Source organism: Lithobates pipiens, unplaced genomic scaffold (assembly GCF_037356315.1).
Source record: "Lithobates pipiens isolate NorthernLeopardFrog02 unplaced genomic scaffold, aLitPip1_a1.2 Scaffold_18, whole genome shotgun sequence".
In the NCBI taxonomy this organism is placed as follows: domain Eukaryota; kingdom Metazoa; phylum Chordata; class Amphibia; order Anura; family Ranidae; genus Lithobates; species Lithobates pipiens.
Window position 1 is genome coordinate 84,510,259 of NW_027507758.1, and position 288,358 is coordinate 84,798,616.

Genomic DNA, 288,358 nt, shown 5'->3' on the forward strand with positions numbered 1-288,358 from the left:
ATCTGGATAAAAGTTGCTGACTGCCAAGAGGTGAATGAGCTCACCATCCATCCCTGTCTGTGACTAAAGTCTCCCCCTTTCTCTCTGCTGCCTCTGAGTGAGTACACTAAGGTAAATCAGGGTTCTCAGAGCACCCCTTACATCAGAGTTCCCCTTTACACCAGAGGCCACAGAGTACCCCCTTACATCACAGTCCTTTCTGTACATCAGAATTCTCAGTGTTCCCTCTAAAATCAGGGTTCCCAGAGCATCCCTTATGTTAGAGTCCCCAGAGTTCTCCCTTACATCAGAGTCTGCAGAGTCCCCCCCCTTACAGTGTAAGGGAACTCTGCGAGTTCAGATGTAAAAGGGGAACTCTGTGGACTCTGATGTAAAGGGGGACTCTTGTGATTAACTTAATTTGATTAAAAATGTTATTTAATTGCAATTTTTTTTATAGTTTATACTATAAAAAAAAAAAAAAGATTGCAGTGCGCTGCTAAAGTGTTCGGGTTTGACTTGAAGAAAAGGTGGCAACCCTAGGAATGGTGCCCCATCATTGGTGCGAGTTGGTGGAATTTTTCTCCAAGGGCCAGATTAAGGTAAGCAAAGGGCCACATCCGGCCCCTGGGCCGCAGTTTGGAGACCACTGGTCTAGGTGATTTAAATAAGCTTCGCTGGCGGTAAATGTCTTTTTTTGCATGTGCGCGCTGTAATATTTTGTTCTAACAATGTAAAAAACACTTCTAAACGCAAACTTGGCCAGTAAACGCGTCACAACGGACGTTTTTAAACGTCAAGTTCCATCGTTCAGGAGCAGTTTTAAAATGTCTAATATACATGAATCCTTATACAGTGATCAGATATAATATGGTACACTGATCCTGCACTAGTGACACTAGGTGGGAAGGGGTTAACATTAAAGTGACTGTAAACCTTCAGCTTGTAATACAACCCATTCAGTTTAAAATGGAAATTAAAGGCAAAACTTTTTTGTATAAATGTAAAAAAAAAATAAAAATTCTGAATACTTTTTCTTTTGCCTGTTTTATAAGTGATCACATTCCCTCTGTTCTCAGTTGCATAAGAGCTGGGGGGGAAACAGCAGCTCACTGACTGAGCTTGCCAGTGAATGGCTGTGCAGAGGGGTGTCAGAGATGTCTAATCATTGGGGGAGAGTACACTGAGTTATCAGCATAGCTAACAGTGATGGCTGGTGTTTTTTTCTTTTGGGGGGGCGGCAAACAGACACCCACCCCATCTAGGAAGCGGGCGGGTGGGCAGCGTGTCCAGCAGCTTTCTTCCTCCTGTAGTGTGGATCACGGAGGCTTCTACTGTGCATCCCCCTCCTCCTCCTCCTCCTTCTAAGCGTCCAATAGGATCGCCTTACCTTTCAGCCAATCGGGAAACAGGTATAAGGCCTGCGCTTCCTGATTGGCAGAGAGGCGATTCAGTGTTAGAAAAGAGAATATTAATTTGCTTTTCTAACACACCTGGCTGGGCTCTGAGCGGCACAATGCTCTGTGCCACAAGTCCACCCTATTTTGAAACCTATTAGAGCCTCTGGCTCTAATTAGGTGCTTGAAAAAAACACCCCCGCTGCTGTATTTCATGCGCCCCGGCATCCTGAAAGGGGCCAGATGCATGAATAGAGGGTGGCTGTGGATAGATTCATACTATGAATTATATCTATTAATCATATAGGGGATGCTGTGGATAGAATGGGCGGCGCCTGTGTGCCCTTAATGGATGGGCTGTCCCTGATAGCTAAGGAACTGAGCACGGTGTGTTCTCCTTCTTAGTGTGGTCAGTTGTTAATAGGAAAGCAAGGGGACTGGCAGGAAAACCAGGGATTTCACATAAAGGAAGCAATACAAAGAGAACAGGATACTTTCGTGTACAAGTACACAGTACAGAAGGCATTTATCAGGAATATGAAGTGTTGGGGTAACAAACGCTTTAAGGGGCAATCAAGGGGTTAACTGTGTGCCTGATAAGTGTAATGTATGTAACATGAGATGCTTTTACTAACAGATCTGGCTGATTTTTTTCTCCTTGAACTCATAGTTGATCTCAGGGAGAAGAAACAGGTAGATCACTGCCTCTTTACAGAGTTCTGTGTGTTTATAAACACAGAACTCTGTGCTGTGATTGGCCACAGCTGATCAGCAGGCATACAGCCATAATCATTGGCTGTAACCTGCTGACAAATTTTGTGCTGTGTCCACAGCACAGGTCAGCAGGGCCTGCACACACGTGTGCCCTTAACAGGGAAGTTAACCTACAGTTACGTTGTTTAAAGCGGGATTCCACCCTAAAGTGGAACCTCCGCTGATCGGATCCCTCCCCCCCTCCGGTGTCACAATTGGCACCTTTCAGGGGGGAGGGGGTGGAGATACCTGTCAAAGACAGGTATTTACACCCACTTCCGGGCATAGACTCCCGTGGGAGTCTACGCCATTTCCTGCCCTGCCGCGCTGTCTGCTGGGACACACACGGGGGCCCAGTGACAGCGCGGAGATTTCCTATTGCACGGCGCAACTCGCACATGCGCAGTAGGGAACCGGGAAGTGAAGCCGATTCGCTTCACTTCCTGACTCCCTCACCTAGAATGGTGGCGGCAGCAGCCGAGGGCCGAGCGATCGATCGGCCTCGGCTGCCGGCATCGCTGGAACCCGGGACAGGTGAGTGTCCATTTATTAAAAGTCAGCAGCTGTAGTATTTATAGCTGCTGGCTTTTAATATTTTTTTTTTGGTGGAATCCCTCTTTAACCTGCAGCAGCCGCCTATCTGCAGTAAATGTTCTGCGGGCAGGCAGCAAGCTGGTAAATCCCAACTTTGGCCAAAACATTTGATTCTGAGAATTCGCAGAAACTGGAATTCAGTGGAAATCTTACAATGATGTTACAGCTTAAAGGATCGTTTTTTCAACATTCCATCTATCAATTCCATCTATTAAATCTTCTGCCGTTGTTGTTTTAACTTTGGATAGTAAAATATTTTTTTTCTGCCAGTAAATCCCTTATACAGCCCCCTTCATGTTTCTTCTCTGGTCATTAGCTTAGGCTTATGGCATCATGCACAGCCCTCTATAACTCTCCTGAGAGTTTGCTGGGAAGGGAATCATAAGAGGGCCAATGAGAACATGTTTGCTGTCTGTTCTCTTCCTGGATTTACATAGCTTCAGCTGCCCACAGTTAAAATGGTTGCAGCCAAATATGCCGCAGAGCCCAGATCTGCGCATGTGTCCGGTGCCCAACCATCTGTGCATGCGCAAAGATGGCTATTAGGGAAGCCTGAAACCTTCCTTGTCTTTGCATGTATATAAAAATTCCACTTTTCTTGTGCAGATGCACTGATGGGCTCTGCAAGGACCTAAAGGCTATTCACACATTTAGGTCAAAAATTGCTGTACTTTTTCTATGATCATCAGTGACACCTAGTGACCATAATGCATTTTTGTTTCAAAAATACCTAAATTAGGAAAATAGAAATGATTGCGGCCACTAGGTGGTGCTGACAATATAGCAGTCACACATAATAATGGAAGAACTGCATTTTTGCCCTGATTGTGCGAATGCTTGTCTCATCTGAACAACAAATATTCTATACATAGACCCAGTACTTAGTGTATGTGTGTTTAAGTGGAATAATAATAAAAAAAAAAATCTAAAGGTGCATTGTTTTTTATATTTTTTTTATCTGGGCCCTACTACAGGTACAAAGAACATATAATGCACAAATATGTGGTATTCACATGCTCATGGGGAGTACGGGAGATTATTTTGGTTGTGTGTGTTTTTTTTTTATTTTTTATTTTTTTTGTAGGGAGTCATGGTAATGTCAAAAAATGTACAGCTAAAATTTAGCACATGATATTAACTTTTTACCATTTTCCTTTGATCATAAAACTCACAAGATACTGGAGATATCCATTACCGTTTAGGCCGGGTTCACATATATATGCGATTTGGATGCATTTTTAACCTCATCCAATTCACATAACCTGTGAATGGAGCCGGATCACATATGTCTGGGACGGCCGCAATGTGGTTTTGGAAAGGGTTCTGTGCGTTTTTGGGTCCGGTTTAGGGGTGAATTCAGGCAAAAATTTGTATCTGGATCAGGGAACAGAAACGCACCGGACTCTCTATCTGTGAACCCGGCCTTATGAGCAAATAAAGGCTGAATTATTATTCACCTGGTATCAATAAGTAGTTGCATAGAGGTAAGGTTTGTTTTATTTGTATTTATTTATTTCAGGTACTTATATAACGCCATCAATTTACGCAGCCACATTTTATCTTCTTGGTAAAGTGGAACTGCAATCAAAGAAAAATTGCAAACAGGCAGTTTTTTTAATCACTTCCAATCCAGGACAATTCTGACATTCCTCTCCTAAATGGAAACATCAGAATTTCTAGAAAACTTCTTGGAACCCCCAAACATTATGCATATGTTTTCAAGTAGAGGCCCTAGAAATTAAAATGGTGGGTGTTCCATTTAAATGCAATTTTTTTGGAAAAAATAAATTTTAATGATTTTTAATGCACAAAACACAATATAATACCCAGGTTACTGGTAAAATATAAAAGATGATGTTACACCAAGTAAATAAATACCTAACATGTCACGCTTTAAAATTGGGAATGCCCATGAAAGAGGAGTGGTGGTGTTGAGGGGGTTTCTGTAGTCCTGCCTAAAACACTGCACCTCCATAGAAACAGCACAGTGAGTGAGCGTTGTCACTAGGGTTCCACCAATACCAGTATTGGTGCCGATACTAAGCATTTGTACGATTACTCATACAAACACTCTGATACCTGAAACTGATACCTTTGCGGTGCGATTTGAGCTCATACAAAATGAATGGGCTCAAATCGCACTCTAAATAATTGAATATGATTTGAACAAGAATGCAATGCAATTCCTGTTCGAAGTACACGCGTTTTCCCCCACTGCTCCTGTGTAAAGCTGGGCTTATCATGACTTCAGGATGGGTTCACACAGGAGCGGTGAGAAAAACTGCATGCGATTCAGACAGGAATCCCACTGTATTCTTGTTCAAACACATGCGATTCTTTGCAGTGTGATCTGAGCCCATTCATTTTGTATGGGCTCCAATTGCACCACAAAAGGTATCAGTTTCAGGTATCAGTACTCGTACTTGCTGGTAAAAGACTGGTATCTGTGCAACCCTAATTGTCACCTAAGGGCAAGAAGCATGTTATTGGCAGGATCACCAAGTGAAAATAATGGTTAGAAATCTGAAAAAAGAAACCCAATGAAGCCACAACATGTAAGGATTGGTAAGGTATAATATTTTACAATTTTGGTCCTTGGTGTGTAAACTACAGTCTGGGCTAGCAGGAAAAAGGCAGAATTAAATTAGTGTCTTTCTGTTCAATGAGGGCTAACGGCACCGGACCGAGGAGGACATCAGGATAGTTCTGGAGTGCCTAGAGGAGCTTTTTCAAGTAAGGTTTCTCCAGAGATTGCTAGGGGTTTCTTTAGCAATGAGCAATTTCTGCCCCTCAGATAAGTTACTACTGACACCATTCTTTAGCTGTCTGTAAGGAGAGCAATCTTTCTACTGAAAACCAATGTAAGGGACATTCTTCCAACTGACCACCAGTGTAATGAATTCCCTCCCCCTAAAGTAAAGTAGTCATTCTCTCTCTGACCACCAATCTAAGGAATCCCTTTTCTGTCGACCACCAAAGTCAGCGAGAACTTCACTGATCACCAATGTAAAGGGCACAATCTTCCACAGACCACCAATGTAAGGGAACACTACTTATGTTTCTGGCAATTATTATTATTTGTTACCTTTCATTACTACTAAAAATACTTATGCCATATAGAGCAGCCCTGGGTATCAGGTTTAAGTATGCTACATGTTTCGCTAATGAACCATGAGCTGTAGGTGTAGTAATTATCAGCTGGGGTTCCTTGGGACCGCAGAGTTCTTTAAAGGGAAACTCCACTTTTGTGAGGGGAAAAAAATAGCAAATAAAGAAAAAATATTTATAAATTTAGCGCATATAATTGCGACACAAATCATATTGTAACTGAATGTAATTGAAAATTCCCTTTCCTTTTCAATCTGCAGCTGCTCTAATTTTCTGAGAATGCAATGCAATATGGCTACCTGTAGGTGTCCTGTACAGAGTGTGTACTGACCACCCACAGAGACATAATTTCCTGCTTGATGATTGGCTCACCAATGATCCCAGAAGTCTGCCTAAGATACAAGTCAGATTTCAGGCATCCCCTGTAACAAAAAATGTCATTTTTGGAGAGATACTTCCAATAGGAAGGCCCTGCATATTTCCTCATTAGTGCTCTGCAACTGCATACTAGACAGATAACTATGAAACTACTCCTATTAGACCCACTCAGTACAGAGGCACAGAGAAACAGATGGATTTCTTCAGAATAACAAAAATGTAGGAATCTGCAACAAAGGTTGTTAAAATCCCTGCAATGTACATAGATCACTCAGGGGGAATGTTTTTTTCTCAACAAAAGTGGAGTTACGCTTTAAGGGTTCTTACATGTTAATAAGGTTGAGAAAGTCTGGCCTAGAGTGTAAGTAGAATAGGAATTAAAACATTTAACACAAGGGGGAGGGTGATTAAACATAATAATAATAATAATAATAAAAAAAAAATGGAGTTGCAATTTAAAGTATATGCATAGCTAAAATATTTTTTCTTAGTTTTGGATAGTTCTATTCTTCCCAACTCTTATCTAAAAAAAAAAAAAAAAAAGTTTGGGTTATAGATACACTTTAATAAAAGGGCTGCTTAAATTCATCAGAATATTGCCACCCCTAAGCTATATATACACACATTAAAAAGATTCTTGTCAAGGGGCCTGGCTTGAGAGATAAAACACTCGGCTGATCAGCTCCGGTCCATCTCTCACACCGCAATGCCGCAGACGGATTCTCCCACAGCCTACCTCATGAGCAGGAGAGGAAGCAGCAATACCCTCTGCGCTCCGGGTACCCAAAAACCCGGCAAAATCGGCAGCTATTTCACCACAAAAGGCCTGGACACCAGGACCATGCCGGCCTCCAAAATGGCGGCAACCCGCTCGGTGGCTGCACACGCTGCCTCACAGGTACAGCCCACGTGCCCTCCTCACTCTCCCCCAGCATCTGCTCTGGATCCCATCCACCCCAGAAGCCCTTCTCCTCCTCCCCCCCCCCCCACAGCCCCAGAGACAGTTGGGTTTACATCAAAGCCCTCCCCACAAAGCAGGATATTGAATCCTACATTAGTAGGCTGGAGAGATCATACAGGAGAGAGATTAGTGACCTCTGCAAAGACATAGGCCACTGCATGGAAGACATTGAAAACTCTGTGGAAGAGTCAGTCACTAGAATCTCTGAACATGAAGAAATCCTACAGGAGCACACAAATGAAATCCAACAATTATTCTATGGTTTAGATGATCAAGAGAACAGAAGCCGTTGCAATAATATCTGCATACACGGCTTACCAGAATCTGTAGAAAATGAGAACCTTGCAATTGCAGCTACCACCATGTTTAACCAGCTCCTGGGCAAACCCAGAGAAGCAACTATCGAAACAGACCAAACCTTCTCTCAGGATGGGAAACATATTTGAAGAAGAAACGTTCCCGCTCCAGGCCTTCCAAGTCCCCTGCAGGGTGACAATCCCACACCTTTCACCGGCTAGTGAAGAGTCCTTATCTACCTTTGGACCCAGGGCTCCATGAGAGGTGGATGGCCCCCCTTTTTTTACCAGTCATCCCACCCGGACCCCTGGGAATAGATGCACATAGCAGCCCACAAAGCTGCCCTATGGGTTAAGTCAGGGGTGCCCAACCTTTTGAAGAGCAAGGGCCACTTAAGTAACTTGGTAACCAGTCGCAGGCCACAATGAGCGGAGTGGGCGGATGACAGGTCCATGTACAGTCCGCATATGCAGAGCGGACACGGACATAGCCCACTTTACTCTATGGGCCCTCCAATCAGATCCCCTTCTGTTTTTTTTTCTTTTAGCGGATCGGATTGAAGGTATGCAGGTGTAAACAGACACAAGTCTTTTTACATTTGCCGCTCCATAGAGGTGAATGGAGGGTCTGATTGGGTCGGACTGATCACGTGAAAGGAGCATAAGGCTGCTTTCACACTTATGTGCTGTGGTCTACCCAGAGCAGTGCACCTCTGGCTTTTCCGTGGGTTAGCTGCACTTTGCCATAGTATTCTATTATATCGTGCAGGTGTTGTGCACTTTCTGAAAGTGCACCAAACCCGTAGGTAATAACAGAGGTCTATGGCTCAGTGCAGTTTGAAAGCAGCCTAGTAACCACTGCAGAACAGATATGCCCATATATACACTGTTATTATAATATTAAACATTATAGTATTATGCATACCTTTAATAACAGTCTTCAATTTGGGTATTGTCAGCTGTTGCTGTTCCAGGCAGAGTGCATTTGATATCACTCCGCCTCTGACAGGAGGTGACGCTATACAATAAGCATCGTCTTATGTGGCTCTGCTATGCAACCGATTGCTTCCTCTACCGCCGGCTTCATTCACAACACTGATGCTCTGGGATGCCGGGTCGGGAACCCATGATCTGGGCTTGTCAACCAGCCATCCCAGAGCAGGAGGTCGCAGACCACATCAGAGGGCTCTGCAGGCCACATGTGGCCACTGGTTGGGCACCCCTGGGTTAAGTTATATAGATTATATTGGTTCAGTTATATGTTTAACATGTATGATCCATGTATTGCTTACTCTACTGTTCTTTAAATGGTGTTGCATGACCACTGTTTGCATACCCAGTTTATATTCTGATCGGGGAAGCCCCAAGACAGTTTTGCCACGTTCCTCACGATAGGGTTTGTAGAGCCTTTACTGCCTCTGTATTTAGAGTTTACTTTAGTTCTATATTGTAGTGCCCATTGCCTTTCCCCACAATGGTCACTAGAGGGAGCAGCTCCCTCACTAATGAGAACAGAACACCTATAGCCCCATACAGCCAAGACAAACATCACCCAGCTCTCAACTTTACCCATTCCGGGAACTCGTTGCACTAGAACTGCATATGGCACCGCACCTAGCATAACTACCCCGGATCACCAATCCTCTTTCCGTATTCTCTCTCCTCACCTCCCCCTCCTCTCCCAGCTAAGTCATAGTATTGTGTCGCAACACCATATCTCACGAAATATCACAATCTACAGCTCCTCACCCCCCTTCCCATGGCATCCACCATAGCTTTAAAGATCTTCTCGCTTAACTGCAGAGGATTTAACACCCCGGAAAATCGCAAACATATATGCTACCATTTCCACAAATCCAAAACACAGCTACTTTTATTCCAAGAAACACTTTCGCTCTGACACAATACCGCCTCTCCCTGACAAATTCTTTATCACCTGGTACCATAACACAAATCCTGTAGCCAGATCCAAGGGTGTATTGATCACTTCTCATTGCTCCTTCACCCCAGAAGTGCTAGACTCAGAGATAGACCCCAAGAGGCGCTTTTTGTTTTTGAAATTACAATACAAGCAAATGATATTCACAATTGCAAATGCTTATCTTCCTAACCAGGAGCAGCTCTACTTCCTTTCCTCTGTGACAGCACACCTGAAGTCCTTTCAAACTCTCAACCTGATCCTAGGAGGTGACCTCAACCTTCCCCTTATCCCGAGACTGGATTCCTCCACTGGTAAGTCACACATTTCCCCTGCCACTCTAAAACCAAAATACGCACCACCCTCACTGATCTCTCCCTGGTAGACACATGGAGACTACTCAGCCCCACTGAGAGAGACTACAAATTCTATTCCTCTGCACAAAATTCCTATAGTAGGATTGATTACATCTTCCTCTCACATGGAAGACATTAAACGGCTCTTCGCACTAATCGCCTCTCTCAAAACAATGCATAAACGCACGTTTGACCCCAAGATGCTAGCTGAACTGTCTAACACTCATCGAGACCTCCTACGCATTTTCACGGAACTCTTGTTGACCGCCGGAAATAAGGGGAGCCACATACACTACTCTCAAGCTAATAAATGCGGGAAACGCCTAGCTCGGGTTATACACCCCAGGCAACACAGAAAAAACATACCCCACACTGTCACCTCATCCAACAAAAAACTATACAAGAATTCAGAGATTGTCTCTGAATTTAAAGAACACTACGCCTCACTTTACAATCTACCCCCTCAACAACGCATGCTTCACCCAACCACGTCCCATTGAACTCACAACAATATATACAGGACACTGCCCTACTTAGGATCCCCCTTCCCGATGTGGAAAGTCTCGAACAACCCAACACCTCATCAGACTTCCTGACCGCGATTAAAAAACTCAATAATGGCAAAAGCCCAGGTCTGAACGGGTATACTCCTGGGTTCTATAAAGCGTTCGCTCACCAATTGGCCCAGATTATGGAGCGAGTATTTGAGGAGGTGGATGAGTCACACCCACTTTCACCACAGCTCCTCCAAGCTCAGATAGTAGCATTGCCCAAACCTGGAAAAGACCAAAAGTGCGGCAATTACAGACCCATATCTTTATTGAATGTTGATCTTAAACTCTTTTCAAAAATTCTTGCAAATCACTTGGCTCCCCTCCCTTATTCACAGCGATCAGGTGGGATTCATCCCGGGCCAGGAGGCCAGGGACAACACCACAAAGACACTGCATCTCATATCTTATGATCAGCGCCAGAATATCCTCACATGCTTATTGGAATGCGACACCGAGAAAGCCTTTGATAGAGTCAGTTGGCCTTTTCTGCAAGCATCCTTACAACAGATAGACCTAGGCCCTAAATTATTAACCAAAATAATGTCCCTATATACAGTACCAATCCCTCACAGAAAGTCACTGCTAATGGGGAGGTTTGGGAGGCCTTCGAGATCAGGAACGGTTCTAGACAGGGTTGTTCACTATCCCCATTACTGTTTGCGATCACGATTGAATGCCTAGCTCAAGTGATTTGTTGTAATGATGCCGTTTATGAGATCCCTACACCCTCAGCACATTGCAAGCTTTCCTTATATGCCGACGACTTGTTACTTTACATCACACAATGACACATCAGTATCCCCGCCTTAATCCAGGAACTTGATTGCTTTGGAGCCTACAGCAATTTTGAACGAAATATTACCAAAACTGAAGCTCTGACTATCTCCCTTCCTCTGACAGCCGTAGCCACAATCCAACAGCAATTCCCTTTTCATTGGCAAACGAAATGGATTAAATACTTGGGGACTGAGATCCCTCGAGACATTCACAACATTTACCCCCTGAACCTCAGCCCCTTGATGACCAAAATTAGACGCTCACTGGAATCATGACACCGGCTGCATGAATGTCCTTAAGATGGACATTCTCCCCAAATTACAATGCCTTTTTCCACAAGCTCCGTTCCTTGCCGATCAAGTTCACCCGGCAACACCACCCCTCTAGAATTAAACATACACATCTGTGTGCCCCCCAGCTCAGGGCAGGCATCGGTCTCCCAGACTTCCTGATATATCACGCCTCTGCCGTAATATCAAGACTTCTCGAATGGTTCCCCCATTCCCTGACCAAACCCTCTACGATCATTGAGCAAGATATGGCCCAACTTGACCTTCGAGCCCTCTTAGCCCTTGTACACACGGTCAGAGATTCCGACGGAATGTTTCCTATCGGACCGTTTTGTCGGATATTCCGACTGTGTGTGGTCTGCATCGGACCAAGTTTTCCAACTTGCCGATAAAATTTTCCGACAAAATGCTCCTATCGGACATACTCCGATCATGTGTAGCCTACTCCAACGGACAAAGTGCCATGCATGCTCAGATCAAATTCCTAGACCAAAGCTATTGGCTACTAGCCTGAACGTAGTCCCGTCGTAACAAAATAACGTCATCACGTTATGTACAATCGGATTTTCCGACAACTTAGTCCGACCGTGTGTATGCAACATCACTTTCGGACCTCTTCCGGAATTAATCCGTCGGAATTACTCCGATGAATTTGGTTGTCGGAATCTCCGGCACTATTCCTATGGTGTGGTAAACAAACCACCTACGCTCTGTCCACAGACCCTAGCCTGCTGTCCCCCCTTTTTGGTTAAACCGACTCACACTATCCTTACCACTCAGGGACATTGTGGTTCTTACATGAGAACACAATGGCCCACCGTAAGACAGATTGTTCACCCCACCACAGGCCAAGTTCGATTGCAACGGGGTCCATAATTCCCCACCTCAACTGACTGGCTATCCATGCTGTCTCTTTCGTGACTTAGTAAAACTCTACATCCATACCTCTCAACATTTTGAGATGGGAATGAGGGACACCTACTAACAAATGTATGTAGGCATAGGACAAGCCTCCTGTCACACCCCCTTAAAGAAAAATTAACCAAAAAAGGTTAATTAAATCCACAAGGACTTTTTTTTACCACTACTAGTCCTTTATATTGTCTTTTAAAATGTCGAAAAAAAAAGTATTAGAAATTGGATGAAAGGTTTAACACTGGGAAACACTTTTTGAAAGATTAAAAGTGCATTTTGTATACAACTATATGGATCAGACCAAAATGAGGGACAAATGAGGGAGAAAGAGGGACAGGCGGACATTGCTCCAAATCAGGAACAGTCCCTCGAAATCAGGGACAGTTGGGAGCTATGCTACATCTTTCTGGACAGATCCACAGACCACTCAGGTCTTAGGATATGTGTAGTCTCTCTCAAACCCCCAAACACCCCCTCTCTCTAATTTACAAAAAAATACAGTCCCATACCTACATAACATTACCTCACTTCACGCAATGGTGGTCCAGGGACCTGGGCATGGAAATACCCCTGGAACAATGGCACACCTCATTCACACTCACACACAAATCCTCAGTTTCCAGGTTTACACAAGAGAAGAATTACAAACTCTTATCTCAGGGATCCGGGGATCACAGGAATCCAGTGATGGTACACAAAATGCATCCCAATACTTCGAACGTCTGCTGGCGCTGTCACAGAGGAAAAGGCTCCTACCTCCATGTGTGGTGGGAATGCAACCTTTCTGGAACCAGGTTTTTGACATATACAATGATTATATATATATATATATATATATATATATATATATATATGTCTCTCTCATTCCTTCCCCTAAGGTGGCCCTCCTATCCATTCAACCAGGTCCAATAAACTCCCACAAAAAGTGTCTCCTCAGATTCCTTCTATCCGCCACTCGCCATGTCATAACGAAGCACATTGGAAACACAAATCACCCCCCCATCAGCAGATAGATAAATATGATCAGTGACGTGACAACATGCTTATGGGGGATACCTGGGATAAGCATATGAAGTTATGGTACATATGGCTTCACCACTCATTCTCTGACCCCTTCCTTAAAAAATTTGTTTCACTTTGTTCCGCACTAAAAAAAAAATCGTATTTTGTGTACGAAATTCAATTCGGATTCGTACAAAATAAGAATTTTCGTTAGATTCGTAAACTTTTCATTAAATAAGGAAAGTTCGTTATGATGAATTTATCATTATGAGGGGTTCCCACCATCTCTGTGCTGTGCTGACTTCATGGGTTTTTAACTTTTAGGTTTGTTAACTTTTCGTAACAATTCCGAATGTTCGTTATGATGAATTTGTCATTACGAGGAGTTCCCACCATCCCTGTGCTGTACTGACTTCCTCTGATTGGTGAACAAAACACCAGTCATGTTTCTGTTAATTTGGATCCGTAAATTCGTTAACGAAATTTCGTATTTCGTATGAAATTCGTAAGCATAGAAATTCCCATAGGGTTCCCACCATCCCTGTGCTGACTTCCTGGGGTTTTAACTTTTAGGTTCATTAACTTTTCGTAAAAATTACGAATTTTCGTTATGATGAATTTATCATTATAAGGGGTTCCCACCATCCCTGTGCTGTGCTGACTTCCTGGGTTTTTAACTTTTAGGTTCGTTAACTTTTCGTCAATTACGAATTTTCGTTATGAATTTGTATCCGAAATTCATAAACGAAATTTTGTATATTCGTTCGGAATTTGTATGGATAAAAATTTGTATTTCGGATTTGTACGAATGTACGAATTTTCGGAAATTCGTGCAAATTTTTGTTTCATACGAAACTAATCGCACATGTCTAGTCTCTACATAGGGAGCAGGTTCATTCTCATATGGATACATGATCTATAATATTGCTTACCCTCCCGCTAAGGCTACAAGATGCACTCAGGTCCCCCAATCCTGAACGCTACATCACCTTCCCAAGGTCTGAGATACCTGAAGCCAGGAATTTAACATACAGTATCTCACAAAAGTGAGTACACCCCCTCACATTTTTGTAAATATTTTATTATATCTTTTCATGTGACAACACTGAAGAAATCACACTTTGCTACAATGTAAAGTAGTGAGTGTATAGCTTGCACAGTGTAAATTTGCTGTCCCCTCAAATAACTCAATACACAGCTATTAATGTCTAAACCGCTGGCAACAAAAGTAAAAATGTCCAAATTGGGCCCAATTAGCCATTTTCCCTCCCCAGTGTCATATGACTCATTAGTGTTACAAGGTCTCAGGTGTGAATGAGGAGCAGGTGTGTTAAATTTGGTGTTATTGCTCTCACTCTCTCATACATGTCACTGGAAGTTCAACATGATTCAATAATTGTTGCTCTACATCAGTGTTTCTCAAATCCAGTCCTCAGGCCCCCCCAACAGGTCATGTTTTCAGGATTTCCCTCAGATGAAACAGCTGTGGTAATTGCTAAGGCAGTGAAACTGATCAAATCACCTGTGAAAAATAATGGAAAACCTGAAAACATGACCTGTTGGGGGGGCCTGAGGACTGGATTTGAGAAACCCTGCTCTACATAAAGATGGCCTAGGCTATAAAAAGATTGTCAAGACCCTGAAGCTGCATCACGGTCGCCAAGACCATACAGCGTTTTAAAAGGATATGTTCCACTCAGAACAGGTCGACCAAAGAAGTTGAGTGCACATGCTCAGCGTCATATCCAGAGCTTGTCTTTGGGAAATAGATGTATGAGTGCTGCCAGCATTGCTGCAGAAGTTGAAGGGGTGGGGAGTCAGCCTGTCAGTGTTCAGACCATACACTGCACACTGCATCAAATTGGTCTGCATGGCTGTCATCCCAGAAGGAAGCCTCTTCTAAAGATGATGCACAAGAAAGCCTGCAAACAGTTTGTTGAATTCAAGCAGACTTAGGACATGGATTGCTGGAACCATGTCCTGTGGTCTGATGAGACCAAGATAAACTTATTTGGTTCAGAAAGTGTCAAACATGTTTTGCTGCAACCAGATGAGCAATGAAAAGACAAGTGTGTCTTACCTACAGTCAAGCATGGTGGTGCGAGTGTCCTGGCCTGGGGCTGCATGAGTGCTCCTGGCACTGGGGAGCTACAGTTCATTGAGGGAACCATGAATGCCAACATGTACTGTGACATACTAAAGCAGAGCATGATACCCTCCCTTCAGAGACTGTGCCGCACTGTAGTATTCCAACATAACGACCCCAAACATGCCTCCAAGAGGACCACTGCCTTGCTAAAGTAGCTGAGGGTAAAGGTGATGGACTGGCCAAGCATGTCTCCAGACCTAAACCCTATTTTAGCATCTGTGGGGCATCCTCAAATGGAAGGTAGAGGAGCGCAAGGTCTCTAATATCCACCAGCTCTGTGATGTCGTCATGGAGGAGTGGAAGAGGACTTCAATGGCAACCTGTGTAGCTTGGTGAACTCCATGCTCAAGAGAGTTAAGGCAGTGCTGGAAAATAATGGTGGCCACACAAAATATTGACACTTTGGGCTCAATTTGGACAGTTTCACTTAGAGGTGTACTCACTTTTGTTGCCAGCAGTTTAGACATTAATGGCGGTGTGTGAGTTATTTTGAGGGGACAGTAGATTTACACTATTATACGACCTGTACACTCACTACTTTACATTGTAGCAAAGTGTCATTTCTTCAGTGTTGTCACATAGATATGGACAAAGATAAAATAAAATGTTTACAAAAATCTGAGGGGTGTACTGAGATACTGTATATATACTGCTGCCCCCCCCCCCTCGCCTATCCTACCCCCATTTTTTTCCTTCCCCTATACCCGCCTTCGAATGTTAAATCACAAGTTATGTATTATTACCTTTAACCAAAATAATATAGCTATCACATTGTGTTATCAAGAACTGTTTAAAGCACCTGAACAAATGTTTACAATGTTTTGTATGTTGCGAGATGTATGTATACTGCTATTCCACCCCCCCCCCCCCCCGTCCGTTTTCTTCATTCTGTACCCCACTCCGCTCCTGTTTTTGCTTCCTTTTTGGAAATAAAAAATATATTCAACCAAAAATATTCTTGTCACGTTCCAGCACCTATTGCACATTGCCCTGTAAGGTCAAAAAAAGTTAAACAGTAGCGAGGAAAAGCGCAGAACAGGTCATTGACAGAAATGCAAAGTTCAGGTGCCTCTGAAATGCCACAATCCACAATATTACAGGAATGGAGGATGAATCATAGAACAAAATCATCACCTCTTTCCTTCTTTCCTCCTCATTTGTCCCTCATTTTGGTCTGCTCTATATAGTAAGGTGACCAGATTTTTAAAATGAAATCCGGGGACATATTTTTTTATTTTTATTACTAGTAATGGCAGCAATCAGCGACTCGTAGCAGGACTGCAATATTGCGGTGGACAAAACGGACACTAATGCTGCGTACACACGATTGCTTTTCCCGTCTGAATAAACTCCGAAGGTTTTTCCAACGGAGTTCCGCTGAAACTGTCTTGCCTACACACGGTCACACCACAGTCCGACCGTCTAGAGCGCAGTGACGTACAACACGTACGACGGGACTAGAAAAAGGAAATTCAATATCCAGTAACCAATAGCTGCCGTCTCGTACTTGCTTCAGAGCATGCATCGTTTTTGGCCCATAGGAACAGCATACAGACGAGTGATTTTCCCGATAGGAATTGGTTCTGTCGGAAATATTTAAAACATGTTCTATTTCTAGGTCCGTCAGAATTTTCTGAAAAAAAAGTCAGATGAGGCATACACACGATCGGCATATCCCATGAAAAGATTCCATTGGACTTTTTCTGTAAGACATTCCGCTCGTGTGTACGCGGCATTAGTGACACTTTTGACACTTTGTGGGAACCAGTGACACTAATACAGAGATCAGTGTTAAAAATATGTACTGTTACTGTACTAATGACACTGGCTTGGGCAATCAGTGGGTTAAATGGGTGCCTAACAAGTGTTTTCTCACTGTGGGGCAGGTGATTTTACTAAGGGAAGACATAGATCCCTGTACTTGCTTTGCAGGAACACAGAATCAATGTCTTGCATACTGACAGAATGGCGAACTGCCTTGTTTACATAGGCAGACCACTAGGCGAGTCCGCCGGATCCGCTGATTGGCTCTGACACCCAGAAATGCAGGATTACGTATATAAGTGATCTTGTGCAGAGCAACCGCCCTGTAGCAGTAAATCTGCTATCAGGCGATCGGCAACTGGTTAAGATCATCAGCATTATGATAACTCACAGGCAGCCGGCACTCTATCATGGCTCTGACTGGCTCTGTCACAGTTTGTCACATAACATGGCTGCTGGGTGCTGATTTTGTTAACTTATGACCAATAAGTGCCCCCCACTGCCTGTGAGGTCTGATACCATCCATTATGCCAGAGAGACAGACACAGTGCAATGTATTCTATTTACAGACACCCCAAAAGCACACCTGTGTTGAAGCCTTGAAGGCACTGGCAGCCCCACGATTGGATCTGCTTCCCCTCTATTCCTGCTGCTGGACATCGTCAGCTGAGCTCAGCTGCCTCTCTCTGCCCGTCGCCTCCGCCGGCCTCACAGCCTTTCAGGTCTAACTCTCTGGGCCCCGGCTACTGCTGGGTGGGGAGCAGAGGAAAATGACTCTGCTGGGGAAGGCAAGGAGATAAGCAGGCCAGCGGCTGGCCGGGATTTGAGCCAAGGCAGAATAACATGTGAGCGGAGCTGAATGGGCATGTGCCGAAAACTGAAGAAATAGTCCATCCTCTCTGACCAGCACATCATCATCAGAAAGGGGCACAGATAATGGAAAAAATACACCCCCTAACTAATAGTAACGGCGGTGTGTAATTCAGAATTAGTTTTTTTATTCTGCACTGACTGTCTTTGAAAATTGCCCCAGTCCCTGTTGAAGTCAAATCCGGGGACAAAACTGGGGACAGTGTCCTCAATCCGGGGACTGTCCCCTGAAACCATGGACATTTGGTCACCCTACTATATAGATGTATGTAATATTGCAACTTTTGTCTTTCAAAAAGTGTTTCCCAGTAGTGATAGACGAACTTCCGATGGGACATTTCGCGAACGCGATCCACGAACGTGCCCAAAAGTTTGAGAACCACAAGGTTCGCGGCAGACCCCATTCACTTTAATGGCAGGCGAACCTTAAAAACCTCCAGGTCATATTTTCAGCCAGGAGGTGCCAGTCCAGTGCTAATCCTCAGCCATGGTGCTGGCACTGCCTGCTGATTGGCTTCTCAGCTGCTATCTCCCTCACTGTCTGAAACCAGCACCGCGATACAGACTGAGCACTGACACCAGCACCGTGATAGAGAGCACTAGAGAGCACTGACACCAGCACCAAGATAGAGAGCACTGACACCAGCACCGAGATAGAGAGCACTGACACCAGCACCATGATATAGAGAGCACTGACACCAGCACCGTGATATAGAGAGCACTGACACCAGCACCGTGATATAGAGAGCACTGACACCAGCACCGTGATATAGAGAGCACTGACACCAGCACCGTGATATAGAGAGCACTGACACCAGCACCGTGATATAGAGAGCACTGACACCAGCACCGTGATAGAGAGCACTGACACTAGCACCATGATAGAGAGCACTGACACCACACCAGCACCATGATAGAGAGCACTGACACCACACCAGCACCGTGATAGAGAGCACTGACACCACACCAGCACCGTGATAGAGAACACTGACACCAGCACTGATACCAGCAACTCGCTGCAGGACCCATCCTTCCCTTCCTGCTAACTGTAGCCAAGTGCTGGACTACAGAATTTTTTTTGTATAGTGTATTTACTGGATTTGGCGTGGGGATGTATAGGGATTGCAGAAGTCGCCATGGCAACTGGGCCCCATGCTGCAGGGGGGCTATGCTGGATGTTGTTTTGCACTATCCTCTCCAGTCAGCAGAGAGAGTACTATAGCCTGGTAAGCCTATGGACTTCTAGGTAGAAAGCTGAGGATCATGGGAATAGTAGTCTCGAATGTAAGTCAGAGAATAGGATTCATGGACCCTTACAATACAGTTTCCATAGGATATTGAGGAGGAAGGGGGGATAAGGAACAGCTTTTACCAGACTGCACTGAAAATCTCTTCCTCTCTGCAGCACAGAAACCAAGATGTGCACATCAGTCCTGGTGCACACGGATCATCCATGGGGAGAGTGACCAGAGCCAGAGACTGAGACCTGGGGGCAGAGACACCCAGATAAGCATAGCACAGAGCTAAGTGATCCCATTTGCACTGCTACCACAGGGAGAATGGAAAATCCTCTCACCTTTTACTTCCTACCGCTGATCATCAGAGGCATTCTGTGGAGAGACTGAAGGGGCCACTTCTACAGTGAGAGTTTACTACTGCACCCCAGGGACTGCTGGGAGGGCTCAATGCCCATTGTTCACAGTGTTAGTAGGGACTGAGTTACTGGCGGTAGGACATTAAGTATACACCTATACTGCATCTATACGCACCTTTATTGCTTTTTACCACACTTATACTACATGCTGGTTTACTAAAGCTGTCACTAAGTGCAAAAACACTTCTTAACCACTTTCAGACTGGACCATTTTGCTGGCTTAAGACCAGAGCACTTTTTGCGCTTCGGCACTGCGTCGCTTTAATTGACAATTACACGTTCATGCGACGTGGCTCCCAAACAAAATTAATGTCCTTTTTTCCCCACAAACAGAGCTTTCTTTTGGTGGTATTTGATCATCTGTGTGGTTTTTATTTTTTGTGCAACAAACAAAAAAAAAGAGCGACAATTTAGAAAAAAAAAAAACGCATTCTTTTTTCACGGTCAGACTCACGGAGGTCCCAACTGGCATGGCGGAAAATTCAAAAGGAAGTAACTGTACGTCCATTTGCCTGTCCGTGCCAATCTGCCGGCATACATCGTCGCGCACCGGTCGGGAAGCTGTTAATAAGCCCCAATGATAGCCAGCAGAAAAGCAACATAAAGGACTGCCCCTCCCATAAAACCATCCAGCAAATCTCCTTTCTTCGCTTTTCCCATTTCCTTTGCTTCTATTCACAATGGTTAATCAGTCAGTTTAGGCCTAGCAAAGCCGCCATTTGTGTACACAGGCAGCATAGTCCCAGCAATTAGTTAGATCAGGCTGCTCACTGTTGCACTTCAGGTGGTGCTGCTATTATTTATGGTGACCTAGCCATCAGCATTGGGCCACAGGAGGATATACGGGAGGCTATGTACCCAATCTATAAGTTAATGAATGGAGACCTTAGTACTAGGTGGAGGTGGTGGATCAGATACTCAGGATCTGGAATTGTAACACAAGTGCTATTAGACCCATTTAAAGGTTGGATCCAAAAGTCTGGTTAGTCCGTAGGCATAAGGGGGAAGGAGTGGAAGCAATCACTATTTGGCAGAGCACTTTAACTCACATGAGGTGTGCACATCACTGGTGTTTTGTGTTGGAGGTATATTTAAAACAGAAAACAAAACAAATCACAGGACATAGCTCATAACCCTGCAAACCCACATTGCAGAGCTGAGGAAGTTGTAATGCCAAACAAGAATTTTTTTTTTTTAAAAGAGCTAATAAAAAGTCCCCGGTGGCTTAACTCCAACGTAAAAATGCATATAAAAGCAAAGGAGAAGGCCTTTAAAAAAAAAAAAAAAAGGCTGAGGAATCATCATCAGCATTTCAACATTGCAAAAAATGCAATAGGAGATGTAAGGGTGCAATCAGGGTGGCTAAGATAGAACACGAAAAAATCCCAAGAAATTCTTTAAGTATGTAAATAGTAAAAGAAAAAGGTCAGATCATATTGGCCCCATAGGAATGAGGAGGAGAATCTGGTTACAAAGATGGAGAGATGGCAAAGATTTTTAATGTATGCTTCTCCTCAGTCTTCACGAGGGAGAAGGGGGGCTTTAGTAACCAAAACTGCAAATTTTATCCTCATGGCACGTCACAGGTAGCACCCTCATGGCTTACAGGAGGATCAAATTAGGAATTAACTTGAAAAATTAACATTAATAAGTCACCAGATAGCTTGTACCCGAGTAGTACCCGAGTAGTCAAGTAATTTCCAGACCATTGTTCCTAATTTTTACGAACAGTCTACTGACTGATATGGTACCAGCTGATTGGAGAAAGGTCAATTTAGCACCAATATTTAAAAAAGGACCAAGCTATATCCCTGGGAACTATAGCCCAGCTAGCCTAAGGTCAACAGTATGCAAGCTCTTGGAAGGGATTATATACAAGATTTTAGGAATGAAAACAGTATCATTAGCAGAATCAGCATGGATTCATGAACAAACTTTCTTACCAAACCAATTTATTTCCCTTCTATGAGGAGGTGAGCTGCCATCTAGATAAAGGAAGGACTGTAGATGTGGTGTATCTGGATTTGCAAAGGAATTCGATACAGTCCCCCATAAACGTTTATTGTACAAACTACGGTGTGTCAGCATGGACCAAAGGGTGAGTATATGGATTGAACACTGGCTACAGGGGTGAGTTCAGAGTTTGGAAAGTGAGGTCCCCCAGGGTTCTGTTCTGGGACCAATCCTATTTAATTTATTCATAAACCACCTAGAGGATGGGATAAACAGCTCAATCTCAGTATTTGCAGACTATACTAAGCTAAGCAGGGGAATAACTTATCCGCAGGATGTGGAAACCTTGCAAGAAGATCTGAACAAATTAATGGGGTGACCAATACATGGGAAATGAGGTTTAATGTAGAAAAATGTAAAATAATGCATTTGGCTGGCAAAAATATGAATACAATCTGCTTACTAAGGGGAGAACCACTGGGGAAATCTAGGATGGAAAAGGACCTGGGGGTCCTAGTAGATGATAGGCTCAGCAATGGCATGCAATGACAAGCTGCTGCAAGCAAAGCCAACAGAATATTGGCATGCATTAAAAAGGGGATTAACTCCAGAGACAAAACCATAATTCTCCCATTCTACAAGACTCTGGTCCAGCCTCTCCTGGATTATGCCGTCCTGTTCTGGGCTCCAGTCCTTAGGTAGGGTGTGCTGGAACCAGGGGCGTTTTTAAGGCAGGGCAAAAGGGGCAGCTGCCCTGGGCCCTGTCATTGTTGTGAGGCCCAAAGCAGCTGCTTCATACTTGCCAACTATCCTGGTTTAAATTTCCTTGCCCCTTGAGGTTTTAGTCCTGTGCTGTGTCCCAATATCTCAGTGTGAAGTGCTGCTACTAATGCTGCCCAGCTCTACCCTATTGTTGTGTGCAGATGACTCACCTGCAGACCCTGTGTTTACATGTAAATTACCGGCATTCATATGTAAATCCCCCCCCCCCAAGGTCATATCCACAGTAATCACAGCAACCAATCAGCAAGCAGAAATCATGTGCTGTAACCTCTAGCAACTAACCAGTGAGCTGTAATGTGTTCTGTAACCTCTAGCAACCAGTCAGTGAGCGGTAATGATACACTGTAACCTCTGGCAACCAATCGTAATAGCTGCCTGATCTGATTCAGTAAACTCATTTTGAGTCTAGCTGCTATTTATTGTATGTCTGAGAGCAGGTGGAGAGTGAAACTGCATGGAAGGGGGGCCCCTCCCCCAAGAAAAGTTTTGCCCAAGGTCCAATCAATATTAAAGACGGCCCTGGCTGGAACTGTAGAGAGTCCAGAGAAGGGCAGCAAAGCTAATAAAGGGACTGGAGGATATTAGTTATGAGGAAAGATTACGAGCACTGAACTTATTCTCCCTGGAGAAGAGACATTGAGAGGGGATATGATTGCAATGTACAAATACCATACTGGTGACTCCACAATAGTAATAAAACTTTTCCGCGAAAGAGAATTTAAAACAACATGTGGCCCATCACTAAAATTAGAAGAAAAGCAGTTTAACTTTATTTACTGTGAGAGCGGTAAGGATGTGGAATTCTCTTCCACAAGCAGTGATTTCTGCAGGAAGCATAGATAATAAAAAAAAAAAAAACTATTAGATAGGCACCTAAATGACCATAACATACGGGGATATACAGTGTAATATTGACATAAAAGCACACACACACAAGTTGGACCTGATAGACTGGTGTCTTTTTTTCAACTTCATCAACTATGTAACTATGTATATCTAAACTGTAAAAATTTAAAAATCTGGGGCAGACTTCTAGAAGAGGGAGTGAGCAGGAAAATTCCATGAAAAAAATATAATAATAATAATAATAATTTGAGCTATTCAAATTCAAACTTGGAATACTTTATTAATCCCAAATGACACATTGGGTACAAAAATTAAATACATTTCATTAGTATCCAAATTCCAATTAAAGAGTTTATACCAAGGGTTCAGACTCCCCGACCGGGAAATACACAAAACCACTTGAAAATTGCATGAACTTTCCACTGCACATATTATCAGCATTGTACTTCTTCCTCCATGTTCATACGGGACTGCAGGAATCTCCAGTGAAAACCAATATTGTGCAGGGACTAATACAATCTCATCAAATACTTATTAGGATATCCTCATTTAGGGAGATGCACCCAATGTAGCTAGTGACACAGCACAGCACAGCCTGGCAGCACTGAAGACCTTTTTATTTCTTCTGTAGTTCAATAACACTTGGGTTTGTCTCTCCCCTAGCCCTTAATTGGACAGTGAAAAAAGATGGACATGTCTGTCACTCTGCTCTCTCCTCCTATCAGCGTTTTCTTTGCTACCGCTGAAGCATAACTGATTGGCTCTTTGTGCTGCTTCTCCCTCTCCCAGTCCAAGATCTATTGTATCAAACCTGCAAGAGGCTGATAAGTCAAGTTCAAGTACTTACACTGTTTGCATAAAGAAAAATATACATGTAATGATGTATTTATGAATAAACAGCTGTATTTGTGTCTTTCATATCTGCCTGGTGTTCAGTTCTAAACATACAGTTTAATCACTTAAGGACCAGTGCCGCAGTTGTACTGCAGCAGGTTGGCTCCCCTGCGCCAATCACCTTCATGAGCGTGCCTGTGGGTTGGGGCGGACTCGATGTCTGCCAGTGTCCCGCAATCGCCTAGTACAGAGGCAGAATGGGGATCTGCCTTTGTAAACAAGGCAGATCCCCATTCTGACAGATCTACTGTTCCCAGTCATCGGGAATAGCGATCTCTATCATGTCCCAGGCAGCCCATCCCCCTACAGTTAAAACACACCTAGGGAACACGGTGAACCCCTTGATCGCCCCCTAGTGTTAACCCCTTCCCTGCCAGTGTAATCTTTACATTGATCAGTAAATTTTTATAGCACTGATCAATGTAATAATATCACTGGTCCCCAAAAAGTGTAATTTGGGGTCACATTTGTCGCTATAACTAGTAAAAACAATTAAAAAAATGTAAGTCCCTAAATCTATCCCAGTAGACAAGATAAATTTTGTGCAAAACAATCAATATACGCCTATTGCGATTTTTTTAGATTTTTTTTTTTTACCAAAAATATGTAGAAGAATATATATCGTCCTAAACTACCACAACAGCTTACCTGTAAAATCCTTTTCCTGGAGTACATCATGGGACACAGAGCCTTAAGTAATTACTTAATGGGTTATGGGCCATCTTCAGGTGTTGACACTGGTATACCCAATACAGGAAGTTGACTCCCCTATATAACCCCTCCCAGTGGCGGCTGGTGCTCAATTTTATTTGGGGGGGCGCCCATGCGCCCCCTATGGACGGGCCACCACTGACCCTTCCTCCTTCCAGGAGTACCTGAGTTTTTGTAGCCGAGCAATATACTCCCCCTCAAAAAAAAAAAAAAAAGAAGAAGGGCGGGACCTCTGTGTCCCATGTTGTACTCCAAGTAAAGGATTTTACAGGTAAGCTGTTATAAAAATCCTATTTTCTTTATCATACACCATGGGACACAGAGCCTTAAGTAATTACTTAATGGGACGTCCCATAGCAATGCTACTTGAGAGGAGGGAGACACAACCCGTAGGGCAACCCCAGACCTGAGGACTTATAATGCTGCCTGCAACAAACTGCGCCTGAAGGCGATATCCTCATTCCTCCTTACATCCACTTGATAAAATGTTGTGAATATATGCACTGAAGACCAAGTTGCGGCCTTGCAGATCTGAGCCATGGAGGCCTGGTGACGCACTGCCCAAGAAGCACTAACCACTCTGGTAGAGTTAGCTACAAACGCGACCCTTCATGGGGTGCGGGGGGAGGGAGGGGGTGATCAGCAGTTTGTCAGCTTTAAGTGTTTATCACACTGTCTTATAGCAAGTACAATACTGTTACAAATGAAATGTACATAGTACCCCCAGCCATTCAGTTTCTCAATTGGGGGGAGAGGAGAACCTCCCTCCAGCTGCTAGGACACACGCTTGTTGTAGCACAGATTCAACAGGGTACATACATTCTTAATTTAGGAGGAGTTTTAAGGCATTACTATATTATATATTAAAAGAAAAGTCATAGGTGGACTTTGCAGTTCCTAAGCTTTTCTCCTACCTATTCCGTCGCTGCAGGATACTGGTGTAAACAGACAGATCCAAATTTCACCCATCACGGCGGGCAGCGTAGTTAAACCTTCAAAGCCCGGGTCCCTTTTAATAGGGGTTCCACTCCTTTGGACAACTCCTCAGGACAACTTTAGGTGATGTAGCAAGACCCAAAAGAGTCCTGGTTCCTAGGGTCCAGCTCTCAAAGAGAAGCATTACTTCTATACGAGGCCCGGGTACCATCCTATGGCCACAGTGGCGTGGATGGATCCAGTTGTGGAGGTTTTTTAAATCCAGCATGGATCCCTCCTGGAGCTCCTCAGAGCACATCTTCACTCGCGACCAACACCTTAGGCATTGGAGGTACTCCTGGAAGGAGGAGGGGTTATATAGGGGAGTCAACTTCCTGTATTGGGTATACATACCAGTCTCAACACCTGAAGGTGGCCCATAACCCATTAAGTAATTACTTAAGGCTCTGTGTCCCATGATGTACGATAAAGAAAAATTAGTTTTTTTTAATATATTTTTTTTTGGATATGTATTATAGTAAAAAAAAAACATTTTTTTTTTTAAAATTGTCGCTCTTTGTTTGCCTTATAGCGGAAAAAATAAAAACCGCAGAGGAGATCAAATACCACCAAAATAAACCTCTATTTGTGGGGAAAAAAGGACATCAATTTTGTTTGGGTACAGCTTCACATGACTGCACAATTGTCAGTTAATATTGCAAAAAATTGCCTGGTCATTAAGGGGGAAAATTCTTTCGGTCCTTAAGTGGTTAAAGATTGAATTAAAATTTGCCAATTTGTTGCTAATCATTCTGCAACAGAAAACACTTTGGAAATACAGAATACAAAAATGTTTTATTACCTACTGTATCCACTTCCCGACCGGCGCACGCTGATGTACGTCGGCAGAATGGCACGGACAGGCAAATGGGCATACTTGTACGTCCCTTTAAATTTGCTGCCGCGCCATCGTGTGCGACGGTCTGGATCTCCGTGAGTCGGATCGTGGGTCTTGCGGACTCGATCACCGCGGGGATACCCGCGATCGTCTTATGGGGAGGAAGAACGAGGAGATGCTAATTTAAACAAGCATCTCCCCGTTCTGCCTAGTGACAGTGTCACTGATCTCTGCTCTGTGTCATTGGGAGCAGAGATCAGTGACATGTTACACACAGCCATGCCCCACCACAGTTATAAACACGCGCCAGGACACACTGCCAATGTAATTTACACAGGAATCCGTGCATTCAATCAATAAACGCTTATTGCAATTTTTTTTTTAACCAAAAATATGTAGAAGAATACATATCGGCCTAAACTGAGGAAAATTTTTTTTTTATATATATATATTTTTGGGGGATATTTATTTTAGCAAAATGTAAAAAATAATGCGTTTTTCAAAATTGACGCTCTTTTTTTGTTTATAGTGCAAAAAATAAAAACTGCAGGGGTGATCAAATATCACCAAAAGAAAACTGTATTTGTGGGGAAAAAAGGACATCAATTTTGTTTGAGAGCCATGTCGCACGACCGTGCAATTGTCAGTTAAAGCGACGCAGTGCAGAATCGCAAAAAGTGCGCTGGTCTTTGCCCAGCAAAATGGTCCAGGGCTTAAGTGGTTAAATTGTAGAGTTTATTGTGTGTTGTTTTAGTGCACTAAATTCACTTTATAGGAAAATATACATTTTTCTTTGAACCCGAGTTGGTATAGAGAGGAAAAACAAGCCAGTTCAAGCATTTCATATGCATAAATTACCCCCCCCCCCCCCAATTTTCAGGACATTTTAAGATTTAATCTGGTTAAATCTTACAAGTTTGGTTTTTATCATTGCTTTTCCTAAACATTTCATAAGAGTCCATCACAAAATACATTAGAGTAAGGTCATGTGGTCCTGTCACAAAGTGACCTGCTGACTTTGTTGGCAAAAGATTCACACATTTAGCTCATATTTAAATTGGAAATCTTAACAACAAATCTATTCATTACTACATGGGAAATTTGCTGCGTGAAAATTTGTATAATCAGGAAAAGGTGTAGTTGAATTTTTAAAAACACAGTTATGGTACCTTGTATAACATTTTACAAAACACATTGGTAATGTGTTACTATGTATACTATTTATAACGATCCTTTGGGCTATGTAGAGTGGGACATAAGATATACGTAGAATGTGGGAGTATGGAGACCCTCTGGGACAAAGCAGCGGTCACAAGGTTTCTCAGGAGGAGCACGGATCTGAGCAGTAAGAATTTTGTCACCCAAACTTTAATTTAGACTGGTGCAAACCCTTACCACAATACAATCAGGAAGAATCACAGGAACCAGAACCGATTCTATCTTGGAAGTGGGGGAAAATTGTCGTGACAAAGCGTCAGCCCTTACATTCTTAGTACCGGGTAAGAATGAGACAATGTCATTGAAACTTGACAAGAAAAGAGCCCATCGCACCCTTCTGAAAGAGAGCTATTTAGCCTCAGACAAGAATGTGAGATTCTTATGGTCAGTAAGAATGAGAACCGGCACAGTGTTACATTCAAGGAGATGTCTCCATTCTTTCAGGGCTAAAATGATCGCTAACAGCTCTCTTTCACCAATCTCATGATTGCACTCCGTAAGTGACAATTTCTTGGAAAAGTAGCCACAAGGATTCATAGCGCTCTCAGAGGTAGGACGTTGAGACAGAAGGGTGCCAACTCCAGTCTCAGAAGCATGAACCTCAAGAATAAAAGGTAACATAGGATCAGGATGTGCCAACACAGGCGCATATACTAAGGCAGCCATGAGACTCTCAAAGGCCTTAATGGACCCAGGGGGCAAACTCTGTGAGTTACTCTCCTTTCTGGTCATATCAGTCAGGGGCTTGACCAGAGACGAGAAGTTACAAATAAACCTTCGTTAATAGTTGGCAAAGCCAAGAAAACGCTGCAGAGGACGTAAACCCTCAGGTCGGGGCCACTGTAGGACTGCTGAAAGTTTCCTTGGGTCCATCAAAAAACTAGCAGTGGAAATTACATAACCCAGGTAATTAACCAGTTCACGATGGAATTCGCACTTCTCCAATTTACAATAGAGATTATTCTCTCTTTGTTTCTGAAGCAAACGACAGACATCTGTGTGGTGACTCTCCAGGGACTTGGAAAATATGAGGATATCGTCCAGATAAACCACCACACATAACTGCAACAAATCACAGAGGACATAGTTAATGAATTCCTGGAAAACTGCTGGGGCGTTACAAAAGCCAAAAGGCATTGCGAGGCACTCATAATGGCCTGTTCTGCTATTAAAACGCAGTTTTTCACTCTTCGCCCTCCTTAATCCTCACAAGATTGTATGCCCCTCAAATCAAGCTTCGTGAAAACCGTTGCTCCCTTGAGGTGGTCAAATAATTCCGTAATCAACGGAATTGGATAGGCATTCTTAATTGTGAAAGGATTGAGACCCCTATAATCAATATAATGTCTCAGTTCCCCACTCTTCTTCTTCACAAAAAGAAACCAGCACCAGCAGCTGAGGAGGATTTACGGATGAAACCTTGAGAAAGTGCATCTGCAACATGCTCTACCATGGCCTTATCTTCCATGACCAACAAAGGGTAAACCCGGCCACAAGTGGCATAGTACCAGGTTGAAGGTAAATTGCGCAATCATACGAACGGTGTGGAGGCAAACTACCGGCTTGACCTCTCTCAAATCTTGGTACTCCTTCGGCAGGTAGGAGAGTGAAGAGGTGCACAGGACCTTGGCTTCCTTCTGGAAGCATGTCTTACTGCATTGTGGCAACCAGAAAAGAACCTCAGCATGGTGCCAATCAAAAGAGGGGTTGTGCCTCTGTAACCAAGGATAACCAATAACCAGCGGAAACTTAAGTGAGGAAATACCTTGGAATTGGATTATGTCATGGTGAATAGCCCCTACAGCCATGGACAACAGAACTGTCTCATGAGTCACATGAGCAGGCTGTAGAGGTCTCCCATCAAGAGCCTCAATGGCAAGTGGAATGTCACAACTAGGGATAACTTCTTCAAAGTACCCAGTGCAAGGCCTTACCCAGGTTGGAATCCATGGTGCAGAGATGTATGCTCACCCTTGCAAATACACAATCCACGATAACAAGGTAATAAGCTACCTGGGCTCTGAATCTGTGCACGGGGGCTTGATAAGAATATGCCAAAGGATAGTGGTGGTAAAGCCGTAGTCAGGGATTCCAGAAGTTAGAATAAACGATGAGCAGAGCCAGGGTCAAAAGACAGAGTCACTCTTGGAACACTAGAACCTTTGGCAAAACAGGAAACAATGAACTGACAAAGATCTCAGTGAGGTAGTGTTTTATACCCAGCTAATTGGATAAACTGCCTCAGCTGAACCAGGAGTGACAGGTACAAATTGCAACAAGATCCAGAGTATGGCCCCATTATTTCATGCAGAACTAGGCAAAGTTGGAAAACAAGCCAAAGGGAACTGAGGTGTGGCTCAGAGGCAAAGTAACAGGAACACTAAACAGGTAGTTCATGGGTTCAATACCTCCTTGGGCCACTTGGGGTGTGACCACACCTGGCCGTCTGCATGGCACAGTAGGGGCCGCGACACCCAGGAAAAATTCCCTTGCAAATGACATTAATCAGTGCTATGCTCCACCCTTTATTTATAAACAGGACTGCAGGATTCACTACTAAGCCTCTGCAGGCATGAGGTGGAACCCATAACATGCAGGGTACATCACAACCCCATTAAGAACTTAATAGGAATATCCTTTTAAATGGACATAAATCTAGTATTGCAAGTGATATCATCCATCCCCTCAGCTCCCAAGGGGTTCACACACAGGAGAACTATCTTTGGTAGATTCCATTGGTAATCCTCACATGTAGTTTAGCCAAGGTAGAATGCTTGGCATCCAAAACTTTTGTGTTTTTGTTTCATGTTTGTCTTGTATTTGTTATATTTAAGCATGCTAGACATACAATGTCCAAGTGGCTTTGTGTAATTTCCCTGTCGGGGGAGTTTGAACCCCTGTAAAAAATTATTTTAACTGGAGGTTATTTTTTGATACCAATAAAATGTATCAAACTTTTTGTACCCAATATGTTACATTTCTTGTCATAGGAATAGCCTCTTTCCTTCCCTGTCTCTTAATAATAAAGGGTTTTTCTGTATATTGTCCTGCATTTTATATTGAACTATGGTCCCACATTCTACATTAGACTTTTGCCTCGCATTCTACATTGGACTTTGGTCCCACATTCTACATTGACCTTAAAGGGGTTGTAAAGGTAAATGTTTTTTCACCTTAATGCATTCTATGCATTAAGGTGAAAAAACATCTGACAGTGCCGACCCCCCCAGCCCCCCCCATTTTACTTACCTGACCCCTCAAAAGTCCCACGCTCGCCCCCGACGTCCTCTTCGCCACTCAGCCTGGCCGCTGATTGGCTGGAGTGGATGGATTGAAAGCAGCGCAGCCATTGGCTCACGCTGCTGTCAATCACATCCAATGATGCAGCGCGCCGGGGGCGGGGGCGTGTGATACAGCCAGCGGCTATAGCCGCTGGCTGTATCACGGAAGCGCGCCCACAGGTGCTTCTCACCATGCAAGGGAGCTTGCATGAACGTGAGAAGTACCTGCGGGAGGAAGAGGAGACAGCCGCCGAGGAACCCCAGAAAACCAGGTTCGGGGCCACTCACAATGGAGGTAAGTATAACATGTTTGTTATTTTAAAAAAATAAAAAAAATACCTTTACAATCCCTATAAGTTCTTAAGTTCCTCCTGGTACATTGACATTAGGTTCTGCATTCTACATTGGACTTCAGTTCCACATTATATATTGGGCTTTGGTCCCACATTCTACATTGAGCGTAGATTTCTCATGGTACATTGACATTAGGTCACACATTCTACATTGGACTTTGGTCCCACATTCTACATTGAGCTTAGGTTCCTCATGGTACTTTGACATTAGGTCCCACATTCTACATAAAACTTTGATCCCACATTCTACATAGACCTTAGGTTCCTCATGGTACACAGACTTTAGGTTCCTCATGGTACATTGATATTTGGTCCCGCATTCTACATTGGACTCTAGTACCACATTCTACACTGACCTTAAGTTCTTAAGTTTCTCATGGAACATAGACATTTGTCCCACATTCTACATTGACTTTAAGTTCCTCATGGTACATTGACATTAGGTCCTACATTCTACATTGGACTTCAGTCCCACATTCTACATTGGACTTCGGTCCCACATTCTACATTGGACTTCGGTCTCACATTCTACATTGGACTTGTCAGGGCTGGGTTCAGACCTTCCTTCCTCTGAGCTGGCTGCTCAGCTCTTGGCTAATTGCCAGCTTCTATCTCTCCACAGTGACTCACCTGTTGATGATATCCTGCTCTTTAGTCCTGTCTACTTAAGCCGTCCACCCCAAATGATCTCTGCCTTCGCTTTGGTCAATATCACAGAGACTATCTCCTGCATTCCTGTTAAAGATTTGCTTTCCTGATGTTTCTTCTGGCTCCAGATTCTGCTTGCTGTTCCACTGCGCTAATCTCTGGCTTCCTGACTTTCTGGCCTGTCTGACTATCCGTTACGGTTACCGAACTTTGGCTGTGTTTTGACTATGTTTGTTCTATTTACTTTTATTATTAAACAAGTGTGATATAATTGTACTTCTATCTCAGTCCGATTCATGGTTACTGACAGTAGGTGAAAGCTATGAATTCAGAAGATGCAGTCAATCCACTTGTTGGTAATATTTTTTCCAGATTGGATGGGCAGGATCACCGCATGGATTAGTTTGCCACGGCGTTACAAACAGTGGTGGCTGGTGCTCAAAATGTTTACAGGGGCGCAAATAAACTGAAAAATTCCGAAAAAAATCCCTGTCAATTTCAGCCTCACTGTACCATCAAACACAGCCCCTGTGCCCATCAAACACAGCCACTGTGCCATCAAACACAGCCACTGTGCCATCAAACGCAGCCACTGTGCCATCAAATGCAGCCACTGTGCCCCATAAATTGAGGAGGAAAGAGGGACAGAGGGACTTTGTTCCAAATTAGGGACAGTCCCTATAAATCAGGGACAGTTTGGAGCTGTGAATATATAAACGGTGTACTGAGCTGTATGTGTGCGTGCTGCAGTGTATTTTACGATATGTAAACAAATAATGCATTCTGTATGCAGGCCAACTAATCGTCTGACCAACTAATCGATTAAGAAAATAGTTGCTTCCGCCCTAACAGTAACTGTACAGTAGTGTGGGAGAGGAAGAAGCAGCACAAGGAGCCAATTCAATGTGCTGAGTGTAATTAGCATACTGATAGCAGAAGACTGCAGAGTGACAGGGTGAGTGAGAAGACCTGTAAGTGAAAGTGGAAGTGTAGCAGAGTAGGATCACACACCCTTGCTAGACCGGGTTGTGATGTGTGGCAGAGCTGTGTACAAATCAAGACTGGATTAACAGGAATTAAAAAAATCCTTTGGCAGGTAAAACAGCTTTCATATATGTGTATCATTTGGGGAGGTCATATTTAAATTACAAAGCACATCACGAAGCCATTATATACAGCGTTACAATATCTTGTTAATGCCCACATGTTGTTTCGGTGTGTGCTGGTTAATTCTTTAATTATAAACAATTTCCTGTTTTTCTCCATAATCTTGTTTTGCGAGGAAAGTTATTGAATAACTGTTCTTTTCTGTGTAAACTCTCCCTTGAGAATAATCTATTAATCAGCTAATACTAACTTGTGAGTTGCATTTCATGACCTTAACTGTACAATAACCAATGGGCCAAAAGTCCAACTCCGATCACAAGCCAAACAGCCCAATATATTGTTACTTAGCAGTGGCGTAACTAGAACCTTCAGGGCCCCCAATGCAAGAAACCATGAAGGGCCCCCCTGAACCCCAGCCAGGGCCCTTCCCTCCGAGTCCGGCGGTGGAACTCCAGGGCGTGGTATCAGGTATGACCTTTGTGAGCCCCGTAGTTCCACCACTGGCATCAGTAGTTTTTTTTATTTTTAGGTGCCCCATTGGGGGACTGTCCCTAGGCAGCATGGGGTCCCCGTCCCCAGAAGAGATGAGGAGAACAGACATCGGACTGAGTGGCAATGCATGGAGCAGGAGAGGGGTACTCTGAGGAGCCGGCCGAGGACACAGGTCATGCGGGGAATGCACAACTAAAGAGCAGCCAGTGGGATAGTCGAGCATGGAGCTCTGCTAGTCACCCTCCACCACCCGTGTGCATGGTGCACTGGTACCCCTAGATGCCTATGCTGCTGCAGGCCATATGTAGAGGGGGCTGCATGGGCCCCCTGCAGCACAGGGCCCAGTTGCGGTCGCGACTGCTGCACCCCCTATAGTTACGCCCCTGTTACTTAGGTTCTGTATACCTAAACATACATAATCCTTCTTTCACTGAAATTCTGATCATCCCCTGCACAACAGATAAAATGGATATCAGGCTGATGGTAGAAGTGGCTTCACGCATTGCTAAAATGATGGAGAAGACAGAGGGCAATGGCTGAGACAAAGTCCTGTCCAAAGTTTTGGGGTTTTTTCATACACAAGAGTCTTTGGCAGTCCCTTGTTTCAGGGATGTGTCACAAGAAAAAGTGACACTTACAAAAACAATTGTAGGCTAAGAAGATACACTATATTGTCAAAAGTATTGGGGCACATTAACCTGCCAATGGCATCCCAGTCTTAGTTTGTAGAGTTCAATATTGAGTTGGCCCACCCTTTGCAGCTTTAACGGCTTCAACTCTTCTGGGAAGGCTGTCCACAAGGTTTAGGAGTGTGTCTATGGGAATGTATGACCATTCTTGCAGAACGGCATTTGTGAGGTCAGACACTGATGTGGACGAGTAGGCCTGGCTCACAGTCTCCGCTCTAACTGATCCAAAAGGTGTTCTATCGTGTTGAGGTCAGGACTCTGTGCAGCTGTGAGTGTGTTGGCCCCTCCCACCTGCATCATCTCCTCCCTCCATCTTGTCCATACTCATCCCAATCACTCACACTGAATGCAGGCCTCTGTCCCTGACAGCAGGAAAGTGACGTGGCAAGTGACAATCGGCAACAAATGACAGGTGACATGGCAAGTGGCAATCTGTATCTGGTGGCAGATGGCATGGCAAGTGACAATCTGCAACGTGTGGCAGGTGACGTGGCAAGTGACAATCTGCAACGTGTGGCAGGTGACGTGGCAAGTGACAGTCCGCAACGTGTGGCAGGTGACGTGGAAATCCGTATCTGGTGGCAGATGACGTGGCAAGTGACAATCTGCAATGTGTGGCAGAGGACGTGGCAAGTGACAGTCCGCAACGTGTGGCAGGTGACATGGCAAGTGGCAATCCGTATCTGGTGGCAGATGACGTGGAAATCCATATCTTGTGGCAGATGACATAGCAAGTCACAATCTGCAAGGTGTGGCAGGTGACGTGGCAAGTGACAATCTGCAACGTGTGGCAGGTGACGTGGCAAGTGACAGTCCGCAACATGTGGCAGGTGACGTGGAAATCCGTATCTGGTGGCAGATGACGTGGCAAGTGACAATCTGCAACGTGTGGCAGAGGAAGTGGCAAGTGATAGTCCGCAACACGTGGCAGGTGACGTGGCAAGTGACAATCCACATCTGGTGGCAGGTGACACACTCGGGGCTCTCACTGATTCTGCATTATGGTGAGTTGAAACATTTCATTTTATATAACATTCTATATAGCAATGTAATAATATAAATAATGCGCTTCCAACATCTTGACACTATATTAACCATGGTGCCGGGATGATTGAAACGCTAACACCAGCCATGTCCCCGATAAATTGCCCTCAAAAAAACGTATTTTCTGGCAGTGCACCTCCCGAGACTAGACTCTTGTTCCGCCCCCTGCTACCCCATCTTGCAGAATAAACTTCATAACGCCTTGGTGTAGTTTTAGGGTATTTCCTTTGCATATCATTATTAGCCAACAAACAATAACTAGCGCTGTGACCCCCCCCCTTTTTACAAAGCACTTGAACGTTGGTCTCCCTGCATAGGCCCTTCTCTGAGCATATAGCGCTGGAGACTCACATTGCTGCATAACATTACTATGATTGGAATGAACAGATTTTACGTTTTCATTGTCTGAGTATTCACTAGCAATGGACTCGTCAGAAGTCTCCACTGTTTCAACCCCTGAATCACTTTCAAGCGCAATTACCACACTTTTATTTAAATACTTCTCATTCAGATCTCCAACATTGATTCCCACCATAACAACATCACTTGCGGCAACACTAGCATTTGGATTTTCTACACATTGCTCCAGAGCCTCTATCTTTGCTATGCACTGAGAATGTGTGGCCTCTAATTCATTCTCAGTCACTGTACAATGTGATCACGAACATCTGTATCTTCCTTTGCAGCCATTGTTAATATATTCTTAGTTACACTTTGTACCTGCTCCAAAAATAGCTTTCTCTCAGTACACCAGTGTCCTTCTTTCGCTATAGCAAAGTCTTTCATTTTCAATAACATGCATACAACATTGGTCATCTTGGCTTTCCTGCCTTTTTTCAAAGACTTTTTATGTTTTATCTGATCATTATGAATATTACATTGTCTCAATAACTCAGCAAATTGGTGCGTTAAAGCATTTTCTGCCACAGTGTCAAAATTAATACAGGCATGTCTCTTAACAAAATCTTCAATGACCCCGATTGACTTGCTAATTACTCTACACTGAAAGTTGTTTAACCAGTCTATACAGCAGCTACAAGCACAAGACACACAAAGACACAGGCACACAGATAAAGCTGTTTAAAAGCTAACACTGACTTGTAGTTCCACAGCAGGAGACATGCACACTCTCAATCAATGCCTTACTGCCTCTGTATTACCATTCATTTTTAGCCCTATTATCTCAGAACGCAGACCACATTGAACTTTTATAGGAACAAAGAGCTATTTCATTCTCACGTGGGAAAATTCATACAGTTGATAACTAATAATTTCCCTATATACAGGCCCCGTACTACACCATGAGACCTCCCCCCACCCAACCAAATTACACGGGGAGGCTCCCCACCAAACATTACACACTACATATATTATATTGTACATTACACACACCTGCACTATATACAATTCATTGTACATTACACACGCCTGCACTATTTACACTATATTACACACATCTGCACTATATACACTATATTGTACATTACACACTCCTGCACTATATATACTATATTCTACATTACACACACCTGCACTATATACACTATATTGCACATTACACATCCCTGCACTATATAAACTATATTACACAAACCTGCACTATATACACTATATTGCACATCATACCTGCACTATATACAGTATATTGCACATTACACACGCCTGCACTATATGGCTACACCCACTGTTCACCGCTGTGCATGCCGCATTACTACTCCCGTAGGGCACACAGTGGTGTCCCAGATATTTTACAATCTCATTTCTCATATCAATCTCATGCTACAAAATACAAAAAAAAATGGCAAGACCTGCTGAAGTGTTCAGGTTTGGCTCAAAGAAAAGGTGGCAACCCTATCCCCCAGGGCATTATCAAAAATTTTATACATGTGACCCAGCCAGTTCTTTTTATTCTTATTACACTTTGCGTGTTAAAGCTGCATGTCATCAACTTGAACTTAATCACAAAAAATAAGAAACAAACCCTGTTGTACAGGAGACTCATAAACATATCAGAAGCAGGGTATGTACGGGGCAGTAATTAACCACTTCACTCCTGACCCATAGTCAAATGACATCCGCAGATGGGATCTTCCATCCTGGGCGGGCATCATATGATGTCCACTGCTTATCGCCACCCCTGCAGGGGCCCACAGCGCAGCGATCTGCGATGAGGCTTGTCCCTCAGACACACGCAGTCCATCCGTGTAATAAAGGGGACTTGTCACCACTCATCAAAGTACCTGTGACCACCCATCAAAGTACCCGAGTATCTGTCACAGCCCGTTTCAGTACCTGTCACAGTTAATCTGAGTACCCAAGTACCTGAGTACATGTCACAGTTCATCTGATTACCTGAGTACCTGTCACAGTTCATCCGAGTACCCGAGTACCTGCCACAGTCCATCTGAGTACCTGTCACAGTTCATCTGAGTAGCTGAGTACCCGTCATAGTTCATCTGAGTACCTGTCACAGTCCATCTGCTTACCCGAGTACCTGAGCACCTGCCACAGCCCATCTGAGTACCTGAGTACCTGTCACAGCCCATCTGTGTATCTGTCACAGTTGATCTGAGTACCTGTCACAGCCCATCTGAGTACCCAAGTATCTGACTACCTGTCACAGTTAATCTGAGTACTTTAGTACCTGCCACAGCCCATCTGATTACCTGTCACAGCCCATTTGAGTACCTGTCACAGCTGATCTGAGTACCTCTCACTGCCCTTCAGAGTACCTGTCACCACCCATTAGAGTACCCAAGTATCTATCTGTAGCCCATCAGAGTAACCGATTACCTGTCACCAGCCCATCAGAGTACCTAAGTACCTGTCACCAGCCCATCAGAGTAACCGAGTACCTGTCACCAGCCCATCAGAGTAACCGAGTACCTGTCACCAGCCCATCAGAGTAACCAAGTACCTGTCACCAGCCCATCAGAGTACCCGAGTCTGCAGCTCATCGGGTTACCTGAGTACCTATCTGCAGCGCATCAGAGTACCTATCTGCAGCCCATGCCTCATAGAATATATGTTGGGGTGTTTGCTTTCCAAAATGTGGTCATTTTGTGGGTAATTCCACTGTCCTGGTGCTCAAGGACCTTCAAAATTGTGATAGGTAGGAATGAAATGAGATGAGTAATTTATGCTCCTAGCACGCCTGAAGGTACTACTTGTTGGGCCTCCGTATGTGGACTGGCTGCATAAAAGTCTCACACATGTGGTATCGCCATGCTCAGGATGAGTAGTAGAATGTGTTTTGGGGTGTCATTTTTGCTATATACATTAGACTGAAGACTTGTGTAAAAAAATTAACTGTTTAAAAGACTCATAATGCTTCATAGAATATACGTTGGGGCGTTAGCTTTCCAAAATGTGGTAATTTTGTGGGTAATTCCATTGTCATGGTGCTCCAGGACCTTCAAAAGTGTAAAAGGTCGTTTTGTAATTTATGCTCCTAGAATGCCTTACGGTGCTCCCTGCATGTTGGGCCTCTGTATGTGGACATGCTGTGTAAAAGTCTCACACCTGTGGTATCGCCACACTCAGGATGAGTAGCAGAATATATTTTGGGGTGTAATTTTTGCTATATACATGCTTACAAACTGACCAATTGTGGCAAAAAAATTACAACTTCAAAAAACTCACCATGTCTCTTTCTAACTACCCTTTACTGTCTACTTTTTGGAAAGGGGTCATTTGGGGGGTATTTGTACTTTCCTGACATTTCAGGGCCTCAAGAAATTAGGCCATCAGTACATCAGGTGTGATACATTTTCAATGCACACTGTGTGGGAACGGACCTGTCAGAGCGCAGATCTCCCCTATGGGGGATCGGATGAAGACGGACCGTAGAGTTCGTCTTCACCCAATTTGATCCGCAGACGGATGGAAAAATAGGTTTTTCCTCTGTCACACTTTTTCAGATTGCAGCGGGTCAGATGACAGTGGACATGTCACCGCTGACATCTGTCCCTCCATCGACCTCTATGGAGTGTCCGTTCATGTCCGCCTAAAAAAACTGACAGGTGGACCTGAACGGATCGTTCGTGTGAAAGGAGCCTATAACTTTCACAGAGACTAAATAATATCCACTAATTTGGGTTATTTTTTACCAAAGAGATGTAGCAGTATACATTTTGGCCCAAATTTATGAACAAAAATGACTTATTTGCAAAATGTTATCATAGAAACGAAAAAAAGTGTTTCCTGACAGACTCCATGACAGACTATGTTTGGGTTAACCCCGCCTCCTCCTAAATGCTATAGGACCCCATACCCATAAATTTGAACTCACCGCTGGGGACTGCGTTCCTTTTTTGTTCTCCTCATGGACCTACATTTTAGTTTGTTGCTTGGCATCCAGTCAGGATGACTCCGGAATTCTGGCATACCATCTATGCGGGGCAAGTTCAGGGCCCAGCCAGCGAGTGGCTGTTTAGGCACAAGATACCCCAATGGTGGATGGAAGGTTGCCTCTGTATGCCTGAGATGGACGTCTGACAAGCAAATTGGCTGGCAATTTTATTTTTATTCTCAATGGCAGCGTTTTTGTTTCTCTGTGTCTTGTCTTCCTACACCTGTAAGCCTTGTAGATGCCTCTCATGGCATCTGGAGCGCTTTTGCTTTCCAAGACGCCGCAGCATTTCCAGGTTTCCTCTGTAACACCAAGGCTTGGCTCCCGCATGCACAGAGTGCCCAGCGATTGCACAGGCTCCATTTGGCAGCCCTCCACGGTGCAGGCACAAGGTGGGGAGGTGGTGATGCCACTCGGGCAGGGATTTAAAAACCTAGCCAAGTTGGGAATTCCTGAGGGGCTGCGAGCGACAGCTTCCCCGAGCCTGGAATTGCACGGGACAAGGTGAGCCTATCCTTAACCAGTTCCCAACCAGCGCACGCCGATGTACGTCGGCAGAATGGCACAGGCAGGCAAATGGGCGTAACTGTACGTCCCTTTAAATTTGCCGCCCTGCCTGCGGCGCGCTCCCGTGCTGGTCGGGACCCCGGTGAGTCCGGTCGCGGGTCCCGTGGACTCAATCGCCGCGGGCATACCCGCGATCGTCTCACGGGGCGGCCGAATTAAGAAATGCCGTTGTAAACAGCATTTCTGCATTCTGCCTAGCAACTAGTGACGCTGATCTCTGCTCCATGTGATTGGAGCAGAGATCAGTGTTCACTAAATGAAAGCCCAGCCCCCAACAGTTAGTAACACAACCCTAGGAACACTTAACCCCTACACTGCCACCCCTTCACTGTCAGTGTCATTTACACAGGAATCACTGCATTTATATAGCAGTGATTGCGGTATAAATGACAATGGTCCCAAAAATGTGTCAAAAATGTCCGATGTGTCCGCCATAATGTCGCAGTCACAATAAAAATTGCTGATCGCCGCCATTACTAGTAAAAATTTTTTTTATAAAAATGCCATAAAACTATCCCCTATTTTGTAAACGCTATAACTTTTGCGCAAACCAATCAATAATCTCTTATTGCGATTTTTTTTTTTACCAAAAATATGTAGAAGAATACGTATCGGCCTAAACTGAGGGAAAAAAATTGTTTTTATATATTTTTGGGGGATATTTATTATAACAAAAAGTAAAAAATAATGCGTTTTTTTCTAAATTGTCGCTCTATTTTTGTTTATAGCGCAAAAAATAAAAACTGCAGAGGTGATCAAATCCCACCAAATGAAAGCTCTATTTGTGGGAAAAAAAGGACGTCAATTTTGTTTGGGAGCCACGTTGCACGACAGCGCAATTGTCAGTTAAAGCGACGCAGTGCAGAATCGCAAAAAGTGGTCTGGTCTTTGGCCAGCAAAATGGTCCGGTCTGTAAGTGGTTAAATGGGAAGTTTTAAAGAAAAATAAATCTTTTTTTTTTTTTTCCCCTTACTTGTTCCAGTCTACTCTAGGATACATGTGTATTTCTGCCTTCTGGTTTGCCTTTCCATCCAGGGGTCAGGGACAGGTCACCACCTTCGTGCGGCCAGCCCTCATGCACAAGGTGTGTGCAGATGAGGGGGAGGGGCTGAGATTCCTTTTATTTCGTTAAAATTCATTTTTACGCCAGATCTCGTCTCTCCCCCCTTTTTTTTTGCCTTCGTCCAGCCCTTCCAGATCAGACCTCCAAATCATGGTACAGGACGACAGAGACCTTACTAAGCCACAACATCACCACTCATCATCCAGGTACCGATGTGATTCTCCATCCAGGACCCAACAGCAGAGTAGATGTTCCCATTCCTCCTCCAGTCACCGCACTCACCGCCATGACAGCCGCTCTGATCGCAGAGCCTGCTGGGGATGTGGAACACGAGTTCCAGAGGGCAAGTCACTGTGTGACTCATGTTTTGCGCGGGCGGTTGGAGAAAAAGAGACAGAAAACCAACAGATGGAGTCTCTTGTCAAGCCTATTGATGCCCTTCTGGCAAAGTAGGTCCACGCCGTAGCTGTAATTCGGCTATAGCGCAGATCTGAAGCAGTTAAACTTCTCCACAACTTTATCCCTGACCTGTTTGGTGTGTTCATCATCCTTCATGATGCTGTTTGCTCACTAAGGTTCTCTAACAAACCTCTGAGGGCTTCATAGAACAGCTGTATTTATACCGAGATTAAATTACACACAGGTGGACTCTGTTTACTAATTAGGTGCCTTCTGAAGGCAATTGGTTACACTAGATTTTAGTTACGGGTATTCGAGTAAAGGGGTCTAAATACAAAGGCACACCACACTTTTCAGATATTTATTTGTTAACAGTTTGGAAAACCATTAATCATTTTCCTTCCACTTCATAATTATGTGCCAATTAGTGTTGGTGTATCACATAAAATTCCAATAAAATACATTTAGGTTTTTGGTTGTAACATGACAGAATGGTGAAAATTTTAAGGGTTACGAATACTTTTTCAAGGCACTGCATATATATCTATACAGTATCTCACAAAAGTGAGTACACCCCTCCCAGTCTTGTAATTATTTTATTATATCTTTTCATGTGACAACACTGAAGAAATTACACTTTGCTACAATGTAAAGCAGTGAGTGTACAGCTTATAATATTAGTATAATAATAGTGTAAATTTGCTGTTGTCTCAAAATAACTCAACACAGCCATTAATGTCTAAACCGCTGGAAACAAAAACGAGTACACGCCTAAGTGAAAATGTATGAATTGGGCCCACAGTGTCAATACTTTGTGTGGCCACCATGGAGTTCATCAGAGCTTCACAGGTTGCCACTGAAGTCCTCTTCCAATCCTCCATGACGACATCACAAAGCTGGTGGATGTTAGAGACCTTGCGCTCCTCCACCTTCTGTTTGAGGATGGCCCACAGATGCTTAATCGCGTTTAGGTCTGGAGACATGTTTGGCCAGTCCATCACCTTTACCCTCAGCTTCTTTAGCAAGGCAGTGCATCAGGGGCTAAGTCCTCACCCCACACTATATAAGGCTGCTTACATGGTGGCCGTATGTAGTGTGATACGTGGAGGAGATTGAGAGCTATATTAGGCAGGTTAATTAGTGGTGTGTTAGCAGTGTATTAATATGTGTATGTATATATATATATATATATATATATATATATACATATATATATATATATATATATATATATATATATATATATATATATATACACACACACACACATACACAGTAAAACCTTGGTTTGAGAGTAACTTGGTTTGAGAGCGCTTTGCAAGACAAGCAACATTTTTTCATAAATTTTGACTTGATATACAAGTAGCCTCAAGTCACAACTGAGTATAAAAGAGAGGAGAGGCGCTTCTAAGTGTGGCAATATGGTTACATTTAATGAAGGTACAACATTTAGAACTCTCATGGTTGATGATTAAAACAGGCATATCTTAGTATGCAGGCATCTCGGGTAAAGCTGTCCACATAAACCATCCTCCACACCACCATTGACATCATCTCTTCCACACTGCGCTGCACAAGCTCTTCAAGCCTTGCTTTCAGATTGCTTTACTGCAAGGTAGTCTTCCCGGTCACGATTATAGATTGACAGAGGTGAGAGCCGGCGGTGCGGAAGACGGTCTACTGTATGTGGACAGCTTTACCCCAGATGCCTGCATACTTAGATGTGCAGTTTTAATCATCAACCATATGAGTTGCAAAATGTTGGAACTTCATTCATTGTAACCATATTGTTTAACTCTCTCTTGTCTTTTATACCCTGTAGGTCCTGCTGGATTTTGCTTCTAATCCCCTTGTGGAGGCTGCCATTTTTAAATGGACATTTTATGGTTACACAATCTATCACAATGCTATGATCTTTTTATATGGACTATAAACTGAAAGACCTATGAATAAATAGTTGTGGAACAAATCATCTGAGTTTCCATTATTTCTTATGGGGAAATTTGCTTTGATATATAAGTGCTTTGGATTACAAGCATGTTTCCGAAACGAATTATGCTCGCAATCCAAGGTTTTACTATATATATATATATATATATATATATATATATATATATATATATATATATATAGTGCATTCAGTGCAGACTATATATACAGTACAGGCAGTCTAGTGTGTATATATATATATATATATATATATATATATATATATATATATATATATACAGTATACAGTGCAGTCAGTGCAGAGTATAAATAATAATATAATATAATAATAATAAAGTACATTGAAGTGGGTAGGGGAACCCTATGACAGAATTAACTGATTCCCGACCGTCTCCTGCACATATACGTCGGCAGAATGACATGGCTGGGCAAAGTAACGTACCCGTACGTTACTTTTAATTCACCGTCGTGCGCGCACGCACCAAGAGCTCCGTGACCGTGGTCCCAGGTCCCGCAGACTCGATCGCGGTGGGGATACCCGCGATCATGTCACAGAGCTCAAGAACGGGGAAATCTAAACAGCATCTCCCCATTCTGCCTAGTGACATTACACCGATCGTCTGCTCCCTGTCATCGGGAGCAGCGATCAGTGTCACACACAGCCACGCCCCCATACAGTTAGAAACATGCCCCTAGGAACACTTAACCCCTTCACTGCCAGCGACATTTTTACAGTAATCAATGCAATTTTATAGCATCGATTGCTGTATTAATGCCAATGGTCCCAAAAATGTGTCAAAATTGTGCGATGTGTCCACCAAAATGTCGTAGTCATGATAAAAATCGATGATCACCGCCATTACTAGTAAAAAAATTAAAAATGAATAAAAATGCCATAAAACTATCCCCCTATTTTGTAGACGCTATAACTTTTGCGCAAATCAATCAATAAAGGCTTATTCCAATTTTTTTACCAAAAATATGTAGAAGAATAAGTTTTGGCCTAAACTGAGGGAAAAAAAAGGTTTTTTATATATTTTTGGGGGATATTTATTTTAGCAAAAAGTAAACTTTTTTTGTTTGTAGCCCAAAAAATAAAAACCGCAGAGGTGATCAAATATCACCAAAAGAAAGCTCTATTTGTGGGAAAAAAAGGAAACAAGTTTTGTTTGGGAGCCATGTCGCACGACTGCGCAATTGTCAGTTAAATCGACGCAGTGCCGAATCGCAAAAAATGCTCTGTCAGGAAAGGGGTAAATCCTTCCGGGGCTGAAGTGGTTAAGAAAAAACCAGCATGGGGTCCCCCCCAAAACCCATGCCAGTCCCTTTGGGTCTGGTATAGATTTTAAGGGGAACTCCATGCCAAAACAATTAAAGAAAAACAGCGTGGGGCCCCCCAAAATTCATACCAGGCCCTTTGGGTCTTGCATAGATTTCAAGGGGAACTCCACGGCAAAATTTAAAAAACAAATTGGCGTGGGGTACCCATTGAAACCCATACCAGACCCTTATCTGAGCAAGTAGCCAGCAAGGCCAGGAAAGGGGGGGGTAAGCGAAACATACCAGGCTGATTGCCCTCAACATGGGGAGAGTGCTCTGGGGTCCCCCCAAAGCACCTTGTCCCCATGTTGATGGGTACAAAGCCTCTTCCCGATAACCCTGGCCATTGGTTGTCGGGGTCTGTGGGAGTTCATTTAACAAGGGGCCCCTAGATCCCGCCACCCCATGTGAATGGTTATCGGGTACATTGTACCCCTAACCATTCACCAAAAAAAGTGTCAAAAACTAAAAACAGACATTTTTTGAAAATTCCTTTATTGAAAAAGAAAAGTGTCCCGTGATATCCATCCATCTTCAATCATGCCTGACAGACCTGAAAAATAGAAAAAAAAAAGTTCTGCCTCGATGGGAAGCCTCCCGGCAACTGCGGTCTCTTGGTTGTGACGTTCCATTGATACATGTCCCCTAGGGCAGTACCCGGGTCCCCATACACTTTTTATGGTAATAACTTGCATATAAGCCTTTAAAATGATCACTTTTGATTTTATATATATATATATATATATATATATATATATATATATATATATATATATTCAGTGGAAGTATTGTTGATTGTTGAAGTATTTGCGCCGCCCTTACTTGTCTATGTATTTACTGCAACTTATAACATCCAAGTGAAAGATACCAACGTGTCATAAAAAAAAAATCAAAAACAGAATCACTGAGTTGGAAAAAGAATCACCCCCCCCCCCCCCCCCCTTGTGTCAGTATTTTGTTGAACCACCTTTTGCTTTAATTACAGCCTTTAGTCTTCTGGAATATGTCTCTAATAACTTTGCTCATCTAGACTTTGCAATATTTGCCCAATCTTCTTTGTAGACCTGCTCAAGTTCAGGTACATTTTTGTTGGTGACCATTTTTGGACTGCCGTCTTCAAGTCATTCCACAGATTTTCAATGGGGTTTAAATCTGGGCTCTGATAAAGCAATGCAAGGACATTCACCTTTTTCTCATTCAATCACCTTATGGACATTTTTGCCATGTGCTTTGGGTCACTGTCATGTTGGAAGGTAAACTTTCTTCCCATTGACAATTTTCTGGCAGAGGGCAGCAGATTTTCCTCAAGAATTTGATGGTATTTTTCTTCTATCCTGAAGTGCTCCAGTCCCTGCTGCTGAAAATCACCCTCATAACAGAATATGACCACCTCCATGCTTTCCTGTAGTAATGGTGTTATTTTGATGGTGAGCTGTATTGGATTTCTACCAGACATTTTGTTTGGTATTGAGGCCAAATAATTTAATTTTAGTCTCATCTGACCGCCTTAAACGCACCTTGAGGATTCTGAGGCCACATGGAAAAAGGTGTTGTGGTCATAATATTGAATTATTTGGCCTCAACACCAAGCAATATGTCTAGCATAAATCCATCCAAATAACACAATTCCTTCAGTAAAGCACAGAGGTGGAAATGTACTGTTATGTGGGTGTTTTTTTGCAGTAGGAACTGGAGCACTTGTCAGGATAGAAGAAAAATGGATGGGGTAAAATACCGTCAAATTCTTGAGGAAAATCTGCCTTCTTCTGCCAGAAAGTTGTCAATGGGAAGAAGATTTACCGTCCAACATGCTTGCCCTGATGAAACTCACGTCATGTGTTGGTGTTTCAATGTCATCTGATCCAGCCTCACCTGCATCTGCCCCATCAATTGATCAACTCTCAGCACATGCAGCCACCTGCTTTCATGGCGTGCACCAAGCTGTCTGAGCTCTGAAGATTTGAGAAGTGTTATCAGCATCTTATACACTTCCACTTCTGCATTAGCCCTCATGCTGATCCTCTGACCTGGCAGTCTGTGGAACTCTGAAAGAGACTTTACTGGTGGCCCACTACCTACATGAACAGATCCATCAGTGAGGAAGGAGCATTAGTGCAGCCTTAGGTGAGTTTGTTACAGGGACTCATTTCCCGTTATTTTCATCCTTACTGTACTGCCTCTTCCACTGCCGAGTGGATGTCCCCTCACCTTCACATATCAGGCTGTAATATCAACAGTAAAGCTCCTACACACGATCAGATTTTACAATAGGAAATGTTCGATATCAGGCTGTTGGCGGAAAATTCGACCCTGTGTATGCTGTATCGGACATTTGTTGCTGGACTTTCCGCCAGCATGTCTTAAAATTTTCAGGCAACAAATGTGTGTTGTCGGATTTTCCGATCATGTGTACACAAGTCCGCCGGACAAAAGTCCAAAGTACAAACACGCATGCTTGGTAGCAGAAGCGGTCGGTCTTGTAAACTAGCGCTCGTAACGGAGAATTAATATTTGTGACGTGGCAAATTATGAAATCTCCAAATGCAGTGCACAATTCTCTTCATCTTTAATGGGATAATAATGAAGCTGCTTTGCCTGTGATACTGATGGAGTTATTGCAAACTAAGTTTCAAAGGCTTTTTTTTCTAGTAATATCAAGAATAATATTATTAGTTTTTTTTTGTTTTGTTTTTTTTGTGCAATTTACCACAACACTATTATCCCATAGTTTATAAGATCAAAGCTACAACTATGTTGGTGTCCCTTGTCAATTTTACTTTGTATTTTGTAAAATGTAACTGCCTACTCCCAAACTGTCATTTGAAATAAAACACATAGCCAAGTATTATTCTCTACAATTTTTTTATTGTGCATTAAAAAGCAAACAAATTAAATTAGACATGCTATCTGCCAATAGAATTTAACCAAAAAGTGCATTCTATGCATCCAAAAATATAGAAATTATACCAAATTAAATCATTATTCAGCCGAAAAAAAAAAATTCAAAGCAATAACTCCAAAGCCAATAATAAATAACACGTTATCTCATCCGATTCCGCAACATGTCTGTTCGTAATTGTTGGCCAACATTTGTGTGACTGTGTGTATGGAAGACAAGTTTGAGCCAACACCCTTCGAACAAAAATTTCACGGTTTTGTTGTCGGAAAGTTTGATTGTGTGTACGGGGTTTTAATGTCTTCTGCCTCTGTTCCTCTGTCAGCTTTGGTACATGCTAATTTATCTGATCCTTCACCTTCCATTAAGCACCTGCAGGCATTTGTTTAATCAACAAGCAGTCCACACAATACGGGCTTATTGGTTCCCCTCGTTGTTTTCAAGGACTATTTTTGATGTGTCTAAACCAGGGATCTCAAACTGGTGGCCCTCCAGCTGTTGCAAAACTACAAGTCCCATGAGGCATTGCAAGGCTGACAGTTACAATCGTGGTTCCCACAGGCAGAGGCATTATGGGACTTGTAGTTTGTAGTTTTTTGTCTAAACCATTGGTCTAGCTAGATTCATAATTGTTTCAGCAATTCCTTGGACATCAGTGCTTTCAACTTAGAGCCTCAATCCTGCATATGGTTGCCTGCTGGTATGATGATAGTGGGTAATGCATGTGAGCCTGGGTCTTTTTCTTTGTTTTTAACACTATTGACAATGGTGTCTTTAATGGTTTTTACTGTAGTGTGGTGAATGTTGCATTTTTGTGAAAATCATATTAATAAATATTTTCTATTTTTGTGACTATTACACTTCTGTGTGTTTCCCTTTGGAGTTAATCTCTCTTGGTATATTTCTATATCCAAGTCCGCCCCTCCTTTTCAGCCTGTTACTGAACTGCGGGATCACCCTTCAATAGGGGTGAGTCAGTGAATTTTCACTTCTAATTTAATCAAGTGTTGCTTTTCCCTGTTTTAACCCATTCATTACAGTCCAACATGGCAATGACCCAAAGCACACAGCAAAAATGACCACACAGTGGTTGAAGGAGGATAAAAAGGTGAATGTCCTTGCATGGCTTAGTCAGAGACCAGACACAAATCCCATTGAAAATCTGTGGAATGACTTGAAGACTGCAGTCCACAGTCACCATCAAATTTAACTGAATTTGAGTAGGTCTGCAAAGAAGAGTGGGCAAATATTGCAAAGTCTAGATGTGCAAAGTTAGTAGAGACATAGCCCAACAGACTAAAGGCTGTAATTAAAGCAAAAGGTGGTCCAACAAACCACTGACACAAGGGGGTGATCCCTTTTCCATCTCAGTGATTTATTATTATTTTTTTTTTTATTCTGACATGTTGGTGTTATATCTTTCACTTGGATGTTATAAGGTTGCACTAGTAAATAGAGCTGGATAAAACAAGAACAAAAACTCAACTTCTTTGGTCGACCATGGGGAGGCCTGTTCTGAGTGGAACCTGTCCTGTTAAACCGCTGTATCGGCTTGGTCACCGTGCTGCAGCTCAGTTTTAGGGTCTTGACAATCTTCTTATAGCCTAGCCTTAGGCCATCTTTATGTAGAGCAACAATATTTTTTTTCAGACCCTCAGAGTTTTTTGCCATGAGGTGCCATGTTGAACTTCCAGTGACCAGTATGAGAGAGTGAGAGGGATAACACCAAATTTAATATACCTGCTCCCCATTCACACCTGAGACCTTGTAACGAGTCATATGACACCGGGAGGGAATCCAGCTAATTGGACCCAATTTGGACATTTTCACATTTTATTATTATTATACAGGATTTATATAGCTCCAACAGTTTGCGCAGTGCTTTACAACATGCGGGCAGACAGTACACTTACAATACAAATCAATACAGGAGGGACTAGAGGGCCCTGCTCATTAGAGCTTACAATCTAGAAGGGTGTACTCACTTTTGCCAGCAGTTTAGACATAAATGGCGGTGTGTCAGGGGAGTGGCCTAGACATGGCTGAGTGAAATCGCAACTTGAGGAAGCTCCCGGCCCGACCCTGCCTTTCCCGGCTAATTTGACCATTTAACACCAGTATGCTATCGGCAAAATGGAGCGGGACAAGAGCATCTACCCGGGCAACCCATTCCAGCATCTCCAAAGGCACAATACAGCAGTATTTTCTGCAACTTCATAGACTCTCCCCAGGCGAGAGAGTGGTGGCTCCATGCGACTCCCCACAGGAGACCCAGGCCTCAGACACGAGGCCTCCATCTCCGGGCCCCCTCTTGGCTACACCAGACTGTTTCCCAGAGACTTTCGGCCAGAGATGTATCCCACACCACAACTACCGGGAGTGAGCCAGCTAGATCAGGATATTCGGTCTCTACTGCAGGCACTTCCCACTAGGACAGACATTGAAGCTCTGATCCTCAGGCTGGAAGAAACAGACGAGACATGCAGGAGGTCAGGGAAGACATGACCACACTTACCAATAGAGTAGCAACAGGCGAAATGTCACTCTCTATCCTGACAAACTAGGTGTTGGCCCTGGAGCAATCTTGAGATGCTCAACGTGACAGGACCATAACACTACAGCTTCACCTCGAGGAAATTGAAGACAGAAGCCGCTGCAACAATCTGCGGCTCCGAGGTCTCTCAGAAGCCACCAGAGCAGAGAACCTCCGAGAGACGTAGCATTCTTCCGCGGGGTCTTGGAGACCCCCTCTGCGACAATAGAAATCAACAGAGTGCACAGAGCCTTGGGCCCCAGGTCTCCAGACCCCTCCAGACCACGAGATGTGGTGTGCAGATTACACCACTACACTCAGAAGGAAGGCATACTGTGGAACGCATGGGTACAGGGAGATGTGTTTGATGGAGCTCCCGTCCGGATCCTACCAGATCTCTCCTGGGTGACACTCTAGGCTATATGTATATGGGCATAGACTGGGGTTACACCTGGCCACTGGAAAGATATATGTGTTATATAAGAGATAATTCAGCGTCACTTTGTATTGGAAATTACTCAGGCCAGGCGTACCCCCAGTCTTTGCCCATATACATATAGCCTAGAGAATGTACATCTTTTTATATTGCATGCGTGACCTTAAAATGATGCCCCCCCCCCTAAAAAAAGTTATGCGGACGCCCATGACAGCAACACCTCTCCGCCATCATTTAGACCAGGTGGGCTTCGTCCCACTCAGAGAAGCTAGGGACAACAACTAAAGATCTTAATCTACTCCATGTAGCCAACACCACTAAAACCCCATGTGTTTTTCTAGGGATGCTGAAAAGGCCTTTGTGTTCTCGGTCCTGCAGTATATAGGTCTGAGAAGCAAGATGGTGAATTGGATTATGTCCATTTACTTCGGCCCGTTGGCCAGGATCAGGGCTAATGGGGTTTTATCAGAACCCTTCAAGATCATAACGGGACTAGACACTGATGCCCCCTGTCACCCCTCCTGTTTGCCCTGTCCCTGGAGCCTTTTTTGTGTCATGTGCGGCTAAACTCGGATGTCACAGGTATTAGTGTGGGAAACTCGCAACAAAAAGTATCAGCATATGCAGATGATATGATGTTTACACTTACCAAACCAGTTATATCTCTCCCAAACCTGTTACGCGAATTTGAAATATACGGATCGCTGTCCAACCTAAACATCAATTTTACTAAATCAGAAGCGATGGGGGTTGGTATATCACAACCACAACTTCTTCAACTCCAAGCAACCTTTAAACTGAAATAGACAGACACCACTTTGAAATACTGCCATCCCATCAAAGCTCTCCAAAATATTCAACCTAAATTTCTCTCAAATCGGTCCGGATTCTTCTCAATAACTGGCACACGAGCCTCCATTCTTGGTTCGGCCGCTGTAATATACTGAAAATGAGCATCCTCCCTAAATTTCTATATCTTCTCCAGGTCTAGCCTATCCAAATCCCTACAAGCTACTTTAAATTGACACACTCACTATTTATAGAGTTCATCTGGGCCCGCAAACGACCACAACTAAGCAGGACACTACTCTCACTACTCAAACAACATGGGGGCTTGGCAATGCCAGACATACGCACCTACTACTATGCAACACATCTCAGTAGGCTCATAGACTAGTGCCGACACCATGATGCTAAGTTGTGGGCTCGATTGGAGCAGGCACAAAGTCCGGTACCCAGTGGCGGCCCGTGCACTGTGGGCGCATGGGTGCCACCCCCCCATCCATGTACCCGGCCCCTTTCAGGACGCCAGATGCATGGATTCCTATGGCGGGGGTGGGAGGGGGTGGTACATTTTGAAGCACCTGATTAGAGCCAGAGGGTGAGCCCTGATCCCACCCAATTGTGTGACAATAGCGAATACATTTTCACTATTTTCACACTAACCTTCCTCCCCGCCAATCAAGAGACCAGATGTCAGACGCCAGGCCACCCTATTGGATGCCTGGCGCTTAGGAAGAGGAGCGAGGAGACTCGTGCTGGAGCGGAGGTTGCCGCCTCTCTGAGAGGTAAGTCCCTTCGGCTGCACCCCCCCACTCCGCCTGTGGATCACGGCTCTGGCACTCCCCCTCAGGTGCGGGGGGTGCAGCCAGAGCCACAAATGCGTGTGGGGGGTGTCGCTGGGCACAGTGGCTGCATTTTATGGGCACAGATGGCTGCATTTGATGGACAACTGGCTGCATTTGATGGGCACAGGTGGCTGCATTTGATGGGCACACGTGGCGACAGTGATGAGCACAAGTGGCAGCATTTGATGGGCACAAGTGGCTGCATTTGATGGGCACAAGTGGTGGCATCTGATGAGCACAAGTGTCTGCATTTTATGGGCACAATTGGCAGGATTTGATGGGCACAGGTGGCTGCATTTGAGAGGCACAGTGGCTGCATTTGAGAGGCACAGTGGCCGCATTTGAGGGGCACAAGTGACTGCATATGATGGGCACATGGCCGCATATGATGGGCACAAGTGGCTGCGTTTTATGGGCACAAGTGGCTGTGTTTGATTGGCAAAATGGCTGCATTTGGGCACAGTGGTTGCATATGATGGGCACAAGTGGCTGCATATGATGGGCACAGTGAGGCTGCAATTGATTGGGGGGTTTCAGTATTTTTCAGTTTGTTTGCTCCCCCCTAAAAATTTTGAGCACCAACCACCACTGCCAGTACCTGTTCATAGAGCACCATGGTGTTATACATCGCTACTTTCCAGTCTTAATCGACACCCCCATCATTGGTCCCACTTCACGCATTTGCACTAGCCTACTCTCCCAGACCATTATCTCATTCAGGAGCCTCGATTTTGGGTAACCCACAATTCACGCACGGACTTTGCAATGTTATTTTTCAGAATCTAATCAGATCAGGCCATTATCAAGCCTCACACTTCTGGATCATAGGAAGATGGGTGTCCATAAGGAAACTCACAGGCCCTGCGGGCTCCTCCCGCTTGGATTTTTTTGAGAGCGCTTCAGCTAGACCATTTCTTAAAATCCTTACCACACCCTAGAGACCCCAGCCAACCTCTCATGACCTTTTAGAACTTCTGCTCAGACTCTGGAGCTCTACCACATACACTCTCACTCACCTACAAACTGTTGATCACACCCCCAAATGATCTCCAACCCCCAGGTCTAATCAGGTGGGAACGGGAGTTAGATCACCACTTTAACCCAAACCAGTGTCTCCACATCCTCCACTTCGTACACAAATCTTCCATTTGCACAAAAGCACAGGAGACCAAACTGGCAGACTTCTGCAGGAAAGCATGTGAAATCACGCAAAAGTTTACAGAACGCCCTATCCCGGATAACCCGGCCTTCCTCCTACGTGCTTCAGAGACCCCGGTGAAAGTATATAAAAAATCTGTGATCCGCGACCTCCTTGACGTTGCCAAGGCATGCATCCCCCTCCTTTGGAAATCACCTCACCCACCAACCATTGACCTATGGCTTAGAAAAGTCATAGACATAAACAAACCTTATCCTCACTGCCAGACATCAGAGAGACCAATACTCCAAAACCTGGACCCTGTGGAACCTGTTCGTATTCTCAGACGAGGGCCAATCCCTCCTGGGAAATGATACAGAAGCTTGATTTTTAAGGCATATCTCCATTTGTATCCCTGCAATGCGACGACCGCACCAAAATATGCAAAGATATATTCTGGACACTCTGTGGGCCCATGTTTATGGTCCCCCCCTCCTCTCCCTCTACCCTTGACTCTTATACTCTCTAATTCCTCTGACCTATACCTTTATTCTCTTCTTCTTTTTTCTCTCTCTCCCTATTCTTATCACTGTAAATAAGGAAAATCGTAAGAGACGGAGCCCATGGGAAAACTTACCGTTTTATGTTTATGTTGTCAGAATTGCTCTGATGGGGAAGTGGAACGTACGACATACTGGGTCTGGTGAACTTAGAAGCCAGAACAGTACGAAGAGCTAGGATCTCAGGAGATACACCTACTTGGTGTTATTTAAATCCCCCCATGGAGATAAACATACTGTTGTGTTATGTTATACCATTCATAATGTTTGAATATATTCTTGCATTACTCTTTCTTACATTGGCCCTGAGGATCTTGTCTTTTATTTTAGACCAAATAAAAAATGTGAAAAAAATAAAATAAATGTCTGTGTGTTGAGTTATTTTGAGGGGACAGCAAATTTACACTGTTATACAAGCTGTACACTCACTACTTTACATTGTAGGAAAGTGTCATTTCTTCAGAGTTGTCACATGAAAATATATACTGAATTTATTGGCATATAACACGCACCGGCGTATAACATGCACCCCAAGTTTAGGAGGGAATTTTAAGGAAATTATTTTTTTAAGGAAAAACTTACATTTAAATGCCCATCAATGCAGCCTTATCAGTGTCCATCTGCAGCCTTGTCAGTGTAATTGCAGCCTTGTCAGTGTCATTGCAGCCTTGTCAGTGTCATTGCAGCCTTGTCAGTGTCATTGCAGCCTTGTCAGTGTCACTGCAGTTTAAATATAGCGCCACAGAGATACACAGAGATGGTCCTGTGTATCTCGGCGGTGCTCGGCGGTGCTCGGCTCCTCTCGGCTCCGCTCACAGTCACGCCCAGTCCCACCATTGGACCTGTGTTATGTCCATCATAGGGTGGGACTGGGCGTGATTGTGAGCGGAGCCGAGCGCCGCCGAGATACACAGAGCCGAGTGTAATCGGCTAGGCTCAGCTCCTCTCACAGTCACGTCAAGTCCCTGTGTTATGTCCATCATAGGGCGGGACTAGGCGTGACTGTGACCGGAGCCGAGCCTAGCCAAGTACACTCGGCTATGTGTATTTCGGTGGCGCTCGCTTCTCCGCTCACAATCAGCAGGGGATCGGAGTATAACATGCACCCACGATTTCCCCCTGATTTTTAAGGGGAAAAAAGTGCGTGTTATATGCCGATAAATATGGTAATAAAATATTTACAAATATGTGAGGGGTGTACTCACTTCTGTGAGATACTGTATGTGTTCTTAACTAAGAAAAGTACCTTCTATTGTTCTCAGCTTCCTCCAAGTTTCCAAATTAATTTTTTTCTGCCTTTCTGTTAGAGAGTGGCTATGTTCGATCTCTGTGATCCCCCTGTATGTAAGAATGTAACCATCCTCTCTTGCTTGCTCCTGAGAAGGACTATGGACTATGGGATTTGTACTGTGCATAGAGCAGGTGCATATATATGCAACGAGCACTGCTCCTTTCAAACAAATAGAAGAGAAGGGGGAAAGTACAGATTTTGTAGTTTATGGAGGACAATACAAGGAAGAAGAAAAACGCAGTCAGAAATGATTTCATGAAAATGGTAGTAGTGGATATGCATGGATGATTTTTGGACAATAAGGATTTCATTCAGTGTCACTTGATTACTGCACAGTGCATGCATTTTGATCAGTTCAGGTCATAAGACTCAATGCTTTTATATGTCGGCCTCCTCCAACCTGACCCAGTGTCCTATGACCCCCGTCTCACTATCATGGCCGATCATCTGATATTTTCCATCTGCGAAAGATTGTTGAATTTGTGGTAGCAGGCTTGAAAGGAACATTTGACTTGGATCAGAGTGACTTCCTGGACCAGTCTGCCCGTGAAAATGCGATATTCAACCATACAGTGTTAAAGAGCATCACAAATTGTTTGAGCTGACAAGGCTGAAGTTCCTGCCAAATGCAAACGTACTTTGTGATAATAATCATTGGCTTCAGGGGAGGGCTGCGACTGCTCCTCCCCATCATGTAATAAACCTAAACTTGACAGGTTAACCTAACCTTATAGTACTGTCAGATATAACTGAGATACTGCTGAGCTGGTGACCTGGCAAGGACTGAGCGCTTGGATTTGCTTTGCTGGTGGGAAAAGTAAAAGGGCATTTGTCGGCAATGATGGTTCGATCCCCGCAGAATGCAACACATTTGGGGGAGTCTGTGGATGAACTTTTATTTTTTGTAAATGGAAAAAAGGTAAAAAAAACTTTATTTTTTTAAATTCAAATATTTATCTATTAATATTATTGTCTATTTTAGGAGTTAATATATAAGTTAGGATGCTAAAAAAGGGCCATATAGGAAAAACACCCAAAAACATCTAATTGACTGTCTGTGCGGTTTTCTGACATGCAATGTCACAGAAGAGTGACAGGTTTCTGCCCAAAAACCTATTGGCCTGGTTGCCGTTCTGTAAAATTCTAATGTTCCAGTGAATGACAGCTTATTGTTAATAGACTGCAATTGCTGAGAACTCTTTTTGAAAATGCTTGTTGCCTGGCTCTTATGTTGATTCGAAAGGGTTCAATGCTTTCTCAGTCACTGACCTGGAACCAATAGACAAATCAAGCATTCTGACTGGTCCCAGGTTTCACTAGCTGCATGCTTGTTCCAGGCCAAGCCAGGCAACTAGTATTTTGAAAAGTGGTAGTGATAGCATCAGAAACTAAACCAGACCGTACACATTTATAAACATCATCATTCATTTATTACCATCTTTATTAAGCTTCTTAGCGTAATTTGTCGGGTATGTGGTGCCGTTGGCTAGATAAAAGATCTTATGAAAGAAGAGTCAGGGAGCAACTGACCTATCATTACACAATTTTCTGCAATGTCTATGGGTACTGGACATGCAAGTGTTGTTTGTGATACATGAGTCATTTTAGAGTCTCTGTTTTTGTGTGTTTGAAGACATTTTCAGAATGCTGATAAGTCTGCTTCTGTTTGTAGAATATATTCCTTTTGTTGCTAGGATATGCTTAAAAATAAATAAATAAATAAAAGAAAGAAAAGAAGAAAAGGTGGTGATGAATTTGGCATTTTCTACTAAAATTGTTTCCGTAAAATGTTTTTGTAACCTTTTAGCGGGTTTCAACTTTAAATGTGTTAACCTAAAGTGGAGGGCCACAAAAATTCCTAAAAATGTTCCTAAAAAATTGGAGGAAAAAAAATATATATTTTTTTAATTTACCAGAAATGCCTGTTGCTAGGTAGATCGTCCTAATCTGCCTCTTCCTATTCCACGGTGATCTTAAGTCTTCTCCTCCTCACGTCATCTTTTAGTGAATGGGGCACGGTGTGTTCTGGGAACTATGTGTGTCCCAGAACACAGCTCACTCCATTCACAAAGCGATGCGCAGTAGGAAATGGGCAGTGAAGCCGCAAGGCTCCACTGACTGTTTCCCTTAGTTGGAATGGCGGCGCCGGGACCTGAGAGCCAAGGGATGGTCGGCCAACATCGCGGGCACCCAGGACAGGTAAGTGTGCTTATTAAAAGTCAGCAGCAACAGTGTTTGTAGCTGCTGACTTTTAATTTTTTGTAAAGTGTTTGTAAAGTCAGTGATCACAATTCCTGCAAGCCCCTCTGTTTTAACAAACTACAGGCATACCCCACTTTGAAGTACGCAATGAGGTTTATTTACTAAAGCTGGGAAGTGCAAAATCAGGCTCACTTCTGCTTAGAAACCAATGAGTTTCCAGGTTTTATTACCAAAGCTTAATTGAACAAGCTGGGGTTAAAAGCCCATTGGTTTCTATGCAGAAGTGAGCCTGATTTTACACTTTCCAGCTTTAGTAAATAAACCCCATTGTGTACTTAAAAGTGGGGTATGCCTGTATACTACACAGTGGGGTTGATTTACTAAAACTGGAGAGTGCAAAATCTGTGCATCGTAGCCATCCGGCTTCTAAGCCCCCGTTCCCATTGGCGCGATTTGACATAGGATCTGACATGTCAGAACGCATGCCATTCCGCAGCCTATTAACAGCGACGGCACTGTCCCAATCGGTGCGACACTGCACTGCTTTCCAGAAGTAGTTACTGCACTACTTTTGGCAACTTCATGGGTGATTTCAATAGACATCTGTGCATGAACCCGCGCGGATGTCTTTCAAACACCCCCTGAACTTGCACTGAAATGCGGCTTTGAAATCGTGAGAGTTCAACTGAACTGCACGATTTCAAACCTGCCTTCAGTGTGAACGAGGGCTAAATTCTGCTTGTTCAATTAAGGGGGACTCAGGAACAGGCAGGATCAACCAGGTATTTTACAGCATAGAAACGGACAAATGACACTGTACAAGCACTATGCTGTGTAGCCTCCCTGGCGGTATGATTATGTCAGATGTTTTAAATCTTAAAACGGTACATTGTTTTGCATAGAAATTTGGCGTTTTATATTGTAGGCCTGTTATTCTTTGTGATAATACACTTAAATCTGTCCAAACAAGAGTCTAGTAGACATCTCGGGTATGATAAAGTCTGAAACACGAAATCATAATAATATAATAAATAACTATAAATAATTATAAAAAATAATAATATAATAGTAATAAAATACATTTCCCCACAAATCACTATCGTTCAATTCTGCAAAGGTTCTAACGTTCTAGCTGGTCTAAAACTGCTTTTGACGTAAAGGGACACTTCTTAGTTGCCATGGACAATCTCAGGTTTCTAGGCAGAAAGAACAGTATATATATTATAAAAGTACATGCAAGGCATTGGACAAAGCACTAGGGACAAAAGGGAGGGGAAATGATTTGATACAGTACACTGTAATCTTACAGATTACATTACTGTATGTGTTATGTTTTTTGTACTTTTTGAATTTGCCGCTGGGCCCCACCCCCATGCGTCGCGACGCTCGCAGGGAACGGAGCCCAGAACACAGAGCATCGGGCGGAGGATCCGGCGGAGGACACAGTGGGGGGGACATTGCAGGATACTGGTGACAAGGTAAGTACCCTGTACCAGGATTCTGCAATGCAATCCTGAGTGTGACACGGGGTTAGTGCTAATGGTACTGAAATTTAACCCCAAGCCAAATTTGGGAATACCGCCAGGAGGGTTAACATGCTTTAAGGAAACAGGATATTTTTTTTTTTTTTTAGGGTTACAAACTCTTTAATATTGGGGCTTCAATATACTTGTAACACTGCACTTCTTATAGTAATGAAATCACAATGTGAATATATATGCAAAATTATTGTAGCACCACCCCCGAAGAAGCCGCTTGTTAATTTTGGGTTCTCTATTTTAAACCTTAACTCCAAGAACAGCCTCAGCCCCACTGACACACTTGGTTGAATGTAAAACACTATAGGCACGTATAAAGACACCAGATAGAAAATACCCTTTTTTCCTGGCTATATAATAAAAATATAAATAAAAACATTTTGCATTAATAAATGTCCCCCAGGTCAGTACCCGGCCCCCATACCCTTTTTATGGCCAATTATTTGCATATGATCTTTCAAAATAAAGACTTTTGATTTTTCAAGTTCAGGTCCCATAGACTTCAATAGGGTTTTCCATTCGGGTCAGAAATTTTTCTCTGTTCGGGAGTTCTGGTGCGAATTGAATAGGAGGATCTTCGGCCCATCTCTACTCTCCAGTGGTTCAGTCTCTCTCCTTGAGAACTCTGCCCTGAGGTGAACCACTTTGCCTGGGAAAAAAACTCTAGTTCATTCTGATTTTCTGTGTCCAAGCTAGCTGGGGGCTGTAGTCAATGCCCCACTAAATGCAGCGCTGTCTTTGGGACCACATGTCCCATGATGCCCCTCGGGTCTTTCCTGATTGGCTCCTTGGCAGTTGTAAGGAGTTAGAGGTGGAAGAGACAGAGCGGGCGGCATGTGCTTACACAGATCTTGTAGCCAGACCTCTCCCGATTGTCAATTTCCCTCTTCTGTCACTTCTCGTACTGGCAGCGGTGGTGGGGGAAGGGGTGCGGGTTATCGGCTGCATCCACTACATTACTGATAAATCTCTCATCTAAAAACAAATACATCAAATAAATTTCTACTTACATTCGTGATCCAAAGTTAGTGGAAAAAAAAAACATTTTAACTGGCACTCCACCCAAAAGTGATGATAAACTCTTAAAAGTTAATCAAAATGTCCACAGAAATCAAAATGTTCATAAATATTCAATGAAAGTACTCTTCATTCAGAAGTGAGATCATTGTGAGATCACCACACATATACAAACAATGCGCTCACGATTAGAATTTGACCCTATGTACAGTACTGTGCAAAAGTTTTAGGCAGGTGAAAAAAATGCTGTAAATTAAGGATGCTTTCAGGAATAAAAGTGTTAATAGTTTATTTTTTATCAAATAACAAAATGGACATAAGAGATATCCAAATGAAATCAATATTTGGTGTGACCACCCTTTACCTTTAACCTCCCTAGCGGTAATCCCGAGTCTGGCTCGGGTTGGGATTTCAGTACCATAAGCGGTAACCCTGAGCCAGACTTGGGATCGCATCGCTGGACACAGGGAAAAGTTACTTACCTTGTCCCCTGGATCCAGAGATGTCCTTCGTGCTGTGTGATCGAGCTGTCCTCCGCTAGATTCACACAGTGCCCGAATGCCGCCGAGTTCCGTTCCCTGTGACGTTACGGCGCACGGGAGCGGAGATCGGTGCCAAATTCAGAAAAATAAAAACACACCAAACACACACAGTACTGTAATCTTACAGATTACAGTATTGTATAAAAAGATTACACACCCCCTTTGTCCCTAGTGGTCTGTGCAGTGCTCTGCATGCACTTTTATATTATAAATACCATTTTTTCTGCCTGGAATTTGGAGATTGCCCATAGCAACCAAAAAGTGTCCCTTTATGTCAAAAGTGATTTTAGACCAACTAGAAAACAGTGATAATAAATTATAATCACTTGCAGAATTGAGCGATAGCGATTTGTGGGGAAATTCGTCATCAAACACTAAATCTAATGACAGCGACAATTCTGCAAATGAGCAAATTTCAGTGTTTTTGGATTTGATTACATTATTGAATAATTTTTATTATTATTTATTATATTATAAACTTTATCAAACCCGGGATGTCTGCTAGACTCTGGTTTGAACAGATTTAAGAGAGTTATTCCTAAGAATTACAGGACTACAATATAAAACGCCAAATTTCCATGCAAAATAATTGTACCGCTTTCAGCACCTAAAACCAGAATGAATCATACCGCCGGGGAGGTTAAGACAGCATCAATTATTCTAGGTACACTTGCACACAATTTTTGAAGGACCTTGGCAGGTAGGTTGTTACAAACATCTTGGAGAACTAACCACAGGTCTTCTGTGGATGTCTGTTGCCTCAAATCCTTCCGTCTCTTAATGTAATCCCAGAGAGACTCTGCGGGGGCCAAACCATCACTTCCAGGACCCCTTTTTTTCTTTACACTGAAGATAGTTCTTAATGATATTCGCTGTATGTTTGGGGTTGTTGTCCTGCTGCAGAATACATTTACGGCCAATCACACGCCTCCCTGATGGCATGATGGATAAGTATCTGCCTGTATTTCTCAGCATTGTGGACACTCGACTCCTGACCAAATCCCCAAATCCATTTGCAGAAATGCAGCCCCAAACTTGCAATGAACCTCCACCATTCACTGTTGCCTGCAGACAATCATTATTGTGCCTCTCTCCAGCCCTTTGGTGAACAAACTGCCTCCTGCTAAAGCCAAATATATCACATTTGGACTCCAGAGTACCTGCTGCTATTTTTCTGTACCCCCCATGTCTTTGTGCATTGTTGAGTCACTTAACCTTGTTTCAACATTGGAGGTATGGCTTTTTGGTCACAATTATTCCACGAAGACCCCTTTTGGCCAGACTTCTCCAGACAGTAAATTTTGCACATAAATCTAGTAGACTGCCAACATTCCACTGGACATAAAGTGTAAATACAGATAAGACAAAAATAATGTGGCGCCCCAAATTGTGACAAAAATACACTGTGCAGGGACGGACCTGTCAGAGCGCCGCCCTCCCCTATGGGAGATCGTGTGATGACGGACCACAGTGTCCGTCGTCACCTGATCCGATCCGATGACGGATGGAAAAGTAGGTTTTTCCTCTGTCACACTTTTTCGGATCGGAGCAGGTCGGATGTCAGCGGACATGTCACCGCTGACATCCGACGTTCCATAGACCTCTATGGATCATCCCTTCAGGTCCCCTGAAAAACTGACAGGCGGGCCTGAACGGAAGGGTAGTGTGAAAGAGGCCTTTCCAGTGATTTCAAACTGAATCTTGTGAATAAAAAAAGGATAAGGTGGCACACTTACTAGACTTGATAGGCTAGTATACTGTACAGCATAGGAGTCGATAATCTGTGACAGAGACACTTCTGCTCTCGACAGAGAGTATCCAACATCAGAAGATGAACTCCATGAGGTGCAGTGATCCACATCAAAAGTGAAATTGGTGATCCATGAAAATGGGTAAAAAATTTAAACCACACATAGGGGGTTATTTACTAAAGGAAAATCCACTTTGCATTGCAAGTGCACTTGAAAGTAAAGTCGCTGTAGATCCGAGGGGGACATGCAAGGAATATAAGAAACAGCATTTTAGCTTGCACATGATTGGATGATAAAATCAGCAGAGCTTCCCCTCATTTCAGATCTACCCCTTATATTTAGAGCGACTGCACTTCCAAGTGCACTTTCAGTGCAAAGTGAATTTGCCTTTTGTAAATAACCCCCATAGTGTGACACTGTATAGTGGGTTTTATTGTAAAAACATGGTGTAAACAATCAAAGTCCCATAAAAGGCTGGTATCCTTTAGTTATAAAAACAGCAATGTGCAGTAATTTTAGGAGTGTCACCTGGCGTGTTTTGTCTGATTGGACACCATCTGGGGTGTATCTCACACCCCAGATGATGTCCAATCTGGTGAAACGCATTGTGACGCTCCTGAAATTACTGGTCCAGTTGTGTGACAATAGTGAATTAATATCTGCTATTTTCTTTCTGCGTCTCCTCCCGGCGAATCAGAAAGCTGGTCCTGAGACCCGATTGGCCAAGAGGAAAAGCAACCGTATTGGATGATACCAGGGGAGGATGTACAGGGAGATCTGGGAAATAGCTGCCGCTGTCCTCATCGGAGTGATTTCTCTCCATTGCCTGGTAGAAGTAGTATAGTTTGAATGACTGTCAGAAACCATGAATCAGACTGAGACAGAAGTACAGTTAAATCCCACTTGTTTAATAATTGTAAAAAAAAAAGGTAAACAATAAACGTAGTCAAAACTTAGCCAGAGTTCAGGAACTGGAACGGATAGTCTCACAAGCCAAAACGTCAGGGAGCCAGAGATGAGCGTAGTAGAACAGCAAGCAGGATCTGGAGCCAGAAGGAATGCAAGCCAAGCTAGTCTTTAACTGGAACACAGGAGCGTGTCTCTAGAGATGCGACCAAGGCGAAGGCAGAGATCATCTGGACTGCACAGCTTAAGTAGGCAGGACTGACGAGCAGGATATCATCAACAGGTGAGTCACTGTGTAGAGATAGGAGCTGGCAATTAGCCGAAAGCTGAGTGGCCAGCTCTGAGAAGGAAAGACTGAGCCCAGCCCTGACACTGACTTAGAGTGCCAGTCATCCTTCTCCTACAAATCTGTGCAGGGCATTGCAGGGAGTAAATATAAAGGTTCAATTACTTTTATTAGCTGTCACTAAAGCATTTTATAATGACTGCATAGCGAATAATATTGCAGTATATTGATCTTTGTGTATTATCTGCCTGAGGTTCAGATTTAGGCTGGGTTCACACTGCTGCGGTGTACGAGATCGGATGTGATTCGCACTGCACTGCAGTGCAAATCACATGCGATCTCTGTGCGATCCGATTTCAGCCATACAGATAGTATGGCTGAATTCGCAACGCATCCGGCCCAAACTCGTACAGGACCCTTTTTTTGGTCCGCAGCAGAATCAGATCACATGGGTGTTCACACCATGCGATCCGATTCCTGTCCAAGTTGGCAGATCGCACATATGCAAATTGATTTGGAGGTGTCAATAACTTTTCACTGACACTCCCAGCAGTTCGCATAGGGCAGTGTGAACTTCCGCCGGGAGGCATGCTATACGGGAACCCGCAGTAGATTCGCAGCATTCCCGCATCGCAACAGTGTGAACCCAGCCTTAAAGTGTTAATATACTTTCAAACAAAGAACAGTTACCCATTTTACCCCCTCCCCTTTCCCTATTACCTTACAGTGTAAAGGCATAACTTTTTGTTTTGGATAGTAGAATAGGAAAGAGTTAGAAGGTATTTTTTGATGTCTGTTTCCCAGCAGGAGAGATTCTCCCTCTCGTTTTGTCCTGGTGACCATTCTAACCTGGATCACCAGAGTCGCCTGTTCTGGTGAAAACCAACAGATGAGTCATTAACCACTTCCCGACCAGCGCACGCCGCTGTACGTCGGCAGAATGGCACGGGCAGGCATATTGGCGTACTGGTACGTCCAATCTTAAATGCTGCCCTGCCATTGTGAGCGCATCGCCGGCAGCATGCTCGCGTGCTTGTCGGGACCCCCGTAAGTCCGTTCACGGGTCCCGCAGACTCGATCACCGCGGGCATACCCGCGATTGTCTCATGGGGCGGCTGAACTGGGAGATGCCGTTGTAAACAGCATCTCCCTGTTCTGCCTAGCAACAAGTGACGCTGATCTCTGCTCCATGTGATTGGAGCAGAGATCAGTGTTCGCTAAAAGAAAACCCAGCCCCCAACAGTTAATAACACACCCCTAGGAACACTTAACCCCTAGACTGCCACCCACTGGTTAACCCCTTCACTGCCAGTGTCATTTACACAGGAATCACTGCATTTGTATAGCACTAATTGCTGTATAAATGACAATGGTCCCAAAAATGTGTCAAAAATGTCCGTTGTGTCCGCCATAATGACGCAGTCACAATAAAAATTGCTGATCGCTGCCATTACTAGTAAAAAAAAAAATATTAATAAAAATGCCATAAAACTATCCCCTATTTTGTAAACGCTATAACTTTTGCGAAAACCAATCAATAATCGCTTATTGCGATTTTTTTTAACCAAAAATATGTAGAAGAATACAGCCTATACTGAGGGAAAAAAATTTTTTGATATATTTTTGGGGGATATTTATTATAACAAAAAGTAAAAAATAATGCGTTTTTTTCAAAATTGTTGCTCTATTTTTGTTTATAGCGCAAAAAATAAAAACCGCAGGGGTGATCAAATACCACCAAAAGAAAGCTCTATTTGTGGGAAAAAAGGATGTCAATTTTGTTTTGGAGCCATGTCGCATGACTGCGCAACTGACAGTTAAAGCGACGCAGTGCCGAATCGCAAAAAGTGGTCTGGTCTTTGGCCAACAAAATGGTCCAGGGCTGAAGTGGTTAACTTTTGAGAGATTTTCTTTTACTTCCTTTACTTCCTGTTGTGTTTACAGTACAGAAAGTGAAGGTAAATCTATCTAATGGGACAGAGTCCCAATTAGTCAAGTCTCAGAGAGAACCTAGTGAACATATACAGTAGGTCACATCTGATGTTGGTTTGTATAGGTAACCATGGAATGTGTGTACACTGTTCAGTGGGCAAACTTTAGAATCTTTGATGTTGTAGGTGAAAGATCATCTTGTGTTTACTGTGTCACCATGTAATATATTGTGATGAAATGCAAAGAAAATTTGTTAAGAGAATAATATTGTTATTGTATTATTACTATTTTTTATTTTCAGGTTATTGAGAAAAATGTAGATCCAAAAATGACTTTGCTGACCTACCTGCGAAGAAAATGTATCCTCCTGATAGTTTTAAGCTTCATATTTATATATTGTGATAAGCAGTGTGCTTTGGGTGAAACTTACTGTATTTTGCATTGAAATGACCAATTTTGCCATAGCCAAAACTCTACATTTTTGCTTCAAACTTTTTGTGTAAAAAAAAAAATTTGGGGGGTTTTGGTAAATTATGTTACGTGTTTTACACCCCTGATGTCTCGTTAAAGAGAACGTGTCAACAAAAAATGATCACAAAAATTAAAATAATGATTTAACTGCTTCCCGTCCGGCCTACTGTCAAGTGATAGAAGCTTTCCCATCCTGGGTGGACGTCATATGGCATCTTACAAGTCACTCATGCCCTAGGGGCCATGCTGCATCGTGACCTCTGACCTGCTGTTTTGATCTGGCACATTGATCAACAGATCATTGTACTGGGCCGGTGCTGGCATTATGTGATTGCTGTAACCAATCACAGTGATTGCATGGCAGTTGGCTTTCATTCATAGCCATTCATTGTGTATTATTGTGTTGATCTGTGATTGGTCACAGGGATCACATTGTACATACAGGGCATATGTACCATGTGATAGCTGTGGCCAATCACAGCTTTACAATAGTACACAATGAATGAATGGATGCCGTTCATAAAAATTATTGCTTATAACAGTGATCATCACTGTTATAAGCAAACATAGTGTGAAAGAAAACCCGAATTACTTAGACAGGGTAGTACAGTGTCACTATGGTAACACTGCACTGCTCTGGTCACAATATGTAAAAAAAAAAAAAAAATCGTAAAAAAGATATATTGTAAAAATAAGAAAAAAGGTTTAAAAATTTTAAAAAATGTTTTCAATTTTTAACATACTCTCACCATATAGTGTCCCTGATCACTGCCATGCCATTCATATGGTTGGTGACGCTGTACTGCTTTGGTGACAGTAAAAAATAGTGGGGGAAAAAACACATTTTATTAAATTTTTTCATTTTCAAAAAAATGTGACAAAAAATTAAAGCTTAAAAAAACTCCATGCATTTACTAAATATTTTGCACTGCCTACTTTCCAAAATGGGGTAATTTGGGGGATATTTGTACTGTCCTGGCATTTCTCAAGAAATGAGACAGACCACCAGTACATCAGGATTGATTCATTTTCAGATATATATAGATTATATTGCATTGTTTGAAGACTTTATACCTCTCCTACAGACTAAGTAATATACACTAATTTGCATTATTTTTTTTTACCAAAGAAATGTAGGAGAATATATGTTGTCCTAAATTTATGAAGACAGATTATTTATTTGCAAAATATTATAACAGAAGCAAAGAAAAACACAGTTATTTCAAAATATTAGCAAAAAATAAAAAACTCAATGATGATTAAAAAAATCCTCCAAGAGAAAGCTCTATCTGTCTCAAAAAAATTATAAATATTGAATTTGGGTATGATGAGTAATTGTCATTCAAAGTGTGACAGCACTGAAAGCTGAATAACATTCAAATAACCTTGGCAGAAAGGGGGTGAACATGTCCAATATTGAGTTGGTTAAAGAATAAGTAAACCCAACATTTCATATTCCTAATATGTGCATGCTATAAAATGTACTTGTATGAAAAAGTATCCTGCTCTCTTTGTATTGTTTCCTTTGTGTGAAATCCCTGGTGCCTATGCCAGTTCCTCTGCTTTCCTATTAAAAAGTGACCACACTAGGCACAAGAGCACAGCGTGGTTGATTTTCTGGCTGTGCTGAGAACTCAGCCTGCTCGCCTCCAATAATCAGGCTTGGACTGACATGCTTAACCATTCATTGGGAAGAACAGCAAGGTGTTGTTTCAGTTAAATCACACTTGTTTAATAATAAAAGTAAAATGAACAAACGTAGTCAAAACATAGCCAAAGTTCAGTAACCGGAACGGATAGTCAGCCAAGCCAAAAAGTCAGGGATCAATGTAGTGGAACAGCAAGCAGGATCTGGAGCCAGAAGGGATGTCAGCAAAGCAAGCTTTGAACAGGATCGCAGGAGATAGTTAAAGCCCTTTGACACTGAGCCGCCCCGGGTGTCGGCGGTAAAGCGCTGATATTTTTAGCGCCGTTTTACTGTTGTTTTAGCGGCACTATTCGACCGCTAGCAAGGTGGCTTTAACCCCCGCTAGCAGCCGAAAAGGGGTTACATCCACCCACAAAACACAGCCGGAGAGGCATTTTGCCGGCGGTATCGCAACGCTGCCCCATTGATTTCAATGGGGAGCAGTGGCGGAGGAGCGGTGAGTTCAAGGCTCCTTTATGGCTCCAAAGAAGCTGCTGGCATGACTTTTTCTGACGCCCTGTCAGCGTACCGCTCCAGTGTGAAAGCCCTAGGGTTTTCACACTGGAGTGAATGGAGACGCTTTTTTCAGGTGCTATGCAGGTGCTATTTTTAGCACTGTAGCACCTGAAAAACACCATCAGTGCGAGAGGGATCTTACTGTGATGTTGACCAAGGCGAAGGCAGAGATCCACTGGGCTGAACAGCTTAAGTAGGCAGGACTGATGAGCAGGATATCATCAACAGCTGAGTAACTGTGGAGAGATAGGAGCCCAGCCCTGACAGTGATCACTTATAAAAAGGGGGGGAGAAGGTATTTATAATGTTGTATGCATACATAAATGTTTTGCTTTTCCTTTTTATTTTGAAACTAAAAGGGTTTTTTTACAAGATGAGGGTTTAAATGGCCGGTTCACACTATTGCGATAGCAGACATCGCATGTTATGCGCAGCAGACTGCTGTTCATATTACATACGATGTCTGTGCAGGTGCGATATCAGCCATACAGATAGTATGGCTGATATCGCACCGCATTTGGTGCAAACACACACAGGACCCTTTTTTCAGTTCGACCAGAATCGGATCGCATGTGTGTTCACACATATGCAATTCAATTCATGTCAGTTCACAGTGCGATATGCGAGCTGAAATGGGGGTGTCGTTAACATATAATGACACTCCCCAGCAGTTCGAACATGGCAGTGTGAACTGCTGTGCGTTCCGGGTGCGATGCTGGCACCCGCAGTTGATTCCCAGGGTTCTCGCATCGCAATAGTATGGCCCTAAAAGTCCAGATGGCCTCACTCCAATGAAAAACTATTTCTTTATTATAATAAATCCATACAGCAAGGATAAAACCACTAACGCGTTTCACACCGTTATGGCAGGTGTTTATTCATACCTAAGTTCTATATTCATGTGAAGGAGAAGTCCAGCTGACACACCTTAATATCAATTTAGAACATCGTGTCACCTGAAGTGGGTGTGCACGATACTCAATTATACCAATTCATGGTCTTGTTTGCTTACATATATATGTCTTGTTATTGTTATTGCTCTTGCGCACGCACAGGTTGGTAAACCCAGTTTCTATGAAAAACACCCACAGGCGATCAGGATTCACATAGCACAGAAAAAAAAAAGCTGTTATTAATCCTATGACAAAAAGGATCAGATAAACATATGCAAACCAGTATTCCAGCCATGAACATCATGATCGTGGTGATAATGCAATCAGTTTGGTACAGGTATGCAATAAACCTCCTACAGACATCTAAAAAGCCTGTACAATCATTTGTATGACATTCAAAAAGGCCATAATACTAATGTAGCCAATCATTGGAATTTGGTACATCAGAAAAACACCTCAAGTCTAGTGATCCAGGTTGCCAAGAAGAAATCTACGTCAGTGAGAGGAGGGGACAAAAACGTAGAATATTATATAAGAGAGAGGCGTATTGGATCTTTTCTTTAACACCAGAAAATCAGGGAGGTGAATCATGAATGGGACATTTCCCATTTTTATGGATAATAATGTCTGTACTTTTTTCTAGATTCTAATGTCATTGTAATCAGATGTAAATATAGAGGCTTCCGATAATATACATGAGCCGCTATGTTGGCGGTAGTTTGCTATCAGCCAGTAATATCTGATTGAAAGACATCTAATAATCGGTGCAAGGTGCCATATCAACATCCATGAAGCAACTTTGCTATATGAATCTAAGATGAGATAGGCAGATAGACCAGCAAGAAAGTATTTACGGGATATCTCACAAAAGTGAGTACACCCCTCACATTATTGTAAATATGTTATTATATCTTTTCATGTGACAACACTGAAGAAATGACACTTTGCTACAATGTAAAGTAGTGAGTGTACAGCTTGTATAACAGTGTAAATTTGCTGTCCCATCACAATAACTCAACACAGCCATTAATGTCTAAACCGCTGGCAACAAAAGTGATTACACCTCTAAGTGAAAATGTCCGAATTGGGCCCAATTAGCCATTTTGCCTCCCCGGTTTCATGTGATTCGGTAGTGTTACATGGTCTCGGGTGTGAATGAGGAGCAGATGTGTTAAATATGGTGTTATTGCTCTCACTCTCTCATACTGGTCACTGGAAGTTCATCAAGGCCCCTCATGGCAAAGAACTCTCTGAGGAACTGAAAAAAAAAGAATTGTTGCTCTACATAAAGATGGCCTAGGCTATAAGAAGATTGCCAAGACCCTGAAACTGAGCTGCAGTACGGTGGCCAAGACCATACAGTGGTTTAACAGGACAGGTTCCCCTCAGAACAGGCCTCGCCATGATCGACCAAAGAAGTCGAGTGCACATGCTCAGCGTCATATGCAGAGGTTGTCTTTGCGAAATAGACTTTTGAGTGCTGCCAGCATTGCTTCAGAGGTTGAAGGGGTGGAGGGTCAGCTTGTCAGTGCTCAGACCATACACCGCACACTGCATCAAATTGGTCTGCATGGCTGTCGCTCCAGAAGGAAGCCTCTTCTAAAGATGATGCACAAGAAAGCCTGGATACAGTTTGCTGAAGACAAGCAGACTAAGGACATGGATTACTGGAACCATGTCCTGTGATCTGATGAGACCAAAATAAACTTATTTGGTTCAGATGGTATCAATCGTGTGTGGCGGCAACCAGGTAAGGAGTACAGACAAGTGTGTCTTGCCTACAGTCAAGCATGGTGGTGGGAGTGTCATGGTTTGGGGCTGCATGAGTGCTGCCGGTACTGGCGAGCTACAGTTCATTGAGGGAACCATGAATGCCAACATACTGAAGCAGAGCATGATCCCCTCTCTTCGGAGACTGGGCTGCAGGGCAGTATTCTAACATGATAATGACCCCAAACACACCTCCAAGATGACCACTGCCTTGCTAAAGAAACTGAGGGTAAAGGGGATGGACTGGCCAAGCATGTCTACAGACTTAAACCCTATTGAGCATCTGTAGGGCATCCTTAAACGGAAGGTGGAGGAGTGCAAGATCTCTAACATCCACCAACTCTGTGATGTCGTCATGGAGGAGTGGAAGAGGACTTCAGTGGCAATCTGTGAAGCTCTGGTGAACTCCATGACCAAGAGGGTTAAGGCAGTGCTGAAAAATAATGGTGGCCACACAAAATATTGACACTTTGGGCCCAATTTGGACATTTTCACTTAGGGGTGTGCTCACTTTTGTTGCTAGCAGATTAGATATTAATGGCTGTGTGTTGAGTTATTTTGAGGGGACAGCAATTTACACTGTTATACAAGCTGTACACTAACTACTTTACATTGTAGCAAAGTGTCATTTCAGTGTTGTAAAAAGATATAATAAAATGTTTACAAAAATGTGAGGGGTGTACTCACTTTTGTAAATACTGTATATGTATATGTCTTTGACGCTTTTTTCTTGGAATCATTATGTCTGCATCTTTGTATTCTTATTTGTATTCAGCATTGCATTAATCTCCTTTTTCCAGTGTTTATATATAAATATGAATATTCGAAAGGTGTTTTAGATGTCCATAGGTGGTTTATTGCATACCTTCACCAAATTGATTGGATTATCACCACGATCATGATGTTCATACCTGGAATATGGGTTTGCATATGTTTATTTGATCCTTTTTGTCATAGGGTTAAATAACAGCTTTTTTTGCTCTGCTATGCGATGTGAATCCTGATTGCCTGCGGGTGTTTTTCGACAGAAACTGGGTTTATCAACCTGTACGTGCGTGAGAACAAGACCTATTTTCAGAACTTTTTCCTATATATACATAGTTTTATAAGAATTGTAATGCTAGGCACACACAGGTTTTTCTGTCAGAAAATTTAGAAGGTATTTTATCAAAGTACATATGCATATATCCACACATATCTTTACATTTATCAAAAGTTTTTTTTAAATAATTTTATGTTCTTAAAAGATTTTCCTGAGTGGGATGTTTTCCACTAATCTAGGTTTTTCATTATGTTATGCATGCATCACCGTCAAATTTCTGGCTTTTGATTTTTATGAGTCTGTTTTATCCCTCATTTGTCTAAGCCCTTGTACACACGGTCAGACATTCCGACAACAAAATCCGTCGGATTTTGTCGGACGGATTTTGTCCGAAACTGGTGTTGCATACACACGGTCGGACAAAGTTGTCGGAAAATCCGATAGTTCGGAACGTGATGACGTTATTTAGTTACGACGGGACTACGCTCAGGCTAGTAGCCAATAGCTTTGGTCTAGGAATTTGATCTGAGCATGCGTGGCACTTTGTCCGATTGGAATTCTCTACAAACGATCAGACAAAGTCCGATCGGATCATGTTGTCGGAAAATTATATAGCCAAGCTCTCAAACTTTGTCCGTCGGAAACAGTCCGATGGAGCCCACACACTGTCGGATTATCCGACAACACTGTCCGGTCGGACATTTTCCATCGGAATATCCGACCGTGTGTACAAGGGCTAAGAGTTAAATTTGTGGTCATGTGAAGGAGAAGTCCAGCTGACTAGCCTTAAAATCAATCTAGAACATCATGTCACCTGTAGTGGGTGTACACAAAAGTCAAATATACCAATTCATGGTCTTGTTTGCTTGCATATATATATATATATATATATATATATATATATTTCTTTGTCATTTTTTTAAAACTTAGCTATGAATAAGCACCTGCCATAACTGTGTGAAACGCGTTAGTGGTTTTATCCTTGCTGTATGGATTTATTATAATAAAGAAATCTTTTTTCATTGGAGTGCGGCCATCCGGACTTTTTTGTTTTGCTCTTGCATATGGTTGCATATCGAGTCGCACCCACACCTGAAGAGGGGAGAGATTATTGGAAACAAACACCTGGGGTGTGTTCTCTTTATTTTTATGTTTACATATACTTTAAAATCTCCTCTCCAAAAATGTTTGAGCCCCCACCCAGGGCCGTCTTTCTTTTTGATTGGACCCAGTACAAAAATGTTCTTAGGCCCGCCCATGCAGTTTCGCTCTCCACCTGCTCTGAGACATACAATAAATAGCAGCTAGACCCAAAATCAATATAAGTAAAGGGGAAGGGGTATGTGGTGCTACCTGTATGTGAAGAGTGATCTGTCAGATTTAATTATTATGACATATGAAGAGAAATTAAAATATATCCCAATGTCACTACCTTTATCTATCATATATAGAATTAAAAGAAAATTTACCACGGTGATTAGTGACACACGCAAAAATAATAAATTAATAACTTAATAAAATAAAAAATATTCAATATGTCAAAAGAGTGAGCAGAAATTAAGAAGCCACCAGATATATATCCAGTGACTATAGTGTTTAACCACCACTGTTATTTTGTAACTATAATGTGCTCCAAAATTTGAAAATACAGTATAATATCAAAAATATATTATATATGTGAATCCCAAACTAAAAAAAGTCCAAAAAAATCAAAAAGACAATATTTATCTGGTGGCTTCTTAATTAATTTCTGCTCACTCTTTTGATATATTGAATATTTTTTATTTTATTAAGTAATTATTTTATTATTTTGCGTGTGTTACTAATCACTGTGGTAAATGTTATTTTAATACTATATATGATAGATAAAGGTAGTGACGTTGGGATCTATTTTCATTTCTCTTCATATGTCATATAATAATTAAATCTGACAGGTCACTCTTCAGATACAGGTAGCGCCGCATACCCTTTCCTTTTTACTTATATCCATTTTCAGAGCTGCCTTTTGGGGAGCTCTTTTAGGGGAGGCTGCAACCTATATACTAATTATAAGCGCGGTACACCTATATATAAGACCTAAAATCAGTTTACTGAATCAGATCAGGCAGCGATTGGTTGCCAGAGGTTACAGTGTATCATTAACGCGTAACATGATTTCTGCTTGTTGATTAATTGCTAGAGATTACTATACATCAATACCACTCACTGATTGGTTGCTGCACATCAGTACTGCTTACTGATTGGTTGCTAGAGGTTACAGCACATCATCTCCTGACCGCCTGCACGCCATGGACTGGGGAGGTGTGGGGGCCCATTAATAGACAGAAAACTCCTAGGGATCCGAGGACTCCTGTAAGGGCAGCACACTGGCCGCTAGTGTGAATGAAAGGATTCTACACCGAGCACCTATGTAATGAGAAGATTTACACTGACCACCAATGTAACTGAGACATTTAGCCTGCGCTCACATTTGTGAGTCGGGAACACACGCAAAATCGCTTTCCTGACAACACAGAAATGTGCTGCCCTTGAGCAGATACACAGCAGTGCCATTAATTGTTAATGAAACCCTCACGCATCTGCTGAGATGTGCCTTGGCACCATGTGATTTTGAAAAAGGTGTGGGACTTTCTTCCGCATTTGTAATGCATAGAGCAGCCCATTGAAATCAATGGGCTGTCCTACATGTGACCTACATCTTTATTCACCAGCGGTACACCTTTGCATCCTAAAATCCATGCCAACCTCTCTGCACCCCAAACCTCCCCCATCCTCTCCACTCAAACCCACCACCCCTTAAACTCTACCTACCTCCTCTGCTCATCTTTGCACCCACCTTCCTTACCTCCATACATCCTCTCCTTACTCACCTGGGCACCCAAACTGTAATTCCTTCTCTGCCTACCTCCTACCTCTGCACCCCCCCCCCCCCCCCACACACACACACACACACTAATTTGCTTACTTTCACAGAACAGGATGATAGTAGGCTTAATGACCACAGTTGTAGACAGGGCTTTCAAGCGTGACCCTTTATCTCCACAGTGGGTAGCATTCAGTATAGGTGGTGGTGCATATGACCTCAGGGGGGTATGATATACATATAAATACCACCTCTATTTACATAGGAATACTGCCGTTCTGCCACTATTTACATATTAATTGCTGCTATTTACATATCAATGCCGGTATTTACATGTAAACACAGGGTCTGCAGGTGACTCAACTCACAGCGATAGGGCTGAGCTGGGCAGCATTAGTAACAGAACTTCACACTGAGATATCAGGACACAGCACGGCACTAAAACCTCAAGGGATGAGGGCATTTAAACTGGGATAGTTGGCAAGTATGAGGCAGCTCCTTTGGGCCCCACAACAATGACAGGGCCCAGGGCAGCTTGCCTCTTTTGCCCTGCCTTAAAGACTGCCCTGCCCCCACCACATATAGGCACATACAATGCATGCATCGGGGGAATCAATGCCCAAAAATGTTGATTGTGTTACACATTACATATTGCCATGCACACCATAGTGACAGCAATAAGGGCCATGAGTGGAAAAACAGCACTGGCAGCAAAAGGGTTATCGCCACCAATATATTTAGCAAAAATGGCAAAATTTTATTGAAATCTCCTACTCTTTACAAAAGTTTCAGGGAAAATTTTTTTTAAATGTTGTTCATTGATAACCATAACACTTGACATCAAAGTGTTTTTTTTTAGTTACGGTACCTGTCTGCCTTTGAGGCTAGAGACCGAAACGTGTATGTGTTTCTGGGCCACCCAGCAATGATGAGTAGATCAGTATACTGGGGTTTGCTCAAGGTCAGGTTAATCTATGGTGATTGTATGTTTTCTGCAGGCTTGCATGCAAACTCATTCACGTGATGAACTGGTCAAATGCTAACATGTTCAATTATATGTTAGGAAGCACCAAATAAGTACGGACAAGTGCATCATGATGCAACACATTTTCTTAATAACAGGTAAAGGCTCAATGCCCAATCCACCTCGCAAAAATGAACAGGTGAGGGGTCTAAAAGCCTCCTCGGCAGTTTACTCCAATGCCTGAGTGTGAGCCAATCTGTAAAAAGACGTTTTGGCATGTTGCTTTAATGTGTTGTATTTTTTTCACAAATTACTGTGCTTTGCATTGAGGCATGCTAGTCAACTCAATGGGCTGGCAATGTGCCAAAACATCCCAAAAAATTTACGTGCACCATTTTTGGCAATACACGCACCACCATGCACAGTAGTGCATTACTATGGGATAGATTTACTAAAACTGGCACACTCAGAATCTGGTGCATCTGTGCATGGTAGCCTTTTAGCTTCTAACTTCAGCTTGTTCAATTAATCTTTGGCAATTAAACCTGGAAGCTGATTGGTTTCTATGCAGACCTGCACCAGATTTTACACTCATCAGTTTTAGTAAATAACCCTTTGAGTGTTGTGGTGTGCAGCAACACATGTCCCTTGGAGCTGCACTGCCTTAGTGTACTGAGGCGCCTTTAAAATGAATGGCACCACAACATGTTAACCCACATAATGTGCATTAACATGTGTGCCTTGGTCCTAAATGAACATTCTGCATACTGCAATACACCCTTACATGCTTCTAGCAAACTTTTACATAAAAGCAGGAATTCTTGGTTCTTGTATATGGGAATAGTTTAAATGAGTCAGTAATTATTGTAGTACGTCTTTGATTGTGGCTTTTTCCTAACCATCTGACATCCAGTGGGGTTACCGGGAACCAAACTGGGCTGCGGGGAAGGAGGCTGCGGGGCATGCACCGTCATGGTGTCAAGATTCTGCCCGTTCCAGCAGAGAATCCTGTATCCTTTTATTAAAGAGTTATATGCATGATACCTGCCCCAATTATTAAAGTGGGCCTTCAGTCATTTTTCTAACTTTCTGTACATTAAACCTTCTGCCCTTGATGTGCCATCATTGGAAATTAAAAAGATAATTTTTTGTCGGTTATTACCTCATATTATTCTGCCTTGTCAGCTTATCATTCACCTGGGCGAGTGATGTGGTCTAGCCACTCCCAGGATAGAATTGTATCTCAGGAGTTTGCTGCTTGGGGAAGGGGGGCGAGGAGAGTGCAGGAGGGCTGGGGAAGGCAGAGGAGAGCTGAGGAGAGATGGAGGGGTGGAGGGGGCCGGACAAGGGTGGACACAGGAAGAGACATGTGGGGACTGCTGTGTTTACTGCGCACACGCAGCTGGAAGCCCTTTTTCCTGTGCTCACGCGACCAGGAGACCTTTTACTCTGCATGCATGGCTGGGAGACTTTTTCCTGCACTTGCATGAGCTTTCAATGGGCCAGCGAGGCGGAGCGATAGTGTATTGCCGGAATAGTGCGGCTACGCTTCAGTTGCCCAAAGTAAATGTGGCTGCTTCCGGAAACAGCATGGGGTATAAAAAAGAGGGTCTTTCATCTGTAAAATGTAAGCATTACAATAAAACTAATTGCTAATGTAGCACTGACTCCAGAAGGAGCTGCTGGTTTTTATTGGGATTACGTTACCTCACCTGCTCAGTGTGTCCGTCTTAGGGGTCCCATTGTAGAGTGGATTAAAGAATGTTAGCTCTGACACTTAGTCCTTTTTCCAAAGATTTATTTGAAAGAAACATGAAGTTTTGCAATAGAGGGATAGAGGGTTAAGGGGAGTTCTGGTACCTTGTAATTGCGGGTTAGAGGTATTTCCTTGATCCAGAGGACAAACAACTTCCACAAGCTGGATCTAGCAACCACTGGATAGGCCTCTCTCACTGACCTAGCAGCCAGTGAGATGCTCAAACAAAGTCTCTGCCACAGACTTTTCAATTCAACAAAATCGTTGTACGGTCCTCTGCCACAGGAAAGCACAACCAGCAACTTGTTAAAGAGTTGTCACACAGTACCAGTTTCCTTCAGCCGATCCAGCGATACTGTGTGATTGGTGACCCGGGATGCGTCCTCCAACTGAGTCTCCAGGCTCTTCCAGAGATACCAGCCTTGTTGCTCAGTCCTCTCCTGAAAAAGTCCTCCCCTGGATCCTCCAGTCGATTGGCTTCTCCCCGAAGGCAAGACAGCATAGGACCACCCCTGGAATGGTAGTCCCCAAGACTTTTGGGCCCACCCTTTCAGTTACAAAGCCTCGGGCCAGCCGGCCCGAGACATAGAGACAGGCAGCACACACCTCAGGCCAGGAGAGCCATGATGTCGGGATAACGAACCCTGAAAAAAGAACCCCTCAAAATGGCGTCAGTACCTTAAGTACCCTTACCCAGAATGCACAGTGGGTGAACCACTCCCACCGGGCTGTTTCTGAGCAAAAGGGGTACCCAAAAGGTCCTTATTTAGAAACTTCCTGTTATGGGGTGAAAACTATTGCCCAGTTTGCCTCCTGCGTTGTCACCATATCACTCGCTCCCCAGAATGCAACCAACTCTCCCAAAACTTGCTGAGCAGACATGGACCACCATTTCCATTATTAGAAACCTGGTCCAGAGCAATGAAGTGCAGCTGAAACTGGACTGAAATAAACTGGATGGAAAGAATAAAATGAAAGAGGAGATCAGCAGCCCCCTGAAATGCAACAAAGGATGAAAAAAGGTGAACATTGTATTTTATGGAAAAATTAAAATTCTTTTTTTATTTTTTGTTTTTTACACAGCATTTTTCAAAACGAAATGCTGTATATTTAGGGCATACATCCACTTTAATCGGAGTGGCTATTTATTTTTTTTTATTGGAGATTTAATGTGTCTGTGCAAAAGGTAGCTGGGGGGGATTACAATTTCATGATGTTATACAAAAGGAAGCTGAGTGGCTAAATACTCACATAAAAAGGTATATTAACTAAAAAAAAGTGTTAATAAATTTAAGGCCAAAGGCATTCCAAAGCTACAAATGATGCATTACTAAGGAGAGCAACATTTTTTTTAAATATATTAATGATAAGAAGGCAAGGTCAAAACATACTGACCCCAAAAACATGACAAGGGAAGTTAGTCAGAAGTGACTGGAAGAAGGCAACTGTATTAATACATTCTTCTCCTTATTTTATACAAATTAAAAGGTGGAATATAATAAACAAGACTAATGTCTTGTTTATTTTGAATGTACCCTTGTGGCTGACAGAAACCAGTATTCAAAAAAGACTAAGGCCGCGTACACACGCGGGGACTGTTCGCCCAACTTTGTCCGTCAAACAGTTTCAGCAAACAGTCCGCTCAAAATTAGCATGGACGGACATGGCCACACACGACGAACGAACAGTTTGCTGAAACCGTGCGCGATGACGTGAACGGCACGTACGACGGGACGAAAAATACGACGTCCTATACACTGCATTATAACTTTCGGCGTGTAAATCCTTTCTGAGCATGCGCGGAACTTAGTTTGACGAACAAGCCTACACACGAGGGGACTGTTCGCTGAAACTTTGTTTCAGCGGACAGTTTTTCGGAATTTCTGAAAAACCTTGTTCAGCGGACTGTTCGCTGACACTGTCCGCTGAAAGCCCACACACGAGCGGACTGTTTGCCGAAACACTGTTCAGCGGACAAAGTTGGGCGAACAGTCCCCGCGTGTGTACGCGGCCTTAAAAAACTTAATGTGAATAAATAACCAGGACCGGATGGCTTACACCTGAGAGTCCTCAAATAACTTAGACATTCCATTATTCCTAACTTTCCAGGATAGCTTACTGCCTGGAATGGTTCCAGCAAAAGAAAACATGGTTCCAATTTTCAAAAAAGGGCCAAGATATATATATTGGTATAGACTTGTCAACCTAACATCATTAGTATGTAAACTATTGGAAGGTTTTATAAGGAACCATATCCAAGAATATGCTGATGAAAATAATATCATTAGTAGTAACCGACATGGATTTATGAAGAACTGTTCTTGCCAGACCAACCTGCCATTCTATGAGGAGGTAAGCTGTAATTTGAATACAGGAAGGTCTGTGGATGTAGTATATCTAGATTTTCTAAGGCACTTGATACAGTACATTTCGCTAAGGCATTTGATACAGTATCTCACAAGCAAAAGCTAGGGTTTGTTGGCATTGATGATATCATATGTACCTGGATGGAAAACTGTTTGTTTGGGGGACCAATTCCGTTTAACTTGCCCATAATGATATAGAGGTTGGAATAAATAGGTTAATTTTGTTGTTTGCTGATGAAACAAAGCTAAGCATCGCAATAACTTCATAACAGGAATGGCAACTTTACATGAAGTCCCAGTTAAACTAGAGGGCTAGGCAGCTGAATGGGGTTTACTATTGAAACATGTAAGGTAATGCACTTGAGAGGTAAAAATATGAATGAAAGTTACTGGCTATGGGAGAACCTCTGGGGGAATCAAGGATGGAAAAAGGATCTGGGGGTCCTAGTAGATGACAGACTCAGCAATGCCAAGTTGCAGGAAGCAAGGCTAACAGACTATTAGCATGCATTAAATAAGGTATCTACTCAAAAGATATACAGTAACTATAATTCTACCTTTTTACAAAACTCTCATTCAGCCACATATTGAGTATACTGTCTAGTTTTGGTCACCAAAGCTAATAAGGGGGTTGGAGGACCTCAGTTATGAGGAAGGACTACAAACATTAAACATATTGTCCCTGGAATAGAGACGTCTAAGGGGGGATATGATCACAATATACAAATCTTTAAATGCTGACTCCAGCATTGGAAGCAAACTATTTAACCTAAGCTCTCTAAAGAAGCCAATCTGCCACACAATGAAGTTGGAAGAGAGAAGGTTCAACCCTAAACGGCATACAGGACTTTTTACTGTTGGAACAGTAATACCGTGTACACACGATCGGACATTCCGACAACAAAATCCTGGACTTATTTCCGACGGATGTTGTCTCAAACTTGTCTTGCATAAACACAGTCGCACAAATGTTGTCGGAAATTCCGATTGCCAAGAACGCGGTGACGTACAACACGTGCGATGAGCCGAGAAAAATGAAGTTCATTAACCAGTGCGGCTCTTCTACTTGATTCCGAGCATGCGTGGACTTTTGTGCGTCACAATTGTGTACACATGATCATAATTTCCGACAACGTTTTTTGTTGGAAAATTTGAGAACCAGCTCTCAAATTTTTTTTGAGATTCCGACAGAAAAGGTCTGATAGAGCCTACACATGGTCGAAAATTTCCGACAACAAGCTCACATTGAGCATTTGTTGGAAATTCCGACTGTGTGCATAAGGGTGTGGAACTCCCTTCCACAGTTGGTGTTATCAGTGGGCAGTGTGGATACATTTAAAAACATTTTAGATGTGTTTCATAGCCAATGCAATATACAGGGATTTGGAAAATGGTAGTGACATAAACACACACACACACCCGCACATACACAGGTTGATCTGAATGTACTGTGGCATGATTCAAATTTTACAACTATTTAACTGTGTTATGATTTTCTATACACTGGGTTTCAGACATTACTCAGTTAATGCCTGTTTAGCTCCTGTCTGCTCTCTGCACCATACCTCTGTCACTACAGTGGAAGGGATTGGAAGCACCAAGACAAGACTTCATCCCATTCAGGTAAGTCACAATTTGTAGACTCTGACAAGACAATAAATCAGTGCATTCAAAGACAGCAAATAATGTAAAACAATCATACAGTTTTTTTTCTTTAGGCTAGGTTCACACAGGAGGGATGCGGGAATGCCGCGAATCCACAGCGTTTTCCTGCATCGCATGCCTCCCACCGGCAGTTCACACTGCCCTATGCGGACTGCTGGGAGTGTCAGTGAAATGTTAATGACACCCCCAGATCAGTCCGCATATCGCAGTGCAATCTGCAAACTCGGACAGGAATCGGATCGCATGGTGTGAACACCCATGCGATCCGATTCTGCTGCGGACCAAAAAAAGGGTCCCGTGCGAGTTTACGGTGGGTGCGATGCGAATTCAGCCATACTATCTGTATGGCTGAACTCGCATCGCACAGAGATCGGATGTGATTTGCACTGCAGTGCGGTGCGAATCACATCCGGTTCTCGCTGCCGCAGCGGTGTGAACCCAGCCTTAAAGCTTTATATCTGTGTCCACCTGTGAGCTCTAAACTGCTGTAAGAAAATATACTATATTGACAGAAATCTGTGGGCCTCTGACCATCACACCCAACTAAAGAGGATCTTCACTACTGCTTCTCCTTCCTTTCCCTGCCCCAATTATTTTTTTTGTTCTTCTTTTTACCTCTACAACTTTGTTCTCCCAACATACTCCCACACCCAGCAATCCAGTAGTGTTCTGTAGGGATCCGCTGCTCTGCCGCTACAAACCCATTCCACATAGGCCAATTAAAAAATATTGTGTTTTTTTCAAACTTGTTACTCTTCTTTTGTTTATAGCGCAAGAAATATAAACCGCAGTGGTGATCAAATACCACCAAAAGAAAGTTCTATTTGTGGGGAAAAAAATTAGGATACCGTGTTGCATGACCGCGCAATTGTCATTTAACCACTTTCAGACCGGACCATTTTGCTGGCTTAAGACCAGACCACTTTTTGCGATTCGGCACTGCGTCGCTTTAACTGACAATTGCACGTCATGCGACGTGGCTCCCAAACACAATTGATGTCCTTTTTTTCCCACAAATAGAGCTTTCTTTTGGTGGTATTTGATCATCCCTGCGGTTTTTATTTTTTGCGCTATAAACAAAAATAGAGCGTCAATTGTGAAAAAAACGCATCATTTTTTTACTTTGTGTTATAATTAATACCCCCCAAAAATATCTAAAAAAAATGTTTTCCCTCAATTTAGGCCGATACGTATACTAGTTTTATGGCATTTTTATTAATAATTTATTTTTTTACTAGTAATGGCGGTGATCAGCAATTTTTATTGTGACTGCAACATTGTGGCAGACACATCGAACATTTTTGACACATTTTTGGGACCATTGTCATTTATACAGCAATCAATGCTATACAAATGCATTGATTCCTGTGTAAATGACACTGGCAGTGAAGGGGTTAACCAGGGGTGGCAGTGTAGGGGTTAAGTGTTCCTAGGGGCGTGTTACTAACTGTCGGGGGCTGGGCTTTGTGTTAGTGAACACTGATGTGATTGGAGCAGAGATCAGCGTCACTTGTTGCTAGGCAGAATGGGGAGATGCTGTTAACAATGGCATCTCCCCGTTGAGCCGCCCCGTGAGATGATCGCGGGTATCCCCGCGGCGATCGAGTGCGCGGGACCCATGACCGGACTCACGGGGGTCCTGACCGGCGGCGCACGCGATGGCAGGGCGGCATTTAAAAATGGACGTTCCTGTATGCCAATATGCCTGCCCGTGCCATTCCGCCGGTCGGGAACTGGTTAAAATGCGCTGAAAACAGAAAATTGGCCTGGGCAGAAGGGGGGTGAAAATACGCTGTATTGAAGTGGTTAAAGCAGAGCTCAACCCTATAATACAGGTATCTGCACCCACTTCCGGGCATAGCTAGCCACAGATGCCCCCTGACACCCCCCCCCCCCCCCCCCCGGTAGTGCTCTGGGAAACACACAGTTCCCAGAACACAACAGGGACCAATGAAGACGCGCAGCACGACTCACACATGCGCAGTAGGGAACCGGGCAGCGAAGCCACAATGTTTCACTTCCTGATTCCCTGACAGAGGATGGTGGCAGGGCAGCTGAGAGACAAGCGATTGCTCCTCATCTGCTGCTGACATCGTGGGCACCCTGGACAGTTAAATGTCCATTTGTTAAAATTCAGCAGCTGCAGTATTTGTAGCTGCTGGCTTTTAATGATTTTTTTACGGTGGAGCTCCGCTTTAAGCAACACTGAATGATAAGATAAACGTTTAGCTCTAAAAAATGATACAACCATAACACTGGTATAAGGATCTGAATGCTATGCACTAACACTACTAATGTATTACTATCTGGAAGTGGATCCAGTTATTCACTATCTAGATTACGGTAACACTAAGTCCTGTGGCTGAAATTCTCCATCTATTTGTGTCGGCATTTGTAGGAGAGAATAGCGAAGAGTCATGGTTCACAGTGTGGATTCTGCACGCCAGGAATTGTCATGTCAATGTATGCCTTACTACGTAACACACCCCAGCCCAGCATGGAAGAAATTGAAGATGCTTTCCAAGGTAGAATTATAGTCGGCTATACAGTCCCAGATCTTCTGTCATGATGATAGTTATGTGTTTAATCTGCAAATATTATTTCTGAGCACATAATAAACCTGAGCGAAAGCAGTATTTAGGCCGGGTTCACACTATAGCGATGCGGGAACGCCGCAAATCCACGGCGTTTACCCGCATCGCACACCTCCCACCGGCAGTTCACACTGCCCTATGCGGACGGCTGGGAGTGTCAATGTTATGTTAATGACACCCCCAGATCCGTCGGCATATCGCAGTGCGATCTGCCGACTCGCACAGGAATCGGATCGCATGGTGTTAACCCCCATGCGATCCGATTCTGTTGCGGACCCAAAAAAGGGTCCCGTGCGAGTTTGCTGCGGGAGCGCTGCGAATTCAGCCATACTATCTGTATGGCTGAACTCGCATCGCTACGGAGATCGGATGTGATTTGCTGTGTGAATCACATCCGGATCTCCCCCCGCAGCGGTGTGAACCGGGCCTAAACCCAAAAGCTAACATTCATTATATTGCAGCTTACCAATTCTTAAATGTGATGGTCAGTGGCATCACTAGGGTTGGTGTCGCCCGGTGTGGTAAAATATAGTGTCACCCCCTCCACCAACTATAGTCGCCCCTCAGTACAGACCCCCTCCACTAAGTATAGACCCTCCTCTGTCAGTGCAGACCCTCCACAAAGTATAAACCCCCTCTATTAGTATAAATCACCCCCCTCAGTACAGACCCCCCCTCTCTCAGTATAGAACCCCCCCAGTATAGACCCCCCTCTATTAGTACAGACTCCCCCCAGAACAAACCACCCCCTTATATTAGTACAGACCCCTCTCAGAACAAACCACCTCTCCTCCATTAGTACAGACACCCCCAGAACAAACCACCCCTCCTCTAATAGTACAGACCTCCCCAAGAACAAACCACCTTCCCTCCATTAGTACAGACCCCCCAGAACAAACCACCCCCCTCCATTAGTACAGACTTCCCCCAGAACAAACCATTCCCCTCCATTAGTACAGACCCCTCCCAGAACAAATTACCCCTCCATTAGTACAGACCCCTCCCAGAACAAACCAACCCCCCCTCCATTAGTACAGACCCTCCCAGAACAAACCACACCCCCTCCATTAGTACAGACCCCTCCCAGAATAAATCACCCCCCTCCATTAATACAGACCCCCCCAAAACAAACCACCCCCTCCATTAGTACAGATCCCACAAGAACAAACCACCCCCCTCTATTAGTACAGACCCCTCCCAGAACAAATCACCCCCCCATTAGTACAGACCCCCCCCAGAACAAACCACCCCCCCTCCATTAGTACAGACCCCCGGAACAAACCACGCCCCCTCCATTAGTACAGACCTCCCCCAGAACAAGCCACTCCCTCCATTAGTACAGACCCCCCCAGAACCAACCACACCCCTCCATTAGTACAGACCCCCCAGAACAAACCGCCCCCCTCCATTAGTACAAACCCCTCCAGAACAAACCACCCCCCTCCATTAGTACAGACCCCCCCAGAACAAGCCACCTCCCCCCCATTAGTACAAACCCCTCCAGAACAAACCACCCCCCCTCCATTAGTACAGACCCCCCAGAACAAACCACCCCCCTCCATATGATATAGCTGTGACCAGCAGCATAAACCAACCTCATCAGCAAGCCCTCCATCACAACACCTCACCTCGGGCGGTGGAGGACATCTCTCCCCCCCACCAATTGCAAGCCTTCAACCCCTGCCCGTTACTGCACCAGCTTGGGTGGCTCAGGTTCACTGAAAGTGAAAGACAGAGAGGAGGAAAACACATGGCAGGCAAAGCCACAGTGCTGGAGGTGTGTCCCGGCTGAAGAAAAAAAACTGCCAAAGGGAGCCAACACTTGCATCACCCTTGGGACGGTGTCAACCTTCTAGCGGGTGGCACCCGGTGCGGACCACACCCCCCGCCTAGCGACGCCACTGGTGATGGCTTCATTCATTTCTTTTTTTCTTCTATTTTCATCTGGTGATCCAGCCAATAAGTCTGTTGTTTTTAAACAGAAAAGCTTTCTTGCAGTTACAAGGATGAGACAGATAATGTAACACTAGCAGATGCTAAAACACTTAAAACTATCAGCTTTTACATATTAATGTGAAGCCTTTATACCAAAAGGAAAAAAAGTGTTTGTTCTAACTGTTTATAAAATATTAGCTGAAGTTCAGCTTCAGTTTGTTACCATAATTAAATCTGCAAGTACATTAAAAATCCCCCTCCCCCCAACTGACATTGCTGCTGTCCAAATCTGCCCCCTGTTCTCCTTCATCCAGAGTGGTGTCTGTATAATACAGGGGGGTGTGTTACTGGCCAGATTACCAAAGAAAAAGAGGGAAAAAGCCTAAAAACCTAAAACAAATGTAGCCACCACATCTAATGACTGGTAAGTTGCAATATATACTATTTTTGTTTTGAGTTTAACCACTTCAGCCCCGGACCAATTAACAGCCTAAGGACCAGAGATCTTTTTCCAATTTCGCACTGCACTGCTTTAACTGGTAATTGCGCGGTCATGCAATGTTGTACCCAAACGAAATTTGCGTCCTTTTCTTCCCACAAATAGAGCTTTCTTTTGATGGTATTTGATTGCCTCTGCGATTTTTATTTTTTGCGATATAAATGGAAAAAGACCGCAAATTTTGAGAAAAAATGATATTTTCTACTTTTTGTTATAAGAAAAATCGAATAAACTCAATTTTAGTCATACATTTAGGGCAAAATTTATTCTTATTCAGCCACATGTCTTTAGTAAAAAAAATTTCAATAAGCGTATATTTATTGGTTTGCGCAAAAGTTATAGCGTCTACAAACTAGAGTACATTTTCTGGAATTTACACAGCTTTTAATTTACGATTGCCTATCTCATTTCTTGAGGTGCTAAAATGGCAGGGCAGTACAAACCCCCCCCCCAAATGACCCCATTTTGGAAAGTAGACACCCCAAGGAAGTTGTGGAGAGGCATGTTGAGCCCATTGAATTATTTTTTTTTGTCCTAAGTGATTGAATAATGACACAAAAAAAAAAAAAAGTTTACAAAAAGTTGTCACTAAATGATATATTTCTCACACATTCCATAGTTATATGTGGAATTGCACCCCAAAATATATTCTGCTGCTTCTCCTGAGTACGAGGATACCACATATGTGGGACTTTTTGGGAGTCTAGCTGCGTACGGCACCCCAAAATCCAATCACTGCCTTCAGGGTTTCTAAAGCCCCGTACACACGAGAGGACTTATGTCCTACAGACTTCCGAAGGAGTTCTGCCGGAGTTCTGCCGGAGTTCCGACAGAGTTCTGACGGACTTTTCGACTGAGCGGACTTGGCCACACACAATCACACTAAACTCCGACGGATTCGAACGTGATGACGTACGACTCGACTCGAATAAGGAAGTTCATAGCCAGTAGCCAATAGCTGCCCTAGCGTCGGTTTTAGTCCGTCGGAATAGCATACACACGAGCGAATTTTTCGAAGGGACCGGGTCCGGCGGAGTTCCTTCTGAAAAATTTGAAGCATGTTCCATATTCTAAAGTCCGTCAGACTTTGGTGAATCAAAAGTCCGTTGCAGCCCACACACGATCGAATAGTCTGACGGAATCAGTCCGTCGGACTTTGGATGTTGAACAGTCCGCTCGTGTGTACGCCGCATTAGGGTGCAAATTTTTGATTTCACTCCTCACTTCCTATCACAGTTTCGAAGGCCATAAAATGCCAAAATAGCACAAAACCCCCCCAAATGACCCCATTTTGGAAAGTAGACACCCCAAGCTATTTACTGAGAGGCATGTTGAGTCCATTAAATATTTTATATTATATTTTGCCAGTTGCAGGAATTTTACAATTTTTTTTTTTTTTGCACAAAGTTGTCACTAAATGATATATTGCTCACACATGCTATGGGCATAAGTCAAATTACACCCCAAAATAAATTCTGCTGCTTCTCCCGAGTACGGGGATACTACATGTGGGGGACTTTTTGGGAGCCTAGCCACATACGGGACCCCGAAAACCAAGCACTGCCTTCCGGATTTAAATATAAAATGCTAGCAAAAAAAACTGTTAGCGATCGCAGGGATCAGGCCTGACTCTGCGATCGCTGCAGTTATGTGTTTAGTGTTTTGTAAGTGACAGTGATCGATCGATACTGCACTTGGGTGGGCTGGGCAGAGGGGCAAAACGCAGGTGCCAGCAGGTATCTGGGCTGATCCCGCTAACAATGCGTTTTTTTGGAACCCTAAACTGCTGGGGATGCTAGTATAAATCTGATCAGATCAGATATTGATCTGTTCAGATTCTATACCACTACGGGAGGTTTATGCTTTGCGTGTGGGTGTTAGCGGTACTGGCACTAACCTAGCGCTGCCTGGGGCGACGCAGACCCTGACCCTAAAACCTAATTGATATCACCCGCCGGGTGATCAGGGGGTTAAACCTTTATTGGGTAATAAATGGTGGGTGCCCTGATGCTATAAAAAGCAAACTAACCAGAGTCACCCATAACACTTATACGGTGATCACTGGTGAAAGGGTTAACTAGGGGCAATCAGGGGGTTCAAATTTTTATTAGGTAGTATATGGGGGTCCCTAGCGCTATATAAAAACCTGATGGGGAACCTAAAAAACGAACTGGCTAACCAGCGTCACCAGTGACACTTATACTGTGATCGCTGGTGAAAGGGTTAACTAGGGGCAATCAGGGGGTTAAAATCATTATTGGGTAGTATATGGGGGTACCTAGCGCTATAAAAACCTGGCGGTGAACCTAAAAAAATAACTAGCTACCTAGCGACACTAGTGACACTAATGCAGCGATCAGAAAAATGATCGCTTAGTGACACTGGCAAAAGGGGGTGAAAGGGTTAACTAGGGGCAATCAGGGGGTTAAAACCATTATTGGGTAGTATATCGGAGTACCTAGCGCTATAAAAACCTGGTGGTGAACCTAAAAAAATAACTAGCTACCTAGCGACATCAGTGACACTAATGCAGCGATCAGAAAAACGATCGCTTAGTGATACTGGCAAAAGGGGGTGAAAGGGTTAACTAGGGGCAATCAGGGGGTTAAAACCATTATTGGGTAGTATATCGGGGTACCTAGCGCTATAAAAACCTGGCGGTGAACCTAAAAAAATAACTAGCTACCTAGCGACACTAGCGACAATAATGCAGCGATCAGAAAAATGATCGCTTAGTGACACTGGCAAAAGAGGGTGAAAGGGTTAACTAGGGGCAATCAGGGGGTTAAAACCATTATTGGGTAGTATATCGGGGTACCTAGCGCTATAAAAACCTGGCGGTGAACCTAAAAAAATAACTAGCTACCTAGCGACACTAATGCAGCGATCAGAAAAATGATCGCTTAGTGACACTGGCAAAAGGGGGTGAAAGGGTTAACTCTCGGGGCAAGGATCGGGGGGGGGGTTGTGTGCCTGTGTGTGCCTACATGTCAGTGTAGTGTTGGTGCACACTTACTTTCTGTCTTCTCCTCGTAGTCCGGTCAAAAAGACCGCCCCGAGGAGAATGACATCACTTCCTCCCTGCCTGTGTATACAATACACAGTGGGAGGAAGCTTCTCATTCGCCAGGAGCGATCGAGAGGGGATCCTGAAGCGAAACGGACCGCCGTATCCAGCGGGAGGGGGTCCGATCGGACCCCCCACCCGCTGGAAGGCAAGCACGTACATGTACGTGCTTGTGCCTGTACGTACCATTCCAATGACGTACATTGGCAATACGGCGGTCCTTAAGTGGTTAATACCACTTTAACTCTTTTAAGGTGCACCTAAGCTCAAGTTATTTTCAGAGTCTTTTTAGATTGGATAAGTAAAGACAATATAAAGTACTGGAAATACTTTTGCTGGGGAAAATGCCTCCCCGGGCTCCCTCCTGGACTGGCAATGTGTTTAAACGCTTGCCGACCAGCCACCGTCATTTTACTGCAGGAGGTCGGCACGATCCCGCGAACCGTCATAGCTATACTTCTGCTCGCCGCGCCCGCGCTGCACAGCGGAAGTGCCGATGCTCGTGGCCGACAGTCGTGATGACCACCGGCCATGAGCGATCGCGAGCACTAGAGACAGAACAGGGATGATTGTGTGTAAACAGCGACAGATCGTGTGTTCCTATTAGCTAAAAACCACGGTCCGTCACTTCCTTTTTCAGTCCCCTCCCCCTTCAGTTAGAAACACATAGCAGGGAACACAGTTAACCCCTTGATCACCCCCTATTTTTAACCCCCTCCCTGCCAGTGACATTTTTCCAATAATCAGTGCATTTTTATAGCACTGATCGCTGTATAAATGCCAATGGTCCCAAAAATGTGTGAAAAGTGTCCTATGTATCCACCATAATGTCGCAGTCCTGATAAAAATTGCAGATTGCCGCTATTAATAGTAAGAAAAAAAATTATAATAAAAATGCTATAAAACTATCCCCTATTTTGTAGATGCTATAACTTTTGTGCAAACCAATCAATATACGCTTATTTTTACCAAAAATATGTAGAAAATACATATTGGGCAAAACTGAGAAAAAATATGCTTTAAAAAAAAAAAAAAAAGAAAAAAAGGGGGATATTTATTATAGCAAAAATCACAAAATATTGTGTTTTTTTTTTCAAAATGGTCGCTTTTTTTGTTTATAGTATAGTATAGAGTCGATCAAATACCACCAAGAGAAAGCTCTATTTATGGGAAAAAAAAGGACGTCAATTTTGTTTGGGTGCAGCATCGCACGACCGCGCAATTGTCAGTTAAAGCGACGCGGTGCCGTATCGCAAAAAATGGTCATTCAGCAGCCAAATTTTCCGGGGCTGAATTGGTTAAAGTCTGAATGTGTTTAAACCTGCTCCTGTGATTTCTTATTGAAAGGGTAGATCAGTCAGTTTGTGCCTTTGTGAGATTTAGGGCAGCACAGTGGTGTAGTGGTTAGCACTCTCACCTAGCAGTAAGAAGGGTTGCTGATTCGAATCCCAACCACAACAATACCTGCCTGGAGTTTGCATGTTCTCCCTGTGCCTGCGTGGGTTTCCTCCGGGTACTTTGGTTTCCTCCCACAATCCAAAGATATGCAGGTAGGTTAATTGGCTTCTGTCCAAAATTGGCCCTAGTATATGAATGGGGACCTTGGATTGTGAGCTCCTTGAGGGTAGGGACAGACATGAGTGTGCAATGTACAGGGATAGGGACAATTGTAGACACTCACTCAGGTTTAACTGGATGGACTGGTGTCTTTATTCAACCTTACTAACCATAAAACTATGAGATATCACATGACCAAGTGCCAAGGCTTTCAGACTCTGATAGCATTTTCTCCAGGGAATGGAAATATTTCAGACATCACTACAGTATAAATAGGGAGATTTTGCACCAACATATTCAAATAACTTCACCGGTCGAGGTTTGTCGAACAAGAAGAGTCACACATAGATTGAAATTCGGCCTGTTTTTGCTAAATCAGCCCAATTTTTAGGTCTTGCTTAACAAGCCCCGATGCATATATTTCAGATGCCATATAAGCCCAGCAAAAGGATTTGTCCATCTGCATTATAAGGAGGGGATGGAGGAATCTGTTTAGATCATAACTTCTTTTCAGGTTATAGACATGTGTAAATGGTTTCGTTTTCTCTGCCAAGTTCTACATGAAGTAGTGTTGTATAAACTAGTAAAATAAAGAGTATAATAATTGTAAAAAGCCAAATGGAACATTTATGGAAATTGTCATATACTGTATGTAGTATTTACTGATTGATTTATCTGTAGTGACCAGATGTAGTCAAATCTGATATCCTAATTATTGTCACCCAATCAGGGAATCTCTGTCGATGTACCGGATATCGTCCTATTCTTCAGGGCTTCAAGACGTTTGCCAAAGTGAGTTTTATCTTTGCTTAGGAGTGTTGTTACTCCCTGGATTAAAGTGTATGTTACCCCGTTTCCTATTCCTTATACAGTGCCTCGAAAAAAAATTCATACCCCTTGACACCCCTTGACATTTTCCACATTTTGCCATGTTACAACCAAAAACATAAATGTATTTTATTGGGATTTTATGTGATAGATCAACACAAAGTGGCACATAATTGTGGAGTGGAAGGAAAATAATAAATGGTTTTTAAAATTTTTACAAAAAAATCGGAAGTGTGGCATGCATTTTTATTCAGCCTCCCTTTACTCTGATACCCCTAACTAACATCTAGTGGAACCAGTTGCCTTCAGAAGTCACCTAATTAGTAAATAGTGTCCACCTGTGTGTAATTTAAGCTCAGTATAAATACAGCTGTTATGTGAAGCCCTCAGAGGGTTTTTAGAAAACTTTAGTGAACAAACAGCATCATGAAAGCCAAGGAACACACCAGACAGGTCAGGGATAAAGTTTTGGAGAAGTTTCAAACAGAGTTAGGTCATAAAAAATATCCCAAGCTTTGAATATCTCCTGGAGCACTGTTCAATTCATCATCTGAAAATGTAAAGAGTATGGCACAACTGAAAACCTACCAAGACATGGCCGTCCACCTAAACTGACAGGCCAGGCAAGGAGAGCATTAATCAGAGAAGCAACCAAGAAACCCATGGTAACTCTGGAGGAGCTGCAGAGATCCACAGCTCAGGTGGGAGAATCTGTCCACAGATCAACTATTAGTTACGTATCCACAAATCTGGCCTTTATGGAAGAAGAAAGCCATTGTTGAAAGAAAGCCATAAGAAGTCCTGTTTGCAGTTTGCGAGAAGCCATGTGGGGGACACAGCAAACATGTGGAAGAAGGTGCTCTGGTCAGATGAGACCAAAATGTAACTTTTTAGCCTAAAAGCAAAATGCTATGTGTGGCGGAAAACTAACACTGCACATTACCCTGAACACACCATCCCCACTGTGAATCATGGTGGTGGCAGTGTCATGTTGTTAGGGATGCTTTTTTCAGCAGGGACAGGGAAGCTAAAGTTGATGGGAAGATGGATGGAGTCAAATACTGGGGAATCTTAGAAGAAAACTTGCCAGAGTCTGCAAAAGACTCAAGACTGAGGCAGAGGTTCTCCTTCCAGCAGGACAATGACTCTAAACATACAGCCAGAGCTGCAATGGAATGGTTTAGATCAAAGCATATTCATGTGTTAAAATGGCCCAGTCAAAGTCTGGCCCTAAATCCAATTACGAATCTGTGGCAAGATGTTGAAAATTTCTGTTCACAGATGCTCTCCATCCAATCTGACAGAGTTTGAGCTATTTTTCAAACAAGAATGGGCAAAAAACTCACTCTCTAGATGTACAAAGCTGGTGGAGAAATACCCAAAAAGACTTGCATCTGTAATTGCAGTGAAAGGTGGTTCTACAAAGTATTGACTCAGGGGGGGCTGAAAACAAATACACGCCACATTTTTCACATATTTATTTGTAAATGATTTTCCTTCTACTTCACAATTATGTGCCAATTTGTGTTGGTCTATCCCATAAAATCCCAATAAAACACCTTTATGTTTTTGGTTGTAACATGAAAAAATGTGGAAAATTTTAAGGGGTATGAATACTTTTTCCAGGAACTGTATGTGTATGTTGTACCGTGTACTTATGTTAAAAAGTATGCTGTTCTCTTTGTATTTCTTCCTTTGTGTGAAATATCTGATTATCCTGTCAGTCCCCTGGCAAAGGCATAGAAGCACATCCTTCCCAGTGGGTCAGTTTCCTAACTGTGCTGAGAGCACAGCCTGCCAATCCTCCAATGGCCAAGACGTGTGCTGACACACTTCCTACACAGCTCTTTACTGGGAAGCTCAGTATATTGCTCTTTGTCTGCTAGCCGCTAACACACCCTCCCCACAGTCTCTACCCCCACCTTTATAATGTGTGCGTGTATACCCTTCACATTTTTGTAAATATTTTATTATATCTTTTCATGTGACAACACTGAAGAAATGACACTTGTCTACAATGTAAAGTAGTGAGTGTACAGCTTGTTTAACAGTGTAAATTTGCTGTTCCCTCAAAATAACTCAACACAGCCATTAATGTCTAAACCGCTGACAACGAAAGTGAGTACACCCCTAAGTGAAAATGTCCAAATTGGACCCAAAGTGTCAATATTTTGTGTGGCCACTAGTGATGGACGAACTTCCGACGGGACGTTTCGCGAACGCGAAATGCGAACGGACCCAAACGTTCGCGAAACCGAACGTTCGCCGCGGGCCCCATTGACTTCAATGGGAGGCGAACTTTGCAAACCTTCATGTCGAATTTGCGGCCACGTGGTAATTATTAGGGGGTAAAACGTAGTCCCACCATCTGGACAATGACATAATACATGTATGAGGTGAATTTGGGATCGATAACTACAAGCATTTTTATTTTATTTGGGAAATTGTTCTAACAATTCAGGACTATGGAGCTAATGAAGGCAATGGAGGAGAGGGAAGGTCAGGGACCAGGGTAGGCAAAGAAGAGGGTGCAGGAGATGATCACCAGCAGCGTGACATACCGGAATGACACATGCACCGTGATAGAGGCATCTGACAGCAGCACCGTAATACAGAGCACTGACAGCAGCACCGTGACATACAGCGCTGACAGCAGCACCGTGACATACAGCGCTGACAGCAGCACCGTGACATACAGCGCTGACAGCAGCACCGTGACATACAGCGCTGACAGCAGCACCGTGACATACAGCGCTGACAGCAGCACCGTGACATACAGCGCTGACAGCAGCACCGTGACATACAGCGCTGACAGCAGCACCGTGACATACAGCGCTGACAGCAGCACCGTGACATACAGCGCTGACAGCAGCACCGTGACATACAGCGCTGACAGCAGCACCGTGACATACAGCGCTGACAGCAGCACCGTGACATACAGCACTGACAGCAGCACCGTAAGCAGCCGCAGGAGGAAGTCAGCACAGCACAGGGATGGTGTGATCCCCTCATAATAAGAACCCCCAGGAGGAAGTCAGCACAGCACAGGGATAGTGTGATCCCTTCATAATAAGAACCCCCAGGAGGAAGTCAGCACAGCACAGGGATATCATAAGCAGCCCCAGTAGAAATATGACACCGCTCAACCTCTTCAAAGAGGAGGGTAGGGGCATATAGTACGGTGTGCTTTTTTGGGTCAAGGAAGTGAGCCAAATGAATTAAGAAGGTCTGTGTGCTTGATTAAAAAAATAGTTTATAGACATATACATGGTCTACTGGTCACATGTGTTGAATTCCTCCGAGATCCATGCCTCATTCATTTTTAGAAATGTGAGGTAGTTAACACTGTGGTGAGCTAGGCGAGTACGCTTATCGGTCACAATCCCCCCTGCTGCGCTGAACGTCCTTTCGGACAGGACACTGGATGAGGGGCAAGCCAACAGTTCGATTGCAAATTGGGCAAGCTCTGGCCAGAGGTCAAGCCTGCCCACCCAGTAGTCTAGGGGTTCATCACTCCTCAGAGCGTCCACATCGGCCGTTAACCCAATGTAGTCGGACACCTGACGGTCTAGGCGTTCCCTGATGCTGGATCCGGATGACACCTGTCGATGGGTCGGCTGAAAGAATGACCTCATATCCGAAGTCACCAACACATCTTCAAACCGGCCTCTTCTTGCAGGCGCTGTTGGATTGGTACCCGCAAATCCTTCTCTGGGAGTGGGAATTGCTCCTCTGCCAGCGCACGCAAAAGCAGAATGCAGCATTTCTCGAAGCAAGGCCTGGAAGTGCTGCATTCTGACAGCCCTCTGCGACGGCGGTAACATTTCCGCCATTTTGTGTTTGTACCGGGGGTCTAAGTACGTTGCCACCCAGTACTGGTCCTTGACCCTCATGCTTTTTATACGGGGGTCCCTATTAAAACACTGGAGCATGAAGGCCCCCATTTGCACTAAAGTGGAAGCGGTGTGGTGGCCTGGCTCCTGCTCATCATCCAGGATAATGTCGTCCTCTTCATTCTCCTCTCCCCATCCTCGCACAACAGGGATCCCAGAAAGGTTTAAAGCATGCTCTTCTTGCTCCTGCTCATCCGCCCCGGCACCATCCTCCTCTGACTCCTCATCAGACTCCTGTTGTTGACTTGTCTCAGATAGAGTAGCCCCCCCTGGGAATTCATCCAGCATTGCGACTTCCTCATCTTCCCGCTCCTGCTCCTCCACAGCCTGATCAATGACACGACGCAATGCACGCTCCAGAAAGAAGGCATAAGGTACCATGTCACTGATGGCGCCATGGCTGCGACTGACCAGTTTGGTGATCTCCTCAAATGGCCGCAGAAGTCTGCATGTGTCGCGCATGAGCAGCCACTGGCGCGGTGAAAAAAAACCCAGCTCCCCAGAACCGTTTCTTTCGCAGAGTTCATACAGGTAGACGTTAACTGCACGTTTCTGCTGGAGCAGCCTATCAAGCATATAGAAGGTTGAGTTCCATCGCGTCGGGCAATCGCAAATAAGACGTCTGACCGGCAGATGGTGTCGCCGCTGAATGTCAGCAAGGCGAGCCATGGCCGTGTAAGATCTTCTGAAATGGGCCGAGATTTTCCTTGCCTGCCGCAAGATGTCCTGGACCCCAGGGTATTTGACAAGGAATCGATGCACGACCAAGTTTAAGACGTGTGCCATGCACGGCACGTGCGTGATTTTGCCCTGTTTCAATGCGCTAAGCAGATTGGCACCGTTGTCACACACCACTTTACCAACTGTCAAATTGAGCGGTGTTAGCCACTCATCTGCCTGTGAACGCAAAGCTGAAAGGAGTGCCGGGCCAGTGTGGCTCTTTGCTTCCAGGCACAACAGACGCAGCACGGCATGGCAACGTCTCACCTGGCATGTGGAATAGGTTCTGGGGAGCTTGGGCGGTGCAGTGGAAGAGACGCTAGCAGCGGAAAAGGAGGAGGCAGCTGAGGAGGAGAGGGAGGAGGATGGAGTAGGAGGAGGAGAAGAAGAGTCAGGCCTGCATGCAATCCGTGGCGGTAAAACCAAATCTACACGGGTGCCACGGGTTACATGCTTGACGGCCGTCAGAAGGTTCACCCAGTGGGCAGTAAAACTGATATACCTTCCCTGCCCGTGTTTGCTAGACCACGTGTCTGTGGTCAGATGTATCTTGGCACCGACACTGTGTGCCAGAGATACATTCACTTGCCGCTGAACATGGCCATATAGCTCTGGGATGCCCTTCTCTGAGAAATACTTCCTTCCTGGGACCTTCCATTGTGGTGTTCCAATGGCCACAAATTTGCGAAAGGCCTCCGAGTCCACCAGTTTATATGGCAGTAGTTGGCGGGCTATGAGTTCTGACAAGCCAGCCGCCAACCGTTGGGCAAGAGGGTTATCCGGCATCATCATTTTTTTACGCTCAAACATTAGGCCCACGGAAGCCTGCCTTTTTGCAGAAAAATGTGAGCTTGGCTTGATGGAAGGTGGAGTGGAGGACAATTGTGAGGAGAGAGGAGAAGGAGAAGTAGAAGACGAGGCTGGACGGTGAGAGCCTGCAGTGTGGCTTTGTGTGTTCCGTTGCTCCCACTGGGCTCGGTGATGGCTGCTCATGTGCCTTCTTAAGGCGGTCGTCCCTAGGTGAGTATTGGGCTTACCGCGACTAACGCGTTGACTGCAAAGATTGCAGATGGCAACGCTATTGTCAGCAGCGGACACGTTAAAAAAAGCCCACACTGCGGAGCCATGTGCCGGTGTCCTGGGAGCGCCAGATGTGACCGTACATGGTCGATGACTCGCTCCTGATACATTTGCAGTCTGCTTTGTCCCTGCTGTGCAATGTAAGTCATTGCTGCTTCTCCTCCCTATCTGCTGGTCCATATCTCCCTCTGAACTCCCCTCCTCTTCCTCTCTTGTGGGCACCCACGTGACATCACTAGACACGTCATCATCAACGTCACCTTCCCCACCGCTATAAGTAGAGATCTCGGAGTAGGCAGCAACACCGGGGACCAACCTCCTCCTTGGGCTGATCTGGGTACTGGCGTCAGACTGCTGAGTAGCGCTTGTTGCTACCTCCTCTTCCTGATCCAATACCAAGAGTGGCTGCGCATCAGAAATGTCCTCTTGATATGGATCGGAAAATAATTCCAGTGACTCAAGCGGAAGGTATGTGGTGGTGGTGGTGGTGGTCGTGTTGTTGGTGGTAGTGTCTTTGGGGGTGCACATAGCAGAGAGTGAAGAAGAGGGTGCAGATCGAGAGGATGAGGAGGGTGCAGAAGAGTAAGGCTGAGCGAGCCACTCAACCAAGTCTGGTGCATCCTTTAAAGTAATTGAACGCACCTTCTGCAACTTCCCACTTTGGCTCAAGCCTGTTGCTCCTGCCCTACCCCTACCACCCCTGCGGAAGGGCCTGCCTCTTCCTCTGCCTGTCATTTTTTAAATGACCCTGTGACAAAACTCTTAGTCCCTATACCGCTGAAGGACTGCTGCAGTATAGGTGAGCGGTCAGCAGTGGTGCACGTCAACCCTATCTATTGTGGACCTATAGCGGTCCTTACAGAACAGCAGACTGTACCGCACTCAAGCCTATGTACCGTAGCACCCTATACCAAGTTACCAGTCCTTATAAGAACTTTTGTGGACCAAGCAGGTTGTGTATTAGTGTTTAGCAGACTGTACGTCAGTCCCTATACCGCTGAAGGACTGCTGCAGTATAGGGCAGCGGTCAGCAGTGGTGCACGTCAACCCTATCTATTGTGGACCGATAGCGGTCCTTACAGAACAGCAGACTGTACCGCACTCAAGCCTATGTACCGTAGCACCCTATACCAAGTTACCAGTCCTTATAAGAACTTTTGTGGACCAAGCAGGTTGTGTATTAGTGTTTAGCAGACTGTACGTCAGTCCCTATACCGCTGAAGGACTGCTGCAGTATAGGGCAGCGGTCAGCAGTGGTGCACGTCAACCCTATCTATTGTGGACCGATAGCGGTCCTTACAGAACAGCAGACTGTACCGCACTCAAGCCTATGTACCGTAGCACCCTATACCAAGTTACCAGTCCTTATAAGAACTTTTGTGGACCAAGCAGGTTGTGTATTAGTGTTTAGCAGACTGTACGTCAGTCCCTATACCGCTGAAGGACTGCTGCAGTATAGGGCAGCGGTCAGCAGTGGTGCACGTCAACCCTATCTATTGTGGACCGATAGCGGTCCTTACAGAACAGCAGACTGTACCGCACTCAAGCCTATGTACCGTAGCACCCTATACCAAGTTACCAGTCCTTATAAGAACTTTTGTGGAACAAGCAGGTTGTGTGTTAGTGATTAGCAGACTGTACGTCAGTCCCTATACCGCTGAAGGACTGCTGCAGTATAGGGCAGCGGTCAGCAGTGGTGCACGTCAACCCTATCTATTGTGGACCGATAGCGGTCCTTACAGAACAGCAGACTGTACCGCACTCAAGCCTATGTACCGTAGCACCCTATACCAAGTTACCAGTCCTTATAAGAACTTTTGTGGAACAAGCAGGTTGTGTGTTAGTGATTAGCAGACTGTACGTCAGTCCCTATACCGCTGAAGGACTGCTGCAGTATAGGGCAGCGGTCAGCAGTGGTGCACGTCAACCCTATCTATTGTGGACCGATAGCGGTCCTTACAGAACAGCAGACTGTACCGCACTCAAGCCTATGTACCGTAGCACCCTATACCAAGTTACCAGTCCTTATAAGAACTTTTGTGGAACAAGCAGGTTGTGTGTTAGTGATTAGCAGACTGTACGTCAGTCCCTATACCGCTGAAGGACTGCTGCAGTATAGGTGAGCGGTCAGCAGTGGTGCACGTCAACCCTATCTATTGTGGACCGATAGCGGTCCTTACAGAACAGCAGACTGTACCGCACTCAAGCCTATGTACCGTAGCACCCTATACCAAGTTACCAGTCCTTATAAGAACTTTTGTGGACCAAGCAGGTTGTGTATTAGTGTTTAGCAGACTGTACGTCAGTCCCTATACCGCTGAAGGACTGCTGCAGTATAGGGCAGCGGTCAGCAGTGGTGCACGTCAACCCTATCTATTGTGGACCGATAGCGGTCCTTACAGAACAGCAGACTGTACCGCACTCAAGCCTATGTACCGTAGCACCCTATACCAAGTTACCAGTCCTTATAAGAACTTTTGTGGACCAAGCAGGTTGTGTATTAGTGTTTAGCAGACTGTACGTCAGTCCCTATACCGCTGAAGGACTGCTGCAGTATAGGGCAGCGGTCAGCAGTGGTGCACGTCAACCCTATCTATTGTGGACCGATAGCGGTCCTTACAGAACAGCAGACTGTACCGCACTCAAGCCTATGTACCGTAGCACCCTATACCAAGTTACCAGTCCTTATAAGAACTTTTGTGGACCAAGCAGGTTGTGTATTAGTGTTTAGCAGACTGTACGTCAGTCCCTATACCGCTGAAGGACTGCTGCAGTATAGGGCAGCGGTCAGCAGTGGTGCACGTCAACCCTATCTATTGTGGACCGATAGCGGTCCTTACAGAACAGCAGACTGTACCGCACTCAAGCCTATGTACCGTAGCACCCTATACCAAGTTACCAGTCCTTATAAGAACTTTTGTGGAACAAGCAGGTTGTGTGTTAGTGATTAGCAGACTGTACGTCAGTCCCTATACCGCTGAAGGACTGCTGCAGTATAGGTGAGCGGTCAGCAGTGGTGCACGTCAACCCTATCTATTGTGGACCGATAGCGGTCCTTACAGAACAGCAGACTGTACCGCACTCAAGCCTATGTACCGTAGCACCCTATACCAAGTTACCAGTCCTTATAAGAACTTTTGTGGACCAAGCAGGTTGTGTATTAGTGTTTAGCAGACTGTACGTCAGTCCCTATACCGCTGAAGGACTGCTGCAGTATAGGGCAGCGGTCAGCAGTGGTGCACGTCAACCCTATCTATTGTGGACCGATAGCGGTCCTTACAGAACAGCAGACTGTACCGCACTCAAGCCTATGTACCGTAGCACCCTATACCAAGTTACCAGTCCTTATAAGAACTTTTGTGGACCAAGCAGGTTGTGTATTAGTGTTTAGCAGACTGTACGTCAGTCCCTATACCGCTGAAGGACTGCTGCAGTATAGGGCAGCGGTCAGCAGTGGTGCACGTCAACCCTATCTATTGTGGACCGATAGCGGTCCTTACAGAACAGCAGACTGTACCGCACTCAAGCCTATGTACCGTAGCACCCTATACCAAGTTACCAGTCCTTATAAGAACTTTTGTGGAACAAGCAGGTTGTGTGTTAGTGATTAGCAGACTGTACGTCAGTCCCTATACCGCTGAAGGACTGCTGCAGTATAGGGCAGCGGTCAGCAGTGGTGCACGTCAACCCTATCTATTGTGGACCGATAGCGGTCCTTACAGAACAGCAGACTGTACCGCACTCAAGCCTATGTACCGTAGCACCCTATACCAAGTTACCAGTCCTTATAAGAACTTTTGTGGACCAAGCAGGTTGTGTATTAGTGTTTAGCAGACTGTACGTCAGTCCCTATACCGCTGAAGGACTGCTGCAGTATAGGGCAGCGGTCAGCAGTGGTGCACGTCAACCCTATCTATTGTGGACCGATAGCGGTCCTTACAGAACAGCAGACTGTACCGCACTCAAGCCTATGTACCGTAGCACCCTATACCAAGTTACCAGTCCTTATAAGAACTTTTGTGGAACAAGCAGGTTGTGTGTTAGTGATTAGCAGACTGTACGTCAGTCCCTATACCGCTGAAGGACTGCTGCAGTATAGGGCAGCGGTCAGCAGTGGTGCACGTCAACCCTATCTATTGTGGACCGATAGCGGTCCTTACAGAACAGCAGACTGTACCGCACTCAAGCCTATGTACCGTAGCACCCTATACCAAGTTACCAGTCCTTATAAGAACTTTTGTGGAACAAGCAGGTTGTGTGTTAGTGATTAGCAGACTGTACGTCAGTCCCTATACCGCTGAAGGACTGCTGCAGTATAGGTGAGCGGTCAGCAGTGGTGCACGTCAACCCTATCTATTGTGGACCGATAGCGGTCCTTACAGAACAGCAGACTGTACCGCACTCAAGCCTATGTACCGTAGCACCCTATACCAAGTTACCAGTCCTTATAAGAACTTTTGTGGACCAAGCAGGTTGTGTATTAGTGTTTAGCAGACTGTACGTCAGTCCCTATACCGCTGAAGGACTGCTGCAGTATAGGGCAGCGGTCAGCAGTGGTGCACGTCAACCCTATCTATTGTGGACCGATAGCGGTCCTTACAGAACAGCAGACTGTACCGCACTCAAGCCTATGTACCGTAGCACCCTATACCAAGTTACCAGTCCTTATAAGAACTTTTGTGGAACAAGTGAGTTGTGAATGTTTAGCAGACTGCAGCAGAAGGGCAGCAGTCAAGTATAATATCCTTTCTATATTTGGAAGAAAGAATATTATACATGTACAAGCCTATTACTGTACCACTGATACCAGTCCTGAAAAGAACCTTTGTGGAACTAATAATAACAGCAAGTCTTTAAAATTACCCTCACTGCCTGACAACACTGCTTCCTTCCTGTCCCTATACAAATTGGCAAAAAAAGAGAACGATTAGTGGTTACTGGAACAGCTCTTTTGTGGACCTTGATAGTAACAGCTAATGATGATGATGATGATGATGATGATGAAAGACTAATCTGGCTGTCCCTGTAGCATACACCGTCCTTTCCCTTTCTCTAAACTAACAAAAGACACTCAGGCTGCTGCAAGAATCAGCAGCACAGCAAACCTATCAACACCTAACACCTATACCAGTCCTGAAAAGAACTTTTGTGTACCAAATAGCTAGTGGTTTATCTCTCCCTACTCCACACAGGAACCTGTCCCTATCGTAACAGAAGAAAGAATGTAAAATGGCCACCGGATCGGGTGTATTTATAGGTTAGGGGGAATGTACAAGTGTCCATGTGCTGTCATGTCTCAATTGGCTGTCCTGTATCACATGATAAACGTGTCACCAAAGGTTAAAGTTCTTGTATACATTAAACACGTAAGTCCGCCGCGGCGAACGACGGAAAAAGGCGTTCGAACGTGCGGACCGCGAATGTCGGAAATTCGCCGCGAAACGACCGCCGGGCGAAACGTTCGTCCATCACTAGTGGCCACCATTATTTTCCAGCACTGCCTTAAACCTTTTGGGCATGGAGTTCACCAGAGCTTCATAGATTGCCACTGGAGTCCTCTTCAACTCCTCAATGATGACATCACACATCTGGTGGATGTTAGAGACCTTGCGCTCCTCTACCTTCCATTTGAGGATGCCCCACAGATGCTCAATATGATATGGGTCTGGAGAAATGCTTGGCCAGTCCATCACCTTTACCCTCAGCTTCTTTAGCAAGGCAGTGGTCGTATTTGAGGTGTGTTTGGGGTCGTTATCAAGCTGGAATACTGCCCTGCGACCCAGTCTCCACAGGGAGGGGATCATGCTCTGCTTCAGTATGTCACCGTACATGTTGACATTCATGGCTCACTCAATGAACTGTAGCTCCCCAGTGTGCAGCACTCATGCAGCCCCAGACCAGGACACTCCCACCACCATGCTTGACTGTAGGCAAGACACACTTGTCTTTGTACTCATCACTTGGTTGCCGCCATATAAGCTTGATACCATCTGAACCAAATAAGTTTATTTTGTTCTCCTCAGGCCACAGAACATAGTTCCAGTAATCCATGTCCTTAGTCTGCTTGTCTTCAGCAAACTGTTTGCAAGCTTTCTTGTGCATCATCTTTAGAAGAGGCTTCCTTCTGGGATGACAGCCATGCAGACCATTTTGATGCAGTGTGCGGCGTATATGGTCCGAGCACTGACAGGCTGACCCCCCACCCCTTCAACCTCTGCAGCAATGCTGGCAGCACTCAAAAGTCTATTTCCCAAAGACAACCTCTGGATATCACGCTGAGCACGTGCACTCAACTTCTTTGGGGACTATGGGGAGGCCTGTTCTGAGTGGAACCTGTCCTGTTAAACCACTGTATTATCTTGGCCACCATGCTGCAGCTCAGTTTCAGGGTCTTGGCAATCTTATACCCTAGGCCATCTTTATGTAGAGCAACAATTCTTTTTGTTCAGATCCCCAGAGAGTTCTTTGCCACGAGGTGCCATGTTGAACTTCCAGTGACCAGTATGAGAGAGTGAGAGCGATAACACCAAATTTAATACACCTGCTCCCCATTCACACCGAGACCTTGTAACACGAACGAGTCACATGACACCGGGGAGGGAAAATGGCTAATTGGGCCCAATTTGGACATTTTCACTTAGGGGTGTACTCACTTTTGTTTTGTTAGACATTAATAGCTTTGTGTTGAGTTATTTTGAGGGGGCAGCAAAGTTACACTGTTATGCAAGCTGTATACTCACTACTTTACATTGTAGCAAAGTGTAATTTCTTCATGAAAAGATATAATAAAATATTTTCAAAAATGTGAAGGTTGTACTCACTTTTGTGAGATACTGTGTATATATATATATATATATATATATATATATATATATATATATATATATATACACAAATATGTATACTTTCATTCTTTTCTTTTTTTTCTTTTTTTTTAACTCAATGGGTTGTTTTACAAGGTGAGGGATCCCATATGCTTTAGGCCCCTTTCACACATGCGGATGGTATGTCCGTATTTCATCCATGCGTTTGCGGAAGAAATACGGGCCATACATTCATCCCTATGGGATAGCGGGTGTCTGCGGATGAGCATCCGCAGACACCCGCTATTGTCCGCCTCCGCAAATGTCCGATTCTGCAGACGGAGGAAAATCCTATTTTTCTGTCCGTCTGCAGAGCGGATCGGATGAACACGGACACACGGTCCGTGCTCGTCCGATCCCCATAGAGGAGAGCGGAGAGCTGAGAGGGCGGTCCCCGCACAGTGTGCGGAGACCGCCCTGTCCGCAGCCGGGTCAGCGGGGACAACGGAGCGATCCCCGCTGAGCGAGTGGATCATCACGGGGCGGATCTTTACTGATCCGCCCCGTGTGAAAGAGGCCTTAAAGTTAAGACACAAACCATGAACTGCTGTAGATAGTTTAGTCAGAGGTGAAACCAGGGGAGCTTACTCAGCCCTTGGCTTCTTATGTGTACTGGAATCTCCAACAGTGATATCTCCATGCTATAATTCCTCTCCTCTTCTTACATTCCCATTTGGATGGTGGGAGCCCCTCTATCTATCCGCTTGCCTTCTGGGGGATCATTTCTCCCCCCGAAGCATGATCATGCTTTATTGGGTCTTTTTGCCTTCCTCTGGATCACCCGTGGGCATAGAATTGTGTATATGGAGGTTTTCTGTTTATTTATTCTAGTAATTTTTTTTCTTTTCTATTTCTTGAACTAGATGGACTTATGTCTTTTTTCAACTTGACTAACCATGCAACTATGTAACTTAAGGTTAAATATATATTGTTAATACTTGCTCGGCTGAGGGATGCACCACAACCCAAAATCTGTTTATATTGTGTAGCAGACACAGCACAGCCACAAACCTGATAAATCAAATCTGTGAAAGACCTTGGCACGACCTTCCAAGCATGAGGTGGAGAATTTGAACTTGTAGCTGAGATGCCAGTTTTAATATTGTGGTCATTTTAACCCCAAATATATATTCTCTTAGGGCAGCTGTTGTGGCAAAAAAATGACCAATGATTGTTGTATGAACAAGAAGGAGGAAAATGAGGTGAGATCTACATAACTTTTTTTTTCTTTTGTTATGTATATTTTATTATATTTTCAACCAGGGGCAAAAAATTACAAATTACAGGACCCCATACCAGAATTTCACTGACCCTAATTACCCGCACTTTCAATTCTCTACTCTCTGGGATTTGACTTTATTGCAGTTTTGTTTGGGATGATCTTGATGTGTGCAGGTTTGTGTCCAATTTCTGAAATATTCATAGCATAATAAATACATTCCAGCCTGTCAGGAAATCTCTGTTTGATCGTATACTGTTTCTTTTTGCTGTAATAAGGAATTCGCTTTAAGCAGTCATGACTATAATTTCATAAACATGATACCATAACTGACATTCAACAAAATGTATTATTTATCACTGCTTAAAAACAAATACATTAAAAAATAAGATAAACCATATAGTGTTCCAAAGTTATATTGTACATAGAATGTAGTATCTTTGTAATAAATGAGGATTATTCTATTAAGTGGAAAACGAATATGCAATACAAAGTACAAGCAAAAATGGAAACCTTGTAAATAATTAAAACAAACCTATTCTCTAATTCACTAATTGATCTACTTAAAGAATAATTAAATTAAAATGAAAATTTAATTAAATGAAATTAAAATTAAAGTAGTGCATTTTATACAGCTTCAACCATGGCAACTATGCATAAACCATACATGTGGGATCATTTTAGAAGCTGGAAATCAGTGTAGAAGACACCGGGTCCCATGCCGGGCAACTGCCCTGCTGCATTGTGAGCACAGCAGGTTGGGCAGCAGAGATCACTGGAGGCAGCGGTGTCTACTAAAGTGATTACCAGCCTCTGTAGGGATTCCACAGGTATGGTATATGCAGTTAGGGTCAAAGCTGGACCAATGTAACTGTATACCTGGACTGTATGTATAAAATGCCATACTTATATTTTTTCTTTAACCTCCCTGGCGGTATGATTCAGTCTGGAATTAGGTGCTGAAAGGGGTACAATTATTTTGCACGGAAATCTGGCTTTTATTTTGTAGTCCTGTAATTCTTAGGAATAACGCTCTTAAATCTGTTCAAACCAGAGTCTAGCAGACATCCCGGGTATGATAAAGTTTATAATATAATAAAGAATAATAAAAATTATTCAATAATGTAATAAAATCCTAAAACACTGAAAAATTGTCACTTTTTGGTTGCTATGGACAATCTCCAAATTCCAGGCAGTAAAAAACTGTATTTATAATATAAAAGTGCATGCAGGGCATTGCACAGACCACTAGGGACAAAGGGGGTGTGTATTTTTTAATACAGCACTGTAATCTGTAAGATTACAGTGCTGTGTGTGTTTAGTGTGTTTTTACTTTTTTGAATTTGCCGCCGTTCTCCGCTCCCATGCGCCGTAACGTCGCAGGGAACGGAGCTCGGCGGCATTCGGCACTGTGAATCGAGCGGAGGACGGCTCGATCGCACAGCGCGGCGGACATCGCTGGATCCAGGGGACAAGGTGAGTAACGCTCCCTGTGTCCTCCCCTGCATCGAGCAAAGCCATCCCGAGTCTGGCTCGGGGTTACCGCTCCTGTCAGTATATTCCTACCCCGAGCCAGACTCGGGATTACCGCTAGGGGGGTTAACATAACTTTGGAGAACCGAGAGAAAATGCAGTTGCTAGTACAGGCATGAGAATGGATGCATTTTTTTTTTAAATCTCAAATATAGATCATCAGATTTGGACATTATTTGACATACTTGAGATGACTGCAAAAATTACCAGGCTACCAAGCAGAAGACTTAGCCCACGTACACACGGTCGGAGATTTTGCCAACCAAATCCGTCGGATTTTGCCCGTCGGATTTAGTCCGACGGATTGTGTCCGAAACTGTTGCATACACACGGTCGGGCCAAGTTGTCGAAAAATCCGATCTTTCAGAACGTGATGACGTAATTTCGTTACGATGGGACTACATTCAGGCTAGTAGCCAATAGCTTTGATGTAGGAATTTGATCTGAGCATGCGTGGCACTTGGTCCGATGAAAATGCTCTACACATGATCGGATAAGGTCCGTCCGGCCCAGTTGGTCGGAAAATATTTCCAACATGTTGGAAAATTGGGTCGGACGGAGATTCGGACGGAATCAGTCCGATGCATATCACACACAGTCGGATTATCTGACGACACGGTCCGATAAGACTCATTCCGACAGATTCTCCGACCGTGTGTACAAGGGCTTAGATCACCCAAAAGAGCACACTCAGAACAAGACACAGAACACTCAGCAGAAGATATAGAAGCTTAGTAGATGGAACATGACAGTCAGTACACATAAGGCACTCAGTAGAAAGATATGGGACACTCAGTGGGAGAAGTGGGATAATCTGTAGTAAATATGGGGCATTCCGTGGAGACCATGGGGCACTTAGAACAAGTCATAGGACATTCAACAGAAGACATAGGGCACCCATCAGAAGACATGAGATACTTAGAAATGTAGTAATAAACATGAGACACTCAGTTGAGAACACGATCACTCAATAGAAGACCACCCCCTACCAAAATTTTACTGGCCACGTTTCCCAATCAACTTTGCTTGAGATAATCTGGTTATGTACAGCTTTGTGTACAACATCAGAAGCACAGATCACATATACTGTATAAGTTTTCCAACCTGCTAGGAACTCACTGTGTGATCAGATGCTGTTTTGTTTTGCAGAAAAAAAGTAATGACTATGACTATAATTTCATAAAGATGATGGCATGACTGAAAAATGCATCTTCATTGCTTAAAAAATAGATATTGATTAAAACAGAAATACATGTGTAATGTTGTAAAATTCATTTTGTTTTCTTTACAGACAAAAATATCCTCAGCTTTGTTTGACCCATCAGAATTCAGACCTTTGGACCCAACGCAAGAGCTAATTTTTCCTCCAGAACTACTGGTAAGAGTTAGCTGGAGATGAACAATCAACCGTTTTGGGTATAGATGATTGCAATGTACTGCATCTCACTTTTTGAACAACCATCACTGTGAAAAGAAATAAAAGTGCCAAATCTGCATACAGTACTAGTAAAAATATAAATTTGTTAACACAAAAAAATCAATGTAATTACATTTACAGGTTATATTATGTGTTAACAGTTGTAAATGTAAATGATATATAGATACAATCAGGGCAGAACTTAGGATGGTGGGGGCCCCTGGGCTTGAGTCACTTTCGGGCCCTACCTTCTATACATTACCGTATTTATCGGCGTATGACATGCGCCGGCGTATAACATGCACCCCAAGTTTAGGAGGAAATTTTAAGGAAAAAAACTTTTAGGAGGTAAGTTTAAGGAAAAAACTTACATTTAAATGCCCATCAATGCAGCCTTATCAGTGTCCATCTGCAGCCTTGCCTATCCATCTGCAGCCTTGTCAGTGTCATTTGCAGCCTTGTCAGCGTAGCCTTGTCATTTGCAGCCTTGCCCCAGTGTCATTTGCAGCCTTGAAGTTTAAAAATGGCGGCTCTCAGGTCCTTTTGGCGGTGTAACAACATATTCGGTGACCCATCGCAGTTAGTTGCGGAAGTGACGTTCCGTCACTGCCATCTTGGTACACCCCACACTCATCCACATTAAGGATACACTAAGAAGGGGTAAAGCGGACCTGTTGTTACACCCACCAGAGTTTAGCATTGTACACGTATTTATAGCAGTAAAGTCAGTTTATATAGTGAAATACAGGACTTATAAGTAGAACACCGTCTGACTACTTAGATCTTGAATTTTAAAAGCAGTGGCAACCCTGCTTCTCTCACAGGTTTGCTAATCTGACAGAAGTTTGCTGCTTTTAAAATTCAACATCCAAGTAGTCAGACGGAGTTGTAAGTACTGTATTTCACTATATACTAACATTAATGTTATAAATACGTCTAAAATGCAAAACTCTGGTGGGTGTAACAGCATGTCCACTTTACCCCATCTTATTGTATCCTTACACAAGTGTGAGGTGTAGCAAGATGGAGGCGACAGAACGTCACTTCGGTAGCAAACTGCGATGGGTCACTGAATATGTTGTTACATAGGCTCTTGGGTCCTGAGCGGAGCCGAGAGTAGCCGAGTGTACTTGACTAGGCTCACAGTCACGCCCAGTCCCTGTGTTATGTCCCTCATAGGGCGGGACTGGGCGTGACTGTGAGCGGAGCCGAGCCGAGTACACTCGGCTATGTATCTCGGTGGAGCCTGCGGGGCCCCCTATTGGCCAATCAAGCCCAATGGTAAGTCCGGCCCAGGATACAATATCTAAGTGAACATATGTGAGATGTATTATGTATATATATTTAGATTAAATATATTTTATTATTCCTGAATACAGTTTATACATTTTAAATTGATATAAACTATATATATATATATATATATATATATATATATATATATGTGTGTGTGTGTGTGTGTGTGTGTGTGTGTGTGTGTGTGTGTGTGTGTGTGTGTGTCGGAAAGTCCGATTGTGTGTATGGGGCATCACCCTTTTTTTCTCTTTATAGTCCTATACTCCCGCATGTTATGATTTGTGATAACTGTTTTTTTTTTTTTTTATCAGATCTTATTTATTAAGTTTGGTGTGCTCAATGCATGCGACAATATATCAAATACCAAGCCTGCTAGCAAAACATACAGATCATCCAAATCATGTTCCATTACTCATTCACATAGGCAATGCGTACATTACGAATAATGAAATGTGTCATGATAACACAGCACACATACTTTACCTGTACTCAACAGTATAAAGAATCTGCTATGTTACTAGCCATTTCTGTTCATCTTTTGTGCAAGTATGAAAAGCCAAGAGTACAATAAAGAAAGAACAGCATGCATTATTCTGTATCTGTCTCCTATTCATTCATGTAAGTCTAAGCATAAGATTTGTGATATGCTATGATGCTCATCTGAATTCCACCGTTGACAAAAACATAAAAAACCCCTTTCAAGGCAAAAGTGAGAACAATTGCTGTGCTATTAAGCCGCATACACACAATCAGAAATGTTGCCATCAAAAGTCAGATGTGAGTTTTTGGTGTCAGAAATTCCGACCGTGTGTATGTTCCATTAGACTTTTGCTGGCAGAATTCCAGCCAGCAAAAGATTGAGAGCAGGTTCTCTATTTTTCGTTCAGAAAAAGTTCCGTTCAGAGATTACAATCGTCTGTACAAATTCCGGAAAAAATTTGACGCATGCTCTGAAACATTGAACTTCTTTTTTCGGCTCGTCATAGTGTTGTACGTCACCGCGTTCTTGACGGTTGAAAGTTCAGAGAGCTTTTGTGTGACCGTGTGTATGCAAGCCAAGCTTGAGCGGAATTCCGTCGGAAAAAACATCCACGTTTTTTCCGACAGAAAATCTGCTCGTGTGTACGGGGCATTAGTGCATATGAAGCTAGGTCCAGTACCTCCAAACAGGGGTTCTACAGCCTTTCAATTTTCTGTGGACAATTTTTGTGTTAAAATAAAAAAAAATTACGAGACAAAGAATTATTGACCTGGGTTTTCTATTCTCCAACATTGGGGGGATTGGCAGAAAGCCATTGTTGTGCAACTATTTTCCAAGCTATTTATAGTAGTCTAATATGGGAACCTGTGCATCCGTATTGATAACTGTGTCATCTAGCATATTTAGCAGGCAAGTTTTAGGGTCAAGTGGTATAGTAACTTGATAAACTGAGGATATAAAAGCAACAACCTCTTGCCGATAACGGTGTAAGTTTAGGCATCTCCATAACACATGGATGGGATGTGACTGATTTTTACATACTTGCTTGAATGCTAGTGCTCTGCGAAAGTATAGCTGAGTAACAGCCACAACATTCAAGCACAAGTATCCTTAAGCTGTCCAGGAGGGACCCCGGGAATTTTGATCAGTGTGTGGGTTCCCCTACCGGACAGAAGTCAATTGGTTTATTGGCTTGTGTGGAGCGATATGTTGGAAATTTTTCATCAGGTCCGGCTGTTAAAATACAATGTCCAAGCATGGGGGATTCCTCCATTCACCTTGTTTGAATGGATGGAGGAAACTGTATGGCCAGATTTACACATAATTATATTATAGAGAAGGAGAGGAGGCATGTATGAATAGGTCTGTTACTAAGTGCTGATCACAGTTGGACTAAAGCCGACCATAGATGGGTAATTTTCCTCATTCAGACAAAAAACAAACAATCAATAGATCCTTCCTTCCACACAAACGAGGTAGATGGAGGAGTCCCCCCTGGCTAGACATTGGGATTGATTTACTAAAACTGGAGAGAGCAAAATCTGCTTCTAGGTTTTTTGTCAAAGCTTAATTGAACAAGCTAAAATTAGAAGCTTATTGGCTGCCTTGCATGGCTTCAACCAGATTTTGCACTCTCCAGTTTTAGTAAATCAACCATATTGTATTCTGACAGCGGGACTTCTTTCACAATACACTGCTCAGTGGCTGCAGCTGCTCATCATGAAAAGTTTTCCAGCATTCTCCTATGCCAGATGTTGGACACATGATTAATGCCTGTCAAACGGGTACAAACACACACTGATTGAAATGTGGCTGGTCCCTGTTAAACCGGACACATTTTGTATCTTCTATGGCCAGCTTAACTCTGGTGTCCATAAGACTGTACAGTCATACTTAGATGCAATGCACAATTGCTGTAGTAATAAATAGGAGGTAAGACTATGAAAATGGAAGTTGTTAGCACATTGTCTATGAGTATATGTCCATGTCTGTGACTTGCTTTTAAACAAGGCTGAAGATTTGTGTGAACTGTCTTTCTAACAGTTGCATAACTGTCTTTCTAATAGTTGCATAAGAACTCTCCTCGTAGACAGTTGTGCTTTAAAGGTGAAGATGTGATGTGGCTTCAGCCCTCCAGTCTAGATGAACTTCTGAATCTTAAAGCTCGATATCCAGAGGCCAAGTTGGTGGTGGGCAACACTGAAGTGGGTGAGTCATGAACGCATTGTCCCATTTTTGTTCAAATTTTCTCCACGACTAGGGAGCAGTTATATTAAAAAACATAATAATAAATAATATTTCTGTATTGTGACAAATCTTGACTATGTAAAACTGAGAAAGATCTCCCTACTATTTTATCTGCTGAACACTGTCACTGAGAAATAAAGTGGTGGAAAATACAAAATGTTTAAAATTGTCATTGGAGCAGGAAGTGAGGGGAAATCTTCAAATTGGGGCAAATGCTACAAATGTTTCAGATGATAATTCCCAAAAAGTGCTGCACTAACCATTAATAAAAATATATTAAATTGAACAATTGAAATATAATAAACCCACACCCTAAGTGAATAATTCTCAAACATAATTACACAAAAATATATGGTGACACCACAATAAATAAACTGTGCATCAAAAGCAAAATGTCTTCTATATATAGAAAAGTAAACAACTCCTTAAGAAAAAAATAGGATACAGTCCAAGTGATTACAAACAGAAAATCCTCATGTGCATTCCACACCTGATGTACCCCTGCCACCTTGCTTCACCCGAAATGGCTTACTGGGAAAGATATGTCCCTCTAAAAAAAGAAAAGTCATATAGCGTATGAACCAAACATTGAATCTGGTCTGCAGTAATTCTCCTCGGTCATCAGGCAAGCATCAGCATGGAAGAATCACTCCTCCTCAGCATCAATCCTCTCCAAACATCATATGTTATAAGAGCGAAAAGAGAGCCAGGCGCTCCACATAGTGTAAAACCAACTAAGATCTTTATTAAAAATAAGTAAAACAGTCACATTAAATGTAATAACAGTGCTGTAGACAAAATATTTGTCCAAGGCAACAGAGAGACACTTCCGGGTAACTTTGAATATCTGGTGATGTCAAGGCATTCAGCCCCACTCTGCACGTTTTGTCATAACTGACATCATCAGGGAGCTCAACCATTGTTCTCCATGTATTTTATATCCTCCTTGGGCATTGGGTAAACAGGAAGTCAGGCTGCACGTCACAAGCCAAGCCTCATTTACGAAAATACCTTATGAGTACCATCTTGTTGCTGAAAAGTATTATTGCTATGCCCCAAATATAAATGAATAATAAAAAAAAAACGTTCATATATATTAAACAAATGAAAAATGAACATCTTCCGATGCCCATAAAAAAAAGAAAAATATTAATGGTTACTTATTAGATATCCACCTTTATATATTGAAATCAGATAACATCATTATAAATTGGGAAATAAAAAAGCATATAACAAAATTTTGAAAAATACTAAAAATTATCTAAGATGACCATGTGGATACAATATGTGGCAGTGTTAGACAAATAGGAATGAAAATTGGTCATGATGTAGAGTATCTCACAAAAGTGAAGTACACCTCTCACATTTTTGTAAATATGTAATATGTTATTATATCTTTGATAACACTGAAAAAATGACACTTTGCTACAATGTAAAGTAGTGAGTGTACAGCTCCCCTCAAAATAACTCAACACACAGCCATTAAAATGTAAACCGCTGGCAACAAAAGTGAGTACACGCCTAAGTGAAAATGTCAAAATTGGGCCAAAGTGTCAATATTTTGTGTGGCCATCATTATTTTACAGCACTGCCTTAACCCTCTTGGGAATGGAGTTCACCATAGCTTCACAGGTTGCCACTGGAGTTCTCTTCCACTCCTCCATGACGACATCACGGAGCTGGTGGATGTTAGAGACCTTGCGCTCCTCCACCTTCCGTTTGAGGATGCCCCACAGATGCTCAATAGGGTTTCAGGTCTGGAGATATGCTTGGCCAGTCCATCACATTTACCTTCAGCTTCTTCTTGCCTTTTTTATAAATAACCCCCACTGTATAACTATTTTGTAGGAAGTAAACCCATGATGAAAGTATGGTGTTTGTGGACCTGGTCCTGGTCCTAGGCTGCCACCTCTCTGACTAGGATAGACAAATTGCTTTTTAGATGATCAATTCTGTGACATGTGGTTAGCATTCATCACATTTGGATTAAAGCGGTAGTAAAGTTTACAAAAAAACCCCTGCAAAGCTAAAGACATAATGTGCTAGTATGCACTGCATACTAGCACATTATGAAAGACTTGCCTTAAAACAAAGCCCTCCAGCGGTACTCTTTCACTGCTGCATAGGTAACCATCTTCACCCAGTCTTCCTTCCGGGTTCGTGGGCTGCGGCTGCTTGAATCGCCGAGCTGAGATGACGTCACTCTTGTGCATACGCATGGGATTCACTGTTAACAGCTCGGGCTCTAAAGGAACAGCACAAGTAAGCTTTATTATAAGCTTTCTTGAAGGTTAAAATAAAACTTCAGCGTTTACTACCACTTTAAGAACATAAGAAACACTCAGTAAGTTTTAGGGGAAAGCTCTTGCCCTTCTTCAGGGCTAACATATAGGGAAAAATATAAAAAAAAATGCTGGGGATGCAAGGACGATACTGGCATGCTCTAGCACATTTTCTGGTCCTGTCCAGCTATACAAACTATTCTGTCCCAGATCATTGAACTATCCCACAAATTCATCAGCTTCTAAATTCTAAACAATCCCACCTTCTTTCTCTTGCACCACTCCTTCATTCCCCTTAAAACCCTATAAAAAACTTATGTCGCCAACTGAATGCAGCCAAATCCTACGTTCCAGCCTATTGAAAAAACATATCCCACCCCTCTTCCAACTAAAGTAGACAAGTTCCAATCTATGGAAGACTTGACTTCTTCTTCTCATATTAAAGAGGAAACATACACAGCAACTTGGTACTATACCGGTGGTATATTTTTTTGGGGTGGTGGGAGACAGTGCACAAAAACCATCCCCCTATCCCTCCCCACCCGGTCGATCACCCACAACACTTACCCCAGGCATCGCTTCCCTCCGGGCGCTGGCCAGCCGGCTTCCCTTGGGTCTCCTCCTCGGGAACCTTGGTGGTGTCCCTGCGGTGAGTCTCCTCCCGGCCAATAGGGTAGCTTCTCTTTTCGGCCAGTTGGGAAACAGGTCTCAGGACCCACTTCCTGATTGACCAGGAGGCAGAATCAGTGTGACAATAGAAAATATTCATTCGGGTTTGTCACACAACTGGGTGGGCTTTGGGCACTGCGCCCCGAGCCCACACTTTTTTGAGGCCTATTAGAGCCTCTGGCACTAATCATTTGCTTAAAAAAAAAATCCCCCATTGAAATCTATGTGCCTTGCATGTAGATCAGGGTGCCGGATGCATGGATAGGGGGAACGGTGCCCGTACGCCCCCTATGGACGGGTCGCCACTGATTGGATTCATTTTTTATTTTTTTAATTTTTTTTATTTATATCAGGAAATGGTTCCACACAGACCAACAGAATACAAACTTTCCACATAGTTTACAGATAGCGAGGCAGTATCTGAAGTACAACATCAATACCCTGCTGGCATTATCGCTAAAAAGAATAAACAGCAGTATGTGGATTTGGGGCTTCACATCATCCTGTGGTCTCACTTCCCAGTTTCTTTTTAACTAACTAGGTATCCCTATCGATACCACTTCCAGTGTACGGGGGGATAGGTGAAGCAATGGAGAAGGAAGAACAGAGGGGCGAAGAGAAGACAGGGGGGTAAATCGAGTATGGGGTATAAAGGGGGGAGGGAATGTAAGAAGGGGGGAAGCAAGGTGTGCTACCCAATCATGGAGTGCGCATATGACCATTCTGAATTACAGATGCGGGGCTCATCTCTATGGCCCCCAGGCTCAGCGGATTTTGGATGCTGCATACAGTATCACCCGTCTGTGTCCACCCGTCTCAGGGCCTGGCCCTCAGCCGAGTATATGAACGCAGTCCAACCTTGCCAGGTTTTAGTGAAAGTCTCCTCTCTATTTTGCGCTGTGAGGATAAGATCCTCCATTTTCCTAATGTCCTCCACTTTACGCAGCCAGAGGTCAATGGTTGGCGGGAGGGGCGATTTCCAATGGAGTGGTATGCAGGCCTTAGCCGCATCAAGTAGGTGGCGGATCACCGATTTCTGGTATTTCCTGTCGGGTACGTCGGAGGCATGCAAGAGATAAAGAGCTGGATTGTCTGTGAGAGGCAGGGCCATGAATTGTTGAATTATCTCCCGCACCACTTTCCAAAAGTGTGTGAGTTTCGGGCATGACCAAAAGATATGCAGCAGAGTCCCTTTGTCTGCGAGGCATCGCCAACACAGGTCTGATGTATTCGGGTAGAGCTGATGGAGTAATGAAGGGGTCCTATGGATTAATTTTTCTTATTTAGACGAGGGTAAGTTCTTTCACAAGCCCAACTTCAAACCACACATCCAATTGCCATTCTTAAAGTCTGGGAGGGAATTCCCCTTTCCTTCTCCCCTTCCACTCCCTCCTTCCCCTTCTTCATTATCTCCATCTTCTTTCCCCCCATTCTCTACCTCTTTCCCTGATCTCACAACCCTTGTACGCCCACCTCCCATATCCCGCTTCTACTTTTATAAAAAGCATAAAGGGCCATAAGATAGCTTGTTTACCTACCTCTTTATTTCCTATAAGCAGGAAACCTTAAAAGAGAAGTATGGGGTCTGAAAAAACAAACCTACATATTCACCTAGGTGGATGCAGCATCGATCCAATGCTGCAGCTGCCCTGTGCTGCCTCTAAGACTAAGGCCGCGTACACACGCGGGGACTGTTCGCTCAACTTTGTCCGTCAAACAGTTTCAGCGGACAGTCCGCTCAAAATTAGCATGGACGGACTTGGCCACACACGACGAACGAACAGTCCGCTGAAACCGTGCGCGATGACGTGAACGGCACGTACGACGGGACTAGAAAACGACGTCCTATACACTGCAATGCAAACTTCGGCGTGTAAATCCTTTCTGAGCATGCGCGGAACTTAGTTTGACGAACAAGCCTACACACGAGGGGACTGTTCGCTGAAACAAAGTTTCAGCGGACAGTTTTTCGGAATTTCCGAAAAACTTTGTTCAGCAGACTGTCCGCTGAAACTGTCCGCTGAAAGCCCACACACGAGCGGACTGTCCGCCGAAACACTGTTCAGCGGACAAAGTTGAGCGAACAGTCCCCGCGTGTGTACGCGGCCTAAGACCTGAGCAATCAAACACTACTAATTGCTTGATTCTAATTGCTTGGTTCTCTGTCTTCAGTATGCAGAGAGCCGGTAACTGACAGCCACCGGTTCTCTGCTCTGCCCATCCAGCACTCACTGGAGCACTGGGCTGTGAAGGGGGTGGGAGCAGGTGGCCAAGCAGCATGCTCAGAAGCTGAGCCAGCTGCCAGTCAGATATCTGGGAGGATCCCGATATTAAAGTAGGGAACTCTCCAAAGTCTGGACCCACTGAGTGACATAAGCCAATAGTGTATTTTAGTCTACTTCATTCTGCACTCAATGTGACCTACAGGAGAAGTAGGGCCAAAAGAGCTTTGGCCCTACTTCTCCTTTCACTGTATCTTGGTTACAATGCCTAATACTCAGTTATATTCACTTCTCAAAAGGAATGTAGCAAAGTAAAGTTGTACTTGACACTACTTGCCTTACAGAATATAAATTAGGTCTAGTAAATCTGAGAAATGTAATTATATATGATATTCATTATTTATAGTATGTATAGCATATTTGAACATTTTAACTTTTGATACTGCAGATCATAAACAATATCACATGTTTTATCGTTTAACATCCAATTATAGATACCAGATCATGAATTGTTGTACATATATAACAAAAAAGCAGAAAAGAGAAAAAACTCACCTTGAACAGTGGTTTGTAATAGAATCAGGATGGAATTCACTAAAAAGCCTGGATTAGAGTTAGGGCTAAAATGTGGCCGTGGAACATAAAACTGCAATTGGGGGTGGGGACTTTCGTGTGTGTCATAAAACGTACAAATAAATGCACTATGCATAATATATAGCACCATATCATCATTAACTAGACTCAATTTTATACCTTATGCCCGGTACACACGATTGGATTTTCCAACAACAAATGTTGGATGTGAGCTTAAAAGTCTGACTGTGTGTATGCTCCATCGAACATTTGTTGTCAGACTTTCCACCAACAAATGTTGGCTAGCAGGTTCTCAAATTTTCCGCCAACAAAACTTTGTTATCGGAATTTACGATTGTGTGTACACAAGTCCGATGCACAAAAGTTTGCGCATGCTCGGAATCAAGCAGAAGGAGCCGCACTGGCTATTGAACTTCCCTTTTCTAGGCCTGTCGTATGTCTTGTACGTCACCACGTTCCCATGTTCGTAATTGTTGGCCATTTGTGTGACCGTGTATATGCAAGACAAGTTGGAGCCAACAACCTTCGAACAAAATCCCACGGTTTTGTTGTCGGAAAGTGCAATTGTGTATACCGGGCATTCAAATTTTGACTACTATCACTGAATTTATTAGAACCCAGGAGTCTTTTTGAAAGGGTTGTTTGTTTTCATACATCTCCCAGGGTTCATTACCTGAAATCTGCCTAATTCTAATCTATTATTTTGTAATGAATTTGCAACTCAGTGGCATAAACAATCTGTTTCTGTCTTTAATCTAGCCTTTAGAAATTAACCATTATTTAACAGTAAAAGGCAAAAGACAGTTTCAAAAGTAAAAGACAGTTTCAGCTCCAACATTAAAAAATGCAGAAATGTCTTTATCTGTGTCACGTGATTCATCTGTTTATTTTTTTCAGGTATTGAGACCAAGTTCAAAAACCTGCGGTACCCAGTAATTATCTCCCCTAACTGGATTCCAGAGTTAAATAAGGTTGAGCACACCCAGGACGGTACGTATTGCATTTTATTTTCTTTGGCACTGGGCCTGTTCTTATAAATCAACTTCTTGCTACTGGTGATTTAATTATGAAAGTAGAACAAGGTGGTTTAAGAAACTTTCTAAGCTCCCTGTTCTTTTCTCAGATAACTAAAGTCTTCAGACAATTTGTGACACCTTTATCATTAGATTTAGGTAACTGGGTTGCTCATGTAGCTATAAATTCAATGAAATGTAAGAAGTCTTAAAATATATCTGCCACTTTAGCCACCAAAGTTCACACTCCCCCCAGTGGGTAATCATGTGATCAATGCCCCGGCTGACAAGGTGGATGGCTGGTCAGGCAGAGCCACTAATTAATATTTAAAGGAGTTCTATGGTCACAACATACACTTTAATTATATAACATCAGCATTGTAATAGCAATAGAAACATCATTTATTATTGACAATCACTATAAGCTTACTCGCAAAAATCTCCTTTCGTATTGTAAGTGCTGCCTGCCTGCTTTCCACAACTTCCTGCATGCTTTGCATCATCCATGCTGTTTAGTTTCAATCTGTAAGGACTACATATCCCATGGTACCTTGCTGGAACTCTTCCTTCCTTCCTCAACATCTCTGTAGCTCAGGTGGCCAGCTCTGTGAAATGCGTGCACAGCAGTGCCTACTGGGAATAGTAATTATGTGTCACAGAATTCAAGAAAGTAAAAGTGTGGGACTCTTCATCGAGTACATTTATAAATTTCAAGACTGTTTAGAATATTAGGAGTAGGCTAGAAATAATTGAAATTCAATATGGAAATTAAAGTGATTGTAAACTTTTTTTTTTTTTAATTACAAACATGTTATACTTACCTGCTCTGTGAAATGGTTTTGCAAAGAGCAGCTCCGATCCTCCTCTCCTGGGGTCCCCTGCCAGTGCTTCTGGTTCCCCTTCCCCTGCTGAGTGCCCCCATAGCAAGCTGCTTGTGTGTTCTTGGCCCTACCACTGCTCTCTGCTTACTGGCTATGATTGTCCTGCTGCTACCTCTATGTCCAATGAGCAGAGAGAGATCGGTGAGAGCCGCAGCAATCCGGTGTAACGCTGGATCGAGATCGGGCTCAGATAAGTATAGGGCAGGGATGGGGGGCTTCATGCAGAATTTTTTTTTTTGTTTGATACAGAGAATGCAGTAAGGTAAAAAAAAACTTTCCACTTTTACAACCACTTACAACAATCTATTGTTTTTACCATGGGTGAGGGAGCCCTCAGTTTAGCTGCTGGGAGAAAATGGGAGTAATACTTCCATGTATGGGGTAGCCGATAACTCACTCTCCTTTCTCCCATCTGACAGCACTGGTGCTTAGTGATTGACTGCTCAGGCATGAAGTGCTGTAACGGGTGCGAGTCCTCTCACTGTGTAAGATCCGTGTAAGATCTAAGTTGTGACTTAAATGGGGCCTTTTGTCCTCTCTTCTGGCAGCCAAAGGAAAGGTGGGCAGGCATGTATATTCTGCTGTGGCAGTAACAGCAACTAAAATAATATCACATCCAAAATGAATGGGGTACAAGCTCTGACAGGTATTTACAAGGTGTCGTATTATCATCATTATATTAGCCCAAACACCTGCAAAAAAAAAGTAAAAAAGTTGTGCACAAAAATAAAATGATATAAATTGTATACTGGCTTTTAATTTCTAAATAGCTGTAGTGCGTGGTGAGCTGACTTTCCTGCAAACTCTATGTAAAATCAACTTTTTGTGCTTTCTTTTCTAGGCATTTGTTTTGGCGCATCATGTACCTTGACCATGATTAGTGAGGTCCTTCAGAAAGCAGTTGCAGAGCTTCCAGCGTACAAAACAGAAGTCTTCTGTGCTGTTCTGGAGCAGATGAGGTGGTTTGCTGGGCAGCAGATCCGTAATGTTGCTGTAAGGATGTGCACAAAGCTATGAACACAAACATGCAAAGCTGGGACTAAGTACCTTAGCTCCACCCATTTTTGAAGGGTCTGTATATACTCAATATAAACAAAATTTTGTGGATACCTGGCCATTACACCAATCCATAGGCATTAATATGAAGTTGGCCCCCATTCTTTGGAGTTATGGCAGCCTCCACTCTTCTAGGATGGCTTCCAACAATATTTTGGAGTGTGTTTGTTAGAATTTGTGCCCATTCAGCCAAATGAGCATTTGTGGGGTCCTCATACTGGACAAGAAGACCTGGCTCACAACTGGCATTCTAATTCATTCTAAAAGGCATTCAGTAGGGTTGAGATGAGGGCTCTGTGCAGACCACTCAAGTCTCTCCATACCAAACTGGTCAAACTAAGGGTCTTCTTGGTTTGTTGGTTTATAATGACTTTCCATGTTGGTCCTGTCTCCTCTTTCCTGTTGGTCTTTCCTTTTCTACCTTTCTTACTTCTTCTTCTCTATACATGTAAGAGAACACATAAAGAGGATATGGGACTTTCAAGGTGAAAAAATACACAAAACAACAGTATATAAAAAGAAAATATATACAATTGTTATTAAACAAATTACATCAATAAAAACAGTACATTCAGCATACTCATAGCAAAGGATGAATGCAAGGCATCTTATAAATGACAATGGTCTACTGCAGTCACGTTCAGGTTTTCTACATATTTCGCCATATAGCTTCTTCAGGAAAAAAAAGTGAAGATTCTTTAAATATCAAGACCTATACTTTAACAGCTTTAATTGTGCAATGAAAATGAAAAGAAAAAATACCCATTAGTATACCAAACATCAGAAAAAGTTTATTACATCTTGACTAGAGGCAAGAGATATTCCCTAAAACAGAAAACCAAAGGGCCCTACCTCATATTGTGAGTCTGGCGGCCCACAAAAAGCTGATTTAAATGAATTAAATCCAACAAAGTGCCACAAACACCATCCAAGCACTCGCGAGCAATGCCAGGTCGCCCGTAAGGAGAGGTGAGTGGTACTATATTGTGTACTAGTCTGATCCAAATATCCTGTCAATAAACATATAAACATTATATATTGGTACTTCATGCCGTATCATAAAATGACACAATCTTTCAGACCAGGATATATTAGTAGTGAAAACTCACTTGATAGAGATTAATGAAAAAGTATATTGAAGTTACACTGGGAGCCTCCAACGTTCAAAGGAAGACAGGATTTGCATTATGGTTGAAAATAAACCACAAGGGATTACTGGATGTGAAAAGAGAGAAAAAGGGTTAAAGAGACCCTAAATACACACTTTCGGTGGCACTCATAAAACCAGCAGCCTCACAGTTGGAAAAATATATATACTTGCCTCAATGTTGAGGAAGTGAGGTAAAAGGAATGGAGCACTTCCATATGTTGAATGCACCATACCCATCCCAGCCCAATGGAAGAGGGTGGGACTGCAAAGATTTCGGAATAACCTCCAGCTGGCAATGCCTGTGTGTGTCAGGAAAAATATCCCCATAAATATCCATTGTATATTATTGTAACAACAAGCCAAGTATATTGCCCTATCTTAGAGTACCTGTCTTCCTGTAATGTGGAACGTGAGTCTTCCCAGGATCCTGACAAAATGGCCACTGCCAAGAGGATCCTTAAATACCCCTCTCCGTTGCATCAGAGCATGGCGCCGAGCGTTGCGCTGTGATGACGCCCCAGGGCACAAAGAAGGGGGAGTGGCCATGCCACACGGCATTCCCGGATGCGTGCTCTTGCGCACCAAATTGCACACGCCATGTCTGTGCAGCGTCTGGGTGGACACGCCCACTTGGGGTGGAGGATGTCAAAAGTCCAACCGAGCGTGCCAGAAGTCATGCCCCATGCAGCGCAGATATCCAGGACAAAGGTTACTGCACAGAAAAGGCCCTCCCCACACACCAGGTGTTCTGTTCTCACTACACGTTTGCCCCTGGTGTGTATGTAGCTCAACATACAGTTTAAACATTGAATCCTACAATAATCAGACTGTCTGTAACTTTGGATCTTTATTACAATGAACAGGTGGTGGTCATATAAGAATAGGATGATATGGTGAAACTAGGAATAAACAGATAAATGAACATATATAAGAATTACATGAACATAACAAATGTCTACAAGGTATAAAAATAAACAGTCTTTAGCATACCAGCGATGCTGCCTAGGATTGGGAATTCCTCTGAACACGTGGTGCAGGCTTAGCTGACTCCATTGCAGTCCCACTTATGCCACGTACACACGACCGGACTTTTTGACAGCAAAGGTCCGACGGAACGAGTCCGTCGGACAATTCGATTGTCTGTGGGCTCCATCGGACCTTTGCTTGCCAAAAATCTGGCGGACTTTAGAAATAGAACATGTTTTAAATTTTTCTACCGGAACTCCGCTGGACCTAGTTCCTACCGAGAAATCCGCTCGTGTGTATGCTAGTCCGACAGAAAAAAAACGACGTGAGGGCAGCTATTGGCTACTGGCTATGAACTTCCTTATTCTAGTCCGGTCCTACGTCATCACGTTAGAATCCGTCTGACTTTGGAGTGATTGTGTGTGGCCAAGTCTGTTCATTCGGAAAGTCCGTCAGAACTCCGCCGAAAGTCCATCGGACCTAGTCCCTCGAAAAGTCCGGTCGCGTGTACGTGGCATTAGAGTTATAATAGGAAGTGGGCTAGTTCCTAGTGATATGGCAGGAAATATCTATTAACCATAGAACACTACCCATCAATAGTCTTTTGTTAAGAGTGACATCTAGTGGGCAATGTTGATATTGCAAGTCCATAAGATATTTTTTCTTTATAGGCTGAAGGCATGACACCGAGTGCAAATAGGAGGCCCACATGGAGCACTCATACCTACACCCTTGAGTGTCCATACGGGGACCCAGGCACATCATCACAAGAGAGAGGCAGATGCGGCAATGTCAGAAAAGAAAAAAAGAAAAACAAATAACAAATAAAAACAAAAAACAAACACAACTGAACAAAACCAAAAACAGAATAAACAAATCCAAAAAATAAAAAGGGGCACTAAATAAAATAAAAGGAAAATAAATGTAAATGAAAAAATAATAAGGTAAATGGCATGGCCACTCCCCTTTTTTGTTTCCACAGAGCGTCATCACAGTGCGAAGCTCTGCGCCGTGCTCTGACGCAATGGGGAGGGGTATTTAAGGATCCTCTTGGCAGTGGCTATTTTGTCAGGATCCCAGGAAGCCTCACGCAAGATTGTGTCACTTTATGATACGTTATGAAGTACCAATAGATAATTTATATACGTTTATTGACAGGATATTTGTATCAGACTAGTACACAATATAGTACCACTCACCCCTCCTTACAGGCGACCTGGCATTGCTCGCGAGTGCTTGGACGGTGTTTGTGGCACTTTGTTGGATTTCATTAATTTAAATCAGCTTTTTGTGGTCCACCAGACTCACAATCTGAGGTAGGGCCCTTTGGTTTTCTGTTTTAGGGCATATCTCTTGCCTTTCTTATTAACGCAGCCATAGATATAGTTAAGATGTAATAAACTTTTTCTGATGTTTGGTATACTAATGGGTATTTTTTCTTTTCGTTTTCATTGCACTATTAAAGCTGTTAAAGTATAGGTCTTGATATTTAAAGAATCTTCACGTTTTTTTTCCTGAAGAAGCTATACGGCGAAAAATGTAGAAAACCTGATTGTGACTGCAGTAGACCATTGTCATTTATAAGATGCCTTGCATTCATCCTTGGCTATGAGTATACTGAATGTACTGTTTTTATGGATGTACTTTGTTTAATAAAAATTGTATATATTTTCTTTTATATATTGTTGTGTATTTTTTCACCTTGAAAGTCCCATATCCTCTTTATGTGCTCTCTTTCAACTAAAAAAGGGTTGTTGGTGCCATATTTTTGTTAATTTTAACATTGATCGCTGACCACATAATTTACCATTTTCTCTATACATGTGTTGCTTATGCAACTTCCACCCCCACCCCCTTATTTTTTTCCCAATTATGCACAACCCCTTTAATAACAGACATTTTAAGGCTCGACTGAAATACACTAATGCAATATTAGCACAAACCCATATACCTGAGCTTTACCAGCTGTTATTAGCCTTAGCCTGTTGTTTTTAAACGGTTTCTTGTAGCAAGAAATGGTTTACAGGTTTACTATTTGTACTTTTTTTTGCCATTCCAGACCTCCATTTAAAGTTGCTAGTTTTCTGTCTGTCACGTTGACCCTCAGGCTTCAATACTTTTGTGTCCCTTATATAACCTTTAATTGTTTTATATAGTATTTGCATTGACTTTTGACACTTATCTATATTGTCCCTGGTGGTCATTTATAGGCTATTGGAGGAAATATCATGACGGCCAGTCCGATTTCTGACCTGAACCCAGTGTTCATGGCAAGCAGCAGCAAACTGCACCTCATCTCTCAAGGTACCATTCAGAATACAGTCTGTGACAAAGACAATACCAACTACCATCTGCTGACTGAACCAATGAACTAGCAGTCAGATTCAAACTCCTGAATTAAACTGGTAGTTGTAGCCTATGGAGACTAGGGAGGCATGTGTAGTTAACTCCCAATACTGCCTACCTTACATGGAGGGAAGAAAAAAATTGGGAGGCTATTTTATTCCAATTCATCTTTACCCTTGCTTGCTTGCTGCTACGTAGAAATGAAATAATTGGCCAAACTGGCCTTAAAGTGTTACTAAACCCACAACAATAAAATCAGTCGGTATATGCAGTAAAGCATGCTTGTTATACACTCACTGTATTGTATAAAAAAGCTGTTTGATCCTGTCTTCTTTGATCCACCCACTGTCCCTAATTCATCTCCTGATAGAGCAGAGGCTAAGGGTCATGCTGCACATGCTCAGTTTGGTGTGTATTGCTAGAGAGTTTTTTTATTTTTTATTGGCAGTGTGCATGTGATCAGCACAGGGCCAATAAACACTGTCCAGACAGAGAGTCAGGGGTCCTGCAGCCTTATATGACAATCAGGGGAAAATTAAAACTCCTCCTACAAACTTTAACCCAAAACTGATAGAAGTCACAAGACTGCTCTTACTGCTGATGAAAAAAGGGTGTTTAGCAGTTTATATTTACTAAAATTATTGCATTTCCATGTTCTGTGTACTGTGGGAGACCCGATATAGTAAATGCAGGGTCTTGGGTTTAATAACACTCTCTGTCCTAAAATTTTACTAAAAAAATGGTTAGAACTCATGTCTTTTTCCTGATTACCTTTACTTCTTGTTCTGGAGACACATAGAGGGAAGAGGAAATTTGCTCAAAATTTGTGAAAATCCCTCTTTAGACAGGTATTAACAGAAAAAGTGTTGATATGTTTCCCCTCTATTCCCATAAAATTTTTGGGCATCCTATCACTTTCTGTTACAGTGACAATGGCCTCCAGGACAAATAGAGAGAAGGTGAATCTACATAGTGACCAGACTAAGGCCCCATACACACTGTTAGATTTTGGTCTTCAGATTTACCAAAACCATCTAGTGCAAGGGCCTGCCTGATTGCATACAAATTGAAACTCTTAACCACTTGCCGACCGCCGCACGACGATATACGTCGACAGAATGGCACGGGCAGGCATATGGGCGTATATTTAAGTCCCTGCCTTCCCGCGGGTGGGGGGCCCGATCGGGCCCCCCCGGTGCCTGCGGCGGTCGGTATTCGTTCGGGAGCGATCCGGGATGAGGGGGCGGCCATTCATTCATGGCCACCCCCTCGCGATCGCTCCCGACGAATGGAAATCCTTCGTGACATCACTTCCTCTCCTGTAATGTAAACACAGGCAGAGGAAGTGATGTAATCTCTCCTCGTGTCGGTATTTTTCGTTCCGGCACCGAGGAGAGAGGATCGGTGAGTTTCACCAACACGACACTTCACAGTAGAACATGCCAGGCACACTCACTTTACCCCCCGATCACCCCCCCAATTACCCCTGCCCCCCCCAGTCACAGTGACACCAATGCATTTTTTTTTTTTTTTTGCATTGGTGTCATTTGTGACTGTAATAACTGTTAGGGCAGTTAGGGTTAGCCCCCTTTAGTTCTAATGTACCCCCCTAACCCCCTCCAATAAAGGTTTAACCCCGTGATCACCCCCCGTCGCCAGTGTCACTAAGGCTGGGTTCACATTGCAGCGGTTTATGAGAACGGATGTGATTCGCACCGCACTGCAGTGCAAATCACATCCGATCTCTGCGATTCGAGTTCAGCCATTCGCCGCACCCGCCGCACCCGCCGCAAATTCGCACGGGACCCTTTTTTTGGTCCGCAGCAGAATCGGATCGCATGGGTGTTCACACCATGCGATCCGAGTTTGCAGATCGCACTGCGATATGCGAACTGATCTGGGGGTGTCATTAACATTTCACTGACACTCCCAGCAGTTCGCATAGGGCAGTGTGAACTGCCGCCGGGAGGCATGCGATGCGGGAACCCGCCGCGGATTCGTGGCGTTCCCGCATCGCTCCAGTGTGAACCCAGCCTAATAAGCGATCATTTTTCTGATCGCTGTATTAGTGTCATAGTGTCACAGGTGACGCTAGTTAGGCAGGTAGGTATTTAGGTTCGCCGCAGCTTTTTATAGCGCCAGGGACCCCCATATACTACCGCATAAAGCCCCCTGATTGCCCCCTAGTTAACCCTTTCACTAGTGATCACCATATAACTGTTACAGGTGACGCTGGTTGGTTAGCTATTTTTTTATAGTTTCAGGGCACCCGCCATTTATTACCTAGTCTCACTAGTGTACCCGTAAATTTAGGGGTGTCTACTTTCCAAAATGGGGTCATTTGGGGGGGGGTTTGTGCCATCTTGGCATTTTATGGCCTTCAAAACTGTAACGCCCTTAGAAAGCCTGAAGGCGGTGCTTGGTTTTCGGGGCCCCGTACGCGGCTAGGCTCCCAAAAAGTCCCACATATGTGGTATCCCCATACTCAGGAGAAGCAGCAGAATTTATTTTGGGGTCTCATTTCACATATGCCCATGGCATGCGTAAGCAATATATCATTTAGTGACAACTTTGTGAAAAAATAAAATAAAATAAAAAGTTTGTAATTTTCCCGCAACTTGTGGCAAAATATAAAATATTCCATGGACTCAACATGCCTCTCAGCAAATAACTTGGGGTGTCTACTTTCTAAAATGGGGTCATTTGTGTGGGTTTTGTGCCATCTTGGCATTTTATGGCCTTCAAAACTGTAATAGGTAGTGAGAAGTGAAATCAAAAATTTACGCCCTTAGAAAGCCTGATGGCGGTGCTTGGATTTCGGGGCCCCGTACGCAGCTAGGCTCCCAAAAAGTCCCACATATGTGGTATCCCCGTACTCAGGAGAAGCAGCAGAATTTATTTTGGGGTGTCATTTCACATATGCCCATAGCATGTGTGAGCAATATATCATTTAGTGACAACTTTGTGTAAAAAAAAAAAAAAAAAGTTTGTAATTTTCCCGCAACTTGTGGCAAAATATATAATATTCCATGGACTCAACATGCCTCTCAGCAAATAGCTTGGGGTGTCTACTTTCTAAAATGGGGTCATTTGTGGGGGTTTTGTGCCATCTTGGCATTTTATGGCCTTCAAAACTGTAATAGGTAGTGAGAAGTAAAATCAAAAATGTACGCCCTTAGAAAGCCTGAAGGCGGTGCTTGGTTTTCGGGGCCCCGTACGCGGCTAGGCTCCCAAAAAGTACCACATATGTGGTATCCCCATACTCAGGAGAAGCAGCATAATTTATTTTGGGGTGTCATTTCACATATGCCCATAGCATGTGTGAGCAATATATCATTTAATGACAACTTTGTGTAAAAAAAAAATAATAATTTTTTTTTGTCATTATTCAATCGCTTGAGGCAAAAAAATAAAATATTCAATGGGCTCAACATGCCACTTATCAATTTCCTTAGGGGGTCTACTTTCCAAAATGGGGTCATTTGGGGGGGTTTTGTACTGCCCTGCCATTTTAGCACCTCAAGAAATGAGATAGGCAGTCGTAAACTAAAAGCTGCGTAAATTCCAGAAAACGTACCTTAGTTTGTAGATGTGACAACTTTTGCGCAAACCAATAAATATACAGTTATTGACTTTTTTTTTACCAAAGACATGTGGCTGAATACATTTTGGCCTAAATGTATGACTAAAATTGAGTTTATTGGATTTTTCTAATAACAAAAAGTAGAAAATATCATTTTTTTTCAAAATTTGCGGTCTTTTTACATTTATATCGCAAAAAATAAAAATCGCAGAGTCAGTCAAATACCTTTAAAAGAAAGCTCTATTTGTGGGAAGAAAAGGACGCAAATTTCGTTTGGGTACAACATTGCATGACCACGCAATTACCAGTTAAAGCAGCGCAGTGCCAAAGTGTAAAAAGACCTCTGGTCATTTACCAGCAAAATGGTCCGGTCTGAAAGTGGTTAAGGTTTGACCTCTTATTATATTGTTATGGTAAATCTGAAGACAAAAATCTGCAGAAAACCTAATAGTGTGTATGGGGTCTAAAGAACTAAAAAAAAGCTTGTTTTCCCCATCAACACAATCAGTGTAGATGGGGGAATACCTCTTTCAGAGCCATTGTGTTCCCCCAGCAGAGGGGGCGGGGAAAGCCGTCCCCGCCAGGAGAACACAGTTATTATTGCTACTGGGTACAATAGCCACTAGCAACAATGGCATGTAAAATCTGATGGGCTGGTTGTACCCAAGTTGATTGATAAACTTGGGTACATTCAGCCTGTCCATATATGGTTCGAATCTCAGCCGTTCCTTTCTGAACCAGCTAACATTTGAACTGTCTATGGCCGGCTTAAGGGGTTGATTTACTAAATCTGGTTCAGCTTTGTACAGAAACCAATCAGCTTCCAGTTTTTTTGTCAAAGCTTTATTGAACAAGCTGAAGTTGTGCAGGCTATATATGAGTAGCATTCTGAACAAATTTTCTTACGAAAATCAGAAATTTCATGCATTTTGTGATACGATGATGCCACCATTGATTTCGAAATTCGACCAACCAAGCCTTCAATTTCACCTCATGTTGCTACCAAAAACAACTTTCGTGGATGGGAATTTCCTTTTCTTTCTGGGATTTTTTTTTTCTTTCTGGGATTTTTCTTTTCTTGCGCCCATGCACATTTTTTTTTTCAGTTATATTTCTCACACGATTCTCCCATCATCGATTCCAAATTTGTTTGCTTTTCAAAATATTTTAAACATGCCCGATCACTTACATTCGATGGCCGCACGAAAGTCGCCTGTTGCTACGGCCCACTAAAGGTGCGGAATTCAAACGAAAATTCTTAAAAAAGATTTTCGAAAGAAAATTCTTTCAGAATTCGACCCGTGTATGGCCGGCCTTTGAAGCTGATTGGCTACCATGCACAGCTGCACCAGATTTTGCACTCCAACAGCTGCACCAATTTTAGTAAATCAACCCCTAAGTCCAAAATCTTTTAATATCAGTGCTAACTCAAACCTAGAACAGCCAATGCATTTCAGGAGCACCAACTTTCATCAGGGTTACAGTAAAAACAAAAAAAAACAATAATTGAAGTATTTAAATGGTAGGAATAATCATGAAAGATTGCAGAATACATCATAACAAAATATAATTAATCAGAAAATCTTGTAGCTAGCCACATCTAACCCCTTACTACTCTATCCCAAAAAAATAAATAAAATTCAGTAATTTTTAGCACAAGAATATGCATATTAAATGGCTGGACTGGATGATTTCGCTATGACTGGAAATAACTTCTTCTGTCAGTAGGTGTCAGATGATCAAGTTTATTTTTCATGGTCGGCATTGTAGAACCAATGGAGATTGTTAAGGATGTAACAGACTTAGTTCTGGTTATGCAAGCTGTTTAAATCAGGGTATTTCATTCATTATGTGATGACATAAGCTTTTTTAAAATTAGTTCTTTCTTTTGAGGGCAAAGTCATTATGCCCTAATATTTTCAGCTGCCAGTTTGTGTCCCTCATATGACAGAAAAGTGTGACTCCCAGTACGACTTTTCTCTGTTCCTCTTACATCTCATGAAACTGTATTTGCAGACAATGAAAGGATTGTACAGATGGATGAAAATTTCTTTGCCGGATACAGAAAAACAATATTAAAACCTCAGGAGATCCTTCTCTCTATTGAGATCCCATTCTCAAAAAAGGTCAGTTACACAACTGTGACTTGTACATCTGCCCCTATACAGCTCGACAACCAAACAGCTCAGCAACTATTTCCTGTGTAATTGTAGGCACTAAATGTTATGTCAGGCATTCTATATGTTGAGATTTGAATCTGAGTTGAATATAAATCTGACCCAAATTCCGTTCATATTTTACATTTCTGGCGGTATCTGACCCACCTATTTAGTGTTTACCTTCTCATTGCATGTAGGGCAAGTAGCTGAAATAAGAATCTGTATGTGTTATATTTACCAACTATGGGAAAAAGAATCCCCTGAGAGAGTACAACATTGGGGGTCCAGTGTTAGCCAGCACTACAGAAGAAAAAGAATTGGAGGGTACATATTTCAGATGATTGCAAAATGAGCAAACAGTGTGATCAGGCAGTAGGGAAAGCGAATAAAATTTATCACTAGAGGGATCACCAGCAGGAGGAAGGAGGTCCTCATTCCTCTATATAGATCTTTAGTTTAGGATACTGTGCCCAGTTCTAGAGACCTAACTTACAGAAAGAAAGTGATAAGATAGAACGAGTCCAGAGACGGGTAACAAAAATGGTGAAAGGTTTGGGGATAAAACATATGGAGAGCGACTTCAGGAACTTAATAAGCAGGGCCATCTTAACAGCATCATGGGCCCCTGGACAAAGCAATGCTATGGGGCCCCTACAAGTCCGCTCCAAATTTACGCACCCACTCCTAAGAATTAAAGTACAATATTTTCTACTTTCTGCTATGAAACATATCAAATTACAAAAATTTAAAACATGTCTTCATAAATGCAGGCCAAAATGTATTCAGCTACATGTCTTTGGTAGAAAGAATCCCTGAGAGAGTTGTACGCTCTCAGCCCCCCTTCACACCTGTATGCTCTCAGCCCCCCTTCACACCTGTATGCTTTCAGCCCCCCTTCACACCTGTATGCTCTCAGCCCCCCTTCACACCTGTATGCTCTCAGCCCCCCTTCACACCTGTATGCTCTCAGCCCCCCTTCACACCTGTACGCTCTCAGCCCCCCTTCACACCTGTACGCTCTCAGCCCCCCTTCACACCTGTACGCTCGCAGCCTCCTTCACACCTGTATGCTCGCAGTCTCCCCTCACACCTGTACGCTCGCAGCCTCCTTCACACCTGTATGCTCACATTCCCCCCTCACACCTGTACGCTCGCAGCCCCCTTTCACACCTGTACGCTTGCAGCCCCCCTTTACACCTGCACGCTCTCAGCCCCCCTTCACACCTGTACGCTTGCAGCCTCCTTCACACCTGTACGCTCGCAGCCTCCTTCACACCTGCACGCTCTCAGCCCCCCTTCACACCTGTATGCTTGCAGCCTCCTTCACACCTGTACGCTTGCAGCCCCCCTTCACACCTGTACGCTTGCAGCCTCCTTCACACCTGTACGCTTGCAGCCCCCCTTCACACCTGTACGCTCGCAGCCTCCTTCACACCTGCACGCTCTCAGCCCCCCTTCACACCTGTACGCTCGCAGCTTCCTTCACACCTGTACCCTCACAGCCCCCCTTCACACCTGTATGCTCGCAGCCCCCCTTCACACCTGTACGCTCGCAGCCTCCTTCACACCTGTACACTCACAGCCCCCCTTCACACCTGTATGCTCGCAGCCCCCCTTCACACCTGTACGCTCGCAGCCTCCTTCACACCTGCACGCTCTCAGCCCCCCTTCACACCTGTACGCTCGCAGCCTCCTTCACACCTGTACACTCACAGCCCCCCTTCACACCTGTATGCTCGCAGCCCCCCTTCACACCTGTACGCTCGCAGCCTCCTTCACACCTGTAGGCTCGCAGCCTCCTTAACACCTGTATGTTTGCAGCATCCCTTCACACCTGTAAGCTCGCAGCCTCCTTCACACCCGTAAGCTCGCAGCCCCCCTTCACACCTGTATGCTCGCAGCCCCCCTTCACATCTGTAAGCTCGCAGCCCCCCTTCACACCTGTACGCTTGCAGCCCCCTTCACACCTGTACACTCGCAGCCTCTGATTACCCGGCGCTTGCAATCACACAAAGTCCAGCCTCCTGGACCAGCTCCTATGATGGATGTCACGCACCTGGCACTGGATCAGTGTGACTTCCATCATAGGAGCCGGTCCAGGAGGTGGGACTTCGCAGTGCCGGGTGAGGGGGAGAACCCTGTTTCGTGTAATCAGGTAGTGCTTGCCCCCCTTCCCTTCAGAGGCAGCCCGTGCACCCCCATGATCGGCCCTGCAAAGCCCCGAGTTCCAGGCCAATCCCAGGCCTTGGGACTCGGGGTAAACAATTCTAAACAAGAAATATACGAGACCCGGGACATTTGGGGGCCGATTTGGGGCTATAGACCCCCTTTACTGATGCCACTGGCTACAGGTGACAAAGCTGCTTCTTTATAAATGTGTTAATATGTCCACCATAATTAATGTGAGTGAGTTTTGTCACCCTAAGACAGGAAGTGTGTTACTGGCAGGATGACCAGGTGAAAATAAAGGAACAATCCTGATAAAAAGAAAACAAATGCAGCCACCGTAACGAAGGACTGGAAAGCTTTGATATACTGTATTACATTTTTGTTCTTGGGTTTAAAGATACTTTAGGGTAGTCCTGGGAATTTTCTTTTGTTTGAAAATAACATGATGTATGATGGAATTGAAATGAAAGTCACCACTGCCACTAATGAAATGAAAATCATTCATTGAACTTGTTCTATATTTCTCACTGTGATGTTAATGAAATTATTAAAGTCTCACTGACAGTTGACTGGATGGTTTTACAGTGGCAATATTTCTCTGCCTTCAAACAAGCCTCTCGGCGGGAGGACGACATTGCTATTGTCACCACTGGGATGATGGTGGAGTTTAAACAGGACAGCCGTCAAGTGGAAAAGATCCAGCTTAGCTATGGAGGGATGGCACCGGTCACTGTCCTGGCAAAAGATACCTGCAAGGAACTAGCTGGGAGGTAATACACTGCAGATCAGATAGTCTTTTCAAATGATGGGTGTCCAGTAAAGCCCTCAAGGGCCACATACAGGCTGGGAATTAAGGATAGACAGTCATTTTACTCCTCTGCACTTCAGTTAAAGTGTTACTAAGCCCAGGACCCTGCTTTCAATATATCCGATCTCCTACAGTACACAGAACATGAAAATGCAATAGTTCTACTAAAAATAAACTGCTAAATACCCTTTCTCATCAGCAGTTAGAACAGTCTTGTGACTTCTATTAGTGTCTGGTTAAAGCTTGTAGGAGGAGTTTTTAGTCTCCCCTGATTGACTTATGAGGCTGCAGGACCCATGACCCTCTGTCTGTACAGTACTGATTGGCCCTGTGCTGATCACATGCACTTTTCCAAGAAAAAAAAACTCTCTAGCAAAACACACCAAACTGAGCATGTGTAGCTAGCCCCCTAGCCTTTGTACTATCCTGACATGGTTTGGAGACTCTGGAAGATGGAGAGGATCAGAGAAGACAGGATAAATCAGCCTTTTTACACAATACAGAGGATTAACCCTTTAGTTTTCAAAGTGAACAAGCATGTTTTACTGCATATACAGACTGATTCTACTGTTGTGGGTTTAGTAACACTTTAACCATTTAAAGAGGAAGTAAATCCTGATGGGTTTACTTCCTCATTGATTCCCTGCAAAGGTAAAGCATAATGGACTACTATGCATCGCATAGTAGCCCATTATGTGTCTCTTACCTGACACAGGAGCCAGCAAAGTCACCGCTGTCCCCGGTAGTCCGGAGCCTCCATCTTCTTGGTGGGTCTCGCTGCTCCAGCGCTGTCATTCATCGGAGCTGCGATGACCTCACTCCCGCACATGCTCACGTGAGCCGCCACTCGCGGCATATCGCCGTTAACTGCGACGCACTCAGTGCGTCTGAGCGCTGCTGTCTATGGCGCATTCGCCGTAGACATCGATGCCTGTCTTTTGGCAAATATCTCCTAAACCGTGTAGGTTTAGGAGATATTTCTTGGACCTACAGGTAAGCCTTAATCTAGGCTTACCTGTAGGTCAAAGTCGGTTGTAAGGGTTTACAACCACTTTAAGCCCCCGACCATTTGGTTGGCCAAAGACCAGACCACTTTTTCCGATTTCGGCACTGCATCGCTTTAACTGACAATTGCGCAGTCGTGCGAAGTGGCTCCCAAACAAAATTGACATCTTTTTTTCCCACAAATAGAGCTTTTTTTTGGTGGTATTTGATCAGCTCTGCAGTTTTTATTTTTTGCGCTATAAACAAAATAAGAGTGCCAATTTTGAAAAAAAACGCATAATTTTAACTTTTTGCTATAATAAATATCCCCCAAAAATATATAAAAAAACATTTTTTTCCTCAGTTTAGGCCGATACGTATTCTTCTGCATATTTTTGATTAAAAAAAATGAGCAATAAGCGTTTATTGATTGGTTTGCACAAAAGTTATAGCGTCTACAAAATAGGGGATAGATTTATGGCATTTTTATAAAAAAATTTTTTTACTAGTAATGGCGGCAATCAGCGATTTTTTTTATCATGACTGCAACATTATGGCAGACACGTCGGACAATTTTGACACATTTTTGGGACCATTGGCATTAATACAGCGATCAGTGCAATTAAAATTGCATTGATTACTGTAAAAATGTCACTGGCAGTGAAGGGGTTGACACTAGGGGGCAGGGGAGGGGTCAATGTGTATCCTATTTTGTGTTCTAACTGAAGGGGGGATGGGACTGTGCAGGGAAACTAACAGATCGTTGCTCCCTGCTCAGAGAACCGGAAACTGTGTGTTTACACACACAGCTGCCAGTTCTCTGTGTGCTCCGAACAATTGCCGGAGCCCGGCGTCGATTGAGACCGCTGGCCACACGCATCGGCTCGGGGAGCGAGCGGGGGCGCGCGCCCCCGGCAGCACGTGTGTGCCCCTAGTGGCCGTTTATGTTACCGATGTAACAACGATTCACGCAGCCGAGCCATGCACAAAACCTTCAGGCTTCTCCTAGAAAGCTTAACATGAAGGGGAACTTCACCTTTCAGCATTAGAACGACCCAAAACATACATACAAATCAACAAAGGAATGGCTTCACCAGAAGAAGATTCAAGTTTTGGAATGGCTCAGCCAGAGCCCCAACCTGAATCTGATTGAAAATCAGTGGGGTGATCTGAAGAGGGCTGTGCACAGGAGATGCCCTCGCAATCGACAGATTTGGAATGTGCCATGCTGATAGATTCATACAACACAATCTCCTGCGCTTGGGGGTTTAGTCTATAGATAAGTGGTGCAGCCAACCCTTTGGATTAAATGTGGAATGTCAATGGTCTTGCTGCCCTCCTCAGAACAATGGGTATCCTTAGAACTGAAACATATAAAGAAGAAACCACTGACCTTGTGCATTACCAAAAGATAAAATGTATTAACCACTTGCTTACTGGGCACTTAAACCCCCTTCCTGCCCAGACCAATTTTCAGCTTTCAGCGCTGATGCACTTTGAATGACAATTGCGCGGTCATACAACTATGTACCAAAATTAAATTTTTATCATTTTTTTCCCACAAATAGAGCTTTCTTTTGGTGGTATTTAATTACAGCTGGGAGTTTTATTTTTTGCTAAACAAACAAAAAAAGATGCAAAAAAAAAAAAAAAAGTTTGTTATAAAATTTTGCAAACAGGTCATTTTTCTCCTTTATTGATATGCGCTGATGAGGCGCCACTGGTGGGCACTAATAGGCTGCACTGGTGGGCACTGATAGGCACAGTTAAGGCGGCACTGATAGGCACAGATAAGGTGGCACTGATGGGGACAGATAAGGCAGTGCTGATGGGCACAGAGGGACACAGATAAGATGGCACTGATGGGTGGCACTGATGGGTGGTACGGATGGGTGACACTGATGGGCACTGATAGGTACCACTGATAGATGGGACTGATGGGCACTGATAGGTGGCACTGATGGGCACTGATGGGTAGCACTGATGGGCACTGGTAGGTGACACTGATGGGCACTGATATGTGGCACTGAGGCGCAGCACTGTTGTTGAGGCAGATTGTGGGCACTGATAGGTGGCACTGTGGGCACTGATGGGTGGCACTGTGGGCACTGATGGGTGGAATTGTGGGCTATTCTTAGCTGGCACAGGTGGGCACTGATGAGCTGACGCCAGCTCCCTGTGATCGGGATTAATGTCCCTCTCACGGCCGCCGGTGATCGGCTTTTTTTTTCTCCTCGCACTTTTAGCGTGAGGAGGAAAAATAGCCGATTACCAGCTCTGTTGTCCTCACATGATCAGCTGTCATTGGCTGACAGCTGATCACATGATAAGGGGTCGGGATCGACCCCTTACTCCGATCTATGATCCAGCAAGTCTCACAAACTCGCTGATCACAGAGTGCGCCGCACGCGCCCTTCAGGGGGCGCGCAGGCTGCTTGTGCATGGGACTACATCAATAGACGTAGTCCTGGCAAAGCAGGTCCGTGCTGTAGCCATCATTCGGCTATAGCACGGATCTCTAGTGGTTAAAAAATGTAGAAGCAGTGATCATACTCACAAACAGACATGAAAAAAAGGCTTGTCAATACACCAGCAAATGGAACTGTGTCTCTAGGCACCTGCAACCTGGACTGGATGTTAGAGAGGACCAGATGGCATCGCAAACGGCTTATGTGTTTCGAGGGAGGACCCTCTTCTTCAGAGCCAAAGCGACATCCAGTCCCTAATATCTGGTCCCAGTTGCAGGTGTCTAGAGACACGGTTCCATTTCATACCCAAAAAGATTGAGTGCTGTAATAAAATCAAAAGTTGCTTCAACAGAGTATTAGTCTAAGGGTGTGCACACTTATGCAACCATATTATTTTATTTTTTTATTTTTACTTCCCTCCACCTAAAAGATTTCAGTTTGTTGTTCAACTGAGTTGTACTGTACAGTTTATAGGTCACATTAAAGGTGTAAAACAAATCTAAAATGATTTATCTTTGTTTCATGTTTTTACATCACAGAAACCTGACATTTTAACAGGGGTGTGTAGACTTTTTAAATCCACTGTAGATAGAGATTGCAATAAAAACTGAGCCTTTAACCCTTCCCAGCCGTATCCAAATTAAATAAATTTTTTTACAGGTTTTGAGCATTACTCCCTACTGCTCTCTTTTTTAACACATCACAAAATATCAGAACTTGTGGCTTTCAAGGTCTTGAGTAGTTCGGGCCTGGGCTGCACATGAGTTTGAGCTACCAAAACTGTTGGAAGAGGTATAGAGTAGCAGGCAAAATAATTGTCTTCATCCAGTCACCTTTCTATCCATGCAGGGAATGGAACGACAGTTTGCTACAAGATGCCTGCCGAATCTTGTCCAAAGAGATGACACTGTCGCCCAGCGCTCCAGGCGGGATGGTGGAATTTCGACAGGCGCTAACCCTCAGCTTTTTCTTCAAATTTTATCTCACAGTTCTGCAGAAGCTGGAACAAGATCTGAATGGAAATGTAAGTGCAAAAAAATTACCATTTTTCCTTGGAGTTGGAAAACAAAATGTCTAACGGAGACCTATGTTCTACTGTTCTATTGACTTAATATGCCTATATCTGTGAAATATGGGAATTTTCTGATCACCTTGAATTCATTTTTTAATAGGTCATGTTCTATAAGAAACCATAAAGAGGTCCAAGTAGTTTCCAGTGCTTTCAACAGCATAGTAGTGTGTCCTGTATAAGGATGAGTCGAACAACCCTGGTTCGGTTTGCACTAGAACGTGCGAACAGGCAAAAAACTTGGACAAACACACAACACGGTTAAGGTCTATGGTACACAAACATGAAAAATCAAAAGTGCTAAATTTAAAGGCTTGTATGCAAGCTATTGCCATAAAAAGTGTTTGGGGACCCGGGTCCTGCACCCAAGGACATGAATCAATGCAATTTTTTTTTTTTAAGAATTCCTGTTTTTTTCAGGAGCAGTGATTTTTTTAATGCTTAAAGTGAAACAATACAAATGAAATATTCCTTTAAATAACATGCCTGAGGGTGCCTATAGTATGCCTGTAAAGTGGCACATTTTTCCCATGTTTAGAACAGTACCACAGCAAAATTACATTTCTAAAGGTAAAATTGCCATTTAAAACTGATCGCGGCTGTAATGAATTGTCGGGTCTCGGCAATATAGATAAAACTCATTGAAAAAAATGGCATGGGTTCCTAAATACATACCCAGGGCTGCAAGATGTGCTAAAGCTGGCCAGAGGAGTCTGTAGCCATTTCAGGCGGTCATACACAGTCAGTGCTCAGTTGGCTGAAATTCAGTGGGAATTCCACCTGCCCATATAACACCTGATTTGTGACATGCCCACCAGGGAACTTGACTTTGGCAATGCTGCAGTGGCTATACATGCAGCAGAGGGCCATCAACGAGTACCTCTGTTTATACGGCACAATGACAGGCTCAGGCCTTCTTTTTTTTTTCCCTACACCACTGGCTGATCATTAAGGATGCATGCACTATATTTTCACCATTTGAGGAGGCCACAAGGATGGCATCAGTGAACAATTCCTGTTGTGTTTCTGCTGGAGCAGACTCCCCATGGAATTATTGACAGGGAACTGGAGGCAGAGCAGCAGGAGGAAGAGGAGGACTTCCTTTCCTCTCAAGACCCACTTTATCCAGACACCATCATTCCTATGTCACAGAACACACAGAAGGAGGGGGGAGGAAGATGAGGAGGAGGATTCTGGCACTTTCATAGGCTTTGAAAAAGAGGGCTTTCCAACCCCAGGATTCTTGGGAGTAGTACGCGGCTGGGAGGCGGAAGTTCCAGATGCTGTCATCCTCCAAGGATGTGACTCCAAGGAGTCTGCTTCTCAAGCCTCTGCAAATTTGAGGCGCATGGGCAACTTCATGCTTCAAAGCCTGCAAAAGGACCCAAGAATACGTGGCATAAAGGAGAAGGATGATTACTAGTAGGCAACCCTCCTTGACCATATAAGTGGAAGGTCTCAGAACTCATCCCATCCCCACAGAGAGTGCAGAAGATAAAATCTCTTGAGGACACGTTAGAGAGGATTTTATTGAATGTTTTTCTTGACTCCAGTAGGTTACAGTGTTGTGAAAAACATAGTTTTGAGTCTTCTATTGGTCAAGAAGAGCATTGGAGAAGGCGTCCGCCTAAGTGAAGCATGTCAGAATTTTTTTAGTCCTCGCCGCCCAGGGCTGTCAGCTACCACATCTTATCAGCAGCGCCTGCATCACATGGTGGACAATTATCTCGGGGCCAAAGCAGAAATGGAGAGCTTTCCAGCTGATAATCCACTGTTTTATTGGGTCATGAGAATAGACCACTGGCCAAAACTTGCCCAGTATTCTATTGAGTTCTTGGGCTGCCCTACATCCAGCGTGCTTTTAGAATGGGCTGCAGGAGATTTTGTTACTGATCATAGAACGTGTCTGTCCACAGACTCCGTGGACCGTTTGACTTTAATAAAGATGAATCAGTCGTGGATTACCAGCTATGAAGCCCCTGATGTGGATGTCACTGATTAAGCCTTTTTGGGATGTGGAATCTCTGCAGGACTTTGAGGCTGCCTTGCTTTGAGGGTGTTCAGTCATTTTATCTGGAAGAATGTTTTTGGTATAGGTTTCATAGGCACAATTAACACCCAAAGAATTTTTCAGCATATGACAGGTGCATATAATTGCATTTTTTTACAGCAAGGCCAATTCTTGCTTTCATCAAGATTACCTCTATAGGGTTATGGTGGGATGGCGTCACAAACACCCAAAGACCAATTTTTCTGCACCTGTTTGACAGGTGCATACAATTGCAATTTTTTATAGCAAGGCCATTTCTTGCTTTCATTGAGATTACCTCAATTTTTAGGCACCCATTACTTCTATCCAAAGTCAAAGTGACACCAGAATGTATCCAAAAAAAACTCTAATCTTGTTCCTAGTGCACTACATTGTGGCCTCATCATACTCAGCTGTTGCTGAGCAAAATAAAGGCAGGTTGCAGGGAAAATGTCATTTTTTTGGGCTTTATAAATGCAATTATTACTGCAGCAGATTCTAGACATGGTACAGACCTGCCACTTTACAGGTAGACTAAGGGGACCCCCAGGCACTATATTGGAAGGAATTTTTAATTTTTATGCTTTCACTTTAAAAATCAAAAAATCACTGCTCATTTAAAAATTACGTTTTTCACAAACTTTCTTTTTATTGATACATGTCCCCCAGGGCAGGACCCTGACCCCTATAACTATTGTATGCCCAATTACTTGCATATAAGCCTTCAAAATTAGCACTTTTGATTTTTAATGTTTGGGTCCCATTGACTTTAATGGGGTTCGAAATTCAGGTATGAACTTTCTCTGTGTTTGAAAGTTCTGGTGCAAACCGAACAGGGGTCTGTTCGGCCCATACCTGGCAGGTAAATTTACTAGCAACCCTGCCTAAACATCAGGGTGCTACAACATCTTAAGTGATGATGAAGTTATTGTAAAATAAACAGGCCCATAGTAGAATAGTAAAAATGTGCTGGAGCCTAGGGGATATACAGATGTGAATAGGTAAAATAAACATTTGCAATTGTACACAAATATTCAGACTGAACCAAAAAAAAAAAGTTTAAAAAATGCTGTATGTATAGACAGAACAAGAAAGATACTGATTAAAAATGTTGGGAGGCGGTTACATGTTATGAGATCATTTTAGAAGTTACAGTAGGTTTAGTATGTGTGTTAAGAGGGGTACGAGTTTTTCAGATGTATTGGCATAACTGACATTTTGTTTCTGATATGCTTGATTTAGAACAATATTGAAAAGATGGTTCCTCTGAACTACAAAAGTGCCACTGAACTGTTCCACAAAACTGAACTGTCCAGCGTGCAACTGTTTCAGGTAAAATATTTGAGTATTCGCAGTGTGTGTAGTAACAGGACCTGAGGAATAAGAGACTTAAAATGATTGTAAACCCTCACCTTGTAAAACAACCCTTTCAGTTTAAAATAGAAATGAAAGGCAAAACATTTGTGTATAGTTAAAAAAAATATATAAAAAAAATATATAAAAAATATTATAAATACCTTTTCCCCCTTTTTTTTAAATAAATGATCTGTTCTCAGCTGTATAAGAGCTGGGGGAGGAGAAACAGCAGAACACTCAACTTCACTGTAAAATGCTGTGCAGGGGAGGTGTGTCAGGACAAGTCTGATCATTGCAGGAAAACACAGTGGGGCTGATTTACTAAAACTGGAGAGTGCAAAATCTGGTGCAGCTGTGCATGGTAGCCAATCAGCTTCTAACTTCAAGTGGTTGCAAAGCCTCAAGGTTTTTTACCCTTAATGCATTCTATGCATTAAGGTGAAAAACCTGTGCTGAAGCTCCCCCCAGATCCTCACTTTTTCTTACCTGAGCCCAATCTAATCCAGTGATGTGAACAAGGCATATCTTTTGTCCCAGTAGGGATGAGTGAAATTGAGAGTTTTCAACTCCAAAATTTCAGCAGCAATAAGAAAACTTTAGCCAAATTTAGCAATTTTTGTAAAATGCACTGGAGGCAATGAAAAAAGCTAAATTGTTTTTGGCAGTTTTTTTTAGGGACGTGATGGCCTTGTAATGGCTCTTGAGGGTTACAGAAGCTTCTTTCAACTATCCTGGACATTTCTACTAACAGAAAGATAAAAAAGTAAAAAAATATATATTAAAGCAGCTGAACTGAAATATTGATTTATTGCACAAAAAGAGCAATACAGAACACTAAATAAAGTAACCTAAACTGCCCCAAACCAACCCCCCCCCCCAACAAAAAAAAACCTTATAAATAAAGCAAATTTCACCTAAGCATCTAAGCAAAATTTACAGTTTTTGCACCACTCAACTCATCCCTTAGTCCCCATATTAGTCTGCCTCATCCTAGCTAGAATGGTGGAAAAGTATCATTAAACCTGCTTTCATTTCAGGAGGTTCCAGCAGGGCAGGACCCAGAGGATTTTGTGGGGCGCCCAATTATGCACCTCTCAGCAATGAAACAAGCAACAGGAGAAGCTGTCTACTGCGATGACATCCCACATTATGAAAAGGAGCTGTATTTGGCTCTGATAACCAGCACTAAAGCACATGCAAAAATAATGTAAGCACTGAATTGTGTTAAATCTGAGAATGTACTTGGTACCTGTCATAGTTACATAGTAGGTGATGTTGAAAAAAGACACAAGTTCATCAAGTTCCAACCTATGTGTGTGACTATATGTCAGTATTACATTGTATATCCCTGGATGTTGTGGTCGTTCAGGTGCTTATCTAATAGTTTTTGGAAATTATCAATGCCCCCCGCTGAAATCAACACTTGTGGAAGGGAATTCCACATCCTTGCCGCTCTTACAGTAAAAAACCCTCTACGCAGTTTAAGGTTAAACCTCTTTTCTTCTAATGTTAGTGAGTCGCCACGTGTCTTATTAAACTCCCTTCTGCAAAAAAGTTTTAACCCTATTATTGGGTCAGCAGGATGGTATTTGTAAATTTAAATCATATCCCCTCTCAAGTGCCTCTTTTCCAGAGAGAATAAGTTCAGTGCTCAAAACCTTTCGTTATAACTAATATTCTCTAGACCCTTTATGATCTTTGTTGCCCTTCTTTGTACTCGCTCCATTTCCGATACATCCTTCCTGAGGACTGGTGCCCAGAACTGGACAGCATACTGGACTGGTGCCCAGAACTGGTGAGGCCGGACCAAAGTCTTGTAGAGTGGGAGAATTATCACTTTATCCCTGAAGTTAATACCCTTTTTAATGCATGCCAATATTCTGTTTGCTTTGTTAGCAGCAACTTGGCATTGCATGCCATTGCTGAGCCTATCATCTACTAGGACCCCCAGGTCCTTTTCCATCCTAGATTCCCCCAGAGGTTCAGCCCCTAGTGAGTAAATTCATATTTTTGCCACCCAAATGCATTAATTTTTTCTACATTAAACCTCATTTGCCATGTAGTTGCCCACTCCATTAACCTCCCTGGCGGTACGATTATTTCGGATTTTAGGTGCTAAAAGCGGTACCATTATTTTGCATGAAAATTTGGCGTTTTATATTGTAGTCCTGTAATTCTTAGGAATAACTCTCTTAAATCTGTCCAAACCAGAGTCTAGCAGACACCGGGTATGATAAAGTTTGAAAAATGAAATCATAAATTATAATATAATAAATAACTATAAATAATTGTACCAAATAATAATATAACAATAATAAAAATTATTCAATAATGTAAGCAAATCAAAAACATTGAAATTTGCTCAGTTTCAGAATTGTCACTGTCATTACTTTTCAGTTTTAGATGACGGATCTCCCCACAAATCGCTATCCCTCAATTCTGCGAGTTATTACAATTTATTATCGCTGTTTTCTAGCTGGTCTAAAACCATTTTTGATGTAAAGTGACAGTTTGGTTGCTATGGACAATCTCCAGTTTCCAGGCAGAAAGAACAGTCTTTATTATATAAAACTGCATGCAGGACACTGGGCAGACCACTAGGGACAAAGGGGGGGTGAATTATTTACATACAGCAATGTAATCTGTAAGATTACATTATACTGAATGTATACTGTGTGTTTCACTTTTTGAATTTGGCGCCGATCTCCGTCCCCGTGCGTCGCAACGCTCGCAGAGAACGGAGATCGGGTCCGTGATAGATCGAGCGAGACACGGCTCGCTCGTACAGTGGGGAGACAACGCGGGATCCGAGGGAGAAGGTAAGTAAACCTCCTCCTGGATCCAGCGATGCAGTCCCGAGTCTGGCTCGGGCATACCGCTTTTGGTATAAAAATTCCACCCCGAGCCAGACTTGGGAATACCGTCAGGGGGGTTAATTTGTTCAGATCTTCTTTCCAGGTTTCCACATCCTGCGGAGAAGTTATTGCCCTGCTTAGCTTAGTGTCATTCACAAATATGGAGATTGAGCTGTTTACCCCATCCTCAGGGTCGTTTATGAACAAATTAAACAGGATTGGTCCCAGCACAGAACCCCCCTGGGGGACCCCACTTTCTACCCCTGACCATTCTGAGTATTCCCCATTTATCACCACCCTCTGAACTCGCCTTTGTAGCCAGTTTTCAATCCATATACTCACCCTATGGTCCATGCCAATGGACCTTATTTTGTACAGTAAATGTTTATGGAGAACTGTGTCAAATGCTTTTGCAAAATCCAGATACACTACGTTTACAGACCTTCCTTTATCTAGATGGCAGCTCACCTCCTCATAGAAGATTAATAGATTGGTTTGGCAAGAACGATTCTTCATGAATCCATGCTGATTACTGCTAATGATACAGTTTTGATAACTAACATCTTGTATATAGTCCCTTATCATCCCCTCCAAGAGCTTGCATACTATTGACGTTAGGCTAACTGTTCCGTAATTCCCAGGTATGTATTTTGGCCCTTTTTTAAATATTGGTGCTACATTGGCTTTTCTCCAATCAGCTAGTACCATTCCAGTCAGTAGATTGTACCCTCGCATGCAGGCCATCTGGTCTCGGTAATTTATTAATGTTAAGTTACTCAAGTCTATTTCTAATTCTGTTCTCTGTTAGCCATGCGGGTGCTGTGATGTGTCATGAGGACAAACACTGTAGTTTTGGTTACTGAAGCCCCCGATTCCCTTGTGAAGACTGAGGAGAAGGATAAATTCAATACCTTCGCCATCTCTCCATCCTTTGTAACCAGATGTCCTTCCTCATTCTTTATGGGGCCAATATGGTCTGTTCTCCCTTTTTTACTGGTTATATACTTATAGAATTTCTTGAGATTTTTTTTGCTCTTTCATGTTCTCTCTTAGCCATCCTAATTGCACCCTTCTTCGAGGCCAGGTGTCCACAAATTTTTTATCTCATTGACCTCTTGATGATGTTTAGATTGTTCATGGCTACTTTAAAAAAAAAATGTTCTGTGAATATTACAACGTAATAGATAATAATATTCTTGTGAACACTGTTGACACATCCTCTTGGTATCAGCAACTAATCTTCGTACTACTGTTACATACTACTGTTGCATACTCATTGGTGCTCCAACACAGTATGAGGTTGTGTGCTCACTGGTGCGCATACAAAGTATGAGGTGGGTGTACTCACTAGCTCTCCAGTCCAACAAAGTTTGAGGCAGGCGTATATACTGTCTCTCCAACAGAGTGTGAGGTGGGTACACTTGTTGGCTCTCCAACAGAGTGTGAAGTGGGTGTATTCACCATTTTTCCAACAGATTTTATCTGCATATGTTCACTGACTCTGCAAAAGGTTTTATGGTGGGGGAGTATGTTCAGTATAGGAAGTGAACAGCTACACAAGTTCTTTTCGAAAGGGAGAGAATGGAAGGTTTCTAACACAATGCAAAGTATGCTAATAATTGAGGTCGGTAATAACACACAGCTAAAAGAGACAACTCAAGGCCAGACAATAATGGTTAACATCATTTAGCTCCTAGCCACCTCACCTTTAAAGATAAAGACTAGTTTGGTGCTCTACAGAGTTCTTAAAAGTCTATTTGACCCCATTTGGCCTTCCATCATTTATCAATCACTTATTTACCCATAGGCATTTGATGCTCCCCAGCCATTTGTTCAATCCCTTGGATAGTCCCTCCACCCCTTGGGGTCAATATTGAGCACTTTGGGGAACACTGTTCTAGTCAACAGCAGGCCTCTTATTGATATAAATGGCACACGCATTATACAGGCATGGTCCATTGTTATCACCACCAGGAAACCCACCTTGCGTTCATCACTGGAGTGCATGTAAACAAGTGGTGGCAAAGAGGCCACAGGGAATCAGTAGCACTAACATGAAACAAAGAATTGCAATATGGTGAACAGAAATGTTTTGTAAAAAAAAATGTAATGCCAATTATTTATGACACAGAAGGGATATGTCATGCAGTTAGGGTTTACAGTCTTTCTACATGGTCTCTTATTTTCACTATTTATTTGTTATGCTGCATGGAAAACCAATTAAAATGACATTTACTAATTCAGGTATAATTTTTATGCTTACTTAAATACAGCTCAATTGATGTCTCAGAAGCCCAACTCATAGACGGGTTTGTGTGCTTTCTTTTTACAAAAGACGTTCCAGGAAGTAATGTTACCGGGCTCAGAAATGACGAGACAATATTTGCGGAAGATTTGGTAAGCGAAATAGGCAACACCCCTTGCCCTAATCACACATCTTTCATTTCATTTTTATCCCAAATGTAAAGGATAAGTCCATCCAAAAGTTATGAAAAATAACTAAAGAACCATATTTTACATTTTTTTTTGTGTTTGGTGGAGTTAAGCCCCTGACAGTTTTTTCTATTTCTTGGGCACTTCTGGTGAGATCTCAGTGCTAAGTTGTGTAGTCTGCACTTTTGCTGTGCCTATTATGAGGGGCTATATTTACCATAATGGCACACATGGGGCAGTGCTTATAGTAGCAGAGTTGAGTTAGCACAAATCCTCAAACTTTACAGACTAAAAAAAATAATCATTTTTTGTTTTTTCTCCTGTATATTTCTGTACATTTGTGTCTGAATTCAGCAATAAACCACAGTATACATGGAAGGGAATGCAGATAACAAAGTCTCTCATGGTTTGTACACGGAACATGTAGAAACATATAACATAGACAGCATGCTACCTCCAATAGTTCAATCTAGCAGATTTAAAAATAAAAATAGTCACATAACACAAGGGGCGGAGCTTGAACAAACCAACATCAATACTCGGTTGGGCCCAGAGCAGCATAAAAATATGGCCCTGCATCTTTGTTGGAAGTTTACTTAATATTATGGAAAAAGGAGTAGGTAGAACACACAAAGGTTGCAGAGGGGAGACAACACTCAAAAATGCAGCTGGACAGTAACAGATCCCACTGTTGGAACATCAAAGGCATATAAAAACCCAGGGGCTCTATTTTAAACCTTTTGCTGCAACTTACCTCAGGCACAGATCATGCTTATCTTTTTCCCCAGCCAGAGCAGCCAGTGAAGCACAAAAGTGACATTAGGGGTCTCATTTTTTAAAGCTGTACAAATGTACATAAACACATAAACAGCAGCAGAGGGACGGGGTTTAACCATGGCTTCATGTGTAAGTGGACACACCGAGCAGCGGCTTGGCTCAGGTGCCTGCAAAACAAGCTGCTCGCTGTGGAGGCACCCAACAGGAGGAAGGAGCCAGGAGCAGGTAAGTATAACCTGTTTATTATTTTAATGAAAAAATATTAAAGCTTTACAATACCTTTAAAGTGGTTGTAAACCCTTACAAACCACTTTGACCTACAGTTAAGCCTAGATTAAGGCTTATCTGTAGGTCCAAGAAATATCTCCTAAACCTACACGGTTTAGGAGATATTTGCCCGAAGACAGGCACCGCGCGGCATTTCCAACAACGGAGCGTGCGCATGCGCGGGAGTGACGTCATAGCGGCTTCGCCAAATGACAGCGGCGGAGCTGCGAGACCCCACCGAGAAGATGGATGGGCAGGACTACAGGGGACAGCGGTGACTTCGCTGGCTCCTGTGTCAGGTAAGTGACACATAATGGGCTACTAAGCGATGCATAGTAGTCCATTATGCTTTGCCTTTGCAGGGAATGAAAGCGGAAGTAAACCCATCAGGGTTTACTTCCTCTTTAAGGCTTGGCGTGTTTGGTATCTATTTACATGGCACAATCACCTTTTAGATTATAACATAAATGGGTATTATTTTGTGTTTCTGTGTGTGTGTGTGTAACTTGTATTGTGTATTTATTACTGATAATATGTGTTTTATAAACATGTGCACTAATATAATTAGACATAAAAAATTGCAACTTTTGCCAATTTATTCTTTAGGGTCCTAACTTTCAGAAAATATATATTGTGTGGGGGTTTTAACTAATCTTCAGGCCTAAATTATGCATTTTAATATAGAATACAGTGGTTTGTAGATGAGCATCTAGAGCAGGGGTCTCCAAACTTTCTAAGCAAGGGGTCGGTTTACTGTCCTTCAGACATTGGGGAAGCCAGACTGTGACCAGTTATAGTAGAAAAGGCTCTGGCATCAGTGCCCCATCATTGGTATGAATGCTCTATTTATAGTGTTAGTAGGGGGAATGGTGCCCTGTCATTGGTGTCATTTGGTGGAATAGTGCCCCAAGAGGCAGATAAAAGCAAGCAAAGTGCCACATCCAGCCCCTGTGCCGCAGTTTGGAGACCACTGATCTAGAGGGAGCAAACACCTAATCCAGTCTTCCTCAACCTTTCCAACACAGAGGAACCCTAGAAATAGTTCTCCGATCTCAGGGAACAACTGCTAAAAATTAGAAATCTACAACTCATGATACATTAGTGTGATGGTCAGTGGGAAGAATGGTCCTTACGCTTGTGGTAATTGGGAAGAATTACCTCCTTACAGATAGTTAAAAAGATCAATGGTGTCAATGGGAACTTATCTGAGAGGCAGAGATTGCCAAATGCTGAAGGAACCCCTAACAACCTCTAGAGGAACCCTAGGGTTCCACGGAACCCTGGTTGAGAGTCACTGACCTAATTTTTTATTTTTTTTTGTTTCTTTATTAAAAACACAGAGTACAAGTGAGTATGTGAAAGATAAACAAGAAATACTAATTCTTAGGTACAACTGAGGTACTTTTGTAACATAAACACATACATCTAAAGAAATATTAGACATGTTCATAATAGGCATATCCAAGCTATTAGTATAACTGTTGTCATAATGCTGCCCATTGCTATATTATGTACTGAAGGCCAAAATCCTAACAAATGCAATGCCTCCCTTCTTAACAACAGATGACATATCTGCCACACAAGGTCTGCCTTGTTTTCAGTGAGTCAGTTGATTCATAGACTGGAATTGTGAAAAGGAGCAGTAAAGTACAACCATTGTGTAGCACTGCAAGCAGGAGGCAGAGCCTAAATGTGTATAGAACAAATATGGCTGTCCCGCTGTACGTATACAATTTAAAAACAGAGGCAAAGATTTTTAAGGCATCAATACACATTCATAACATTATTTATATCAAGCTAATTTATTTGCCACGCATGTCTAAAAAAATATTGAAAAGACTATACATTCCTTATTTTCTGATATTGCTGGTCACATCCAACTGGATTTTGTAATGTTGAAGATGTTTTAACACTCAACTAAATATATTCTTGAGTTGAAATGAAGGTTGAGAATTGACTCCAATATTTATATGCATAAGAATATCTTAGTCCGTAAACAAATTGAAGACTTTAACTGGTATCTATCAGTTTGGGATAAACTGAGACTAATCTTAGATTTTATTGCAATGGGTCATATACATTCTTCTGTTTTATATAATAAAGTGCTAGCTATTGAAAAAGGATGATTATTTGGGAATAACTAAATCTTCCGCTCCAAAAGGTGACTTGCGTTGGCCATGTTATTGGTGCGGTAGTCGCTGACACTCAGGAACATGCACAACGGGCAGCAAAAGCTGTGAAGGTGACCTACGAAGAACTGGAGCCCATTATTACTATACAGGTATATTAAATGTGTCCCTTCCCATAGACTTGTATCTGAGGCATGACTCAATTTCCCAGCCAGTTAATATAACATCATATTAATTTAATTTCTTGCCTTAGCATGCTTTGACAGCTGCAGATTGGCATTTTTAGGATAAAGATACACATAGACGATAGGACCATTGTCATTTGGTTGATCTGTAGCTAAAACCATTTTTCTTTTTGGATAAAGTGCTGAAGGGTTAGTATCTCTCTCAGATTATATTTGTACATTGTTTATCAATGCCAGGGCTAGTTCACATAAGCCCTGTTGGGGCTTTTTGTTTATTGTTTAGGACTTGTCATGTTCAAAAATCTCATATCAAAAAATTGTCAAATTCATCCATATATACAAGAAGTTTGTGAACACCTGGCCATCACACCTCTTTGGAACTTTCATTCCAAAACCATGGGATTTTAAATGGATTTGGTCCTCCTTTGCAGCTATAACAACCTCCACTCTTCTGGAAAGGCTTTCCACAAAATTGTGGACTGTGTTTGTGGGAATTTATGCCCTTTCAGGCAAAAGAGCATTTTAGAGGTCGGATACTGATGCTGGATGAGGAAACCTGAATCACAAAGATATTCCAATTTATCCCATAGGTGTTCAAGTTTTCTACTATACACTCATATACTGTACCTGTGTTTTATGGAGCTGACTTTGTACACAATGGCACAGTTATGATGGAACAAAAAAGGATCTTTCCCAAATTGTAGCTAAGAGGTTTGAAGCACACAATTGTCTAAAATCTCTATGCGCTTTGTAACATTACCAGTAAACTTTTCACTGGAAACCTGAACCTAAAAATTTGGAGAGGTGCCCACATACTTTTGGCCATATAGTAGATGTGTTGCTCAGGTGTCCACAAACTCTTGAACATAAAGTTTATATATTATAAAAAAATCTGGATGCTAATGGTGAAACCATTTGTCTCACATGCGACCCTTTTAACCTCCCTAGCGTTAATCCCGAGTATGGCTCAGGGTAAATCTTCATTACCAAAAGCAGTAACCCCGAGCCACACTCAGGGATGCATTGCAGGATCCAAGCAAAGTTACTTACCTTGTCCCCATGATCCTGTGATTTCTCCCCGCTGTGTGTGCGAGCTGCGTCCTCTGCTCGATCTATCACAGTGTCGGGCTCTGTTACCTGCGAGTGTCGCCACGCACAGGGGCGGAGCCCGGCACCAAATTCAAAAAGTGAAAAGCACATAACACATACAGTACACTGTAATCTTACAGATTACATTACTGTATCAAATTATTTCATAGTTACATAGTTACATAGTAGATGAGGTTGAAAAAAGACACAAGTTCATCAAGTCCAACCTATGTGTGTGATTATATGTCAGTATTACATTGTATATACCTGTATGTTGTGGTCGTTCAGGTGCTTATCTAATAGTTTCTTGAAACTATCAGTGCCCCCCGCTGAGACCACCGGCTGTGGAAGGGAATTCCACATCCTTGATGCTCTTACAGTAAAGAACCCTCTACATAGTTTAAGGTTAAACCTCTTTTCTTCTAATTTTAATGAGTGGTCACAAATCTTGTTAAACTCCCTTCTGCAAACTTTTTTTATCCCTATTGTTGGGTCATCAGTATGGTATTTGTATACTGAAATTATATCCCCGTCTCTTCACCTGAGAGAATAAGTTCAGTGTTCACAACTTTTCCTCATAACTAATATCCTCCAGACCCTTTATTAGCTTTGTTGCCCTTCTTTGTACTCGCTCCATTTCCAGTACATCCTTTCTGAAGATTGATGCCCAAAACTGGACAGCATAGTCTAGGTGCAGCCGGAGTCTTGTAGAGCAGGAGAATTCTCATTTTATCTCTGGAGTTGATCCCTTTTTTAATGCATGCCAATATTATGTTTGCTTTGTTAACAGCAGCTTGGCATTGCATGCCATTGCTGAGCCTATCATCTACTAGGACCCCCAGGTCCTTTTCCATCCTAGATTCCCCCAAAGGCTCTCCCGCCAGTGTATAGATAGCATTCATATTTTTGCCACCCAAATGCATTATTTTGCATTTTTCTACATTGAACCTCATTTGACATGTAGTTGCCCACCCCATTAATTTGTTCAGATCTTTTTGCAAGGTTTTCACATCCTGCAGAGAAGTTATTGCCCTGCTTAGCTTAGTATCGTCCGCAAATACAGAGATTGAACTGTTTACCCCATCCTCCAGGTCGTTTATGAACAAATTAAATAGGATTGGTCCCAGCACAAAACCCTGGGGGACCCCACTACCCACCCCTGACCATTCCAAGTACTCCCCATTTTTTACCACCCTCTGAACTCGCCCTTGTAGCCAGTTTTCAATCCATGTACTCACCCTATGGTCCATGCCAACGGACCTTATTTTGTACAGTAAACATTTATGGGGAACTTTGTCAAATGCTTTTGCAAAATCCAGATACACCACGTCTACAGGCCTTCCTTTATCTAGCTGGCAACTCACCTCCTCATAGAAGGTTAGTAGATTGGTTTGGCAAGAGCGATTCTTCATGAATCCATGCTGGTTACTGCCAATTATACCATTCTCATTACTAAAATCTATAGTCTCTTATCATCCCTTCCAAGAGTTTACATACTATTGATGTTAGGCTAACTGGTCTGTAATTCCCAGGGATGTATTTTGGGCCCTTTTTAAATATTGGTGCTACATTGGCTTTTCTTCAATCAGCTGGTACCATTCCAGTCAGTGGATTGTCAGTAAAAATTAGGAAGAATGGTCTGTCAATTACTTGACTGAGTTCCCTACATTTCACATCCCCTTCGTCCCTAATGCTTTGTCCAGTGCCCTGCTTGTAGTTTTATATACTGTTCTTTCTGCCTGGAAACGTGAGAATGTCCATAGCAACCAAAAAGTGTCCCTTTACGTCAAAAGCGGTTTTAGACCAGCTAGAAAACAGCAATAATAAATTAGAATCACTTGCAGAGATGAGCGATAGTGATTCCTGGGGAAGTTCGTTATCAAACACTGAAAGTAATGACAGCTACAATTCTGCAACTGAGCAAATTTCAGTGTTTTGTCATACCTGGGATGTCTACTAGACTCTTATTTTACAGGCCTACAATGTGAAATGCCAAATTTCCATGCGAAACAATATACCTCTTTGAGCATCAAAAATCTGACATAATCATACTGCCAGGGAGGTTAATGATGGCTCCATGGTCTATTACTCAACCAATGTATAAAGGTTTTGTGATTATTACTACATGTAGACTCAGCAAACTGGAGCCTTATGAATTACAGTATGAACTTGAAAAACACAATAAAAGTAAGCAGTTTTTGTAGACTGCAATTGAGTCCCTATTAATTTGTGAATTATTTTTTTAAATAATTATACACATTTTGATGTGTTTTATGCTTTCTTTGCATTATCCTAGATTTTAAGCTCTAACGAGTTGGGCCCTCTGATTCTTCCTGTATTGACGTGCATTGTAACTGTACTGTCTGCCCTTGTGTTGTAAATCGTTGCGCAAACAGTTGACGCTATATAAATCCTGTATATTAATGATAATAATTATGAAACTAAGAACGACCTGAGTCTCTTTTTTTCTATCTGACTTCAGGAAGCCATAGACAAACAATTCTTTTATCCACCTATCAAAAAGATGGAAAATGGGAATATTGAAAAAGGCTTTCAGGAGGCAGATCACATCTTTGAAGGTGAGACAAGCAGCAAGCTTTTCTGTGTCTATATTTTGCATGTAAACATGAGTGTTTATGTCTATGTGGTGGTGAAGTTGCCCACATTCACCCTTGGGGCTTTACCAAGCTCCGCTCTTTTGGGAATGCTTTTCTTCCAGAGTGTGTCTGTAGGAATTTGTGACTATTTATCCAAAACAGATTTTGTGAGGTCAGTTACTGATGTTGGATTAGAAGCTCTGGCCCACAATCGGCATTCCAATTCATACCAAAGAGATTTATTAGGATTGAGGTCAGGGTTCTGTGCAAGGCACTTACGTTTCTCCAAACCAAACTCATCAAACCATGTCATTGTGGAATTAGCTTTGGGCACAAGGGTATAGTGATGCTGGAACAGAAAAGAGCCTTCCTCAAACTGTGACCACAAGTTTGGAAGCACTTAGTTGTCTAAAAGGTCTTTGTTGTAACATTAACAGTACACATAACTGCAAACACACAAATCTGACTACACTAATTTGAAGGAGTCTCCTCTAACCTTTGGCCACATAGTAGAAGTGGCTGTGAAAACACATATTATGGAGGTATGGTTCACCAGGAGGCTGATTCAGAGCAACGATGTTCAGTATACACTTCAGTAAGTGCATGTAGACAAAAGGTGGCTGGAGATCTGACTCTTCTCATTGTTTATCATGTTTTATCAAAGTAAATGTTATCCAGTTAGGATTTACATTTTCTTTAACTGCTCAGTATTTTACTATTTTCTTTACTGCATTTTTCACATGGGTGCGTTTATTTTTGTAAACTTTTAAAATAATTGCTTCCCAATTTTCCTCTTCACAGGGGAGATACATATTGGAGGACAGGAGCACTTCTACCTGGAAACAAACTGCTGCATTGCGGTGCCCAAGGGCGAGGATGGAGAGATGGAGCTCTTTGCCTCTACCCAGAATACGACTGAGACACAGGTACCCATCCTTCATCACATACATGCCAGCAGGAGATCAAAGCTTTCTACCTTTATTGTTGCATCTCCGCAATATTTCTCATAATTGCTTGCTATTTTTGAAGCTGTTTTTCCCCAGTAATATGACAGTCGGAAAAAAAAAGGAAATGGCTGTAATCTCTGCGTGCTTTTCAGTCACCCACTGTGCCCTGTAAAGATGTAACTGTTCATTGCAAGTCATATGACTTTCACAATTTTACCACAGTTTACTCCAGTGCTGCTGGATTTACTCAGAATTGACCAGATAAGGCTTTGCCTTTTTGCCATGCTGCCCTAGGCTCAAGCTTATGAGGGCCTCATGGTGATGAAAGTAAAAGTGTTTTCTACCCATGCTGAATAAAGCAACAGGTTCGTTTAATGCAAGCAACCCTTTTGCATAAAATGCCCTTTCTTTTGCTCTCCCTTTTGAGTGAAAAGAAAATACCTGGTACTTTCGTGTATATTAGCTCCTGTGATTCACACCTTTTCTCACTCATGACAGCTCTGGTGCTGGGCAAATGCCCACTCAAGTATCAACCCCTTCACGTGAGCCCCGTGATTAGAAGAATAGAATAAGACCCTGGAGGGCCTACTTTAAAATGAACCCGTTCCTCTGCACAAGGTTTGGTTCACTTTATAGGCTGCCAAGGCCGTAACATAGAAAATAGCCATAACCCAGAAGTTGTTAAAGCTGCAGTCTTGAGGGTAGAGATGTAAAATTTTCAGGGTCAGCATAACCATTTCAAACCTAACTACTGGCGAGTGGAGCAGGCATCTGGGGTAGAACCATCCAGGGGCGTAACTATAGGGGGTGCAGCAGTCGCAACCGCAACTGGGCCCTGTTCTGCAGGGGGCCCATGCAGCCCCCTCTACCTATGGCCGGCAGCAGCATAGGCAGCTAGGGGTACCAGTGTACCATGCACACGGGTGGCTAGAGGTGGAGGGTGACTAGCAGAGCTCCATGCTCGACCATCGCACTGGCTGCTCTTTAGTTGTGCATTCCCCGCATGACCTGTGTCCTCGGCCGGCTCCTCTCCTGCTCCATGCATTGCCGCTCAGTCCAATGTCTGTTCTTCCCCCCTCTTCTGGGGACGGGGACCCCATCCTGCCTAGGGACAGTCCCCCAATGGGGCACCTAAAAAAATAAAATAAAAAAATAAAAATAAACTGATGTCAGTGGTGGAACTACAGGGCTCACAAAGGTCATACCTGTGACCACGCCCTGGAGTTCCACCACTGGACTCGGAGGGAAGGGCCCTGGCTGGGGTTCAGGAGGGCCCTTCATGGTTTCTTGCATCGGGGCCCTGAAGGTTCTAGTTACGCCACTGGAACCATCAACAGGAAAACTGTATATACCGTTCAGTCTGGTAACTCTTTTTAACTTTATTTTATTTTTTTATTTTTTTTAGGCATTTGCTGCCCATGCTCTGGGGGTGCCATCTAATAGGATTGTGGTCCGTGTTAAAAGGATGGGAGGAGGATTCGGAGGAAAAGAGTCCAGAGGTGCTGTGGTCTCTACAGTAGTAGCACTGGCTGCCAACAAGTAAGATGTAAATTATGCTCAAAGCAGTTTTAACAGATCCAGCCTTAGGTTATGATGAACCTCTAAAGAAATGTCATAGATCCTATTTACTCAATAGCCACTGCTAAAATAAGTGGCCCTGTAACAATTCCCCCCTTTACATTAGTCATGCATATATAAATATATTACACAGTACAAGAGTGCATAATTTACCTTGTTGTAGAATCAACATTGTGTCTTAGGCCGCGTACACACGCGGGGACTGTTCGCCCAACTTTGTCCGCTGAACAGTGTTGGGCTTTCAGCGGACAGTTTCAGTGAACAGTCCGCTGAACAAGGTTTTTCGGAAATTCCGAAAAACTGTCCGCTGAAACTTTGTTTCAGCGAACAGTCCCCTCGTGTGTAGGCTTGTTCGTCAAACTAAGTTCCGCGCATGCTCAGAAAGGATTTACACGCCGAAAGTTATAATGCAGTGTATAGGACGTCGTATTTTTCGTCCCGTCGTACGTGCCGTTCACGTCATCGCGCACGGTTTCAGCAAACTGTTCGTTCGTCGTGTGTGGCCATGTCCGTCCATGCTAATTTTGAGCGGACTGTTTGCTGAAACTGTTTGACGGACAAAGTTGGGCGAACAGTCCCCGCGTGTGTACGCGGCCTTAATGTGTATAAGCAAAGTAATATATGAAAAATTTTCACATATTGTTTTTATAGCAAATCTGTTGATTTATGATATATTTGTAACTGCTTTAATGTACTTTTATTTAAGGGACTTAATGTATTTCTTGTTATTCCTTTATTTGATGTTCCTGTTAACTTTTGATTAGAGAATTTGAAACAGCAGCGCGTCTCCTGTGCCCCGACTGTGTTAAAGCACAGAAATATTGGAACATAATATTACAGTTAGGGAGTGAAGGGACATAAAGACAGTACTTAGTATAGCTATTGATTTAGTAGTTCCAGGATTCTGTTCTGCTGGATTAAACAAATCACTCTGTAGGACCGGTCGGCCAGTCCGGTGCATGCTGGATAGAGATGAGGACATGCTTATCACCGGCGGGAGACATCCATATCTGGGACGCTACAAGGTACTCTTGTATTTTAAAGCCTGGCTTAATGTAAATAATTAGAAATACCCTTTTAAAGTGTAATGCCCCATACACAAGATAGGATTTTCCGACAGAAAATGTTTCATAGGAGCTTGTTGTCGGAAATTCCGACCATGTGTAGGCTCCATCAGACATTTTCCATCGGAATTTCCGTCACACAAAATTTGAGATCTGGTTCTCAAATTTTCCGACAACAAAATCCATTTCGTGTGTATACAATTCCGACACACAAAAAGTTCTACGCATGCCCGGAATCAAGCAGAAGAGCAGCACTTCATTTTTCTTGGCTCATCGTACGTGTTGTACGTCACCGTGTTCTTGACGTTTGCAATTTCCGACCAACTTTGAGTAACCGTTTGCATGCAAGACAAGTTTGAGCCAACATCCGTCGGAAAAAATCCATGTATTTTGTTGTCGTTATGTTAGAATGATTCGTTTTCAGAACTCCTTTTGTATATTTGGGTTTGTTTCGTATATTCGTTATTTTCAAATCGGTTCTTTTCTTTTCTATTTTTTGCATTCTTTTATTTTCTATTCTGTTTTATTCTATTCTATTGTTTTCCACTTTGTGTTATTCTATTATTTTCTATTCTATTCTATCCTTTTATACTCTATTCCACTCTATGCACTATTTGGCCCAGAGCCACATATAGATACACCAAAGGCAGGCAAAGAAAAGAATGTTCGCCATTTTTTTCAGAATATAATGCAATGCTAAAGTGATTGCAAATGATCACCTTGTAAAACACACCATTCTGTTTTATAAATACCTTGTTTCCCTTTTTTGATGAGTGATTACATTTCCTCTGTTCACATTTACGCAGTTCCTGGCTGCAGTATACCGAACTTCTCAGTGGGGGGGGGGGGGGGGGCAGGACAAGTGTGATCATTGAGGGATGAGTTCCCAGCACAGCTAGAGAACTGACCATGATGTGTTCTCCTGTTTAGCGTGGTCCGTTTTTAATAAAGAAAGCAGAGGAACCGGCAAGAACGCCACACACAAAGGTTTAGCATGCAAAATGTAATGTTAGGTTTATATATTCTTTAAATACAGGCTGAGGAACAGCTATGAGTAGGTAGCTGTTTCCAGGGGTAACTGCACGCTCTACCACCCATGTAGTCCTATTCTAGTCTGCAGCATCAGCTGATCATTTGTCCCTTGAAATTAAATCTATCATAAAAGAATTATGGACACTGCCATCACTTTTCATTCCTTCTTCGAATGCTAGTTGACTGGCTGTCATATTTATTCATGGGCTTTAAAAGTTTAAGCAGTGACCTGGAACTATTATAGAGATAAGGAAATATAAGGAAATCTGCAACGTTTTCACACTCAATAACATGCTTGTTCTGACTCTGTGACTCAGTGTATTGATGTAAGGCCCGGTCAAGCAATAAGCAATTAGAGAAAGAGGCCAACAGTGGCAGCTCTAATGCTTCCCTCATGACAGCGACACTTTAACATTTGGAGCTGATTCATTGACATGAACAACATCTTGTTTCATCTCACAATTCCAGGTTGGATTCAAGAAAAGTGGACAAGTAACTGCCCTAGAAGTTTCTTACTATCTAAATGCCGGAAACTCTGTGGACCTATCTCATGCAGTAAGCCAATTTGTAATGTATTTTGAGTTAAAAATTACATATATTCCCTAGATTGGAATAAACCAGAGAAATGTTGAGCTGGCCACGTGTTGTTGCAAATGGATTGCATGCTATGCTGGCTTTAGGTTGAACTCCATAGAAATCTTAAAGCATTCGGTCATTTAAAGATCACAGGTTCAGTTGAAGTTTTGATTTGTTTGAAATGCTCCTGGTAGTCGGAGGCCATGCCATCAAACTACTTAGCTTTTGGGCCTTTTGTTTATACATGGCAGGAATAAAGCAAAGTTTTGTTCATAATATGATATGGTACTGCTTCCATGTGCTCTGCAGAAATGTAAATTTTAATGACAGGTTCATTTTTCCTCTCTAGGTTCTTGATAGAAGTTTATTCCACATGGACAATGCTTACAAAATTCCAAACATCAGAGGTACTGGATATGTGTGCAAAACCAACTTACCTTCAAACACTGCATTCCGAGGCTTCGGCGGTCCTCAGGCAATGATGGTGGTGGAGGCATGGATGAGTGACATCGCCGAAGTGTGCAAATTGGCACCAGAACATGTATGTAGAATGAAGCTACATTATGCTGGTCAGATGGTCATATGAAGGGCTGGACGTTTTCAAAAAAAGAGTTGTGGGTTATTTGAGCTGTTATCTAAAGCTACTTGTGTTTTACCATGAGCAGGTCAGGAAGCTGAACATGTACCAGGAGGGGGACCTAACGCATTTCAGTCAGAAGCTTGAGGGATTCAACATTCGACGATGTTGGGACGAGTGTCTGAGAAACAGCTTGTACCAGGAGAGGAAAGTGGCCATTGAAAAGTTTAACAGGTAACAGCACCCATAATATATTCATGACTAGGTGGCAGCAACTTTTCTAACTGGAGTTTTGTCACAGAGCTTGGTGGACCTACTTTGTCACCAGGATGACAGCCAACTAACAAGCAGGACAGATGTTAGAGCCATGTAAGCCTTCAGATGGTTATAGCAAATGGTAGCAGACTCAGCAGTCTGATCAGGTGCAGACAAACTGATAGGATCCAGGTTATACACACATGTAGACAAAGCAATCATTCACAATAGCAGAGACAACAGGGCAATGATCAGAATTAGCACAGACAAGCTGAGTAATAAAGCTGTCCAAAAATTTAGCAAGAGCAGTTGAGGGAATGAACAGAGAGACGTTAGACAGACCTGAATCCAGGGTATGAGCAGACAGAGTACCTGTTTATCAGGCACAGGCTAAATGTCCAGCAGTCTAATGAAGATTTCCTGATTAAGGGAAGGTGTGTGCTGCAAAGCTTGTGAAGTGTCAATGCCATAATAATAATGAAATCTGGTGCATTAGGCAGAAATGAAATGACAGAGAATATTCAATTATGGGTCTACATGGGAGATTGGTTGAACAGCTTTCATGCACATTGACTGTGTAGGAATGCTTTGATGCATTTTATGCTGGAGCACTTAATCATAAGGCTTGTAAGTGAAATCAAAAGTGTCAGGATGTTTTTTTACACCATTGTTTCAATGTGTATAAAATCTCTCCTGTATGTGAGAGGCAGTTAGACGCCTGCAAAAGTTCTTTGCTGCTTGAAAGCACTCTGTGGGCCCATGATTGTAGTTTCACATGCTGTAAGGCTGTGGTGTCAGTGATGCCTTAACAGTGAATGTGAGCCAAGTTCTTTGTCAAGAACAGGACTTTTATTGCTTGTTCTAAGAAATGGCAGCGCTTATACTTAGGAAACACCCATCTCACATGTGAGAAGCTTTGTTAAGTGGAGCTGCTGTAAGTTAATTATAACTCAAGGTCTGGGTTTTACCTGTGTTACTGTATAGCCAAAAGACCTTATGTATCTGAAATGTGTTTGTGTATTGTCATACAGACAACATCGATGGAAGAAGAGGGGAATCGCTATCATCCCAACCAAGTTTGGCATCAGTTTCACTCTTGTCCTCCTCAACCAGGTTTGTTTTAGAGAAAACAAAAGTTCCCTCTGCTTAGAAGGAGAATTTTTCAAGCAAATGGTACCATGCGGATGCCTCCTAACATGAAGCAAAGATGCCTGCATTGAACCATGGGATGCATGTTAACTCAGACTTGCAGAATGGTTGGTGTTAGCATATAGCACTCTCCTTGGGTTCAGGTACTGAAGGCTGTCTCTTTTCAACCGGGACCTCCCTGCTACAACAATGCTATTTCATGTAAAGTGATTGTATATCCTTTTCAATTATTTTCTGGTATATATGTTAAAACACGTACATACAGTGCCTTCAGTATTCATGCCCCTTGAAATTTTCCACATTTTGTCATATTACAACCAAAAATGTACATGTATTTTATTGGGTTTGTATGTGATAGACCAACTCAATTGGCACATAATTGTGAAATGGAAGGAAAATGATAAATGATTTTCAACATTTTTTACAAATAAATATCTGAAAAATGTGGTGTGCATTTAAATTCAGGCCCCCTGTGTCAATACTTTGTAGAACCACCTTTTGCTGCAATTACAGCTGCAAGTTTTTTGTGGTATGCATCTACCAGTTTTGCACATCTAGAGAGTGACATTTTTGCCCAATCTTCTTTGCAAAATAGTTGAAGCTCAGTCAGATGAAGAGTGTCTGTGAACAGCAATTTTCAAGTCTTGCCACAGATTCTCAATTGGATTTAGGTCTGGACTTTGGCTGGGCCATTCTTATGCCGCGTACACACGATCAAACAAGCGGGTGGAAAAGTCCGGCAAACTGAAGTCCGCCGGACAATCCCCCCGTGTGTAGCCTCTGGCATACTTTTTTGACCCGAAAGTACGGCGGACTTAGAAAGTAGTTTTGCACTCCAATCTTCCCGCCGGACTCGCATTTCGGCGGTCAATCCGGCCGTGTGTGTGCCAGTCCACCGTACTTTTGAAATGAGCAGACTTTTCCCACCCGGAGAAAAGTCTGCTAATTTCGAGCGGGTCTCCAGGTAGGCGGGCCCCCACCACCTAGTATGGACTTAAAGGGGAACCCCAACGCCGAAAAAAATCAGCGTGGGGGTCCCCCAAGGTCCACATCAGACCCTTGTCCGAGCACGCTACCCGGCCGGCCAGGAAAGGGGGGGACGAGCGAGCGGCCCCCCTCCTGAGCCATACAAGGCCCCCCCACCCCAAAGCACCTTGTCCCCATGTTGATGAGGACAAGGGCCTCTTCCCGACAACCCTGGCCGTTGGTTGTCGGGGTCTGCAGCAGAGGGGCTTATCGGAATCCGGGAGCCCCTTTTAATAAGGGGGCCCCCGGATACCGGCCCCCCACCCTATGTGAATGACTATGGGGTACAATGTACCCCTACCCATTCACCTGTAAAATAAAGTACAAAAAACACACAACACACAAGATAAAATAGTTTATTGCACAGCTCCGGGGGTCTTCCGTCTTCGGGGGTCTTCTCGCCGGACTCCTCGGCTATCTTCTTGTAGCTCTTTTACTAGCGGAGGAGCCCGGCTTTCTTCCTCGCCGCCGCCTCTTCTTCTTCCGACTTCGGGGGTCTTGTCCCCCTCTTCGGTTCTTCTGCCAGGCCACCGCGCCTTCTTATAGCTCTTTTACAGGCGGTGGCCCGGTCTTCTGTCACCGCTGTCGCCATCTTCTTCTTCTTCAGATGTTGCCTCGTCGGATGCTCCGCTCACAATGACGGGGACCGGGCATGCGGCGACTTATATAGGGACATCCCGGATGATGTCCCCGCCCATTATGGTGCCACAGTCCTAGAAGATGCTGGGACTGTGACATCATAATAGGCGGGGACATCATCCGGCGATGTCCCTATATAAGTCGCCGCGTGCCCGGTCAGAGCCATTGTGAGCGGAGGATCCGACGAGGCAACATCTGAAGAAGAAGAGAAGAACAGAAGAACAGAAGGCGGCGGCGACAGCGGCGACAGAAGACCGGGCCACCGCCTGTAAAAGAGCTATAAGAAGGCGCGGTGGCCCGGCAGAAGAACAGAAGAGGGGGACAAGACCCCCGAAGTCGGAGGAAGAAAGCCGGGCTCCTCCGCTAGCAGAAGAGCTACAAGAAGATAGCGGAGGAGTCCGGCAAGAAGACTCCCGAAGACGGAAGACCCCCGGAGCTGTGCAATAAACTATTTTATCTTGTGTGTTGTGTTTTTTTTGTACTTTATTTTACAGGTGAATGGGTAGGGGTACATTGTACCCCATACTCATTCACATAGGGTGGGGGGCCGGTATCCGGGGGCCCCCTTATTAAAAGGGGCTCCCGGATTCCGATAAGCCCCTCACCCGCAGACCCTGACAACCAACGGCCAGGGTTGTCGGGAAGAGGCCCTTATCCTCATCAACATGGGGACAAGGTGCTTTGGGGTGGGGGGGCCGCGCTTGCTCGTCCCCCCCTTTCCTGGCCGGCCGGGTAGCGTGCTCGGACAAGGGTCCACGCTGATTTTTTTCGGCGTTGGGGTTCCCCTTTAAGTCCATACCAGGTGGTGGAGCCATCGACGTCTCCTTCGCGAGCCCCGCCTACCTGGAGACCCGCTCAAAATGAGCGGACTTTCCTCCACGTGCGTGGGCGAGTTCATTTCAAAAGTAGGGCCCTATTAGTCCGCTGAAAAAGTGCCGTGTGTGGGCAAGTAGCCCGTTCGGAAAGTCCGACGGACAGTCTAGCAGGAAGTCCGCCAGACTAAGTCCGTCGGATAGTCGGCTACATGTGTACGCGGCATAACACATGAATATGCTTTGATATAAACCATTTCATTGTAGCTCTGGCTGTATGTTTAGGGTAATTATCCTGCTATAAGGTGAACCTCTGCCCCAGTCTCAAGTCTTTTGCAAACTCTTGTTGAAAACAGGTTAAGATTGCCTTGCATTTAGCTCCATCCATTTTCCCATCAACTCTGACCGGCTTCTCTGTCACTCAGCATGATGGTGTGTGTTTAGGATGATGTGCAGTGTTAGCTTTCCCCCCACACACAGGGTTTTGCTTTTAATTTGGTCTCCTTTGACCAGAACACCTTCTATCACATTTGCTGTTTCCCCCACATGGCTTCTCGCCAACTGCAAACAGGACTTCTTATGGCTTTCTTTCAACAATGGTTTTCTTCTTGCCACTCTTCCATAGAAGCCGGATTTGTGAAGTGTACGACTAATAGTTGTCCTATGGACAGATTCTCCCACCTGAGTTGTAGTTCTCTGCAGTTACCATGGGCTTCTTGGCTACTTCTCTGATTAATGCTCTCCTTGCCCAGCCTGTCTGTTTAGGTGGACGGCCAGTTGCGCCATACTCTTTCCATTTTCGGATGATGAATTGAACGGTGCTCCATGAGATGTTCAAAGCTTGGGATATTTTTTTATAACCTAACCCTGCTTTAAACTTCTTCACAATGTTATCCCTGTCTGGTGTATTCCTTGGCCTTCATGATGCTATTGTTCACTAAGGTTCTCTAACAAATCTTTGAGGGCTTTACAGAACAGCTGTATTTATACTGCGATTAAATTACACACAGGTGGAATCTATTTACTAACTAGGTGACTTCTGAAGGCAATTGGTTTCACTATATTTTAGTTAGGGGTATCAGAGTAAAGGGGGCTGATTACAAATGCACGTCAGATATTTTAGATATTTATTTGTAAAAAAAAATTGAAAACCATTTATCATTTTCCTTCCACGTAACAATTATGTGCCACTTTGTGTTGGTCTATTACATAAAATCCCAATAAAATACATTTATGTTTTGGGTTGTAACATGACAAAATGTGGAAAATTTCAAGGGTTATGATTTTATAGGGTTAATTTTCTTTTATAGGGTTAAGATTTCAAGCGTTATGGTTTTCAGGGCACTGTAGAACATAGAACTGTTTGAATTAAATAATCAATTAATGTTGTTACTTGGTGTCAATATTTGAAAACAATGTCAGTTCTGGGTATAATTTGTATTTGGTGGAAGTCATAGTCCATTAAAGATTGGATGTAAGTGGTATTGTGCAATTCCTCAGTGACTATATATGCATTGAAAATTCAAATATCAAATATCAAAATATGTAATCAAAAAGGAAATAATACAAATATTCACACAATCCATAAGCACTCAATGGTGATTCCTATCACTATATATATATATATATATATATATATATATATATATATATATACTGTCCAATGGATTGATATATGTCACAGTGCTCAGTTTTAAACGGTGCTCAGTTCTTCTTTGATAAAGTCCAAAAACTCTCTGTGCTTCCACCAACACCTAAGTGTTCTCAGAACTCCCACCTCATCGCCACATATAAAAAGCCTTAAGATCAGGTTCCAATAAAGGTGTGGTTGTCCTTCCTCGCAGTATCCTTCTCCTTATCACCTCTGTATAGAATAAGAGATCCAAGCTCCTAAGGTCTCTCTAGTGCAGGGGTGGCCAACCCGCGGCTCTCGAGCCGCATGCGGCTCTTTGATCGGTTTCCTGCGGCTCTTGCGTTCGGGCTGGTTCATTGCGGCCCTTGTGTTCGGACTGGGCCGATGGTTCAGTGGGCTGGTTTAGTGACAGGCAGCCCGAGTCTCTGCACTCCTCCGCTCCTCCCACACATCAACAGCCAATCAGCATGTAGTGTCCCCAGCCCGCCACATTTGAATACATAGGCGCTGGAGTGAGGCTGATGAGATACAAAAAGGTATGACCACAAGTGTGCAGGTTACTGATCTGTCCTCCCTTCTCCCTCTGTCTTGCTCTGTACTTTTTTTTTTTAAATAACTGTTTCACCTGAACACTGATAAGATCTGCTCAGCACATTCTCTGTCTGTTGATAGTGTGACACATGGCTGGCTGTTAACCATTTCAGCTTCTTTTCACTTATTTATCCAGAGTTCTGTGTGTGCTGCATGCTTTCTGTGATGTTTTTTGGAAGAATTTACTGCTAGTTCAGGCTAGAAGACCCATTAACTGTTTATTGTTATCCTGACCAGTTCACTGTTTGTAAGACAATTTGTATTTTGGAAATTAGATGAGCTGCTGTCTTCTGTCACATGGATGTACTTTCAAAGGAAGATTACTGACTTGATGAAAATGACTGGCCTGTGATCTTTGTAGTGTTAAAACAGTGTGTGACATTTACAATAAATCCAGCTGAGCAAAAGTATGTGTGTATGAGGAAGGGATGGGGTGATGTTCATGTGTGCCCATGCGTATGATGTGGCTCTTTGCGGTAACTCGGTAAAAAATGTGGCTCTTGGTCTTCGTCTGGTTGGCCACCCCTGCTCTAGTGGCTCCAATTCCACATGTGGGAATGAAATAGACAAAATGCCTCCCATGGCCACATATGAACCAAACAATACCTATCACCTCAAAGGCCTACACCAGGAAGCACCAAAAAACAGCCCTGCTTTGTCATAAACTAATAGTAAAACAATGCCAGGACCACACTGATGAACAAACAAAACCCTAATACTTTCATGTTTAAGAAGCAGCTGAACTCACTGATGTACCTCTTGAGACTTTCATATGCTCTTGTATCTTCTGTTCTACAGGCTGGAGCTCTGGTCCATGTGTACATAGATGGGTCGGTTCTGTTGACCCATGGTGGGACAGAGATGGGTCAGGGGCTGCACACCAAGATGATTCAGGTAATACTAATACCTGATGGTACTGTATTTAATTGGTTTAGCAGGGAGGATGAATGTGATTTACTTCATTAATTATTATAAGTTTATTGGATTTTTTAAATAATTTTGTTGTTTGGAACATTCTAATATGAAGTTAACACCCATACTATGTATGTCATATGGCAGTGTGTATGGCATACTAGCGTACTATAGTTAAGGACATAAGTTTGTGGACACCTGACCATCAAACCTATAGAAACTTTTTAGACATTGCATTCCAAATCCATGGCCATTAATAATGAGTTTGACTCCTCCCTGTAGTAGAGGGTAGAACTGTACATTGGAGAGCGCTGTACTGGGGGTGGGATCTGCACTAGAGGGGAAGCGTTGTACTGGGGGTGAGAGCTGTACTGGAAGACAGAACTGTATTGGGGGGTGGAGAGCTGTACTGGGAGGGAGCTGTACTGGAAGACAGAACTGTATTGGAGGGAAGGAGAGCTGTACTGGGAGGGAGCTGTACTGGAAGACAGAACTGGATTGGGGAAAAGAGAGCTGTACTGGGAGGGAGCTGTACTGGAAGACAGAACTGTATTGGAGGGAAGGAGAGCTGTACTGGGAGGGAGCTGTACTGGAAGACAGAACTGGATTGGGGAAAAGAGAGCTGTACTGGGAGGGAGCTGTACTGTCTGGAAGACAGAGTTGTATTGGGGGAAGAAAAGCTGTACTGGGAGGGAGCTGTGCTGGAAGACAGAGCTGTATTGGGGGAAGGAGAGCTGTACTGGGAGGGAGCTTTATTGGAGGGAGGGATAGCTGTATTAGGGGAGGGGAGCTGTACTGGAGGGGGAGAGCTGTACCTGCTAGGGGGTAACTGTGTGTTACCCACTCCTGACCCCTGTACACTGTATGTCACACACTCTTGTCCCCTGCTCTCTGTGTTTTATGAACTCCTGACTCCTGCACTCTGTGCGCTATGTACTATGACCTCTGTACTCTGTGCATTATGTACTATGACCTCTGTAATCTGTGCATTAAGCATTCTTGAGCCATGAACTCTGCATCTTAAGCACTTTTGACCCTGTGTTCTGTTCATGTTTTAGTCTCCCCCCCGTCAGTGCAATTTTTCCACACGCCACATAATTTTTTTCTTATGTGGGTTGCCAAGATCCCCTCCCCGCCACTAGGAAAAAATGTATATATGGCCCTGGAAGCGCACAATTGTCTAAAATGTCTTTGTATGCTTTATCATTAACAGTACCCTTCACTGGAAACACCTGAACTTGGTAATTTGGTGGGGGGGGGGGGGGGGCACATACTTAGCCATATAGTTGTAAGTGTGACGGTCAGAAGTAGAAAAACTTCTGGACAGTGTATATGTATCAAATCCTATATGGCTTTATTGTTCTCAGAGTATGAGCTCTGACACCAGCAGAAAGCACGCTGACATTGGGAGAAAAATGGTACGTTGAGTTGAATGGTTTAATATTTGTCCTCTTTCAGACATTTTCAGGGTTAAAACATGTGGTGAGGAGGCAACATAAGGCCGCCTCACAACCTGCCAAATGCCTTCTGAAAAGAGATCCACTGTGGATTACTTTTCAGAGGAGTAGCAATAATATGCACGTCTGAACAAACCATTAGAGCCCTTTCAGTCCCCTTTCTTTCCCCAGAGCCCCCCCTAGATCCCTTTAGTGCCATGCACCCCTCAGAGCTCACCTTCCAGCTCCCCCGCATCATCCCACTAACGTAGATACCTACAAGTCCTCGTCAGACTGATACCAGTGATGCAGGGGCATTTTTCTCCCACTGACACTGTACCATTTTCCCTCTTAGCAACACCACCAATGCAGGGACATCTTTTCTTTCAGGTGACACACCAACACAGGAACATTATTTCCTTCCAGTGACATCACCCATGCAGGGACAATTTTTCTTTCCAGTGACACCGTCTATGCAAAGACATTTTTTTCCTTCCAGTAAAACACCAATGCAGGAACAGACACCACAGACCTAGGGACAAGTTTTCCTTTCAATGACACCAACAACATTTTTTCTTTTCAGTGACACCGCCAACATTACATGGATTTCTCTGCACACACTGCTGTTAGCCCTGTGGGTAAGGTGGGGGTCGCAGTTTTCCATCTTTAACCTGAGCACTGGATGACCTTGTACCAGCACTGGTTAGATGCTCTGTCTGGTTTTCATTGCTGTTGTGTTCCCGCTGAGAAAATTCTCTATTTGTCCCAATGACTTCTGTTAATTGAAATATTATTGATGAAAAATCTAAAATTTGGATTGTTCACCAAAACTGGAGTAGCGATAAAATCTTCCAAATGGGACACTCATCCAATATTTCTGCAAGTACAAGTTTCTTGTATATGCACTGTTCCTTCAAAAAACCCCCCCAAGAAAACAAAAAACTTCAGTCCTGTGTGGCAGTGAGAAATTCTCTTTTTTGGGGTAAAGTATTCAGTTAATAGAGGAGAGTAAGCACAGGTACAAGGCTTGCCAGGGTCAGATGTTAGACTGCATATTCGTTTCTCTCCTGTCAGAGGTAAAAAAAAGAGGGTAAAGGTGGTTGTTTTTTGTAATTTTAAACAGCTACTTGTGCATAAAAAAATAAAAATAAAATAAAATGCAGAAAATATATGCACATTAAAAAATATTGTACTAATATCCATTTTTCTATTATCATATACTGTAGGTGGCTAGTAAGGCTCTGGGAATACCAACATCTAAAATACACATCAGTGAGACCAGCACAAACACTGTGCCCAACACATCCCCAACCGCCGCCTCCGCCAGCTCGGATCTCAATGGAATGGCTATTTATGTAAGCAGCTGTAAATGCCAAGGCATTTTATTTAGGTGTATAGGCAGAATCGTTATGTCAGTGCTAGGAAGACTAGACTAACAGGTGATATGTAGACCATTGTTATTCAAAAAAGGTTTTGGTGACTCTCATCATATGCCCTCTGCGATGCAGTAGATTGTAAGCTCATCTTACATTTTGCAATCCAATTGTAGCATCTCATTTAGATCTTCCTGTGAGTGGGGATAAGTCAAATGTATGAATGTAATCAAGTTCAGTTCAACGGCCATTCCGTGAACATATTATATGTAGCATTGCCCCCTTGGGGACTGCTTGGATTTACCTGCTTATCTGCACCATCATGACCCTGAGAACATTCCAACTCACCTGACACTCTGGGTTCAGACATCTTTGTACCAACTTAAAGTAATGGGTCAAACCACTCAATGAAGCTATATTCTATTAACGTTTACTGAATAACTCAAGGAAGATTTTCTTGCACAAAGGAGGTAATGGATCAACTGAACTTCGGATAACAGTCCTAGTTAAGAAGAAGAATTCCTCCACAATAATACAAATTAAAACAATCTGGAGATAACAGTATATTATATACACATATGTACAATGGAGTACCACTTGGACATGATCTGAAAGGATAAGCAAGAGTTAAGCATTAGTTCTGGCAAGACTTCTAAAGGGGAAACCCAGGCCGACCTATTCAACTTTAATCCTAATGAGAGATTACTTAAACAAGAATGGTATGAGGGCCCTTTAATTAGTAATGACAGTAATGTCCCCATTGCATTCGGAGCTCATTAACTATATCCAGTAAGGTGCAGCAACAAGGCAGTGGTATTTCTTTGAAAGGTTGATGCGACGGGTGTCTAAGTACAATGTTTAAATAAAGAAGCATGAAAGTGTTTCCCCAGGGTAAAGCTGTCTGTGTACAGTGTTCCAGTGAGGCAAAAAAGAAAGGTTTGCAAAGGTGGGCAATTGTCCTGTCATCAACCACCAGGCCGATTCAATGCCTTCCGAACAGCGATTCCGACAGAGGCGTCTTTGCAGAGGTTCCACTTGCATCGATCGTCCAATGCACAGCACAAATCGTGGGTTTCGGACTCTGGGTGGTGATGGATAGATGTCTGATGATCAGCAAACAGTGATGGGCCGGGTTGAAATGTTGTACACAGCGTGGTAGGCCGCGACCTCACCCTCTCTGAACAGAGAGGCCCGTCACACACCAGGCCCAGGAGGAAGAGGCCGTAGGGTGCATCTCTGGTCTCTTTTATGCTCTTCCCAGCACTCTCTCTGATGATATTAAAGATCTCTGGGATATGTAGTCCAGGTGCATAGTCACCCGGAGCAATTGCCATTCTGAGGAACTACTGATCCCACAATCCCTTTGGATCAGCTCACAGATATGATGTCAGTTAGTGATGCCAGGCACTAGACTAGAGGGACAATATAGTACAAAGAAATGGCGGGAAATCAATATGCTTTGCAATTGTAGTCCACATTGCTACATATACATTCAGCCACTGAATCTGAACCCCACTGAAAGCAACTGGAGTTGAATCTTCCAAATCAAAAATATAATTTAGCAGGAAGCGGTGAATTTAATAATGAGTGACACATTAACTACTTCAGCTATGAAAGATTTTACCCTCTTCATGATCAGGTAATTTTTTGCTATTCCGAACTGCGCTACTTTAACTAGCAATTAGGCAGTTGTGCAACACTGTACCCAAATTAAATTCATTTTTTTAACCCAAATAGAGCTTTCTTTTGGTATATCACATCTTTGTTTTTTTGTTATATAAACAAAAAAAGACAGACCAAAGTAAATAAATATAACTATCTCTCTCTCTCTCTCTCTCTCTCTCTCTCTCTCTCTCTCTATATATATATATATATATATATATATATAATTATTTTTTTTACTTTCTGCTCTAATATATTATATTATATATTATTATATTATATTATATATAAAATATATAAATATTTTGGCTACAAAATCCCAATAAGTGTATATTGATTGGTTTGCATGAAAGTTATAGTGTCTACCAGGGATGGGATATATTTTGGAATTTTTATTTATTTATTTTTTAGTACTAGTAATGTCGGCGATCAGCAAATTATAATGGGACTGTGATACTGTGGTGGAGAATCTGACACTAACTGACACGGGGGGGACTGAATAACTGCTGCTGACATCACAAGTGACACTAATACAGTGATCAATGCTAATAATATACACTGCCACTGTACCAATGACACTGGCTGGGAAGGGGTTAACATTTAGGGCCAATAAAGGGGTTAACTGTGTGCCTAACAATGTGCAATGTGTGAACTGTGTACTCTTTTTACTGAGCAATGTGCCGGTTTTTACTCCCTGCTTGCAGGGAGAGAAAAAAACAAAACTTCCCTGACTGTAGAGAGCTCTGTGTTGTTTACACACAGAACTCCTCTCTTCTGTCATTTGCACAGCCAATCAGCAGGTTTCAGCCATAAGTCATTGGCTGAGACCTGCTGATTAGCTTGTGCTATTGTGAATGACCGCACAGCCGGGGAGCGGCATGCATGCGTGTGCCCCCTACCCAGAAAAACGGGATCAAGTATATGTATGTGATTCAGCACAGCCGGGCCAATCTGCAGCAGAAAATCTATGGTAGGCTGTCAAGCAGATAAAATGCAAAATTCCTTTCAATAAGATGTCTGGGAGTGCCTTAACCAGTTTGTGAAGTGGGGCATCTGAAAGATGTACACAGCTTACTGCAGCAAAACTGCCATCTACAAAGAAAAAAAGTTCTGTATAAATTGCTGGTAATATACTTTTCCCTTCAAGCTTCCTTTATTTTGTAAAAAAATGGCACGGGGACCCCACATAATACATACCAGAATTAGTTTTTTCTCTCAAAAAAATAAAAATAAAATAAAAGATGTGGTCCTCCTTATAATCAATAATAGGTCCTTCGGATATGGTATGGATTTTAAGGAAGAACCTCTGCACAAAAAACAAGAAAAAATTGGTGTGGTTATCTGGTGTAGATGTTAAGGAGAAACCAACAACTTTGAGTTCTATAGGATTTCCCCTATAAATCTGTACAAGATATGAAGGCTCTAGTATAGATTTTGGGGGAGGAACCCATGAAAATGTTTAATGTTTTTTGTGCAGGATTACCTCTTAAAATCCATACCAGATCTGAAGGGGCCTAGTGTTGATTTTAGGGGTGACTCCACACCATTTTATTTTAGCATGGGGTCCCCCTTGAAGGACCTATTATAAATTATGAGGGTAACCCCACATTTTTTTCTTGTTTTGTGTGACGTCGCCCCCTTCAAAACTCATTCTAGATCTGAAGGGTCTGTTTAGATCTGCAGCTGCAACTCCTGTATCCGGCTGCAGCCTCGCTGTCTAATGAGCAGATTGCAGAGATGACACAGAAAGCTAAACTGTTTAGCCATAAAGTGGATTTTGAGTTATAAGAGTGCTAGAAAAGAACAAGTAAACTTTGGCAGGAAAAACAGTATCTGTGCATGAAGCTGTTTGCCTGGATGGGTTCCTTAAGGCTTGGTTCGGGTCTGTGCATGCTATGTGCTGGGAGTAGGGCAACCTATTTATTTCAATTGACTGCCCAACCTGTGAGAAACGTGGGGAAAAAAGTCCCCCCCCCTTTTATAAAATTGGGCTTCACTGAACCACATTCAATCCTTTTCCTGTGAGCACAGGCCTTCCTGGACATGCCCCAGCCTGTTACTGGACAGTGAAAGGAGAAGCAGCACAGTGATGAGCTCATCTCTTTCACTCTGCTCTTTCCTTCTGTCAGCATGTTTCCTGTCACCACATGACTATGTCCCTGATTTTGAGGGACTGTCCCTGATTTGGAGCAATGTCCCTCTGTCCCTCTTTCTTCTTCATTTGTCCCTCATTTTGGTCTGATCTATATAGTTGTATATAAAATTCACTATTTATCTTTCAAAAGTCTTTCCAAGAGCTAAACCTTTCATCCAAATTCTAAATTGCTGCATTTGTAAAATTTAAAAGCCAATCTAAAGGAATAGTAGTGGTTAAAAAAATACCCTTGTGGATTTAACTAATACTTTTCTTTTAGTTAATTCTCCTTTAAGGGGCGTGGCAGGGGGTGTGTCTTATGCCTACATACTTTTGCTAGTAGGTGTCCCTCATTCCTATCTCAAAATGGTGGGAGTTATGGAACTGGCTAGCTCCTTGTACTGCAAGAGACTGATACCAGGTCACACACTGCTTGCATATAAAAAATAAATGTAATGTTATATTAACCAGTTGCCGACCAGCTGCCGCAGTTACACTGCGGAAAGTTGGCAGGGCTACGGGAATCGACGTACTGGTATGTTGGTTCGTGCACTGGATTTTGGGGACGTGCGGGAGCTCACCTGCGGGTCCGGCAGACTCAATGTCCACTGGCCACCCACAATTTTGGGAAAGAGAGCCAGAACGGGATCTGTCGATGTAAACAAACAGATCCTTGTTCTGACATAGAAGGAGAGAGATCAGGAACAGCGATCTCTTTCTTCTCCCAGACAGCCCATCCCCCATACAGTTAGATACACCTCCCAGGGAACAAAGTTACTCCTTGAGAGGCCCCTAGTGTTAACCCCTTTCCTTCTAGTGTAATTTATGCACTTTTATGGCACTGATCACTCTATAGATGTCACCGGTCACCAAAAAGTGTCACTTAGGGTAAAATTTGTCTGCTGCAATGTCGCAGTCCCTCTAAAAATTGCACATCGCCGCCATTACCAGTAAAAACAATAAAAAAAAAAGTCCCTAAATCTTTCCCTTATTTTGTAGATGCTATCATTTTTGTGCAAACCAATCAATATACGCTTATTGGGATTTTTTTTGCATATTGGCCTAAACTGATGAATAATAATTTTTTTTTTGGATATGCATTCTAGCAGAAAGTAAAAAATATAGTTTTTTTTCAAAATTGTCGCTTTTTTTTTGTTTTTAGCGCAAAAAAAAAAAAACGCAGAGGTAATCAAATACCACCAAAAGAAAGCTCTATTTGTGTGAGGAAAAGGACATAAATTTTGGTTGGGTACAACATCACATGGCCGTGCAATTGTCAGGTAAAGCGATGCAGTGCTGTATCGCAAAAAATGAACTGGTCAGGAAGGGGGTGAATCTTTCTGGGGCTGAAGTGGGTAATGATTACAGCACTGTATTAACTTGTGTCTTTAACCACTTGCCGCCCGCCCTATAGACAATTGACGGTGGCAAAGTGGTTTCATAATCCTGATCGGACATCATATGACGTGATCAGGATTATGAGCCGCTGCGCGCCCCCGGTCAGTCTGACACCCGGCAACTACGATCTCGGTAAAGAGTCTCCGACGGAGACTCTTTACCACGTGATCAGCCGTGTCCAATCACGGCTGATCACAGTGTAAATGGGAAGAGCCAGTGATCGGCTTTCCCTCACTCGCGTCTGTCAGACGCGAGTAGAGGAGAGCCGATTGGCTGCTCCTCTGACAGGGGGGGTCTGTGCTGATCGATTATCAGCACAGCCCCCCCGAGGATGCCCACACTGGACCACCAGACCACCAGGGAAAAGGTAATCCCCCCTAGACCACCAGGGATGCCAGTCAGCACAATGGATGCCAATCAGTGCCCATAATGGATGCCAATCAGTGCCCACAATGGGCATCACTGATTGGCATGCATTATTGTTTGGCACTGATTGGCATCCATTAGTACAGTATAACACCAATGCCGCCTATGAGTGCCCACCTGTGCCGCCTATGAGTGCCCACCTGTGCCGCCTATCAGTACCCACCTGTGCCGGCTATCAGTGCCCACCCATGCCCATCTGTGCCGCCTATCCATGCCCATCTGTGCCGCCTATCCATGCCCATCTGTGCCGCCCATCCATGCCAATCCGTGCCAGCTATCAGTGCCAATTTTTGCCACCTATCAGTGTCCATCCGTGTCGCCCATCCGTGTCGCCCATCCGTGTCGCCCATCCGTGCCACCTATCAGTGCCACATATCAGTGTGCATCAATGCCACCTCATCAGTGCCACTTCATTGGTGCCACATCATTGGTGCCCATCAGTGCCGCCTTATCAGTGCCCATCAGTGTAGCCCCATCAGTGCCCATCAGTGAAGGAGAAAACGTACTTATTTACAAAGATTTGAAACTGAAACAAAGAAAAACATTTTTTTTTTCAAAATTTTCGGTATTTTTTTATTTGTAACGCAAAAAATAAAAACCGTAGAGGTGATCAAATACCACCAAAAGAAAGCTCTATTTGTGGGAAAAAAATAATAAAAATTTCATTTGGGTACAGTGTAGCATGACCGCGCAATTGTCATTCAAAGTGCGACAGCGCTGAAAGCTCAAAATTGGTCTGGGCAGGAAGGTGTTTAAGTGCCCTGTATTGAAGTGGTTAATATCTGCCTAGAATTCAGCATTGGTAGCCCTTTGTATTTTTTTCATGTGTATTTGTTTAAGGCTGTCATTGACGTTTGGCGGCCTATTTAATTACAATGATGGTTTGTTGTGGTGTAACAATTTCTCTTGCTCTATAGAAAGCTTGTCAAACACTACTGCAGAGGCTGGAACCCTACAAGAAAACCAACCCAAATGGCTCATGGGAAAGCTGGGTATGTAAATCATTCATGGCAGCTAAGCATTTTCTACTCTTGCCTGGCAGCATTGGGGTCCTCCTAGGTTTGATTCCTACCAGGGATCTAGCTGTATAAAGCATCCTGTGGTTTGTGAAGGTGTATATTAGGTTCTCTGGTTTGATTCCCAAGTCTAAAAATGAACTGGTATGTTAATCAGCTTTTACCCAAAACTGGCCTTGATGCACAAGCATAGATGAATGTCCATGCTAAGAATGTTAGATGGTAAACCGGGCCACAGATATGCAGTGATAATATATCATGTGGCAATCCTATAACTATGGGAACTCTTGGCTGACCAATGTAGGGTGAGGATTAGTTGGCCAGGTTTTAAAATCTTGTTCCTGATATACACCAGCACCAGGAGATACCTGACCACACTCCCTCCTCTTCGGTCACTTGATGTCCTTGCTCTTTTATGTCTAAAACTATGATCATAGACATTGCCTGACAGTAAAATCATACTTGCTCATCTAACCAACCTCTAAGGTCTGTAGGACATAAGCCCCTTTAGTATGAAGGACTCATGGGTTTGGTGCTGTCTGTAAAATGCTATGTTATTAAACACTCCTTTAAAGTGGTTATAAACTGCTGAAATTAAAAATGAACAAAGCATATCCTTCCATAGCATGTACCTGCCTTCATCCAAAGCACTTTATGTGATTTCTCTCTGCTTTCTCATTCCTCTGCTATCTGAGTCACTGCTGACAGTCTATGTCAACACCAAGCAATCCTGGCGGGTGGTCCTGCAATCCCCCAGCATACAGCAGGTGATTGACAGCCTCAGCTGTGCATGTTTCCCTATAAGACTGTATAGAGTGGGGTGTCCATTCTCCACTCAGGTCTCAGATTACGCTCAGCTGTTTGCTCTGTAGTGTGCAATGTGTGACATCAGATCCCCACCCCTTGCAGAACTACACTGCATATGAGCACCACAAACCAAAAATTCCATTTAATTCATTCATAGTATTCAAAGCAAACTCACCCATCCACCCATGTCTCCATGCTTTATTTAGCTTAAAAAAATAATTTGAACCTTGTAGCATTTCTGGCCATTGCCTTCTTGAGTAAGGACAGATGATTCATGTATCAATATCAATCAACATCAATATTTTCCAGTTCTATTTTTGTAGCACGAGCCTTTGAAATTTTGGTGTGTTTAGTTTTGGCCTAAATGGTGTCCCCGTTGTCCTGCAGCGTCTCCCCAGTAGACACAAGAAGCCATCCTGAAGTGCGCCCTCCTAACTGGTAGTGCATTTCACATGCTCTGGCACTATACTCATGGTATGCATGTGCATTACAGGCGCTGTGCTTAGGGGGCACATTTGTATTATGGGCTGCACATGAGAAATATTGAGTCATGTAATCCCAATGTCTGATGTTGCTCAGTGTGCATTCCCAACCAGAAGTACGGTGAAGGCTGAAGAAAAGGACACAGGAAAGAAAAATTGAGTACTGATAAAGTAAAAGTTCAGGGCACAATAAAAGAAAATAACCCTATATTAAAGTTCAGAGCACAATAAAGGAAAATAACCCTATATTAAATACTAGTTGCATGGAACTTAACATCAGCATTGTTAACTAAAGGTTTTGAACAGCTTAAATAACTAGTAATTTTTTTTCTGGTTAATGTTGCCCTCTGCTGGTCAGTCTGTATATTGATTATAAAGTTTAGCACGCCACCTGTAAGGCCCGTGAGTATATTCGCATCTCATTTCAAAGCTATTGGCATGGCATGGGGTGATTAATCTCTTATTCTCTGTTGCAGATAAAAGCGGCTTATGAGGACCGTGTGAGCCTCTCTGTCACAGGATTCTACAAGTATGTCAAACACTTGTTAACATTTGATTCAGCTGAGTTACGTTTTTGTATATTATTACATATTATGGTTTCATTTAGTTATATTCTGTGTTTTCCATAGTTTTCTGTAACAGCAACTACAACTAGAAACAGTATAATTTTTCAAAAAAGCTACACCTTTTATCATTAAAAAGCTGACCTTGAGCTCTAGTCCAGTAACTTTTCATAGGGCTAATGTCATCAGTCTGCTGCAGGCAGGAGGAAGCATTTCCTCAGTCTCCACTCTTCAAGTCTTTAGACTGCAACTTTATAACTTGTTAGTGAATCGCAAGGTCAGAGGCCGATTTGTGTGCAGACATTTGTGAAAACATCTCTGAGCCAGCAACTCAGTCCAGGAAGTAGATGCTAACCCAAAATCCCCTGAACAAAGATGGCCCTGCCCTTCTGGAGAGAGAGACATATTTATGCATAGTCAGATACTGTACTGTGATCAGTAATACATACAGTGCTATGTGTTACACTTATATTTTGCCAGAATCACTTTAGATTTTTTATTATTATTAATATTATTGTTATTATTATACAGGATTTATATAGGGTCAACAGTTTACGCAGCGCTTTACAACATTAGGGAAGACAGTACAATTATAATACAATTCAATACAGAGGGGAATCAGAGGGCCCTGCTCATTAGAGCTTCCAATCTAGGAGGGAGGGTCAAGTTATACAAAAGGGTAATAGCTGTGGGGGATGAGCTAATGGAGAAAATAGTGCAGTTGTTAGATAGAGGCAGGATAGGCTTCTCTGAAGAGGAAAGTTTTCAGGGATTTCCTAAAAGGGGATACATTTGGAGACAGTCTGACAGATTGGGGAAGCGAATTCCAGAGGATGGACGAGGCTCGGGAGAAGTCCTGGAGGTGGATATTGGAGGAGGTGATGAGGGAGCTAGAGAGCAGGAGGTCTTGGGAGGAATGAAGAGGGCGATTAGGTTTGTATTTTGAGACTAGGCTAGTGATGTAGCTGGGGGCAGAGTTGTGGATGGCTTTGTAACTTATTGTTAGTAATTTGAATTTAATTAGTTGGGCAAGTGGCAGCCAATGGAGGGATTGGCAGAGAGGGGTAGCAGACACTGTGCGGTTTGTAAGGTGTATGAGTCTGGCATTAACATTCATGATGGACTGAAGGGGGATAGTCTATTTAAAGGTAAGCCAATGAGGAGGGAATTGCAGTAGTCAAGGTTAGAGATAACCAGGGAGTGAATCAGGAGCTTTGTGGTTTCATTGGTTAGAAAGGGACGAAGTTTAGAGATGTTGTGGAGGTTAAGGCGGCAAGCTTTGGAAAGTGATTGGATGTGGGTCCAAGAGGAGAGTTCAGAGTCCAGGATAACACCTAGCACCCTGACATGTGGGGATGGGTGGATGGTTGTGCCATTGCTCTTGAAAGATAAGGCAGGGGAAGAGGCACGCGGGGGAGGAAATATTGTAAGCTCGGTTTTGGACAAGTTGAGTTTGAGGAAGTGATGTGACATCCATACAGATATGTCTGTTAGTAAGTTAGTGATGCGTGAGGAGACTGATGGAGTGAGTTGAGGGGTGGAGAGATAGATTTGTGTGTCGTGAGAGTAGAAATTATATTGAAAGCTGCCAGAGGCTATGAGCTGACACAGGGAAGTGTAGATTGAAAATAAAAGATCCAAGAACAAAACCTTGGGGGACCCCAACGGAGTAGGGAAGAGGCGTGGAGGAAGTAGAATTGTAAGTGACACTGAAGGTGCGTTGGGATAGGTAGGATGAGAGCCACTGAAGAGCACAGTCACAGAGACCAAGGGAGTAAAGTTTTTTGAGGAGGAGAGGGTGGTTAACCGTGTCAAAGGCAGCTGAAAGATCCAGAAGTAGAAGTACAGAATAGTGTCCGTTGGTTATTGAAGTTAGTAAGTAATTTGTGAGTTTTAAAAGAGCCGTTTATGTGGAGTGTTGAGGGTAACATCCAGATTGAAGGGGATCAAGAAGGTTATTCTTAATGAGGTCACTCAGTTGGTTGTAAACCAGGTGTTAAAGGAGTTTAGAGGAAAAGGGGAGCAAGGAGATAGGGCATAGGTTGTTAAGATTGGTAGGGTCCAAGGACGGCTTTTTAAGTATGGGGGTGAGCAGTGCATGTTTTAGAGCATTGGGGAAAATGCCAGAGGTGAGGGAGAGATTGAATATGTGGGTTAGAGAGTGTAGGATAGAGTCAGAGGGCGACCGTAATATTTGAAAGGGAATACAGGTATAGGGGGCAGGTGGTTATGTGAGCATTAGAAAGGAGTTTAGCAAATTCGTCTGTAGTAACAGATTTGAATAAGGGGAGTGTCAATTGTTCCTGTTGATATGGGGTCTTAACTGGGGGAGATACCTGTAGAGTGGAGATTTCATCACGGATTGTATCAATCTTGTTTTTGAAGTGATTAGCAATCTACTGGGCAGTGAGTGAGTCAGTGGGTGGAGGCGGTGGAGGACGAAGTAGAGAGTTGAAGGTAGAGAAAAGTTTATGGGGACCAGATGAGAAGGTGTTAATAAGAGGTGTAAAATAGGTCTGCTTGGCAGTGTGGAGGAAACAATTGTATTTTTGGAGGGCAGATTTGTATTGGTTGAAGTCTTTGAGAGACTTAGTCTTGTGCCACAGACGCTTAAGAGCGTGACTACGTTTTTTGAGAATTTTAGTGTCATCTGTTTTCCAGGGTTGTAGGGGTGGAGGCCTGATTCTGCATTTAGTGAGGGGAGTGAGCTTGTCCAAGGTGGAGGACAGGGATTTATTGTAGATGGAAGTGGCTTGGTTGGGTCAGGACAGGGGATAGATGTTGTCATAGAGGTGGTCTGTAGCAGAATAGAGGAGAGAAGAGTTGAAGTTGCGAAAGTTTCTACGGGTGATGGTTAGGCGATTGGAGGGAAAGGTGGTGGATGATGGTCGGAGAGAGGAAAAGGATTGTTTGAGAAGTTGCATGTGTAGAAGAATATAAGGTCAAGGGTGTTGCCATTGGAGTGAGTAGAAGCCTGTACCCATTACTTCAGGTCAAATGAAGAGGTTAGGCTAAGAAGTTTCGAAGTAGCAGGAGCGATTGTATTAGCAGGGATGTTGAAATCACCGAGAAGGATTGTTAGAATTTCAGAAGAGAGAAAGTAGGGTAGCCAGGCAGAAAACTCATCAAGGAAAGTTGATAATGGTCCAGGGAGCCGGTAGATCACAGCAAATTTTTAGGGAAGATGGAGAGAATAGATGTATACAGTGAGCTTAAAATGATCAGAGGGAATGAGAGGGAGGGGAGTGAATAACCTGGAAGGTGCTTTGGGGGAATAGGAGGATTCCCATTCCACCTCCCTTGCGTCCATTAGGTCTAGGGGAGCGAGTCCAGTGAAGGTCACCCTGGGAGAGGGAAGCAGGAGAATGGATGTCAGAAGGGATGTCAGTGGCTTGGTTGGGTCAGGACAGGGGAGAGATGTTGTCATAGAGGTGGTCTGTAGCAGAATAGAGGAGAGAAGAGTTGAAGTTGCGAAAGTTTCTACGGGTGATGGTTAGGCGATTGGAGGGAAAGGTGGTGGAAGACAGGGTGATGGTCGGAGAAAGGAAAAGGATTGTTTGAGAAGTTGCATGGAGTGCATACATAGGAGAATACAAGGTCAAGGGTGTTGCCATCGGAGTGAGTAGAAGCCTGTACCCATTGCTTCAGGTCAAATGAAGAGGTTAGACTAAGAAGTTTAGAAGTAGCAGGAGCGTTTGTATTAGCAGGGATGTTGAAATCACAGAGAAGGATTGTGGGAATTTCAGAAGAGAGAAAGTAGGGTAGCCAGGCAGAAAACTCATCAAGGAAAGTTGATAATGGTGCAGGGGGCCGGGAGATCACAGCAAATTTTTAGGGCTGTTGGAGAGAATAGACGTACACAGTGAGCTTCAAATGATCAGAGGGAATGAGAGGGAGGGGAGTGAATAACCTGGAAGGTGCTTTGGGGGAATAGGAGGAATCCCATTCCAGCTCCCTTGCGTCCAGGCCTAGGGGAGTGAGTCCAGTGAAGGCCACCCTGGGAGAGGGAAGCAGGAGAAGGGATGTCAGATTTGTGGAGCCAGGTTTCAGTGACAGCAAGTAGATTAAAACAATTAGTGACAAAGAGGTAATGAACAGCGGTGAGTTTGTTGCAGACAGAGCGAGCGTTCTAAAGGGCGCAGGAGAGGGGGAGGCTGGCATTTGGGAAGAAGAGGAATGGAGACTAAATTGCGTAGATTGCGACTACTGCCAGAGGGTGTAGGGTGATGGGTGTGTTGGGTACAGTTAAATAAGGGAGGCCCAGGGTTAGGGTTTGGTGCTGTCTGTAAAATGCTATGTTATTAAACACTCCTTTAAAGTGGTTATAAACTGCTGAAATTAAAAATGAACAAAGCATATCCTTCCATAGCATGTACCTGCCTTCATCCGAAGCACTTCATGTGATTTCTCTCTGCTTTCTCATTCCTCTGCTATCTGAGTCACTGCTGACAGTCTATGTCAACCCTGGTTTATTTATTAGACCAACACAAAGTGGCACATAATTGTGAAGTGGAAGGAAAATGATTTGCCAAATTTTTTCCAAATAAATATCTGAAAAGTTTGGCATTTGTATTCAGCCCCCTTTACTCTGACACCCCTAACTAGAATTTAGTGGTACCAATTCCCTTCAGAAGTCACCTAATTAGTAAATAGAGTTCACCCGTGTGTGTGATTTAATCTCAGTATAAATACAGCTGTTCTGTGAAGCCCTCAGAGGTTTGTAAACAAACAGCATCACGAAGGCCAAGGAACACACCAGATAAGTCAGGGATAAAGTTGTGGAGAAGTTTAAAACAAGATTAGGTTATAAAAAAAATATCTCAAGCTTTGAACACTGTTCAATCCACCATCTAAACTGACAGACCGGGCAAGGAGAGCATTAATCAGATAAACAACCAAGAGGCCCATGGAAACTCTGGATGAGCTGCAGAGATACACAGCTCAGGTGGGAGAATCTGTCCACAGGACAACTATTATGCCTTGTACACACGGTTGGAAATTCCAACGGAAAAGGCCAGATCGGATTATATTGTCGGAAAAACCAATCGTGTGTGGGCTCTATTGGAGCAGGATCTCAAATTTTCCGTCAAAAAAATCAAATCTGACGTTTTCCGATCGTTTGTAGAGAATTCCGATCGGACAAAGTGCCACGCATGTGCAGATCAAATTACAACACCAAAGCTATTGGCTACTAGCCTCAACGTAGTCCTGTCGTAACAAACGAATGTCATCCCGTTCAGAACAATCGGATTTTCCGACAGCTTTATCCGACCGTGTGTATGCAACACCAACACGGATTTTGTTGTCGGAATGTCCGACCATGTGTACGGGGCATTAGCCGTGCACTTAACAAATCTGGCCATTATGGAAGAGTGGCAAGAAATCCATAAGATGTCCCATTTGCAGTTTGCAGTTTGTGAAAAGCCATGTGGGGGACATGGCAAACGTGGAAAAAGTGCTCTGGTCAGATGAGACCAAAATTGAACTTTTTGGCCTAAAAGCAAAACACTATGTGTGGTGGAAAACTAACACTGCACATCACTCTGAACACACCATGCCAACCATGAAACATGGTGGTGGCAGCATCATGTGCTGGGGATGCTTTTCTACAGCAGGAACAGAGAAGCTAGTCAGAGTTTATTGGAAGATGGAGGGAGTCAAATACAGGGAAATCTTAGAAGAAAACCTGTTAGACTCTGCAAAAAACTTGAGACTGGGGCAGGGGTTCACCTTACAGAAGGAAAACGACCCTAAACATACAACCAATGGAATGGTTTAGATCAAAGCATATTCATGTGTTAGAATTCCCCAGTCAAAGTCCAGACCTAAATCCAATTGAGAATCTGAGGCAAGACTTTCTGTTCACAGATGCTCTCCATCCAATCTGACAGAGCTTGAGCTATTTTGCAAAGAAGAATGGGCAAAAATGTCCCTCTCTAGATGTGCAAAGTTGGTAGAGACCTCCCCAAAAAGACTTGCAGCTGTAATTACAGCGAAAGGTGATTCTACAAAGTATTGACTCAGGGGGGCGCCATACAAATGTACTCCACACTTTTCACATATTTATTTGTCAAAAATGTTGAAAACCATTTATCATTTTCTTTCCACGTCACAATTATGTGCCACTTTGTGTTGGTCTATCACATAAAATCCCAATAAAATACATTTGAATTTTTGGTTGTAACATGACAAAATGTGGAAAATGTCAAGGGGTATGAATACTTTTTCAAGGCACTGTATATTGTACAATCACATCAGTCCCTGCCCTCAAAAAGCTTACAATCTAAGTTCCCATTCATACATACACATACTCGGGCCAGTTTGGACAGGATCCAATTAACCTTCCAGCATGTCTTTGGAGTGTGGGAGGAAACCAGAGTACCCAGAGGAAAGCCACACAGGCACAGGGAGAACATGCAAACTGAATGCAGTTAGTTCTGTGGTTGGGAATTAAACCAACAACCCTAGTGCTGCTAGGCAGAAGTGATAACCACTTAGCCACTGTGCTGCCCCAGTTAATTAAAAAAAAAACTTTCTTACAGTAATATAAAAAAAAAAAAAAAAATATATATATATATATATATATATATATATATATATATATATATATATAAAAATCTATCTACTCTTCCTGAAGGGAGATCTTTGTATCCATGAGATATGCTGGATGTTTTTTTTATCTTGTTGTGAACAAACACCATTATTAAAAGATTTTTTTGGTTCCTTGTTCTGGCTCTCTCACAGCATTAAAAAGATGGGTCAAACCACTCCCCAATTTATCCAAACTGAAGCAAATTGCTTTGACAAATACTTTATATGTTTATTAATATTTTATACGTTCAGTGAAAAAACTCATATAATAACAATTTATAAACTTGCTCATTTAAAAAATATAGACTGGATCCATTTTGATTTGCCTTTTGTTAATTTCAGGACTGAAGGAATCGGGTACGACCCCATAAAGAATGAGGGCAACCCCAGCAACTACTTCAGCTATGGAGTAGCATGTTCTGAAGTTGAGATTGACTGTTTAACTGGTGACCACAAGGTATCAACACCCAAATTGTTACTTGGAATTGGAAGTTTTTCTTGAGTTTACTTAACACCAGGCTCCATCAGTTTTTAGCAGTTGGGTGACATTACCACTAACAATACCATAGAAAATTTGTAGCCTAGCCACTAGAGGGAGCACTCTTTGGTTCAATGCAAATAGTATCTCTATCTCTTTTTCTCTCTCAGAAACTATAGAGATAAGGTATTAGCCACACAGGCACTCAAATTATTTAAATGGGTCAGTTGTATTCCAAAAGTCGATAAGTGGTGGAACAGTATAGGGTAAGCAATGCACAGTACTTCTAAGCATGAAGCAGAAACTGCATATGTAACTAGCAAACATTTTAAATTCATAATTATAAACAATACAAAAAAGCAAGGTAATTAAATATTATCTCCCATTAATAAGCGTAACTGTGTTTCAGGCTTACCCCTTAATCCTTCTCGTCCTAGTGGCTCTGCCTCTTCCTACTTCCAGTTGTGTTGAATCTGTGACACGCTGAGTCCTCTGATGTTCTAAAGAAGTGGTGGTTGGTCCTCAATGATACACAGTCTCTGTGCTGAGGTGGCCATCATAATAGAGGCAGGGTTTTGCTTCCTCATGTTAGGTCCTCCAACAAAGAGAACTGTGAGCAGCACGTGGTGACATCACCAAATCTTAGTCTAGCAATCAGAAGAAGCAGTATAGTGCCTGTGATCTCACACTCTACATATACAGCTATGAAGCTACAAAACAGGAGTGCCAAGGCATACTTACATATCAGGAAGTTCAATGGTATTTTTCAGGAGAAATTCAAGACAAAAAGTAGATTTTCCAGGTACTGCTTAGGTACAATTAACATTTCTAAATGCTCCTTATGAAAGAAAGAAATCTTCAGTTTTTGAGTTCAGGTCCACATTAATATTCCAACCTTTTTATAGAACCTGCGTACAGATATAGTAATGGATGTTGGCACCAGTCTTAACCCCGCAATAGACATAGGACAGGTGAGTAACTCAGAACTGCTAGTTGTTGCTAATTTACCCAAACCTACCTGGTCACTATGGTGGCACCAGAATGGAAGTTATCTATATGTCCACACAGGTTGAAGGAGCTTTTGTACAAGGCATTGGCCTGTTTACCATGGAAGAGTTGAAGTATTCTCCAGAGGGCAACCTATATACACAAGGCCCCGGGATGTACAAAATTCCAGCTTTTGGTGACATCCCAGCAGAATTCAATGTATCCCTCCTGCGTGATTGTCCGAACAGCAAAGCTATCTACTCTTCCAAGGTATGACCTTTTAGATTAACGTCTCTGACTTGGGAATTGGTAATGTAAAGCACTAAGGAAAGGAACTTACTCTGAAAATATCAACTCTCTAGCATAGACATTTTCCTCAGCATATTTCAAAGAATATTGATTGAGGCCAGTCACGGCCCCATTCAAAGATGGTGAAAAGTTACAGACTTAATGTGGACGTTTTAGTACTTCAAGGCTAAGGAAGGCCATAGATTATGCAATTTTCTTTCCTTCAACCATGGGTGGAAGGAAAGAAAGTTGTTTCAATTCCCCATCAACACAGTCAGTGTTGATGGGGGAATCCCTCTCGCTTATGTGTTCTGCCTGCGGCTCAGAGTGGGGGAGCCTTTACTGCCAGCAGTGCACCATGATTAGTATTGCCGGCTAAAGCCGGCAGCACTAATCATTCGAGAAAACCCAACAGGCTGGTTGTACACAAGACGATCGATAGATTCACTTGTGCACAACCAGGGTGCCTATACATGGATCTAAATTTGTCCGATCCCTGCTGAAAATTTGACAATGTGCCATTTATCTTTAGGCCTCATACACACGGACGTTATAAAAAATGTTTTCTTTAGATCTGCTTTAATTACATCCTATTAATTGAGTTGTTGCAATTTTTGTGTATATTCCAGGCTGTTGGCGAACCTCCTCTTTTCTTGTCAGCCTCCATATTCTACGCCATTAAGGATGCCCTCACATCAGCCAGAACAGAATCTGGCATTACTGGGCCATTTAGACTGGACAGTCCAGCCACTCCGGAGAGAATACGAAATGCCTGTGTGGATCAATTCACCAAACTGGTATGAGAGTATTTACAGCTCTACACAGTCCTGTAAACAGGAATATGTCACCAGAATCCTTCACTGCCCAAGCCTATTATATTGATGGCTCTGGTGTAGACATTGTAATTTAGGATTGTGGATGTATGAGGTTTAAAAAATACCCAGTCTACACCATTCAACACAGCACTAAACAAATCATGGGAATGTAGGCCGCACCCCCCAAATACCTCAACAATAACACTTAATTAATTAAAGACACTTGGCATATAATTGGCCGTGAAGTTTTTGCAACATTAAAAATATCGAAAATCTATGTCATATAGGCGAACTCCATCTACCCTCTACAAACCTGCAAAACCTCCCTCCAGATCCCTATGTCTATAGCAAAAACCTCCAATAATTGGTATATATTTTTCCATACATCTATTTACCCGGCGCCTAATTTTCTCCAATTTTTTAATTGGGCATCCTGTAGCCATAACAGCCTTGGAACTATTTCGGAAAAAATTATGGTGGTATTCGGGGAAGCTAATTTAAATTGAATAAAGGTCAAGCTTCACTCAAAATTTCTCAGAATCCAACAATAGATTGGGTGTATAGCACCTCTTCCTGGCTCTTTTGTTAGCCCAAAAAATGAGAGAAAAGAGTGAAAAGAGTGACCCAGGATCCAAATGCATCTTCTACCACCTATAAAATTAAAGAGAGTGGATCAGGTCTGACATACAATTGAAATCAGTGAGAATCCCACCTGCCCAGTTTTTTAACAATGGCATCTTCAAGGCCCATCCTTGCAGCTTGGTCAGTGCACCAATTATAAAGGAATGAGAAGTAAAATTAAGTAAATGTAGACCTAACTTTCTCAAGCATTTTTTAAACTCTTAAATTGGTATCTAGTGAGGGGGGGATTCGTCAAAATGAACCAAAAAGGGGCCCTCACAAAAAGGCCTTATTAATGTGTAATCGTTTACGATCCATAATGGACAAATATCCACATCTCCACAACTATAAAGGCAGATCCACACACCTGCTGAACAAGTTTTAGAACTAGGAATACTTACATTTATTTATTCCTGATCTATAAACCAAAGCATGGTGTTTCAATAAACCTGAACTTGACCTCTTATTTTTTGGTAACAATTCTGAAATTCTCATTGCTTCAAAAAATGCTAACACAAATGCAGTTTTAAGTGCTTCCTGACCAGCGCACGTCGGCAGAATGGCACGGACAGGCAAATGGGTGTACAGGTACGTCCCTTTAAAATTGCCACCATACCATCGCGTGCCCACCACCAGAGGCGCGCGCAAGTGCTGGTTGGGACCCCCATAAATCCGACCGCGGGTCCCGCGGACTCGATCGCCGCAGGGATACCCACGATCGTCTCACGGGGAGGAAGCAAGGAGAGATGCCGATGTAAACAGCATCTCACCGTTCTGCCTAGCAACAAATGACACTGATCTCTGCTCCTCTGCTCCCAGAGATCAGTGATATGTAAATCACAGCCATGCCCCCACAGTTAGAAACACGCCCCTAGGACACACTTAACCCCTACACTGCCACCTCCTGGTTAAACCCTTAACTGCCAGTGTCATTTACACAGCAATCAGTGCAGTTGTATAGCACTGATTGCTGTATAGATGACAACGGTCCCAAAAATGTGTCAAAAATGTCCGATGTGTCCGCCATAATGTCGCAGTCACAATAAAAATCGCTGCTCATCGCCATTACTAGTAAAAAAAAAATATTAATAAAAATGCCATAAAACGATCCCCTATTTTGTAAACGCTATAACTTTTGCGCCAACCAATCAATAATCCCTTTTTGCGATTTTTTTAACCAAAAATATGTATAAAATACGTATTGGCCTAAACTGAGGAAAAAAATATTTTTATATATTTTTGGGGGATATTTATTATAGCAAAAAGTAAAAAATAATGCATTTTTTTAAAATTTGTCGCTCTTTTTTTGTTTATAGCGCAAAAAATAAAAACCGCAGAGGTGATCAAATACCACCAAAAGAAAGCTCTATTTGTTGGAAAAAAAAGACGTCAATTTTGTTTGGGAGCCACGTCGCACGACCGCGCAATTGTCAGTTGAAGCGACGCAGTGCCGAATTGCAAAAAGGGGTCTGGTCTTTGACCAGCAAAATGGTCCGGTCTGAAAGTGGTTAAAGAAAAATGATACACCTGCTAAAATTTTAGCAATGTGGCTATAAGATAATTCTAGCTGCATAAGGGTGCATAAAAATACTTGGATGTCTTTTTCCAAAGGAGAATGAAACTGCTGAACAAATTCCTTTGAGAATTGAATACACCGGTACCATGCAGCTGAATATTCAGCCCATGTACTATCAGCCACGAATGCTTGATTGAATTCATCAGAATCTCTAAATTAGGTTCCACAGTTGGTCTGGACATACTTAACCTTCCTCGTCTGTATTGGGTAGTAGCTGAAAGAATTTGCATATATCTGTAACTGAGATAAGGCATCTGTCATTTGATTCTCCTTGCCTGGCACATGTTTTGCTTTTAGCCATATGTTAAAGCATAAGCATAGATAAACTAGGTACCAAAGTAATTTTATAACAAACATGGATTTTGTTCATAAAGAATTAAGTGCATAAATGACTCCCTTGTTGTCAGAGTTAATTAATATTCTTTTATTAGTGAATTTCTCACCCCATATATCTAACACTACTACTAATGGGAATCATTTTAGTAGAACTATGCTCTTAGTGGCTTTAAGTTGTATCCATCTATCTGGCGATACACCGCAGCACCAGTGGGTATTCTATATTTCAGAAAAACCACAAGACCTAGCTGCATCTGTATACAATTCCAAGTCAGACGAAAATACAAATTCCTCCTGAAAAAATGAATGCCCATTGTAAATGTTAAAGAATTTCATCCAAACCAGAAAGTCTTCCTTAAACTCTAATGATAATCTGATGTGGGAAAATGGAGATTTCAATCCAGACATGGATAAATATAGGGGACGGGAGAATATCCTTCCCACTGGCATAACTCTGGTCGTGAAAGACCAAGAGTCCTAATAATGACTGAAGTTCTTTTAATAATATTTTCATACGTCTTAGCCCTTGTACACACGGTCGGAGAATCCGTCGGAATGAGTCCTATCGGACCGTGTCGTCGGATAATCCGACTGTGTGCGGTATGCATCGGACTGATTCCATCGGAATATCCGTCGGACCCAATTTTCCAACATGTTGGAAATATTTCCCGACCAACTGGTTCGATCGGACATACTCCGATCATGTGTAGAGAATTTTGATCGGACCAAGTGCTACGCATGCTCTGATCAAATTCCTACATCAAAGCTATTGGCTACTAGCCTGAACGTAGTTTCATCATAACGAAATTACGTCATCACGTTCTGAATGATCGGATTTTTCGACAACTTTGTCCGACCGTGTGTATGCAACAGTTTCGGACAAGATCCGACGGAGAAAATCCGACGGATTTGGTTGTCGAAATCTCAGACCGTGTGTACAGGGGCTAAGAAACTAAGAAATCATGGCTTTGATTTTTTCAATTTTATCCAAGGGCAATTGAAATTCTAATAATTTTGTATCTGTTTTTATCTCTAAAAACTCAATAGATGTAGATGGGAACACGTTTTTTTCTGCAGCTAGAGGAACCCCAAAATTTTTTGTGATAATCCCAAACAATTGCAGCATAAGGAAGCAAATAGGGGAACGAGCAGGACCGATAAACAGACAGTCATCAAGGTAGTGCAATATACCTTCATGACCTGACTCAAGAGACCACCCATTGCAGAAATTAAGCAAATTTCTCGAAGTACGCACATGAGACTGAACACCCCATAGGGAGACACGTCTTAATAAAATTGATTCTCAAAAATCAGATCTAATGAATTATTTGAAGCCGGGTTAATTGGCAGTAGTCTGAATGCTGATTTAATATCCGCTTTAGCAAGTAATGCAGCTTTACCAAATTTCCTAATATGATAATTGGCATCCTCAAAAGTGCAATAAGAGATAGACATTCATCAATCTCATCATTGAATGATGAACCATTAGGGAATAAGAGATAATGGATCAAACAAAATTAGTTTGGCTCCTTTTTGAGAACGATCCCCTAGGGGGATATTCTGAAATTTGGAAATGGTGGGGTATTAAATGGTCCAGCTATTCTCCCTACCCTAATTTTTTCATGCAATTTTTTCCCTAACAATATGATTAAAGTTCATAACGGATTTAAAATTGTTCACTAATACACATCCATTGCCTTTAAAGTGGTTGTAAACCCTTACAACACACTTTGACCTACAGGTAAGCCTAGATTAAGGCTTAACTGTAGGTCCAAGAAATACCTCCTAAACCTATACGGTTTAGGAGATATTTGCCCGAAGACAGGCACCGCTGTCTACGGCGCTTGTTGGCTCCCGTGCACATGCGCGGGAGTGACATCATCGCGGCTTCGCCGAATGACAGCGGCGGAGCTGCAAGATCCCACCGAGAAGATGGATGCGCCGGACTGCAGGGGACAGCAGTGACTTCGCTGGCTCCTGTGTCAGGTAAGTGACACATAATGGACTACTATGCGATGCATAGTAGTCCATTATGCTTTGCCTTTGCAGGGAATGAAAGAGGAAGTAAACCCATCAGGGTTTACTTCCTCTTTAAATACAGGTAAAGGGAAACCCCTAGAAAAGCCATCAGTTAAAAACTTAGCTGTCTCCTGATCTTGGTACAGTTCAAGCCATTGCTGCATGCCTGGCAGATTCACCGGAGTGTAAGCTTTTGGCCAGGTTATCTTTTTTGACCATGAAAATTGGCGCTCCATTTAAAACATTTATGTAAGGGATGAGGTCCTGAGCAGTGAGAGCATTCATACTTATATTTGCATACTGGTACCAGCCTAATCCACCAAAGCTTCTGTATGCTTCTAGTACATGCTACAGGTGTTGGAAAAGACCTGTACAGTATTTGGGATGTTTTTCCCCTAGAACACTAGCATAAATAGTAAAAGCCTGAAACCAATTTTGAAATGACCTCGCCACAGACCTACGTCTCTCTTCCTCAGGCTTATCGTCAGATTTTTTATCTTCTCTGTTAAAAAATTATTTTGCAGAGGGAAGTAATGACAAAATGTCTACAAACTGCCCTTTCCATATCTTATCCTTAACCTGAGCAGAAAGGTGGTATCCCAATGGCGAGATTTCACGCGGCAATGTTACTTACAAGCATGACTCTGGAATGACTTTTTCCCCAAAACATTTTTTTGATCACTTTTATTCCTATAACAAAGAATGTAAACATCCCTTGTAATAGGAATATGGCATGACAGGTCCTCTTTCCAGTGAGATATGGGGTCAATAAGACCCCACATCTCACCTCTAGGCTGGGAAGCCTGAAATAAAAAAAACTAAAAAAAAACGATCTTGGCTCCCCAGCTGAATCGGCACCATTCGGTTGAATGCATAGGCTGGGCGCGACGTCATAAAATTGCGCCCGGCCTCCGACGATCAAAAAGCCTTTGAAAAATTGCTGCGCAAATACCAAAGTTGCAACAACCTACATTATATTCTCTAGGGTCTCTGCTAAAAAAACATATATAATGTTCGGGGGTCTATGTAATTTTCTGTAGGAGAGAAATGTCAGAATTGGCCTAGGTGGCAAGGGGTTAACGCAATCAGCTAACCTATTAATGGATTCCATTATGTTATTTAAAATGTGTGATAACTCACCCTGACCGCTAGATGTCGCTGGTGTCTTAGCCTACGTTGAGTTAGTCAGGTGTTGCTCACTAAAGCCTCCGGTGGACACAATAGGTATTTCTTTTTCACTTTGACTGGAATTACTTGCCTACCCCCAGACTATTACTGGGTGGGATATGTTGAGTAATTATTCCTGCTGAAGTTGCCTCCTCTTCAGCCATCCCAGTGGATGCTGGTTTAGTCGCCCACCTACCTCTGCTCCTGGGCGGCATTAGGGATAATACTCTCCTCCTCCTTTTTTCCCTAAGGCTGGTTCTTCTATTTACCTCAGTATTAGCTGCAGTACAAATGTTTGGGGGGCTCAAACAAACTGAAAAATTCTGAAAAAAAAAACCCATCAAATGCTGCCAGTGTGCCATATCGAATGCTGCCAGTGTGCCCCCCGCCCGCCGTCTGCACTTACCCTGTCTTGGTGGGACAGCTCCTCGATGTCTTCACCCATCCTCTCTTCCCTTCCTCTGCTATGATTGGACCCCTGATAGGCGTCCAATCACAACGCCTGTCATTTCAGTTAATCAGGTGACAGGTTACAGATCCGAGCACTGGATTGGTGGAGAGGCGGTTTAGTGTTAGAAAAGCGAATATTCATTTGCTTTTCTAACACAGCTGAAAGACCTGCGAGAGCCCAGAATGGCACTTGCAGGTCACCTTTTTTTGAGGCCTATTAGAACCTATGGCTTTAATCAGGGGGTTCAAAAAAAAAACTGCTGCTGTAATTTAGCATCCGGTGCCCTAAAAGAGGCCGGACTCCTGAATAGAGGGTGGCAGCGGCGACAATAGAAAGATTCATGCAATTATCTATTGGTGCTAGAGGGGGTGGCAGGAGAGAGGGGGCGGTGTCTATGTGCCCTTATGGACGCACCTCCACCGATTAACCGCTTCTTCCGGAGGCGCCATACTGACTTCTCCTTCCTCCAGAGAGGTATGCGGCCGTGTTGGCGAGCCTGGCTTGTTCTGCCAGCGAATCTGAGGGCTGTGAGTCGCTAGCCTGCCTCTGCTTGGACGGCTTCTAGGTACCTCTAATGCCTCCCGTACGTCCTCTTCTTGTACTTGCCCTCGCTGTTCTTCTTCCATTCCTCCCATCTCTAGGCACCACCACAGCCAATCCTCTCCACCGATGTTCCCGGCCTGCTCCAGCACATGCCTCATCAGTGTCTTCATGGTCAGGTCAGCAGCAGCTCTAGTCACACAGCCCCTCTGAGCTTGTTGCTGACTCTGACCACCTGGTGAGGAAATTCCCGCGGGACCAGCTTTATATAATGAGCCCCTTTCTGGAATGTTCTAATGGGTCATGTGACCCTCTACAACGTTTCCAGCGGTCATGTGATGGTCCTGCAGTACTGCAGTGTCACATGACCCAGTATTATCTTTTTAATTTTTTTATTTAAAGAGACCATGCCTCCTTTATTTTTTATTTAAAACTACACATGCAGTAAGGGGGTGGCCACGTGCCCATGCTGATGGGCTCAAATCATTAAGCCCTTTCAGTCCATTCTATTTGTTACAACTTAAAGCTGAACACTAGATAAAAATACATATAAGGTAGCTGTTTTACCCGACAAAGGGATTTCTAGCTCTCTCCATAATTTCTGAGATTTACACAGCTCTGCCAAACAGCACAGCACAGTTCTGTCTGGCAGGGAAAGGGATCTGATTTGTTCCCCATTCCCAGCCTTAGATTGGACAAGAATAAGCTGCAGACTGATGAGCTCATCTCTCTTACTTCGCTCTCATCTCCTATCAGCAGGCCCCTTTTAGCACATGAGCACTACAGCACAACCAATTGGCTCCATGTGCTGCTTCTTGTTCTCTTTTCTGAACTCTGTACAGTGGATTGCAAAAGGCTTAAACCAAGTTGGATTAGGTGCTTATACTGCTTGCATTAAAAAAATGAAATAAATGTGTTGATGAATTAAAAAATACAGAGCTGCATTCATTTGTGTTTTCATATCTGCCTGCAGTTCAGCTTAAGCCTCATGCACACTATAGCTCAAAGAAGCTGCTTCTTTAAGCTTTTGTTTTTTTTTTATCCCCTCCATATTAGCCTATGAGGGAGATTTACTAAGACATGGATGAGCGAGTTTGGGGTGGAGGAACTTGACTGACCTGTACAGAGTCCTGACCTCATCCAGATAGAACACCTTTGGGATGAATTAGAGCAGAGACTGCGAATCAGGCCTTCTCGTCCAGTGCCTGACCTCACAAATGCGCTTCTAGAAGAATTGTCAAGCATTCCCATACACACTCCTAAACCTTATGAACAGCCTTCCTAGAAGAGTTGAAACTGTTATAGCTGCAAAGGGTGGGCCAATCCAATATTGAACCGTACAGACTAAGACTGGGATGCTATTAAAGTTCATATGCGTGTAAAGGCAGTTGTCCCAATACTTTTGACAATATAGTGTACATTCTGTGAAGAGCTGCATAAATTGTTGCCACTATATACATGTAATGAATAAATATAGTCGGTTTACTTCTTCATTTTCACTGCAAAGATAGAAATACTCTTTACGTTGGAATCGTAGATCAGATGTCCTAGCCCTTGTACACACGGTCGGAGATTCCATCGGTATGTTTCCTATCAGAGCGTTTTGTCGGATATTCCAACTGTGTGTGGTATGCATCGGACTGTTTCCGTCGGAATATCCGTCGGACCAACTTTTCCAACTTGCCGGAAATATTTTCCGTCAAAATGTGCCTATCGGACATACTCCGATCATGTGTAGCCTACTCCGACGGACAAAGTGCCACGCATGCTCAGATCAAATTCCTACACCAAAGCTATTGGCTACTAGCCTGAACGTAGTCCCGTCGTAACGAAATAACGTCATCACGTTATGTACAATCGGATTTTCCGACAACTTAGTCCAACCGTGTGTATGCAACATCACTTCCGGACCTCTTCTGGAATTAATCCGTCGGAATTACGCCGACGGATTTGGTTGTCAGAATCTCCGACCGTGTGTAGAAGGGCCTAGGATTATTTTGGCAGATTGAAGTAGCAAATTTTCAATCTTTGTTGAGTTTTCTTACCTATTGAGTACGACACTTGTATCATTTAATTACTTTACTACTAATCTATTACTATTTAATTTGCTGCTAATCTTGATTAGACATGTGCAGAACGTAAAAATGAGTTTCAGATAGATTCATTATGTTACTAATTTCATTTAGTTGATTAGTTTCGGAATTTGTTTTGTTTCATTTTGTTTGATTAAATTACGTTTTGTTTATTTATTTTTTGCAACGAATTCCACATTTTCAGAACTATTCGAATATGGTTGAAAAATGATTAACCGATTCAAACTCTGTATGGAGAATAGCTGGTTGTTAAGGAGTTACTGAATCTAGAAAAGTTAGAAAACAAATATAGGAAACAAAATTAAACAAATTTCAACAAAATGTGTTAGAGCCCATTCACACAGGGGCAACTCCTGATCCGACTTCAGGTCGCCCCAAGTCGCCTCAGGTCGCCTCAGGTCGGACAACATTTAAAAAGCAATGTAAGTGAATGAGAGCCGTCTTAATGCACACTACTGAAGTCGCTCCGACTTCAGAAAAGGTTCCTGTACTACTTCTATCCGACTTGTAGGCGACCGGTACCCATTGATTTCAATGGAGATCGCCTCCAAGTCGGATCTCCGTTTATACGGAGGCGACTTTGACAGAATTATCAGCTCTCAAGAGGGAACTCCACGGCAAATTTCTGAAAAAAATTTGGCGTGGGTTCCCCCTCCGAGAGCATACCAGGCCCTTAGGTCTGGTATGGATTCCAAGGGGAACCCCCTACGCCGAAAAAACGGCGTGGGGGTCCCCCCCAGATCCACACCAGACCCTTATCCGAGCACGCTACCTGGCCGGCCAGGAAAGGGGGTGGGGACGAGCGGGCGCCCCCCCCCCCTCCTGAGCCGTACCAGGCCGCGTGCCCTCAACATGGGGGGGTGCCTTGGGGGAGGGGGGGCGTGCGGCCCCCCCACCCCAAAGCACCTTGTCCCCATGTCGATGAGGACAAGGGCCTCTTCCCGACAACCCTGGCCGTTGGTTGTCGGGGTCTGCGGGCGGGGGGCTTATCGGAATCCGGGAGCCCCCTTTAATAAGGGGGCCCCCGGATACCGGCCCCCCACCCTATGTGAATGAGTATGGGGTACAATGTACCCCTACCCATTCACCTGTGGAAAAAAAGTACAAAAAAAAAACACAACACAGGGAAAAAATATTTTATTGCACAGCTCCGGGGGTCTTCCGTCTTCGGGGGTCTTCTCGCCGGACTCCTCCGCTATCTTCTTGTAGCTCTTTTACTAGCGGAGGAGTCCGGCTTTCTTCCTCCCCGCCGCCGGCCTCTTCTCCCGACTTCGGGGGTCTTGTCCCCCTCTTCGGTTCTTCTGCCGGGCCACCGCGCCTTCTTATAGCTCTTTTACAGGCGGTGGCCCGGTCTTCTGTCGTCGCCGCCGCCGCCGCCTTCCGTTCTTCTTCTTCTTCTCCAGGAGATGTTGACACGACGCTCTCTCCGGCCGGAATGCCAGAGCCGCCCTGCGCTGCCACTTATATAGGGACAATGGGGCGGTGTCACATGGGTTGATGTCACATGGGTTGGTCACATGGGTTGATGTCACATGGTGACCCCGCCCCCTTACCATGTGACATCAACCCATGTGACCAACCCATGTGACATCAACCCATGTGACACCGCCCCATTGTCCCTATATAAGTGGCAGCGCAGGGCGGCTCTGGCATTCCGGCCGGAGAGAGCGTCGTGTCAACATCTCCTGGAGAAGAAGAAGAAGAAGAACGGAAGGCGGCGGCGGCGGCGGCGGCGACGGCGACGACAGAAGACCGGGCCACCGCCTGTAAAAGAGCTACAAGAAGGCGCGGTGGCCCGGCAGAAGAACCGAAGAGGGGGACAAGACCCCCGAAGTCGGGAGAAGAGGCCGGCGGGTGGGAGGAAGAAAGCCGGACTCCTCCGCTAGTAAAAGAGCTACAAGAAGATAGCGGAGGAGTCCGGCGAGAAGACCCCCGAAGACGGAAGACCCCCGGAGCTGTGCAATAAAATATTTTTTCCCTGTGTTGTGTTTTTTTTTTGTACTTTTTTTCCACAGGTGAATGGGTAGGGGTACATTGTACCCCATACTCATTCACATAGGGTGGGGGGCCGGTATCCGGGGGCTCCCGGATTCCGATAAGCCCCCCGCCCGCAGACCCCGACAACCAACGGCCAGGGTTGTCGGGAAGAGGCCCTTGTCCTCATCGACATGGGGACAAGGTGCTTTGGGGTGGGGGGGGCCCCTCCCCCAAGGCACCCCCCCATGTTGAGGGCACGCGGCCTGGTACGGCTCAGGAGGGGGGGGGCCGCCCGCTCGTCCCCACCCCCTTTCCTGGCCGGCCGGGTAGCGTGCTCGGATAAGGGTCTGGTGTGGATCTGGGGGGGACCCCCACGCCGTTTTTTCGGCGTAGGGGGTTCCCCTTGGAATCCATACCAGACCTAAGGGCCTGGTATGCTCTCGGAGGGGGAACCCACGCCAAATTTTTTTCAGAAATTTGCCGTGGAGTTCCCCCTTGAGCTCATTCTCTGCTTGGCCTCGGCAAAAGTCGCCTGGCCTGGGGCGACTTGTAAGTCGTCCCAAGTCGGGCTTGAAGTCATCACAAGTCGTTTTGAAGTCGTCCCAAGTCGCGCTGTGATCTTAACTCAAGTCGTGTCCAAGTTGCCTGACTCAAGTCGCCTACAAGTCGTGTTGCCCCTGTGTGAATGGGCTCTTACTATTTCATTCAGAGATTTGGATAAATAAACGTCTCAGAATAACCAAAAATTTGGCTGAATTTATATTTGGACCAAAACGAATGTCTAATCTTGATGTCATAATTATGGCGAATGATACGTATTTATTGAATATATGAATACGTTGTATGTGAAAGCATAATGCTTATGTTTTATTCTTCATAGTGTCCAGCACCAGAACCGGGAACATTCAAACCATGGTGTGTGAGAGTATAACGGATCACCTTTCTTCAGAATGGACTACAGGAATACATCTAGGGATTCCGCTGTTGGAAATCAGCACTGGAATTTTTTCTTTGTGAACATATTCTATTATTTGGATGATAGAAACAATCACATAAGACAAAAAGACTAACTTACGGTTTATGTTTTATCTGTGACTAATAAAGAATGGCATTTTGGTGCTCAATGCTTTAATTAAAATTACTTGAATTGAATGTATGTTTTATCTATCATTCATTTCAGCTGCCCTTCAGCCCACCACCAAGAAGCGGAGAGCAAGTATTGAGTGATAGCAGCCTGGTGGTCAATGAGTAAAATGAGCTACAGGCCAGGGATGTTAGTTCTGAAAATTACAGTACAGTATAGCACGTAGGGAATATATTTAAAGAGGGACTTCACCTGAATCCTTAAAGTTGAAAAAAGCTTCTGTATCTGTCAGTAAAACTCCTGTGAGCCCACGTACACACGGTCAGAGATTTTGCCAACCAAATCCATCGGATTTTGCCCGTCGGATTTAGTCCGACGGATTGTGTCCGAAACTGTTGCATACACACAGTCGGGCCAAATCAGATCTTTCAGAACATGATGACGTAATTTCATTACGATGGGACTACATTCAGGCTAGTAGCCAATAGCTTTGATGTAGGAATTTGATCTGAGCATGCGTGGCACTTGGTCCGATCAAAATGCTCTACACATGATCGGATTAGGTCCGTCCGGCCCAGTTGGTCGGGAAATATTTCCAACATGTTGGAAAATTGGGTCGGACGGAGATTCGGACGGAATCAGTCCGATGCATACCACACACAGTCGGATTATCTGACGACACGGTCCGATAAGACTCATTCCGACAGATTCTCCGACCGTGTGTACAAGGGCTTAGGAGGGAGTGGGGTGTGACTTACCGGCACTGTGCGTGTGTGTGTATATGGATGTGCACAGCCCAGTTAGGGACAGTTAGTGTACAGTATCTTACAAAAGTGAGTACACCCCTCACATTTTTGTAAATATTTTATAACTTTTCATGTGACCACACTGAAGAAATGACACTTTGCTGAAAAGGATGTAAAGTAGTGAGTGTACAGCTTGTATAACACTGTAAATTTGCTGTCTGCTCAAAATAACTCAACACACAGCTATTGATGTCTAAACTGATGGGAACAAAAGTGAGTACACCCCTAAGTAAAAATGTCCAAATTGGGCCAAAAGTGTCAATATTTTGTGTGGCCACCATTTTTTTCCAGCACTGCCTTAAAGTGGTTGTAAACCCTGTTACACCACTTTTTCCTACAGGTAAGCCTATAACAAAACTTACTTGTAGGTACCTTAAATATCTCCTAAACTTACACAGTTTATGAGATATTCAGTATATGCGCTGCTGCCAACGTCATCTGCGAGTGCACACTGAAGAAACTGACCATTGGTGCCATTTCTTCAGGGGTCGTGACGTGAACGGCGGCTCCCGCGCACATGTGCAGGAGTGACATCATCCCGGCTCCAGCCAATCACAGTGCTGTAGCCGCGAATTTGGAAATAACTCCAGTGGAAGATGTCTGTGCTGTACTCGGAGGGCCGATGCTAATGTATCATTCTAAGGTAAGTATTTCATAATGAGCTAGTATACGATGCGATGTCTCCAAACCTGTTTAGGTTTGGAGACATGCTTGGCAAGTCCATCCCCTTTACCCTCTGCTTCTTTAGCAAGGCAGGGGTCTTACCAGAGGTGTGTTTGGGTTCGTTATCATGTTGGAATACTGCCCTGCGACCCAGTCTCCGAAGGGAGGGGATCAGGCTCCGATTCAGTATGTCATGGTAAATGTTGACATTCATTGTTCCCTCAAGGAACTGTAGCTCCCCAGTAACGGTGTTCTGCCTAATAGAGTCCGGCCATCAATATGTGTCCGCTCCGTACTGCGCATGCGCAGTACGGAGCGGACGAAGCTTCGGAAAATCTCCGAAGCTGAACGGCGCCTGCGCCGTGAGAGGAGGTGGTAGCCCCACCATCCAAGCGGACATAAGGTTGTGAATTTTAGAGGGCCCCTCGCGGGCGAGCTTCGCTCGCCACGCTTCGGGCTCGGCCTCGCTGCGCTCGGCTCTTTTTTATTCTAACTCTATGTCCACTTGGATAGTGGGGATAGAACCTGGACTCACGGCGCAGGCGCCGTTCATCCTCGGCAATTTTCGGAATCTGTGTTCCTGTGTACTGCGCATGCGCAGTACGCAGGGGACAGCATCTGATGGAGGACCCTATTTGACAAGACACCGGCAGCACTTATGCAGCCCCAGATCATGACACTCCCACCACCATGCTTGACTGTAGGCAAACCACACTTGTAATGCTGTACCCAAACAAAATTGATGCCCTTTTTTGCTCATGTACAATATACAGGGCTGTTATTAAGGCAGGGCAAAGGGGGCAGCTGCCCTGGTCCCTGTCATTTTTGTGGGGCCCAAAGCAGCTGCCTCATACTTGCCAACTATCCTGGTTTAAATTCCCTTGTCCCTTGAGGTTTAGTCCTGTGTTGTGTCCCAATATCTCAGTGTGAAGTGCTGCTACTAATACTGCCCAGCTCTGCCCTATTGTGTACAGATGACTCACCTGCAGACCCTGTGTTTACATGTAAATAACCGACATTCATGTGGAAATAGTGGCGGCATTCGTATGTAAATATCAGCGGTTGGCGGCATTGATATGTATATCATGCCCCCCTGAGGTCATATCCACAGTAATCTCTAGCAACCAATCAACAAGCAGAAATCATGTGCTGTAACCTCTAGCAACTAATTATTGAGCTGCGCTGTAACCTCTAGCAACCAGTCAGTGAGCGGTAATGATACATTAACCTCTGGCAACCAATCACAATAGCTGTCTGATCTGATTCAGTAAACTGATTTTGAGTCTAACCGCTAATTTTTGTATGTCTCAGAGCAGGTGGGGAGCGAAACTGCATGGGGGGGGGCCCCCAAGAAAAGTTTTGCCAGGGTCCAATCAATATTAAAGACGGCCCTGACAATATAGCATGCAGGGAATATATTTAAAGAGGTACTTCACTTGAATCCTTAAAGTTGAAAAAGGCTTCTGTACAGGGCCTTGAAAAAGTATTCATACCTCACTATTTCTATCTTCTTTTTTCGGTGCTTTCCTGCACACCCAGTCCCCAGTCAAGTAAACAGTCAACTTTTGGTCACCACTCACCACTACTGGGAGAGCTGCCTACGGATAATCATTCCCTCTAAACTGCTTTAAATCTGAACATCTATTTCTTCATAAGCACGCCACACTTTTCTTCTATTTCCCAAGATTTTTATTTTGTGTTGCCATTAGGAAGATTTGTTCTCCTTATTTTTCCTGGGGACTGCTATCATCAGGACTGAAAGTGATGAGAAAAATAGAAATATTGATTTGTCAACAAAACTGAAATAGAGGGGAAATCTTCCAGTGTGCATATTTGCCCCTTTCCACGTTTACCTCACTTTGGAGAGCTTTCTTTTCACTTCATGTTGTGTTTAACCACTTCAATACCGGGCATTTTCTCCCCTTCCTGCCCAAGCCAGATTTTAGCTTTCAGCGCTGTCACTATTTAAATGACAATTGCGCGGTCATGCTACACTGTACCTAAACACATTTTTTTATCATTGTCTTCCCACAAAAAGAGCTTTCTTTTGGTGGTATTTGATCACCTCTGCATTTTTTTTTTTTTTGCTAAACAAATAAAAAAAGACTGAAAAGTTTGAAAAAAAATAAGTTTTTCTTTGTTTCTGTTATAAATTTTTGTAAACAAGTATGCTTTCTGTTTCGCTGATGGGGACTGATGAGGCTGCACTGCCGGGCACTGATAAGGTGGCACTGATAAGCACGGATGAGGGGGCACCAATGAGGCGGAACTAATGGGCACTGATGATGGGTCACCGAAGGGCACTGTTAGGCGGCACTGATACGTGACACTGATGTGCGGCACTGATGGGCACTCATAGATGGCACAGATGAGCACTCATAGGCTGCACTAAAAGGTGACACTGATGGGTACGCATGGGTGGCACTGATAGGTGGGCACTGATAGGTGGCACTGGACACTGATGAGTGCTACTGATTGACACTGATAGATGGCACTGATTGGCATCACCGATTAGGAGGCACTGGCAGGTATTGCTGGTAGACACTGATTGGCATCATGTGTGGGCACACATTGGCATCATGTGGGGGCACACATTGCCACCCATGGCCAACAGGGATGCCGTAGCTGGTGGTCATCAGTGGTGCCATCCCCAATGGTCCCAGTGGCATCCCTGGTGTCCCTGGTTGGGCATCCAAGGGGGGGCTGCGCTGAAAAATAATCAGCACAGACTCGCCATCAGAGGAGCAGCTGATTGGCTGTCCTCTACTCGCGTCTGCCAGACATGAGTGAGAAAAAGCCGATAAACGTCTCTTCCTGTTTACATCCTGATCACCTGTGATTGGACACGGCTGATCACGTGGTAAAGATTCTCCGTCAGAGATCGGAATTGCGGTGTGTCAGACTGACACGCCGCAACAACGATCGCCGTGATGCACGTCCCGGCAGCTGCTTGTTATCCTGACCACTTCATATGATGTCCGGTCAGGATATCGCAACCACTTTGCCAACTTCGTTTTGCTATATGGCAGGCAGCAAGTGGTTAAAGGACAGGAAGTAATGGGGAATCCCATTAATGGGATTCATTTCTTCAAAGGGGACACACACCATTATAGACAAGGAAAACAGGCGCATAGCCACTGCAAAATTCCCACATAAAAGCTTCGCCCGGTGCTCAGACCTTGAGGTTGCTGACACCATGTACATGTGCAAAGCTGTAAAACAGCCTACGCATTTTGGATGTTAGTCATGACTAAGGACTAATGTCTGAAATGTGTAGGCTGTTTTACAGCTTTGTACATGTACTTAATAAAGGAATACTATTTTGGATGTCATCCTGGGTGCTGACCATCAATGTCCTTACCCTGACACAATTATAGACACCTGATAGATTTTCTAACCTTTCCCCACTATACTATACAAAATTCATTGCCTTCTATGTCCCATTAGAAAGATACTCTAAAGCCCCATACACATATTAGATTTACTGCAGATTTTTTACTTCAGATTTCCGAAAACCATATAATATGAGGTCAAACCTTAAGAGTTTCAATTTGCATGCAATCAGGCAGGCCCTGACATCTGAGGCATAGCACCACTCCTACCTATACCCTTTTTCAGGCCCTTGCACTACATGGTTTTGGTAATTCTGAAGGAAATCTGACAACAAAAGTTGTATAGTGTGTATGGGTCTTAAAGTGGAGGTAAACTCCACTTTTAGACTTGTACCTACAGGTAAGCCTTTAATAAGGCTTACCTTTAGGTACTGTAAATGTCTCCTAAACTTGCACTGTTTAGGAGATATTCACACAACATGCAGCCAGTGATGTCACTGGCGCATGCGCTATAAAGGGACGGCATACCATGCCAGACCTTCAGAGGTCCGTTCCAAAGCTGAGGGCTCTTGTGTGCATGCGCAAGACTGAGGTCATCACAGCCCCGGCCACTCACACAGCTGGCACCCGGGAAACCAGGAAGGAAGACCGGGTGAAGATGGCAGCATTGGGGAGCCGTGACTGCGCTGCGCTGGAGGGCTCTGTGTACAGGTAAGTCTGTCATAATTTGCTAGTATTCAGTGCATACTAGTACATTATGACTTAAACCTGCAGGAGGACCTATTGCTTTTTCTTTTTCTGGCAGTTTGATACCACTTTAACATCCTGTCCTTGTGACCACATAGGAAGTGGAAGAAAATCTCCTTAATGGGGAAACAAACCGCAATAAAACCAGTGTCTGGAGCAGGTCCTTTAGTACAACATTCTCTCCCAGATTCTACAAGATTTACCCCATATCCACTCCATGTCCAGCATTTACTTTTCTCCAATTAATCTTCAGTCCTAATGAAGGGGGATCCTTTAAATCCCAAAATATATTGACTTTTTTTTGTTAAAGGTGAAATTACCCAGAGACAAATAAACTTGTTTTTTAAAAATTGAACTGACAGTGATTTGTAGAGACCTTTCTTTAAAAAAAATTACAGAATCTAAGTAAGCAAAAAGGACACACTGGGTAGCTATAGTAGTGTGAATATAACATCTTTGGTGGAAGCAATACATATCAATGTACAATGTGGCCCCAGAGTAGTAATTTTCCTTTGTTTTTTTCCACCTAAAAAAAAAATTCAGAATGTAACAGTTTTAGCATCATATCATAAACTGTTTTCAATAATAAATATCATTAACAACAATGCTGTTAGTTTAACTGATTGTGACAAATGACCCATTCCACAACAAACTATTGTGTAGAGAGAAAGCAACCAAGTCGCACCAGTAGGCTACCGAAAGTCTGTTTTTCAGCTGCTTGCTCAGTCCATGGAACAAGTTCTCTGCCAGCCATCTTGAGGTTAATTTAGACTTTCCCCTTGAAGAGCGTGGCAAATGTAGCTTCTCTGGCAAACCCAGTCTTTGGACAATGTGGTAAAGTTCAGCTTCTGAAAAATCGTATGTTACTATGTAGTCGTATCTGATAAAGCAAGGGTGACACAAGCTAACCGTAGAATCAAAAGATAGACCTTCCTCATCAACCTCTTCGATGAGCCTGTCATCAATAAACTCATCAAACGTAATCTCTCCAGCATGGCCGTCCATGTATCTAGCTACAAGCCTTTCAAATGGATCTCTGACAAAGAGGACCTTGGTGAAAGTTCGAAGGACATGCTTTATTGTGGAGGTGTTGTAATCGTCTAGTTTGTTGGGAAACATCTGGGGTTGACTTTCAACAAGAGGGCCCTGTATGGTCTTGTCAACTCTTTCCTCCATATGTCGTATCATCTCTTCCCAATCATCAATGACCAGATCAGAGGGTTTACAATAAACCATGAACAGTTTAGGGCTGACAGCTAAGGTGGACAAGAGCTGATCCGCTTTTTCTGATGCATTCATGTTGTTCAGTTCTGGAAACTGGTGGCAAAAGTTTCTTAGTTTCAGTTTTCTGAGTTGCTGAACATGTAGGAACGTGTCAGTGGTAAAAGATGGAGCCTTTGTTTCCTCCTCAATACCTCCTGAAGATGGAAGAACATTTTATGTAAAAAAATACATTGGCAGGGGCAGGCTACTACTACCTCACTATCTATGTTACACTACACTCACTAGTCTGGGGAACTCTAGCGGCTACCGTGGTAAAATCATGCCTACTTTCACTACAAGGGCTCCTGACCCTACCTGTGGCAACATCTAATGGACAGATTGGGGAATTACACTATTCACTTTGGTACCGGTACCCTACAGGGGGTTAGCCCCTCACTACTTAAAAAAAGATTTGCCAATACTTACAGTTTAAATGTGCTCCTTACTCCACTAAATTACTGGGGGCCACCATGAGTTGAGACAACCAATAAGAATAAATGCAACTGTGGCAGGTCTGTGCTGAGGAGCAGAAATTCCGATAAGCATTTAACTATGCTGACACTGAGAGGGCTTTGGGGGTATTTAAAGGACAACTTCACTTCATATAAGGTTGTCCTTTACCATTTTTTTCCACTTGATGAGTCCTTTAAAGCATCCCATTTAAAAAAAATTCTGCTTGCAAAGGATGATTTTTACACACAAGTATTCTCTGTGTACAGCAAAAGGTAGAGGAGGGCACTCGATCCTCTAGTCACTGCTAGCCATGTGAAACACAACTCACAGTAGTATTAGAAGAGGAAAGGGGTTTATAGATGGAATGGGATGCAATCTTCGGTTGGTACATTTGCATGCCATCCCAGACACCTGGCAGAACACTTTTGTTTTGAGCCCTCATAAATATGCTACTCCTAAGTACCCCCTGCTACAAACTCCAGTGGCCATACAAGCTTTTATTTTCCAGGTTTAGGGATGGAAAAATATTTAAAAAATTTACTTTTATTTTAAATTCTTCAGGGAACTGGAGAATGCAGAGAAGGACAACCAAACCGATAAGAGGCATGAAAGAGCTCAGCTATGAGGAAAGATTAGAGGAACTGAATTTATTCTCTCTTAAGAAGAGGATATTAAGGGGGGATATGATCAACATGTACACATACATAAGTGGTCCTTATAGGGAACTTGGTGTTGAGTTATTCACTTTAAGGTCATCACTGAGGACAAGGGGGCACTCTTTACGTCTAGAGGAAAAGAGATTTCCTTCACAGTAAGAGCTGTGAAAATGTGGAATAGACTCCCTCCAGAGGTGGTTCTGGCAGGCTCAGTAGATTGCTTTAAAAAAAGGCCTGGATTCTTTCCTAAATGTACATTATGTAACTGAGTACTAACATTTATAGGTAATGTTGATCCAGGGAAAATCCAATTGCCTCTTGGGGGATCAGAAGGGAATTTTTCCATTGCTGTAGGAAATTGGAGCATGCTTTGCTGGGTTTTTTTGCCTTCCTTTGGATAAACTGTGGCTGAAGGATTGTGTATCTAGGATTGTATGATTCTTTTTTTTTTTTTGGTTGAACTAGATGGACAATGTACATGACACCAGCATTTTAAAAAATTGTAGGTACATAATTATACAAAGAATTAAAGCTTAAGTTTATTCTATTTATATTTTGCCTTCCCTGGGTTCTCCTTTCCCCATGCATCAGCATGCTAATGATATTTATGAATACAATTTTTTTTCTTTTTATTACATACCTTATTTTAAACCCTGCAATGTCATCTCTGGGTCTCTGTGCTCCTTGATGTAAAGCAGGCAGATCATGGCAGGTGGCAGAACCCTGCTTCAGTACTTCTCAGCCCTGATGCAAGCAGTAGGCTTGGGTGGAATTTTGCATATCTCAAAATACTTTGATGGATGGATTTCACTCTGGAGGAGTGGTCATTCCTAGGCAGACTATATCTGCATGCATACTGCCCTAGGAAACATGTGAGGCTTAGTGTCCATAAGTGATAGAACTGAAATCCAATGAATGAAAGAGGCATGGCATGGACAGTCAGGCTGTGGGAAAATGCTTGAGGTAGCATTAATGTAGCACTCCTCTTACATCTTACATACTGTTCCCTCATAACCATGCCCAAGCATCCCCTTTCTCACCCTACTTTAGTACAGTGGCAATTCTGAGCCAGAGTTGTGGTATAGCCTTCAGGCTCCACCAGCTTGCTTACTCCTTTTTATTGACACTTTTAACATACACCTGTAAGCTCTCATCTTGATTAATATCGGGCTTATTCCCCTCAAGGCATGTCTCTTCCGTGACTTCCAGGCCAGATCCCTAGGACCCCCATGCCACGTTTGGACCCACTTGGGGGTACTGACTGCTTCACATTCTCACGTAGACATCTCCTTTCAAAACCCAAATGTTAGTGTGTGTTCACTGTCCCCAAATTAGTTCTTTAATTCACTGTGCATGAAACACTATATACTTATAGGATAAACTTTGGGCCAGGCAGGTATTCCCCAACTAAATTTTCTTTACTGGAATAGTTCTCCACATGTACAGCATTACATGACTTCACATTCTCCACAGTCAATACAATGCCCCTGGTGCTCCCTAATGCCCCCCTGCCCACTGATCTAGTTCGTATCAATTGTTTGTGAGAACAAGTCCATTGCAAGAACAAAAAGTCAATTTTTCTGAACCCCCCCCCCCAATGGGGCTCCCACCTAGGGGGGTGTAGGGGAACAAAGTCCAGTTACATGTCAGCAAAATTCCCCCTTTCTCTTCCCATACACTGACCAAAGACAATGAGGCCTGTCTCCCTTGGTATTTTATGAGGCACCACCAGGGGGGCGGTATCATGGTCACTAGGGGATAGGCTGGCAGCACACTTAGATCTTGGCTAACCAAGGGGCACCATAAGCCAACACTGTTTAAATGATACAGTACAAAATAACGGTAAACATACCCATATATACAATGTATATGTAAAGCCCTGCATAAATTGACAGTGCTATATAAGTACATGAAATAAATAAATAATATTACACAAGAAACAGAACATTACACAGTGAGGTAGAACAATTAATTGACACATGCCTACTGTACAAGGCTAGAGGGGATGTGAGGGACGATGCTGGACATCCTACAACCAGGAAAGGAGAAGGGCTCTACTTGACTTGCTACAGCTTCTCTAATGCACAATATGAGAGTCTGAGTAAGGAATTTCAGTACGGCAGAAGAGACTGTTCAACTGGAAAAGACTGACGGTAATGTTTGAGGTCGGCTGTAAAATGATTAAAGTCTACTGTGATTTCAAAATAATAAATAAGTAAAGTATACATTAATACAAATGACATGTGGTCAGTGTTGTATCCTGTGTTGTGTTTTTTTTCATCACCAGAAGTAGATCGGATTCCTACCTAACATTAGCAGCATGTTTTCTACACCAAACTGCCCCCAGCTTTCTCTATCATCTATATAAAGATAAATCCCTGCATATTTCATAATACTCATATTTCCTCTCACACCCCAGAATCGCGCCTTTGTCTTGCTGTGGGTGTGTCTTGCATTTTTTAGACCATGGTGTGTCCCAGAATGCCTCAGATAAGTCGGTGAATTTTGAGGAATTGTTTTTCTATCCTGTATAGATCATCACACGTGCCAAGTCGGGTTAGTCACCTGACAGAGAGAACACTCACGCCGAGTACAAAACAGAGCTCTGGTATAATGACACCATATAAATCATGACCTGGACTGTACACTCCTAGTACAGTGTGCAACTCTCCTACTGTACATTGTATCCCAGTCTACACCGCACATCCTAACATACCTATCATATCAAAAAACAAATTCTTACTGTGCAGATCAAAGCTACAAAAAAGAAGGAAGTAAACTCTAGAGTCATTCCTCCCAGAACGGATATGGAAAATGACATTAAAAAGGGGGTCTCAGTTTCCTTTGTTGAGTTTTTAGATTATTATCGATGTGCTTTTGTCACTCATTTCATTGCGTTGGGGTATCTAGGTTAGCTCACTGCATCGTTTTGGGGGAACTCAATGTAGTTTGGTTCACGTTTGGTTTCTCTTCACTTTCACTCTCATTCCAATCAACTATATGGGTTTCATTTTGGCACTCATCACATTCATTTGATTATTTTCACTTGGCATTTGAATGTGTCCCATTATTTTGTTTAGACACTGACCTGCTGGTTTTCTATATGTGCTCTCGCCCAGTCACTGCGGGAGACTTCTACCTCTGTGGCCCTGTTTCTTGCTGGAGCGTGGGTAAGCAGCCTTGACCTGTTATGTCATATTTCTTCCTTTTCCCCATTATATATATTTTTTACCATCCAATTTATGTTTTCATGTTCCATTTTGAAATATCTATTTATACATATTCATGTTTTTCGGATGTTTTTCCTGATGAAGCGGTTAAACCGCGAAACTGGTAGAAATACCACGCCATCTGTGAATTTTATGCAATTACTCCGGTGTTGTTTTTGTATTAATAAACCATTTTTTAAATTTTAACTTGTTTATGAATATCTTTTTGTAACTGTTCAAATTGTACCGAGATAGTCCACTTGCCTTCCCTTGATGGGTCTGGGTTGGGGTCCAGACTCTCAGATTCTCAGTCTATTCAATTCAGATGATGGTACATATGTTTACATTTAGTATGATTTACATTCTATTATGGGAGGCCACCCAATATTTTGTGTATCCCATACCTATCATATCAAAAATTAAATTCTTACTGTGCAGATGAAAGCTACAAAAAGAAGGAAGTACACTCTAGAGTCATTCCACCCAGAACGGATATGAAAAATGGCATTAAAAAGGGGGTCTCAGTTTCCTTTGTTGGATTTTTAGATTATTTTGTTTGATAAACTTGACATAGGAGTTGACAGAGGCTCCTGTACAGTATAAACAAAGCCCGTGCTGCAAGCTTCATTTACACAGTAGCCATAAATATTAGCAATGCTGTAGGCTTGCTTATACAGGAATGGCTGGTGTCAATACTGTGTAAGTACAGACCAAGTTGCAGTTCTCCTCTAACACAGACCAAGACCAAGCTGTCAAAATGACATGGAATATACTCAGCAGTATCTCCAGGTATACTGCACTGGGAGTTTCAACATCAAAAAATTTGTTACGTGATCAAACGTTTGTGGACCCCTGACCATCATATCTATATGTGCTTGTTGGACATCACATTTCAGAGCCATTGGTATTAAAATTAAATTCGCCCTGTTGAGACTTTAACAGCATTTACTCTTATAAGAGGGCCTTACAAAAGATTTTGTACTGTGTCTGTGAGAATTTGTACCCATTAAACTGGCATTGATGATCTCAGATATTGTTGTTGGGTGAGAAAACCTGACTTTGCATTTGCATTCCAGTTCATCCCCAAGGTATTTAATGGAGTTGAGGTCAGAGCTCTGTGCTGACCATTTAAGCTCCTCCACGCCAAACTGGTTAAACTATGTCTTTATGGAACCGGCTGTGTGCAAAGGGGCACAGTCATGCTGGAATCAGTAAGAACCTACCCCAAACTGTTGTCTCAAGATTAAAAACACAAAGTTGTCTACAATGTACTTGTATGCTGTAGCATTAACAGTTCCCCTCACTGGAAACTCCGGTCCTGAACCCATTCAATTGGAAGGGTGTCCACTAGTGATGAGCCGAACTTACTTGGGTTCAGTTCGGGTGGGATTCAGCAAACATGAATAAAGTTCCGGGGTCCCAATAAAGTCAATGTTATCTAAATATGAAAAACCCCATTCTGGCCATTTGCTGAGTTAATAACCAAGGGATTGCCAAACAAATGAATGCGTGAAGTGGCTGAACAATGTATACTTATTACAGCAAAACAAAAAAAACAAGAGCGGGTCTAATTCATCTATATCAGACCCTTATCCTAGATGAGGGTCTGGTATAAATGCTAATAGAGGACCCCCACAAAAAAAAGGCATTATGTTCTCAATTATTTTATACCAGGTGTGACCGGTCTGGTATGAGTTTTAAGGGGGATTCACTCAAGAAAACAAAGAAAACAACCCAGCATGAGGTCCCTCTAAATTCTATACTAGACCCATTAGGTCCTTTGCTCACATAGGTAAATGGAGCCAGTGACCTCACCAGGTGTTGAGGCCTTGGCAATTAAAATAACAAACATGTCATCCTTACCTACCCTGTGCAATGGTTTTTGCACAGAGCAGCCACAATCCTCCTTTTTCTGGGGTCCCTCGTCGGCGCACCAGACCCCTCCTCTTCCCCGAGTGCCCCCATGAAAAGCTGCTTATTGTGTCTATTGACAGAGACTAGGCAACTTGGCTCAGCCCCCCTGCTCCTTTATCACAGCATTTAATTGACAGCAGCAGGAACCAATGGCTCCCGCTTCTATCAATCTGCCCAATGAGGTGTGAGACATGCTCTCTTGCATGTCACTGGATCGGATAAGGCTCAGGTAAAAATAAGGGGGGTCTGAGGGGAGCTGCAGCAGAGAAGGTTTTTTACCATAATTCATAGAATGTATTACCGAAAAAAACCTTGAGGCTTTAGAACCACTTTAAGAACAGCTGACATCAGGAAGCTGTCAGGTACAATAGTTGTAGCAATAATGCTCCTAAACATGACGTTTGGTTCCTGCTGAGCCAGGAAACCTGTAAATGTCCAAATGCCCAAACAGCCAAGGATCATCCCAAACTTGTGTTTGGACCAAACCTTAAAGCAGAAGTAAACCCTGGTGGGTTCTACTTTCTCTTTATTTCCCTGCAAGGGCAAAGCATAATGGGCTACTATGCATCGCATAGTAGCCCATCATGTGTCACTTACCTGACACCGAAGCCCGCAATGTCTCCATTGTCCCCACAAGCAGGGAGCGTCCATCTTTGCCCCTCTTCCTTCTGGGGCCGCAAACTCCAGCTCTGTGACTGGCATGCGTCCGGGAGCCGCCGGTCATGGCATGACCCCTATTAGAAATGGCACGATGTGACCTTTCAAGAGGCGCATGCGCCATAGTAATCGGCGCTCGTCTTTTTAGTAAATATCTTCTAAACCGTGGAGGTTTAGGAGATATTTCAAGCACCTACAGGTAAGCCTTAATATAGGCTTACCTGTATGTAAAAGTGGTTGTACAGGGTGTACAACCACTTTAAGCTCGTCCCTAGCATCCCCATACTTTTGTCTATATAGTAATTGGCACATCTAAATGAAGAATGAACAGATTAGGTGCAATGCTTTTCCTTACCACTAGACTGATCATCTGACTTTGAAAGAAGTGAACAAATGTATTAGTATGGCTTATCTACAGGACAGAAGCAGGTAAGGGTCCCCAAGAACATTTACTAAAATCCTTTGCAATGACAAACTGCTCTACAAAACCTGTATGTGTGCTAAATGTGTTGCATGAGGTTTTACCCCAAACTTTCCCCTATATGGTCATATTGCACAATGTTACTAATTGACTTTCTGTGTTCATGTGATTAAAAACAACAACAATGAGCATACAATGTAAGCATGCAATGTATCATGCTGAGGTATTGCTGACTTCCTCACGTGTGATAAAACTCAGTTGTAGAAGCACACACTTGGCTCACAGCTTGGTTCACACTGAGTTACGTCATTGGCATTTCTCTCAACGACCTGGTCTGCCCTGATTATCATCACGTCCCTCGACCAGTTGCTGGCCCTGGAATCAGGTCAGACGCAATTATTCATACAGAAGGGCCAGGGCAGTGCCAATGAGGACAAACGGATTACCAGGATTATTTCATCAACTGCTAAATACCAATACACAGGCACCTTATAACACAACGGCTGCCATAAACTGAATAGAAGGAGGTGCACAGACACAACAACTTCACTTCCTTATAAGAGAACTTGTGGTGACATGTATACTGTATTAGTGTTAGGACACAACTCTAAGCTGGCATATGATATACAGTGCCTTGTAAAAGTATTCATACCCCTTGACATTTTCCATATTTTGTCATGTTACAACTGAAAACATAAATGTATTTTATTGGGATTTTATGTGATAGACAAACACAAAGTGGCACATAATTGTGAAGTGGAAGGAAAATGATAAATGGTTTTCACATTTTTTTATAAATAAATATGTGAAAAGTGTGGCGTGCATTTGTATTCAGCCCCCCGGAGTCAATACTTTGTAGAGTCACCTTTCGCTGCAATTACAGCTGCAAGTCTTTTTGGGGATGTCTCTGCCAACTTTCCACATCTAGAGTAAACCTTTTGCCCATGCTTCTTTGTAAAATAGGTCAAGCTCTGTCAGATTGGATGAAGAGTGTCTGTGAACAGCAATTGTCAAGTCTTACCACAGATTCTCAATTGGATTTCGGTCTGGACTTTGACTGGGCCATTGTAACAAATGGATATGCTTTAATCTAAAACATTCCATTGTAGCTCTGGCTGTATGTTTAGGGTCATTGTCCTGCTGGAAGGTGAACCTCTGCCCCAGTCTCAAGTCTTTTGCAGACTCTAACAGGTTTTCTTCTAAGATTGCTCTGTATTTAGTTCCATCCATCTTCCAATCAACTCTGACCAGCTTCCCTTTACCTGCTGAAGAAAAGCATCCCCACAACATGATGCTGCCACCACCATGTTTCACAGTGGGGATGGTGTGTTCAGGGTGATGTGCAGTGTTAGCTTTCTGCAACACATAGTATTTTGCTTTTAGGACAAAAAAGTTTAATTTTGGTCTCATCTGACCAAAGAGCACCTTCTTCCACAAGTTTTCTGTGTCCCCCACATGGCTTCTCGCACACTGCAAACAGGGCTTCTTATGGCCTTCTTTCAACAATGGCTTTCTTCTTGCCACTCTTCCATAAAGGCCAGATTTGTGGAGTGCATGACTAATAGTTGTCCTGTGGACAGATTCTGCCACCTGAGCTGTGGATCTCTGCAGCTCCTCCAGAGTTAACATGGGCTTCTTGGCTGCTTCTCTGATTAATGCTCTCCTTGCCTGGCCTGTCATTTTAGGTAGACAGCCATGTCTTGGTAGGTTTTCAGTTGTGCCATACTCTTTCCATTTTCACATGTTAGATTGAACAGTGCTCCAAAGCTTGGGATATTTTTTTATAACCTAACCCTGCTTTAAAATTCTCCAAACCTTTATCCCTGACTGGTCTGGTGTGTTCCTTGGCCTTCATGATGCTGTTTGTTCACTAAAGCCTCATACACAATATCATATTTTCTGCAGATTTTTTCCTTCAGATGTACCAAAACCATATAATGTGAGTTCAAACCTTTGGAGTTTCAATTTGTATGCCATCGGGCAGGCCCTTGCACTACATGGTTTTGGTATATCTGAAGACAAAAATTAGCAGAAAATCTGATAGTGTATATGGGGCTTAAGGTTCTCTAACAAACCTCAGAGGGCTTCACAGAACAGCTGTATTTATACTGAGATAAAATTACACACAGGTGGACTCTATTTACTAACTAGGTGACTTCTGAAGGAAATTGGTTCCACTAGATTTTAGTTAGGGGTATCAGAGTAAAGGGGGCTGAGTACAAATGAAAGCCACACTTTTCAGATGCTTATTTGTAAAACATTTAGAAAACCATTTATCATTTTACTTCCACTTCACAATTATGTGCCACTTTGTGTTGGTCTATCACATAAAATCCCAATACAATACATTTATGTTTTTGGTTGTAACATGAGAAAACTTGGAAAATCTCAAGGGGTATGAATACTTTTTCAAGGCACTGTAATAAGATGGGTGCTTAAAGCTGAACTCAGAAGGCAGAGCTGTGAAAGGGGCCTAGTAGCCCCACCCACTACAGGCTGCCTGCACAAAATTGCAGAAGGGGGCAGAGACAAGGCCAATCATCCTGCACAAGGAGGTCTTTATCACAAGAAGTTGCTGAACTAAGGAACAGTTTTACATTGGATTACTGCACAAATCTGAAAGAAATACACAAAGCACACACAGATTAAAGTTAAGAATGCATGGCTCTTGTGCTTAGACAGTATTTACTTATCCATGACATTAGCTTTAACTCAGGGGTCTCAAACTGGCGACCCTCCAGCTGTTGTAAAACTACAAGTCCCATTATGCCTCTGCCTGTGGGAGTCATGCTTGTAACTGTCAGCCTTGCAATGCCTCATGGGACTTGTAGGCATGGTGGGTGTTGACGGGTGGGACAGAGGGAGGGAGACCAGCAAATGACCCTTCTACCAAATTTACCTTTGGCCATCACGCCTTACCACATTATGAAAATTGATATTTCTTTGTGTGGGGATTGTTCCTGACAGCTTCACCCAGGCATGTACTGGCCATCAGGACTACCGGGAGATTCCCGGTGGGCCGATGGCTCAGTGGGCCGGTTGGTTTCAGTGACAGACAGCCTGTCAAAATAATGGATGCACGGCCTGTGCAGCCATTATTTTGAGCACTGCTGTACTGCCCAGGGCCGGCCCAACCATAGGACCACAGCGGAAATTCAGGGGTGGACTCGGTCGGGTTGGTGCTTCAGTGTTTCACTGCTTCTGTTGCCGGCCCGCCCACCACCTATAGCACAGAGCCGATAGGCTCTGCCGCTGCAATACGTGTTTGAAAGGTCACGCTGGTGGGCGGGGACAGAAGTCCTCCGATGGCCACTGCATCCTCCGGAACATCCCTGGTGCCAGTGTGTGGGTAACTGCTCGGTGCAGCCAGCTTGTGACACACGCCGCTTCCCGCCCCTCTCTCCCTGCCTGTGCATTACATCGATGAAGTGCAAGAGGGAGTGGGAAGATTAAACAAGTAGCCCAGACCCGGACCCCTCTCTCTGCCCCCTCACCTCTCACTCTCCATGTCCCCTCTCTTTCTCTCCAGGTCTTCCCCTCTCTCTCTCCAGGTCTTCCCCTCTCTCTCTCTCCATGTCCCCCTCTCTCTCTCAGTGTCCCCTCTCTCTCTCTCAGTGTCCCCTCTCTCTCTCTCTCTCAGTGTCCCCTCTCTCTCTCAGTGTCCCCTCTCTCTCTCTCAGTGTCCCCTCTCTCTCTCTCAGTGTCCCCCCTCTCTCTCTCCGTGCCCCCCTCTCTCTCTCTGTGTCCCCTCTCTCTCTCTGTGTCCCCTCTCTCTCTCTCTGTGTCCCCTCTCTCTCTCTGTGTCCCCTCTCTCTCTCTCAGTGTCCCCCCTCTCTCTCTCAGTGTCCCCTCTCTCTCTCTCTGTGTCCCCTCTCTGTGTCCCCCTCTCTCTCTCCATGTCCCCCTCTCTCTCTCTCCATGTCCCCCTCTCTCTCTCAGTGTCCCCTCTCTCTCTCTCAGTGTCCCCTCTTTCTCTCTCAGTGTCCCCTCTTTCTCTCTCAGTGTCCCCCCTCTCTCTCTCCGTGCCCCCCCTCTCTCTCTGTGTCCCCTCTCTCTCTCTGTGTCCCCTCTCTCTCTCTTTGTGTCCCCTCTCTCTCTCTGTGTCCCCTCTCTCTCTCTCAGTGTCCCCTCTCTCTCTCTCAGTGTCCCCCCTCTCTCTCTCAGTGTCCCCCTCTCTCTCTCTCTCAGTGTCCCCTCTCTCTCTCTGTGTCCCCTCTCTGTGTCCCCCTCTCTCTCTCCATGTCCCCCTCTCTCTCTCCATGTCCCCCTCTCTCTCCATGTCCCCCTCTCTCTCCGTGTCCCCCCCTCTCTCTCTCTCCAAGTCCCTCCCTCTCTCTCTCTCCAAGTCCCCCCTCTCTCTCTCTCTCTCCATGTCCCCTCTCTCTCTCTCTCCATGTCCCCCCCCCTCTCTCTCTCTCTCCATGTCCCCCCCTCTCTCTCTCCCCGTGTCCCCCTCTCTCATTCCGTGTCCCCCTTTCTCTCTCCATGTCCTCCCCCTCTCTCTCCATGTCCCCCTCTCTCTCTCAGTGTCCCCTCTCTCTCTCTCTCAGTGTCCCCTCTCTCTCTCTGTGTCCCCTCTCTCTCTCAGTGTCCCCCCTCTCTCTCTCCGTGCCCCCCTCTCTCTCTCCAGGTCTTCCCCTCTCTCTCTCCAGGTCTTCCCCTCTCTCTCTCTCTCTCTCTCTCCTCCATGTCCCCTCTCTCTCTCTCCTCCATGTCCCCTCTCTCTCTCTCCGTGTCCCTCTCTCTCTCCGTGTCCCCCTCTCTCTCTCTCTCAGTGTCCCCCTCTCTCTCTCTCCTCCGTGTCCCCCTCTCTCTCTCTCTCCTCCATGTCCCCTCTCTCCTCCGTGTCCCCTCTCTCTCTCCTCCGTGTCCCTTCTCTCTCTCCTCCGTGTCCCCTCTCTCTCTCTCCATGTCTCTCTCTCTCTCCATGTCTCTATCTCTCTCAGTGTCCCCTCTTTCTCTCTCAGTGTCCCCCCTCTCTCTCTCCGTGCCCCCCTCTCTCTCTCTGTGTCCCCTCTCTCTCTCTGTGTCCCCTCTCTCTCTCTCTCTGTCCCCTCTCTCTCTCTGTGTCCCCTCTCTCTCTCTGTGTCCCCTCTCTCTCTCAGTGTCCCCCCTCTCTCTCTCAGTGTCCCCCTCTCTCTCTCTCAGTGTCCCCTCTCTCTCTCTGTGTCCCCTCTCTGTGTCCCCCTCTCTCTCTCCATGTCCCCCTCTCTCTCTCCATGTCCCCCTCTCCCTCTCCATGTCCCCCTCTCTCTCCATGTCCCCCTCTCTCTCCGTGTCCCCCCCTCTCTCTCTCTCTAAGTCCCCCCCTCTCTCTCTCCAAGTCCCCCCTCTCTCTCTCTCTCTCTCTCTCTCCATGTCCCCTCTCTCTCTCTCTCCATGTCCCCTCTCTCTCTCTCTCTCTCTCCATGTCCCCCCCTCTCTCTCTCCCCGTGTCCCCCTCTCTCTTTCCGTGTCCCCCTTTCTCTCTCCATGTCCTCCCCCTCTCTCTCCATGTCCCCCTCTCTCTCTCAGTGTCCCCTCTCTCTCTCTCTCAGTGTCCCCTCTCTCTCTCTCAGTGTCCCCTCTCTCTCTCTGTGTCCCCTCTCTCTCTCTCTCAGTGTCCCCCCTCTCTCTCTCCGTGCCCCCCTCTCTCTCTCCAGGTCTTCCCCTCTCTCTCTCCAGGTCTTCCCCTCTCTCTCTCCTCCATGTCCCCTCTCTCTCCTCCATGTCCCCTCTCTCTCTCTCCGTGTCCCCCTCTCTCTCTCTCTCTCTCCGTGTCCCCCTCTCTCTCTCTCCGTGTCCCCCTCTCTCTCTCTCTCCGTGTCCCCCTCTCTCTCTCTCTCTCTCTCTCAGTGTCCCCCTCTCTCTCTCTCCTCCGTGTCCCCCTCTCTCTCTCTCCTCCATGTCCCCTCTCTCCTCCGTGTCCCCTCTCTCTCTCCTCCATGTCCCCTCTCTCTCTCCTCCGTGTCCCCTCTCTCTCTCTCCATGTCTCTCTCTCTCTCTCTCCATGTCTCTATCTCTCTCCGTGTCCCCCCTCTCTCTCTCCGTGTCCCCCCTCTCTCTCTCCGTGTCCCCCCTCTCTCTCTCCGTGTCCCCCCCTCTCTCTCTGTGTCCCCCTCTCTCTCTCTGTGTCCCCCCTCTCTCTCTCTGTGTCCCCCCTCTCTCTCTCCGTGTCCCCCCCTCTCTCTCTCTCTCTGTGTCCCCCCCTCTCTCTCTCTCCGTGTCCCCCCCTCTCTCTCTCTCCGTGTCCCCCCCTCTCTCTCTCTCCGTGTCCCCCCTCTCTCCGTGTCCCCCTCTCTCTCTCTCCGTGTTCTTCCCCTCTCTCTCTCTCCCTGCTCCCTCTCCCTGCCCCCTCTCTCTGGCAGCAGATGACATGGCATGTGACACACTGCATGTGTTGGCAAGCGACAATGACAAGTGACACGTGGCATCTGGTGGCAGGCGGCGGTGGCAAATGACATGCTGCATCTGGTAACAGGCAATGGTTCCTACTCATTCTGCATTCTGGTGAGTTGAACTATTTCATTATATATTACAATGTAGTAATAGAAATAATGTGATTTGATCATCCTGACATCATATTACGCATGATGTCGGGATGTTTTACTTGCCAGCACCAGCGATTCACCCAACAAATCACCCCTGTCCTGAATTCCCTGTCAACCCTGAGGCTACATTCCAGCCCCCCCCCCCCCCCCCCCCCGGGTTTTTGGCAAAATTGTCCCTGAATGGCAATCTAGAAATGTGGTCCCCCTACCGGGGGGCACGGTGTCAATTTTCCCTGGTTCACTCTGATGCCCCGTACAAAGGCCTCACCGCTTCCCTCAGATCCATCTCAAACTCAATAAGTATCCATATTGCGCAATTGTGTATAGTTTTATATACTTTTTGTGTGCATGTTTACAAAATTAAAGTGGGCCACTCTGGGTGAAGACCAGGGCCAAATTTTTGTCCCAGTCCAGCCCTGGCTTCACCTGCCCCTCTGCTTCAGGAATTCCTCATCAATGATGATGCAGACTTCACCAATGACCGTGTAAAGGTGAATTTCCCTCACAGCTCTTCATACATACTTCCACACATCTGGTACTAATCTGTTTCCTAAACTGTTGTGTACTGCAAACTTGATTGTGCTGCCTAACCTTTGTGTGTGTGCATATGGATGTTATATGACGATCCATGCTACACAGTGTATATATATGAAATTACCTGTGTATGTTATATGTCTATGTTATGTATTTATATCCAGCCATTATGCCAACACACCAATAAAATTACACTTATCAATTCAAATTGACTCATTTAAAGTCCCAAATTCCCTCCTCTTTTGTACTTGAATAGGCATGGAGACGTATATACCGTATTTATCGTATTTATAACATGCACTTTTTTCCCCCTAAAATCAGGGGGAAATCGGGGGTGCGTGTTATATGCCGATCCCCCGCTGTTGCTACCCCTTTCTGCCGTTCTCTGTGGCTTCCCGGTATTTTCGGCCGCACTCGGCCGCTCTTGGCTATTTTCGGACGTTCTTGGCTATTCTCAGCCACACTCGGCCATTCTCGGCGGCTTTCCGAAAGCCACCGAGAACGGCCGAGTGTGGCCTAAAATAGCCGAGAATGTCCGAAAATAGCAGAGAATGGCTGAGTGTGGCCGAAAATAGCCGAGAACAGCCGAAAATAGCCGAGAACGGCCGAGTGTGGCCGAAAATACACGAAAGCCACCGAGAACTACCGAGGGCCACCGAGATACACAGGACATCCACTTTGTATCTTGGCGGCGCCATTTTTATACAGCAAACACACTGACAAGGCTGCAAATGACTGACAAGGCTGCAATGCAAGGCTGCAAATGACACTGATAAGGCTGCATTGATGGGCATTTAAATGTAATGCCGCGTACATACGCCCGGACTATTCGAGGGACTAGGTCCGACAGTCTTTCCGACGGACTTTGGGCGGAGTTCCGAATGAACGGACTTGGCCACACACAATCACACCAAAGTCCGACGGATTCGAACGTGATAACGTACGACTGGACTAGAATAAGGAAGTTCATAGCCAGTAGCCAATAGCTGCCCTAGCATCGTTTTTTGTCCGTGGGACTAGCATACACACAAACAGATTTCTCGGTCCAGCGGAGTTCCGGTGGAAATATGTAAAACATGTTCTATTTCTAAAGTCCGCCGGATTTTTGGCAAGCAAAGGTCCGATGGAGCCCACACAAGATCGAATTGTCTGATGGACTCGTTCCGTCGGACCTTTGCTGTCAAAAAGTCCGGTTGTGTGTACACGGCATAAGTTTTTTTCCTTAAACTTCCCTCCTAAAAGTTTTTTTCTTTTAAATTCCCTCTTAAACTTGGGGTGTGTGTTATACGTCGGCACGTGTTATACGCCGATAAATACGGTATTTATATGTGCCTCATTCAAAGTCCCATCGTTTTTTTTCCCACTTTCATGCAAGAAATGAGATAAGCCATCAGTACACCAGGATTGATCAATTTTCAGGTATATATTATAGTTTGTGGACTGTATAACTTATTTTCACCAAAAGAAATGTAGCAGAATACATTTTGGCCGAAATGAATGAAGAACAATTGTTTATTTGCAAAATTTTATAATAGAAACGAAAAAAAACCACAATTTTTTTCAAAATCTTCTGTCTTTTTTAGTTTATTTAGGAAAAAAACAAAAACAAAAAAAAAAACAGTGGTGATTAAATACCACCAAAAGAAAGCTCTAGTTTAGTTTGGGTACAGTGTTGCATGACCGCGCAATTGTCATTCAAAGTATGACAGTGCTGAAAGCTGCAAATTGGCCTGGGCAGGAAGCGGGTAAAAGTGCCCGGTATTGAAGTGGTTAACATTTGTAAAAATGAAAATTGGCTCTGATAACGAAGTGGCTAAAGTGTAGCTAATGACAATATAAAAAATGACGTATATGATACAGTCTGTCAGTAACATTAATACAGTCATTTTTTTTCCTGAGCACGCCTTGTAACATTGTTTTAGTATCCGTTAAAGTGGTTGTAAACCCTTACAACACACTTTGACCTACAGGTAAGCCTAGATTAAGGCTTACCTGTAGGTCCAAGAAATATCTCCTAAACCTATACGGTTTAGGAGATAGTTGCCGAAAGACAGTCACCGCTGTCTACGGAGCATGCGCCGCAGTCAACGGCGATATGCCGTGAGTGGCGACTCCCGTGTGCATGCGCGGGAGTGACGTCATCGCGGCTTCGCCGAATTACAGCGGCGGAGCAGCGAGACCCACCGAGAAGATGGATGCGCCGGGCTACAGGGGACAGCGGTGACTTTGCTGGCTCCTGTGTCAGGTAAGTGACACATAATGGACTACTATGAGATGCATAGTAGTCCATTATGCTTTACCTTTGCAGGGAATGAAAGAGAAAGTAAACTCATCAGGGTTTACTTCCTCTTTAAGCCTGCCAGTAGATCAATTTTTTGCACAGTAAGGATTTGGTTTTTAATAAGATAGGTATGTTAGAATGCGCGGTGCAGCCTGGGATACAATGTACAGTAGGAGGATTGCGCACTGTACTAGGAGGGCACAGTTGTGTTTTGTACTCGGCGTGCGTGTTCTCGCTGTCGGGTGACTAACCTGACTTGGCACGTGTGATGATCTATACAGGATAGAAAAACAATTCCTCCAGATTCACCGACTTATCGGAGGCATTCTGGGACACACCATGGTGGAAAAAATGCAAGACACACCTGCAGCAAGACAAAGGCGAGATTCCGAGATCATTCCGCCCAACCTCCCATGCTTATTAAAAATTCAGACATTTATCTGTGGATTATAGAGAAAGCCAGGGGCTATCTGATGTAGAATACATGCTGCTAATCTCAGGTAGAAAAGGGATCTACTGGTGATGAAAGAAAAACCCCACAGAGGCTTCAACACTGACCACATGTTCATACAATTTGTATCAATGTATACTTTAATTATTTATTATTTTAAAATCACATTAGACTTATTTCCCTACACACAGTTGGATTTTCCAACAGAAAATGTTCGATGGGAGCTTGTTGTCGGATATTCCGATCGCGTGTAGGCTACATCGGACATTTTTCGACACACAAAATTTGAGATCTGGATCTCAGATTTTCCGACAACAAAATCCGTTGTCGGGAATTCCGATCGTGTGCACACAATTCCGATACACAAAGTTCCACGCATGCTCGGAATCAAGCAGAAGAGCCCCACTGGCTATTGAACTTCAATTTTCTCGGCTCGTCGTACGTCACCGCGTTTTTGACGTTCCGAATTTCTGACAACATTGTGTGACCGTGTGTATGCAAGACAAGTTCGAGCCAACATCCATCGGAAAAAATCCCATGGATCTTGTTGTCGGACTGTCCGATCGTGTGTACGCGGCATTATTTTAGACTTTTCCCATTTTAAGCCTTCCCTTCAGTCTGGCACAGTTGTACAGGCTCCTAACTCCTGTACTGAAATAGCTTACTCCGATTTCACTGCACACTGTGAGCTTCCCATATTGTGCAATAAAGCAAGCAAGTCAGATACAGTCTGCCCTTCTGGTTTATAGACTTCAGTATCATTTAGCGCTTTCCTCCCTTGCTAGACTGTCCTTGCTCTATGCTTTTTTTAAACTTAGAATCACATGTGGGCATTATCTAGGGTGGTCTGCATGCAAATACAACATGCATAGGAATGCTCCACTCCTCCAGGCTGACATCCACCTATCAAGACATTTTGCTATTTGCATAACTCCTCCCAAGAGCCAGCCTCCTGCTTGCATCATGACTGAGGGCCTTTGGGAAGAGTACTGATGTTTTCAGGAAGCTTTGCACAGCACCTTACAGGCCCCTCCCACCAGCCATGGTCAGCCTGCTTTCCCTAGAGAAGCACAGAGACCCAGAGATAACATCACTGGATCTAATCGAAAGCATTCCTAAATCTACAACAGTAAAATCCATTTGTATATGCAGTGAAGCATACTTGTTATACTCACTGTGGAACCTAAGTGGTTAATCCTGTGCATTGTGTAAAAAGGCTGTTTGATACTGTCTTCTCTGATCCTCCCCTTCTTCTGCAGTCCCCAATCCATCTGCTGATAGAACAGATCTTTGGGGACACTGCACATGCTCAGTTTGGTGTGTATTGCTAGAGAGTTTTTTTTTTCTTGGGAGAGTGCACGTGATCAGCACAGAGCCAATCAGCACTGTCCAGACAGAAGGTCAGGGGTCCTGCAGCCTCATAGGACAGTCAGAGTAGAATGAAAACTCCTCCTACAAGCTTTTTGGCAGACATTGATAGAAGCAGGGCTGTCTTTATTATTGATTGGACCCTGGGCAAACATTTTCTTGTGCCCTCCCAAATCCACTCAAATATTTGTGGGCAGTGCGGGCTCAAGGGGCAGCTGCTTTGGGCCCCACAACAATGACTGGGCCCAGGGCAGCTGCCCCTTTTGCCCTGTGTTAAAGATGACTGGATAGAAGTCCCAAGACTGCTATATACTAGACATGCGCATGGCAAAAAAATGTGTTCTGTTTCAATATGTTAATCTGGTTATTTTGTTTCATTCAATTCGGTTGATTTGTTCAATTCGTATTCGGAATTCGTATTTAGAATTCATATTCAGAATTTTTACATTTTCTTAGAATTTACATTTTTTTTCGGATTTGAAATGTTCAAATTGATAAATTTTCAAATCTATCAAAATGAAAATGTTATATTGTTTTTCGATTTGAATGCAGAAAAGTGAACAAACAAAAGAAAAATCTTCATCAAGTGATTACACTGACTCTTTAAATCACCTTTGACTTAAGAAAAACAGCATTATTTCGAAATGGTACTCCAATAACACACACAGGGGTGGATTTACTAAAACTGGAGAGTTCAAAATCTGGTGCAGCTCTGCATGGTAGCCAATCAGCTTTTAACTTCAGCTTGTTTAATTAAGCTTTGACTAAAAACCTGGAAGCTGATTGGTTTCTATGCAGAGCAGCACCAGATTTTACACTCTCAAGTTTTAGTAAATCAACCCACAAAGCTTTAAATTCAGCATTATGGGGGTTAGTTACGAAAAGGCAAATCAACTTTGCACTACAAGTGCAAACTACAAGTGCAAATTGCACTGAAAGTGCACTTGGATGTGCAGTCGCTGTAAATCTGAGTGGTAGATCTGAAATGAGGGGAAGCTCTGCTGATTTTATCATCCAATCATGTGCAAACGACAATGCGTTTTTTTATTTTCATTGCATGTCCCCCTCGGCTCTACAGTGACTGCACTTCCATGTGCACATTCAGTGCAATTTCAAGTGCACTTTGCACTTGTAGTGCAAAATGGATTTTCCTTTAGTAAATAACCCCCTATGTTTAGTTAGAATTTGAATTCGATCTGAATTTCAGTCAAAGTTTCCGAAATTTAGACGAATTTCGTTACTTTATTCAGAGCATTCGGTAAAAAAAAAATGTATTTTGTAATTTGGATATATCCGAATCTCCAAATAACAAAAAATTTGTCCAAATATTAATTTTGAACGAAACAAACAGCACATGTCTACTATATAGTGCTGACGAGAAAAGGTATTTTAAATTTACTAAAATAATTGCATTTCCGTGTTCTGTGTACTGTGGGAGAGCAGATATAGTGACTGCAGGGTCCTGGGTTTAGTAACACTTTAAGGTATGTATTAAAAATAGAAAAATTGAAATAAAACATTTCATTAGCATGTTGATGAGGGGGAAAAGGAGGAACCAGGGAAGCCAAAATATAAGCAGAATGAATGTTAAATACTCAATGAAACTGAAATACTCACTTGCCGGGTTAGTCATAGTTTGCTGGAATGATGTCAGATTTATCACCTTCATCCGGAAACAAATGAAGCCGAGGCCAAGTAGTAATATGGAGATTCGGACTAAAAACTTCATTGTATGTGTGCAGCTGAAAAACGACAACACCAGGCTCCCTTCTTCTCCTGTGACTGATATGGGGGTAAAGTTCTGTTTGTTTCTCCGCAGTGTAACCAGCTCACCTCTGGACTCCCTGCCCAGGCCAAGCTCTCCAATGTGATAAAATGGAACAATCCTACACTTCACCTAGCTGGATTCAATGTTACTAAATAATGTACAGTAATCCTGGAGCATTTCCTGAAAAGAAGTGATGCTGTAAATACATACTTTTCATTGTGCTACTCCCACTCCCAAAACCCAATTCATCAACAACAAATAAAAAAAAAAAATATATATATATATATATATATATATATATATATATATATATATATACATATAAAAAAAAGAACATCATTGGTGTCAAATAAAATTTTTTAAACCAGTACAGTTTAACTGCGGTTTACATATAGCCACAACAAATATTTTTATTTATTTTTGTGGCCAAAGTCCTTTTTTCTTTTTTCATCCCTTTGAACATCCTACCCAAATCTGGTCAGCAGTGTGCCCTGTGCACAGCAGTAAAAGTGCTAGTGCTATGTCCCACCCCCCCCAGTGCATGCGCAGTAGGTGCCAATGGAGCAGTGCCCAGCCAGTGCATGCGCAGTACAACTCAATGGTCTTTCTTTGCTCTGGCAGTATCGACCTGGCCCATGTGCAGTTCTGTCCTTAGAAATCTAAGCAAAGTACTGCACATGTGACGGTCAAACACGGCGCCAGTACCCCCTACTGGGCATGTGCTGGGCAAACACATGACAGAGTTCAGAAATGCAACCAAAACTGCGTATGCCCATACGTCGGGGTGGCACCAGGGAGATACTGCGCACAAAGAAGACACCCTATAGGTGTAAAATTAACAAAGGAAACTTGCATAGGCTGGTAAATGCTGTAAAAACTGCACAAAATTGGGAATAGGAAGCAATTGTGACATAAGATATTCAGCTACATTTATTCCTTTTTTCAAGGTAGGTTTAATGCCACTTTAAAGTGGTTTTAAAAGCAGAAAGTTTTTTGTTTTTTTTACCTTAATGCATTCTCTGCATTAAGGTAAACCACCCCCCCCCCCTTCTTTATACTTATCTGAGCCTAATCTCAATACAGTGATGTGCCCAAGAGCAGATGCTCGCTCTCCTCATTTGCTCAGACACAGCAGCAGGAGGCATTGGCTCCCATTGCTGTCAATCAGAGCCAGTGAGGAGGGAGCTGGGAGAGGGGCCAAGCCATGCTCTGTGTGTCTTATGGACGTACAGAGCCGAAGTGGAAGTGAGCAAGCATGGGTACCCACATAGCAAGCAGTTCTCATTAGGGCGAGGCTGACGTGCCAGCAAGGCACCCAAAAAGAGGAGTGTATATTTACAGGCATTTATAGCAGTTTAGAAGCAGTTGAGGTTAGAAGCATTTTTCTGAAAGCATAAAATCATGTTCAGGATGGAAGTTTAGTGGCGTTTGAAACGCCAAATGCTTGCAACGGCGTCTAAATGCTGTAACTTGCTTTATAAGTGTTCTTGTTTCTCAGCATAGAGAGAGAGAGAGAGAGAGAGAGAGCACTTGGGAGGGTCCACACAGGTTATCTGTAAAAAAAACGCTCATAAACGCGGAATGTAAAAGTGCCAAAACTGACATTTTTAACCATCAGTTACTAGCTGTCAAGTTCCAGCATTCAAACGTCAGGTGTACAAGAAGCCTTATGCTGCGTACACATTACCAGATTTTTTGACGGACTAGGTCTGATGGGCTTCCCGACGGACTTTCAACTGAGTTCCGGAGGAGTTTCCGAATGAAGAGACTTGGACACGCACAATTACACCAAAGTCCGACAGATTTGAACGTGATGATGTACGACCGGACTAGAATAAAGAAGTTCATAGCCAATAGCCAATAGCTGCCCTAGCGTTGTTTTTTGTCTGTCAGACTAGCATACAGACGAATGGATTTCTCTATAGGAAGAACTGGGTCCGGTGGAGTTCCGGCTGAAAAATTTGAAACATTTTCTATTTCTAAAGTCTGTCACATTTTTGGACAGCAAAGGTCAGGTGGAGCCCACACATGAACGAATTGTCCGAAGGATTCCTTCCGTCCGACCTTTGTTGTCGAAGAGTCCGGTCGTGTGTACGCGGCATTAGAATTGCTTTAACTTTGAATCAGAACAAACTTTAAAGTGGTTCTGCACCTAAAAAAAAAATATTAAAAGCCAGCAGCTACTAATATTGCAGCTGCTGACTTTTGATAAATTGACACTTACCTGTCCCAGGGTCCAGCGATGTCGGCGGCAGGTGACGAGCGATCGCTCGTCTCTCTGCTGCCCCCGCCGCCATCCTCTGTCAGGGTATCGGGAAGTGAAGCGTTGTGGCTTCACTGCCCAGTTCCCTACTGCGCATGCGCGAGTCGCGCTGCGCATCTCTTCTGGACCCCGCTGTGTCCTGGGAACTGTGTGTTTCCCAGAACACAACGGGGGGGGGGCATCTGCGGGGGTTTGCGGCGGTCTGTCCCGGAAGTGGGTGCAGATACCTGGATTATCCAGGTAACTGCACCCCCCTCCCCCCTGAAAGGTGCCGATTGTGGCACCGGAGGGGGGAGGGATCAGATTAGCGGAACTTACCCTTTAGGGTGGAGAACAACTTTAATATCTTTATAACCAGAGACCACTGAAATCTTCCCAGACCACATTTATCAGTCTTGGTATATGTTGGTTAACTTGATTACAACTCTTGTCTACTTAAATCATTTTAATATTAAATTATATTTATTTAGGACTTATAAGGCTTTTATTTATTTAACTGTTAAGGTTTTTAATGTGGTTTTATTGTAAGCTGACAATGGCCTAAAAATTTTTTAACATATTTTTCATTATTTGACACATAGTGGATCATTTACTAAAGGCAAATCCACTCTGCACTGAAAGTGCACTTGGAAGTGCAGTCGCTGTAGATCTGAGGGGTAGATCTGAAATGAGGGGAAGCTCTGCTGATGTTTTGCTTGCATGTCCCCCTCAGATCTACAGCGACTGCACTTCCAAGTGCACTTGTAGTGCAGAGTGGATTTGTCTTTAGTAAATAATCCCCATCGTTTTTAGTACATTTGCGTTTACGGCCCAGCACACAGACAGCGCATTTGAGGCCACTCACCCACACCTGTACACCTATCAAATTAGGACCTGTAGCTGTGTTCGTACAGGCAGCTCCAGCAGGGGGTGCATATGGTGCACAGGGAGGGTAATTGGTGCGGCGGGGGTCAATTATAGCACTGATCCCCTGTACCGTTCTCCCTGTAGCAGCTGAAAGCTGGTGGGAGAGAGAGAGAAGAAACCATTTTCAGCTGCTGCAGAGAGAGCCATGCAGGGGATCAGTTGCAGTAATTTCCCCCCCACACACACACACACACACACACCGATCACCCTCACTGCCCTAATCAAATTCACCCTGTTGCCTGGACCCCCTGCTGACCCAGGCCCCATACAGGAGGACCAGTGGTACGCCCTTATCCTTGGCCCTATAGAGTATGCACAGCTTTGCACTTCTAGTTCCACAATGGAACTCAGTTTAACATATGCACAGATACATAGGTATTGATTACCAAAAGCCAAAGCCTCAGTAACTCAAGGCCATTCATAGGCATGTGCACAGGGTGTGCTAGATGTGCCTGGGCACACCTTAATAACCCTGCGTGGTGGCACTCCCTGTCTCCCCCCAGCAGTGCTGCTAGCTTACCTCCTCTCCTTTCCTGATGTCTACTACAGGGGATATTTCAGGATGGAGAACAGGGGAAGGGGTCTGTAAATATTTAATTTTCCTTTTCTGAATGAACACAGTGAGTGATCTGTACAAATCACTCTTGTGTTCATTCTTAACTTCCCATACGTTCATTGTTCAAAAGTGAGACATCAGGAGTCTGTTTAGACCCTTGATATTTCACCAAAATTTGTGAAAATAATAAAAATAAATCTTGTAAAAAAAAAAAAAATGTAAACAATAATAAAAAAAACAATTAAAAAAAAAAAAACGAATGACACCAATCTCTGCTCTACTGACACCGTCAACTGCTCTGCTGATATACACGTATGTTGTTTGTGCTCTGGGGTGCACACCTTAATACAATAGGCTGTGTACACCAATGGGACCATTATTAATTAGATAATACGTAGCCCAAGAAACTGCCTACCTAACACCATGGATGACTTTCCCCTTAATAAAATAAAAGCTATGATTTAAAAACGGTAAGGTGGTTTCTATGGGGAAGACTTTAGGTATTCAGCAACTGTGTGTAGCTTTCTCCTTAGTGGTCAAATGTTATGGGGGGAATCGACGTGACACCCTACTCACTGACTCCCAGTGATCCTAATGCAGCCTTTCCATAGACAAAGAAGGTTTAGGTTTAGGAGATCACCTAATCTTTATATTAGCCGCCCCTCCCGGCTTTAGAAAAGGAGATACATTATTGACAGGTTATAGATAAAAAAATTAAACATGTCTTCCATGATAAACACTAAAAAAAAATTTATTTAGATCAGCAACAGATTATTTATTTTATTACATATTTACTGCTTTTATGATTATTAAGTAGTGAAGTGTGGACAGGATTGACAGCCTGTATAAGTAAAAAACAAAATCAGCAGCAGTGGATCCTGTTCACTTTAAAATACATGTAAATAGTTTAAACCTATTTTTGTAAGCTTGCTGGTGAGTCACATATATTTGTATATACACTTAATAATTTATTCTGATCGTAACAGAGTTTAATAATATAGTGTACCAAATAAATGTATTGTACTAACAACTCTGTCCACTAGATGGCACACACGATCAAGGCTCACCACTGTCTGCTACTTCCAAGCCACTTTATTCGCACCATACTGCAACTATTTTGAAAAATCGTAATTTCCAATCCTAAAGCAGTTAATTCTGCAATAATAATTTCAAAGGACTGCACTTATAGTAAATCTGCACTCATCAATCACAATCACCATTCAGTATCTTATAATGCTCTACATATCTTCCAATCTTGGTGTACAATTATTCCCGTACATGTATGTATAGCGGACCCCACGCTTAGATGGGTGATTAGTATGTTTTTTTTGTAAAGATAGGTTAGATGTAGGTAAATTTGTCTGGACCTGGTTGTTTTTCCTAGGCCTGGTTGTTTATTTGGGGATGGGAGTGTTAGTGTAGATTTGGGTGTGGCCGCCTACACTTGGACTCAGGGATACCTCTTCTGCTGGACGTTGGGCAGGACTGGGCAGAGAGGAAGGACTGAGGTCTGAGTGGCAGGAAACCCATGTGAGAGAATGGACCAATGGTTAATTTCTTTGGTCAATGGGTGTCTCTCATATAAAAAGGGGAGTCACAAGCTCAAAGGGGGAGAAAAAGGTGCTGAGAAAGGAGAGGAGGAGGGTCGGAGGGCCTGGGCTTCAGAGACCCCGGAGCCTCCGGGCAGAGGTTTGAAGGCATGGGGGTTCAGAGACCCCAGAGCTGGATAACCGGAGGAGTAGGGATCCAGCGGACCCACAACTGGTCCCTGGAGGAACATCAACCATGTAGAGATCTAACAGAGACCAGGCCTCCCATGCAGGGATACATTGGACATCAAAGGAGGAGAAAGTAGGAGTCAGGTGGACGGAGAAAACTGGGAATCGGCTTTCTGTGAGTAACATGGACTGTTGATTGAACCGTGATACCCGGAAGCAAGCCCTGGGCGACATGTCGGCGGCCTGAGGGATTCGTTCTCGGGTAAGTAATTCATAATGAGCTAGTATGCTATGCATACTAACTCATTATGCCTTTATCTTGCAGGGTGTGTTTTTTATTTTTTTTGCCAGGAGGGTTTACTTCCTCTTTAAGTTTAAACACATATTTGTCCTTTATGGTGCTGGCTGCTTTTTATTTTCATTTGCATTTAGGACACTAGCTCCGTTCAATTTTTGGATTTTTTAAATATGTTTTAAAAAGGATTGTCAAACAGAAAGCAGGGGGAATGCCAGGTTTTGGAATTTACAGTGCAAAGTCATTTCTGAAATACACACAGGTGTTATTATATATGGAGCAGATAAGACACAGAAATAGGTGCAATGCACTACATGACCGTCATCAACCACAAAGCCTGATCAGATCACCATATCTTCTAATCTAAAAGTGTTCCCATACATATTATGAATATACAGCAAATGTTTTGCAGAAGTAATCTAAAAACCACGTCCTGTTAGAGCTGATTAAATATTAAAGAGGAAGTAAAGCCTTATGCCGCCTACACATTGGTCCGGCAGACAATCCGACAGACTTTGCAGCTGAGGCCCGCCGGACTTTCAAACGAACAGACTTGGCCACACACAATCACTCCAAAAGTCTGATGGATTCGAACGTGATGACGTAGAATAAGGAAGTTCGTAGCCAATAGCTGCCCTAGCGTCAGTTTTAGTCTGTCGGACTAGCACACAGACGACCGGATTTTTCGACCAGACTCAAGTCAGTTGGAAAGATTTGAAGCCAGTTTTATTTCTAGGTCAGCCGGACTTTTGGGAAGAAAAAGTCCGCTGGTGCCCATGCACGATCGAATTGTTCACCGGATTCTGGTCCGCCGGACAATCTGATCATGTGTACGCGGCATTAAAAAAAAATAAAAAAATAGACCCTGCAAGGCAAAGGCATAATGAGCTAGTATGCATAGCATACTAGCTCATTATGAATAACTTACCTGAGATGGAAGCCCACAAAGCGACCCTCGCCGTCCTCCTCCGACGCCGCCATCTATCCCGGAGTGACTTCTGGGTATCGCGGCTCTGGCGCTGTGAGTGGCCAGAGTCGCAATGACGTCACCCCCGCGCGGGAGCCGCCACTAACGGCATTAGCAGCGGCATGCTTAGTAAGCCTGTGCGCCGCTGTCTACAGTGCATGCGATACACATGATCGGATTTTCCGACAACAAAACTGGATTTTTTTCTGAAGGATGTTGGCTCAAACTTATCTTGCATACACACGGTCGCACAAATGTTGGCCCAAAATTCTGAATGCGGTGACCTACAAGACATACAACGAGCTGAGAAAAAGGAAGTTCAATAGCCAGTGCGGCTCCTTCTGCTTGATTCAGAGCATGCGTGAACATTTGTGACGTTTGCGACGGACTTGTGTACACAAGATCAGAATTTCCGACCACTAAAAAGCTGCCTGTCTCTCCCATGGAGTTGCTCCTTCACTGGGTGAGGCAATGAGATGTTCCTTCCATTGCCAGCTAGACATGCGCGGCTCGTTTCACCTCACATTGAAATTCAGATAATTTTTTTGTTATTTTGAAAATCAGGTTGTATCTGAATTTCCAAAATTACAATAGTAACAAATTTAAACAAATCCGAAATAACGAATCAAAATTTCAGATGAAATTCGAATTTGAATCTTTTTTGAATCAAATTATGAATGGAATTCAAATTTACAAGGAGAATAAAATAGAATAGAAAATAAAGAGAATAGTTACATAGTTACATAGTAGGTGAGGTTGAAAAAAGACACAAGTCCATAAAGTCCAACCTATGTGTGTGATTATATGTCAGTATTACATTGTATATCCCTGTATGTTGCGGTCGTTCAGGTGTTTATCTAATAGTTTCTTGAAACTATCAATGCCCCCCGCTGAGACCACCACCTGTAGAAGGGAATCCCACATCCTTGCCACTCTTACAGTAAAGAACCCTCTACATAGTTTAAGGTTAAACCTCTTTTCTTGTAATTTTAATGAGTGGCCACAAGTCTTGTTAAACTCCCTATTGTGGGGTCACCAGTATGGTATTTGTATATTTAAATCATATCCCCTCTTAAGCGTCTCTTCTCCAGAGAGAATAAGTTCAGTGCTCGCAACCTTTCTTCAATACTAATATCCTCCAGACCCTTTATCAGCTTTGTTGCCCTTCTTTGTACTCGCTCCATTTCCAGTACATCCTTCCTGAGGACTGGTGCACAGAACCGGACAGAATATTACAGGTGCAGCTGGGCCAGAGTCTTGTAGAACGGGAGAATTATCGCTTTATCTCTGGAGTTAATCCCCTTTTTAATGCATGACAATATTCTGTTTGCTTTGTTAGCAGCAGCTTGGCATTGCATGCCATTGCTGAGCCTATCATCTACTAGGACCCCCAGGTCCTTATCCATCCTAGATTTCCCCAGAGGTTCTCCCCCCAGTGTATAGATTGCATTCATATTTTTGCCACCCAAATGCATTATTTTACAATAGAAAAGAATATAATAGAAAAGTAAAGAATAAAGTAAAAAATAAAAAAAATACAATATAATAGAGTAAAACAGAACAGAATAGAAAATAAAAGAATAGAAAAAAGGGATAGAATAGAAAATAAAAGAATAGAGTAAAACAGAACGAAATAGAATGCAAAATAAAGGGAATGGAAAAGAATCCAATAAAATAGAAAGAATATAATCTTCTGAAATTCGAATTTCAAATAGAATAAATTAGAATTTAATAGAATAGAATAGAAAATAAAAGAATATATAAGCATTTCATAAAATTAAAATAAAATAAATTTGAATTCAAATAGAATAGAAAATAATAGATTAGAATATAATAGAAATAAAAGAATAGAATGGACTAGAAAAGAAGAGAATACCATATAATAGAAAAAAACAATAGAATAGAAAGAATATAAACATCTTCCGGAATCCTTAATAATAATAAATTAAAATAGAATAGAAAAAAATTGAATATAATAGAAAATAAAAGAATAGAATTGACTAGAAAATAATAGAACAAAAAATAGAAAAGAATAGAAAGGATATAACAATATAACCATTTTCTGAAAATTCAAATAGAATAAATTTGAATTTGAACAGAATACAAAAGAATAGAATAGAAAATAAAAGAATAGAATAGAGAAAACAATAGAATACAATGGAATCGAAAGAATATAACCCTCTTCTAAAATTTAAATTTTGAATAGAATAAATTCAATTTAGAATGGAATTCGATTAGAATGCAATTCGAATGGAATTAGAAATGGAATGGAATTTGAAACGGATTCCGAAAGCGAATGAAACAAATTTAACTAAACAAATTTATGTAAATAACGAATCCAAATGTTTTCGTTCTGCACATGTCTTCAGCTGCCTCATCTGGCGAGAGAGGGATTACATGGGTAGGCAGCCTCTTATTTTGACTTTGGCGATTTTGTCGCTGGTGGTACAATCAGCCACCTCATATCAGCCTTATACTTACTCATTACTTAGCATGCCCCGGCTAATATGCAAAACAAAGCTGATGTTTGGTGAAAATTAAGCTTTTTAGAGGCTGAAAGCTAGATTTCCTTATGCGCATGACAACCAGGAAACTAGCATTTTCAGAGGGACATTCAGCAATACCACCCTCTATATTTTCTGAATGTTTTGCTGTTAAAGTGGAACTCCAGCCACCCCTCACCATATTTCCCTTGCCCTCTCTACTCCATTAAGCCACACTAATTTTTTATATTATCTTTGTTCCTGCATTCTTCAGGCCAGTCTATTAACGCCAAGAGTCCTTCTGCCTTGGCAATGGAGCTGGGCGATTTATGAGTACTGTGACCCTGGCTGAGTGATTACACCACCCATGGGGGCGGGTCCATGACAGCCTGGGATTACAGGAAGTGGGTTGAAAGATGCTGGCTGTCATATAAAAGAAAAGAGACCTGTGTTGTTGAATGGAAGAAGAAACTGGGGACAGTGCTGGAGCATGGAGAGGTTGAGTAGTTCTGCTTTAATGCCCTTTGTTGTGACTCTTGAAACTACAAAATACTGTATTTATTGGCGTATAACACTCACTTTTTCACCATGAAAATCGGGTGCAAATAGCATGTGCGTGATATACGCCAATACAAAAATTTAAGTTTTTTCCTGAAACTTCCCTTCTAAAATGAATGTGCGCGTTATACACCTGTGCGTGTTATACGCCGATACATACGGGTATGTGATCGTTTGGCATATATTTTCTTACTTTATCAGAACATTTTAAGAAATCTTTTTTTTTATTTGTTCAGGTAAATGTTAATGTCACATGTGAATATTTTGTATTCTTATATCCACTCAGCAGGTGGAGCTCTTGGTTCCTTGTTACATGCTTTACAGTTTCTTCTCACCCAAAAGGTATTGGAGATGATCACTGTGGCAGGGGTGCCTACTACAATGATTTCCAGCTTCCACAGGGATCCCACTGGAGTGGCACATACATATTTAAAGCAGAACTCCACCCAAAAGGGGAAGTTCTGCTTTAAGGCCTCCTCCCCTGCTCCTTTTGAAATTTGGCAATTTTTTTTTTTGGGGGGGGGGAGCGGGTACCTGGTTTTGACAGGTGCCCGCTCCAACTTCAGCTCAGATCACCTAGGCAATCTGAGCATAAGTTCTGCTTCCCCCCTCCCTCCCCACAGTCTTTTGGGACACACAGGGCCGCTGATAAGGCAGTACAACTGATCCAGTTGTACTGGGCCCAGACCTCATCAGCTAAACAGGCAGGACCAGGCCAACTTTATTGTTTATTTCTTTCTAAATGAATGCATGGATTTTACTGAACCACGACCCCGCTCCTACTTGTTTACCAGGGCTTAAATTACTTTGGGCCCTGTCAAGTCAACAAAGGGGCAGAGAAAGTCGTTTTTTTAGTTTTATTTCGGGAGGTAAAATCAGTGTTGCTGTTTCTCTGCACCCCAGGGGGGGAAGTGAGGTGTAGGTGGGGTTGGGGCTCTACAGGGCCCCATGATTTCTAACATCAGCCCTGGGGACACGTCACAGGTCTCAGAAGACTGTGGGACCATTCACAAAGCACAGTGCGGCTTGTGCATGAGCAGTGGGTACTGTGAAGCTGCAATCTATCAGAGCCAGGTGCCCACAGTTAAGATGCCAACACTGAGGACCCAAGATGGCCCTCAGCGCTGGATCCTGGTAAGTCAGCAGCTACAGCTTTTGTCAGAAGCAGTAGTAAAGCAATACCATTGTGTAGCATTTTAAAGCAGAAGTTAGTTAGTGGGTATGTAATGAGAAAATATGTCTGTCCCCATGTACATGTATAATTACACCCTATGCATGAAAAGGTTTCTAAAACTTTAAAACATATTGATTAACCACTTCCCGACCAGCGCACGACGATGTACGTCGACAGAATGGCACGGGCAGGCATATTGGCGTACAGGTACGTCCAATATTCGATGCCGCCCTGCCATCGGGAGCGCGCCCGTTGATGGCGCGCTCCCGCGCTGGTCGGGACCCCCATGAGTCCGGTCGCGGGACCCGCGGACTCGATCGCCGCGGGCATCCCCGCAATCGTCTCACGGAGCGGCCGAATGGAGGAAATGCTGTGTAAACAACATTTTTCCATTCTGCCTAGCAACTAGTGACGCTGATCTCTGCTCCATGTGATTGGAGCAGAGATCAGTGTACACTAAATGAAAGCCCAACCCCCCCACAGTTAGTAACACAGCCCTAGGAACACTTAACCCCTACACTGCCACCCACTGGTTAACCCTTTCACTGCCAGTGTCATTTACACAGGAATCACTGCATTTATATAGCAGTGATTACTGTATAAATGACAATGGTCCCAAAAATGTGTCAAAAATGTCCGATGGGTCCCCGACAATGTCGCAGTCACAATAAAAATCGCAGATCGCCGCCATTACTAGTAAAAAAAAAAATAATAAAAAATTATTAATAAAAATGCTATAAAACTATCCCTATTTTGTAAACGCTATAACTTTTGCGCAAACCAATCAATAATCGCTTATTGCGATTTTTTTACCAAAAATATGTAGAAGAATACGTATCGGCCTAAATTGAGGGAAAAAAATGTTTTTTTATATATTTTTGGGGGATATTTATTATAACAAAAATTAAAAAATAATGCGTTTTTTTCAAAATTGTCGCTCTATTTTTGTTTATAGCGCAAAAAATAAAAACCGCAGGGGTGATCAAATACCACCAAAAGAAAGCTCTATTTGTGAGAAAAAAAAGACGTCAATTTTGTTTGGGAGCCACGTCGCACGACCGCGCAATTGTCAGTTAAAGCGACGCAGTGCCGAATCGCAAAAAGTGGTCTGGTCTTTGACCAGCAAATTGGTCCGGTCTGAAAGTGGTTAAATTGTTCACATCAGGCTGGGCTCTTTTATAGTCCAATGTTAAAAGTGAATTTTATCAATAAGGACACTACATACTTATTTCCACCCCATCCCATTGTCCTCTAATCTGACACTTTTAACCTATAATATATTGACAAAAGTATTGGGACACCTGTCTTCACACGCAAATGAACTTTTTTTTTTTTTTCCAAGAAAGTTTATTGAAAGTTATGCAAAGTTATACAAAGTTATACAATACAGTGACTGCATGTATGTGGAGTACAGGATATCAATGACAAGGTGAGATATTACAAAAAAGAAGAAGAAGAGGAGAACAAAAAATGATAAGAAAAAGGAAAACAGAAAGCTCATGTAACATCAATTGATGAATCAATAAGTAATAAAGGAATCATGTAAACACCGAGAAGATACAGTCTAAAATAAAGAATCCAGAATTCCAATCAAATTGTACAGAACAATATCTGAATAATAATCAGATAGTAGCATTGTATCCCAACGGATCACCTGTGTTGTCATCCACCCCAAATGGGATCACACTGTGGATGATTGAGGAAGGGAAGCTTGTAAGTGCTACATTGGAGGAGATCCGTTAGGGGTCAATAAGTAAATCACAGTATCCATGTCTTAGGTATAGCATGTATATTCATGTAGAGGTAGAAAACGGGGAATGAGGGGTCGGTAACAAAAGTCTCATGGTTATGTCAGGGAGGAAGGGGGGGGGGGGGAGGAGGGGGGTGAGGCCTCATAAAAATGGGGGTAGGGGGGGGATTATAAAGTGTACGGCAATGTAGAATTAAGTGCGTATGGAAGAGTGCAATCGATTATGATTTCTCCAGGAAGGGTGCAGAGAGAGGGTGTCCTACAAAATTTGCAAACAATCTCCTAGGAAAGCTAGTGCATATGGAGTTCAAACCAATGGTCAACTACTTCAAGTATAAGGGGTCGAGGTGTTACGGGAGGTAGAGGCTCGGAAATGTATCCAACATGCCCATTTATGAGAGAATTTTTCATGTCTATCATGAGCCTGGTGAATCAATCTTTCCATTTCCTCGATTTTATCCATCTGTTGGAGCCATTCTGCAATGGATGGGGGGTTTGGGGATCTCCAATGACGTGGAATACATAGAGTTGCTGCAGTAATCAGGTGTGGTACTATCGAGGATTTATAAATTTTATATGGCAGCGTCGTGTGGTGTAGCAGATATTGTGCCGGGGAGAAATCAGGACGGTATGTAGTAATGTTAATTATTGTGTCATGAATCTCTTTCCAAAAGGGTTGGAGTACAGGGCAGTCCCACCATATGTGTAAGAAATTGCCAACCGGAGCATTACATCGCCAACAGGATGTAGGGACCTCTGGGAAGAGTTTATGGACTTTGTCAGGGGTGCGGTACCACCTCGAGTAAAGTTTATAGCGATTTTCTTGTGCCGACACGTTGATAGAACGTTTGTGTATGTGTTCAAAAATCAATGACCACTGTTGCGAAGTCAGAGTAGACTTCAGATCTGATTCCCATTGTTGTATAATGGGTTTTTGTGGGGTGAGATCTGAGCTTAACATTTTTACCACCAGTGAGATTACATGTTTTTGCGGTTCTGAGCTGGAACATAAGGACTCAAATGGAGTAAGGGCTGTGTGCCACCGTGAGGTCGGTTGTGACGAAGTAAGGAAGTGACGGATCTGGAGAAATTTGAAAAATGGGAGATGTATCTCAGGGAACTTTTCAATCATATTGGGAAAGGTTAACAACGTCCCTTTATCAAAAAATTGATAAGCTCTATATATATTTCTTGAAAGGGAGTCCCTAGATCTAGGCACAGTAAGATCCGGGGGAAAATCTGGGTTCGAGGAAAGTGGAGTTAATGGACTATGAGGTATATTAATGTGGAGGGATTTATGCGTTCGATGGAGAGCACGAATGGTAGGACCTATTAAGGGGTGTTGGGTGCAGGTTAAAGGTATTGCTTGAGTGGAGATCCAAGGCAAATGGGATATAGGGAAAGGAGCATAAACATTTTCTAAAGATATCCATGCCTTATCTTTTTGGTGAATATGCCAATCAATAATTCTGGCCAGGAGGGTCGCATTGTAGTAGGTATGAAGATCAGGCAGACCCAGGCCTCCATCGAGCTTTGGGAGAATGAGTTTAGCCCAGCTCAAACGAGGAGGGCGGTATGACCATAGAAATTTTCTACACATGGCTTTGTAGGAATGAAAAAAGGACTTGGGTAAAGCGATAGGTATGGCCTGCAACAAATATAGTAGTTTGGGAAGGACATTCATTTTTAAAATGGCTACTCTGCCAAACCATGAGAAAGGGCCTCCATGCCATTTATGCAGATCGTGTTGTAACCGAAGGAGTGTAGGAGCAAAATTTAGTTCATATAGCCTGGACAAATCAGTAGGAATTTTGATGCCTAGATAAGTTAACGCCTCATTTTCCCACGTAAACGGGAAATTGAGGCGGCATTGTACAACCGTGTTGTTAGGTAAAGAAACATTTAGAGCCTTTGATTTGTCAAAGTTTACTTTAAAGTTCGAGATTGTAGCGAAGGCATCAAGGTCTTTCAACAGGTTTGGAAGAGTAGTGATTGGATCCGAAAGATATAGCATGATATCGTCGGCGTAAGCGGCAATTTTATATTGATTGTTGTTGACATTAATGCCCTGGATGGTCGGATTGTCCCTAAGCATACGAAGAAATGGCTCTAAGGTTAGGATAAAGATAATTGGTGAAAGTGGGCATCCCTGGCGTGTGCCATTAGTGATGGAGAAGGCGTTCGATAGGCGACCATTGACGCGTATGCACGCAGTAGGGGTGGAGTATAAGATCGATATCATTTGAATCAATCTGGAGGGTAAACCAATATGTTGGAGGACAGATAACATATAGTCCCATGCCACCCTATCGAACGCCTTCTCCGCATCCAATGATAAAAAGAAGCCTTTGTTCCGGGATGTGGTCAGCCAGTGATGTATATTCAGGGTCTTGGTGGTGTTGTCCCGGGCTTCTCTGCCGGGGACAAAACCGACCTGATCAGTTGAAACCATGCGAGGAAGTAAGGGGGTAATGCGGTTTGCGAGAATTTTGGCATAGATCTTAATATCCACATTGAGTAAAGAGATAGGTCGGTAGTTCGGGATTAAGGTATCATCCTTTCCAGGTTTGGGGATCATTGTGATGTGTGCTTGTAAAAGGTCAGTAGTGGATTGAGTGTGGGAGGAAAGGTTATTAAAAGTATTTAAGTAGTGAGGGACTAATAGCTCCGAAAATGTTTTATAGTATGCCGCAGATAGGCCATCTGGGCCCGGGCTTTTACCAGTTTTTAGCTGTTTTAGGGCGAGAAGCACTTCTTCCTTGGACAAGGGGGAATCCAGTACCTGTTGATCTAAAGATTCAACTGGGGGTGGGGAGAATTTGGATAGGAACTCTCGTATACGTTCTGATCTAGTTCCCGTCGGCTCAGTCGGAGAGGGCTGTGGTAGATTATACAATGAATGAAAATACTTTACAAATTGTTCCGCAATTGCATCCGTCGCTATTATAGAGTCTCCATTAGGCGTTACGATTCTATGTATGGTGTGCCTTGCTCTTTTAGTCTGCAATGCTCTCGCTAAGAATTTACCCGCCTTGTTACCAAACTCATAGAAGATCTTGTTGGATAAAGCGAATTTGCGACGAATAGTTTTTTGGAGTTCTTCCAATAGAAGATCTCGAGTGGCAATGAGTTCATTCAGGTGAGTTTCAGCTAGAGTACGTTTATGTAAACGTTCAAGAGATTGAATGCGCAAGTATAGCGAATCCAAAGTTGCTTTCTGGCACTTGTGTCTTTTGGCCGCAAGGGAGATAAGTACTCCACGTACGACGCATTTGTGCGCTGCCCACACCGAAGCATGGGGCATCTCAGGGTTGGAGTTCTCTTGAAAATAATGGGAAAGGCAGTCTCTGATTGTGGTCTGATTTTCAGTGTCAAGAAGCAGAGAATCATCAAGTCGCCATATGACGGATCTGGGGCTACGTTTTGTAAATGTAAGTGTGACCGTGATGGGATTGTGGTCAGAGAGTAATAGGGGCTCAATAGTAGCCTTCGTTACATAGTGAATGTCCGCTTGTGAAAGGAAGAAGTGGTCGATTCTGGAATATTTTGAGTGTGGGGGGGAGAAGAAAGTGAAGTCTTTTGTGTTTGGATGAAGAGTGCGCCAGGTGTCGTGCAGGGTCAAAGTTTGGAGCTGTGTTTTGATATCCCTCAGTGCCTGATATTTTAGACAAGACGTACCATTGGACGTGTCAAGGGACGGTGTCAAGGGCACATTGAAATCGCCTCCTAACAGGAGAATGCCTGATTTAAATGAGGTAAGAATGGCCATCGTTTCCCTAAAAAAGGTCACTTGTTTAGAATTTGGGGCATATATGTTGGCTATTGTAATTGGGAGGTTATGTATCCGTCCTTTGATAAATAAGTATCTTCCCTGAGGATCTTTGAGAACATCGGTGATATCAATGGGGCAAGATTTCGAGATTAATATAGAGACTCCTTTAGATTTCGCGTGGTCATTTGTCGCATGGTATACTGTAGGAAAAGATTTATTATAGAGTTTGGGGATAGCATCCGATCGAAAGTGGGTTTCCTGTAAAAGGGCTATGTGTGTTTTTGCTCTGTGTAGAGTATAAAGAAGCTTAGACCTTTTTTCAGGAATATTCAAGCCTCTAATATTCAAAGAGTAGAAGTTAATTGATGGCGTTGGGTGGATTTGTGGGGGGGGATCGTCAGTAGCGGGGGATAATCCCGACCCAGTATATAGGGGTAATGGAGAGGCCATGGTAAGGGGAGGGATAGGAGAGTTTTAACTGTTGGGTCAGGGGTAGGGGGGGACAGAAGATCAATTAGAGGGATTAACCCAATAGCAAAACCAGAGTAAATGAGGGGGAAGGGACAAGTGAGTCACTTGTTGAGTGACAAATAGTACAATTTAGGTATATTGTCGGGTGACCAGAGAGAGTATACACCTAGAAAATGTACACCCCCTCTCAGCCACCACTACGTGGGGGTTGGCTGTCGCCAAGTCCAATGAAAGACTAGGTTGGAAGTACTCAAGTCGTGGAACTCCGCCAGTCAGGACTAGAAAGATATGTTACTCTGTCGAGGATATGTCATTTACGCTTATGGGCGGTTGTTAACCTCTGAGCAGTAAGTTATCATAAGCATAGGCACACTACAAGTAGGAATGAGCTATAAGTAGGAAAATTAAATGGTGTGCATTTATCCTGTAATTCTATATTATAAGTTCAACATATACATACTATGCATGTATATAAAATTGTGTGAAAACACAATAACTGTAAACCTGTGAACCTGTAAAAAAGCACACATGTCATTAAAGTAACAAACAGATGTGCCCTGATTGGCAGACAAAACCAGTAAGCGCAACCATCAGTGCGACGAGTATCATCACCTACCACGCATCTTTGGAGAGCCGCAGAGGTAAAAAAGGTGAAAACAGATATAAGCAAAACTTTTTTTGTATACCAAACTTATCTGTCAACATTAGTGACCAACAAATAATAGACAGGCAACCATGTGGGTGCGTGAGAACTATATGTATATTGCCCACAAGTTGAAGGACAAAAGCTGGGCCTCATCTGTCATAGGTCTCAAGTAATGTAGCATAACCGATGTCAGGTACGGTAATGTTATGTGTCAGTATGGACACAGAGCTGACAGTGTGTGAATATGGAGGAGAGTAGAGACAGTTGTTCACGAGGAAAGTAATTCCTATTATATTATATAGTCACTCACTGTTTCTACAGGGGAGCTTACTGCGTGCCTCATCCGGTATAGCTATAGTCCGCAAGTAGCATTCAGATAGAATGGAAAAGTTCTGCACCTGAAGTCTTGTGATTGCCGTGTGTAGACCATGGATGCGAGTGGAGACGTCTGATCAAGGAGGAAGCATCCGGGGGATTACACAGGAAGCGATGCGTAACAACCTTACGTACCATGTCCCAGGCGTGTGCTGGGTAATGTAGTTTCAACACTGGTATTCGATCCCTGCATCGTAAAACAGATACCGGTAGATGAACAAAACGAAACTAATGCGAAAATAAGTATAAAACAAGTAAGTTAAACGTGAAGCAGTCAACAGCAAACAAGTGGGCTTCTTAATATCCTCAAGCATAGGGACCAAAACTCTCACAGTCATGGGACAAAGAGGACAGCGGAACAAAAAAGAAGCAATAACTCTGTATCGGGAGGTATCGTAGTAGATCATACGACCGTAGAAGATGTCAGCTCCTCAATAATCTCTCCTCGCTCTATGCGATCTGGGGGGCGCAGAAGGGCTATATGCCCTTTGATTCTCAGAGGGTCGATGCATCCTGGTATGTGATGGAGACCTGCGTCTCCGATATCCCGCTTCTTGGGCCTCCATCATGTCAGGTTGTGACTTATCCGATCTGCTTAGGAGAGGACGATAATTAGAATACCAGTTAGGTACCTCTATCAGCGGGATCCCCAAGGTCGAGCAAAACATAGGCAAGTCTTCCGGGACTCTAAGATGGGCCGTGCGACCAAGATGTGAGGCAGTTAGGCAAAAAGGAAATTTCCATTTGTAGATTATGTTCCGGTCTCTCAGCACCTCCAGGAGTGGCTTAAGGTCCCTACGGTGCTGCAGAGTGATGCCTGAGAGATCTTGAAAGATTTGTATGGGGGTGTTATCATGTAGTATGCGTTGCTTTGCCCGGGCACCCTTCAATATATCTTCTCTCAACTGGTAATTTACAAGGCAACATATGATATCACGAGGGGGATCATTGTCCCTACCTTTCGGTCTCAAGGCTCTGTGGATTCTTTCCATTTCTACAGCGGACTGAGGGGGTCGGTCCAGTACATTATTAAATATAGCAGTAACTGCAATGGGGATTTGATCACCTTCAATGGCTTCAGGGAGACCTCTAATACGGAGGTTATGTCGCCTCCCCCTATTGTCCAAATCCTCTAAATGTCTCTGCATGTCTCTCATTTGTAGTGTATGACCATCAATTTTTCTAGTAGATTTACGAAGGATTAGCTCATGTTGATCGGAGCGGTTTTCCACATGATGTACACGATCAGACAGAGCTCTCAGATCTACCCGTAGTTCAGCAATGGCCGCCGATAGGGTGTCCTTTATATCTGAGGCAATCATTCTTAGGTCTTGCATACTGATGTGGGAGGATGGATTTACCTCAGGGATTTGTTGGATAGTAGGGCCATCAAGATGAGAATCTCTAATGCCAGCGTTAGTCAGGATAACCTCTTCGCGCTGAGGAGAATGTGAGGGCACTGAGTGTGAGGTACTGTGGCGGGACGGCGCCATGTTTCCCCGCTGTGTGCGGAACATCTCCGGTATTTGCTGGCTCATTCCGCTCGAGTTCCTACGTGGGGAACGGGACCGAGATGCGGAGGAGGTTCTAGAAGCTGTTCCCATCGTTTGTGTATGGAGAACGGGTGAGAGATACCTCTGTAAGCTGAAGTTTTCGTCCCGAGATAGCGGAGCTAATCAGTTAGACGTCCGCCATCGAGCTCAGCCAAGCCACGCCCCCCACGCAAATGAACTTTAATGGCATCCCAGTCTTAGTCCATAGGTTTCAATATTGAGTTGGCCCACTCTTTGCAGCTTTAACAGCTTCAACTCCTCTTGGAAGGCTTTCCACAAGGTTTAGAATTGTATCTATGGGAATGTTTGACCATTCTTCCAGAAGCGCATGTTAAGTATCAGATAAGACCAGAACTGTGTGGACTGCAACAGAGGAAACCCAAACGTGTATAAGTGAAATATGATTTATTAAAGAAAGTGAATAATATAAATACAACCACACAGTGCAATAACCAACCAACAAAGACCCCCAAACAACAACAGACAGATATGTACAATAAATGGGAAATGCAAGGACCGTAAACAATAGGCAGGCCAGGGTCATACACAGGGAGATTAGCAGATAAACAAGGGCAGTCCAGAATCAGAGTCACAAGCCAGGCCAAGGTCATACACGGGAGATCAGCAAATGGGGTAAGGAACACCGGACAGGGAGAGGATGGACGGATCAGACTGCAGGACAGGGATAATGGTAACAGGTGGGACAGGGTAGGGACCAGGACAGGGAAACAGGATAAGAACCACGGGTCACAGGTTCAGGGCACAGGAATCGGTACAGAATCAGGATCGCAAGCAGCAGGTCAGGGCACAAGGAACAATACCAAGGCGAGGTGTGTGTGCACCTGCCGGGTATTTATAATGGCTGCTGTCAGTCATGTGACGCCTGACTGCAGAAGGCAATACCTGCTCCATACTGCCAGGATCCCTCCGCTGGTGGACACCAGTACTGCGGACCAAAGATTACATAATTCCAGCAGGAGACACCTGCTGGTGGATCACAGTACTGCATGCCAAATGATTGATATTACCAGCGGAGGGAACCTTTCCTGACAGTACCCCCCCTCAAAGGAGCGACCTCCGGACGCTCCAACTAGCAGTTGCTGGGGAAAGTCCATTGCGTCAAGCTGGGCTATGAGCAAAGTCACATCAGGTTGGGTAACGGGCACTTCAAGCAGGGCAGCAGACAGAAGCACATCAGACTGGGAAGCTGGCACATCGGGCTGGAAGGCAGGCAGCGGCACGTCAGGCTGGAAGGCGGGCAGCGGCACGTCAGGCTGGAAGGCGGGCAGCGGCACGTCAGGCTGGAAGGCGGGCAGCGGCACGTCAGGCTGGAAGGCGGGCAGCGGCGCGTCAGGCTGGAAGGCGGGCACTGGGATGTCAGGCACATCAGACTGGAAGGCATCGGACTGCAAGGCCGGGACATCAGACTGGAAGGCGTCGGACTGCAAGGCCGGGACATCAGACTGGAAGGAATCGGACTGCGAGGCCGGGACATCAGACTGGAAGGAATCGGACTGCGAGGCCGGGACATCAGACTGGAAGGAATCGGACTGCGAGGCCGGGACATCAGACTGGAAGGAATCGGACTGCGAGGCCGGGACATCAGACTGGAAGGAATCGGACTGCGAGGCCGGGACATCAGACTGGAAGGAATCGGACTGCGAGGCCGGGACATCAGACTGCGAGGCCGGGACATCAGACTGCGAGGCCGGGACATCAGACTGCGAGGCCGGGACATCAGACTGGAAGGCATCAGACTGGAAGGCCGGGGCATCAGACTGGAAGGCCGGGGCATCGGACTGGAAGGCATCAGACTGGAAGGCCGGGGCATCGGACTGCAAGACATCAGACTGAAAAGCCGGGACATCAGACTGCAAGACATCAGACTGGAAGGCCGGGACATCAGACTGCAAGACATCAGACTGGAAGGCCGGGACATCAGACTGCAAGACATCAGACTGGAAGGCCGGGACATCAGACTGCAAGACATCAGACTGGAAGGCCGGGACATCAGACTGCAAGACATCAGACTGGAAGGCCGGGACATCAGACTGCAAGACATCAGACTGGAAGGCCGGGACATCAGACTGCAAGACATCAGACTGGAAGGCCGGGACATCAGACTGCAAGACATCAGACTGGAAGGCCGGGACATCAGACTGCAAGACATCAGACTCCGAGGCCGGGACATCAGACTGCAAGACATCAGACTGCGAGGCCGGGACATCAGACTGCGAGGCCGGGACATCAGACTGCGAGGCCGGGACATCAGACTGCGAGGCCGGGACATCAGACTGGAAGGCATCAGACTGGAAGGCCGGGACATCAGACTGCAAGACATCAGACTGGAAGGCCGGGACATCAGACTGCAAGACATCAGACTGGAAGGCCGGGACATCAGACTGCAAGACATCAGACTGGAAGGCCGGGACATCAGACTGCAAGACATCAGACTGGAAGGCCGGGACATCAGACTGCAAGACATCAGACTGGAAGGCCGGGACATCAGACTGCAAGACATCAGACTGCGAGGCCGGGACATCAGACTGCAAGACATCAGACTGGAAGGCCGGGACATCAGACTGCAAGACATCAGACTGGAAGGCCGGGACATCAGACTGCAAGACATCAGACTGGAAGGCCGGGACATCAGACTGCAAGACATCAGACTGCAAGGCCGGGACATCAGACTGCAAGACATCAGACTGGAAGGCCGGGACATCAGACTGCAAGGCCGGGACATCAGACTGCAAGACATCAGACTGGAAGGCCGGGACATCAGACTGCAAGACAGACTGGAAGGCCGGCTGGAAGGCCGGGACATCAGGCTGCAAGGCGTCTGGCTGGAAGGCCGGGACATCAGGCTGCAAGGCGTCTGGCTGGAAGGCCGGGACATCAGGCTGCAAGGCGTCTGGCTGGAAGGCCGGGACATCAGGCTGCAAGGCGTCTGGCTGGAAGGCCGGGACATCAGGCTGCAAGGCGTCTGGCTGGAAGGCCGGGACATCAGGCTGCAAGGCGTCAGGCTGGAGCAGGTTGGTTGATGTGGAGGCAGGTTGCGTTACTGGCAGGATCAAATGGGTAGGAAAGAACTTCCGTCTCTTTTTAGATTTAGCTACTAAAGGCCTGTAGGTAGCTGCAGATCTATAGGTAGGGGATGAAGCAAACTGGAGAGAAGGGTTGGAATATGGCAGGGAAGAGGTAACAGTGGCTGGGGGAAGATCTTGAGGGATAGTGGGCCACGGGAAAGAGGCAGTTGGATTAAAGGCAGGATATGTGCAGCAGGAAAAAACAGGGTATTGATATTTGGTGGGGAGTAGAGTATATTGGGCTGAAACTGAGGTTGCCATAGGTGATGGAGGAAGAGACTCTTGGGCAGGCAGGTGTTTGGTAGCAGAGATGGTTTGTTGTGGGCTGGCTGTGGCTGATTGCAAAATACCAGACCATGCTAAAAGTAGTGGTTGCACAAACTGCGGGTTACATACTGCCTGTCTGACAAGGGATTGTACGGAATCAACACATTCTATTATCATCTGTTGGGAACAGGCTGTGTAATGCTCAAAAAAGTAGGGGGAATCATCTTCCAGAAGCCATACCAGTGATGTGACTTGATTAATACTGAAAGGGGGAGAAAAATCATCATGGCCCCCCGGGATGCAGGGCAGGGCCAGCTCTGTGCAGATTTGAATTAACGGCTGAACATCCCCAAACAACATACAGCCCTGATCAACCCAGGAGTGAGCTAAACGAATGGTTTCCAACAGCTGATCACTGGTCCACCCTTTCAGTGTCTGGCGGAGATAGTCACCACTCTCAGACGCCAACAAAGCATAATAACGAATCACTTCTAAATTCATTTCTGTAAGCAACCTGAACCAAGATGGTTCCTCTGTGTAGCCACTTCTGGTCAGGGATGGCCTTGGCATTCTGTTAAGTATCAGATAAGACCAGAACTGTGTGGACTGCAACAGAGGAAACCCAAACGTGTATAAGTGAAATATGATTTATTAAAGAAAGTGAATAATATAAATACAACCACACAGTGCAATAACCAACCAACAAAGACCCCCAAACAACAACAGACAGATATGTACAATAAATGGGAAATGCAAGGACCGTAAACAATAGGCAGGCCAGGGTCATACACAGGGAGATTAGCAGATAAACAAGGGCAGTCCAGAATCAGAGTCACAAGCCAGGCCAAGGTCATACACGGGAGATCAGCAAATGGGGTAAGGAACACCGGACAGGGAGAGGATGGACGGATCAGACTGCAGGACAGGGATAATGGTAACAGGTGGGACAGGGTAGGGACCAGGACAGGGAAACAGGATAAGAACCACGGGTCACAGGTTCAGGGCACAGGAATCGGTACAGAATCAGGATCGCAAGCAGCAGGTCAGGGCACAAGGAACAATACCAAGGCGAGGTGTGTGTGCACCTGCCGGGTATTTATAATGGCTGCTGTCAGTCATGTGACGCCTGACTGCAGAAGGCAATACCTGCTCCATACTGCCAGGATCCCTCCGCTGGTGGACACCAGTACTGTGGACCAAAGATTACATAATTCCAGCAGGAGACACCTGCTGGTGGATCGCAGTACTGCATGCCAAATGATTGATATTACCAGCGGAGGGAACCTTTCCTGACAGCGCATTTGTGAGGTCAGGCACTTATGTGGACCAGAAGGTCTGGCTCACAGTCTCCACTCTAAATCATCCCAAAGGTGTTCTATTAAGTTGAGATCAGGACACTGTGCAGGCCGGTCAAGTTCCTCCACCCCAAACTCACTCATCCATGTCTTTATGGACCTTGCTTTGAGTACTGGTGTGCAGTCATGTTGGAACAGGAAGAGGCCATCCCCAAACTGTTCCCACAAAGTTGGGAGCATGAAATTGTCCAAAATGTCTTGGAATGCTGACTCCTTAAGAGTTCCCTTCACTGAAATTAAGGGGCCAAGACCAACCCCTGAAAAACAAATGCAATCCAAAGTACCACTTAAATAAGCCACAGGGATCTAGCAAGGAGTATGTGACAGACTCCAGACACCCTGTTGGGTATTTATGCCAAGAAGCTGCTTCCCAAGTCCTGGAACACAAGACCAATGGATCTGGCTATAATAACCCCAAGAACCAGACAACACCAGTCTTGGAGTACACCAGAAATATAACTATTTATTAGAACACAAATACAGACTTTTAAACACTTGAGTAGAAGGTTATCCCCCTCCTGATCATATTACTCTAACAATAAAACTGTAACCAGAAACATAAATTAACATGAGCTAATTAACTATTCATTTAACAAGACTGGGTGACTCCGAGATATGACCTTTCAGGTCAGCCTTTATCGTCTCCTAGCTCACTAACTACAATTTACAAGAACTCCTTCACACAATAGCAGAGTTAACAATGGGTGGAAGATCCTTACAAGCCATGCTAGACTTATTTACGATAAACACATTATAGCAGACAACCCCAGACAGGTGCATCTGCTATGAGTCCCAACAGTGTGAAGCAGTCACTATTTCTAACATGGAATATAGGCCCTATACAGAGTCTGTGTGTCTTGGGGAGACATGCACTTGAATCCAAAGTAACATTATTCCAAGGGTCCCCAGGCATACATCTCACAAAGAGTAGTGTTCCCTTAAAATCCAGTGCCCATAATCAGTATCAAAAGGCTAGCATTCAGTCCCCTCCAAAAGCCTCTGTCCCGGGTGAGTCCATGAGAGTACATAGTCATATATGAAAAAAATATATATAAAGTTTATTGATGTACAACAATTCATATGAAAAAAAAACTCAAATAAAAATAAATAAATAAACCTTATACCATTATAAAATAAAGACAATGTTGTCTATGAATTAAAAACGTCAAAACACCACTCAGACAGCATACACATACATGCTAGAAAACAGATGATTAATTGTTGAGATAATCCAACCGAACTTAAATGAAAATCGCATTCAAACTGTGATGATGGTGACATCTCAAAGAACAGGGGGAAAAGAAAGAAAGTTCTCTGATGGCTGATGAAAGAGGTGTATCCAGATGAATCATTTTGATCAGAACACCTAACAAGCAGAATGACACCCCTTGTAGATCAAACAAAGAATCTGTTGAGCTTGTAAAGCATGTAAAAGTGTGGAGCCAATGGTCGGCACAGGTGTATGACAGAAACTTCATCTCCTCTCCAGTAATGAGCACTGAGGCTAATGAAGAAAGGCAAATGAGAAGCAAAAACAGTCATGCTTTTTTTTCGTATTCCTTGTGGGAGAAAGGTAAGTCTCCAAACATTTCAGGTAACTTGCAGGCTTGTCCTACCTTCTCAAAGTAAACAGGAGATAAGCAAACGCCTCACCAGGATGGATGGCTTTTGTGCTAGATGTGTAACTCAGCCCTAGAGCAGAGGTTTAGGCAATTCAGTGATGAAGAGATCTCCTTTCCAAACTGTGTGGATAATTGCTTGCCTTAATCATAGTATAACCCCATACCAAACCCAGGGGCAGCAATTGATGGTGAAGCTGCAGAGATGCGATGTCTCGATCATGAATTGCGTGCACTAAACCGCTGAACTGTCCAAGCTACAGTGGAGGCAGGAGCATGGAGTGGTGCCAGGCAACACATGCCTCTACATGTTTTGCTAGGGACTCTATCTTCATCAGGACATGGTGCCCACTGGCTGTGGACTGAATTTATACACCTTTTGAATCCAGCCACAGGTATTTCATTAGCGGGCGCCTACTGCTTCATTAACACATCATGCCCTTTTAAAATAACACAGACTGAATGTGAATCCAACTCGATAGTAGCAGATAGGATTGTTCCACATAATAGTGAAAAACGATGGTAATAAAAATACAAATGAAAAATGGGGCAAATCTACAATGAAAATAATTCATATATACATTTGTGCTCATAAGTTTACATATCCTGGCAGAATTTATGATTTCTTTGCCATTTTTCAGAGAATATGAATTATAACACAAAAACTTTTCTTCCACTCATGGTTAGTGTTTGGCTGAAGCCATTTATTATCAATTAACTGTGTTTACTCTTTATCTCGTAATCACAACAGAAATTACCCAAAACGACCCTGATCAAAAATTTACATACCCCAGTTCTTAATACCATGTATTGCCCCCTTTAACATCAATGACAGCTTGAAGTCTTTTGTGGTATTTGTGAATGAGGTTCTTTATCTTCTCAGATGGTAAAGCTGCCCATCCCTCTTGGCAAAAAGCCTCCAGTTCCTGTAAATTCTTGGGCTGTCTTGCATGAACTGCACGTTTGAGATCTCCCCAGAGTGGCTCAATGATATTCAGGTCATGAGACTGAGATGCCACTCCAGAGCCTTCATTTTATTCTGCTGAAGCCAATGACAGGTCAACTTGACCTTGTGTTTTGGATCATTGTCTTGTTGGAATGTCCAAGTGCGTCCCATGTGCAGCTTCCTGGCTGATGAATGCAAATGTTCCTCCAGTATTTTTGATAGCATACTGCATTCATCTTGCCATCAATTTTGACCAAATGTCCTGTGCCTTTGTAGCTCACATATCCCCATAACATCAGTGATCCATCTCTGTGTTTCACAATAGGAATGGTGTACCTTTCAACATAGGCCTTGTTGACTCCTCTCCAAATGAAGAGTTTATGGTTGTGGCCAAAAAGCTCAATTTTGGTCTTATCACTCCAAATGACTTTGTGCGAGAAGGTTTGAGGCTTGTCTCTATGCTGTTTGACATATTGTAATTGGGATACTTTATAGCATTTGCGTGGTAATGGCTTTCTTCTGGTGACTTGACCATGCAGCCCATCTTTCTTCAAGTGCCTCCTTAATTGTGCATCTTGAAACAGCCACACCACATGTTTTCAGAGAGTCCTGTATATCACCTGAAGTTATTTGTGGATTTTTCTTTGCATCCCGAACAATTTTCTTGGCAGTTGTGGCTGAAATTTTAGTTGGTTTACCTGACCGTGGTTTGGTTTCAACAGAACCCCTCATTTTCCACTTCTTGATTAGAGTTTGAACACTGCTGATTGGCATTCTCAATTCTTTGGATATCATTTTATATCCCTTTCCTATTTTACATAGTTCAACTACCTTTTCCCCCAGATCCTCTGACAACTCTTTTGCTTTCCCCATGACTCAGAATCCAGAAACCTTAGTGCAGCACTGGATGAAAGATGCAAGGGTCTGTCAGGAGTCCAAAAACTCATTGACCTTTTATATACGCACACTAATTACAAGCAAACAGATCACAGGTGAGGATAGTTATCTTTAATAGACATTCAAACCCCTTTGTATCAACTTGTGTGAGTGTAATCAGGCCAAAATCACCAGGGTATGTAAACTTTTGACTGGGGGCATTTGGGTAGTTTATGTTGTGATTATGATTTAAAAAGAGTAAACACAGTTGATTGATAATAAATGGCTTCAGCCAAACACTAAGCATGAGTGAAAGAAAAGTTTTTGAGTTATATATATATTCTCTGAAAAATGGCCAGGAAATCATAAATTCTGTCAGAATATGTAAACTTATAAGAACAACTGTATCTGTCCCATTGCACATTGAGTCCATCCATAAAAGTCAAATTCACTTATAACAAAGAGCTATATCATGGAAAGATCAGAAAAATATAGAGCAGGTAAGTAAATTAATAGAAAATTAAAAAATTTAGTCTAAGAACACCTGAAGAGTTAACTCCTTGTTTAACCCTTTAGGCATCATGCCCAACCCCTGAAAAACAGCCCCACACCATAATCCCCCTCCACCAAATGATTTGGATGGTGTCCCAATTCTCTTGGCATTATAGTGTGGATGAGCAAGTTTGAGGTGGAGGAACTTGACTGGCCTGCACACAGTCCTGACCTCCATAAATTTGAGCAAGGACTGCGAACCATTTATTCTCATCCAATATCAGTGTCTGACCTCACAAATGCACTTCTGGAAGAATGGTCAAACATTCCCATAAACACACTCCTAAACCTTGCGGACAGCCTTCCTAGAAGAGTTAAAGCTGTTATAGCTGCAAAGGGTGGGCCAACTCAATGTTTAACCCTACGGACTAAGACTGAGATGCCATTAAAGTTCATGTGCGTGTAAAGGCAGGCGTCCTAATACCTTTGGCAATATAGTGTATATAATCATAGAAATAAATATCTGAATTAGCCTTGTTTATGAGTGAAATCCATCATAGATTTAGACAGAGATGTGTTTTTACTATCACGATCCTATTGTAATAGACCACTAATGCTGAATTTAAATGTTGCACCTTTCTTTGGATTGCAGCTTATGAGTGGAGACTCAAGAGCTGAACCGGGACACATGACTTGAAGATGGAGTTGGATGGAGCTTGGAGCTGTATTGTTTTGTCTTTATTAAAGGTATCACTTAACTTTACCTGAAACTCTTCTCCCGGCCAACAAAGCCTTGACCACAAAGAAAATCTTAAAACAAGTCATCAGAAAATGATTTATAATTATTGTTTTCCATTCATGGTGCTTTTTTTCTACTTCTGGTCTATTCAATGTTTTTAATTTTTTTTTAAAAAAGGTTATATATTCCGTTTAAGATTTAGTAATTGTGGAATTGTTATCTCGCAATACAGCTACTCCCACAACAGATATAAATCTACTGAGAAATGTGAGATTCAGGCCGCCATGTAGGAGTATGGAGGATGTTGTCGGGAAGCACTGAAGTGACTCCCATGTCCTTCAGCTTTTTTTGTCCTGCAGTTATTTTAATTTTTAATTGGAGATCTTAATTTAAGACTTTTGTTTATAAATAGATGTAAATGTGACATATAAAAATCATCATTATCAATTGATCAGACATGATTCTTCTTCAGTCTTATTAAGCAAATATAACTCTGGACATGCCAAAATTGGTTAAAAAATTATTGCCAAGAATACATTTACAGTAACATTCTCAATATCAAGCTGTGCCTAACTATGATGAAAAGATATGTAGTCTTTTGTGGCCTGATTGCGATGAGTGTCTAAGCCCTTGTACACACGTTCGGACATTCCGACAACAAAATCCGTCGGATTTTGTCCGAAACTGGTGTTGCATACACACGGTCGGACAAAGTTGTTGGAAAATCCGATCGTACTTAACGTGATGACGTTATTTCGTTACGACGGGGCTACGTTCAGGCTAGTAGCCTATAGCTTTGGTCTAGGAATTTGATCTGAGCATACGTGGAACTTTGTCCGATCGGAATTCTCTACACACAATCGGACAAAGTCCGATCGGATGATGTTGTCGGAAAGTTTTATAGCCCAGCTCTAAATCTTTGTCCGTCGGATATTCCGATAGAAACAGTCCGATGGAGCCCACACACAGTCGGATTATCCGACAACACGGTCCGATCGGACATTTTCTGTCGGAATGTCCGACCGTGTGTACAAGGGCTTACTTTTTCCAACTTCAATGTTGGTGCTTACCCAGCCTCTGCAATTCATGTTTCTATATGATACTTGAGACACAGTGTATTTCACTGTTGGGGGGGGTTCAAAGCTCTAATTTCAGAGCAGGAAGCCACCACATGCATTTGAGAATAGAGAATACTTGTGCAGTGTAATAAAGGTATGTTGTAATCTATGGCCAATTTTCTATCTGTGCAGCATCTTTTTCTTACTTTGTAACCTTCCAGCACAGGGCGGTCATCTCCACTGTGGGCATCTGAAGCCGCGGTGTCCTTCTTCCTGGATTCCGTGTATGCTGGCTACCCAGCATGCACCTGCCGATCTCGTGCATGCGCAGTGCGGCGCAAGCGAGTACAATAGCTTGCACGAACTGGCGATGCCCATTGCCTCCTGGGATTGATGACACAAATCTCCCAGGAGACAATGCAAAGCCGGAAATGATGTACATCGCCATGGCCACTGAAGGAGCAAGTGAAAAAAGATAGATGCAGAAATACAGTAAGTGAACCGAAAGAAAAATGCCAATTCGTTTTAAGGATGTAAGTTAGTGCAGCATGCTGAGGAGTGAAAAATGTGGGTGGAACTCCGCTTTAAACATATAAAGGTATGGTGCTACTTTTTAGTGTAAGTGATCAAACAGTCCAAATAAATATAGAATATTATAAAATGTATATATAACGTATAAGTCCTTCACAGCTTTTCCAATCACTGTGCTTCAGAAAGAATATGATTTTTTATATCCAATCATGGTCATTAAGTGCATATTGACCAAAAAAGTCCATAACAAAACAAAAACAAAAAATATAGTCACTCAAGTGAATATTTGATTGATGAACAATAAATCTATATTGTTCAAGCCACCAGCAGGTCACCTCACTCGTGCCCCCCTCTCCGATGGGTATAGGCCAGTGGCGGCTGGTGCTCAAAATTCTTTGGGGGGCAAAAAAATTTGGAAAAAAAAATCATCAATTGCAGCCACTGTGTCCATCAAACTCTGCCACTGTGCCCATCAAACGCTGCCACCATGCCATCAAATGCTTCCACTGTGTCCATTAAACGTTAGACATGTGCAGAGTAAAATATTTCGTTTCGGAATTTCGTTTTTGTCCGAAAAAACTTACCGTATATACTCGAGTATAAGCCGAGATTTTCAGCCTCTTTTTTGAGGCTGAAAGTGCCCCCCTCGGCTTATACTCGAGTCATCGCTGTCTGCCCGCTCGATCAGCGTGTCGAGCAGACAGACAGCGGCCATTCTATAATTCAAAAGCTCCGCCTTCGCCTGTGATAGGCGGAACACTGAATTTCCCAGCAGCCTGTGTTCCGCCTATCACGGACATCGTATCATCCTCGTACTACGGACGAGGATGATACGATGTACGTGATAGGCGGAACACAGGCTGCTGGGAAATTCAGTGTTCCGCCTATCACAGGCGAAGGCGGCGGCGCAGCTTTTGAATTTTACAATGGCCGCCGAGGCGCCGACGAAGAGGGCACGGGACGGAGGCAAGGCAAGGCACGGCACGGGACGGGACGGGACGGGACGGCGGCAAGGCACGGCGGCAAGGCACGGAGGCAAGGAGGCAAGGCACGGGACGGAGGCTCGGGACAAAGGCTCGGGACACAGGTAGGCTGGACACACACACACACACACACACACACACACACACACACACACACATGGATGGATACACACACACACAGGGATGGATGGATGGATGGAGACACACACACACAGGGATGGATGGATGGATGGATGGAGACACACACACACACAGGGATGGATGGATGGATGGACACACACACACACAGGGATGGATGGACGGACACACAGGGATGGACGGACACACAGGGATGGACGGACACACAGGGATGGACGGACACACAGGGATGGACGGACACACAGGGATGGACAGGCATGTCTCACCCTCGGCTTATACACGAGTCAATAAGTTTGCCAGTTTTTTTGGGGGTAAATTGGGGGCCTCGGCTTATATTCGGGTCGGCCTATACTCGAGTATATACGGTAATTTATTTAGTTACTCCCGAAATTCGTTTTTATTTATTTAGTTTTTCGTTCAAAAATTGCATTCGTCCGAAAATCCACATGAATTACGGTCGAATCTGTCTTTGAAGGCTTATGGTGTCTGTCGAATGTATAAAGAAGATTCGACGGAGCTAGCATATAGCATACTTTAGAACCCTATTAAAGTCTATGGGACTCCAACGTTCAAAATCTAAAGTGCTAATTTTAAAGGCTAATTTGCAAGTTACTGTCCTAAAAAGTGTTTGGGGACCCGGGTCCTGCCCCAGGGGACATGTATCAATGCAAAAAAAAGTTTTAAAAACGGCCGTTTTTTCAGGAGCAGTGATTTTAATAATGATTAAAGTGAAACAATAAAAGTGTAATATTCCTTTAAATTTCGTAGGGGGGGGGGGGGTTGTCTATAGTATGCCTGTGAAGGGGCTCATGTTTCTGGTGCTTAGAACTGTCCCTGCACAAAGTGTCATTTATGCAGGAAAAAAAGTCCTTTAAAATCACTCGCAGCTATTATGAATTGTCGGCTCCCGTAATACAGAGAACACTCATTGAAAGTCATTGATAAAAAAATAAATAAATAAATAAATAAATAAAAAAGCGTGGGGGTCCCCCAAATTTAATTACCAGGCCCTTCAGGTCTGGTATGGATATTAAGGGGAACCCTGCCTCAAATTTAAGAAAAAATTTGACGTGGGGTTCCCCCCTAAATATCCATAACCAGACCCTTCAGGTCTGGTATGGATATTAAGGGGAACCCCGCGTCAAATTTAAAAAAAAATTGACGTGGGGTTCCCCCTAAAAATCCATACCAGACCCTTTATCCGAGCACGCAACCTGGCAGGCCGCAGGAAAAGAGGGGGGGACGAGAGAGCGGCCCCCCCTCCCTCCTGAACCGTACCAGGCCACATGCCCTCAACATTGGGAGGATGCTTTGGGGGTCTGTGACCCCTCAAAGCACCTTGTTCCCGTGGCCGGTGGTTGTGGAGGTCTGCGGGCGGGGGGCTTATCAGAATCTGGAAGCCCCCCTCCACGGAGACAGAAGAAGGATGGATTCGCTGCGCTGGATGAGATGAGCCATCGCTGGAGAGATGACCGTCCGTCGCTGGACAGCAAGAGTGGATTACCGCCGCTGGAATCTTTTTTTTATTTTTTTATTTTTAATAAAGGAATTTTTCAAAAGTGTGTTTGTTTTATTTAACCATTTTTTACACTTTCTTTGTGAAATGGTAGGGGTACTTTTGTACCCCCTTACCATTTCAAACAGGGGGGGGGGGGCGGGATCTGGGGGTCCCCTTGTTAAAGGGGGCTTCCAGATTCTGATAAGCCCCCCGCCCGCAGACCTCCACAACCACCGGCCACGGTTCTTAAATTTGAGGCAGGGTTCCCCTTAATATCCATACCAGACCTGAAGGGCCTGGTAATTGAATTTGGGGGACCCCCACGCTTTTTTATTTATTTATTTATTTATTTTTTTATCAATGACTTTCAATGAGTGTTCTCTGTATTACGGAGCCGACAATTCATAATAGCTGCGAGTGATTTTAAAGGACTTTTTTTCCTGCATAAATGACACTTTGTGCAGGGACAGTTCTAAGCACCAGAAACATGAGCCCCTTCACAGGCATACTATAGACAACCCCCCCTACGAAATTTAAAGGGATATTACACTTTTATTGTTTCACTTTAATCATTATTAAAATCACTGCTCCCGAAAAAACGGCTGTTTTTAAAACTTTTTTTTTCCATTGATCCATGTCCCTTGGGGCAGGACCCAGGTCCCCAAACACTTTTTAGGACAGTAACTTGCAGAATCTTTTCTCTCTGTCAAATCTTTTTTTCTCTGTCGAATATTTTCTCTATATAATCTTGGACTAATAGAGGTGAGGTTAGGCACATTCGACCACAGGTTCTATAGACAGATTGTTATTGTCAGAGTCATGTCGAATCTCCTATTCTACCAACATTTGTCTGCTTCCACCAACAGCCTGTCATCACACAATTCCCATCGGAAAATCCGATTGTGTGTACGAGGCTTATAGTGGATTTGGTGCCAATTTTATCAGGGGTGTTGGAAGTACAATGTAAAGTACTATGCACTCCAACCTAATGGTAACTCTGGAGAATCTGTCCACAGAACAACTATTAGCCGTGCACGCCACAAATCTGGCCTTTATGAAAGAGTGGCAAGAAGAAAGCCATTGTTGAAAGAAAGCCATAAGAAGTCCAATTTTCAGTTTGCAAGAAGCCATGTGGGGGACACAGCAAACCTGTGGAAGAAGGTACTCTGGTCAGACGAGACCAAAATTTCACTTTTTGGCCTCAAACCAAAACACTGTGTGGCAGAAAACTAACACTGCACATCACCTTGAACACACCATCCCTACCATGAAGTGTGGTGGTAGCAGCATCATGTTGTGTGGATGCTTTTTTTCAGCAGGGACAGGGAAGCTTGTCCGAGTTGATAGGAAGATGGATGGAGCCATATACAAGGCAATCTTAGAAGAAAACCTGTTATGACTTTTGAAATGAACGGACTTGCCCACACATGGAGAAAAGTCTGTTCATTTTTAACGCGGCTCCAGGTAGATGGGACTAGCGAAGGAAGTGAATGTCGCCGACTCCATCGGCGAGATTGACACGTCTCTAGCCCCGTCACCTGGTATGGACTTAAAGGGGAAGCCCTACACCGAAAAAATGGCGTGGGGTCCCCCCAAAATCCATATCAGACCCTTATCAGAGCATACAGCCTGGCCGGTCAGGAAAGGAAAGGGGGTGGGGACGAGCGAGCGCCCTCCCTCCTGAGCCATATCAGACCATGTGCCCTCAACACGGGGGGTGCTTTGGGGAAGGGGGGGGCCCCAAAGCACCTTGTCCCCATGTTGATGAGGACAAGGGCCTCTTCCCTTTAATAAGGGGGCCCCCAGATACCCCACCCTATCTGAATGAGTATGGGGTACGATGTACCCCTACCCATTCACCTGGTGAAAAAAACACAACACAAGTTTTTTAATTAATTTATTGGATAGCTCCGGTGGTCTTCTCTTCTTCCGTCTTGGGGGGTCTTCTCGCCGGACTCCTCCGCTATCTTCTGCTAGCTCTTTTACTAGCGGTGGAGCCCAGCTTTCTTTGACGTCACCACCATCTGGGGGTCTTCTTCCAACTTCGGGGTCTTGTCCCCCTCTTGGGTTCTTCTGCCGGGCCTCCGCTATCTTCTGATAGCTCTTTTACTAGCGTTGGCCCAAACTTCTGTCGCTGCCGCCGCCTTCTTCTCTTCTTCCTTGTGATGTTGACACAACGCTCTCTCTGGCCACAATGGCAGGGACTCGTTGTACGGTGACTTATATAGGGACAAGGGGCGGGGTCACTGGGTGATGTCACATGGTGACCCCCCCGCCCCTTATGATGTCACAGTCCCAGCATCCTCTGACAATTTTGAGTCAAAACTTCTTTCTAAGTCCGCCGGACTTTTAGGGAAATAAAGTCCACCGGAGCCCACACACGGGCGGATTGTCCGGTGGACTCTGGTCTGCCAGACCAAGTCCGCTGAATAGTCCGATCATGTGTACAGGGCATTAGAGTCTGCAAAAGACTTGAGACTGGGGCAGAGGTTCACCTTCTAGCAGGATAATGACCTTAAACATACAGCCAAAGCTACAATGGAATGGCTTAGCTCAAAGCATAGTCATGTGTTAGAATGGCCCAGTCAAAGTCCAGACCTAAATCCAATTTAGAATTTGTGGCAAGTCCTGAAAATTTCTGTTTACAGATCAGGGGCGTTGCTAGGTCGCAAAAGGACCAGGGGCTTCAGCCCAGAATCCAAGCGGGAAACAGAGGGGGGGGGGGGGTCGGGTGTTGTACGTGACACAGGTTTTTTTTGGCTGGGCCGTGACACTGGCGATAGTGACTTACATACACTAACCTACCTACACTGACGGCAGTGACCTACCTACCTGACCTACCTACACTGACAATAGTGACCTACCTACACTCACCTGCCTGACCTACATACACTGGACATATACATACACTAAACGGTAGTGACCTACCTACACTGACCGACCTACCTACACTGACATTTATCTACACTGACCTACCTACACTGGCATTAACACACACACTGACCTACCTACACTGACATTTACATACACTGATCTACCTACACTGACATTTACATACACTGACATTTACATACAGTGACCTACCTACACTGACATTTACATACACTGACCTACCTACACTGACATTAACACACACTGACCTACCTACACTGACATTTACATACACTGACCTACCTACACTGACATTAACATCATACACTGACCTGTCTGAGCCAGTCCTCAGAAGAGGAGCCGAGGAGGAGAGGAGAGCGGCTCGCCCGAGCGCCAAGCGGAGATGTGGCGCGGCAGCCTCTTTGGAATTACCACCTTCTGGAGCCAACAGCACCTATGATGGACGTCACACGTCCCGCTGTCACGGCATTGGACCAGTGGGACGTCCATCATAGACGTGCAGGCTCCAGAAGGCGGGACCTGCTCTGGCTCAAGGCCTCACTCGGCCACGCTCGGCTGCACTCGGCCACGCTCGGCCGCACTCGGCCACGCCCGGCGGCGCTCGGGATCAGATTGGTCCCAGCGCTCTGGCCTACCCTGCAGAGCTGACACTCGGGGCTATTGGGGGACACATTCGAGGGTTCAGCCCCCCCAGCCACCCCCTGCCGACGCCCCTGTTACAGATGCTCTCCTTCCAATCTGACAGAGCTTGAGCTATTTTGCAAAGAACAAAAAGAAAAGATAAGATTGCGCTATGGACAAATTTACCTGTTTGCTAGACAAGTTTAAATAAGTTTAAATGTTAAAATGACTACAATAAAGTGAACTGTGAAGGGTTAAAGCTGCCTGTGCTTGAAACCTATCCCTCAAGATGGGAATAGATTAGAAATCTGAAAAATAAATTAAGCTTTGGCGCTAAAACCTAAATGGTGTACTAAAAATGCTAATATTCTGCAAATTACATAAAATGAAGCCCAATGTGGGAATTTCACCAATACACTGTATATGTGATATTAAAAATATATGTGAATGGGAATGTGTATCCGTTATCTTACATAACAACTATGCACAAGTGTGGTAAAAAATAATAATAACTATGCACAAGTGTGGTAAATAATATGATGAAAAATACAACTAATCTATCACAACTAAAAATGTAAGTGCTTTGGTAAAAAGTGCTTTTGCTCACATAAATGAGCCAATACTTATACTCTAAAAAGTGATAATCAAAAAGGCATTGTGAAACTACCAAGTGAAAACATCAAAAAGATCATATAATGTCCAATCCAAAATATATTATAATGTCCAACTGAAAATATTTATTCAAAGTCGCATCATCTAGTTGCTGAAAAAACGCATAAGACTTTTATCAGATAGGAAGGTGAAGCAAGGTGACTGGTGAAAACAAGGGTTAAATTCCTCTCCGGTGCGCCACTCTGTGTTAGAGAAGAAATGTATATATGCGCTCACCAGACATTAAACCCCCAATGGGTTAGCCAAGCAGTCACAGTATGAGCCACTGTGCAGCTCTCTCAAGGCTCTGCCACCGCTGTGCTGTGGGGATATTTTACACTCTTCCTTCCGTGAATGGTCCGTTTAGCGTTTGTACATGAAGGGAAACAGAAGTACAGCCATGGTGCAATATTGTTGTGTAAACGTACAATGTTTATTAAAATCAGTTTTACTCACAAATTCCAAAAAAGATAGATCGCTGTGAAATATGTTCCGCCGGCGTTACTGCTTGAATAGCAGTGTAAGGTGCACGTTCTAGGCCACGCCCTACGCGTTTCGTCAGAGCGACGTCATCTGGAGCGGCCATATTGGTGCACCTTCACGTTTATGTAGGGTGCAGTGCTCTTCTGCGCTTGCGCGATGTATTAGCGCCATTTTAATTGTGGGAATGCCCTATCCGAGCCGCTGTGCGTCTATATTGTATGGTCTCTTGTGACAGTATAAACGTGGGAAGACTCTTTGCTTATTGTCAATCCAGGGTATGCCGTCTTCTATTGTGTAACGGTCACAATTAAACTTTTGCCTACATGTTTGTAATTGCGGACTCCGGGCATGGTGAGATATAATAATGTAGCACCGCAACCTACATAACTATTCCAGTATACTTATAAAGGGAATATCAGCAATTATGCATGAATACAATTGGTATCTTTCAATATACTCATAAAAAGAGGTTAACCACTGTACATAAAAACAATTAGTAAAATTAATATAAAATTAATACAGTGTATGTAAAAAATATATGTAAAACATACAGAAAAGAAAGGAGAAATTATTAAAATATATAAGGACCAAGTATATAAAATTGAATATAAAATTTAATATATTTAATATATTTAATAGTAATACCCTGACCAGCTGCATATTGCATGTGTTACCTGCTGGGCTTCCTGACTACAGGATTTTTATATGTGTTTATTTTCAGTCTGAATGGTTAAAAACAAGAATACAAAAAACTATATGTCCACTATATTAATAAATGGACATATTCCCCGGTAAAGAGGACAGGAGGAGAGGAAAAAAAAACTAAAAGTGAAAAAATGTGTATGTGTGCTACTAAGCTCACACAAATTAGAAAAAACTTTTTTTCTCTTTTACCAATAAGCTGAAATAAATATATTGTGGGGAGATATTGATATCTGCTCATTTTTAAAAGGCCTTATTTTAAAACATTTGTTAATAGGGCAAACTAGATAGAAGAAGTGCAATGAAAGGAAACTAATAGTGAAGTTGAATGGGGAACTCAGTGTTTAGATGTATACCTCGTTTCAAGGCCTTGTGCATGGCCTTACATGTTGCTAGACATATTCTCCAGTAGGGGGCAACAAACAGGACTACGAGAGGGAAATGGAGAATTTACTTAACATCCCTAACACCTATAAGAAACTGAAGAAAAATCCCAAAGCCGAATACGAAAGGAAACTTAAAAAATTTGTAGAAAAAGGAAAAACCCTCGGCATTTTAAACAAAAAGGAATCCAGATATCTAATACAGAAGGCACCTAAAACTCCAATTATATACCACGTCCCTAAAATACACAAGAATCAAAACAACCCACCTGGGCGACCAATTGTGAGTGGGATCGATTCCTTGTTCTCCAGATTAGGGGCCTATATTGATGGCTTCCTGCAACCGTTGGTAATCAAAGGAAAGTCTTATTTACGTGACAGCAAACAACTGATTGGAGAACTGAAAAATCTGACAATTCAAGAGAAAGACCTATTGGTTACGATTGATGTGGAATCGTTATACACCAATATAAGACAGGATGATGGGCTCAGTAGCGTCGAGTGGGCATTGCAACAGATGTCTGACCTAAAACAAGAGCAAATACAATATCTAACGGAAGGTCTTAAAATGGCAATGCACCACAATTATTTTTGGTATAAGGGAACATACTACAATCAGATCAAAGGCGTAGCCATGGGGGCCAAATATGCCCCCAGTGTAGCGAATTTATTTCTCAATAGATGGGAGGAAGAGCAAATATATGGTGTACATAGGGAGAACCTCAAAATGTACCGACGGTATATAGATGATATCGTGATAATATGGGGTGGCACAGCAGAACAACTACAAGAATTTTTCAACGAGATCAACCATAATATTTACAACATAAAATTTACTGGTAATTACAACAGCAATAGTGTAAATTACTTAGATCTACAAATATACAAGGAAGGAAACAAACTGGGCACACGCACTTTCTTCAAACCCACCGACCGTAACGGTTACATTCCCACAAATAGTTGTCATCATGCTAAATGGTTGGGGAACATACCGAAAGGCCAACTGATGCGACTTTACAGAAACTGCAGCAGAAGCACTGACTACGAACAACAAGCGGAAATAATAATAGAAAGGTTCAAAAATAAGGGATATGATGAAAGGGGCCTGCGCAAACTCAAAAACGAAATAAAACAAATGGAACGGAACAAATTATTGGAAGATAAAAAACAAGATAGAATTAACAACTCATCAGTTGCTTTCCTCACGGGATACAATAGGCAACATAAAGAGGTGGAATCCATCATCAAGAAACATTGGCCTATCTTGAAAGCAGATCACACACTCAAAGATATCCTCCCAAAAAAACCGCGATTCATTTACAGAAGGGCACCTACATTGAGGAACAAACTTGTTAAAAACACCATTGATCCCCCGAAACAAATTAAAGTAGGGGGTAATCTGAAAGGTTTTTTCAGGTGCGGTAAATGCCTCCCGTGTAGAAATAGTAAAAAAACTGAAAAGAAAAGAACCACTTTTCAGTCAGCTTCAAATAAAAAAGAATATAGAATAAATGAGCTCATTACATGCAAAAGCACTTATGTCACCTACATTATAGAGTGCCCCTGCTCTAGACAATATGTAGGACGCACCACGAGAGAACTCCAAACTAGAATTGGTGAACATATTAGGAATATCAAAAAAGGGTACCCCAATCACAGTGTCTCCAGACATTTTAGGGATTACCATAATCGTGACCCAGGACAGATGACATTTTATGGTATTGACAAAGTAAAGGCCCACTGGAGAGGTGAGGACAAAACCATCAAAATATCCAGAAATGAAACCAAATGGATATACAATTTAGACACCCTCCAACCCCAGGGAATGAATGTAGAGCTGGATTTGAATTGTTTTTTAACGAACTTTTAAAACTCCCCCAGTCTAAACTCATAACTATACATTATCGGCTCAGGGCAGGACTAATATAGACCAAATAAACCAATAAATCACAATATAACATTCGAACCATAACCTAGAAGGTTTTCCTTTCCCATCTCCCCCCCCCTACCAATAATTGTTTGACATTACAGAAAAAAGTCTGCCCCCTACTGGAGAATATGTCTAGCAACATGTAAGGCCATGCACAAGGCCTTGAAACGAGGTATACATCTAAACACTGAGTTCCCCATTCAACTTCACTATTAGTTTCCTTTCATTGCACTTCTTCTATCTAGTTTGCCCTATTAACAAATGTTTTAAAATAAGGCCTTTTAAAAATGAGCAGATATCAATATCTCCCCACAATATATTTATTTCAGCTTATTGGTAAAAGAGAAAAAAAGTTTTTTCTAATTTGTGTGAGCTTAGTAGCACACATACACATTTTTTCACTTTTAGTTTTTTTTCCTCTCCTCCTGTCCTCTTTACCGGGGAATATGTCCATTTATTAATATAGTGGACATATAGTTTTTTGTATTCTTGTTTTTAACCATTCAGACTGAAAATAAACACATATAAAAATCCTGTAGTCAGGAAGCCCAGCAGGTAACACATGCAATATGCAGCTGGTCAGGGTATTACTATTAAATATATTAAATATATTAAATTTTATATTAAATTTTATATACTTGGTCCTTATATATTTTAATAATTTCTCCTTTCTTTTCTGTATGTTTTACATATATTTTTTACATACACTGTATTAATTTTATATTAATTTTACTAATTGTTTTTATGTACAGTGGTTAACCTCTTTTTATGAGTATATTGAAAGATACCAATTGTATTCATGCATAATTGCTGATATTCCCTTTATAAGTATACTGGAATAGTTATGTAGGTTGCGGTGCTACATTATTATATCTCACCATGCCCGGAGTCCGCAATTACAAACATGTAGGCAAAAGTTTAATTGTGACCGTTACACAATAGAAGACGGCATACCCTGGATTGACAATAAGCAAAGAGTCTTCCCACGTTTATACTGTCACAAGAGACCATACAATATAGACGCACAGCGGCTCGGATAGGGCATTCCCACAATTAAAATGGCGCTAATACATCGCGCAAGCGCAGAAGAGCACTGCACCCTACATAAACGTGAAGGTGCACCAATATGGCCGCTCCAGATGACGTCGCTCTGACGAAACGCGTAGGGCGTGGCCTAGAACGTGCACCTTACACTGCTATTCAAGCAGTAACGCCGGCGGAACATATTTCACAGCGATCTATCTTTTTTGGAATTTGTGAGTAAAACTGATTTTAATAAACATTGTACGTTTACACAACAATATTGCACCATGGCTGTACTTCTGTTTCCCTTCATGTACAAACGCTAAACGGACCATTCACGGAAGGAAGAGTGTAAAATATCCCCACAGCACAGCGGTGGCAGAGCCTTGAGAGAGCTGCACAGTGGCTCATACTGTGACTGCTTGGCTAACCCATTGGGGGTTTAATGTCTGGTGAGCGCATATATACATTTCTTCTCTAACACAGAGTGGCGCACCGGAGAGGAATTTAACCCTTGTTTTCACCAGTCACCTTGCTTCACCTTCCTATCTGATAAAAGTCTTATGCGTTTTTTCAGCAACTAGATGATGCGACTTTGAATAAATATTTTCAGTTGGACATTATAATATATTTTGGATTGGACATTATATGATCTTTTTGATGTTTTCACTTGGTAGTTTCACAATGCCTTTTTGATTATCACTTTTTAGAGTATAAGTATTGGCTCATTTATGTGAGCAAAAGCACTTTTTACCAAAGCACTTACATTTTTAGTTGTGATAGATTAGTTGTATTTTTCATCATATTATTTACCACACTTGTGCATAGTTATTATTATTTTTTACCACACTTGTGCATAGTTGTTATGTAAGATAACGGATACACATTCCCATTCACATATATTTTTAATATCACATATACAGTGTATTGGTGAAATTCCCACATTGGGCTTCATTTTATGTAATTTGCAGAATATTAGCATTTTTAGTACACCATTTAGGTTTTAGCGCCAAAGCTTAATTTATTTTTCAGATTTCTAATCTATTCCCATCTTGAGGGATAGGTTTCAAGCACAGGCAGCTTTAACCCTTCACAGTTCACTTTATTGTAGTCATTTTAACATTTAAACTTATTTAAACTTGTCTAGCAAACAGGTAAATTTGTCCATAGCGCAATCTTATCTTTTCTTTTTGCTATTTTCTGTGAAACAGTTAGTTTCACTCTAAGTTGCAGCAATGGACATCTTTAAATATGTCAATAGCAGGAAAGTTAACTTAATGGAGGTGTTCAATCAAGAACATGTGGTCATCCGACAGGACCTGGAAAGTTTATTCAAACACCTAAAACACTGCTTAGAAAAACAATTGAGAGTATGGTGGGATGTGGCCATACTAGAGATGTACATAACTGAGAAAATAACACCCAGAAGATTACGCTGGGATGTTTCTCCTAATGATGCAGTTAATGATAAACAGTTGATGGATGATTGGTACAGGTTCTTTAATCAATGTGAGACCGAATTGTTACAAAAAATAGTAGTGAGACGACAACACAAATTAAGGAACATAGAAACGGAGATCACACAACTTAGAGAGCAATTAACACCATTTAAAGAAACAGAGGAATACTTAAACAAGGAAAGGGAACTACAAGAAACCATAAAGAAGTATGACAAAGAAGTGCAACAGAAGAAACAGAAAAAGTTTAAAAGGGACGTACTGGACTACAAAAACCAGCAGGTTTACAAATGGCAGACAGACAATAACTACAGTGATGTGGAAAATGAAACTTCACTGATGGAAGAATCAGGAGAAAATGATATACAAGAAGAAGAACAACATTGGGTAAGGGACATACAGACACAAAGTAACACGGTTGTACAGAACACCCCTGCTACCCCAGCACATAGGAGAACAGAAGGCAGAACCCCTAGGGAACAAACTCAGAACAGATATTGGGACAACCGCACTCCCTATACGCCAAATATCCCCAGACATCCCAATAGGTATTCACCCCTGAGGGAATACCCCCAATACACCCCTTATAGGAATAGGGGATACAATAGAGATTTTTTTCACAGGGGGCAGGAGCGCAGACCACCCAGAATACCGGACACTTATCACAACCCATGGAGAGAAGGAGGACCTTTTCGATACCCGGGAAGAAACCAGCAAAGAAGCCATTACAGAAATGGAGGTTGGAACCCGAGATGGACCAGACAAGACAACCCAAGGAGAAACCATGGAGAACACGAACGCCCTTGGCAACAGAGAAGGGCGGAACCACACAGGCCATCAGACTGGCAAACAGAAAACGTACAAGGGGGAAGAGAGGAGGCCTCCAGAAAAAGAAGAAGAGAACAATAGGAGATGGCATTTACAATCTCAGCCAAGTCGTGTTCACAGAAGAGGAACTCAGAGTTTTAAACATGGGGTTGAAATTTGCACCTGATAAAGGTCTGGATAAATTTGAAACTTACATAGATCTCCAAAAATTTGTGAGGAAACTTAATATCACCAAGTTCTTTGGTCCAACAAAGCCAAATACTAGGGACAAAGACAACGGTCCATACAAACATTCCCAATTAAGGAACAACTCCACATTCAACCCTAAGGTAACGCAGGATGAGAATATAAAAGTTTTCAGAAAGATGGTGGAGAACGATTTGAAGAACTTGGAAGTAAAAAGAACTAAAGGAAAAAACATATGGAACACCATTAAGCGGATAGAAAAACAGAAAGGCATAGTAATCAGACCAGCGGACAAAGGGGGGGGCCTGGTAATTTTAAACAAACAGGACTACGAGAGGGAAATGGAGAATTTACTTAACATCCCTAACACCTATAAGAAACTGAAGAAAAATCCCAAAGCCGAATACGAAAGGAAACTTAAAAAATTTGTAGAAAAAGGAAAAACCCTCGGCATTTTAAACAAAAAGGAATCCAGATATCTAATACAGAAGGCACCTAAAACTCCAATTATATACCACGTCCCTAAAATACACAAGAATCAAAACAACCCACCTGGGCGACCAATTGTGAGTGGGATCGATTCCTTGTTCTCCAGATTAGGGGCCTATATTGATGGCTTCCTGCAACCGTTGGTAATCAAAGGAAAGTCTTATTTACGTGACAGCAAACAACTGATTGGAGAACTGAAAAATCTGACAATTCAAGAGAAAGACCTATTGGTTACGATTGATGTGGAATCGTTATACACCAATATAAGACAGGATGATGGGCTCAGTAGCGTCGAGTGGGCATTGCAACAGATGTCTGACCTAAAACAAGAGCAAATACAATATCTAACGGAAGGTCTTAAAATGGCAATGCACCACAATTATTTTTGGTATAAGGGAACATACTACAATCAGATCAAAGGCGTAGCCATGGGGGCCAAATATGCCCCCAGTGTAGCGAATTTATTTCTCAATAGATGGGAGGAAGAGCAAATATATGGTGTACATAGGGAGAACCTCAAAATGTACCGACGGTATATAGATGATATCGTGATAATATGGGGTGGCACAGCAGAACAACTACAAGAATTTTTCAACGAGATCAACCATAATATTTACAACATAAAATTTACTGGTAATTACAACAGCAATAGTGTAAATTACTTAGATCTACAAATATACAAGGAAGGAAACAAACTGGGCACACGCACTTTCTTCAAACCCACCGACCGTAACGGTTACATTCCCACAAATAGTTGTCATCATGCTAAATGGTTGGGGAACATACCGAAAGGCCAACTGATGCGACTTTACAGAAACTGCAGCAGAAGCACTGACTACGAACAACAAGCGGAAATAATAATAGAAAGGTTCAAAAATAAGGGATATGATGAAAGGGGCCTGCGCAAACTCAAAAACGAAATAAAACAAATGGAACGGAACAAATTATTGGAAGATAAAAAACAAGATAGAATTAACAACTCATCAGTTGCTTTCCTCACGGGATACAATAGGCAACATAAAGAGGTGGAATCCATCATCAAGAAACATTGGCCTATCTTGAAAGCAGATCACACACTCAAAGATATCCTCCCAAAAAAACCGCGATTCATTTACAGAAGGGCACCTACATTGAGGAACAAACTTGTTAAAAACACCATTGATCCCCCGAAACAAATTAAAGTAGGGGGTAATCTGAAAGGTTTTTTCAGGTGCGGTAAATGCCTCCCGTGTAGAAATAGTAAAAAAACTGAAAAGAAAAGAACCACTTTTCAGTCAGCTTCAAATAAAAAAGAATATAGAATAAATGAGCTCATTACATGCAAAAGCACTTATGTCACCTACATTATAGAGTGCCCCTGCTCTAGACAATATGTAGGACGCACCACGAGAGAACTCCAAACTAGAATTGGTGAACATATTAGGAATATCAAAAAAGGGTACCCCAATCACAGTGTCTCCAGACATTTTAGGGATTACCATAATCGTGACCCAGGACAGATGACATTTTATGGTATTGACAAAGTAAAGGCCCACTGGAGAGGTGAGGACAAAACCATCAAAATATCCAGAAATGAAACCAAATGGATATACAATTTAGACACCCTCCAACCCCAGGGAATGAATGTAGAGCTGGATTTGAATTGTTTTTTAACGAACTTTTAAAACTCCCCCAGTCTAAACTCATAACTATACATTATCGGCTCAGGGCAGGACTAATATAGACCAAATAAACCAATAAATCACAATATAACATTCGAACCATAACCTAGAAGGTTTTCCTTTCCCATCTCCCCCCCCCTACCAATAATTGTTTGACATTACAGAAAAAAGTCTGCCCCCTACTGGAGAATATGTCTAGCAACATGTAAGGCCATGCACAAGGCCTTGAAACGAGGTATACATCTAAACACTGAGTTCCCCATTCAACTTCACTATTAGTTTCCTTTCATTGCACTTCTTCTATCTAGTTTGCCCTATTAACAAATGTTTTAAAATAAGGCCTTTTAAAAATGAGCAGATATCAATATCTCCCCACAATATATTTATTTCAGCTTATTGGTAAAAGAGAAAAAAAGTTTTTTCTAATTTGTGTGAGCTTAGTAGCACACATACACATTTTTTCACTTTTAGTTTTTTTTCCTCTCCTCCTGTCCTCTTTACCGGGGAATATGTCCATTTATTAATATAGTGGACATATAGTTTTTTGTATTCTTGTTTTTAACCATTCAGACTGAAAATAAACACATATAAAAATCCTGTAGTCAGGAAGCCCAGCAGGTAACACATGCAATATGCAGCTGGTCAGGGTATTACTATTAAATATATTAAATATATTAAATTTTATATTAAATTTTATATACTTGGTCCTTATATATTTTAATAATTTCTCCTTTCTTTTCTGTATGTTTTACATATATTTTTTACATACACTGTATTAATTTTATATTAATTTTACTAATTGTTTTTATGTACAGTGGTTAACCTCTTTTTATGAGTATATTGAAAGATACCAATTGTATTCATGCATAATTGCTGATATTCCCTTTATAAGTATACTGGAATAGTTATGTAGGTTGCGGTGCTACATTATTATATCTCACCATGCCCGGAGTCCGCAATTACAAACATGTAGGCAAAAGTTTAATTGTGACCGTTACACAATAGAAGACGGCATACCCTGGATTGACAATAAGCAAAGAGTCTTCCCACGTTTATACTGTCACAAGAGACCATACAATATAGACGCACAGCGGCTCGGATAGGGCATTCCCACAATTAAAATGGCGCTAATACATCGCGCAAGCGCAGAAGAGCACTGCACCCTACATAAACGTGAAGGTGCACCAATATGGCCGCTCCAGATGACGTCGCTCTGACGAAACGCGTAGGGCGTGGCCTAGAACGTGCACCTTACACTGCTATTCAAGCAGTAACGCCGGCGGAACATATTTCACAGCGATCTATCTTTTTTGGAATTTGTGAGTAAAACTGATTTTAATAAACATTGTACGTTTACACAACAATATTGCACCATGGCTGTACTTCTGTTTCCCTTCATGTACAAACGCTAAACGGACCATTCACGGAAGGAAGAGTGTAAAATATCCCCACAGCACAGCGGTGGCAGAGCCTTGAGAGAGCTGCACAGTGGCTCATACTGTGACTGCTTGGCTAACCCATTGGGGGTTTAATGTCTGGTGAGCGCATATATACATTTCTTCTCTAACACAGAGTGGCGCACCGGAGAGGAATTTAACCCTTGTTTTCACCAGTCACCTTGCTTCACCTTCCTATCTGATAAAAGTCTTATGCGTTTTTTCAGCAACTAGATGATGCGACTTTGAATAAATATTTTCAGTTGGACATTATAATATATTTTGGATTGGACATTATATGATCTTTTTGATGTTTTCACTTGGTAGTTTCACAATGCCTTTTTGATTATCACTTTTTAGAGTATAAGTATTGGCTCATTTATGTGAGCAAAAGCACTTTTTACCAAAGCACTTACATTTTTAGTTGTGATAGATTAGTTGTATTTTTCATCATATTATTTACCACACTTGTGCATAGTTATTATTATTTTTTACCACACTTGTGCATAGTTGTTATGTAAGATAACGGATACACATTCCCATTCACATATATTTTTAATATCACATATACAGTGTATTGGTGAAATTCCCACATTGGGCTTCATTTTATGTAATTTGCAGAATATTAGCATTTTTAGTACACCATTTAGGTTTTAGCGCCAAAGCTTAATTTATTTTTCATATTTTGCAAAGAAGAATGGGCAAAAATATAACTCTCTGGATATGCAAAGCTGTTAGAGACATACCTAATTATGTGTCACTTTGTGTTGGTCTATCACATAAAATCCCAATAAAATACATTTACGTTTTTGGTTGTAACGTGAAAAAATGTGGGGAAATGTCAAGGGGTATGAATACTTTTTCAAGACACTGTATATCTGATTTTAGGTCTATTTGAAACACCTACAAACAGTAACCAATAGTCTGTTGAAGACCTACAAATCTCAATATACTCTGCCAGCCTTCAATTTCTAATCCATTCTGGAATTTGTAGTTCCACATGTGATTTAAATTTTGTTCAAAAATTCCACCAGTTGGTGTTAGACTTTTTGCCCTACAGTTCATAAAGAGATTTTGGCACAAACTTTGATCTTGGAACAGTTGAATAATTAGATTTGGTTTGGAGTGAATAAAGGCTCTTTTTCTAGAACACCCCGATCCCCTTTATCCTGTTTTCTGTCCAAACAGGAGCCATGATTAAGTCGTTTATTATTGAATCTCTCATCCTGGCAGGAAAATAATATTAAGTTTTACAAGGGCATCAGGATGTGCAACTCTAATACACAAAGAAAACGGGCCAAGTCCTTAAATATATACTGGAACTAAAAATAGGCCTTCATTGTTCAGTCCTTGTGTAATCCTATTCTAACGGAGTAAAGCCTTAGATGTCACTCATGGGGGATGCAAGCTCAAGAATTTTATCTTCTTGTATGAGTTTTAACATGGCTTTAGATATAGGACATATTTTTACTTTTTATTTTTTTGTTTAAAACCGTTTCTGAGATTGTTTGGAAAAGATTCAATGCTCAAACTGTAAACTGAAAGTCTAACGTGTATAAATTTGATTTCTTAACCACTTGCTTACTGGGCACTTAAACCCCCCTCAGTCCCAGACCAATTTTCAGCTTTCAGCGCTGATGCACTTTGAATGACAATTGCGCGGGCATACAACACTGTACCCAAATGACATTTTTATCATTTTTTTCCCACAAATAGAGCTTTCTTTTGGTGGTATTTAATTACAGCTCGGAGTTTTATTTTTTGCTAAACAAACAAAAAAAGATGCAAAAAAAAAAAATCATGTTTAATAGTTTGTTATAAAATTTTGCAAACGGGTCATTTTTCTCCTTCATTGAAGTGCGCTGATTAGGCGGCACTGATAGGCTGCACTGGTGGGCACTGATGGGCTGCATTGGTGGGCACTGATAGGCTGCATTGGTGGGCACTGATAGGCATAGTTAAGGCGGCACTAATAGGCACAGATAAGGCGGCACCGATGGGCACAGATAAGGCAGCACTGATGGGCAAAGATGGGCACAGATAAGATGGCACGGATGGGTGGCACAGATGGGTGGCACGGATGGGTGGCACGGATGGGCACTGATATGTACCACTGATAGATGGGACTGATGGGCACTGATAGGTGGCTCTGATAGGTGGCACTGCTGGGCACTGATGGGCGGCACTGCTGGGCACTGGTAGATGACACTGATGGGCACGGATATGTGGCACTGGGGTGCAGCACCTTTGTTGAGGCAGATTGTGGGCACTGCTGGGTGGCACTGTGGGCACTGCTGGGTGGCACTGTGGGCACTGCTGGGTGGCACTATGGGCACTGCTGGGTGGCACTGACAGGGGTCACTTACTTTTTATTGTGGCACTGGCAGGTGGGCACTGGCAGGGGGCAGGTGGGCACTAGCAGGGCTGGCCGTGATCGGGACTGATGTCCTGATCATGGCCGCTGGTGATCGGCTGTCAGCGCGAGGAGGAATAATAGCCGATTACCGGCTCCGTTATATCACATGATCAGCTGTCATTGGCTGACAGCTGATCACGTGATAAGGGGTCGGGATCGACCCCTTGCACAGATCGGTGATCAGGCGAGTCTCATGGACTCGCCGATCACAGAGCGTGCCGCGCACGCCCCTCAGGGGGCGCGCAGGCCGCTCGTGCACGGGACGACGTCAATAGACGTAGTCCCGGAAAAGGAGATCCACGCTGTAGCCATCATTTGGCTATAGCGCGGATCTCAAGTGGTTAAAAAAACTATTTGAATGATAACCAGTACATCGATTTGCCCTTACGGGCCATCCATCCACAGTAGGCGGATTTTCCAATGGGAAATGTGTGATGACAAGCTGTTGGCAGAAAATCCGATCGTTTGTACGCTCCATCGGACAATTGTTGTTGGATTTTCTGTGGATGAATGTTGGATGGCAGGTTTAAAATTTTTCCTCGGACAGATGTCTGTTGTCAGATTTTCCAAATCCATCGGACAAAAGTCCAGAGTACAAACCCGCATGCTCGGAAGCAAGGACAAGCCAGAAGCGGTCGGTCTTTTAAACTAGTGTTCAAAATGAAGAATTAACATTCGTGATGTTGTAAATTATGAATTCTTGAAATGCAGCGCACATTCTCTTCTTCTTGAATGGGATAATAATGAAGCTGCTTTGCTGGTGATACTGATGGACTTATTGCAAACAAATTTTCAAAGGCTTTTTTTTTTTTGTGATATCAAGAATAATATTATTATGCTTTTTTTGTTTGTTCCCATAACACCATTATCCAGTAGTTTTTTAAATCAAAGATACAATTATGTTGGTGTCCCTTGTTAATTTTTACATTGTATTTTTTTAAATGTAGCTGCCTACTCCCAAACTGTCATTTGAAGTAAAACACATAGCCAAGTATTATTCTCCACAATTTTTTTTATTGTGCATTAAAAAAAGAAAACAAATAAAATTAGACATGCTATATGCCAATAGAACTTAACCAAAAAGTGCATTCTATGCATCCAAAAATATAGAAAATATAACAAATAAAATCATTATCATTCAACCAAAAATAAAATAAAAGCCTCGTGCATGTTTCTTAATACAGGGGGCCAACAATGCCAAGAGCTGGTGAAAGCAGGGGTCCGTCATCCAGAGATAATTCCGAAAATCATCTGGATTATTCTCCTGGAGCTCCCTCAGCAAAAGCATATGACATATTTGGTCGCTATTAGTAAAGCAACCAATTTTTAGTCCAAGAACTCCTCCTCCTTCTGTTCCTGGACTGGACTTGGGTCAAATCAATAACTCCAAGGCCAATAATAAATAACACGTTATCTCCTCCGATTCCGCAACATGGCTGGTTGACGAACAGCCGTTCAGAAACTAACTGAAATATGCGAAATGAAAAGAGCAAAATGAAAAGAACAAATCAGCACTCACCAAACTTCTACTAACACGAAATTAACAGAAGGAGCCCAAAAGGTGGCGCTAAAGAGCTGAAAAACGACGTAGTACATCATTATGTTCCTGTTTGTTGGCCAACAATTCCTTGCCATTTGTATGCAAGACAAAATCCAGGCACATGCCTACGGACAAAAGTCTGAGGTTTTGTCTGCGGAAAATCTGATCCTGTGTGCGAGGCTTAAGGGCTTGCATAACCGGGAGTTGGTTTCCTGCCTTTGACACACATTTTAAATGAACGTCAAATATGGGTCATCAGCTTCCCATTAATTTCCATGGAGTAATATAGATGAAAGTTTGAAGGCTGCTTTTTTTCTTGATGCAGCAGGTCCTATTAACCACTTCCCAACTGGCGCGCAACTAAAATTGGCATACAGGTAGGTCCATTTGTATTTGCCGCCCTGCCATCGTGTGTACACTGCCGGCGGCGTGCGAGTGCTGATCGGGACCCCTGTGAGTCCGGTCGCAGGTCCCGTGGACTCGATCGCCATGGAGATACCCGCGATCGTCTCACGGGAGGCTGAACGGGAGATGCCGATGCAGCATCTCCCCATTCTGCCAAGCAACAAGCAACACTGATCTCTGCTCCATGTGATTGGAGCAGAAATCAGTGTTCACTAACACACAGCCCAGCCCCCCACAGTTAGTAACAGGCCCCTAGGACACACTTAACCCCTACACTGCCACTCCCTGGTTAACCCCTTCACTGCCAGTGTCATTTACACAGGAATTAGTGCATTTGTATAGCAGTGATTGTTGTATAAATGACAATGGTCCCAAAAATGTGTCAAAAATGTCCGATGTGTTTGCCATAATGTCACAGCCACAATACAAATCGCTGATTGCCGCCATCGCAGTAAAAAAAATAAAAAAAAATAAAGATGCCATAAAACTATCCCCTATTTTGTAAACGCTATAAATTTTGAGCAAACCAGTCAATAATCGCTTATTGCATTTTTTTTTTTATCAAAAATATGTAGAAGAATACGTATTGGCCTAAACTGAGCAAAAAAAAAAATTTTTATATATATTTTTTGTGGGATATTTATTATAGCAAAAAGTTAAAAATAATGCGTTTTTTTCAAAATTGACGCTCTATTTTTGTTTACAGCGCAAAAAATAAAAACCGCAGGGGTGATCAAATACCACCAAAAGAAAGCTCTATTTGTGGGAAAAAAAGGACGTTTGTTTGGGAGCCATGTTGCACGACCGCGCAATTGTCAGTTAAAGCGACGCAGTGCCGAATTGCAAAAAGTGGCCTGGTCTTAAGGCAGCAAAATGGTCAAGTCTGAAAGTGGTTAAGGTACAATATGGTTGTATTGCAGAGAAAGCAGATAAACATAACCCTTTCTTGCCAAGCACTGGATTTTGCAATTGTACACATGCGTTTGAGAAGCTGCACCTAAGCCCTAAAGAGAACCTGTCTCTTGACTTTGCAGGGTAAAGTGACAGGTTTGCCTTATTTTGCCTTTTCCCAACATCTCTCTTATGCTCTCCTGCCATTCCATTCAACCAATGGAAGTGAATACATTTTCGGTACAGCACTAGTGGATAATGACTGGATTGGTTGAAATTTCAACCTCATCTAGATACCTTTCCTTCTGGCAGAGGTATTTTGGCAGAAAAAACCCTTGGTGCTTCTAAACGTATCTAACGCATTCAGCTGCATCAAGCGTTTGGCTAGGATATCCTCTGATTGGCTATCACAGTGTGTCCCTGTGTTTACTTCCTCTTCTGAATTAAGAGAAAGATACCTTGTATCTTTCTCCTATTGCAGGAGAGAAAGATATAAAAAAAACAAAAGTGTGAAAAAAAAATTAAATCAAAGGAGAAGTATAGCCATAGATATTGCTACCCTGTTTCCCCGAAAATAAGACCTAGCGTGATTGTCGGTGATAGCTGCAATATAAGCTCTACCCCCCAAATAAGCCCTACCTTATTTCCCTGAACATAAGCCCTACCCTGAAAATAAGACCTACAAGGACTTTAACTAGGGCTTACTTGGGGGGTAGGGCTTATATTGCAGCCAACACCGACAATCACGCTAGGTCTTATTTTCGGGGAAACAGGGTATGCTCTTCCTGTAGGGCACATACTGTAAGTGCAGTTCATTCTGCACTCCTGTGACCCATTTTCAGCCGACAGCGAAATAAAGGCTGTTGGCTGACATCACTCAGCCGGTCCATGTTCTGAAAAGATCCTGACCATATCCACCCAGAATCCTGGATCTGCACCTTACTTCCATACTTCTCTTTTAAAAATAAATAATAAAAAATAACTAGATCAAGCTTTGCCAGGGTTATTGTTAGGGTCAAAGGTCAAGGTTGGGATCAAAGGTCACAGCATATTTTGAGTAGAATTTTTGTAAAAATATATATATTTTTAATTAGTATGTGTCGGTTAGTGTCAGTGTGTTTAAGGCGGGACAAAAAAAAAAAATACAAAATGCACTCCATTGTTTCTGGGCCCTACCACAGGTTCAAACTAACATACACATATGTGGTATTGCTGCGATTGTCAGGAGCAGGAACATTTATTTTGGGTTGTTGTTAGTTGGTGAATTATGGTAATAACAAGAAATATACAGCTAAATTTAAAACAATGTTTTTTGTTTTTTTTTACTAACTTTGGCACCAAACTTTTGAGCCAGTTTTCCTTTGATAAAAAAAAAATCAGGAGATATCCGTTATCATTTACAACCAAAAGAAAACCCAATTAATCCTGAAAAAACAAGGTATATTCCACCTGGAAACACAAGGTAATTGTGAATATATGTATAGTTGTACTAACGCATGTCAAAGTTACAAAATTGTGGTTAGGCATTAACATTTGTTTTACTCTCAGTCACTAAGGGGTTAACACACAATTACAGGCGTCAAGCGTTTTTTCTGCCAAAAGGCTGCAGCTCTTGGACGTGCTGCAAGTGTTTTTTTTCCTTTCACTAAACTTCTCTAAAAACCTGTGTTTTCATGGAAACGCAGGAGAACACGCAGGGGTGTTTAAAGGCAGAAAGAGAAAAAGAAAAACGCCAGACGCCCCAAGGTGCATCTGAAAAAACATACAGTGTGCATGAGGCCTAAATCATAAGGTCAGTATGTGCAACCATTTATATACTGTATATTCCAGAGTTGTCAGTCCTGGAGAAAACTACAAAACCCACCTTCTCCACTCAGAACAGACATTCCAGAGCCCCTCAACCTGCATAGTGAGAACCCAGGGTGACACCACACTTTTTTGACACTGTGACAAGGCGCAAGGACTGTCCCTATACAGCAGGGGCGTTGCTAGGTCTACAAAAGATCTGGGGCTAGAGCCCATAGCAGCGTAGTAAAGAAAGTCATGCGCTTGTGCGGGCATACACATGTATATACAGTAATATGTGTGTGTGTGTATATCCCCAGAGAGCTCCCCACTTATATCAGGGTCCTCAGAGAGCCCCCCTTATATCAGGGTCCTCAGAGAGCCTCCTTCTTACATCAGAGACCCCAGAGAGCCTCCTCCTTGCATCAGGGTCCCCAGAGAGCCCCCCACTTATATCAGGGTCCCCAGAGAGCCCCCCTTACATTAGGGCCCCCAGAGAGCCTCCCCCTTAAATCAGGGTCCCCAGAGAGCCCCCCTCCTTGCATCATGGTCCCTAGAGAGCACACTACTTACATCAGGGTCCCCAGAGAGCCTCTCCTCCCCTTGGGGGTCCCTGCAGAGATTCAGGGCTATGGGCCCAAGATTCGGGGCTATAGCCCCAAAAGCCACCCCCTAGTGACGCCACTGCTATACAGTATATCATTTTCTCTTATATAGTGGTCCTACCATTTATAAACCATATAGCTGCCAACTGTAGCCCTAATATTTAGACCATAGGTCTGGGCCCTTTTTGGCTATACTGACTCTGAACTCTAGACACGCAGAGATACCATCTGTATTCAGAAAATGCTGTATCGGCTTTGAGAACTTTCCATTAAAATATGTAGCTTTTTGCCCACACAGCTGGATTTTACGTGACTTTTTATTTCAATAACTTGTTTGTATCACTTCAAGGTTAGTAAATATGTCTGCCATTATGCTGAGTAAAATGTGCGAGAAGTCATTGTTTTGGAACAATAAATATATTTGTGCGTATTTACCAAGTTATCACGGAGGGCAAAGGGGAAAAAAACAGAGCAGCCAGTCAGAAATGAATTCAGATTACTTTTGTCATAAGAGCTGAACTTCAGACAGAAAAAACCCACCGTTGGTCACAGTTTTATATGCATAAGTGAGAAAAAGACACTGCGCTTTAGCACTGAGCGTGGTGTCTTTTTTCCCTCACTATTGATTTGTATTAGTGCTAGCATGCACTATCATTGCAGCTAGTGACAACAATTAATTTTCATAAAATAGTGTTATTCATTTTTTTTGCCGCAAAGTTTATTTATATAAGTTTTTACATACATAAGGCTTCATTCACACTAGAAAGCTAAAAACTGCTTTAAAAACGCTGGACACAAAACGCTAATGTTTTAGCATTTTTTGGCGGCATTTAGCAGTGTTTAGCACAGCGTGCAAGGACCATTTAGTAACGTTAGCGTTAAGAAGTGCTGCCGTTGGCATCCTTAACAACCAGAGGCTTTGCCAAAAGCTGCGTGTGCATTTTTATTTACTTTTTGCCACTTTTTGGGTAAATGAGTAGGGGTAAAATGTACCCCTACTCATTCGCATAGGGGAGGGGACAGTATCTGGGGGCCCCCTTGTGAAAGGGGGCTTCCAGATTCCGGTAAGTCACCCTCCGCATCCCCACAACCAGCGGGCCAGGGTTGTGGGGAAGAGGCCTTTGCCCTCATCAATATAAGTGCTTGTTGCCCCCCCTGTTGAGGGCCTGTGGCCTGGTATGGTTCAGGGCCCCCCCTTTCCTAGACTGCCAGGCTGCCTGCTCAGATAAGGGTCTGGTATGGATTTGGGGGGGGGGGGGGAAACCTCTCGCCAAATTTTGGCATAGAGTTCCTCTTAAAATCTATACCAGACGTGAAGGGCCTGGTATGGATTGGGGGAGACCCCCACACTGTTTTTTTCAAAAAAATGTATTGGCAGCAATTTTATTTTTTTACATTCAGCTGAAACCGTACTGACAGCTGATAACTCATCCGTTGTTAAGGATGCGGCAGCCGGATTCCCAGCCCGCTCCTTAACAACCAGCTATTCACTGGTTGTTAAGGACGCCAGTAGCCCTGCTTCTTATCATTAACTAAATGTAGCTTACACACTGTGCTAAACAATACTAAACGTTTTTTTGTCCAGCATTTTTAAAGTCATTTTTAACCTTCTAGTGTGCAAGAAGCCTAAAAAATAAATGAATATATTTTTTAAATGTCAGAGTAATAAAGAGGAAGTGTTTAATTTGGACTTGGCATTGTCCCCTGCACAGTGGTATCTGAACTGGAAAAGGAAGGCTCAGCACAAGAAGCCAATCGGTGTGACAAAGAAGGAGAGCACAAAGAATACCTTATCACTGAACTGCTGCTCTTTTACTAACTATTTACAGGCTGGGGGTGGGGGGGAGGCCAAGATCAGTTTTTTAATTGCAAAAGAACAAATTCTGATCACCAATGAAGCTTTACTGTCTGGCACTGTTCTGCAAATTCCCATACTGGATTTGAAAAATACATATTCTTTGGTTGATGAAATAGACTCCTTTATGCCCATTAAAATGCTTATTTAAAGCCCAACCCAAAAAAAATTATCTATGAAGTGGAGCTACACCTGCACTGCAAAAATGTATTTCTTGTTTAGGTGTGGGTAACAATTAAAGAAGATTTACTTACCTCCACTCCTTCCAAGTCTTCTCCCCCACTTGGATCCTGATATCATTAAGACCAAAGTAGGGTTCATAGACCTGCATTGGATGTGTTGACACTAAGTGACAGTCCACCACAGAAGCTTGGGGGAGCAGAGTATCAGGCAAGTAAGTTGTTTCTCCTCTCCCCTGGACAAAACAGCAATCAACTCTTGCAGTGCAGATGCAACCCCACTGCAAGGGATAGATTTGAATTTTTCAGGAGTTGTCGCATGACCTCTGATCACAGCCTTCACTACCCTAACCAGATATGCTTCATCAGGATACCCAAATATGAATGTACCTATCAGGAACCAAAATGCTGGAGGAGAATGAAGAGAGAGCTTCCCTTGCAGCTCAGATCCAGACTCCCCTGGAGGTGAGACAGGAGGAATCAGGCCCAAAGTAGCGCAGGTCGCCTGCAGAGTTGCTTGCAGAAAAGGCTCAGGAACACGGCTGATGTGCTGCGGGGCTGTTGTAGGCAGGTGGTGCCTGTGAGATGTAGCAGGTAACCAGGGTCACTGAGAGAGAGTGTAGTCGGTACAAGTCAAGGTTCAGTGCCAGGTGCACAGCAGAGGAGACAAGGTCAGGTGGGAGCTGAGGTCAAGACAGGTAGCAGGCCGAGGAGATCCTTTAAACAAGCTGAGGTCAAGGTCAGGAGGCAGGCAGGAGACATGTCTGAAACAAGCCTGGTCGTTCATCAAGAATCAGAGGAAACAGGAAACACAGGAATGTAGGTTCACATCTGAAGATCAAACACCACTTCAGCCAAGAGCTTTCTTATAAAGGCCCATGTGATGTGCTGGTTCCTAGAGCCCTTCTCCTGCCCTGACAGATGCTGGGTCCTAGAGTCCTCTTGCTATTGGTATCCTGACAGTGCCCCACCTGACGGGCAGTCCCTGGATGCCCAACTGGGCCATCTTTCTTTGATATCTGGTATGGAATTCCTGAAGGAGTCTAGTAGCATGGATGTTGATCTTCGATTCCCAGGAGCTCTCTTCAGGTGGATACCCCTTCCTCTTGATCAGATATTGGATTTGTCTGCCTTGCTTTCTGCAATCCAAAACTGACTCCACCTCGTATTCTGTTTCTTTTCCAACAGTTACTGGTGGTGGAGGTGGTTCCACTCTCCCTGGGAACATATCCGGAATGGCAGATTTAAGGAGAGAGGCATTAAAACTGGGTGAATCCTATAAGAATCAGGCAAGGATAATTAGAATGCCACTGGGTTTACCTCACTTTTGACTGGAAACGTCCCAATGTATCTTTGCCCCAGCTTCTTTAGTGGGCATGGCAATTTCAGATTGGCATTTGACAGCCATATGTTATCCCCAAATTTAAGGGAGGGATTCCCCCTTCATTTTTTTGTCGAAAAACTTTTTGTAGTCGGTTTGAACCTTCTGTATGCATTCTTACAGGATTCTGTAGTTTTGCTGTATGAAAGCAAGTCTGTCCTGAACAGCAGGCACTGCTGACTGATATAGTTTTGGGCAAGGCAAGAGGGTGGAATACGTAGTTGGCCCAGAAGGGAGACTGGTTTGTGGCTGAGTGTAGCGAATTGTTATAGGCAAGTGGGACCAGCAAAGGTAGAGAAACAGCAAAGGTACTGCTCAAAGGTTTGATTTGTCCGCTCTGTTTGTCCGTTGCCCTGAGAATGGTAAGCCGATGATAGGCAAAGTTCTACTTTCAGGGCCTTAGAGAGTACTCTCCAAAACTTGGAGGTAAATTGTACCCCCCGATCAGAAACAATGCTACTAGGTAAGCTGTGGAGTCTCACAATTTCCTTTATGAATCAACAGTCTCCAGGGCTTTCTCTTGTCGCCCTTGCTATGTAGGCACACTGAGCCAGATCTGACATAGGCTCTACAGTCCTGACTAAGGTTGGGCCACCAGAAGGATGGTTGGATGAGCTCACTAGTTTTACAAGCTCTAAAGTGGCTGGCTACCTGGTGGTCATGGTTACGTCTTAAAGACCTGAAGCTTTGCCTCCTGAGGTATGAAGACCTTATCCTGAAGCCAGAGTGATCCATATTGTTCCTTAGCAGAGGCTTGTTCAATGACCGACTTCAAGCTGGGTTGAATCAATAAAAAGTTTTGGGCTGAAAGAATGGTGCTCGGGGCAGCATATTCCATAGATTCAGGAAACGAGACGTCCACCTTCCCGTTCTTGGATCCTGGTCTATATGTTAAATGGAAGTTGAAACTTGAGAAGGATAGCACCCATCTAGCCTTCCGGCTTAGATGTTTGGCAGACCTCAGATACCCCAAGCTTTTGTGGTCAGTGAAGATAATGATTGGGTGCTTGGCACCCTCCAATATATACCTCCACTCTTCAAAGGCCACCTTAATAGCCAGAAGCTCTCGGTCATCTACGTCATAGTTTCGTTTGGCCTGGTTTAATTTCTTAGATCACAAGGCTACTGGGTGCAGTAGAGCTTTTGGGCCCAGACACTGAGGGACTACGGCTCCTGTTTCCAATTCAGAAGCGTCTACTTAGAGAATGAAAGGGAGTGCTGGGTCCGGGTGTTGCAACACTGGAGCAGAGCTAAACAAGGTTTTGAGTTGTTCAAAGGCTACTTGGGCTTCCTGATTTCCGGGGAAACTAGTATGGAGTCGTGTGAGTTGAGTAATTGGGGCAATGATGGTTGAGAAACCTTTAATGAATCTCCGATAGAAGTTGGCAAAGCCTACAAATCTTTGGACATATTTTCTGTCTGAAGGTGCAGGCCAGTCATCTGGATTGCTGAGACCTTCTGGGGATACATGGAAATCCCTTTAACGGAGATTATGAGCCCCAAAAATGTCTCAAAATCGCACTTTTCTGCTTTGGCGTACAAACTGTGCCTGCATAGGGTATTCAGTACCTTCTTGACATGGTCTTGGTGGAGTTCGAGAGAGGCAGAGAAGATCAGGATATCGTCCAGGTAGACAATAAGGAATAAGTTAAGGTACTCTCGGAAGATATCATTGACCAGGTTTTCAAATTTTGCAGGGGCAATACATAGCCCAAAGGCAATCACAAGGTGATCAATGTGGCCAAAGTGTGTTTTGAAGGCCATTTCCCACTCGTTCACCTCTCTAATGTGGACCAGATTATATGCCCCCCGAATCCAGTTTCGTAAATACCCAGGTCGTCCGGCACCTCTGGAACATCTCTGGGACGAGGGGAAGAGGGTACCTATTCTTGATGGTGATCTTGCTGAGCTCCCAGTAGTCCAGGCATGGCCTGTGGGAGTGGTCTTTCTTTTCAACAAAGAAGATGCCTGCTCCGACAGGTGAGGAGGAGGGACGAATTAAGCCTTTGGCTAGGTTCTCATCGATGTACTGTCTGAGGACCTCCAATTCCAACTCAGACAAAGGGAAGATGGGCCCAAAGGGAATTTCTGCTCCAGGGAGTAGCTCAAT

General features: G+C 43.3%; 2 protein-coding genes across 3 annotated transcripts; one reads left to right on the forward strand and one right to left on the reverse strand.

Moving 5' to 3' along the window:
- The first annotated feature begins 33,661 nt into the window (after nt 1-33,661).
- Nucleotides 33,662-200,389, forward strand: XDH (xanthine dehydrogenase). 2 transcript variants are annotated; one of them, XM_077485875.1, is made up of 36 exons: nt 33,662-33,790; nt 66,155-66,212; nt 76,973-77,069; nt 81,696-81,804; nt 84,245-84,371; nt 92,228-92,289; nt 106,021-106,083; nt 108,925-109,011; nt 112,894-113,035; nt 119,739-119,831; nt 121,577-121,728; nt 126,118-126,211; nt 131,853-131,962; nt 134,750-134,934; nt 139,274-139,448; nt 142,765-142,854; nt 143,916-144,085; nt 148,007-148,130; nt 151,372-151,491; nt 155,096-155,192; nt 156,012-156,136; nt 157,563-157,696; nt 158,673-158,760; nt 160,300-160,386; nt 160,757-160,948; nt 161,073-161,218; nt 162,271-162,352; nt 167,888-167,983; nt 170,664-170,792; nt 177,348-177,422; nt 179,212-179,264; nt 186,232-186,346; nt 187,273-187,338; nt 187,436-187,624; nt 188,272-188,439; nt 200,118-200,389. In XM_077485875.1, exons 2-36 carry the CDS (start codon nt 66,182-66,184, stop codon nt 200,166-200,168), a joined length of 3,924 nt encoding a protein of 1,307 aa, XP_077342001.1. In that variant the 5' UTR covers nt 33,662-33,790; nt 66,155-66,181; the 3' UTR covers nt 200,169-200,389. The 2 variants fall into 2 exon arrangements, with proteins under 2 accessions (XP_077342001.1, XP_077342000.1); XM_077485874.1 differs by lacking the exon at nt 33,662-33,790 and adding an exon at nt 56,396-56,598.
- Nucleotides 200,390-206,231: 5,842 nt separating this feature from the next.
- LOC143987264 (carbohydrate sulfotransferase 11-like) lies at nt 206,232-227,421 on the reverse strand. Its single transcript, XM_077485876.1, has 2 exons — nt 227,224-227,421; nt 206,232-207,287 (listed from the first exon to the last, which is right to left on the reverse strand). The coding sequence occupies exons 1-2, from the start codon at nt 227,333-227,335 to the stop codon at nt 206,485-206,487; spliced, it is 915 nt and encodes a 304-aa protein (XP_077342002.1). The 5' UTR covers nt 227,336-227,421; the 3' UTR covers nt 206,232-206,484.
- Nucleotides 227,422-288,358: the final 60,937 nt, after the last annotated feature.

Bases quoted from the DNA above. Each gene is read 5' to 3' on its own strand.
- LOC143987264 (XM_077485876.1), bottom strand. From the start codon at position 227,335: ATGAAGTTTTTAGTCCGAATCTCCATATTACTACTTGGCCTCGGCTTC. The intron at 207,288-227,223 runs GTGAGTATTTCA...TTCCATCTTCAG, and splicing joins AACTATGACTAACCCGGCAA to GAGGTATTGAGGAGGAAACA.
- XDH (XM_077485874.1), top strand. From the start codon at position 56,518: ATGATGGTTCGATCCCCGCAGAATGCAACACATTTGGGGGAGTCTGTG. The intron at 113,036-119,738 runs GTGAGTCATGAA...TATTTTTTTCAG, and splicing joins GGTGGGCAACACTGAAGTGG to GTATTGAGACCAAGTTCAAA. The intron at 158,761-160,299 runs GTACTCTTGTAT...TCACAATTCCAG, and splicing joins CATATCTGGGACGCTACAAG to GTTGGATTCAAGAAAAGTGG.